The sequence below is a fragment of the Ceratotherium simum genome, chromosome 4 (genome assembly GCF_057802395.1).
Source record: "Ceratotherium simum simum isolate JZ-2026a chromosome 4, ASM5780239v1, whole genome shotgun sequence".
Lineage (NCBI taxonomy): Eukaryota > Metazoa > Chordata > Mammalia > Perissodactyla > Rhinocerotidae > Ceratotherium > Ceratotherium simum.
Window position 1 is genome coordinate 59,067,156 of NC_141903.1, and position 235,530 is coordinate 59,302,685.

At 38.6% G+C, this 235,530-nt stretch overlaps 1 protein-coding gene across 11 annotated transcripts; it reads right to left on the bottom strand.

Moving 5' to 3' along the window:
* Positions 1 to 2,234: 2,234 nt before the first annotated feature.
* On the bottom strand, positions 2,235 to 133,912 carry APC (APC regulator of Wnt signaling pathway). 11 transcript variants are annotated; one of them, XM_014796764.2, is made up of 17 exons: positions 133,540 to 133,662; positions 78,108 to 78,260; positions 72,995 to 73,079; positions 71,663 to 71,864; positions 67,615 to 67,723; positions 64,880 to 64,993; positions 55,553 to 55,636; positions 39,803 to 39,907; positions 27,835 to 27,933; positions 24,664 to 24,739; positions 22,776 to 22,871; positions 21,440 to 21,493; positions 17,445 to 17,584; positions 16,787 to 16,864; positions 16,376 to 16,492; positions 11,226 to 11,440; positions 2,235 to 9,659 (listed from the first exon to the last, which is right to left on the bottom strand). In XM_014796764.2, the coding sequence occupies exons 2-17, from the start codon at positions 78,240 to 78,242 to the stop codon at positions 3,080 to 3,082; spliced, it is 8,289 nt and encodes a 2,762-aa protein (XP_014652250.2). In that variant the 5' UTR covers positions 78,243 to 78,260; positions 133,540 to 133,662; the 3' UTR covers positions 2,235 to 3,079. The 11 variants fall into 11 exon arrangements, with proteins under 11 accessions (XP_014652250.2, XP_014652229.2, XP_087286047.1 ...); XM_014796743.2 differs by having other exon boundaries at positions 24,664 to 25,042; XM_087429921.1 differs by lacking the exon at positions 133,540 to 133,662 and adding an exon at positions 133,298 to 133,378 and having other exon boundaries at positions 24,664 to 25,042.
* Between the last annotated feature and the right edge of the window lie 101,618 nt (positions 133,913 to 235,530).

Sequence of the window (235,530 nt, forward strand, 5' to 3'; positions counted from 1 at the left end):
GTCTTTAGAATTACTTGTTCATTCATGTCTGGTAAATCTGTCCACTACTGGGAGTTGAGATGGGCTATATCAGATTGTATAGCTCAGTATTCAAATCTTTCACGCCCAAAGGAGAAAGAAGTTTGTTAGCATATATTATCAGATTAAAGGTCCAGTTGTTGAGAGGAAAAGAGGAATAGACACAAATGAAGGCAATCAATCACTCAAGGAGCTTCCTTGTTATAACTCAGGGCAGTAGTTCTCAAAGTATGGTTCCCAGACCAGCAGCATCAGCATCACCCGAGAACTTGTCAGAATTGCGAATTCTTGGGCCCCACTCAGAGTCAGAAACTACGGGGGTGTGGCCCAGCTTAATACTGTCTTAATAAGCACTTCTGGTGATTCAAATGCAGTCTAGTCTGAAAATCACTGCCTTAGGAGTTCTGTTCACTGCAGTCCAAAGCTAGATACAGCACTGCCCCCAAACATGACAGGCATCACAACTCTCAACTAATCCCAACACTGGGCTCAGTGTGCCATTTGTAACAAGCATACACTGGAGACATATCTGGCCAGCTGTCAATTATGGCGGCACCCTGTGCAGTTCTAAAAGCAGAATTGAGATTTGCCCCTTCAGAACCATTGTCTCTAACTAGAGGGTCTCACGCAGCAACTTTTTCCCTGATGGGCAATGTAGACTGACCCTTTTCCTAGTAGGTGTTGCCTACAGGAATTCCTGAGTTTTCTTGCCCATGGAAGGCCCCCTTTTTTCATTTCCAGGATTGATATTTTTTCCTTACTTGAAAAAGGCAATTTTATTCTAATTGACTTACATCCCATGTTTTTCCATAAAAGTACTTGAAGTGGTTTATAAAAACTGGCATGCAATAATTCAGAAAAACAGAAAATCAGGACTAAAGGAGGAAAGAAGTATGACTTATATGCATGTATCCCTATTGAATAAGGCAGTCTTTGAGAAAAATATAAATAGAATAACTTAGTATTATTATTCACAAACTATTTCATTCAGATAAAATTTGACAAAAATTTAAATGTAGATATATTCCAAAGATCTGTAAATTGAGGTGTTCGCAAAGCAGTGCAGTGGCAAGAGTATGGGCTTTGGGGTAAAATGCCTTACTTCAAATCATAGTACTTTATTTACTGGCATTTTAGTTTGAAAATCAGCCTTATTACCTGTAAGTGATAAACACAGGTAAGGGGTAATTAACTACATGATGTGATTTCAAGGACACCAGACAGACGTGCTGACTCCTCCTCATCCCCTTTTCCCAGGGCCCCACCATACCTAAATATCTTTTCCCTTCCCCAAATGCAGAGTGCATACATTTTATCATTAAAAATAAATTTTCATTTATTCAACAAATATGTGAGCAGTTATCATCATCCTCACCCTCTGATCTTTTAGAACAAATTCTGGAAAGATAGATAGATATATTAAATTACCTTTGTTAATAAGTATATCCGTTTATCTTCCTTCATGAAGGAGGATTCTCCCTGCCATGTGAGGAAGGGGGCATCCAAACAAATAACCCACAGTCTACCCATCAAAAACAAAGTTTTCCTTAACAGGCAGGGGGTTTTAAACAGTCTTTTGCATATCTTAGTGGTATTAAGTCTACCTTTGATGTTCCATGTGATCTGCATTTTCTGAGCATGGCAAAGTGCTGATTATACTTGGCTGCTGGAATTTTGCCATGACATATAGGGTGATAAATGGTTTTCATTCCAGACTCAGTAGCAACAGGGAGAAGATGAAGGGACAAGACAGTACATTCCAAGACAGGCTTGGAAGAGACTACTTTACCTAAGAATAATCAATTAATTTTTCAAGTATAGAATTCTCTTAAGAAAAAGAAATATTCTATGTGGGCCTATTATGTTCAATGCCTGGTTCTGTGCTAGGCAGTTTACATTGCTATTAAATGATTTTGTTTTAAATCAACTCCAGTGGAGTAAGAAAAAAATGTATAAGTGGAAAAATATTAAACATTAGTAATTGCTAATCACATATAAGAAAAATAAATTTCAGGAATTTAACCGGTTAAGTGCCAATGCTTAGAATGGTTAAATGCCAACAGTCAGCTTCAATTGTTTTTATTACAGTAGGAGGAATTTTACTCTTAATGCATAGAATTTGAAGAAAAAATTTATATAAGCTTTTAAAAGAGGCCCTTTGGACAATTATTAATACAAATGTGAAATAAGACCCTTCAAACAAATACCAATTTCAGTTAACAGTTTACATACAGCAATAATTTATTCTGAAATGTTCATTTAGTTTCTGTTGAGACACGATTCACGTCTCATTAATAAAAGAGCAGCCATCTCACCTCAAATACCAGAATATACAAGTTACAGCATAGCAAAAATTCTACCTACTTTCAGATAAAATCTAGTTCAGGTAAAATAGCTTCATTCAATGTTTTACAGTTACACAGATTTTTTTGTTTTGAGCACAAAATAGTGTAAATTGTTACACTGTAGCTAGCTATATGCACATCATGTGACCACAGAACTGTTAATTGAACCATCAGTTTCATTCATGCAGTAAAGCAAAGCAGGCCGGGTAAACTTGTTCATCGGGAACCATATTACTGTGAATCTCACAGCCACATGATTAATTATGATGTTAGATGGACTCACAAGGACTAAAACAAAATGGTTTTTTGCATAAATACCAATTTCTCCCTGATGTAAGTTTAGTCAGTTTATAATCTAGAAATGATTGATAACAGCAATATATCATATCTTCTATCTGTAGTGTTCATTATTTTAAGACAAGCAATAATTAAAGGATGTTGGGATGGGATGCTACTTAAATACATGTAAAACATACTGTACAAATATACTTGGCTTTACCATTTTCTTCCTAATTATCAAGAGTGCCTCCCAAAATATGACCAGTGAAGACAAAGTATACTATCAAATATGGCTTCCAGAACAAAAACTCTCTAACAAGAATCAAACCTATTTACAAAACACTTTCAGTTTCTTTTAAAGTTTCATTTGAAACAAAATTTCTACATAGCAGTTGTAATTCACACATCATTTTCTTAGTTTCATCATTCTAGCTCTTTTAAACAGACGTCACAAGGTAAGACCCAGAATGGCGCTTAGGACTTTGAGTTCCACTGGATTCTGTGTTGTCAGTTTTTGAATCTCGTTTCTTCGTGTTGTTGTTCACTGGCGTCGGGATCTGAGATGGGCGGGCCGAAGTGCTATCTGCGCTGCTTTTCCTAGGGCTTGGGTTGTAATTAAAAGGAGTCACTCTGGCAGCAACAGTCCCACTAGGTGAACTGTGTTTGCTTGAGCTGCTAGAACTGAATGGGGTACGCTCAGCTACAGAACTTTCACTAGTCTCTGATGCAGGGACAGGATTACTTTGTCCTGGTTTTCCCTCAGTTCCTTTTTGGTCTGGGGCATCCACCTGAATAAAGGAGTTCAGGCGGTTTTCCAAACCCATGATACGTACAGGAGCACTGCCATTACCTACATTTTGTTTTCCCTGATTATCTTTTGAATCTTTAGCGTTTGAATTTCCCTTTTCTGAAAGACTATCAATCACCGGGGGGGTATTTCCTGTGGGGGATCTTCCAGACCTAGGGTTGTTAATGGGACAGTCCTCAATTCTTACCCAAACATCCTCTGTTTTAGAAACAGCAGGTGCCATTTGATAAATGAGAGTCTTTGATTCAGCACCATTTGCAGCACCTGAGGAAGTGGTCTGAGAAGTACTATTTGTGGGAGAAATTTCACTTTCTTTTATTTTTCTCCATGTTCCTTTTGTGGATACTTGGTTTTCTTTAGTTTGTTTGGTTCCTGAAATAGAGTTCACATGTTTTTCATCCTCACTTTTTGCTTTTTCACTGGATTCAGATGAAGCAGAAAGAATTGAGGATGAACTTCCAGTTCTTCTCCAAGTGCTTACTCGAGGAAGGGATGATGAATGTTTGCTGTGCTCACGTTTCCAGGTTCCTGACCTATTGATTGGAAGTCTGGAAGGACTTTCGGAATGGGAGCGTGCTATATCGTGGCGTTTTGCTGGTCTGCCATCATTATACTCGACAGTGGGACTGAGATTAGGTGGAAGTTTCCGCCATCCACCAGCCTGGACAGAAGAATGTGTGGATAGAGACATATCAGGAAGGGAAGGACTTAAAATTGGAGTCTGTGCCTGGGACCTCGTGGGAGAATCTGGTCTAGAAGATGGAGAAAGAGATTCAAATGAAGCAGATTCCTCCAATTTTCTCCTTAGGGTTGGGCTTGGAGCTTCTTTGATGAAAGTTGACTGGCGTACTAATACGGGTCTCTCTGACCTATCAGATTCACTTCCGCTTGATTTAGTTGAAGACATTCTAGAAAGTTCTACCTTTTTATTGGATCCATTGCTATTATTCATCTGATTTAGTCCTTTGGAGGCAGACTCACTTCTTGGGATACTGCTGCCATTCTTGGATAAACCTGTTTGTTTTGTAAGGTTCTGTTGGCTCATCTGTCTGCCTGGAGATGTGTATGACATTTTCCCAGATCCTGAGGACTTAGTTGAAGCAGTACTAGGGGATGATGTCCTTGGCAGTTGGGATAATTTGTTCGGAGGACTTATTCCATTTCTACCAGGAGAAATTGAGTTTCGCCCTGGAGACTGCATGGGTCTACTTAATGGTTGCTGGGCAGGTCTTGAAGGAGTGGAATCTCTAGATCCTGATCTAGAAGGCCCTTTATTTGACCCAGCTGGTTGGGATGTCTGCTTGGTAACAGGGCTTAATTCTGACTTCACTGATGGCTTGGCTCCTCTAGGAGAAGTGGTGGCTGTCTGACCTTCACTAGGGCTTTTGGAGGCTGGAGTCTTAAGGGGTGGGCCTTTTTTAGAAACTGGACTTGTACTTGAAGAACTATTTCGAACTCCTGGAATGTGAATCATTGTCCTACCTCGAGAGATTGAAGGCATGTTTGTTGGAAGGGGCTGTTTCATTTGGCCGGAAATTTCCGAATTAGATCGAACTTTTCCAGTAATCAAACTTTTATAAACTTTTTTTCCTCCTTTGATTCCTTTATTTTCAGATTCTATCTTTTTAGTTTCCAATGTACTTTTCTCCCCGGGTTTTAGAATTCGTGGGCCTTTATTACTTGTAAAGGGTTTTTCCTCTTGATCAGGTGTAAGATGGAATGGTGATCCCAGAGAGATTCCCGATTTCAGTGAAAGGATGGAATCTGAATCAGATGAAGCTTGTCTAGATAAACACGCAGCAGCAGCAGCTTGATGTAAACTACTTACTATGGAATTTGCACCTTCCTGAATAGCTTTCCAATCAAAATTTTCTGAATCAGGGGATAAACCATGTTCTGAATCTGGTCTCTGTACATCTTTAAAATCAAGTGTCAAATCTTCTGCTAATATGCCACCCATATTTCTGGGACTATGCTTTTCATTATCACCTTTGAGTCTTGAAGGCTTTTTCTTTTTTGGCATTGCAGAACTTATACATTCCTGTAACAGGTCATCTTCAGAATCAATACTAAGAGAACTGAGAGAACTGTTTCTTGAGAAACAAACAGGGGTGTCTTCAACGTGAAATGATTTAGGAGCATAACCTGATGCCTGAGGTTTACTTGGTTCTCCCTGTGAGTCAGGAGGCTCTGTCTCTTTGCTAGGTTCATTTTCTTTGTTGTTGTTATTTTCTTGATCAATGTCACTAAGAGAGCTCAGAGAGGAATTTTGAGAAAAGCAAACTGGAGTATTTTCAATAGCAAAATTCTGTAACTTTTCATCAGTTGCTGCCCCTCTGTCAGGTATGTCTTTGGATGACTGGGGAAAAGTGGATTGCTTCTGCAGCATGGGTTTATATTGACCTCGATTTATTGGATGTTTTGGAACAGCTTGTGTCTTATCAGCTGACTGTTGGTTCGAGGTTAGTTCTGTGTGGCTGGTAACTTTAGCTTCTGATTCCTTATTTTCTTTCCCTTTTCTTAATTCAGCCTTTTCCCTGGAAAGGTCAACATCATCATCATCAAAATCTAGAGAACTCAAAGAATCATTTCGTGAAAAACAGTATGGAGTTCCTTCAATAGGTGTGTAATGATGAGGTGAATCAAAAGTAAAACTTCCTCTGACTCGATCTTCATTATTTGGTAGCTTATCATTGAAGTCCTTGGAATTATTTTTCAAGTTCTGTTTCCTTGAATCTTTGTTGTCTGAGAAAGTCCTTTCAGCATTTAAATTATTTTTTGAGTCTGCATTTTTTCTTACACGTGTCCTATATTCGGTATTTTGTGGCATAGGTTTTACTGGTGAAGTAGGTTTCGTTTTTTTACCATCTAATTGATTTTTGTTAGTTCCAGATGAAGACACAGATGCTTGCTGGACCTGATCCATTATCTTTTTCACACGGAAAGGCTTGTGACTTTTTCCTTTGGGCATAGCAGAATTAATGCATTCTGCAAGAATATCACCTTCTTCTGTTTTATTGTCATCCAGTTCAGGTATATTTATAGACGAGGGTTTTCCTCTTTGAGCCTCATCTGTGCTTCTGCCTTCTGTAGGAATGGTATCTCGTTTTTCAAATTCACCTGACTGAGCCCTGGCTCTAACCCCTTCTCCAGCAGCTAACTCATTCGGAGGGGATTCTATTGTTAGATCACTTAGAGAGGTAGCTGTGGAAAAGTTTATAGGTGTCCCTTCTACACAATACACCCGTGGCATATCATCTCCTGGTGTAAAACTAACATGCTTTGGCGTCTGTATCCTGTTTTGTGATGGCAGAAGTTTGTACACAGGCAATTGACTTGGTTTCCTTGCTACAGGTGGAGGTAATTTTGAAGCAGTCTGGGCTGGCTTTTTGGCTTTGCGTGAAGATTTTGTTGGCATGGCAGAAATAATACATTCTTCTAGTATTTCAATATCATCATCATCTGAATCATCTAGTAAATCTTTTTCAGAATCGGTAGGTTTTTCTGCCTCTTTTTCCTGGTTCTCATTTGACTCTTCAGGCTGCTCAGATTCTGTTTCATTCCCGTTGTCATTTTCCTGAACTGCAGGCATTATTCTTAATTCCACATCTTTCTGTATAAATGGCTCATCAAGGCTGAGAGCACTCAGGCTAGATGAACAAGAAAATCCATCTGGAGTACTTTCTGTGGCAAAATGTAATAAAGTATCAGCATCTGGAAGAACCTGGACCCTTTGAACTGCAGCATTTACAGCAGCTTGCTTAGGTCCACTTTCTCTTTTTTCAGCATTGGGTACTTTATTTTTAGGCACCTCTCGCTTAGTCTGAACTGTCTGAGGAGGAGGAGGAGGAGGGGTTTTACTTCTGCTTGGTGGCATGGTTTGTCCAGGGCTATCTGGAAGGTCACTGGGGCTTATAATGCCACTTACCATTCCACTGCAGGGTTCACTCTGAACGGAGCTGGCAATTGAACGACTCTCAAAACTATCAAGTGAACTGACAGAAGTACATCTGCTAAACATGAGTGGAGTCTCCTGAACGTAGTGCTCTGGTGGACTTTTAGGTGTCTGAGCACCACTTTTTGATGGAGATTTGGCCCCTGAAGAAAATTCAACAGCTTTGTGCCTGGTTGATTCTGAAGATAAACCAGAAGCCTGGAGTCTGCTGGATTTGGTTCTAACGTGCTGTGACACTGTTGGAACTTCACTCACAGAATCTTCAGTTGATCTAGTTCCATTGTTTTCTTTTATTTCCGCTATTTGTAGAGTATTGGCAGAATCTGTTTCCTGTGTTGTCTGATCACATCCTATTTCATCTTCAGCTGATGACAAAGATGATAATGAACTACACCTTGAAAAACATATTGGGGTATCTTCTACACAGTAAGTCTGTATTGTTTCTTGGTTGATAGAGGGAACTTTGCAAGAGGTGGCTTTTTGAGTCTGACCACTTCTGCTTTGTGCTGAACTTGGATGGAGCTGATTCTGCCTCTTGGCATTAGATGAAGGTGTGGATGTATTCTCACTGCTTGAAGAGATGTGTTCAGTTTTAGTGCTTTGTCCAGATGAACTCTTTGAGAACGAAAATGATGGTTTCTGTGAGGAAGGAATGTCTGTGGTATATTTTAAACTATAATCAATAGGCTGATCCACATGATGTTTTTCTTCATTATATTTTATGCTGTAATTTGTTGGTCTCTCTTCTTCCTCATGCTGCTCCTCCTCAGAGTAGCGTTCACTATAGTTGGTTGGCTTATCATCTTCATAGTCATCTTCCTGACACAAAGACTGGTTTACATTTTGATTAATTCCATGATTAGAACCTACTCGATTTGTTTCTGAACCATTGGCTCCTCTTGACCTATATGGGGAAACGCATTCTTGCTGTCCAAAATGTGGCTGGAACTTGAGGTGTTTATCATCAGTGCTCTCAGTATATACGGGATAAGTTGTGCTTTGACTCCTTGATTGTCTTTGCTCACTTTGTTTTATTTCATCTTCTATTATATGTTTGGGTCTTGCCCATCTTTCATTTTGTGATGGACTCTGCCTTCCAGAGTTCAATTGCTCATCTGAATATTTAAGACTATAATTTATTGGTGTATCTACTTCTCCATCATTATCATCCATATGATTTGCACTATGTATTTTATGTGCTAGGTCAGCTGGATATTGACCATAGCTGCAAAATTTACTTTCATCATCTTCAGAATAGGATTCAATTGAAGGTTTCATTTGACCTCTTTTACCATAACCATCACTACTACTGACACTATTTAAACTATCATTTGAAGATCTCTTATATTCCAACTTGGCATAAGGCATAGGACAGGTCCTATTTGAATTTTCTGACTTAGTGAAGTTGTAAGTGTTTGCATGCGTGTGGGCAGTAGAGCTTCTTCTCAGTGCATTCCTCTCATCTGTCCCACAATGTAATTCGGTGGTAGAACCAGAACTTCTGTCTTCCTGGGAGGTATGAATGGCTGATACTTCTTCAATGACTTTGGCAATCTGGGCTGCAGTGGTGGAAATCTGCAAACCTCGCTTTGAAGAGGTTCCTGAATTTTCTGTTGCTGGGTGGTAGTTGCCTAGGCTAATTCCTCGTTCTCTCTCCAAACTTCTATCTTTTTCAGAACGAGAACTATCTAAGCTTCCCCTTGATGAAGAGGAGCTGGGCAACACTGTAGTATTTAAATATGGTGAAAGGACAGTCATGTTTCCAGTATTAAAATTGTCTGGCCTATTGTCATCATGTCGATTGGTGTCAAAAACATAGTCACCATAGAGACTTTGCTTGTGCCTTTGCTTACTACGATGAGATGCCTTGGGACTCAAATTGTCAATATTGTCAAAAGTTTCTGATAAATGCTGAGCATCTAATTCTGCTTCTAGGGCTTTTTGTTTCCTGACATGAAGAGATGGCAAGCTTGAACCAGGAGACATAATGTTGGCATCCTTATACTTGGCAGGTCTATTTGCCATGAGATTCCTTAAGGCTGCGGCGCTTCCCATAGCAATCATTTTGTGCTTGGAATGAATGAGGTTCTTGAGCATGCTGACTGCCCCCATGTCCCATAATGCTTCCTGGTCTTTAGGATTTCTTGCTGAGAGATTCCACAAGGTTCCACATGCATTACTGACTATTGTCAAACTGTGAGATTTCAAGTGTTGTAATAAAGTTTGCAGGCAGTTGTTGTCTCTCAGGATTTGCCTGAAATAAAAATAAGAGATCACAAAATTAAGGTCAAAATCTGTTTGTAGTGACAACAAATAAAAGGATATAAAACATACTTAAATCTTAGATAACTATTAAAACTTATTAACAGGCGTAATAAAATTGTACCAAGTTATACTATAAATTCCAGGCATCCCACATCTACTTTTGTTCTACCTTAGTTCACTTAATGTTTATTGTTTTAAAGTATTCATTTATCAGACCAAAAGAAGTAAAAGTGTTAATTTAAATCAATTCTGCGTTTCCTATTCCGACCCAATAGCTTTTAAAATGTTTTCTTGAGCAGATACATTTAATTTATTTACATGGTGACAGAGTTTGCCAATTTAAGGGCTATAAATGTATCATGAAATCTTATGCTGAACAGGGACTTTGTGGTAATTTAATCTATGGATGGGTGCCACAGTGTTGACTACTGAGACATCTTGGAAGAGTTAGGTAAAAGAATCAATGGATAGGTCTTCCTGTAGTCAGGGAGCACTCTGTAAGCTCTTAGATCAGCAAACTGACTTTTTAGGGTAATCTCGATGTCTCTGGCTTGATTTTGTGATACTGCCATCCCCCTTACAAGTGTTCTCTGGCACATTGTGTACGTAGTTGTTATTTCCAGAAATAAAGTGAATGAAGGGTTTTCAAAACATTTAAAGGTAACTATAAAAACAAGGGTTGAGAGTCAGTAAAATGAACTTTGGGACTTGAAAGAGCTAGAGTTTGTTTAATGCATAGTGACAGCATGACATCATATTCAACTTTAGTGGGCTTTAAAATTGATCGGCAAGGGTGTAAATAAGCTTTAACATGGTGGTCTTCTTTCAGCAGTCCAGTAGACATCTGAGTGCTTACTGAGTTTAAGAAAGTCTTCTTTGCACAGCAGAATGGGCTATAAGGCTTGTAGTTGGCACATCAAAAACTTAATGTTTACATTCTTTACAAGTTCTTTTACTAAAAGTACCTCATGGTCTTTTTGAAAATGAGAGAGGAACAATACTGGATAAATTAAAAAAAAAATGAATATGCTGTGAAAGATATCCATATTTTTTGTTGACATAATACAGAGCCCAAGTTCTGAAAATGTGTGCTCTCTTAGGTTTCACAGCTCTAGCAGACTGGATGAATGGCTGTTGGCTATTAATGTTAAGACACCATTAGAAAAATGTGAACCACTGTACATTCTGGATCATACTCACAGGTTTTTGTTTTTGTTTCTTATAAACTTCATATTCCTCTATGCCATACTAACATATAGGAAGGGATTTTGTTCTCTGTAATGTTTGTGACTTTTAATTTTTTTCTCTACATATGCGTTATGCCTCTCATCTATCATTTGCTTATTTCTAGACATCTTTATGATACTATGAACTTTTATTAGAATAAATATACTAAGGAGTAAATTAGGAATTAATAGTTATCTTTTCACCATAATAAATACAGTTTGGTTTAGAACTCTCACAATTACGAAAAATACTGCTTACAAGTGGGTCTTTTAGAGGGTATGAATTCTATACCAATTCACCTAAAAGTAATATAAAACTCTGTATTTACCTGTGGTCCTCATTTGTAGCTATCAAGCTGGACACATTTCGTAATATCCCACCTCCACTTTCAATAATGGCTAAAGTATTTGTCTGGCTCCGGTAAGTGAGAGTGCCAACCAAAAATGCAAGTGCACCATCTACAGCACATATATCAGCTTTATTCTCAGTGCAGTGTGCTGACAAATTCCATAAGGCACTCAATACGCTTTTGAGGGTTGATTCCTATTAAGAAACAGAGTATGTGTCATCTAATCAGAGTTGGAATTTGCCTCTTATAACTTCTATGTTTACTTCTAAGTTATTTTTTTTATCTCCCCTGCTGCTTACCCTTCACTGGTAAAGTATTAGGAATTCCCCATTTAGAAAAACTTTCATAAAATACCAAATGGAACTTAAGTCAGTGATATCCCCATAAAACAAGCAGAACACAGTATTAAACTAATGACCTTTATGAACTTTATTCTAAGTGTTTAGATTGTACACACATATCTTACAAGAGCTTATATTAGAAAATAAAACAGAACTAATGTGTATTCTGAAAAAAGACAACACTTCCAGGATAACAGAAACTAGACAAAACTCTTTATATACTGATATGGAAAGATCTAAGATGTATTACTACATGCAAAGAGCAAGTTGCAGAGCAGTATGTACAATATTGTTTGTATAAAAAAACACACACATATACTTATGTGGTTCATTCAAAAGTTAACAATATAACATTAAGAAGAAAGCATACTGGGAAAACTCCAATTTCTTAAAACTCCCAAAGAAACCAAGTAATTACAAGAACCAGAACTCCCTGCTATATAATATTAGAGTAAATTGTCAAACTGTAATTGCCCTAGAAGCACTCCTGAGTACACAATTAAGGATATTTGGTCAAAACTTGCCATGATCCTGATGTCAGTCTTTCTTCTTACTACAAATCAATCAAGGAACAAACATTCATTGGAAATCTACTCTATGCTTATCACAATTACGGGCACTCCAGAGGATACAAACATAGCAAACTGATACCTGCTTTGAAGGTGCTGACAATTTACTTTGGGGAAAAAAGATGCAAAACCATATATGAAACAAAGTACTCTAAAGGAAAGATTATTGCCACTTGAATTTAACCAAATAAATAAAATATTTCATGGAGGAGAGCAGCTCTGTAGAAGGTAAGACTTGTACATTCAGAGAGAAGACAGCTGCTCCTAGCAGGGGACCTAGAATGAGGAAAGGTATGGAAGTGGGAATCAGCAAGAGAGGACTCAAGAGCAGAAAGACACAGAGGAGATCCAAATCCGTGCTGGGGAACAGTGGGAAGTAAGGTCAGAGCGGTCAAAGAAGGTCTTGAATGTCACAGCAAACATTTCGGGCCTAATCCAATAAATAGCTAGCCACTGTACTGTATTTTCTTTATCAGAAAATTAAATGAATGAAAAAAATCTAAGAATAGGTTTAGTTACTATTTATCAGGAGGCAGGGAAGAAGTGCTTTCACCAATCAAGATGTGAGAAGGATAGAGTTCAATTTTAATTACACTGTTATTGAGGTAAAGGTGCGGCATTCAGAGTATCCTGAGTATTGAAAAAACAGCAAGAGTTTAGAGGAGTGAGCTAAACTGCAACTGGCCCACAGGTGAGAGCTGAAGGTAGGAAAACAGAAGTTGCTCTCTACGAGACCACATGCATAGGGCCAAGGGTTTTGTTTCAAAGAAGCTTTATAGCTTCTTTGAGGAAGCTGGGCACAAAATTAGAGGAGATGAGAAGAAATGATTAGAGGTTGCGGGCCGGCCCCGTGGCTTAGCAGTTAAGTGCGCGCGCTCCGCTACTGGCGGCCCGGGGTTCGCATCCCGGGCGCGCACCGACGCACTGCTTCTCTGGCCATGCTGGGGCTGCATCCCACATGCAGCAACTAGAAGGATGTGCAACTATGACATATAACTATCTACTGGGGCTTTGGGGGGAAAAAAAATAATTAGAGGTTGGAAGTATATAGGTGGTAAAAACAAATGGAGGAGTTTCAATAAAGTGTGTGAACAAAAAGTATCAAATATAGGGGCCAGCCTGGTGGCGTAGTGGTTCAAGTTTGCACGCTCTGCTTCGGCGGCCCAGGGTTCACAGGTTTGGATCCTGGGTGCAGACCTATGCACTGCTTATCAAGCCATGCTGTGGCAGCATCCCACATATAAAGCAGAGGAAGATGGGCACAGATGTTAGCCCAGGGCCAATCTTCCTCAGCAAAAACAGGAGGATTGGCAACAGATGTTAGCTCAGGGCTAATCTTTCAAAAAAAAAAAAGGATCAAATATAGGTGTAGGTAGAAAAGAAAAACCCAAGTTAATCGCTAAATCTAGATTTTGTTAGAAGCAAAATTAGGAGAGACTAAAGAAGGAATGGTCAGCTAAGAAACGGAGCAAGTGACTTGTTCAAGATTTTGATTGTTACAGGAAAAAGAGAAACACTGCAGGAGTTAGAAGCCGCAACAGAGAACCCCTCCCCCCTTCAGCTTCTCATAGATAGCTGAAACAAAAAAGCCTTCTTTTCTACATCCATCCAGGAGAAAAGATATAGAAGATAAGGCTAAGAGACTAACGGCTTTGAGTGAACAGCAACCCTTGGGCACAGAGTGCAGGTGAAAGAAAGGTTCTATTGTGTAGAAGAGTAAGAGCCAGCTGCATGAAGTTAAAATGATGCAATACATGGGGAATATGGAAGGTAGTTCTGATTCTATTGGTCATTAGCAGTAAATGAAGTTGAGAAGGAAAAGATGATGAATTAAAACGAGAAAGAACGTGCATAATGACTGTTGCATTGAATGTAGAAAAAGAGGAAACAAATAATTTCTAATACTGCTGACCAGAAGCAGGCCCAAACCAGAATTGGATATTATAAATTTCTGATGGGCAAGTTTTTCCAAGACTGGACCTACATTAAAAATTTATATATAAATTTAGGGAGAAATGATCTTTAAAATACTACTCTTCCTTTACAAGAACAGAGATTTTCCATTTATTATAGTCTTATTTTATGTTTCTCAGTAGGATGTGTATTTTAATCTCGGTTTGTAGCAATTAGTTTGTATGTAGATCTTTGAGGTCTTTGAGAGATAAGAAAGTCATGAACTATTATTCAGCAGCAGTACAAGTCCCCATAATACACACAAGTACATTAAATCTTTCTGAAGATACACAAGGTTGATTAGATTAGGAGTCTTAAATTGTGCGTGGTACTAATTTTTTTGTATAACTTTATTGAAGTATATTCAGAAAACAATCAAGTGCACATATTTCAAGTGTGCATTTTGATCATTTTTGATGTATGTACATACTCACGAAACCATCACTCCAAGATAACAAACATTTATTTTATCTCCTGAAATTTCCTAGTAATCCACTCCCAAACCTAGGCAACTACTGATCTGTTTTCTGTCACTATAGATTATTGCATGTATCAATAGTTCATACTTTTGATAGCCAAATAGTATTCCATTGTGAATATTACAATTTGTTTACCCATTCACCTGTCGATGGACATTAGTTACTCTAGTTTTTGGCTATCACAAATAATACTACTGTGAACATCTGTGTGTAAGTCTTTGTGTGAACATAAATTTTTATTCCTCTTGAGTAAATACTTAGGAGTGGAATGGCTGGGTCATAAGGTAGGTGTATGTTTAACTTTAAAACACTGCCAAACATTCTCCACAGTGGTTATACCATTTTACATTCCCACCAGCAGTGCATGATAATTCTAGCTGCTCAACATCCTTGACAACACTTGGTCAATCTTTAAAATTTTAGCCAATATAATATGTGTAATGGTACCTCATCATAGTTTTAATTTGTATTTCTCTGATGACTAATGATGTTGAGTGTCTTTTCAAGTGCTTATTGGCCATTCATATATCTTCTTTTCTGCAGTGTCAGTAAAAGCATTCTGTCAATTCAATAGTGTTTTAAAGGTATGTTTATACAGACCCTAAGTATATTTGAATATTATCTTTACAACCAGTTATTTAGTTGAATACTTTTCTTTTCTCTTTTTTTTTTTTTTTTTAAGGAAGATCAGCCCTGAGCTAACATCCATGCTAATCCTCCTCTTTTTGCTGAGGAAGACCAGCTCTCAGGTAACATCTATTGCCAATCCTCCTCCTTTTTTTTTTCCCCCAAAGCCCCAGTAGATAGTTGTATGTCATAGTTGCACATCCTTCTAGTTGCTGTATGTGGGACGCCGCCTCAGCATGGCTGGACAAGCGGCGCATCAGTGCGCGCCCGGGGTCCGAACCCGGGCCGCCAGTAGCGGAGCGTGCACACTTAACCGCTAAGCCATGGGGCCGGCCCTGAATACTTGTCCTATTTCTAATAATTTTCAGTTTTTTCCAGATATAAAATAATATAATTCAGCAAAAATGCTTAAATAGACAAACAATAAAAAAATAAAACTTTTTGCCTTCTCTTAAAAAGGAAATTTTGAAGAAAAAAATGTGGGCTGTGGGTCTAGGAGGACTGGTTGGGTGAAAGAAAGCCCAGATTAGTTAGCTAAGAAGACTTGCTTAGTCCCTCCTAAATTTCAAGTTTAAATTTTTTTTTTTTAATTAGCTTAGTTTCTGAAGTAGATAGCCCACCTGGAGATGTTTCCTTTTGTAAACAAATTATTATTTGGGGGATTCCTCACCCTTGAGTCTGATCACCTCTTGATAAGCTGACCATCAAAATCTGAGGACTTTGGGGGACTGAGATTTGGAGAGCACAGAGGTAACACTTAGACCAGCGATTCTCAACTAGGGGTGATTCTGTCCCTCCTCCCTTCCAGGGGACAACTGGTAATATCTGGAGATATTTTTGATTGTTACAACTAAGGGGAGGGTGTATTGACATCTAGTGGGCAAAGGCCAGGGATGCTGCTAAACAAAGCACAGGTCAGTCCCCCAAAACAAAGAATTATCTGCTCCAAGATGTCAATAGTGCGAGTCTGAGAAACGCTGACTTACACTAGGCCCCCTCAGACAATCTTTTCCATCTTAATACTTTTAGGAGTTTAGTCTAAGAATAAGGACTGGGGAGATAAACAGGTCAAAATTAGGGAATCTCAGGGGTGGGAAAGGGAAGCAAAAAACATCCAAAGATAAAATCCATATTACAATACTAAATGTTTTCAAAGGTACCTTTTTAACTTCCAAAGCACATTCCATCAGTGCTTTCACACTTCCAACTTCACGCAATGTCTTTTTACTATTTACATCTGCTCGCCAAGACAAATTCCTCAAGACACTTGCAATAACCTGAAATGAATCAATTTTAGAATAATTTGGATATAAAATGATTTATACTAGTTGCTTTTTTGTTTTTATTGCTAGAGTTAAGAGTAGAAATCTATTAATAAAGAAATTCCTCCTAAATGCTAATATAGTGCCAAAAGGAATTTCTACAATATCATTATTTTCCTTTGTTCTGGTTTTAACGTAATCATAATTTAAATACGAGATATTAAATACTGAGCCACAGATTAAATTAATCTAAATCAGAACACTACCCTGCTAATATCCAAGAAAAACATCTGAAACTCTAAGTAGTACCTGCTGCAAGTCCTCACTTTCAGATTTTAGTTGGGCCACAAGCGCTCTCATGCAGCCTTTCATAGAGCACAGTGTAGCCTGTAAAATTAGATATGGAACGGGGGTCAGTATTAAGGCAACCTGAAGCTGTGCTTTATTTTTGACCACTAAATTTCAAATCCAGTTTTAATTGTTTCATTTTAATCATAACTAATATTTTACCCATAAAAGATTTAGAATCAGATTACATAAATGAAAGACAAATACCCGCCTAACCCTTTGCTATCTGTTCTTCTCTTGGCAAACTGGACAAATAAAGTGAATAAATGATAAGAAATGATAAGCAAAGGGGTTTAAAGTAAGGTGTCTTATTTGGATGGAACCAATATGTGTGTAACACTTGCACTGGCCATCAGAATTTTCAGATTTTTGCTCTCATTCCTAGGAACAGTGTTGTAAATGTGATTACATAAATCTACTACTGTGTTCCATCTTTTGCCTTTGTTTAGGCATACGACAACCGAATGAGTAGGGATATGCAGTTGGATGTGAAGTATAAGTTTTTATTAGTCAGTGTTTAATGAGGAGAGTAACAAAAAGAAAATCAGTGAAGTAGTTTATATGGAAGTAAACTAACTCATACCTGAGGTATCTTAAGAAATGGATCTTATAAACATACCTTGTTGGCTACATCTCCAAAAGTCAAGTTTGTCAAAGCCATTCCAGCATATCGTCTTAATGTAATACTGTAGTGGTCATTAGTAAGCCCATACATTTCACAGTCCACTTGCAATAATTCTGCAATGGCCTGTAGTCCCCCTAATTTAAAAAGGGCAAGAGGAAAAAGATAATAATCTAAAATAAAACAAATTGGTACCACGTTTATAACTTAAATATTAGGGAAAAAATCTCAAAGAATGAGAATATATGACTTAAATTTGTCTTCAGAATTACAAGCTACAAAAACTGTTATAAAGGACTTTTGTGTAATATATTTATAAAGTACAATCGACAACTATTCCATTTTCTGCCAGTTTCTCCACCCTCCAGCCCCTTGTCTTACTGAGTAAAATGAGCATTATACTCTCTTTATTGCACATACACTGTATCTTGTCAATGATGAAGAACGCTATTTTCTAACATCAGGTCTTCCTGAATGTAAGCAGAAAAAGGTAACATTTTTATTATTAGGACTTGACAAACACTCTTCATTGTCGCATACTCTGGCCTAATTACTTTAATATTTTTTTATCTGCTGAATAATTATCCTTAGGAATACTGAAACTTCTAAATGAAACTGTACATGAAGCAAAGTTTATTTTTTTATGAAAAAGAATTACCTGTTCAACTTTTACAAGTTCTATAAAACTATTTATTTATGTTTTTTAAAAAATTTCCTACTTTTCTTTGATACTTGCAAGTGTCAAATACCAACTATACTAGGATTTAGTATTTTCTTTCTCTTTGATTCCCACCACTTGGGTATGCTCAAGAATGCCCACAGTGGTCAACAGTAGGAAGGCAAGGAGGAAAATGAAGGGAAAGGAAGGGGAAAGACGTAAAGAAACGGGTAGTAAAAAAAAAAAAAAAAAAAAAAAAAGGCAAAGCAAAATGGTGAGGAAGTGAACAAAAAGAAAAATAAAAGTGCATATGGGGCTATTCAAAATATTATTCATTATCAATATTAATCATCATGAGACTGGGGATATTGTTTTGTCACAGAGAAGTGGCTTAGAAAGAAAAAAAGAGGATGAATGTAAACAGGCAATTCTTAGATACTGTTAAGTCTAAAGAGTCAAGTCATTGATCTGAAAGAGAACCTGTACATTTAATATTTTTGCAAATGATCTAGAAGGGTCAGTATGTAGAGGAATCTGCAAGTTTGCAAAACAGACCAAGTTCTATCTTGGGTCAAGAATTCTAGGCTAGGGGATTTTAACTATAGAAGATTTGTGCAAATCTTTATGACTAGCAGAAATGACAGATGAGTTTGAATGTAGATAAGTGAAAATTAATTTGGTTAAGGAAAATCCAAACCATATTTAGGAAGATTTTCCTCCATCCACCCACGATGATGGAAAAATATATAGCTGTGAACAAAATACTGTCACTGTCTTTATGGAGCTTATAGATTAGAGCAAAGACAGACACTGAACAACTAATTTAAGTGTGATGGGTTGTGTAGAAGCCCAGAGCAAGATAACAGGTGAACTTAACCTAGACTGGAGGTGGGGAGTCAAGAAAAAGGCCGAGGAAATAATGTTTGAGACTTAAAGGATGAATAAAATCTAAAAAGAGTGGGGCAGGAACAATGAAGCATTTTAGGCAGATGAAACAGCATGTGCAAGGGCCCTGGGCCTGAAATGTATACAGCAACAAGGAGACAGTTACAGATGGGGCTACAAAAATGAGCAGAGGCCAGATCGTGCAAGACTTTATGTGCCACACTAAGGATTTTAGGCAGAGGAAGGAATAATTAGGTGTGTTCTAAATAGATTCCGAGGGTTGCAGGGTGTAGAATGGATTATGATTGGAAATGGGGAGACAAGTAAGACAAAGTACGGCAGGAGAGACTACGGTGGCTTGGACTGGGGATGAAAAGAAGAGCACTCATTTGAGATATATTAAAGAACTCAGTTACTAGATGTAGAGGATAAGGATAGAGTCATGGACGTCTTCCAAGATTCTGGCTTGAGTAATGCCATTTTCTGAGAAAAGGAACTCGGGAATAGACAGAGATCTGGGGACGGAGGAGATAACAAATGCAGTTTGTGACAGTGGAGTTAGAGATGTCTGAAAAATCACTGAAGTGAAGACGACGTAAATTTGAAAAACACTGTAACTGAAGCCATGGAGTGAAGGATACTGCCTAGGGAGAGACGAAGAGAGCCTAGGACAGAGCCTAGAAGAATTCTACCATTTAATACTTGGGTAAAGTAGAAGGAGCCAATAAAAGAACTGAAAGTTTTGACCCAGGAGATTGACCTGTGGGTCACTGTTGACCTGAAGACAGAGGCCCTGTGTACTGATGAGATCACCAAAATGTTGAGCATTATAAGCAGACTATCAATACCAAAACAAAACGTACTATGCTTTGAGCCCACATAAAATCCTGCCTGGTATAGCAATATCTGTGATAAAGGTCCCAAGAGAGCAATAAGTGAGCAAAGAGTTGAGTACTCTTGTGTGGAAAAACTAAAAATCTTAGGATTTGATTCTGAAAACAAAGATTAAAGAAGGATATGGTCGATATAAACAAAACCATGAAGAACATGGCTAATGAAAAAAGAACATTCAATAAAATTTAGGATATCAGATAAAAGAGAAAGCCCTTTATAATTTCAGGCAAATAAAGAGATTTCAGTGAATTTTAAGACAAAGAATAGAATTCATACATTAAAACTATAAATGGATTCACAAAAATATAATGCAAATTCATGATTGATAGAACAAAAAATAGGTTGTCCTAAGAAAAATTAGTATGTTTCAAGGCAATACAAAGATGATGAGCATATCCTTCCACATTTTTCTTGGTGTCTATGTTAGAAAACAGTGGTCCAGATGGACTAAATATTATCCAATATGATATCTCATAACCTTACAGACAATAGAGGACCAATGGCTTCAGGTGACATTCAACAAAATCTTTAATTTTTTTTTTTTTTTTTTTTGTGAGGAGATCAGCCCTGTGCTAACATCTGCCAATCCTCCTCTTTTTTTGCTGAGGAAGACTGGCCCTGGGCTAACATCCATGCCAATCTTCCTCCACTTTATATGGGACGCTGCCACAGCATGGCTTACCAAGCAGTGCGTCGGTGTGTGCCCAGGATCCAAACCGGGGAACCCTGGGCTGCCACAGCGGAGCGCGTGTGCTTAACTGCTTGCGCCACCGGGCCGGCCCCAACAAAATCTTTAATTAGACTTATCAAAAAAAGGTAATAGAAACATGACACAATTTTTAAAGTGTATTATTTTTTATTTGGTTTAGATAGTCACCATTAGCATGAAATGCTACATTCTAAAATAAATATTAGGGGCCCAACATCAATATTCTATAAATTGGTGTTTCACAAAATTCCCTGATCATAAGAATCACCTGGGTCACTTATTAAATATGATTCCTAGGTCTCCCATCTGGAGATTCTGTTTCACTAAGCTTGCTTGCTACAGGGCCAGAGAATCTACATGGTTTGACAAGTGCCTCTAGTGATCATTATGATCTAGTTTGGGAAACACGAATGCAAATAAACTATGAGTTCCTTGAAAGTCAGGACCATGTCTTAATCAGTTTTATATCTAGTGCCTAGCACAGTTTCTGGGACAGAGCTGGGAATTAATACATGTATAGATCACTGATATTATAGTCTAAAACTTGCCATACTAATAGGTGCAAACTTAAATGACCCTGATAGTTGTAGAATCTTCTTGTATGTCCAAATGACAGTCCCAGCTGACTGGGCTTAGGAATTTCCCTTTACCTAGTTGGGACTTTTTCCTCCTTATCCCTCAATGTCAGATACCTTGTGCTGTCTTACTCTATTTCTCCACAATCCACAAACCTCGACCCTTCTTTTGCTCCAGTGCAAATTCGGAGGCTAGGAGTGAGAAGAAAGTAATCCCTTGTGGCTATGTCCCCAGCAGTCACACCCCCAGAGGCCCCATCCTGCTCCTCACCTGAAAGCCCCTGCCCTAGCTCCTGTGATGAAATGCCCCGGGGAGCCTTCCTACCTGAAGAAGGAAGAGGAACAAATACTGAGTCTAGGTTTTACTTGGAAATTCAGATGATTAATCTGTCAGTCCTAGTCTACAGTCCATTGAAACACAGGGACATTTATAGAAAAACCTTTGTGGTAGCTTAAAAATTGGATTAATTTTCCTGTTTATTCATTATTTTACCTTCTTCCCATTACTACAACCATTAAAAAAACATCCAAACTTAACATTTTCACAAATGCTGAGATTGTATTGAGAAGAGGAGAACTCATAAGATTACACTCAGTTCCACAGGAGGCTGGGGATGGATGGGGGAAGGAAAGAGAATCAAGTGGGCCAATTGCGAGGGCCTGAGGGAAGAAAAGCCTGGCTGGAGGGCAGGCTTGAAACCACAAGTGCATAGCCTCCCAAAGTGATGACTCTGAGGAGACAATACTCATTTTTGGCTGTTCAGGTTCTCTCATGACTTTGTCACTTTTAAGATAAATGATGAATGACAATGACGAGGGAGGTAGGAAAACAAAGTGGGGGCTAGAATGTAACGTAACATAAATAGCACAAAAAGCAAGGGCACAGCTACACTAAAATGGGAACTCAGTATGCGGTTCTTGCTTGTGGCGCGACTAGAGAGATCCAGTTCACATGAGATGGCTCAGCATGATGCAATTTATAAATACCACATGTGCAAAATGAACCTAGAAATCAAAGAAAAACCGTGAAAAATGGGGTGTGCAAATGCAGGTTACACAGGTTTAGAGTGTGTGATAACATATACCTAAGAGAGTAATCCTTCCAAAATTAATGGAATGTTTCTACCTTAAATTAGAGCATAACGCTTTTCTATATTAACCAGTTTCAAAGACACCATGCTGCTTATCATGAAAATCCAGTAAAGTATTGATAACCACAAAGATAAATGAGAATCTTAGTAATTCCTTCTGGTGTCCATCAGAAGTGACTGAGTTCCAGAACAATGAAGTAGCTCCACATTTCTAAATAATACAATTACCCTCTCCATCAACTGTCACACAGGGTCTACCTTGGCAACAGAGGCAAAGAGTGGCCTCTTTAGTAATTTTCCCAATCTTTGACTAAGATTTTGAAAATCCAAGTTAGTTTATAACAGGGTAGCAGTTTTTGTCATTTAGAACCTTTTCTCCTCTGAAAACCAGAGAATAATCATTTGCTACAAGGAGGAAGCAGCTGGTAATAAAAGTTAGTGGTCTTATATTCCAATTCAACAATGATGAAAATCTTCAGTATTCTTCTATGGCATTCAGAAACGTCTTTGTCTTACCAAGTTCATTCATTGCATGTCTATGCTCTTCATCAAATGAAAGTTTCATTAGAACACATACAGCAGGACAGATCTGATGTTCAACAGGAGCTGGCACTGAAAAATAAAATTGACATAACCATAATGCTTTGTTTTCTCAAAAGCAATGATGTTTATTATACTTAAAAAATGTACAGGGATCACTAATATATCCCTAAGGCATAGTAGTTCAGTGGATCAACAAATGTCTGCTGAATAAATGAATAAATATTACGAACATGGAAGAGAAAATATGGGTAAAGGGCTTTTCTTGGTTCCAAAAAAATGTTTACCACTCATCTGTCCTTGAACCAAGTTTGTTAGAATAAGTCCCTTGCAGGTTTATGCTATAACTCAAATAATAATTTAAAATTATATGAACTATATTAAAGAATAAAAACATTTTGGTATAAAGCTGTTGAATTCTGTTTATAATTTTTATGGAAACTATTGTCATGAGTGTGGGTTAAAAGCACATGGCTGTGTACAATGTAGTAGAGAAACCCAGTACAAACCTAGTAGAGAAAGTTTACCTCTAGACAGATACTAGATAGTAAACAAAAATTTAAAGAAAAGGTGTCCAAGAAAAAGTACCTCTACATTTAATACTATGTACAAGGATTCTAAACTCGTTATTTGAAATAAAATTTAAAAAGCAAGTCTATTTTTCAGAAGTAATAATATTATTCTATTTAACTTTTTAGAGAACAGGTACCAAGAGCGCAACATGCAAGTCATTATATAATTGTAGATAGCCAAAAAAAACAATCCAGAAAGACAATGTTCTCCCAGTAAAGTATCTCATTAGTTCTCCTCATCTCTAAGACAAACAGATATAAAGGACTATTTCTGCTGTTTTCTTATTCTTGATAATTTTTAGTTTTTAAATAAATTCAGCTCTATACTTAAGCTAAAAAAAATCTGCTAAAGCTTTATAGATTGTGTTCTCTCCATCACTCCTCGCCTGCTCCTCAAATCAACAGGTTGATACAACAGTCATTTGTCGTGTCTGTGTTATGTCTTTGTCTGTGTGCGTGTGTGTGTGTGTGTGTGTTCTCAGGTGAAAGGAAGGTCTTACCTTATATACTTACTGCTTTTGGTTCTTGCTACAGGAATGAAGTAAGTTATATCCCCAAGGGTCCCAACTCCCATGTTCCCTGCTCCTGAAGGAGAGGGGCTGGTGGCCAAGGGTCTCTCCCTGAGCAAAGAGGTGGGTGGCTGATCTCCCCCAGCAATTGGGGCCCATCGCCTGGAGCAGGATGGTGTAGTAGGCTGAGAGTCAGAAGATCTGGCCTCTGTTCCTGGCTCCACCACTTACTAGCTGTGAGGCCACAGGCAAGTGTTTTAGCCTCTCTGAGCCTCAGTTTCTTTGTCTGTAAAATGGAGATGATAATACCTTCCCTTCCTACTTCACAAGGTTGTTGTGAGGATCAAACAACAACAGATATAACACAACTCTGTATCCTCTGAGAAGGTGACAGGCAAATGTCAAAGATTAGGGCTTGGTCCTTAATAGCTGAGGGAAATTTTATATTAAGTCACTTGCCTGAACTTAATCTATAAAACAAAAGAGATGGGTAACATAACTGCTCAAGTTCTTTCTAGGTCTACTATGTTATGACTCTATAAGTCTCTCTTGATTTCCTGTTCTTTTTTGGTTGCATAGTACTGTATATAACATGTTCCTTTGCTAATTGTTTCTAGGGAAATATAGACTTAAGCTTTAAACTATGTTAGCAGTATAGATGGCTAATATGAATTTCCCTTTCCTACTCATAAAGACAACGTACTAACTAAAAAAGTTTTATTTTTAAAAATGTTTACATTTGCTTTGTAACATGCACTATGACGTACACTACAGGGAACATACTTGGATTTTTGTCCTGGTCCATGCCTTGTTCGTGGGCTTCCTGCCACTCCCAACAGGTTTCACAGTAAGCTCGTATCTGTTCCAAAAGATGAAGGACTCGGATTTCACGCCTGCCTCTCTTGTCATCAGGCTGTGAGTGAATGATGTTGTGGAGTGCTGCACTGGCCCTGGCCCGAGCCTCTTTACTGCCCCGGGAATTTCCCAACAACACAGAGTCTTTGTCATTGCCATGTAAAAGCTGGATGAGGAGAGGAAGACATCCAGACTGTCGCATGGATATACAGCTGTCTTGGGAGCTAGACATAGCTAGCAAAGTTCGCGACATATCATCCTTATCATGAGTACCAAGCATTGACAACAATGAATACACCATTTCCACCTGTGGGCCAAATGAGTTTAGAAACAAAATTATGACTTTAATATCCAAAAGCCAACACCAATGAAGTGATGAATGGGATATTTATTGTAACTTATTTAAAAAAACAAAAACAAAAAACCCTTTCCAGGATGAAATAATGAGCCTTATTTCAAAATTCATATAATCATCACCAATTTGTTTATATGAGTAAATAGTAGTAGTAATAGTATACAGTGTTGAAAGAAAAAGTAGGTTCTTACATACTTAAATTGCTGTTTGTCTGGATCAGCTGGGGACAATCCATTGATTATAACGAATGAAAAGCAACTAATTTCTTTCTCTCCCTCTCTCTCATACATACACCCAGAGTGAGGAATGTAGTTTATCTAAATTCTTTACACAATTCAAAATTTTATTTTACTTCTTTTAATCTACAACTATAATTAATAAACAGAAAACACTTTTCAACAATTATTATTTACTAAGTACTAGTTCTTGGCAATCACTCTCATCAGATTATAATGATAATATTAAAATTATATGATTTCTCGCTTATACATGTAAAAATATTTTGTCATTAAAAAAAGAATGCCATGATCACATAGGGAGTACAAAGCCAGGATTCTTATTCAATTTTTGTGTGTGTGTGTGTGTGTGAGGAAGATTAGCCCTGAGCTAACATCTGTTGCCAGTCCTCCTCTTTTTGCTGAGGAAGATTGACCCTAGGCTAACATCCATGTCTATCTTCCTCTACTTTACATGTGGGATGCCTGCCAGTGCATGGCTTGGTAAGCTGTGTGTAGGTCCACGCCCGGGATCCAAACCCGCGAACCCTGGGGCCACCGAAGAAGTGGAGCGCATGTACGTAACCACTATGCCACTGGGCCGGCCCCTCAATTTTTTTTTAAAGCAACTGTTAAGCATTAATTACTCTCTGAAAATGAATTTTAAGGATTTACTTAGAAGCAGATTAGAAACAGCAAACAGTACCCTGTTATCCTGGACTGTGACCAGCCTCATTTCAAAGCTCCAGACTATTACATAAAAGTAGAGGCTATTATATAAAAAATGTATCATCTCTATAAATCAGTGGTTCTTAACTGGGGGCAATATTGGCCCCTCTAGACACTTATGTCAATGTCTTGGAGACAGTTTTGGTTGTCACAACTGTGGGAGGAAGTGCCATGGGCATCTAGTGGGTAAAGACCAGGGATGCTGCTAAACATTGTACAATCCAACAAAGAATTAATCAGCCAATAGTGCTGAGGTTGAGAAATTCTACTCTAAATGTGTAAACACACACTATTCTTATATATGAAAGTTTTAGGAAGGCAGTATAGAACTGTGGATAAATGGGCTTTCAAATTCTGGTTCCACCACTTACGAGCGAGCTATATGACACTACCAAGTTATTTGATTTCTATAAGCCCATTTCCTCAGTTGCAAAATGGAGGAATTTACCTAGAAGGGTTTTCTCTGTGAAGATTAAATGAAATAATACATGTGTAGGGCAGTAGCCAGCATTCAAGAACATACTAAAGTCTTAATATTAGCATGCATAAATCACTTCAAAAGAAAACAGTGTTCTAGCTGTCAGTTTTCACAACAATATTGTTGAATACTAGAGATTTTCTTTATAGTAAAAACTATGTGTTGATGTTGGACAGATCTGGGGTCGAATTCCAATTTAATTACACAACAGCTTCCTGAACCTTTTTGTTTCAGTTTTCTCATTGAAAAGAGGCATAAGACTACTTTACAGGATTTTTGAGAAGATCAGAGACAATGTACATACAACTCCTAGCACAGTTACTGGCATAACTGTGGTCCCAAGTAGTAGCTATTGTGAGTTATTAAAAAGATTAAGCCTCATATTAACAATATCATTGATTACTCTAAAATTCATTTCTTAAATCAACATTCCTTATTTCAGTAATGCTTTTCCTAGAAGCTATTATATTATTAAAGAAAGAGTATGTATAGTATGCTGTGAAAAGAATTAATGGAATTATTTAGATTTAACTGAAAATGCAGGTTAGTAATATTAGAATTTCACCTTTGTCAATATAATATTAAAGCCTCTGGCTTCAAACAATAATAAAATAATTATTTTCTTTTCAAACATACTATTCCCAACTCCTAAAATATTTGTTAACATCTGGGAGAGCTGTATAAAGCTCACTTATCAGCACTGGATAATGTTCAATTTCAATAATTTTTCCATCCACTTAAATAAATATTTATTAAACAGTCATTATGTGCAAGGTCTGTGCTAGATGCTGCAAAAGATACATAAAAAACAGTCCCTGTTTTCCAAGAGTTTCCTGCAAACTGTAGTGATTCAAAGGAGGAAGACAGATGGCATGGGGAGGTGAGAGGATCTTGGGAATCAGAAAATGTTTTGTAAAGCAGTAAAGGCTGAGAAGAGTTCTGAAGGCTGGCTAGGTTTCTGACAGCCATTTTGCCGTAGGGTAGCAGGTGGAGGTGTGTGCCACTGCAGGCAAGGCATGGAGGGAGAAAGTCACAGGAAGTGCTCGGGAAGCAGCAAGTAAGCCAGTATTGGCTGGAGTTTAGGATATTTGCAGAGAAGTGGATGATAAAGCTGAAAAAGAATAAAAACTATCTAACTTGGGACTTTTTATAATCCTCATATTCCTTTTGTCTATGCTTCTTTGTGTAAAAAGATGTCATTTCTTTATGAGACTGTGATGATGGAATCAGAATTCTCCGCTAGCTGAATTTAAAAGACGAATGAAGAATTTTCTGGCAGAGTATTCATGGTGTTAGTGAGCAGGTTTATAATCTTCTGTTACCTTGGTTCCCAGATGACTTGTCAGCCTTCGAGGAGCAGAGTGTGTACTACTAGAACTCAAAACACTCGCTGTTTCATGATCCATTCGTGCAGCTGAACCCTAGAAATTAAGCAAATTATAGATAGTATAATTTAGACTATAGATACATATAGCTAACTTCATGTTAAGGTACTCCTGTCTTTACGGTAAACAGCTAAATATACCATTAAAAAGTGTGAACATAACTGCTCAAAATGAGTATTTTTACCTATAAACTTACTAAGTAGATTTTAGAGAAAAACTGAAGAAAAGGAGATTTGTTGCAAAAGACGGTTAAACTACAGTGTGTAAGTAACGAAAAACTGAAGAAATTCTAAGAATAATATTTTTTTCACAGATCAAAAGACATGCAACCACATTCAGTTAAATATAAATTGACTGACAGAAAGCTCTATTGATTGATGAAATGCTCCAAATTACCACAAAACTAACTGTGAATTCGGTACAGTCCAAGTTCTCCAGGGGCTCACAGTATAGAGAGGACTGCTTGAAACTTCTATTGGAGAAAAACATGAAAAAATAAATAACTGCAGTGTGATATGATAAGCACCATAGCAGAAGAATGTATAAAATACTGAGGGAAAACAGGAAGAAACAACTACCTGCTTACGAACTATTGAAGGCTGCATAAAATAAGTAACACTGAAGGTAGGCCTTGGATTTTGGGGTAGGAGACTGATGGAAGAGCCTGTGTAAAGGTGTAAATATGGAAAGCATGGAGCTCCGGTATAATGTGGATAGAACACAAAGTGTATGGTGGAGGATAAAGGTTGGGTTAAATTATTAAGTGTCTCGTGTCATTTTAAAGATGTTGCTTTCAAGCTGTGGACGTTGCAGAGCTACTAGACTTTAGGCAGGAGAACGGCACAACCAGAAATATGTCTTAAAAAGAGTCTAGAGGACAGGATGGAGAGATCACAGGTGGGAAATCAGGAAGAGGATATTTTTAGTAGTTGAGCAGCTTGGAGGGCACAAAGTAAGGCAGTGAGAATAGGGAAATGGGGATGCCCTATATACAGGGGATAAAATCAATTGGCTTGCTAACTAATTGAATGTGAGTACAGAGATGCTGGGAGTCAAGGACAACTTGGAGGTGCCGAGCATGGATAAATGGGTAGATACTGGTGCCATTAACAGATACAGGAAACCAGGAAGAGATGATGGCTTTCCGTGTGGGAACTGAGCTCACCTTTGAATATACTGACATCCACTAAGAATGCTCAATGAGCATCTGAAAACAAAGGATGCAACTCTAGACAGGAGTAGGGGCTACAGATAAATATCTGGTACCTATCAAAATATAGGCCATAGCTAAAGCCACTCATTAATGATTAATAATAATGACTATAAGAATTTCATTCAATTAGAAAGCAATATTGGCAGGTACTCTGTTGTAGTTCTCAACTTTTCAACAGGAAAAGCTAGAATATAAGCTCTTTGAGGGCAGAAACTTTATTCTGTTCACTTCTGTATTCTTAGTACCAAGGGTAGTCTTAGGCTCATAGTAGGCATACACAACATATTTGTTAAATTATGAATGAATGAGGAGCTAGTAGTAAAATTCATAAGAATATCAGGACTGGGGACACCATTGCTGGTTCTCATTGTCTTTCAGATATACATGCTCTGGCTAATTGGAGAAGGAGGTGTGGCAAAAAGAAAACCACGATGGGAATAATAGGTTTTGAGGATTTTGAGTTGGTATCTCCTACTCTGGAGGGTACAAAGGGTTGGAATGAGTCAATATCTTGGAATATACCCCATTTCCCTAAATTTTGGAACCAACAGACCTTGTAACTTCCTTTTATGCATAGAGTTCACTTTTGGTGACATGTTAAAAACTTCCCGTTAGCCAGCAACCTTAACTATTCATCTGCTAAGTTCCACTGGTAGACAACACAGAAAATTGTTAACCAGCATTCCTAACTGATTAGTCAGGATTCTAATAGGTTATAATTAAATGCTCATACAGAGATGTCCGAATTTGTTATAAAAAGCCCTTAAATAGGCAATACTCTGAAGCTCATTTTTAAAAGGGCTGCTTAGAACTTCCATAGAGGTCACATTAAAGGCCAAGGTTAGGTTTTTCTGACTAGTCCACAAAAACATATTTTATACCATCATTTGCAATAATGTTTTTAAGAAAAAATTACATTTGTAAATGTAATTGTAAAAATTTTTTTTTCAATTGTAAAACTCATTCAACCATACACTTAAAATGGGTACATTTTATTGTATGTTAATCGTTCCTTAATAAAGTTGATATTAAGAAGTCCTAACATGAAAGGTCTTTTTTATGTCCCCCATATAAAAGCATGAAGACTCACTTCTTCACACCCACATAGGGAAATCTAGGGTTGAATTAAGAACACTAGTCAAGTCTCAGAATGGCTACCCTTTCCAGGCTCAACTCCCTTTGTGGGTCTGGATGCTTTATGCTGATTAGCCCCCTAGAGATACTTCTCAATTTGGAGTAGCTAGTTAGCACTCCTCCCGGAAGGGAGAAGGGGCAGCAGAGGAAGACTCATCTTGCATCTCTTTCCACTGCCACCAGCTACCAGGTGCTTTTACAACGGTCTTTCAATTCACATGCAACCAAACAACAAATATTTATTGAGCTTCTGCTACTTTCTAGATACAGTGCTAGTCACCAGGGACATAACTGAAGAAGACATTCCCATCCTCACTGTACACAGAGTCTAGACAGGGTGCTCAACATGTAATTACATAGTAGCGAGTGCTTTAACAGAGGCTGTATGAACACACAGAAAATACTCAGTCTTGGGAGAACAGGTGGGCTTCCTAGAAAAACTGATATCTGATTTTGGACTTAACTATGAAGAGGAGTTCAGCCAATAAAAAAAGGGGGGATTAGCCACAAGGCAGGCCAGACAAGGCAGAAGCATAGGAATACGGGTGTGTGTGTGTGTGTGTGTGTGTGTGAGAGAGAGGGAGGGAGGGAGGGAGAGGGAGAGAAGGAAAGAGAGAGACAGCAAACTACAAACAAATTTGGAGATAAAGAGCTTACTCTGGTTGCAATAAAGAGGACAGATTTGAGGCAACAAGACTCAGTAAAGAGAACAGTCAGGGGGCTTTCTTCAGTAAATTCAGGCAAGTGGCCTTTCTCGCTCTACACTAGAAGGGGAACGACTCCTTATCCTGAAGCAAACATACTATCTTTGAGGATATCTAAATATGGTAGGTAGGCTCTAAGACAACTCCTAGTGATCCTTGTCTCCTGGTATTCATGCCTTTATGAAATCCCTTCAAGTATGGGCTAGATTTAATGACTGGCTTCTATAAAATAGAATGCTGCAGCAGTGACAAGTCACTTCCAAGATAAGTTTACAAAGACTGTGGCTTCCATCTTGGGCATTTTTTCTTGTTCTCTCTGAGGGAAGAAAGCTACTATGTTGCAAACTGCCAGAGGCCCAGGTGGCAAGGAAATGATATCTCTGGCCAACAGCCAGTGAGGACATGAGGCCTTCCAATAGCCATATGAGTGAGCTTAGAAGCAGATCTTCCCCTAGTCCAGCCTTGAGATGACTGTAGCCCCAGCCAACACCTTGATTGCAGCCATGTGAGAGACTCTGAAATAGAGGCACTCAGCTTCTATTTCAACAATAAATGTTTGTTGTTTTAAGTTGCTAAAGTTTGTTGTTGTAAGCTGCTAAATTTGTTAAGCAGCAATAGAAAACACACTGTTTGAAACAAGAGAAACCAGAGGTTAAATTATGAAACAAGGGGAAAATTACTTCCACAACAAAACATGTTCCTGACATTCATTTCAATGTAGATAGCAAATCTTCTTTAAGCTTCAGTCTTAGTATCTCCCTATAACAGCTCCTTGATTTTGGGACACTCCCTCCTTTCCCAATCTAGCTAGAAATCCAGATGCATTTATTATAAGGAGACATTGAGAGAACTTTCCCATACCTACACTCCTTGTAAGCCTAGAACTTGGGCCTTGAGGATCTTTCCTGGGCCCTTTAATGATGGCTAGACCTGAGCTGACATCTTTCAGAAGGACTTGCAAGAAATGGTAACTTCCTAAGAAGTGTTTCCCAACCAACTCACGACTAAATTCTGAAAAAAACTGAGTGTGATTAACTCTCTCACAGCCTCAAGACCTTTTAAATCAGTCACGTTGTACATCCTTTGAATCAGCCTTGCTCACTGTCCAAAGATATAAGTACTCTCTATATCATTCTCGACTCTCAGCTCTAAAATGTGTGAGACTCTATTTCACACTGTTCTCTTTCTTATCCAACTTTCCTTATGGAATCCAGGTTCCACGCTTCATAAGTACTTCTACATCCTCAACATTTCACTGAATGCTCCTTCTACTCCTGGCCTTAACTGAAACCTAGCTCTCACAGGACACCACTTCCCCCTGCAGCCCTCTTTCCCACATCTCACAAACTTCAGAGTGAGCAGGTAGCACAAGTCAATGTTTTCTTCACTCTTCAATACTACTTTGAAACCATTATCCTCCATCTTCCCATAACAGCCCCAAATCTCTGTGTTATAATTACCTTTCTCCTTACCCAGTGCTATGACCTACTAAACTCAAAATCACTATCCTCAATCATTAAATATTTGGCACAAAGGTCACTGACTTCCTTCCACTTCAATCACTGCCATCATTTTGCCTAACTTCAACATCCATGCACATGACCCATTCAAAACCCTGGCCCCTCAGTTCTCTGATACTGTCTTCAATGACATTTTTCTCCTCTACTCAATTTCAGCCATTGACACCCATAGCAATATCCTGGGCCATTTCCCATTACCCCAAAATGCACCATCTCTGAATAATGCATTTAGTTATCCTGTTGTAACTCTGATAGCCTATTGTTCTAGCAATCTCCTTTAACCTTCCCCGAGAAAGCTTCTTTGAAATGACTAGAATATTCAGTGCATGGATCTCTCTACATACTCCAATTTGGATTTCTTGTGATCTATCACTTCCATAATTCTCTTGCTAGTGTTCAATTGCTTTGCCTCACGGTTATTCCATCCCACCTATCTGGAAACACTGCAATTGTAGATGAATCCAACTGTCTATTTTCTCTACACCGTATCTCTATATCTCTACTCTGATATGAACTGCTGAGCAGTAGTTGATAAACTGGAGCACATGAGAAAACCACACAACTCTCCAGGATGCTGCCCATATAAGGTTTATCATCACCAATACACCTGGGACCTTAGTACTGCACCCGCAATCCTTGCGTTTCCCTAGTCAGCTCTCCTTTCTTGCCTCACAGTGACTATTTTAGGCATGCCTCATTTTGTACAAAACTGTGGCTCTTCTCCTTCCTTTACCACAAATGATTTTACCTTCTAATTTACAGAGAAATAGAAACCATCAGAAAAAACTCCCTCAACTTCTTGCTACCCAACCGACAAAATTACCTGCCTCCATCTCCATCTCCATCTCCTCCTGCTGTTGCATCAGAGGCTCCTTTTCTCCCATCCGAGGCCCATCCCTTCACGTGTGCTCTGCATCCTCTCCCTCCCCATTTCTCTTTGTTCTTTTGGATCTTCAACCTTTTTCTCTCCTGGCTCTTTCCCATTATCATTCAAACATTCTCATCTTGTCTATTTTAAAAAACAGACACAATCTCCAAATTTTCTCTTGAATCTGTACTCTGCATCAGTTAATGGCCTTTTCTCTCTTGGGCAGTTCACACTCAGACTTTTTGAGTTAGGTACAATTGCTCTCTTCTACTTTTTAACACCTTCCATTTAAACCTCAACTCACTTCAATATGATATGGTAGGGAAGAAAGCCAATGAAACTGCTTTTGCCAAGATCAGCACTGAACTTCTCTTTTTTTTGTGAAACACAATGGAGATTTTTCAGTCCTTATGGTCAATGGTGGATACTGTTATCTGTTTTCTCGTTTTAGGAATAATATTATTACCTTGCTTTGGGATTTTAGCCCAGGTCTTCATCTTCTAACTCTATAATCATAGAGGATGTAAAAATCTTCCACACATTTAATTATCACATTCTTCATCATTCGTCTCAATTCCAAACCCAAATATCTAATAGCCTAGCTGACATTTCTACTTCAACTTCTCAGACTTAATTAATATCTTTAAACTTAACATGTCAAAACTAGATTACTTTCCCCCACAAACTTGCTCCTCATCTAATGTTATCACTGAATTGCATCACCATCCTTCTAGCTGCCTAAGACAGAAACCTGGGAATCATTCTTGACTTCTCCTTCCCCCTCAAATCTCACACCCAACACTAAAACCTATGGATTCTTTTTTTTTTTTTTTATAATTTTATTTATTTATTTTTCCCCCCAAAGCCCCAGTAGATAGTTGTATGTAATAGCTGCACATCCTTCTAGTTGCTGTATGTGGGACGCGGCCTCAGTGTGGCTGGAGAAGCGGTGCGTCGGTGCGTGCCCGGGATCCGAACCTGGGCCACCAGCAGCGGAGCGCGCGCGTACTTAACCGCTAAGCCACGGGGCCGGCCCAAACCTATGGATTCTATTTCCTAAATATTCTCAGATACTTAGATACCTGTTGACTAAATCACTCTCTCAAATCTATCAGTTCTTCCCTAACCCCCAGGCCACCATCACCTTTCACCTAGATTACTGTACCTAATTTACCCAATCATTTTTGAGGAGTCAGAATAAATTAATCTGTAACTTTCTCTAGGACCAACTTTACCCTAAAACTAGGTTAAGTGCTTCAAATATGTGTTCCTGTAGCACTGTGTACTTGCTCTCTCATAGTACTTACTACACTTTGTGGAAATTTTTCCTCTGTCTTACTTGTAGATTATAATTTTCTTGAGGACAAGGTAGCATCTACCTAGCCACCACCATATCCTAGAGTTGAGAACAGACTTGGCATAATGCAGATGCTTAGTAAACAGATGATGAACATTGATAAATGAGTTTTATATTATCTTTCAGGGGAAAAGGGTCAAGAAAAAGGTTAACAGTAGAGTGAAAAATGGGCTGGGGAGTAGAGAGGTGGGGATAAGATGAATGGCTGGAGGGGACCCCTCCAACTAAGTACAATTCCTTTTCACTGCGTACAGAATCAAGCATCTCTATTTTCTGCTTTCCCCTTATTCATCCTTAAATATCCATTGCCATTATAGGCACTCAAATGTTTGAGGAGGGGGCCTAGAAGGACTATGCCTGACAGTTACACTTAGCAGAGTTGGGATAGTGAATTTCAATTACACCTGCTGGGTCAGAACCCCTTTTCTATCATCCTGTTGGCTCACTTTAGAAAGGATTCTACTACAAAAGTAGTAGCAGTCTCCAACTCACTGTGAGAAACCCGGCATAAGAGGGAAAGAAGCAAGCATTTGCCATTTTTTGTTTTTTCCATACAAACTGTATCTGGGAGTAATCAAACAGTAGATAAAGAGAAGTTTCTCTTCATAGACATATTCCAGCTAATTTTGTAACCCCTAATGAATTAATGGAGCTAGGCACTAAGTATCAATGGTTGTTAATATCACAAAAAGAGAGACAACCAGATATTATGTGCATCCTCCTGATGGAAGACCACAATGCCACCTATGAAAAAGTCTTGCCAAAAAAAAAAAGAGAGAGAGAGAGAATTGAACCCAAATCTGACCACATCTCTAGATCCAACTAGCAATTTATAGGAAATACAGAAGATAGAGGAACATGTCACATAACACCATGGAGATGTTATCAGGAAAATGTAGACTATAAAAAACTCTATAAAGCAAACAACTTGGTTCTTCGACAGATAAATAGCAAGAAAACAAAAGAGACAAAGAGGGAGCCTATAGATTAAAAGAGACTTCAGAGACATATTAACCAATCTTAATGCATGAAACTTATCTGGACCCTGAGTCAAATAAATTGTGAAAAATTATGACATTTATGAAATAACTAAAAATTTGAATACTGACTGGATATCTGATGCTATTAAGGAATTACTTTTAGTTTCTTTGGAAGTGTAATAATGGCACTACAGTTATGTATTTAAAAAAATGTTCTTATCTTTTGGAAATACAGTGAAATATTTATGGAAGAAATGATGATGATGCCTAGGATCTTCTTCAAAAAGAAAATGGGAGGGCAAAGTGTATGGGGTACATGCGGATTACTATATTATCCTGTCTGCCTCTGTATATGTCTGAAATTTTCCATAATAAAAAGTTTTAAAACACTTATTAGCAGCAGCAAAGGTTCTCTTACCATTTCATCTTTTCCCACTTTTAGTTGAACTTCATCACTACTTACTGGCTATCACTAGAGATCTGGTTCTAAACTTTAAATAGAAAAGCTGAGAACCAATTCATAAAACGAATCACACACATAGTTATGGACTAAGCAAGCAGGGATCTGACCTGTATAGTTTCCTTTTTGCTGTCTCTTTCCATTTAACTTCCAGGGGAGATTAACCACAGATCAAGAAACTCTATTTCTAGAAGGGATGTCAGTCCTTCCTTCCAATCAACACAGACTTATTTTTATCTACTATTTATCAGAGACTGTGGGGCATGAAAATGAACAAAACTAGACAGAATCCTTGCCCTTCTGGAGCTTGCAGTCTAGTGGGGGAAACAGATATTAATCAAATAATCCCACAAATAAACATAAAACTGCAAATGCGGTAGTCTTCAAAGGAGAGGAACACAATAGGACAGCCTTTAACAGTGGGATGTGAACTATTCAAGCCTCCTGAGAAGCCATGCTTAAGTTCAGACATGAACTGATCTTAACCGAGTGAAGTGGGATGAAAAGAGCACTATATGGAACAGGCACAGATTGTGTGCAGGCTGCAGAAGGAGGAAGCCCAGTAAACAGGAGGTACTGAAAAGCCAGTGTGGCTGAAGTGGTCAGAGCAAAGTGTGACATAAAGCTGACAAGTTAGGTAGGAGCCAGCTTACATAGGTCATAATAAAGGGTTATCTTATTCTAAGAACCAAGGGAAGCCAATAAAGGGTTTTACAAAGAAGGTGATTTACTCTTTGTAAAGATCATTCTGGCAGAGTGGATGTAGGCAGGAAACCAGGTGAAAGAGGGGGTGCAGTGAACTTCCCTGTGGTGGTAAAGATAAGTGCCCCAAGGTAGGAGCTTTGGTGGATCACGCTATTGTGATCCTAAGAAAGTCCAAGAGATTGATTTTCATTTTCAATTAGTGTCAATTGGAAGATGTGCCATTTAAACAGAGGGAAGAAGTAAAACACATACAAGTGAACTGAAGCAGAGGAGAGTTCCAGGCAAAGGGAACAACATGTGGAAGGCCTAGACATATTCAAGAACCAGAAGAAGCTAAAGTTGAGGGAGTGGTGAGAAATGGGGGCAAATAGTTAGAGATACTGCTGGAAGAGCAGGCAACATAAAGAACCTAGAATCTATTCTATGGGCAGTGGGTAGCCACTTAAAGGTTTACACAAATAAGTAATATGATTAGATTTGTGTTTTGGAAGGATCACTCTAAGTAAAGTATGAAGAATACACTAGAAAAGGCAAGGCTAAAGGCTAAAACAAAAGTTAGATCTCTATATAAACAGAAACGTAATTTATCATTTTTAACATTTGCATGGATATACCACATGGGTTCCATGATGCCAGGATCCATTGTCCTCTTCAATTCTCTATCTCCAGAGTCCAATACAGTAAATAGCACATAATATTTATTCATTTAAAAATAATTATTAACAGTTACTAATAACAACAACAATAGCTGTTACCTTTAATGACTATCTACTATAAGCCAGGGACTATGTTAAGTGCATATTGCATTTAATTCTCACAACTATATCATCTTATTTTACTAAAGAGGAAACATTAAAGCTCAGATTCTGTTACTTGTCCAAGGTTAGTCTCTTAACTAGTTAGTGGGGGAGTGGGATTTAATCCCAGGTCTGCTGACTCTCGACACACACAACCATTTATCCAGTTGACTGCCGGGTAATTTAACCAGTTACTTATTGATTAATGTACATTCAAATTATTTCTAATTTTTACTATAATAAATAATATAATGATGTATCTCTTCAAATATGTCCGAGCACTCATCAAATCTTAGATGTTATAATGATGAGCCACAGAGCAAGCACATTATAAATTCAGATACAATATTACAAAATTGCTCTTCAGAAAAGTTGTTCCATTTCACACAACTAAAAGCAGTATATGAGAATGCCTGTTAACTTACTATTACTAATACTGAGTTTTACTGATCTTTGCCAACCCAATGGGCTCCAAAAAAATCTCATTTTGGTTGTAGTTTATATTTTATACATCCTTACTAATAAAATTGATCATCTTTGTATACGTTTACAAGTCATTTTTATTTCTCTTTTCAATTCCTGTTCATGTCTTTTGCTCATGTTTTAACAGTCTTTAAATAGCTGATTTGTAAATACTCTTAATGTATTTTGAATTTTAACTTTTTCCTTGTCATAAATATTCACAAATAATGTGACCTTGCTTTTTGTTTGCCCTGTAACCTTGCTATGATTTTACAGCATACTGAAATTTTACATTTTTATATGAAACCTATTGATCCTTTCTTTTATGGTTTCCTACCCATCTAGAGATTATAAAAATTCTACCCACATTTTCTTCTAATCTTTTCATATTTTTAATAGTTTTCATTTTTGACATTAAATCTAATCTACTTAGAATTAATTCTGATGTAAGAAGTGTGATAAGTATTCAACTATTATTTTTTAAATGGACAGCCAGCTTACTGGATAAGTAAGGTTTTAAAGTACGTAATAATTGGCATATGACCCAAAGCACTAAGAGTAGGTTTAATTTTAAGCAAACAATTTTTTTTCTGTCAAAAGACGAAACTTTGTTCATTCTACATATACGTAGGAACACACAAACTTTCCAAATAATTCCCTAAACAACAAAGAAATAATTTAAATGTACTATTTAAATATAATTTCTTTTGCCCTAATTTACCATCTATAACTTAAAGAGTTTTCCTCAGCATAATACTAACTAGTAATACCAAAACGAAATATCTCTTTGTTTTAACTCTGTATGATAAATTTAAATACTCAAGAATGCGACATTTTAAGCTTTAAATTTTAATGAACTAATAGAAGCATGCTCTTTTTTTTATAAATAATATCATCAGAAGTAACCTACAGACACTAAAATATTTTATATCAACAGCAGGAAAATTACCTTAAAACCAAATTAGTGAAATTCTATTTTAAAAAATCATTCATTCACAACATAAAAACATTCATTGAAAAAGTGTGGAGAATACAGAACATCTCAAAGAAAAATTCTGTCATATTAGGATGCATTCCAATAAACTCTCACAGAAAATTGATGGCAGCATAATAAGATAATTCTACATTTAAAAAAAAAGTTGACTTCCATAATTTTGCTAAAAATGATGTGATAATAGTTAAACATAACTAGGCTGTGTCTCTTTACTTTTTATGAGCATTAGAATCATCTTTTTCAATGATAAGATTTGGATTTCTAGATTTATGTAATCTTGAAGTACAACAGAAAACTATAACGAAATTCTTATGATAATTTTTAAAAATATAAAAATGTCTTTGCAAAGAACACCTTAGAGAAAGAGCAAACCTATTCAACACAAGCAATAATAACTAGGTCAAATGACATATATAATAAAAATGCAGCTTAGCATTTATTTTTCAAAAAAACTCAACTCACACTAATCATTTTAAACTAAAATGGAAACACACAAGTGACAGCTATAAAATATACTCAGAAATTTTGAAAGCATTATTGTTAGATGTAATAAATAAAAATGATAGCATTATGGTACCAAATTCTTCTGAAGATGTCCATTCAGGACCAAGAAAATAGATAAAATTTACAGATCATTCTGAGGACCATCTCATTCCATATTCGTTTTAAATATTTAATTAAAAACAAAGAACAATAAAATAATTTATTTACCTGCCCACTGCCAGAAGTTGCCATGTTGATTTCTGCCACTCCTTGACCTTCATTCTGCCGCTCAGCTTCATGTGAGCCGGCTTCATGCTTGCTCTGAGATGACCTCTGTTAATATGGAGTTAACATCATTACATACAAAAATGCTGTATGCTTTCTTAGCCCCAGCTTTTTTTCTTTCTTGTTTTAAAGGTTTGAATGCATCAACTATACAGGTTTACAAAGGCACAGAACTGTACTTCATACTTCATAACCTCCAGCATGGCTGGCAGTGGACTATTTCGGTAAGAGGAAAGTGAAGTATCCCTTGAGCATTAGAGCTGCACAAGACAAAGGATTTTCTGAGACTCACAGAAACACCATCCTCCACCAGCTGTGCTCACATCACTATCAGGAATATAACCCAACTAGAACAAATAACTGTCTTTTCTGCAAGGTCACATAGTTCCGTCATTTAATGGAGCTCGGAATATAACAGTTAAACTACTATCTAAGCTTACAAATACCTTCTGTGTAAGTATATTTATACATAGAATGTATATACATCTTCTTGCTAATAAGTCATATGAAACCAATAGATAAGCTCTTAGATTCTGACATGAATAAAACCAAAAACCTTTTCTAATGTAACCACCATCTGTTATATGAAATGAAAACGACAGATTGTATCCAGTAAAAGCAGTCATTTCAAGAAAGATTATATCCAGGACAAAGCAGTCACTTTGTAAAAATACCACTGTAGAATCAAAGAAATAAAATAATTTTTCCATCATCTTTTACAGAAACAATTACAAACATACTTGCTCTAGAATAATGATATTCTAAAATAAAAATTATACTTTTAAAAATCTGACACATTAGTGGATAATTATCTTACAAAATGGCTTCCACTGGAACCTTTTTAAATATCAAGCTTTCCTAGATCATTTAAAATGTGACTTAAAAATTAATTTACATGCAGCAATTCCATCAATAGTATAAGTTATATGAAGGCAAAAGTGAGGTAGCCTCAATAATTCAGAAATGCAAGAAAAAATAGTGCTATCTGAAAATTACACTATAAAATTCAACAAAATCAACAAAAGTAGAGACATACAAAGTCAATTTAGAGAAAAAATGAATTAAAGATCATTAAAACCACAAAGATTTGACACTAACATTACTGAAGATGTCAATATAAAAGTAATTACTGAGCATCGGCCATGTTAGTTCCTTGTACTAGGTGCTGGGGAATACAGTGCTAGCAAAATCAGACATTGTTCTGTGTGCTCTTGGAGCTTACTATCCAGTCAAGGATACTATCAAATAATGAGAAATAACAAAGTTAAAACTTGGATAAGTGCTCTGAAAGAAGGGTACAAGGTGCTATAAAAATATATAACACAGGGATGTTATATGGTCTGGGAGTTTGGGGAAGAGCTCTCTTAGAAGTGCTGTTTGAATTGAGATCTGAAGAATAAATAGGAATTCTGGGAAAAGGGTAGAGGATGAAGGTTTTAGGTAAAGAGAAGATCATATGTCAAGGACCTGGGGTGGGAGGGAGCAGGACTTGTTCTAGTGTATCAAAGAATCATAGTATGGGGAAGAAGTCAAGATGGCAGCGTAAGCAGACTCTGAACTCACCTCCTCCCGTGGACATAGCCAACTTACAACTACTCGTGGAAAAATTACCCCTGAGAGAGAACTGAAAACTGGATAAGAGGAACTCCTGCAACAAAGGACAATCCTAATTGAGGTGGAAGAGGCAGAAACTCCCTTCTGGAGAGAAAAAACGCCGCCTTCACAAGCCGGCAGCTTCACAGCCTCCCAGAAGCAGCCCAAAGGTGCGCAGCCCTCCCTGGAGGAGCGGGGCCCTGAGCTGGGGAGCGCCCCCGCTGCAGGCATTTTGTGGACCCAGCACAATCGAGACAAGTGGCATATCTGACTTTGCCTGCTACTAAAGCATTGGGGAGTACCCCCAGAAAAGCTGGTTCACAAAGAAATTAAAACCGGCTCTCAAAGGGCCCACACGCAAACTCACCCATTTCAGAAAGCAACCTAAAAATCACCAGAAAGAAAGGTGCACAGTGCTTTGGTGAAAAGAGACTCACCTGATAGGCTCTGAGTGCATCTCAGTGAGAGGTGAGACCTCTCCAGGGACTGGTACATTGGTGGTGGCCATTGTTGTGGCCTGGTGTGAGCGTGCGGACAGATACCACTGGAGTTCTCCCTGGGGCCTACTAGCCCAGGGTCTGCCCCACCCACTAGAGCACCGATTTCATCCAGCTCAGCCAGGGCAGGCAGCCCACCCTAGGGACTGACCCCACCCAACAACAAGCCCTCAGGCAACTTGTGGGCCTGCACAGATTGGTGACTGGATTCTCTGCAGCCTGGCGACTGAGCCCACTTCAGTGGGGCAGGACGTGCACAAAGAGTGGGTGGAGAGTGTGGGGCGGTGGTGGAGTGTGTGGGGCTCCCGCCGTGGAGAGACTGGATCCCCTTCAGGAGGTCAGGGCGCGCACATGGGGCAGGATTGTGTTGACTGTTTGTGTGTGGACCTATGGGTGGCGGGGCTTGTCGGCTGCAGAAGACTTGTGCTTCTCAAAGACCCACATAGGGGGTTTGCCCTGAAACAACTGGGTGCTCCCATGCCTGAGGCCAGTCCCATGCAGCTGCAATCCTCAGAGAACTGACAAGAGACCTAAAGGCTGGAGGCTTATAGCAACCGTAAGCCCCTGAGCCTAACAACCTGCCACGCTGGGGGCCTACTCACTTAAAAGAAATATTGCAACACAAATGTGGTATTAGAACTTGCAGCCAACTGTGCTGGGGCTTCCCACACCTGATAAAGAGACTGAAGGGCCCACAACAACTACAAGCAGCTGAGCATTACAACAGCTGGCCAGGAGCATAACTCAGCCTCCCTGGGCGCCTACAGGGAGAGCAAACATGCCACAACATAAAGACACACATAGCCCACATAGGGGTCACTCCTGGAACATTGAGAACTGAGGGAAGCACACTGCAGGCCTCCTAAGGCATCACTGATATAAGGTCACCTATCCAAGAGCAGGAGACACAGCTGACCTACCTAACACACAGACACAAGCACAGGGAAAGAGGCAAAATGAGAAGGCAAAGGAATACATTTCAAGTAAGGGAAAAGGACAAAACCCCAGAAAAGCAACTAAGTGAAACAGAAATGAGCAACCTACCGGACAGAGAGTTCAAACAGAGTGTTAAGGATGCTCACTGATCTGGGGAGTAGAATAGACGAACTCAGTGAGAATGTCAACAAAGAACTGGAAGATATAAAAAAGAACCAATCAGAAATGAATAATACAATACTGGAAATGAAAAATTCACTAGAGGGACTCAAAAGCAGAGTAGAGGATACAGAAGAACGGATCTGCAAGCTGGAAGCAAGACTAGAAGAAATTACCCAAGGTGAACAGGTAAAAGAGAAAAGAATTAAAAAGAGTGAGGACAGTCTAAGGGACCTCTGGGACAACATCAAGCACACTAACATCCGTGTTATAGATGTCCCGGAAGGAGAAGAGCAAGACAAAGGGGCAGAGAATCTATTTCAAGAAATAATAGATGAAAACTTCCCTAACCTAAGGAAGTAAACAGACATCCAGCTACAGGAAGCACAGAGAGCACCAAACAAGATAAACCCAAAGAGGCCCACACCAAGACACATCACAATCAAAATGTCCAGAATTAAAGATAAAGAGAGAATCCTAAAAGCCGCAAGAGAAAGACAAGTTACATACAAAGGAAACCCCATAAGGCTATCAGCTGACTTCTCAGCAGAAACCTTACAGGCTAGAAGAGAGTGGCACGATATATTTAAAGTGCTGAAAGGAAAAACCTTACAGCCAAGAATACTCTACCCGGCAAGGTTACCATCCAAAATGGAAGGAGAGATAAAAAGTTTCCCAGACAAGCAAAAATTAAAGGAGTTTGTTGCTAAGAAACCAGTGCTACAAGAAATGTTAAAGGGACTGATTTAAGCGGAAAAAGAGAAGACTACAAATAGGAAAAATTACCTATGTCCATGATAAGATGGTAATGGATACAAATACACAAAAAAGAGGTTAGATATGATATCAAAAACATAAAATGAGGGACGAGGGTAGTTAAAGAGTACAGCTTTCAGACAGAGGTCAAACTAAAGAGACCATCAATTCTGTATCGAGGACTACTAAAACACTGAGGAAAAACAAAGTTAAAAAATGGCAGTAAGTACATACTTATCAATAGCTACTTTAAACGTCAATGGACTAAATGCTCCAATTAAAAGGCAGAGGGTGGGTGACTGGATAAAAAAACAAGACCCATATATATGCTGCATACAAGAGACACACTTCAGACCTAAAGACACTCACAAACTGAAAGTGAAGGGATGGAAAAAGATACTCCACACAAATGGCAATGAAAAGAAAGCTGGGGTAGCAATACTCGTATCAGACAAAACAGACTTTAAAACAAAAACTAAAAAGAGACAAAGAAGGGCATGACATAATGATCAAGGGAACAATCCAACAAGAGGATATAACACTTGTAAATATCTACGCACCCAACGTAGGAGCACCTAAATATATAAAGCAATTATTAACAGGCATAAAAAGAGAAACAGACAGTAACACAATAATAGTAGGGGACTTTAACACTCCACTTACACCAATGGATAGATCATCCAAACAGAAGATCAATAAGGAAACACTGGCCTTAAATGACACACTTGAACAGATGGACCTAGTAGATATGTACAGAGCATTCCATCCAAAAACCAAAGAATACACATTCTTTTCAAATGCACATGGAACGTTCTCCAGGATTGATCACATATTAGGCCACGAAACAAGTCTACATAAATTTAAGAAGATTGAAATAATACCAAGCCTCGTTTCTGACCACAATGGTATGAAACTAGAAATCAACTATAGGAAGAAAATCAGAAAAGCCACAAATACGTGGAGATTAAACAAAATGCTACCGAACAACGATTGGGTCAACGAAGAAATCAAAGGAGAAATCAAAAAATACCTGGAGACAAATGAAAATGAAAATACGACATGCCAGAATTTACGGGATACAGCAAAAGCGGTTCTAAGAGGGACGTTTATAGCGATACAGGCCTATCTCAACACACAAGAAAAATCTCAAATAAACAACGTAACAATGCACCTAAAGGAACTGGAAAAAGAAGAACAAACAAAACCCAAAATCAGCAGAAGAAGGGAAATAATAAAAATCAGAGCAGAAATAAATGAAATAGAGACTAAAAAAACAATAGAAAAAATTAATAAAACCAAGAGCTGGTTCCTTGAAAAGATAAACATAATAGACAAACCTTTAGCTAGACTGACCAAGAAAAAAGAGAGAAGGCTCAAGATAAGTAAAATCAGAAATGAAAAAGGAGAAATTACAACAGACACCTCAGAAATACAAAAGATTATAAAAGAATACTATGAAAAGCATATAGCCAACAAATTTGACAATCTGGAAGAAATGCATAAATTCTTAGAATCATACGACCTTCCAAAACTGGATCAAGAAGAAATAGAGAATTAGAATAGACCAATCACCAGTAAGGAGATCGAAACAGTAATCAAAAACCTCCCCAAAAATAAAAGTCCAGGACCAGACAGCTTCCCTGGTGAATTCTACCAAACATTCAAAGAAGACTTAATACCTATTCTTCTCAAACTCTTCCAAAAAATTGAGGAGGGGGGGAAGCTCCCTAACTCATTCTACAAAGCCGACATTACCCTGATACTAAACCAGACAAGGACAACACAAAAAAAGAAAATTACAGGCCAATATCACTGATGAACATCGATGCAAAAATCCTCAACAAAATACTAGCAAATGGCATACAACAATACATTAAAAAGATTATACACCATGATCAAGTGGGATTTATTCCAGGTATGCAGGGATGCTTCAACATTCGCAAATCAATCAACGTGATACACCACATTAATGAAATGAAGAATAAAAATCACATGATCATCTCAATAGATGCAGAGAAAGCATCTGACAAGATACAGCATCCATTTATGATAAAAACTCTGAATAAAATGGGTATAGAAGGAAGGTAACTAAACATAATAAAGGCCATATATGACAAACCCACAGCTAATATCATCCTCAATGGTGAAAAACTGAAAGCTATCCCTCTAAGAACAGGAACCAGACAAGGATGCCCACTCTCACCACTCCTATTTAACATAGTACTGGAAGTCCCAGCCAGAGTAGTCAGGCAAGAAAAAGAAATAAAAGGGATCCAAACTGGAAAGGAAGAAGTGCAACTCTCACTATTTGCAGATGACATGATTTTATATATAGAAAACCCTAAAGAATCCACCAAAAAACTTTTAGAAGTAATACACGAATATGGTAAAGTTGCAGGATACAAAATCAACATACAAAAATCAGTTGCATTTCTATACACTAACAACGAAGTAGCAGAAAGAGAAATTAAGAATACAATCCCATTTACGATTGCAACAAAAAGAATAAAATACCTAGGAATAAACTTAACCAAAGAGGTGAAAGATCTGTACACCGAAAACTATAAAACATTGCTGAAAGAAATTGAAGAAGACACAAAGAAATGGAAAGATATTCCGTGCTCTTGGATTGGAAGAATTAACATAGTTAAGATGTCCATACTTCCAAAAGCAATCTATAGATTCAAGGCAATCCCTAAGTTCCAACAACATTTTTCACAGAAATAGAACAAAGAATCCTAAAATTTATATGGAACAACAAAAGACCCCGAATAGCTAAAGGAATCCTGAGAAAAAAGAACAAAGCTGGAGGTATCACACTCCCTGATTTCAAAATATACTACAAAGCTATAGTAACCAAAATAGCATGGTACTGACACAAAAACAGACATACAGATCAATGGAATAGAATCGAAAGCCCAGAAATAAACCCACACATCTATGGACAGCTAATCTTCAACAAAGGAGCCAAGAACATACAATGGAGAAAAGAAAGTCTCTTCAACAAATGGTGTTGGGAAAACTGGACAGCCACATGCAAAAAAATGAAAGTAAACCCTTACCTGACACCATACACAAAAATTAACTCAAAATGGATTAAAGACTTGAATGTAAGACCTGAAACTATGAAAATTCTAGAAGAAAACATAGGCAGTACGCTCTTTGACATCGGTCTTAGCAACATATTTTCAAGCACATGTCTGACCGGGCAAAGGAAACAATAGAAAAAATAAACAAATGGGACTACATCAAACTAAAAAGCTTCTGCACAGCAAAGGAAACCATCAACAAAACGAAAAGACAACCTAACAATTGGGAGAAGATATTTGCAAACCATACATCTGATAAGGGCTTAATCTCCAAAATATATAAAGAACTCATGCATCTCACCAACAAAAAAACTAACAACCCAATTAAAATATGGTCAAAAGACCTGAACAGACATTTCTCCAAAGAAGAGATATAGATGGCCAACAGGCACATGAAAAGATGTTCAACATCATTAACTATCAGGGAAATGCAAATCAAAACTACAATGAGATATCACCTCACGCCCATCAGAATGGCTATAATTAACAAGACAGGAAACAACATGTGTTGGAGAGGATGTGGAGAGAAGGGAACTCTCATACACTGCTGGTGGGAGCGCAAACTGGTGCAGCCACTATGGAAAATACTACGGAGATTCCTCAAAAAATTAAGGATAGAACTACCATATGATCCAGGTGTTCCACTGCTGGGTATTTATCCAAAGAACTTGAAAATACCACTGCATAAAGATACATGCACCCCTGTGTTCATTGCAGCGTTATTCACAATAGCCAAGACTTGGAAGCAACCTAAGTGCGCATCAAGGGACGAATGGATAAAGAAGATGTGGTATATATACACAATGGAATACTACTCCGCCATAAGAAACGATGAAATCCAGCCATTTGTGACAACATGGATGGACATTGAGGGTATTACGCAAAGTAAAATAAGTCAGAGGGAGAAGGTCAAATACCGTATGATCTCACTCATTAAGTAGTAGATAATAACAACAACAAACAAACACATAGAGACAGAGATTGGATTGGTGGTTACCAGAGGAGAAGGGAGGAGGGAGGAGAGCGAAAGGGATAATTCGGCACCTGTGTGGTGATGGGTTGTAATTAGTATTTGGGTGGTGAACATGATGTAATCTATGCAGAAATAGAAGTATAATGATGTACACCTGAAATTTATACAATGTTATAAACCAATGTTACTGCAATAAACAAAAAATTAAAAAAAAAAAGAATCATAGTATGGAGAGAACAAAAAGATGGTAAAAAAAAAATGTTACTGATTTTGTTAAATTTTAGAATAATTCTCAGATGGCATTCTTGCCCCCACATAACTAATACTTAGCATATTAATGGGAAAAGCTGCATGTAAATTGATTTTCTAAAGTCAAATTTTAAATGGTCTAAGTAGGTAGGAAATATAGAGGAAAACAATCTGGAGGCTAATGTATTAATTTAAGTATGAGATGATGGTACTTTGCACTAAAGAAGCAGTAATGGAGATAAAACAAGTGCAGACAGGTAAATCTGAAAGACTTGCTGATAGATTGGTATGGTGAATGGAGAAAGATCTGGTGTCAAGAATTACTCCCATGTTCCTTAGCTCACGCAATTGAGTAATGGTGGTATCATTCACAGAGACAGTAATACTAAAGGAGGATAAGGGTTTTTTTGGAGGAGAAGGGGTAGTAAGGAGGGCTTAGGAGGAGATCATTATGTTTTGGATATGTTGGATTTCAAGTGCCTTTCAGTCTAAGTGGAGATGCAGAGTAGGCACGTAGATTTAGGAGTCTGGAGCTCAGGGCCAGAAAAAGGAATTTGAGAGCCAATAGTAAAGAGATGGTAAGTGAAGCCCTAAGCACAAATGAGATGGTCTTAGGGAGAGACAATACAGAGAAAAGAGAAATGAGCCTTAAGGAATGCCTAAAATTAACGTCCAGATAAAGGAACATGAGCCTGTAAAGTACAAAGAGGTGGGAAGAAACCAAAAAAGTATTGTCATACATGCCAAGAGAAGAATATTTCAAGCAACAGAAAGTGTCAATAATGTGGAATATTTCCAGATGAAGACTGAAAATGTCAATTTAATTAATAACATGGAAGTCACTGAGGATCCATTTCCGTGAAACTATGGGTGTCCAGATTAGACTGGCATGTGTTAAGAGTGAATGATGGGGAGGAAACGTAGACTTGGAGTTTAGAAACACTCTGGAGTGGGGACTGGGAAAAGACAATGAGGGAGGGAAGGGGACAGATGAAGAAAACTTGCAGAGAGAGGCAGGATTGAGGAAGTTCGTTTTATATTTTTAAAGATAAGACCTGAGCATATTTAAATGCTAATGGAGAAGTGCCACAGAAGAGGAAGAAGATAAACAAGTGAGAAAAAAGAGACAAGAGTAAAAAGTTCCTGAGAAGGCAGGAGCTGAAAATCCAAAGCACAGGAAGAAAGGCAGAATGCTTCCTGGTAGGGAAGAGAGGTAGTTCCTATGATAGCTACCGTTTTCTCTGTGAAGCAAAATAAAATTCAGGGTAAAGAGCATTAAATGGAATCAAGAGGGCTATTTCATACAAATAAAAGATTCAATCAACTAGAAAAAGATGTGAATATTGATGTAGAAATACAAAAACTTGTTAAATGCCGCCAGATAGTAATAGTTAGAATATAAGAAAGATGGGGAGAAAAATACTAACTAAAACTAAAGAAGCTGAAAAAACAACAGCAGCAAACTTCAAAGCAAAAAATACCAAAAGATAAACTATAAAATGTAGTGTTGCTCAATAAAAACAAAAAGCTGTCTCTTTAAAAATTATTTTTAACGGCCGGCCCCGTGGCTTAGCGGTTAAGTGCGCGCGCTCCACTACTGGCGGCCCGGGTTCGGATCCCGGGCGCGCACCGACGCACCGCTTCTCCGACCACGCTGAGGCCGCGTCCTACATACAGCAACTAGAAGGATGTGCAGCTATGACATACAACTATCTACTGGGGCTTTGGGGGGAAAAAATAAATAAATAAAATAAAATTATAAAAAAAAAAAATTATTTTTATTTTTTTTAATTTAGTTTTATTTTTTTTTACTTATTTTTTTTCCCCGCAAAGCCCCAGTAGATAGTTGTATGTCATAGCTGCACATCCTTCTAGTTGCTGTATGTGGGACGCAGCTTCAACATGGCCGGAGAAGTGGTGCGTCGGTGCACGCCCGGGATCCGAACCTGGGCCGCGAGCAGCGGTGTGCGAGCACTTAACCGCTAAGCCACGGGCTGGCCCTAAAAATTATTTTTGAAAAAGAATGTATTAATAGGCCGGCCTGGTGGCACAGTGGTTAACTTCGCGTGCTCCGCTTTGGTGCCCTGGGGTTGCAGGTTCAGATCCCAGGCGCGGACCTACACACTACTCATCAAGCCACACTGTGGTGGTCTCCCCCATACAAAATAAAGGAAGACTGGCACGGATGTTAGCTCAGTGACAATCTTTCTCAAGCAAAAGAGGAAGATTGGCAATAGATGTTAGCCCAGGGCCCATCTTCCTCACCAAAAAAAAAAAGAGTGGTATTAAGTTTGATCAAGGAAAAAAAGACACAGTTAAATCACACTGGAAGCCAAATGGGTCATAACAACCAGAATACTGCATCCAACAATGCCAATGAAATTGAAAAAGGCACAGAGAGATACTGTTTTTTTCCCCCCCAGTTCTTAAGAGTCAAGATTGCAAAACAGACACTTATTCTTTATATTACAAATATTTGGTTTACATTGGCTAAGACAGCCAGGTTAAACTTCTTTTAGGAATTTGACTATCACATTGTACTTAAACTGCTTACTTAGCAAATACATGTTTCTACATATTTCAAATTCAGATATATTGAAGCCAAAGTTCCAAAGATATTAAAAGTCAGGCATGATGAAAACATTCTGAAGAAGAATACATGAGCTAATGAACCTTTGGACTCTACTCTTTCAAAAGTTAGACTTTTAACATTAGAAACAGTTGTCTTCCCTGTAAAGAAGTGTCTGAACTAAGTTTTTGGTTTAAAACAGAACTGTTCATTATTTGAGCAAATACTCCCAGAAAGAATACATGGGTGGAAAATATGTGCTGGCAAAGACAGAACATGCCCAATTTGTTTTGTATACAAGATTTTTCTTTCCTCATTATAACAGCTGTTCACAGTTACTATAAAAAAATTACAAAACAAAAGGCCAAACTAGAAAAACAAGGAGGTATTAACAATGGTTATCTGTCTTTTCAAATTATTTCTCATGCACATGTTCATGTGTGTGTGTGTGTATCTTTTTAAAAAGGGGATCAAAGTGTGCATATTCTTTTGTATATCATAAACATTTTTAAATATAAATAAATGCTTTTAGTTTTTATGTGAGTCTGAATCTGGCTGTGCATTAGAAACTTCCCATTGATGCTTCTGAAGTTTGTCCCCAACTACTAAACCAATTTCTCCTACCAACAATTCTGTTCTTTATTGTTCAATGTGGATTTTTATTCAGCTTTTTTTCTTTTAATCTTTGCAGTCCTTCTTTACCGCATTTTCCTTTAATTTCATCTCGATGTCATTTCATTCCACTGTTTCCTTATGACTCTTTGCTCCTGTTGCAGGGAGACAGGTCTTTCTGTAGTTGACTTAAGAAGCAAATATTTTCCTGAACATATATTTTCCCCAAGTCTCCCAGATGCTACTCCCTTTTCCTTATTCAACAATTGTTTACTTAAGTCCCACGTCGGTTTTCTTTTCTTTTTTCTTTTTTGCCGACGAAGAATCACCCTGAGCTAGCATCTGTGCCAATCTTCCTCTATTTTGTGGGCTGCTGCAACAGCATGGACGCTGATGAGTGGTGTAGGTCTATGCCCAGGAACCGAACCCAGGCCACTGAAGCGGAGCCCGCCCAACTTAACCACTAGGCCACGGGGCCAGCCCCTAGGTTTTCTTTTTATTCACCTATAAACAAGGTGAGAAGTGCCCAAATATAGTGGTTGTCAACAGGTAGGTGAGGGGATGGTCTTTTAACTTACACTCCATCCTTCTGGATAGTGATCAAAACCAAACTTCAGATATTTAGCTGCAGGGCTGACAGATATGCACAAGCCTCAGTAACATTCAGTTTCTAGCAGGTATGAAGACACTGTATTTGTGTTCCACTGAGACAGTATCTTCCTCTTACTCCCACTGCTTGGTCTTTTATACTCAATGACAGTATATATATATATATTTTTTTTCCCCCAAAGCCCCAGTAGATAGTTGTATGTCATAGTTGCACATCCTTCTAGTTGCTGTATGTGGGACGCGGCCTCAGCATGGCCGGAGAAGTGGTGCGTCGGTGCGCGCCCGGGATCCGAACCCGGGCCGCCAGCAGGGGAGCACGCGCACTTAACCGCTAAGCCACAGGGCCGGCCCTATGACAGTATATTAAACATGACTTTTCCTAGCATGTACTGCTTCCACTGTTTTTGCTCTATCAAGTTCTTTACTAATCATCATTCTGAAGGTATAATTATTAAGCCAATCTGGACTGTAGAGCAAGATAAGTATACACATCTTCTAAATTATGGCTTTGGCTCTTTTAAATGTTTTATTTTTATCAGTTATACATTTACATAGTTTAAATAAATCATTAGTTCTAAAGGCTTGTGACAATAAACAGCAGTCTCGCACACTTGCCTGCCCTGTCCCATTTCCTGTTCTCTTAAGGCAAACATTTTCATCTTTTTCAGTGGATTTTTTTTTGGGGGGGCTACTTATCTCATCTCTAAATAACCTGCTTGTGTTGCTAGTTCTGCATTTTCCAGTTTAATGCACCATTTACTGATTTCCTATTATGTAAGAAGGAGACTGGGTTCTCTTTTACTTCTATCCCACCCTCAACACGACACTCATTCTGTTCCTCTATCCTTCCAATATCACTTTATAGTTAGATAAATTTTTCACTATTTACATTATTTTGACTACTAAATTCTAATCATGGCTGGCAGGTGGTATACCACGACTGTTGCCCTTTACAACTTCTTGCTGCCCATGGTGTTAAAGGTTATCATTTTTGTTTTGTATATTTCATGTTCTGTGTTATTATGACATCCTCAGTTTCTCTCCTACTGTGTAAATTTCCTATCTTTTCAATAAATTCAGAAACATTAAGTATTTTACTGATTTCATATTCTCAGACACATGTCTCCTGAAATCTTTTCAACTGTTCCAATACGGACTGTTTACCTTCTCTTATCATTTGTCTCAGAATCTCCCTTCATCTTCATTCTGGGGAGTCTTTCATCTCTTTCTCTTTTATTATATTCCCTATGTCTTAGATCCCAAATCTTCATTTTGCTTAAGTATATCCTCTAATAGCTTCCAGAAAATGGTACATGAGAAATACCTCTTTTTGAGACTTCGCCTATCTGAAAATGTATTCTACTCCCAAATTTAACAGGCAGTTTGACTAGAGGTAAGTTTATAGGCTGGTGTGGTATAATAAAAAATATATCTGGTTTTTGTCCCTTCTTTCCTGACACAGAAGTTCAAAGCCTCTTGAAATTTCCTGAGTTTGTTATGGAAATGAAGGGACTCAAGGAGGTCCCCTAGATAGTTTCAGGATGGATACTAGTTACTAGAATGAACAACCACATGACTAGAGGGTTGGAACTTTGGGCCAGCCAGACCTCCAGGGAGGGGGCTGGAAGTTGAGTTCAATCACATAGCCACTTATTTAATCAAGCATGCCTACATAATGAAACCCCAATAAAAACTTTGGACACTGAAGCTCAGTGGAGCTTCCTGGTTGGTAAACACAGTGATGTGCTGAGAGAGTGATGTGTCCAGATCCCATGAGGAGAAAGCTCTGCATCCTCTAGTCCTCACTTTCCCCAGATCCTGCCCTATATGTCTGTTCATTTGGCCATTTCTGGTCTGTATCCTTTATAATAAAACTGTAATTGTAAGTGTAGTACTTTCAGTGAGTTCTTTGTCATCCTAGTGAATTATCAAACATAAGGGGGTCGTGGGAAGCCCCAAATTTGTAGCCAGCTGGGCAGAAGTATGGGTAGCTTGGCATCTGAAGTGGGGGCAGTCTTGTGAAAGACTTGGCGCTTAACCTGTAGGGTCTATGCTAACTCTAGGTAGTTAGGGTCAGAATTGAATTGTACTGGCACTTACTCACTTGGGGTGGAATTTATAACAAGCTGGGCAGAGAGCAGGTGGCTTGGGGACACCTGAAACTTGCAGCTGGCATCTTGAATGAGGGTACTTTTGTGAATGACTTTACCCTTAAATGTGGAGTCCACACTAACTCTGGGTAGTTTGTGTCAGGATTCAATTGAACTGTAGGACACCCAGTGGTGCCAGAGAATTGGTGTTGGAACACAGCTGGAAACAATTTTCTTTGAGAAATTTTAAGAAATTGCTCCTCTACTTCTGAGCTTCCAGTGTTGGTGTTTATATATCTGAAGACATTTGTATTCCTGTTTCTTTGCGTGAAATTTGTTTTCCTCTGCTACTCTATAAAGTGTTAGTATTTTCTCTTTATCCCCAGTCCAAAGGCCCTTTGTTTTACCCTTTCCAGAATAGATCTCTCCTCTGCTGGGACTGGAAAGGAGCAGTCACTCAACTATGCAGAGTTGAGGACAGGTTCTGGGGGCTCCACCTGCTTCTTTACCAATTTTCAATCATCCTTTTGCTTTTGGCTCCCCTTTTTTTATCCTCACATCCAGAGGTACCTAGTGAAACCAATTCTGGAGCCTTTTAGGACTCCACAGTATAAAACGGGTTGCTTCATGACTTCCTACTGTTGCCTTAGAGGTCAACTCTCCACCATATGCTAGACTAGCCCCTTTGTTCACCTGCTTTCCAGCTCCCCCAATTTTATTGATGTTACCTCCCCTGGTCTTTGTGCCTTTTTCATTTTATGCCTTTTCTGTCATTTTAACAGAGTTTGTAGAATAAGCATAGATAAATGTGTATGATTAATTTTTACTACGAATTACATATAACGAAATAGCTTATTTTTGTTGTTGTTAGTGCCATCGAATTGATTCTGACTCCTAGCAACCCTGTGTACAGCAGAGCAGAACCCTGCCTGGTCTCTTTGTGCCATCCTCTCATCTTCCAGTGCTGTATCAGTCAATGTTCTACAGCTGTTCATGGTGTTTTCATGGCCACTTTTTTCAGAAGTGGGTAGTCAGGTCCTTCTTCCTAGTCTGTCTTAGTCTGGAAGCTCCGCTGAAACCTGTCCACCATGGGTGACCCTGCTGGTCTTTGAAATGCGGGTGTGGCCTAGCTTTCAGCATCACAGCAACACACAGCCACCACAGTATGACAACCGACAGACGAATGGTGTGGTTTCCTGACTGGGAAATGAACCTGGCCTGTGGTGGTGAGAGTCCAAATCTTAACCACCAAGCCTGGCTTATAGCATATTTACTAGTTGATAATAGCCAAATTCAGTTAGTTATCTCATTATATGTAAATTGATAACTGAAGTAAGATATCTGTATTTATGGCTCTATAAAGTTTAATTGCCTAAAAGTTATGAAATCAAAGTAGTCAAGGTTTTTGATAATTTAATTTCATGAAAAAAACTTATAAAGTGTCTCAATTCTCTAGAAGAACATCTATATTTCAATGATGCCACATTAATTATACGTCTTTTCTTTTCTTAGAATAACTACCTATATTTATACCTGCAAACAATAAAGACAATTTACTAACCTCTGCTTCTGTTGCTTGGGACTGTAAAAGCTGTCTTATACGAAGAATGTCCTTCTCTATTTGTTGAATTCTGGTTATTCTTCGCTGAAATAAAATCAGTGACCAAATTAGATCTATTTTTATTAAAAACATTCCTGTAAGTAATCATACTATGGCTATCATTTAACAGCTCAGGGTACGCCAAACCACTGTTATATAAGAAGTTATAGGTATGCATATATATATATTCACACACTGATGGCATATTGGGGTCACTTCAATTTTTTAACACATCTAACCTTATACAATAGATCTCTAGATCTATTTAGGAAAATTGTACAAATATAAGTCATATATCAAATTGTATGATGCACGTAGTGTAAAAATTGGTATTTAAAAGTTACTCTCAAAAAATATTTCAATAAAGAGAAAACTGCACCTCAATTTAATCTTTTATATTAATCCAGATGTCAATATAATGTAATGAATTTATATAAAGCATGGTATACCTGTAAAGGGAAAGAGCATCTGATTTGTTCTAATAAACATCAAGGTTTAAACAGCAGGATTAACCTTCCCCAAACTTATTCCTATTACAAGATTTAGCTTTCCCAAATACCTACTGAAGCTGAACGTTATTTTTATTCCCAACACTAGGATCACAGTGATAGTGGAGCTTTTGCTTTCCCACTATCCCGAGACCATTAAGTGAACACAAAGCAGTAACTACAGATCAAACAACACGGGAAAAGTGTTTCCAGAAAAAGCTAGATTTTGCTTTAATTTTTATGAATACTAGTGGAAGTGTGAAAAACAAATCACATACAGAGAAACCTTGCAATTTGAAATTATTTTTAATTAGCTTTATGACAGATCAAATACATAGGTTTTAAAAACAAGTACTGCCAATCTTGTATCATTTTCTGCAATAATTCTATAGTTGACATCCTAATATTGAGGTATCAAAAACTGTATAGGAGTAACTGTTTTGACAGGGGGGAAAAGGGTTAGAGGCTAGATGGAGTCATTTCCAAACTTTTTTTTTTTAATTATTTTATTGAGGCCACATTGGTTTATAACATTGTGTAAATTTAAGGTGTACCTCATTATATTTTGGCTTCTGTATAGACTGCATCATGTTCACCACCAAAGTCTAGTTTCCATCTGTCACAGCCAAATTTTTTTTGATTATGTGCCCCATCAATACAAGATTTCTGGGCATGTATACCCCAATAGATAAATATTAAAAGTACTGTAACAAATAGCTTTAAGTATATATAGTTATAAAACTTACATACAAAATTTACCCTTTGATCATATTTGGTTTTCTTAAATACAATGTCCTCATGATTTTCTTATTACCATAGTAAATATTTTTATTGCTGCTATTATCCAATGTTATAATAAACAGAAATGCTCAAAGAAATTGTGTTTGCCAAAAAAAAAAAAAAAAATCCTTCCTTCTTTCACCCTCCTCTTCCTTCCCTCCCTCCTTTGTAACACTACAAGTATACTGATTCTCTATCATGATTCTGAAAATAGTGAACTTAAGGTAAATAATATTTTCTAATTAACAAATCTTACCATGCCCGATTTACGTGATGAAAACATGCTGAAGAAGAAACACCTGTACTTTGGCAGCTTTCTAAAAACACTGCAAAGATGAGTGATCACTTCTACAACCAGATGGTAAATACTTCCTGGCTTTAGAGAAACAACCAAACCACACACAATTACTGGCTTTGTAATATCTGATTGTTTCCCCCTTCCTCTACATAACTAGCTCTCCATCACCAATAAAATCCTAAATAAAATTTTAATATTTAGAGGACAAAAATAGGAAATTATACCAAAAATTCTTCTCCACGACACTACATTTCTGTACTGCCAATATGTCACTAAATCCTGAAGTCAAGTCTATGTCTTGATGTCCGCTGAGGTGGATGATTTCTGACATGACAACCCTTGTGCTTCTGTTTCTCAACATGAAAATGGAGGAAGCCAGTAGTATTTCTTTTCTTTTTCTATATGACAATCTTGACTATTTATGAAATTATGTTTAATAACAAATGCTTAATTGTTCAGGAGTATGAAGTTGTTTATCACTTTTGAAAAATTAAAAAATTATAATAGGAATACAGTTCAATACAGATTCAGGATAACTGTTAGGAATAGAAGGTAAATTCCTTAACTTGATAAAGGGTGTCTATCAAAAACCTTGAGTAAACAACATACTTAATGGTAAAATTTTAGGATTCCCTTTAAAGGTAAGACAAGACAAAGAAGACTAGTATTACTGCTTCTTATTCAAAGATGTATTAGAGTTCTTACACAAAGAGGAAAAAAGGTCTGGAAAAGATAAACAAAATTGTCATTCTTTGCAAACAATATGACAGTTTATATATGGAAAATCTAAGAAAATCTTAAACTACTGAGACAATCTAAAAAAGGGTTCAGGAAGATTACTGGATACTTATTACTTAAATGTAATTTAGTAATATAATTAAAGAAAATCTCATTCATAACAGCAACAAAAACTATAAGATATCTAGGAATAAATCTAAAAAAAAAAAGATGTGGGGCCGGCCCCGTGGCACAAGCAGTTAAGTGCGCACGCTCTGCTGCGGTGGCCCAGGGTTCGAAGGTTCGGATCCCGGGTGCGCGCTGATGCACTGCTTGTCAAGCCATGCTGTGGTGGCATCCCATATAAAGTAGAGGAAGATGGGCATGGATGTTAGCTCAGGGCCAATGTTCCTCAGCAAAAAAAAAACAAAAAACAAAAAAAAAGAGGATTGGCATCAGATGTTAGCTCAGGGCTTATCTCCCTCACACACATACACACACACAAAAAGATGTGTAAGAGCTTTATGGAGAATATTACAAAACTTTATTGAAGGATATAAAATAAGACCTAAATGAATGGAGAGATATAAAATTAATAACAATACCTAATATTTACTGAGTGTTTACTATGTGCCAGATTCTAAGTGCTTTTACATGTATTAACTCATTTAATCCTCACATTTTACAGTTTATCATTATCTGTATCTTACCAATGAGAAAACTGAGGCAGAGAGTTTACCCAAGATCACAGTGCTGCAGGTCTGGGATTAGAACCCAGGACATCTGGCTCCAGAGTCCATCCCTTCAATCAAGAAGGTTCAGTACTATAAAGAGAAATTCTCCTCAAATTAATTTATAAATTCAATATAATTCTAATCAAAAGCTCATAAGGCTTTTCTTTGAATTAGACAAGCTGATCCTAAATTTCAAATGGAAGACTAACAAGACAGAATATAACCACATTTTTACAAACAAAAATAAGGAGAAGGACTCACCCTACCAGGTGCCAAAATTTATAAAACTAGAGCAAATAAAACAAATATGGTATCAGTGCAGGCATAGAGAAACTAAAACAGACTAATGGAATAGAGTCCACAAATATCCAGCAAATATAAACTTCACACATGCTGGAGATGGCATTACTAATCAATGGGGGAATAGTGGAGTACCCAATAAATGATAATGGGATATTTGGTTAACAATATAAATATGCATGTGTATATATCATATAATATATTAATATTAATATATAGTTTATTTTCATATCATTTATATATTATATAATTATATATTTAATTACTATTAAATAGAAATAATTAAATTACATATCAATAATATTAATTAAATATATATACATACATATAAAAATCATATATATGTGTGTATATATGTAAAATTAGACCCCTACCTCCAAAACATACATAATAGCAAATTCGAGAGGAATTAAAGACCCAGTTGTAAAACTAAAACACTAAAACTATTAGAAATAATAGGAGGGTATCTTTATGACTTCAGGATAGGAAAAGCTGTTATAAACAGGTCACAGAAAGCACAAATATAGCAATATAATTAATTTAGTTTTATAACAAAAAACTAATTTTTGTTATCATGAAGCTAAAATAGGTAATGAATTTGGCGGGGAGGGGTTATGATGTATATCATCCATAACAGATTGGTATCAAGAGGATATTAAAACATCTCTCAAATATTAAAGAATAAGACACTTAACATATTAGAGAATGGGCAAAGATATGAACAAATAACAAAGAAAATCCAAAAGTCTAATAAACATATGAAAGGATATTCAACTTCAGTAGTAGTCAAGGAAGTATAAACTAAATGACAAGGCGATGTTTCATTGCCCACTGATCGTTAATTATAAAGTCTGACTCAAAGTGCTAGAGAAGACATGTAGAAGAAACAGCAATTCTCACGTACTGATAGTAGAAATGTAAATGGATGAAGTCATTTTGAGTGCAATTTGGCAAACACTAGTATAAAACACTCATACCTTATAGCCAGCAATTATGCTTTTAGGTATATACCCTCAAGCAGAGATTGGCAAATTAGGACCTGCTAGCCATCTGTTTTTGTGAATTTTTATTGAAACACAGCCATGCCCATCTGCTTACATATCGTCATCTATAGTTGCTTTCTTGCTACAAAGGCAGAGCTGAGTAGTTGTGACAGAGACCACATGGTCCACAAAGTCTAAAATATTTACTATCTGGCCCTTTAAGAAAAAGATCGCTGACTCTTGACCTAGAGAAACTCGTTTACAAGATACGAATAACTATGTTTACCAGAGTTGTTTTAACAGTGAAAAATTATAAACAAAAAGTCTATCAACCAGGAAACAAACTATATTAAACTATATCATCCATATAATTATAAAAAATTATGGCAATATAGAAGTGGGTAAATAACCTTCACCCTACCAATCCCCACTCCCCAGAGGTAAGCTCTATAACAACTTGTACATTTTTCCAACCTTTGCTTACATGACTAGAGGAGAGTAGGGACCATCAAACTAGCCCAAATATGTGTTGAACAAAGGAGTAAATAAATGAATAAATAATCAAACTGTGAAAGGAGGTAGCTGGAGACTAACAATCTCACACAGGCATAAGCAAGAACGGATTTTGTTTTGAGCTTCCCTAAATTGTTTACCTGTCATTTGTATGTGTTTTACTGGTATTTGCATTTTCTTTTCAATAAATTGACTGACTACATCATCTGCGTGTTAAAAAAAAATAGTTGTCTTTTTCTTATTAATTCGTAGGAATTCTTATATTTTAGGGATATTAACCTTTTTCCCTTCATGTGTTACCAATATTTTCCCTTAGTTTATCTTCGGCAGGGTGAATTTTTAAAAAATTTTATGAAATAAATCATTTTTTCCCCTTTATTGCTTTTGCGTTTCCATTCTTAGTTAAAGGCCTCTATTGTCCTATATTTTCTTCTATTAATTTTAGGTTTATTTTTCACATTGAGATATTTAATCTATTTGTAATTTCCCTTGTACAAGATATAAAGTAGGGATCTAATTTAATTTCTCTCCTTCCAAATAGGTGCTAGTTGTATTACTGAGTTATTTACCATTTCCTCTCAAATTTATAATGTAACTTTTATCATATAAAGATTCCATATATTCTTGCATCTTCTTCTAGTCTCTATTCTGTTCCATTTGCCCATGTCTATTCCTGTGCTATCATACTATGATTGTTGCAACATCTTTACAGTAAATTTTAACAAACGGTAAATCCCCAATCATTATGATTTCTTTCCTATATTTTTGGAAATTCTTACATTATAAACTTTAGAAATCATTTTTCCACGTTCCAAAAAATTTATTAAGATTATGATTGGAATTGTACTATATTTATATATTAATTTTTAAAAGATAGACATTTTTAGGATATTAAAGTCTTCTCATTCAGGTTTCTCTATTTTTAAGGTTGTTTTTTGTATCCTTTAGCACACAATAAAAAACTTTTTACTTTTCTTCGTATGGGTCTTTCCTAGGTATTTTAAAATTTCCCGTTATAGTGAACCAGTCCTCCTACCCCATTTCCATTTTTTTTTGTGTGTGTGTGTGTGCGAGGAAGATCAGCCCTGAGCTAACATCCATGCCAATCCTCCTCTTTTTGCTGAGGAAGACCGGTCCTGAGCTAACATCTACTGCCAATCCTCCTCCTTTTTTCCCCCCTTTTTCTCCCCAAAGCTCCAGTAGATAGTTGTATGTCATAGTTGTACATCCTTCTAGTTGCTGCATGTGGGCTGGGGCCTCAGCATGGCTGGAGAAGCAGTGCGTCGGCACGCGCCCGGGATCCGAACCCGGGCTGCCAGTAGCAGAGCGTGTGCACTTAACCGTTAAGCCAGAGGGCCAGCCCCCCTATTTCCATTTTTAACTGGCAGTTATTGCTACTAGAGAAAAGCTACTAATTTTTGTAATACATCTTAACTCCAGCCACATTACTCAATCTCTATTAGTTTAAATATTTTTTTGGTTCATTCTCTAGGGCTTTTCTAGGCAAACAACCATATCATTTACAAATGACAATTATCTGGTCTCTTCCTTTCTAGCTGGAATATAGTACAGTAATTATACCACTTATTTTTCTAATTGCATTAGTAGAGCCTCCAAACAAAGTCAAATAATAGTGGTGACAGCAGGCACCCTAACCATATTAATGATTGCAATGTTAATAATCTCATTATTTCTCTATTTTCTCAAATTAATATAAAATTTGCCTCTGGTTTCTGAAAAATATTTATTTTTTAATTTAATTTAATTTTTATTTTGAAAAAATACTTATTTTTTAAAAAACTTTCACTCTATTTTTTATTTGGAATTCTTATCTATCCTTTCTCCTTGCAAATGAGATCCCACAGTTTTTCTTGTGGCCTCAAGTCCTCAGGGATCCACTTCCAAGTCCAATAGTTGGCCATTCTTGCTTTATATGTTAAGTCACTCAAGCAGAGAGTTATGAGGGAAAGGAGTGCTCTGGCCAATGTATTTCCATTATTCCCATTACCTTATTGTTTTTAACAGCTGCATACTAGTCATTTAATAATTTATTAAATAATTCCCCCAAAAGGTGGGACACTGAAGTTGTCTCTTTTTGTTAATGTCTTACAAATAGTGCTGCAATGAATATTATAAAGTCTATACCTATATTCTTGCTGCCTTAAGTAAGTACTTCTGTAGGACATATTCCTAAAAGTCCTATAGAATTACCAGGTCAGAAGGCATAGGCATTTTAATTTTGACAGGTAGTGCCACCCTGTCCTCCACAAATGTATCAATTTGTTCTTACAACAGGGTAGACAATGCTTCTTACTCTCACATTCTCACCAATACTGCATGTCATGAAATTGTAAAGTTTTTGCCAGTCTAATAGGCCAAAAAACAAACAAAACCACCACCAACAACAAAAAACCAAACTATGTTTCATTTCCCTGATGACTAGTGATGTTTAAGCACCACACCTGTTTATTAACCAATTATTTTGTGATGAGACTATTCTTATCTTCCAATATTTTACTATTTGGCTGTCTTGTTTTCAACTGATTTGTAGGTGCTCTTTGCATATTAGGGACATTAACTCCTTACATACACCACAAACATTTCCATTATTTGCCTTTTCACTGTGTCTACAATATTTAACTCCAACCTTCACATGGCTATTTCCATAATAAATGCTTGTTGTATTTCTAAAAATACGGAATAAACTTCCTTAGAATATTAACCATCAAAATGAAGAACACTGTATTCTAGAATAAAATAAAAATGACTGTATCAGCACATATCTGAACAAAATGGCCAAGAAAGAACTCAAGTTAATCTCTCTTCTAGGATATAGATTAAACTGTCTGGAATACTTCTACTTATATTTGTGTCACACAAGAATTTTCACATCTACCATCTCATTTTGTTCCTTAAGATCTCTAAAAACAAACACTAACAGATACAGAAAAACTAACTTCTGTATACAGTATTCCATATATTCACATTCTAAAAAGGCAAATTCATTTAAACCAAAGCAATATTTCTCATGGCTTTTCTGTGAACAAACCTGCCTCATATTTTAAAGTAATTCCAGGAAAATCTCAAACGTTACCAATACTAAATATAAAATAGAATGTATTTTTGGAAATTCCTTATATATTCTTGATTTTAATTCTTTGTTAGTTATATGGTGTTAAATATCTTCTACCAATTTGTAACCTATTATTTCACTTTCTTTAAGCTACTCGATGAAGATAAATTCTTAATTTTAATATAGTAAAATTTATCAATCTTTTCTTTTATAATTAGTATTTTTGTCATTTAAGAAATCCTTTCTTACCCCAATATTAGAAAGATACGTATATTTTCTACTGAAAGATTTAAAGTTTTACTTTTGGCATTTAAGAAAGACTTTAATCTGAATGAGACAGGAGTAAGAGGAGATTAAGAAAAAAGAATACATTATATATACATATTATAATATAACTAATATATGCATATATTGAGTCTCTAGCCTCATTGTGAAACTAACAGGTTATGGACTATGAAATGCATCATGGTACTGGTGTTTAAGTATCATCCTAGTCTACCACAATACTCCAGCATAAATAGAATATATATTATGTTTAGGAAGCTATCACATAAAAGACAAAGACACACTTTGGGGAAAATAAAATGTCTTGTATTAGTGATTTTAAAACTATGAAATAAACTTTTTAGAATATAAAAATGTATTTACACCAGACATACAAATGTAGGTCCTCCTTTGTATTTGCTATTTACTTAAAGAAAACCTTTCAAATAATGTTTTCCTCCCAATTTGTTCCAATAGTTTTTTTTTTTTTTAACTCCCCACGCTTGCTTTGAAACAGACAAGCCTCTTCAGGGCTTAAAAACATTAGTCAGTCACATACTTATATGAATATAAAAGGACTAACTTCAATAATATATGAAAATGCTTAACAATAGCAAAGCTAGTTAATATTCTTTCTGGACATTAGTTGAGTGTAGAAATATGAGAATTCTCCATCCAACTCATTTCACCTCTCCAATGTTATCTTTAAATGTTTCCTTCCTACTTTCCTTGAATGAGGGCTTCCTTTTTTTTTTTAGTGTATAATTTCAAGAGCAGTGAAATATTCTGAATGTCATCAAACACACTTAGATTACAAGAAGTAAAAATCTGAAAGGAGAATTGAAGCTATCAGCTACCAGATGACAGGCATCTAACTCTTTTTCCTTCTGACAATTCCAAGGCAGAACAGAACCGTATCAGGGAAATAAAATACGGTGGAGGCAGAATTATGTGAATACTGGTTATGTTGTCCAGCAGCCATGGTAAATTTTCTTATTTTGAAATACTGCCAAAGTGAAGATAGATAAATATCTTTAATAATAAAATTTAATCAACGTTAACAGAGCTATAATTCATTACATTCTTAATAGCTCTTCCCTAGCTAGTGCTGTTTTTAGTTTAATAATAAATCAGTTACCTGTGCTCGTTTTTCCATATCCTGGCAAGTACCTAGCTGTTCTTCCATTGCAACTCTGATTTGCCTTGCTTCATATTCTAATTGCCTTCTGGTCATATCTGTTTGTAAAGAAAACTAAAACCACAAATAAAATAAAATATTAATATCTTATATTTGCGTGTTTATCAGTAAAAGCAAAAAAGCAGATAAATACCACCATAGAAAATGAATAATATGTAAGTTATGGTGCATGAGAAAATTATTTTTTACTCCAAGGAGTCCGAAAACTTGATTATAGGTGCTAGGCTCAGTCTGAGTCCCTGATGTGAAACACAGAGTTGAAACATTTTTATTGCTCCATAGCCACAAATGTCCTTAATTAAATGGTACTATTTCATTTAAAATATACAATTGGTCCAATTAGGGTCAGCCTATCTTCAGTTCTCTTATGATTCTTCTAGACCAAAGAAGTCTTACTTTTAATTATTAAAAACTAGCATATTAATGTGGACAACACAGAAAAATCAAGAAACAGGTCCATCATCCTTAAGTTTATAACTCAATTTAAGGCATTACCATACACATGCAGACTAAACAGAGAGAACGTCTCCATTTGTAAAATGAAGAAAATGGGGTAAGAAAAAGCTTTTATGTAACACGGATACTCATAAATCGCGAGGACAAAGTCAACACAAACTTTTTGGTAAAAATCCGAAAGAGAAGAAAAGTTGAAACAAATGAAAAGAAGTACTTCTTCACAGAGCAAATGTTAAGTCATTCAAAAATTTATTAACTCTTTAATTAAAATTCCAGGCGCTGAGATAACTGCTAGGCATACAAAAGGATGAAAAGGACAAGGTAATGAAACTTATAAACACATGCCCCAAGAGGTAATAAAGGCTAAAAATAGATTAGACAAAATGATAGGTGAGAGAGTTACAATGGGTCATGAAGGGAATGAAGAAGTGCTATAGATTTTTCACGCTCTAAATGACCAACAGAAAGCTGGGTGTGGCACGAGCCTGACTCAGAACAGCATTCTGTAGGTCCAAGGATTCCAAATTGTGTTGTCAGTTAATTTAGAGGACCTCTCACCCTTTTCCCTTGCAATTTATAGATGACATTCGTATGCAGAATGTATTCCTATAGGCATACCCAAATTATGGGTTGCAATATAGATGAAAGAGTCTGCATGTTATTTCTATATCTCAATGAACCAGTTGTAACTCCACTCATTTGTCCTCCACTTCTCAAATCACCCTGCAAAAAAAAGTTGAACATGACACAGTATGTTCCAATATTGTGGTTCAGATCTGATATTTTAAGCAATGTCTAATATCTTGATAAGTATTTCCATATGAAAGTGTTCTTAACTTGGCATCCCAATATAAAAGCAAAATTTGTGAAATTAAAAAATATTTATGAAATGTGAGCAATTTAAATTTGCTAATGTTGCCAAATGGTCCATTAATAACGTGTTATATATTCTATTAAATAAATGTGATTATTTAATAAATTAATAGGGGGATAATTACTTTGACAACTGATCTTGGTTTCAGATATTAACCAAGTGCTCTTGAGTTGTCACATATATCTGAAGACTTTCCTGAACCTGACTGCATGCAGACAGTTGGTCTCTAAATTTTGTATATCCTAATTACCAAAGTGAATGGTAAGCAAAACCATGCTTTGGTATTTTTATGAGAATAAAAATCCTGCCAAATGCTCTTGAGTTCCTAATCCTTGTCTGCTAACAACTCTCCAATAACTTGTTCTTTCACTACTTGTGGAATTATTATTTAATTCCCAGGAAGATGTTAAGGACATTGTCAGGAAGAAGGAGCTTTCCTCTCCCTCTCAAAACCCTGGATGAGTGTTCTAGGGAGTGAGCATTTACGCTTCTAGTTCTAGCTTCTGTCAGACAATCCCACTCAGGAAATCTACCTAATGTTTCGAAAAAGGTTTTACTTCTTTCTACTTTTGCTTTTTGTTTACTATGTTCTTTGAAAAGTGCTTTTACAAAATGAAAAATCTAACCTAAGAGAGGAAGATATATTTTAAGTTGCCTATTTTTATGTTCTCTTTTTAAAAATTACAAAAAATATTTATGGACTCTTACAGCCCTGTTTGAAATTATTAACGTAATGCAGAAATGTTCTTCCATGTGCCATCCCATGAATAGGATAGTTGACATGGAGAGGTTGGGTGGGGAGGGAGAGGCTGACAGGATTAAATTCTTTTTTACATAGTTGTATGTGCAAAACAAACACATTTTAGTACTTGCAAAAAGTTGTAAGATTCATGCCAAGAGCTATTGTCATTTATAATAACTAGAATAGGACTCAAATTATCTTCAAAGATATTTTTATTGCAAAAACTATCTGGCATGATTCCTGCAATATGGCTCAAAAAATAGACAGATGGGGATAAATACTTCCACAGAGTATGTTTGGCAATTCAATACACAGAATAAAAAATCAGTTGCCCAGCTGAATCCTGAGTCCTTTACGATTCAAACTTAATAGATTTTCTTAACTAGGGGCGTAAAATAAATATTTGCTTGAGCATAATGAAATTTTATCATCTTTATAAAGAAAAATTCATTAACTATTATATAATCAAGTTTAAAGTTAGATAAAACATACTTCAGTTTACAAATAACTATAAATTCAGTTAACCTGAATTTTTAATGGGTAATCTAGGTTCTTTTAAAAGATCAAGTTATTAAAGTCTAAAATAATTGCCAAGTTACTTACATTTTCAGTTAAAGGAAGACTATCTATTCTTTTAGTGAGATTCTGAAGTTGAGCATAATACCAGTCTTTTTCCTTTTCTTCTTTGTCAAGATCAGCAAGAAGTAATGACCTGTTTTTTAAAAAAGGTAAGTTTACACAATGCTAATATAGAGTGTGTAACAGCAATTCTTATTAGCTGTTATTGTCAAGTTCTCTCTTTAAGTTAAAGTAGTAATAATCAATAAATGAAAAACACTGACTTTGGATTTTTGAAGATAGGACTTAGAATATTATAATCATTAAAATTTGAATATTAAAAGATTTTTAGTTTTTCATCTAAGTAAAATGGTAATCATCCTTACTAGAATATTTACATTTCCTCAAAGGCATTCTTCACATTTATTTACAGTCTAAGAATATGATGATGGTTTACAGTAAAAAGTACAGATATAACGAAACCCAAAATTAAGATGAGAATAAAAAGTATAACAAAAGAGTAAATAAAATCAGTAATCATGCAGAAAACAAATCTAGAGTATAGGAAGCTACTGTATTGGACACAAGACGTAGTTTTCAGCTTCTCAGCAGCCAAAATAATAAGAAATGTGTTATCACTGTGTAATAAGAGGGAGTCATTCTGAGGGAGAAAAACTTATTTCTTAGTTTGGAATTTGAAGATGAATTTGTTAGGTAATTTCTGAACAACTCAATAGATGGTGTCCTCAATAACAATCTCTAGCAAGATACCCTATATCTGATCATTATAAACATAAATGCGAAATAAAATAGTGGTTCTAGGATAAAACTCGGTACAAACAGCATATGATCTATCTCCTTTCACGTGGCTCTTTCCCAAAGCGACCACTATTACCATTTTCCTATGTATATTTCCATAAATATTCCATAAAAATGCAAGGATATATGTGCATACTTAAACATAAATAGTAGCATATTATTATATGTTGTCCTATAAATTTTTTTTTCACTAAAAACTCTATCTTGGAGATGAATCTATGTCAGAACATAAATGTCATGTATCTTTTGCCAGCTGCACAGTATTCCATAGTATTAATGAATCCACGAAAGTATATACAAATAATCAGTTCTGTGTTAGAGGGCATTTAGGGCCTTTCTAATCTTTTGCTATTATAAACAATGCTGCACTGAAATCCTTATACATAACCTCATTTCACACATGTGCAAGCGTGTAGATAAGATAAATTCCTAGGGTGTATAAATTTTAACATTGCCCTTATCAGATGTTATACCAATTTATGCACCTATTACCTTCACCAATGTAAATGTTTTCTCAAACTTTTTTATTTTTGCAAATCTAGGGTATTTTTTCCTTCCAAAAAAATAGTATATCAGTAAGGTTTTAATTTGATTTCTTTTAGAATAAGTGAAGTTAAGCATTTTTTTCAAGTTTAAAAACCATTTGTATTTCCTTTTCTGTGATTTTTTTTACTCATTTCTAGGACCTCTTCTATATTAAGAATGATAGAATTTTGTAAGTCATATGAGTTGCGGATATATTTTATCAGTTTATCACTTGTCTTTTAACTTCGTTTACAATGTTTTTGCCATGTAAAAATTTTTGATATTCTTGCAGTCAGATTTGTGGATATTTTCTATTATGGCTTCTGGAGTTTGGTTATACACAGAGAGATGTTCCCCACTCTGACAGTGTTACTTTAAAATGCTGTTGGTTTTATTTTCTTGGGAAAATATTTACGCACGTATGTGGAAGGTTCTATTCTTTCTAAAATTCCCTTCCCTTTACTGAAAAGCAATCTTAAAAATAAGAAACAAGCCTTCACTTTCGATATGGCAACCTCAGTAGTGAGGGAATCCATGGTAAGAAAGGAAGACTCTGCTTATGATACCCTGCTTATGCACATATGTATTAGGCATTTAATAAATATTTGTTAAATGAATTAATGGCTAACATGACAACAGCTAACATTTATTGAATGCTCTATACACCAGACATAGTGCTAAGTACTTTTAAAAAATCTAATTTAATCCTCACACCATCCCTTGACGTAGTTATTCTTTTGCTCATTCAACAGACTGGAAAACTAAGGTTCAAAAAGGTTATAGAGCTATGGACCTGGGTTTGAACTCTACTTGACTACTTTCTAATACTTATCTTGCACAATACAGAAAATAAGAAAAAAAGAGAGAGTTAATCTATGACCTGAGAGAGGTCTAGAAAGAAAGAACAGAAAAAACAGAGGGTGGAAAACCATCAAAGAAATAACAGAATTTTCACAAGCTGAAGAAAATAAATTTCCAGGCGCCAGCCCGTGGCTTAGCGGTTAAGTGCGCATGCTCCACTACTGGTGGCCCAGGTTTGGATCCCAGGCGTACACCGACACACCGCTTCTCCGGCCATGCTGAGGCCGCGTCCCACATACAGCAACTAGAAGGATGTGCAACTATGACATGCAACTATCTACTGGGGCTTTGGGGAAAAAAAAGGAGGAGGATTGGCAATAGATGTTAGCTCAGAGCCGGTCTTCCTCAGCAAAAAGAGGAGGATTAGCATGGAGGTTAGCTCAGGGCTGATATTCCTCACACACACAAAAAAAGAAAATAAATTTCCAGATGAAAAGGGTATCTAGCACGACGAATGAAAAAAACATATATACCAAGGCATTCTAAAAGCTTCAAACGAGGAAAAATGGTTGCATACAAAGGAATGAAAATCAGACTGGTATCAAATTTCTCATCAGCTACATAGATAATGAGAGGAAAATGAGTTTGACTCTAGACCTATTCAAACTATCAATCAAATGTGAGAGCAAAACAAGGATATTGTCACATAAGCAAGGACTCAATTTTCCTCTCTCCAATATAGCGAAAACCAAGAGGACACAAGATATATCAGAACTACATACACACATAACTTCTCTCTCTCTGTTAATAAAATCAGGACTTTATCTACATGAAGCAAAATAAGTTCCTGGGAAAGTAGGTATGCTCGCTTGTCCTCTGCCTCTTAATAGAGCTCAAAGGGGACAAAGAGATAGAAGATCGTGGACACTAGTTAGCTTCTTATTTTTCAGAAGAGTATTTCCTACACTGTCAGAGAGAAATAGTCCAGGTTCAAGGTACGAAACAGAGACTCATGTAAACTTAAGAGATGAAAGAAAGTTTAACACTACTTCCCATCCAGATGATTATCCCTACTTTTTATAGACGGACACACCTAAAATCAGAGAAAAAAGTAGTAAAAGGTCTTTCACCTCTCAGTGAGATATGCCAGGCATTTTCCATACATTAATATTCAATTTTCACAACTCCACAAGGTAGAACCATATCCCTACTTTACAGAAGAAAATGATACAAAAATTTAACGACTTAACCAAGGTCCCAGAGCTAATATGTAACATTTATATCTGTTCATATTCATAACTTGTATTACAAAATTTCTTGAATGTCTAATAGAACTTTTGGGAATATAAAGATTATAAGGTATCATTCACGCATTAAAGCATTTATAATCTTTTAGGAGACATAAAACACTTGACAAAGTTTTTGATAATGATATATATTCTGATATTTGTAGGAGATGATTTTAACTTCAGGAAGAAAAGAATAAATACACTAGCTGTGAGAAACCAGAACTCATTCTGTATGTCAAGCAATATTTTTTCTATACTGAAACTGATAAATTAAGAAACGTTTCCTTGTGGCCACTTGTAATAGGCCTTCCATAATGGAAACAATCACCTAATACTGGATTTAGCAGTTAAAGATTTTAATCAAACATAAAGATTATGATTATGTATATTACCCCATGCACAGAGCATTCGAAGTATTTAAGTGACAAAGTAGAAGTCTTATAATCCCAAGAAATTGCCTCTTTTACATTTTTAGATTTAATATAAGGACAATGAGTAACATACTACCTTGAGTTAATAAATGTAAAATGCTTCCGAAGTGTTAGCCGTCACTTAGGATACATGCTTCATAATTCATAACTTGTATTAGAAAATGACAAAATAACAGCAAAAATTGGAACATACAAGTCAATGCTTACTATTTAATGAAGAAAAGTTACCTCTCTTTCTCAAGTTCTTCTAAATAACCAGTATTTTCTCTGCTTCCATTTACAAACCCTCTTCTTGGAAATGAACCCATAGGAACAGGACTGCACTCTCCTGAACGACTAGAGACAGATCCTTCCCGGCTTCCGAAAGAACGCAGGGACATTTTTGACCGTAGTTTCACTCCAGGAAAATTACTGCTATCTAAGTTAAGTTCTAAACAAAATAGAGACAAGCTTTTATATAATAATTGCTAATGCAATTATATTGTTTTAAAAGTGAAATCTTAGGTTCATATTTTAGCCCTCAAATTTTAAGCCATTTATAATATAATTGAAAATATTTTATACATATTACATAAAGCCCCTAGGCGTGCTAAATTACGGCAGCTATTGAGCAGCAATTTATGCAGGGAACACAGGAAATCTTATCTCAAATGCTGGTGCTCAGAGAAACTCACTGACTCCTGGTTCTAGGTAAACGTAAAGGAGATACATTCTAGGTAAATGTCTAGGAGAGAGAATAAGAAGAATACTCCTGGGAAAACATCAGAAAATGGTCAAGCCTCAGCGAGGCTGGCTCTCTGAGGGCTTGCAAAAGGACAGTATACCGTGTACTGGAGCATCGACTCCATAAAAGGGTACATACACTTCTGGGTTCAGAAGCCCATAACTCTAAATTTCTAACAGAGGAAGCCCAAATATACATGACTGAATAAACAATTATTTAGAACAAAACGGCTAGACTTTCCCTCCAAAGGCAGCTTGAGTCAGGGGGAAAAGGAGTATGTTAAAGGAAAATTAGACAAAATGTCCTTCCTTAGAGTCCCACTAGATAATAACATATTTAGGGACCAAAGGTAATTCTCTGCCTAGCTTCTATTATAAAATTAAGCACTTTCCTTGTTTTGACACTGGAATTTTTAAGCAACAAAATGAGAAAGATATTCTTTCAAAAGTCTGCTATAAAGGGCTTAAAATCAGCTTATATATGTGAGAAGATAAAGCATTTCTATCCTGGATGAAACAGAGGACACTACTTCAAATGAGGCAATGGGCTGTCTGTGGCACACAGCTTACTAAAAGTCTATCTGGTGACCGACAGAACAGCAATGAGCTAAAGAGAGCTAAAAATTATCAAGGAAGGGATCCAAAATAGTTTATTCAAACCAGTTAAATGTTTAACTGAAGAAATAACAAGCAAATAAACTTCTTAATAATTACATCCTAATGGGTAAGGCTGCTATACCAACACCCAAATCAAGAGAAGCTATACTTGGATATACACACATAAAGTTGATAATTGGAGACTAAAAAATTATTTTAAAATAATTGTTAAAAATCTACCTTTGAGGCGCTCTAATAAGTCAATCTGTCCAGAAGAAGCCATAGCTTCATCTTCAATACTTCCTTGTAGTTGTTTAAGTACTTCCTGTAAAAAAGAACACAATATATGAATGTCACAAAATTCTAAAAAACTTCTTAAAGACATGATTCTAAGTTTCTTGGCACTTAGGTATGCTAGAGAAAAAAGTCATTTCAGATCAATCTGAAAACACATCATAAGCTGTAAAGCACTCTACATATATTACCTATTATTAATTATAAATAATAAATTATACCCTAACAATAGTAATAGTGATATTTTGTGATAATGATCATTATGGGGAATCTCAGTGTAAGAAACTATATGGAACACTTAAGATACATTATCTCTAACTTTTAAAACAAGACAATAAAGTGAATTATTCTCATTTTTCAGATAGATCAACTGAGACTCAAAAGACTTGCCCTAGCCACAAAAGCTAGTTATGTGTTTAGAATCCATGTCTCTTAAGCTTGTACCAACATGACCATGAAAAACATCAAATGAATACATTACAATACGTTGTTTTAACACCCTAACAAACATTCAACCCTTTCTACACCACGTTTAAGTCTATTCTACTAGAATATTGATTTACATGCAGCAGATATTCAAATGACTGTATGCTCACTGCCTCCTGACTTCTGATGCCATTATTCCTTTCCCATCTAAATCCTTCTCTTGATTTGGTTTGACAAGATCCTTAAGTGTGTCTCTCTCAATGTAGACTGAAAATATTACAGGTTTCTGTCACCTCAGCCCTTAGCCTCCTACCCTACACAGCTCCAAAACTGGACATTTATCTTGAAAGGAAAACCAGCCATGTTTGATACAGCCCCCTCCCTCTATAGTAGTTCTGTGTCTCTCAAGCATTGCAAGATTATGGAATATTTTACTTTGTCTTCCAGCTCAGCCTTATTCTCAGGTGGCACCTGACTCCTTAGCCCTAAAATTTCTGTCCTTTGGAGGTTGTGAGCTTAAGTAGGTAACCTCTTGCACCACAAATTTCAAAATCTGGCAAATGTCTTGAGGAGGAGAACTGTTGTGTGAAAGTAATGTGTCTTTCCTCTAGCAGGACTCTGCCTCCTAACATTCTGCTTTCCTAGTCCATCCTCAGCATCCTTCACCACGCGACTCAGCCAGCGTTCCATGGGGAAAACCAGCCATGCATTTGGAGCTTATCTAAATGTCAATACTTCACATCTGCCCACGTTTGTCAAGACATTCAGTACTTTCTTTCCTCCAGTGGAGTCCTTCTGCCTGTGTCAATGATGAATATCAGCCTGAACCCAGAATCCACAAATACCCCTAGGGAAGAAAATCACCAAAGATCTCAGCTCATCTAGAAAGAGCTCTTTCCTCTTTGGAATTTTAGTTAATCACAGTCCTTGATGCTTCCACAGTTCTCTAATGTCTTTAAAAGTATGATTTTTGTGTTTTATCTAGTGTTTTCTAGTTGCTGAGTAGGACTGATTGCCTGAGACTACATACAACCTAAAAGAAGTCGTCCTCATTTTCAGAGTTTTTAAAAGAAAATGCAACACAACTGCGAAGCAATTCCAAATAAAATATTTCAAAAAATGCTTCGAGAAATGGCAGCTTTTAAAATTAATATGTAATTGTGAGGAGATAATATTCATTTGTATGTATAAATTCTGGAAGCTTAGTTTTTAAAAAAGTAGTTAATTACATTACATAATCCCAGATTACTTTAAAAATATTTTAAGATTTTAGAAACATGAGAGAATAATTTTTCAAAGAGAAATGTACTGTGGTAATATCAGTGAATAGAAAATATTTATCAGTGAGCAACTGTGAGATTTCAAGGGGGTTGCTACCTTCCCCACTTCTGTTTTTCTCAATATATCATAGTTACAGATTCTTTTTATTATCAGATACAAGTACACTTGATAATTAAATCTTTGAAATAAATTATAAAATATGTCAATCTGAATTTTTACTTCTCATTTTTCCTTACACTCTGAAAATAAAAGATACTTTACATGTATATGGTTTTACAGTTTATAGAGCAATTTATAAATATTTCATTTTGTCAAAATACAGCAAAGATACAAATGGTTCATTAATAATTTGCCTAGATAATTTTTTCTATACCATGCCATCTCTCAGTTTAAATGCTTCACATATCTACATGACCATATTTATCTTGTTGCTATGCTCAGCATTTTAAAGTCAATCAAAGTTGTGTCTTCGCCCTGGAGTAAAAAATATAGTACATAATTTTTTTTAAGCTTAGTATAATTTTTGCATTAATCTGATTCTAGGTCATCCACATCTCATGAGATCTCTATTTTATTTTATTATGTTCTTGTTACAGAAAATGTCAAACGTACATAAGTATAGAGAACTTTATAAGAAACTCTCATGGGGCCGGCCCCATGGCTTAGCGGTTAAGTGCGCGCGCTCCACTACTGGCGACCCCGGTTCGGATCCCGGGCGCACACCGACGCACCACTTCTCCGGCAATGCTGAGGCGGTGTCAAACATACAGCAACTAGAAGGATGTGCAGCTATGATATACAACTATCTGCTGGGGCTTTGGGGGAAAAATAAATAAATAAAATTATAAATAAAAAAAAAGAGAAACTCTCATGTACCCTCACAACCCGTTTTGATAATTATCAACACATGGTCTTGTTTCATCTATACCCATACCAACTTCCTCCATTTACCCCCTCCACCCAGATTTGTTTTGAAAACAAATCTCAGACATCGCTTCATTTCTTCTGTAAATATTTCAATATGTATATTTAAACATGGATTCTTTCTTAACACAACCACAACGCCATAATTATATTTAAAAAACATTTCTTTAATATTCTCAAATATACAGTAAGTGTTCACATTTCCCTAACTGTTGTACAACACACATTTCCCTGTCACAGACACAAAAATATTTTTATAGTTTGTTTTACCAATGCCATGTAATCAAAAGGAAAGCAGTATTCTCTTTTGCCACTAGATGGTACTATTGCATAAATTTCAAGTATCCTAAAATTATCTAGTTGGAGGAGACACACCTTGCCTTTCTTTGGGGTAAATAGGTTAATGATCAGGCAACATGATTCAATATTATATAATGTATTCCAAAGTCTAATAAATGATTTTTTGGAAAAATAACCATTGTTTTGGATTAATTTTAATCCAACACAGGAAGCACCAATGTTTTCAAGTCTTTTCACAAATCAATCTTCTAAGACAAAATAAATAGGTCATATGCTCTTTAATAGCTTAAAGCCTCTTAAGGAAGAGATACATGAATAATTTCATTATAAGGTTGTAATTGCTATGATACCATATGCCCAATCGTAAAGAAACAGGTGGATGGATTTGCAAGGATGTCTATAGAAGCACATGCTGACTAATAATAAATTCATGGCTGAGTTCAGATATATTTTAAGTGCCAATATTCATGATGTATATTCTATGACATGGGTAGGTGGTCAACCTGATATTCCGTTGCAGAAAATTTAAGACTCTGACTTTATTGTTTCTCTGAGATACATTCAGCATGGAGATGGATCTAAGTGTAGGTTACAACGCCGCCCCAAAATGAAATTTGAATTTGCTCAAGTAGCTTAACAAAAACTTAAAAAGCCATCTCAGAGCTCTGCACTACAAAACAGACATCCAGATAGGCCTGCCAGGAGGAGTTCTCTGCAAAACATACCTTCAAAGTAGATGAAAGAGTAGTTCTCCTGGGAATTTTTAATTTTGTATCTTTAAAACTTTTAAAAACACATGCCATGTACAACAATTTTAGATATATTGTGTTGATCAGTGTTAAAATACCAAACCATTCTTTTTTAACCTATTAGGTAACTGATTCAGCTATTTTTAAGGTTACCCATAGTTTGTGGTAAGAAAAAATTTGTTTATAGTCTATCTTACTTCCAAAAGGATTTGAGGTAAATATCTTGGAGATCTGTCATGCTGGGGACAGTTTTTACAACAGAAATAGGCAATTAGAGTAGAAAAGATTTACAGACAGACAGAATAGTACATATGAGTAAAAAGTTGAATTGTTATGATATGAATATAAAGAGTAAAAGAGGAGCAAAAAACAGTTCAGTGACATACAGAAGCTTGAAGAATAAGGGAGACCTCAAAATGCATAGTAAAAGAACTTGCGAGAACAGGAAATGAGTAAGAAATAGGAGTAGTGAACAGACAGGAAGAACAGGGTCAGGAACCCAGATGTTAAAATAGCCTGGGGCAGAAAGAACATAAAGCAAGAAGAATTTTTTAAAAGGGAAGGAGGTTAACAGTTTTGTTGATGATCTCCAATCCTATAAAAGTTATTAAAATCAGTGAGAAGAGAATCTGCCTAAGTAACTGGAAATTAAACCAGTTTTAACCTGAATTATTTTGAAATTAGAACATATTTTCCCCACTGCAGACTGAATATTTTATAACTTTTCTTGGAGGTTATCACAGCTTTTCAGTGCTATTTGACAAACTAACTTTAGGGCTTGAAGGTGCCATGAAAATCATCCAGGCTAGTGCAATGCCTGCATTTTCCAAATAAGGCAACTTAAACTTAAGTCCAGAAGGGCACCCAAAGGTGATGTAGCTCAGCTTGTGGCAAAACCAGGAATAGGCTCAGGTACTGACTTACACTTCAGGACTATTCCCATAGAGCATCCTGATTTTCTTGATCATCTATCAATGCAGCACTTAAGTGGTGACAAGATCTGAGAGAGTTGGGAAGGAAGGCTATATTTAATAATTGAGATATATTCTAAAGATCAGAGGCTAGTTTCTATGAATTACACAGAATACCCAGCCTCAGTGTAGTTATGCTGAAGTTGGTCTCTTATTTTTAAGCTTAAAAATAACTAAGAACTAACTAGTCATTGGGGTTTTACACTTATTTTCTTTATATGATTCACTGGATGAATTCACTACATTTTATTTAAAAGTATAAATGTTAACTTTTGCAAGAACATGTTTACATATTAATGTTCAACTTAAAATACACTTTTACGTAAGTGAAGTATCTAACCCCAGTTTACAAGAGGGAATACTGAATAAAAATGGATAAACTGTAATTAAAAATCACAGTGTTGATACCTTCATATTAGATGCCTCAGTTTCCAGTTTTGTAAGATGATTGGAATTATCTTCTAGCTCTTGTCGAAGATTTGAGTTCTCCATCTTCAGTGCCTCAACTTGCTTTAACAACTGATCATATGAAGCTGCAGCCATCCTTGGCTACCCTTGGACCTATAAGGTTAAAAAGGATTTTGAAATTCACTACTAAAAAATATAGTGGCTGCCTATTTACAAAGAAAGGGATAAAGAAACAAAACTCTTGAGACATTTATTAAGAAGAATTGTGTTAATACGCTAGTTTCAGCCTCAAAACAATATTGTTCAAGTAGCAGCATCTTTCTAAGAGGATGAAACACTGGGGTCTCAGTTGAAGACAAATAGGACTAAAATAGAAGAGAACTTCAGTAGTGTTTGAAAACACTTGCCTTTTCACTATAGATGAGATTTCAATCAGGTTAGAATTTTTTCAAGGTTTTAAAGATATTTTACTTGGTCTTATAGGCAAAACTTATGAAATGTAATTATTGATAAGAAATTTATTTATATTAGTAATATTAATTTCTGGATTTTGTCCAATAATCACAGAATTTTAGAGCCAGAATGGATCAATAATATTAGGTATTGTATTCCACACTTTTCATTTGATAAAAGGCTAGTCTTACACACCATCCATGGGGAAGTAGTTTTGAAGTTCCAAGAAGGCCTCATTAAAAGGCAGCCATTTAACAAAACAGACACAAAAGCAAGCATTAGATTGAGACTTCAAATCTTTTTGCTAGGAACATGACAAATAAGAATTACTAATATAAAGTTCTACTACACTTATTCAAAAAGATGAATATCATAGGCCATGCTTTAGCGTATGAGGTCTTGGGACCCACTGTGCTCAGACTGAGGCCAAAAGACACTTAAAGAAAACCGATCATTTTAGGAGTAGAGATTGTCAGAAGTGAAGCAAAGTCTGGCAGTTAATTATACGACAGTGAAAGAAGAGGGGAAAAAAGAAAGATATAGAAGATAGCCAGGTAATAAGAGGTCCTTGGCATGAAGAATTATAGAATGCTAGGAGTTAGATTAAGACTAAGACCCAGATTCTCTTTTTAGTTTAAACCCAAACTCACTTTGGAATAAATAAAATTCTGCCTATCTTAATTCTTTAAGAGCTAAAAAGTATTACAAAGTTTGTACTTAAGCAATATTTAAAGATCTTGACATAAATAAATGATTCTGCAATAAAATCCACTATCCAATATAAGGCAGACAGGTTATAACAATGGCTAGTCATGACAATGTTGGAGTTCAGCAACTGCAAGGCCCCTAACAAGGGAAACCAAGGGACTCAGGTCTAGTCAGTTCTCCAATGGCTCTAGAGTCAATGACAAACCTGGTGCAACCAATTGTCATCTGAGGAGGAAAGGGGGTCCTGGGAGGTGGGGATCACTTACAGAAGTCGTTATGGTTGGAAAGAATGAGCACTAGACTTGTATTTGGAGACCTGGATCTTAATTTCAGGCTTGGTCATGGTTTAACCTTTGCCCCTTCATTTTAATTCATTTTACCACTTGTAAAATGGACATTTACCACCTACTCTTATATAATTTACAGGGATACTGTTAGAATTAAGCAACAAAAGGCAGGCTGAAAAATAAAAGTGCTATGAAAATGTTACATTATGAAAACACACATGTAACATAACTTCCTTATTAAGAACTTAATGTTGATCTACTGTTATAAGCCCCTGTCCCTCCACCAAGGGACAAGAGGTGAAGTAATTCACCCTTCTGAAAAGGACAGAGGAGACATCTAAAAAATGAAGGAGAAATTCATAGGTGTGATCGTTTTTCTGTTTTACACCATACTAATAACAATAAGTAGGTCTGGAAATACATGGCACATAAAAAAACCATGTGACAGAGGTGGAGATCTGTCAGAATTTAATAATGTAAGCCCTAAAATTCTTTATTTCAAATAAAATTTTAAGAGGTAATTTTACACTAAAATAATAAAACAAAAAAAGAGGAAGGGTAATAACAGGAAGAGATAAACACACATAGAAAATAGGTATGCTAAGACATAAAGGGTATAACATTGCACAATCACAAAAGAGCCAGATAGGCAAGAGGAGCAGAGACTAAAGGTGCTTTCTATGGGAGGGAAAAAAATTCAACCCTTCAGATGGAGAATTAAAACATTCTATCATCTTTTTTTCCCCTTCAGAATCACAATAATTAAAGTCATTTCTGCTCTAGAAAGCAGAGTATTTCATATAATTTTATGGGAAAAATAAAATGCTTCATGGAGTAATACTCTATCTTATATCCTTTTAGGATGTTGCAGCTATCCCTCCCCAACTTAAAATTGCTTTATGCAAAATTTGAGAAATCTTTACTTTGGAATGCCTTTCATACAATCAAAAGAATTTCATACCAAATCTCTCTTAACTGCAAGTCACTCAACAGCATTAAAAAAAGACAATCAAAACTTATCTCATGAAATGAGGAAAACCTCTGAGAGGTTTACGGAGAGTTTGCAAACATCCCCATTTGTGTTTCTGTAGTAAAGATGACCACTAAAGAGATCCCCACCCCATAAGCGCAGGGTAGAGGAGAAGAAAGCAAAAGGACTGTAATCTAAACTCTTACCCAAATGCTCACCGGAAAACAAATTTACAAGTATCCTAAGAAATTAATGAAAGGAGGCAGAAAAATTTCAGGCAAGCAAGGGATACTCAACTAGAATTAAATGTGGAGGATTCACTATTACTTATTTAAGAAGTTTGGGATCACTTTTTTTTTTTAAATTAGTGGAGCTTCTTTTACCGTTTTAATGAATTAAAAAAAAATGTTTTTGCCAGCACTTTTAGATGGTAATGAAATAAGAGGAAAAATACCAATAAAAAGAGAAGAAACCAAAAGAATCATAAAAGACTACTTTGCTCAATTCTATGCAAATAAATTTGAAAACTTAAAGGAAATAATTTACTATAAAATGCAATTTATCAAAACTGACCCCAAAAAGAGATGAAAAAATCTATAACTTACAATAAAAATCACTATTAGACAATCAATATCATTCAATATCTTAATAGATCTACACAGAAAAAAAAATATGATCATGCCAAAGATGATGAAAAGATGTTTTACAAATTCAAGTCATTCTTGTTGAAAATACTGAATATAAAGGACACTTCTTTTTTTTTTTTTTTTGTTGAGGAAGACCGGTTCTGAGCTAACATCTATTGCCAATCCTCCTCCTTTCCCCCCCCCCCAAAGCCCCAGTAGATAGTTGTACATCATAGTTGCACATCCTTCTAGTTGCTGTATGTGGGACACGGCCTCAGTATGGCTGAAGAAGCAGTGTGTCGGTGCGCACCCGGGATCCAAAGCCGGGCCGCCAGTAGCAGAGCGCGCGCACTTAACCGCTAAGCCATGGGGCTGGCCCTAAAGGACACTTTAACATTATATATACATCAGCCCAAAGCCAGCACCGAACTTAATGTGTAAACACTAGATATATTCCCGAAGTCAGGGAAAGCCCATTTTTACCACTCTATTATTCATAATACCAGTCAACACAATTAAATTAAAGAATGAAATTAGACAGGAATACTCTTGGCACATAATATAATTATATACCTGGAATAGCCAAAAGAATCAACTAAATTTTACTATAATGAGGTAATTTTGTAATGTAGTGTAGTACAAAATATACAGAAATCTTTCCTTTATATATGCAAAGAGAAACCAGATAGAAGATGAAATGGAAGGAAAAATCCCATTTATAATTAAAAAAAATAATACAATACTTAGGCACAAACTGAAAAAGTATCCAAAACATATACGAGGAAAACTATAAAACACAAAGGTAGACTTCAACAAATGGAAAGACATACCTTGTTCATGTACATGAAGATTCAGTATTATGAAGATGTCATTTCTTCCTAATTTATGAAATTTACATATTCCCAATAAAAATACTATGTAAAATTTGTTTTTGTTTTCTGCAGTTAGACATTTTAATAAAACAAACAAGCAAAAATAGGAAAATATGAAACAAGCAGGAGGAAGAGATCTACCACATATTAAAATACTGTAGAAAGCCTTTATAAGTAAAATGATATGTAGTTAACTGTGTTGTACCAATTAGTTAATTTCTTAGTTCTGATCACTGTACTAGGGATATGCAAGATGTTAACATTATGGGAAGCTGTGTCAAGGGTAAAGGGGAACTCTCCATACAACTTTTCCAACTCTTCTGTTAAGTCTGAAGTTTTTTAAAAATAAAAAGGTTTTACCACATGTCTACGGACAGCTAATCTTCAACAAAGGAGCCAAGAACATACAGTGGAGAAAGGAAAGTCTCTTCAATAAATGGTATTGGGAAAACGGGATAGCCACATGCAAAAGAATGAAAGTAGACCATTATCTTTCACCATGCACAAAAATTAACTCAAGTCAAATCAAAGACTTGAAGCTAAGACCTGAAACCATAAAACTCCTAGAAGAAGATATAGGCAGTACACTCTTTCATATCCATCTTAGAAGGATCACTTCAAACACCATGTCTACTCCGACAAGGGAAACAAAAGAAAAAATAAACAAGTGGGACTTCATCAGACTAAAGAGCTTCTGCAAGGCAAAGGAAACCAGGATCAAAACGAAAAGACAATCCAGCAACTGGGGGAAAATATTTGCAAATCATATATCCGACAAGGGGTTAATCTCCATAATATATAAAGAACTCACACAACTCAACAACGAAAAACCAAGCAACTGGATCAAAAAATGGGCAGAGGATATGAACAGACATTTTTCCAAAGAAGATACATACATGGCCACTAGGCACATGAAAAGATGTTCAACATCACTAATCATCAGGGAAATGCAAATCAAAACTACACTAAGATATCACCTTATACCCGTTAGAATTGCTATAATTACCAAGACAAAGAAATAATAAATGTTGGAGAGGTTGTGGAGAAAAGGGAACCCTCATTCACTGCTGGTGGGAATGCAAACTGGTGTGCAGCCAATATGGAAAACAGTATGGAGATTTCTCAAAAAATTAAAAATAGAAATACTATATGACCCAGCTATCTCACTACTAGGTATTTATCTGAAGAACTTGAAATCAATAATTCAAAGAGACTTATGCACTCCTATGGTCACTGCAGCATTGTCCACTATAGCCAAGAAGTGGAAGCAACCCAACTGCCCATCAACTGATGATTAGATAAAGAAGATGTAGTATATAAACATACAATGGAATACTACTCAGCCATAAAAAAGACAAAATCATCCCATTTGCAACAACATGGATAGACCTTGAGGGTATTATATTAAACGAAATAAGCACAGACAGAGAAAGACAAACACTGCATGATTTCACTCATATGTGAAAGATAAACTAACACACAGACAGAGAAAACAGTTTAGTGGTTACCAGGGGAAGGGGATTGGGGGTGTGCACAAGGGACGAAGGGGCGCATTTATATGGTAACTGACAAATAATAATATACAACTGAAATTTCACAATGTTATAAACTATTATGACCTCAATAAAACAAAACGAAACAAAACAACTATTAGCAATCCAAATTCATCAATATGAAAGCAGAGAATAAGACAACCAAGCTGGGTTTATCCCAGGAAGGCAAGGTTAGTTTAATATTAGACATGAAAATAAATAAATAAAAAGTTTTTAAAAAGCTATGTGTTGACATATGAATAGATCATGGGAACATAATTTAAAAAAAAAACCCAGAAGTAAAGATATGTAAATTTAGTAATGACAAAGGTAGCATCTCAAATACACATGAAAAGATGGACTTGAAGTAAGTGGCACTGGGAAATAGGACAGTCATGAGGAAAAAGATAAAATTTCATCTATTTCTGATACTACACACTAGGATGAATTGCAAAAGGAACGGAGGTTTAAGTGTTTATACCCTCTTCCAAGGAGGGTGTTATGGAGCAGTGTACATTTTAATTTTAATTAATTTGTTGATGGCTGCAAGGCACATGGAGGACCAACTGGAATTCTCTGAAATGATGATGTCTGTTACTAGAACAGAAGTAACAGATTGGGTTCTTAGGTTACTGCAAACAAATGGGAAAGTTTTTATCTGGTATAAAAGCATAACTACTTTTATTATTTATTTATTTATTTATTTATCTGTGAGGAAGATTAGCCCTGAGCTAACATCTGTCACCAATCCTCTTTTTGCTGAGGAAGACTAGCCCTGGGCTAACAACCACGCCCATCTTCCTCCACTTTATATGGGATGCCACCATAGCATGGCTTGACAAGCGGTGCCTTAGTGTGCGCCCAGGATCTGAACCCCGGGCCGCCACAGCGGAGCACGCACACTTAACCGCTACACCACCAGGCCGGCCCTGATAATTACTTTTAAATAAACAGGAATTCCATGCAGTGGAATACGACCTTGGCATTAACAAGAATGGGCTTGATGTAAAAAAAAAAAAAAAACGCAAAAACAAAACAAGGAGAGTGCAAATCACTACATCTCATATGGTCCATCCTATTCCAGCAAAAGTAAAAGGATTGTATAAGGATAAAAATGTCTTTGAAAGGATATACAAAAATACAGTCACTGCTTCTGAAACAAAAGTCTGAGGTCTGCTAAGAAGCAGCCTTCCTTTTCATTGTATACCCTTTTGCAGAGTTTGAAGATCAAAGCAAAAACTTGGTTCTTTGAAAAGACTAAATATGATTAGAGAAAGAGAAGAGCCCAAACACATAAAATGAACAAAATTCTAAGAAGGGGGGGGAAACTGATTCAAGAAGAAATAGAAAACCTCAATAGTTCTCTAACTATTGAAAAACTGGAACAGAAGGTAAATATTTTCCCTCCACTCCTCCCAACACCAAAAAACAGCACATCCAAATGGTTTTACAGACACCTTCTACCAAACTTTCAAGGAAAAAATCATTCCAACCTTATACAAACTTTTCCAAGGATAGAAATAAAGGAAATATTCTCCAGTGCATTCTATGAGGGCAATAAAATCATGATATAAAAGTCAAAGGTAGTGTGAAAAAGAATAACTATAGGCTGATATCATTCATGAATATTGATACAAAAATCCTAAACAAAGTATCAGGAAACAGAATACAATAGTGTACAGTAAAGAAACTACAGCAGAATCAAGCTAAGTTTATTCCAGGAATGCAAGGAGGAAAGTTTAACATTAGATTATTTTATATGTGTCATTTACTACATCAAAATATTAAAGAAGAAAAACCATATGATCATCCCAATAGACAAAGAAAAAACACTTGATAAAAGTCATTATCTGTTCAAAAAAAAGTCTTAATAAACTGGAAATAGAAGGGAAGCTGCCAAAAACCTACAATAAAAAACATTCTTAATGGCGAAATTTTAGAGGCATTCTTTTTAAAATCAAGAACAAGATAAGGATGTCTACTATTACTACTTTTATTAAATACAATCCTAGAAGTCCTAATTAGCACAGTAAATTTTTAAAAAGGAAAGAATAATGATTGGAAAAGAAACACAACAGAAAAGTCTTAAATACAAAATTTTAACAAGTTTATAGGATAAAAAAAAATCAATATACAAAAAAAAAAAAAAAAAAAGGTTTTTAATTCCAAGCAGAATGCACCTCACTTGTTTTTAATTCTTTTCTCTTTATTCAACATCAATGCAAGGCCTTATCCTCCATTCTACTTCTCCTCCTCTTCTCTACCAAGGCCCATAGGTAGTGATATTCAGTCTCCTATCTGCTATACTCTTTCCCCACCCCGTCCTGTCCCTACATTCTGTAAATGGCTACATACATTGGCTGGACTCCATCCAAGCCCATCCTAAGTGAGGGCAAGCTCCCAAGACGGCCACCAAAATTACCTGAAGTGGAGGTTGGCAAACATTTTCTGCAAGGGTCAGATAATAAGGCTTTGTGGGCCACATGATTTCTGTCACAACTACCTGACTTTGTTGCTGTAGCACAAAAGCAGCCACAGCTAACACATAAATACATGGGCATGACAGTGTTCCAATGAAACTTAGTTTACAAAATCAGTGACAGTTTGCTAACCCCTGGCCCAGAGCATGAATTTCCAATTCTGGTTTTCAAACACCCTAAGGTAGCCCACCTAATTTCAGAGGCTATTGAGAAACTCTCAAAATTAGTATTTTACTTTTAAATAATAGGATGTAACCTGCTATGTTGGAAGTGAACTAGGAAGCCTTAAGATCCTTGACTGTTTTTCAGCATTTTTAATTTCCACAATTTCTTCACCTTCCAGAAATTTGTTGCAATCTCAGTTTGGCTCCCTCTCACTCTTTGGCATTGTAAACACATATATTTTTAAATTTTTTTACTATCACTTCAGTGGGGTCTTAGGAGAAAGGGGTGATAAATACAAGTGATTAATGCACTAGCTTACATCAGAAATTCTATTTTTACATTAAGATTTTTAATTCATATAAAATTTTTATTTTTGTATATGCTATGAGCATAGTGGCTTAACTTTACTGTCTTCCATATGGATAACCAATTACATCAGCACTATTTATTAAATAAACCGTTTCTTTCCCACTTAACGGAAATGTGTCTCATCATATAGTAAATTCTCATATATACTTAGAAGTGTAACTGCATTACATTTATATTAATTTGAGACATTACATTTCTATGACACTAAATCTTACCTCTCTGTGGCATGAATAATTCAGGTCCTTCAATCACATTTTCCAGTTTTTTCAAGAAAAGGTCTTATGCCTTTTGCATCAAATTTACTTTTTTTGTTGTTGTTTGATTTACCGTGAATGAAACACCACCATTCCATACTAGATATTACTAGTACAGATAAAAGATACTGATTTTATTTAATATATATCCCTTACGCAGCCACCTTATCAAATTATCCTATGAGTTCTAAAAGTTTTTCTGGGTATGCAATCATATGATCTATAAGTAAAGATATAAGTAAAGATAATTTTGTCTCTCCTTTCCCAATATTTAGACTTCATTTCTTTTTCTTGTCTTATTGTTAGCTTGAAACTTCAAAATTACATTGAACAACAGTGATCTTATTCCTGATTTTAATAGGAATGGTTTAGTATTTCACAATTTTAGTCTTACTCTTAGATTTCAGTAAATATTTTTAATATGTTTAGGTATTTTCCTTTTATTTTAAATTTTTTATTAGGAGTGGCTTCTAAATGCTTTCACAGCACCTTCTGTGAAAAGGTACTATGCATTATAGTTTTTTCTTTTAATTTGTTGATGCTGTTAATTTATTTGGTTTTCTCATTTTGACCCATCCTCCATTCCTGCAATAAACCCTACTTGTTCATGTTTTATTATTGTATTAGTTTGTTCAGTTTTCAGTTTTTCACGTGGAATTTTTATAAGAGAAACCAGTATATAGTTTTAAATTCTTACAGTATTTTATTTTATTTATTATTATTATTTTTTTGGTGAGGGAGATCAGCTCTGAGCTAACATCTGTGCTAATCCTCCTCTCTTTGCTGAGGAAGACCGGCTCTGAGCTAACATCTATTGCCAATCCTCCTCCTTTTTTTCTTCCCCAAAGCCCCCGTAGATAGTTGTATGTCATAGTTGCACATCTTTCTAGTTGCTGTATGTGGGACGTGGCCTCAGCATGGCCGGAGAAGCAGTGTGTCAGTGCGCGCCCGGGGTTCTGAATCCGGGCCGCCAGCAGCGGAGCGCGCGCACTTAACCGCTAAGCCACAGGGCCGGCCCATCTCTTTATTTCTTGATAATTCATAACTTCAATTCTGATTTCCTTTTTGATCTAGGGGATACTCTGAAGGTCCTTCTCAATAGTTAAGTGTATAAAATGACTTTTGAGTCATCTTTTTATTGCCATTGACATTGTCTTTAGATTGACTGGAAACTGTCACCTACAAAATTACTACTATTTAGAATCTTTTAAGGTTTGCCTTGTAGTCAAGAACATGACTAACTTTCATAAATATCCCATTGAAATTTAAAAAAAGGAAAAAGTATACAAAGTTCTCAAAGTTCTATACCTGTTTGACTATAGCATATTATTTAAACCCTCCATAGATGTGCTTTCTTGTGTATTTGAAATGTGAAATTTAGAAAGCCTACTATTTATTGCATACTTATAGTATGCCATGTACTATAAAAAGTACCTTACATATATAATCTCATTTAATTTTGACAACTGTGAGGTAGGTATCACTTCTACTTTAACGAAGATGAGACTTCAAAATGGCAAATAACTTTCCTAAGAACACAGATCAAGTAGCTAAGCCAGGATTCAAATTTGTTTCTAATGCTCGTGCTCTTAAATACCATGTAATAATACCTCTATGTGACTTTTGTGACCTTTTATATCTGATAACAGTCTAACTTTCAAACTTATTTTCTATTAGGTCCCAATATAATCCTCCTCCTTAAGAAAGTCCCTCCTCACTATGCTGTACAAACTGTTTGTACTTTTGCTCATAATTCGTCTCCTTTTTGAATGTCCCATCCTTTTTTCCTTTGCTTTGCTATAACATATCCCCATCCTTTAAGGCCCAGTTCTGTGGCCTTACATAAAACCTTCCTGTCTTCTCCAGTCAGCAATGAGTCTTCCTACTGATTGTACAGTACATACTACACAACTTGTCTTAGTTGTTCTCTAATTATTCCGTTTTACTTTGGTGAGTTTTGTTTTCTCACCTTTAAGACAAGGTTTATATCTAATACTTAGCTCTTGTAATTTCCAAAATACTTACTCAGTGACAGCCACAAAAAGGCAAATACATGCAAGAATAAACAGAAACAGTGCTTTATCAGCCATGGAAGGCAAAGAACAGAAAAAGAGGGCACAAATTCAGAGAATATCCAAAATGACTTTTGCATTAAAAGAGCACGACGATGGATTTCTCTCTATGGCTATACAATTCAAATCAACATACATTTATGAATGTTGAACTTATTATTCACAAGACACCATGCAATATTATAAGGAGGTTTTGTTGGGTTGAATTGTGTTCCCCAAAAAGATATGGTGAGTCACAAGTAGCTAACCCCTGGTACCTGTGAATGTGACCTTATTTGGAAACAGGGTCTTTGCAGACGTTATCAAGTTAAGATGAGGTCTTAAGTGATTAGGATGGATCCTAAATCCAATGACTGGTATCCTTAAAAGAATGCCATGTGAAAAAATGGACAGAGACACAGGGAATACACCATGCAACAACAGAGGCAGAGATTGGAGTGAGGCAGCTGCAAGCCAAGGAATGCCCAAGATCGCCAACAAGCACCAGAAGCTAGGGAGAGAGACATGGACCAGATTCTCCTTCAGAGCCTCCAGAAAGAACCAATCTTGCTGACACCTTGATTTTGGACTTCTAGCCTCCAGAACAGTGAGGGAATAGATTTCTATGGTTTTAAGGCACTAGTCTGTGGTACTCTGTGCAGGCCTACAAGACTAGTACGGGAGGAAAAGATAAATTGACATGTTCCTTGTTCTCAAGTGCCTTATTATCTAGCAAAGGGATAATATTCCAGCAGAGAGAATAAATAGGATCAGTATACAAATATATCAATGACGTTTGTGTCCCACTTTACATTCTCTTGGCTCACTTAATTCTAGACACTGCTGCATCAATCAGCTCACTGCAGATGTACACTGACAGCACAGCAGCTGCACCAGGTATCTTTTGTTTTCTGTCCTAGGGCATCTGTGACACCTAAGTGTGGGTGCCCAATACTCATGCTTGTACAACCTATAAAAGAGTGAACACTTGATGGCGCAATCCTTGACTAAAAGAGAATGGGAGCTAGTATGTAGAATTCTTTCCCTTGGGTGGACAATTCTACATGGTTCCTCAACAAGTCCTGGCAGATCAAGCCTCAGTTGTCCAAAGTGGTGGCCAACTTGGGAACACATGCTTATACTGGCTGTCCCTCTTCACTATTTATCTCTTTCTAGGTCTCTACTCCTGTTGCTGGATCACTTCTCAAAGAAAGTATTTTTCACACAAGGCCTTGGCTCAAGAGTCTGACTTACAGGGAACACAGGCTAAGATACAAATTACCTACAATTCAAAGGCTAATTTAGGTTCAAAAGCATTGACAGAGTGCTATAGGAGTCACACCTTGCTGAGAAAATTGAGACAAGTGCTCAGAATGTAAAAGCCATTCAAGAAGAGACTTGAGAGACGGCACCAACGTAACAGACATAAATGTGAGGATGGTGTTTCAGAATAGGGAGCAGCACAATCAAAGCTCAGAGGCTGGAAAATGATGTATATTTAGGAGAACAAATGGCAGTCTAATTTAGCTGAAATACAGTGTGGAGGAATCTGGGAAAAGAGGAAGGTAAGAGCATAAATATGGACTGGAACCACATTGTAGCTAGGTGACTTCACAGTGTAAAGAAGATGAGATTTGGATAGATTACCCACAGAAATGGTGTGATAACAAACCTAAAAGGTATAAGGCTATGTTGCTTTAACGTTTCTCAGTTTCTATTATAGACTGTCGGAAGGAGCTAACATACTGACATAAACTAAATGATAATAAAACCAAGAATTTAAAAATAGCTAGTGGAAAATAAATTTCAATATTTTTCAATGAATATCTGCTTACCATGTTGTGACCATTATAGTATCTATACTATATTTTAAACAAATCTGGTAAACGAATATCTAAATTTACTCAAAAAAAGTAACATTCATTCACAAAAGTATAACACTTAAAAGAACAACACTTCAGCTTAAAAAAAAATAAAGAACTGTATGTGTATGCCTGTAGTAGACAGAATAAAGACCCAACAAAGATGTCTGCTTCCCAATCCCTGGAACCAGTGAATGTGTTACTTTTCATGGTTAAAGGGACTGTGCAGATGTGATTAAATTAAAGAGCTTGATATGGGGAGATTTTCCTGGATTATATGGATGGACGTGCTGTAATCACAAGGGTTCTTATAAGAAGTAGGCAGAAGGGTCAGAGGCAGAGGATTTGTAACAACAGAAGCAGAGGGTTCGAATCAGAGAGAGATGTAGTACGCTGCTGGCACTGAAGATGGAAGAAGGGGCCATGAGCCAAGGAATGCAGGTAGCCTCTAGAAACTGGAAAAAGCAAGGAAATGGATTCTGCCCTAAAGCCTCTGGAGGAAGTGCAGCACATCTGTGATCTTGATTTTGGTCTAGTGAAAACCATTTCAGACTTCTGACCTCCAGGACAGTAAGATAATAAATTTGCGTTGTTTTAAACCACTAAGTTCGTGGTAACTTGTTACAAGAGCAATAGGAAAAAATGCCCTCTGATCCCTCTCCTACGGATAAATTCCAGTGAAATCTTCTCAGTGGTCTGTATAGTGACCTTAAAATATATCCACAACTTCTTTGACCCTACTTCTTCAAAAGGTAGAGCTTAATTTATCTCCTCTTCTGTGGGCTGGACTTACTGACTCACTTCTAATGAGGAGACTATGGTAGAAGTGATGGTGTGTGCTTCTGAGACTATGTCATAAATGGCTTCCTTCCTGCTCTTTCTCTCTGGGATCACTGGAGGAAGCCAGCTGCCATGTCATGAGACACTCAAGAAGCCACATGGAGAGACCAATGGCAAGGGACTAAGGCCTCCTGACCACAGCCAGGAGAAACTGACTATGTGAGTGAGCCATCTTGGAAGTGGATCCTCCAGTCTAGTCAAGCCCTCAGATGACCGTAGCCCTGGCTATCTTGACTGCAACTTCATGAGAGATCCTGAGCTAGAGCACTAACTAAGACTTTCCAGAATTTCTGTCTCGTAGAAACTCTAAAATAATAAATATTCATTGTTTAAGCCACTAAGATTTGGAGTATTTTGTTATATAATGATATGTAACTAATATAGTCTATAAGGAGTCATGTACAAGGATGTACACCATAGCAGTGTTTGTGGTAAAAGAGATTTAGAAAAAACCTAGGGCCTTCGCTAGAGAAATAGTGACAGATACTATAGAAGACTATGCAGCAGAGTTAGCACCACAAACCAGATGAATATAAAGTAAAATAGATAAATCTTAAAAACAGTATTGAGTTAAAAATGTTCAAAAACTTTGTAAATTAAAAACATAAATTTGGGTACATACCCCAAAGAAGTGAAAGCAGCGATTCAAACAGATATTTGTACACCTATGTTCACAGCAGCATTATTCACAAAAGCCAAAAGGCAGAAGCAACCCAAGTGTCCATCAACAGATAAATGGATAAACAAAATGTGATATACATACAAAGGAATATTATTCAGCCTTAAAAAGGAAGGAAATTCTGACACATGCTACAACATGGATGAAGCTTGAAGACATTATGCTAAGTGAAATAACCCAGCCACAAAAGGACAAATATTGTATGATTCCTCTTATATGAGGTCCAAGGGAAGTCAAATTCATAGAGAGAAAGCAGAATAGTGGTTTCCAGGGATTAGAGGAAGGGGAAAACGAGGAGTTAGTGTTTAACAGGTACAGAGTTTCAGTTAGGGAACACAAAAAAAGATCTGGACACGGATGGTGGTACATTCACAACAATATGAATGTATTTAATGCTACAGAACTAAATATATACTCAAAAAATGATTAAGATGGTAAGTTTTATGTAAGTTTTACCACAATAAAAAAAAACCATCAACTGTAAAAAAAACAGGCACACAAAATGATCCTAAATATTTCACAAGAATTAATGCATACTGAAGAACACATTTGTGTGTCCATTTATTTACATATAACTATATATAAGGGGAGTGGGAGTGGGGCATGGGAATAAAGGGAAGAAGGCTTGCCTTATATGGACTGATGATGTCAAGACCTGATTTACAAAAATAATTTTTGAGAACATATCTATTACATAACAGGTGAGATGCCACCTATACCAAAACAAGAGCTGGTGTACCTTTCCTTCTAATAGTTGCCCAATAGAAATCAAGGACCACACACTACTGACTATTAGAACTAGAAGACCCAGAAATCACTTCATCTAACCTTCTTATTTTACATTCCAACTACTCATTTACATTACATTTACATACATACATAATACTTCAAAAGTAATTTACCTTTCATAACTCTGTGATTCCAAGCAGATTTTACAAGGCACAATGCTTCAAAGAGCAAACCACCACATTCCTCTAAATTAGAAGATATTTTAGATGATATAAACCTTTCAAGATCCTAGAGTAGCCAAAACAATCAGTGTTTAACCAGCAATAATATTTCACATAGTATTATAAGTTTCTTACAGGTTAGTTTCCATGTCTCATTTAACTCTCTAGCACCTTTCATAGGTCTAGCATTTAGTAGGTACTCAAATATGTAGTGAAAGTATTTCCCCAATTTCATTCATCTTTTCTACATCATAATGCCCTATCCCATCTATCCCATCTTGTGTGCTATTTAAAGTTTCACTCAGATTGTAATACAAGAAAAAAAAAAGGAGAGAGGGAAGGAAAAAATTAAAGAGAACACATTGAACATAAAAAGATTGGTTAAATTATAGGAAATCAGTAGCAGTAAAAAACAGAGAAAAATAGAAAAATATAAATCCAGAGCAATTAATGCATGAAAAACATCAATAAATAACTTTAATTCAGTTCATAGGCATGCTTACAAATATTTAACTTTTTTTTTTTTTTTTGGTGAGGAAGATTGGCCCTGAGCTAACATCTGTTACCAATCTTCCTTTTTTTGCTTGAGGAAAGTTGTCCCTGAGCTAACATCTGTGTCAATCTTCCTCTATTTTGTATATAGGATGCCACCACAGCATGGCTTGTAGATCCACACCTGGGATCTGACCCTGTGAACCCTGGGACACAAAGCGGAGTGCACAAACTTAAGCACTGCGCCACCAGGCCGGCCCCTGAATATTTAACTTTTGAACTCCTTAATAGCTTAATTCTGGCCATGTCAATTAACAATGAATAATTTCAAAGACCACTAAAGCCAAAAGTTCAGTCTTATATTAGGTATTTCATACTATAAGGAAAGAAATCAACTTTCCTTAATTTAGTTCTTTATTTTGTATTTAATTCTGAAAAATATCTCAATCTAATGCTGTTTTACTTAGAAGTGTTCATATATTAATAAGATGATCTTAGAAAAAGTATGTTATGAATGTCATTATGAAAATTGCTGCCTCTCCATTTGCTTAGCTACCAGGTATTTTACAAAGCATTCTTACATCGTAGTTAAAACCCATAACCAAGTTAGATTTCTTTTTCATTTGCTGAATGATTTGTCAATAATTTATATGGCTTTTCAAATAATTTCTGTTATATACTATTTTGTATGTTACGTAATGAGACATTTTAAAGTAGTAGTTTTATAGAGTTAGAATAAAACAGAGTTAGAAGACTTAAGTTCTTTACATCCTTATACAATACATGACCTTGGATAAAGTCACAACATACCTAATTAGGAGTACTCTAACATTTAAAATGAAAATAATGCTACGCTGATCTGTTTAAATGGTAAAATAAGATAATTTGTATAAAAATAAGAATCATAACCTCTCAAATCATAAACTCTCAAAAACTGAATGGTATTAGCTATTAAATTTCATTTGGAATTTTAATGTGACATCTTTACTTCTAGCTACAGTTTCCATCAGATTTTAAAAAGAGATCTTAAGGACTATTAACCCTGATATCCATGATCAAATAATTCTTGAAGCAGAAATAATTTTTTAAATAAACATTAAATTGCTTTAATTTATCAATGAAAACTTTATACAGGCTTATTTATTCAAGTCCAATTCCTTATTATCTTGAAAAAAATTACTAAAACAAAATTACAGGTTCTCTCAAGACTTTCTATTACATAAGCACTATTTAAGAGACACTGTCACTGATCCTGGAGGGCTTTACAAAGCCACTGTCATCCTATTCAGGGAATCGGGAGGTGTGGCAGGCTGGCTACCATTAATATGTATAAAGATAAAGCATTTAAAATGGTACTCAATCCGAGAACATATGTTTTTAGACATTTAAGGAAAGGAAGAAAATAAGTACAATGAAAACACATTATATCAAGAGTATATCTTACCAGTACTCACTAAACAGAAATACATCTAAAAAAAGCCATCATGCTTTAAATTATGTTTGCCTGTAGACTTTATTCAATGATATCTAAAAGTGACCAAAGAGTAATATAAAATTACTTAATATAGATCTTAAATATTAAGCCTACGAAAAATTTATCACTGTAATTTTTCACAAAGTACTTTACATTATAAACTGATTTACTCTTGAATAACCTAATTAATGGCATAAAGCTACACTAACAAAGGAGAAGATCCACTGCTTCATACATAATTTATTAAGACTTCCTATAGGACTTATGTTAAAGCAAAGAATTTGAGCATCTCTTTTGTGATAAAGAATCAAAGTGTCTGATACATTCCACTTTCAAAACATTCATAGCCTGATATTTTTCCCACTTTAAAAAACTAAATAATTTTTCTCCTATTCAGGTTGCAATTACAAACTATGGCTTCTTGTAAATGGACTTCTCCCACCAGCATTGCTGCAAGAGTTCTTATTCCTCTGCAGTTGTCTTTTCAGCCTAACAGAGGGAGAAAAGCACTGCTGCAGTCATCTGCAAAAAGCCACTACCGCTGCGTCTGGCAACTAACAAAGACACTGCTATCTTTTTGCCACCCTATTCACAGGGAGTTCACTTAAATGTTTTGTAAAAGCAAGCACTTCTGGAGACCAAAATTTCACCCTTCAACCAAAACCACCACTCCAGCTCTGCAGTACCTGCCTCCGCCTCCTCCTCCTCTCTCAAGTAGCCCTTTCCACCAGGTTCACATCAGCCATCAGCAGCGGCTCTGCGTCCCCTCTCTTGGCTACCACTGCATGCGTCCTTGTAGCCAGGGAGGAAAAGAAGCCTTTCAATGGGCTAGAGCTTTTGCTCCTCGCCATGAATATGCTCCATTCTTTGTTGTCCTCTACCCGTTTCCTTAGATACTGTTATTCCACTCTACTCTGTCAACAGGCATTATAAAAACAAAACCTCCTTCTAGCTTCAAAACCAGCTCTTTCTCACCAGACTCCCCCTAAAACTCCTACCCCTCCCCCCTTCTTCCTCTTCTGTCAAAAACCCTGGATCAGAAGCACAGGAAATCCATCTCCCGTGCTGCAGTAAGGGGGGAGGGGGGAGACGCCCCTGCCTCCTTGCTTGGCATTTGGCAGTAGACCCTGTGCCAAGGAAAGGTCACTAGTTTCTGACAATGCGAGGGAAAATCGCCTCCTCCTTCCCCCCCGCAGCAAGCCGGGCTATAGTGGCTCCAGCACCTACCCCATTTCCGAGCCCAGCAGCACCTCCATTCCGTCTCCAGTGACACCCAGGCTGTCTGCGCCAATACAGCCACATGTCGGTCACGTGTGCCCGTGCCCAGCCAATCGGCGGGTCCCCGACGGGAATGGGGAGCGCCCTGGTCCGCATCCAGCGGATTACACAGCCCCTTCACGTCCGCTTCCCGACCCGCACTCCGCAGCAGGGCACAGGGCCCCGCCCCACCCCACAGCCGGGGAGTCCTAACCCCACCTAGCGCTCGTGGGTACGCCCTCACCACCCCTATCCCATGCAACCCACGGAAGCTGGTGGAGGCTGGTATGCATAATATGGTGAGGTGGAGGAGGTCCACAGGGCAGAAAGATTAGCATGAGATGCTGGAGGTGGGTGGGTAATAAATTACATTTCATTTGCTAAGATTTGAAGGTTTGCAGCAAAGAGAAAAAGAATTCTATTAATTGTATTATAACGAATAATTTTACATTACAAATCACTGACTTGTTAGGTAAATCACTCAAACTATGTTTGAATTAAAAATACAGTTACCAGAAAAGCTATGATGGCAGCACAGTAGAGTGGTTGAGATCAGAATCATGGAGTCACAGGGTCTGAGCTGTCTGCTCCTGCCACTTACTAGCTGTGTGACTTTATTCATTTAAAGGCTCAGTGCTTCAATTCCCTCTATAAAATGGGAGTAGAAGTTATAGAATAGAGGAGTTAATATACATAAAGCAATATTTAGAGCAGTCCCTGACACAGTAAGTGCTGTTAGCTACTATTAATCTAAGACTTAATTTAATATTTTAATGCAAATTCTATATTTCATTTAAATCTAACCAACTAAAGCTAAAATTACTAATTTTTATAAGTTAGAAAAACAAAATCCAAATTGCCAAGAATTTAAAGTGGGTTTAAATTGTGGTTTAAATGGGGGGGAACTAGTTCCCCTGATCTATTTCAAATTTAACTTCAGGTTTTTAAATGAAATATATTTACTATAATTGTTTCTTAATTTTTCAAATTAATAGCATGAGAAGAAGCAAGCTATTAAACACCACATTTTGCAGCAATCCATGTTATTAAAAATTGTATAAATTGGAAAAGTAATAGACATACAGCAAGATGTTCATAGATGCACACACAACAGATGTTCCTAGGGTTTATCCTTGGAAGGGGGGATTATGGAGTGATTTCTGCTTTTCCTCTGTGCTTTTGGATACTTTTCTTTTTCTCTATGTTACAATGCCAGACATACAGCAAATACCCCCTAAATATTAGTTGAATGAACAAATGAACATATACTAACCACATATTACTAGTAATTAGAAAAACTATATATTAAAAGTTGAAATATATTTAGAAACAATTTCCCTTCATATTTGAAATAAAGGAAACGTGAATCAATTTGGTTCTATCTTAAATATCCCTTTTGTCAAGATGACTTAGTTTTACAGAAGGCTTCCAAGACCCTCTTACTGAAAGTACATGATTCATCAAACAGGACTTATATAGTCATTGACTATTTGTGATAAATTCAGCATAGATAATTTCTCATAAGGCTTAAAACTTCTGGAAAGAAAAAGTACACTTCAAAACAAAGAATACATTTTAGAAGTTCCTAAAAATAACTTCTTAGTACCCTAAGAAACAACTCGATTACTTTTGACTCAGACTACGATTCAAGCTATTATTTAGTAAACCAGTTTGTAGCCAAAATATTTGTCTAAATTTTTATTACATGTATTGTAGAAGTTAGTGATTCAAATGACAAGAATTTAAAGAAAGCTATGACCATTACATGCTCATTATTCACTATGATTCAAATCTAAAAGCAAGCCAATCTAAAAACTTTACATTTTACAATGTTGCTAACTGAATTATTAAGATTTTCAAACCAGCTTCCTCAAGGATTCCAAAAAGTTTGATCTGTATTTTACTTTAAAAATATATTTAGCTATTTTAAAAACTATAATTAAAAACACATACAATCAAAATGTGTTGGGCCAAATTTGAACACAATGCAGATCACTGAAGCATTAATTTGTGCTACTAGGTTTGTACATATCTCACAATAAAGCTCCTGCCACCCCTGTTTAATTAAAGATGTTATCATTTATACTACATATATTCATATGCATTAAAATATTTTCTGATAAAAATTAAATACAGAAATAAATTGTATGTTAAGGCTATTATAAGACTGCAGTGACAAACATGCCCCTGATTTCAAATATCTGTTGTTCATTATGATCAGCTTGATTGTTTTTAGTAAATGTTCATAAGTAAATGTTATAAATATGAACATATAGTTCACCTTAAAAAAAAAAACTCTGAACCCTCTGTAGTTTAAAAAAAATTTAATGACTAAATAGGATTAATAGCAGTCTTAATGTCTTAAATCTTGCATTCCATTTTAACATAGACATGTTTGGCCTAATTTAAGACTTGTGATTTTAAAAACTGCCAAGAAGAATATGGGCAACAATATTAACTAGTATAAAATGAGTTAAAATTAGTGCTCCTTTCAGTTATCTTAATTGACTCTTGAGCTTTGTCAATACTTAAAGAGAAAGATTCTCTTACTGGAGACCTCAGATACAGTAGAACAGAATAGATTTATGCCTACCAAGAGAAGAACAAAAGGTTTTTTTCTTTAAAAATAATAATTATGGATTGAAAAAGCACATGCTAGTGTAAATCTAAGTTCTTCAGGTGCTAAGGCATCAAATAAAGCTCAGACTCACTCAGAAACTTTCCAGTCTTTAGATTTATACTGGGTTATGGTATAAGGAAAAAGCATAAGAAGAAAATAAAATGGGTCAGATTTCCAAGGCCAAACTGGTCGTGAAGATCAATTCTCCCATCTTTTCTATATTTTTGATGGGACATGGGAAGGAGCTGAAATGTTGCAATGGCAACGGGATTTTTAGTGATGTATAAACTATGTGGGAGATATATTCACAGTCTTGTACAAGCCAGACTTATTGTGGTGTTCTGTGTTACCTCAAGGGGCCAAAGTGTCTCAAAGAAATGTTCCTAGCACCAATAATAGAATCTTAATTAGTTTTTCTTCCTCCATTCTTTCTCCTCTCTAATCAACAAAAATCAAAATAGTTTTTTACACCCCTGCTCAAGAATATTTCATGGCTTTCCCTGCTGACAGTGGAATTGAGATATTTTGGAGTTTAATCATGGAGTGCCCTGAATGGCATGTTAATCAGTCTTCCTACACTAAAAGGCTTCCTACATGTATTAAGTTTCCTATGGCTGCCATAACAAATTACCACAAATTTCGTGGCTTAAAACAAAATTTATTCTCTTACAGTTTTATAGTTCAGAAGCCCAAAATAGGTCTCACTGAGCTAAAATCAAAGTGTTCTGCAGGGCTGCACTCCTTTCTGGAGGCTCTAAGGGAGAACCTGTTTACTTCCCCTTCCCAGCTTCTGGAGACCAACCACATGCCTTGGTTCAAGGCCTCCTTCCTCCATCTTCAAAGCTAGCAATGGTGGATTGAGTCCTTCTCAATTTGCAGCACTCTGACCTTGCTTCTCTTATCATTATCTCTTTCTTTGACTCTAGTTCTTCTGCTTCCCTCTTCCACTTCTAAGGACTCACTTTAAAGACCCTTACATTGGTCCACCTCAACAATCCAGGATAATCTCCCTATTTTCAGGTTACCTGATTAGCAACCGTAATTCCTCCTGCAACCTTAATTCCCCTTTGTTACATAATCTAACATATTCTCAGGGTCTGGGGATTAGGACGTGGACATCTTTGGGGAGCCACTATTCTACCTACCACACTACAGCTTTATTCCAGAACCTGCATCCTAATAATAGTCCAATCAAACTAAACAATAAGCCATTTTTAAAACTCACCTTAAACATAGAGTTTTTTTGCCTTTACTCTAATGTGATATGGTAGAGAGCTCCAGCATATGGAGAATGAAGACTTAGGTTCAAAGTTTTGTCTCTTTCATTTTGTAGCTCTATGACTCTGGATAAGTCACTTAACTATTCTAAGACTTGGTTACTCTTTCATCTGTAAAATGAGAATATCTGTTTGGCTTACTTTATAGAGCTATCCTAAGGATCAAATGTGTTAACTATGAACAAACTTTTTTTTTTTTTTTTTTTTTTAAAGATTTTATTTATTCAGTTTTTTCCCCCCAAAGCCCCAGTAGATAGTTGTATGTCATAGGTTCACATCCTTCTAGTTGCTGTACGTGGGACTCGGCCTCACGTTGGACGGAGAAGTGGTGCCTCGGGGCGCTCCCGGGATCCGAACCCGGGCCGCCAGCATCAGAGCGCGCGCACTTAACCGCTAAGCCACGGAGCCGGCCCTGAACAAACTTTTTAAACTATGAAATACTTTTAAACAGTAAAGGACTATAAATTGCTCTATTGGTCCAAATCAAGGTTCAGCTTAAACATACATTTCCATGAAGTAATCTATCATCCCACCTAGAATCTATTCACCCTCTTCTTCCCTTCATTGTTCCTACCTCTCTTATGGCACAAACACGTTTTGTACCTCTAGGTGTGTATCTCCTTTCCCATTCCTGACTATAAGCAACTTGAGGGAAGAGCCAAACCTGATTTTATCTTGTATGTCTCATGGTGTGTACCACAACATTTTGTACATAGTAAGAGTTCATGGAATATTAGTTTAGGAATGACTTAAAATTAATCTCCAAAGGGCATCCAATGTAGATGTCCTCATGGAATAACAGCAGAGCAAATGCTGAATAATATTATTGCAAAATATACTTTCTACAGGGGCCAGCCCGGTGGCGCAAGCGGTTAAGTGTACGCGCTCCACTGAGGCGGCCCGGGGTTCTCCGGTTCGGATCCCGGGCACGCACCAATGTACCACTTGTCAAGCCATGCTGTGGCGGCGTCCCATATAAAGTGGAGGAAGATGGGCACGGATGTTAGCCCACGGCCAGTCTTCCTCAGCAAAAAAAAAGAGGAGGATGGGCAGATGTTAGCTCAGGGCTGACCTCCTCACAAAAATAAATAAATAAATAAATAAATAAAATATACTTTCTACAGAGGAAATGGAACACTTTAAATAAAAACCCTGGGGCCCTTTAGGTGAAAAAACTGCAATGCAGTCTTGGGACTAAGTTTCTGAGGTTAGGTGGCTGCACAGTAGAATCACTTTAGGAGCTTGAGGAGTTTTTAAAACACCATTAAGTTAGAATCTCTAAGGATGAGGCCCAGGTATTGGTATGTGCTGCCAGGACTGAGAAACACCAAGTACTACTAAAACTTCTGCTGTCAAAGCTCTCACTGCAATATGGTAGGGATACCATTTTGAAATGCCTTTTAATAAGAGTGCTGAACAGCCTAAGGCCCTGCTTACAGGAGAAAAAACTTACTTTTTCCTGTCAAAAAGCTTCCTAGTTATGTATCAGCAATTAACATGAGAAAAAATTAGTAGGACTAATAAATATACAGAAAATGTTTTAGTACCTTAAGGAATAAAAGAAATAGAAATAAAAACAAGAATATCATTTTCGTCTATTAAATAGGCAATGATATTTCAAAATAATACTGTTGATTAGTGAGGATGCATGAAAATAGGCAGTAGGTTTCAAAAGTCCTTAAAATGCTCACACTGAAGTAAGTTCGGCTAAAAGAAATTATCCTATGTACAATCAGATATATGCATAAAGATTTATATTCAGTAATATTCAGTATTGTTTACACTAGTGAAATGTCAGAAACAACTTCAATGACTGATAACAATAGCTTGGTTAATTACATTTTTGGAACACTTAAAGATGATTAAAGTTATGTCGGAGATACAAGTGCATAAAAAAGGATAAAATATTTAGGAATAAATTTAACCAAGGAGGTGAAAGATCTGTATACTGAAAACTATAAGACTCTGATGAAAGAAATTGAAGACGACACATATAAATGGAAAGATATTCCATGCTCATGGTTTGGAAGAATTATTATTATTAAAATGTCCATATCACCCAAAGCAATCTACAGATTCAATGCAATTCCTATCAAAATTCCAATGGCATTTTTCACGGAAATAGAACAAACAATCCTAAAATTTGTGTAGAACCACAAAAGACCCTGGATAGCCAAAGCAATCTTGAGAAAGAACAAAGCTGGAGGCATCATATTTCTTGATTTCAAACTATATTACAAAGCTATAGTAATAAAAACAGTATGGTATTGGCATAAAAACAGACATATAGATCAATGGAACAGAATAGAGTGCCCAGAAATAAACCCACACATATATGGTCAATTAATTTATGGCAAAGTAGCCAAGAATAATGGAGAAAGGACAGTCTCTTCAATAAATTGTGCTGGGAAAACAAAACAATGAAATTGGACTCCTATCTTATTTTTTTTTATTTTTATTTATTTTTTTTTATTTATTTATTTTTTATTTTTTTTTTTAAAGATTTTATTTATTCAGTTTTTTCCCCCCAAAGCCCCAGTAGATAGTTGTATGTCATAGGTTCACATCCTTCTAGTTGCTGTACGTGGGACTCGGCCTCGCATTGGACGGAGAAGTGGTGCCTCGGGGCGCTCCCGGGATCCGAACCCGGGCCGCCAGCATCAGAGCGCTCGCACTTAACCGCTAAGCCACGGAGCCGGCCCTGGACTCCTATCTTATATCATGCACAAAAATCAACTTAAAATGGATTAAAGCCCTAAATTTAAGACCTGAAACCACAAAACTCCTAGAAGAAAATATTGGAGGTAAGTTCTTTGACAATGGTCTTGGCAATGATTTTTTGGATTTGACACCAAAAAAAGGGCAAGAAAAGCAAAAGTAAACAACTGGGACTACATCAAACTAAAAAGCTTCCGCACAGCAAAAGAAGCCATCAACAAAATGAAAAAACAACATATGGAATGGGACAAAAAATTGTAAATCATATATCTGATAAGGGGTTAATATCCAAAATATATAAAGAACTCACACAACACAACAGTAAAAACACAATCTGATTAAAAAATGGGCAAAGGAACTGAACTGACAGTTTTCCAAAGAAGACATCCAAATGGGCAACAGGTACACGAAAAGATGCTCAACATCACTAATCATCAGGGAAATGCAAATCAAAAGCACAACGACATCACCTCACACCTGTTAGGATGGTTGTCATCAAAAAGACAAGAGATAACAAGTGTTGGGGAGGATGTGGTGAAAAGGGAACCCTTGGGGACTGCTGGTGGGGATGTAAATTGGTGCAGCCATATGAAAAACAGTATGAAGGTACCTCAAGAAATTAAAACTAGAACTACGATATGATCCAGCAACCCCACTTTCGGTTATATATCCAAAGGAAATGAAAACAGGATATGGAAGAGATATCTGCACTTCCATGTTCACTGCAGCATTATTCATAGTAGCCAAGATATAGAAACAACCTAAATGTCCATCAACAGATGAATGGATACAGACAATGCAATATATACATACAATGGAATATTATTCAGCCATGAGAAAGAAGGAAATCTTACCATTTGGACAACATGGGCGGACCTTGAGGGCATTATGCTAAGTGAGATAAGCCAGACAGAGAAAAGACAAACACTGTATGGTATCACTTATATATGGAACTTAAATAAGAAGTCAAACTCATAGAAATAAAAATAAAATCAAACTATATCATAGAAGATAATTATATGATTATAATAATATAATTCATGTAATATTAAGCAAAATGCAGAATACTGTATGTTTAACATGATACCAATTAGCTTTCTTTTTTTTAATGAATTATATATGTGCACAGAGAAGACTAGAAAGAGATAACCAAAATATCAAGTGCCCTCCCTGGGTGTAGGATTACAGAAGTTCTAATTTTTCTGAATTTTATAAAATTTCCACAACCTAAAACATAATATTTCTGTAATTTTTTTTCAAAATTCAAGTACTTCTAAATTGGACACAGTTTGAAATCAAAACATTTGAAGGAGAGAGAAATTAACATTTATTTTTCATCTAATCTGTGGCCAAAGGTAGATTCAGATTTTGGTTGGGCCAGAAGCATATCTAAATTGTGGGGGTGTCTTCCTTAAGGAAAATATAAATTAATTAAAAATTGGTAGGGTGGCCGCAAAAGGGCCTAGGAAGGGCCCATGCAGTTAAGTGCATTAAACTTCATTAGTTTCATGATAAATCTGCTTCTAAACCAGTAGGAGACATTGTTAGGCAAATATATATAATCTCCTCTAACCCTAATAAAATTTGTGTAGAGATAAAAAAAAGATCACTATTCACACACATAGAGAATTGCAGCTCAAAGAAATTTAAAAACTCATCCAAGTACACACAACAGTGAAGTGACAGTCTGACTCCTAAACTAGTGTTGATCAAACTGCTTCATCCTCCAGGTCTCAAAAGCACACCCCTAAACTAAGTTAGATCTAAGTATGTTATCTCCCAGGGCAGCTTGTACTTCTGCAGAGCTTCATGCCTCATAAAACGTTACTTGTTCAATTATTATCATCCTGATGATTACTGCAGCCCCCGGCTCTACAGCAGTAGGTGCTCAATAAATATTAATTGAACGAATGCATTTTTTATATTCAGAGTAAGTGAAAACAAGAAAACTCAAACGGCTTCGAAAATTATTTGGAATCCACAATAAATCCTCTTTACCCATAAATTATTATCAGTAACAACAGATTTCTCTGGAAGATATCTAGAACAAAATTTCTTTAAATGCAGGAGACATTTTTATGTAATTTAGTTAAATAACTAAAGAGAAACAGAGTTTGGGGTTGTTTTATGGGGATGTGGCAAATACAAGGCAATGTCTGGTAGTGGGCACATCAGTAACAGCAAAAGAGATCAGAAAAACTGTCAATGACTCCATAATGGCTACTCCGTCTGAGTTAATTCTGCTTCACTGCCCTTGTATGATGTTAAATACATTAAATATGTATTAGGTTAAATATGCCCTGGTGTTACTCTAGTGAATATGCTACATTACATGGTAAAAAGGTCTTGGCAGATGTAATTAAGGTTATTAATTAGCAGACTTTAAAATAAAGAGATTACCTTGGGTGGGCCCAGTGTAATCACACGAGCCCTTAAAAGCTTCAAACCATTCACTGCCTTCCCAATGAAATGAGAATAAATTTCAAATTCCCTATTTTGGTTTACAAAACCACGTAATCTAGCTCCTGTTCCCACTCCCCCTCTCCTTTCCTGTCTCCCCTTCTCTTCACTCTCCTTTGCCTTTGCGCTGCCTTTCCTTCAGCCTCAAGAACTCTCTTCCCAAATCTTCAAATGACTGTTCCATCTCATCATTCAGGTCTAGGCATAAATGTCACATCTTCAAAGAGTTCTTCCATGATCACCTTATCAACGTTGGGACCGTCCTTAAACTTTCTATCACATCATGCTGTTTTGTCCTCAAATCATTTAAGAAGTAAAAGGTTCTATCTATGTATCTATTTATGTAATTTTCTGTCTCCTTCATCACTGTTTCCCAAACTGGAACATAAACTCCATGAGGACAGGAACCTAGGTTCTTATGTAGTGCTGTTTCCTTCACACCTAGAACAGTGCTTGGTAAGCATTCAATACATATTGTTGAATGTATGAATGTAGATGACATAAAGATGAATTAAACATCAAGCTACAATCTAGTAGGGGACCTAAAACATTTACAACAAAAGCTTTAATACAAAGCAACATGTGTGTCAAAGGATGAGATATTAGATCATTTATAGCTAGGTACTCAAGAAAGATTTCAGAGAGAAAGCAGCAACAGAACTAGCCTTGAAAGATGTTTAGGAATTTTTCAGGGCAGAGATTTTGATCATGTCTGTTAGATTAAAAAATTTAGACTTTACCTTATTTAAAGGCAATGAAAAACACAGATGTTTCAAATAAGGAAGGATACATGATTAGAGCAAGAACAACAAAAACTAAGAGGACTAGTTTCTAGTTCCTACTCAAGAGGAGCAATAATCAGAAATCATATGCATACTAATACTAATTTATAGTTAAATTTAATGGCCAAAGACTTTTTCAGTTGGAAAATATGATTGCAGGAAAAAACACTAAATTTATACTCTATAAGGAATGTAATTTTATTTGGTGTTATTTTGACAACATAGTTAGTTATTAATTTTATGTTGTTAATTAAACAAAAAAGCAAAATCATCTTTGGCAATCACTTTACCCAATTAATAAAATATTCACATGTTTGCGTATAAGTAAAGGAAAATTTTTTCTAAGTTCTTAACATGCCCTAATCTGGTAAAGTTCCAGTTTCAGGGCATCCAATGTTTTATTTTTTATTTATTTATTTTTTTAAAGATTTTATTTATTTATTTTTTTCCCACCCAAAGCCCCAGTAGATAGTTGTATGTCATAGCTGCACATCCTGCTAGTTGCCGTATGTGGGACACGGCCTCAGCACGGCTGGAGAAGTGGTGCGTCGGTGTGCGCCCGGGATCCGAACCTGGGCCGCCAGCAGCGGAGTGCGCGCACTTAACCGCTAAGCCACAGGGCCGGCCCCTACGGTGCATCCTATGTTTTAAACTATCCTTCCCCAGGAAAAAAAAAATTCTTATTAATTTTTTCAAACTAAATGTTTAAAACAAGATTTTATGCTTGCCTTTTTAAAATATGTCTTGTTTAATGATTTTAACTTTGATCTTTACTGAAAACCTAAAACAGCTATAAGATTGCTCCCCAAGGTACAATTTACAATATAAACTCATAAACCCTATTCATAAGGATAACATTTTAACACTAAAGAGCTCCATGACTTAAGCTCACCAAACAGTACCATATGTTTATGGTATACACTGTGAATTCAAGAAAGAGGAGCAGAGAAAGCATTTGACAAGATCCAGCATCCATTTATGATAAAAACTCTGAATAAAATGGGTATAGAAGGAAAGTACCTCAACATAATAAAGACCATATATGAGAAACCCACAGCTAATATCATCCTCAATGGTGAAAAACTGAAAGCTATCCCTCTAAGAACAGGAACCAGACAAGGATGCCCACTGTCACCACTCCTATTTAACATAGTATTGGAAGTCCTAGCCAGAGCAATCAGGCAAGAGAAAGAAATAAAAGGGATCCAAATTGGAAAGGAAGAAGTGAAACTGTCACTATTTGCAGATGACATGATTTTATATATAGAAAACCCTAAAGAATCCACCAGAAAACTTTTAGAAGTAATAAGCGAGATATGGTAAAGTTGCAGGATACAAAATCAACATACAAAAATCAGTTGCATTTCTGTACACTAACAGCAGTAGCAGAAAGAGAAATTAAGAATACCATCCCATTTACAATTGCAACAAAAAGAATAAAATACCTAGGAATAAACTTAACCAAAGAGGTGAAAGATCTGTACACCAAAAACTATAAAACATTTCTGAAAGAAATTGAAGAAGACACAAAGAAATGGAAAGATATTCCGTGCTCTTGGATTGGAAGAATTAACATAGTTAAGATGTCCATACTTCCTAAAGCCATCTATAGATTCAATGAAATCCCTATCAAAGTTCCAACAACATTTTTGACAGAAATAGTGCAAAGAATCCTAAAATTTATATGGAACAACAAAAGACCCCGAATAGCTAAAGGAATCCTGATAAAAAAGAACAAAGCTGGAGGTATCACACTCCCTGATTTCAAAATATACTACAAAGCTATAGTAACCAAAACAGCATGGTACTGGCACAAAAACAGACACACCAGATCAATGGAATAGAATCGAAAGCCCAGAAATAAACCCACACATCTATGGACAGCTAATCTTTGACAAAGGAGCCAAGAACATACAATGGGGAAAAGAAAGTCTCTTCAACAAATGGTGTTGGGAAAACTGGATAGCCATATGCAAAAAAATGAAAGTAGACTCTTACCTGACACCATACACAAAAATTAACTCAAAATGGATTAAAGACTTGAATGTAAGACCTGAAACTGTGAAAGTTCTAGAAGAAAACATAGGCAGTATGCTCTTCGACATCAGTCTTAGCAACATCTTTTCAAACACCACATCTGACCGGGCAAGAGAAACAATAGAAAAAATAAACAAATGGGACTACATCAAACTAAAAAGCTTCTGCACAGCAAAGGAAACCATCAACAAAAGCGAAAAAGACAACCTAACAATTGGGAGAAGATATTTGCAAACCATACATCTGATAAGGGCTTAATCTCCAAAATATATAAAGAACTCATGCATCTCAACAACAAAAAAACTACCAACCCAATTAAAAATGGATAAAAAGACCTGAACAGACATTTCTCCAAAGAAGATATACAGATGGCCAACAGACACATGAAAAGATGTTCAAAATCACTAACTATCAGGGAAATGCAAATCAAAACTACAATGAGATATCACCTCACGCCCGTCAGAATGGCTATAATTAACAAGACAGGAAACAACATGTGTTGGAGAGGTTGTGGAGAGAAGGGAACTCTCATACACTGCTGGTGGGAGTGCAAACTGGTGCAGCCACTATGGAAAACAGTATGGAGATTCCTCAAAAAATCAACGATAGAACTACCATATGATCCAGCTATTCCACTGTTGGGTATTTATCCAAAGAACTTGAAAACACCAATTTGCAAAGGTACATGCACCCCTGTGTTCATTGCAGCCTTATTCCACGATAGCCAAGACTTGGGAAGCAACCTAAGTGCCCATCAAGGGACGAATGGATAAAAAGCTGTGGTATATATACACAATGGAATACTACTCAGCCATAAGAAACGATGAAATCCAACCATATGTGACAACATGGATGGACATTGAGAGCATGATGCAAAGTGAAATAAGTCAGAGGGAGAAGGTCAAATACCGTATGATTTCCTTCATTAAGTAGTAGATAATAACAACAATAAACAAACACATAGGGACAGAGATTGGATTGGTGGTTACCAGAGGGGAGGGGCGGAGGGAGGAGGGTGAAAGGGATAATTGGGTACATGTGTGTGGTGATGGGTTGTAATTAGTATTTTGGTGGTGAACATGACGTAATCTATGCAAAACTAGAAGTCCAATGATGTCCCCCTGAAATTTTTACAATGTTATAAACCAATGTTACTGCAATAAACAAAAAATTAAAAAAAAAAAAAAAAAAAAGAAAGAGGAGCACATAGAATGAGTTTTCTTAAAAAGTCTTTCTCCCAAGAAAATATGATTAAAAACTGATAAAAATCATAGTGATATGATTATCACTTTAACATTTAAAATATCATAAAACCTGGATTACTTGATGATTCATTTATCAATTTATAACACACAAATTAGCCTATGAAATACATCAGATTGATAAGAAAAAAACCAATTTTAATTGACGTTAAAAATAAAATTTGGTATACAGGAAAGAATAAATATATGGCCTAATAAGGTGTCTACCTTATTTATTAGAATCTTAAACCAAATCCTTGGGTCAAGACTTTTATTCTCATACCAATATCCCCAAATTCTTACCTTGGATGAGAAAATAATCATTTTTTCAACATCCTGTATACCAACTGCAGATGCTATTGCCTAATTCTTTACCATTTTCTTCCTTTTTGAATGTCTTCCCTCCCTCTTCCTTTATGCCGAATTTTAAACATATAAGGCAAAGTACAGATTATAAAATTATTTCACTTCTGGATATGTGAAGATAAATGTTTGCTATTATAGGCTAAATAATCCAAAATTATTATGTAAAATAAAAAAAAAAACCTACCTAGCATTACTGGACTGTGTCAATCAAATCAGAAACCTCTGGGTCACTTGGACTACCCCCAGTAGGATAGGACCTAATATAGAGCTTCATTTTAAGGATTAGGAGCTGCCTAATAAAAGAGTTCAAAATGAATACTTACTATTATATTCTAAGAGTTGAAAGAGAGAAAGGAAGACGAAGGCAAACTAATAAATGTAATTCCCTCTTTCAATATAGATTAATCTTTTTAAAACTAAAACTTCATGTTTACTTTGTAAATCTTTTTAAATGTTCTTTGCCAAGTCCTCCAAGATTGGGTAGAATTATTTGAAGTATCACAGAGCTTTTTTTTTTTTTTTTGAGGAAGATTGGCCCTGCGCTAACATCCGTTGCCAATCTTCCTCTTTTTTTCTTTTTCTCCTCAAAGCCCCAGTACATTGCTGTGTATCACAGCTGTAGAGTTGTTGCTCTTCTACGTGGGACGCCGCCTCAGCATGGCTTGATGAGCGGTGAGTAGGTCCGCATCCAGGATGGGAACCAGCAAACTCCGGGCTGCTGAAGCACAACACATGAACTTAACCACTATGCCACCGGGCCGGCCTCCTCACAGAGCTTTTATAGAAGCAAAAAGTAAGATTTCTTAAGAATGGGACTAAATTTCATTTCACATTCAAATACCTTCCTCAACAGACACCAGCAATCAATAAGCACCCTGATATCAAACCAGTCTGCACCTACACAATACGATAAAGTCATTTTCTTAATCTTTTCCCAAAGAAGGTCTGCTATTTAATTCAAACAAATAGTTAGATCTGCTCAATGAAACACTTGGGACTTCCATGGAAAAGAGATCTTTTTGATACTTGTTCTTTTATAACAGAGAATAAAGAAAGTTCTTTAAAAAAAAGAAAAAAAGTCTCCTATGCAGTGATAAGACAACCTATGCTCAATAAAACACTTGGGACTTTAATGGAAAAGAGATCTTTTTGATACTTGTTCTTTTATAATAGAGAATAAAGTTCTTTAAAAAAAAGAAAAAAAGTCTCCTATGCAGCAAAAAGACAACTGGACAAACGGGCTGGATTTATCAACCATTGTTTTACACAGTCTATATAAAATCTTATTTGCCTGGAAGCTAGGAGGGTTGATCCCCCATCCCCTGCCCCAGCACTTCTTTTGAAATAGTTTTTTGTCTAACACTACTTTGGTTAAGAACACTATGCTTCTTGAATGTTTTAAAAAATACTCAAGAAACTTAACAGTGGCTTCCTCTAGGAAACCACTTTACTGTTTAAATTTTTAACGGTGATCTGTACTACTTTTACATTAATAACAACAACAACAACAACCACCCAGCACTAAGCTATACTTAAAAAATAATTCATAATGGCCAGCTTCTGGAAAGACCCTTCAAGATTAGTATTTTCTACCTTTCAGAGTGTTCAGTCAGTAATAAAATAAAATGAACTCCAAGCTCATTAGCACTACATGTAAGGTCCTTCATGATCTGAGCCCTTGATACTTCACCCTTACCCAGGGCCATCCAACTGCTCTCTACCTATACTCCAACTCCAACCACGTGGACTCTTGTGCACTCACCACCAACTCACTATTTTGTCTCCTGGAAGGTTCTCACACCCACTTTTTCACCTAGCTAATGCTGACCCATTTTTTAGGACTCAGTTTAGAAGACAACTCCCAAAAGCTTTCTCTAACTCCTCTTGCCAGAGTCAGATCCCCACTCCCCCAATATGCTTCCAGAGGTCCCTGAGCTTACCAGCTATCTCATTTACCACACACTTGGGATTACTTATTTGGTGATCTTTCTCACTAAGCTTCTTGAGGACAATACAATGTCATCATTGTATTCTCAAAAGCTAGTATTCTGCCTGGTCCAAAGTAGTTACTCAAATATTTGTGGAATATGAATGAACTCCTCTCACACGTCAAGATCCAATTCTGTGAAGATGTCTCTAACTACCCCAAGTAGTCAGAAGCTTTTCCCTCTATGCTCCCATAGTACTTAAATCAATTAACAACTCAACTTAGACCTATTTTCCCCCATAAGACTGTGAGCTGAACAAGGAGCTCTGTCTTCATCTTCCCAAATACACAAGCACTGTCTCAGATATCTATTTATTTATCTAAATATTTCTTGAGCATGAAGTGAATATTCCTTAAAAAGTACACATGAAAAAAGAACAAGCATAGGATAGCCTGCTCATTTCTTATTTATTTCTCCATCTTTACTAATAATAAGAGATGATAAAGCTCTAAAAACATTTTGTGCTTACTTTAGGATTAGGGATAGGAAGCCATTAAAAGACTAAACTATTCCCCAGATAGCTCCTTATCCCCTGACTTCCTGAAACTACTTTCTTTTTCATCCAAATTCTATTCTCATTTCTAACAATTACTCCTGTGACCCCACAAAACTAGAGCCCTGCCAGTAGCATAGAAGTAGGGAAGTCCCACCTTAATAGAGGCAGTAATGGTATGGTAAGGAGGGGAAACTTACTTCAGGGCAACCAGGAGAGATGAAATGTTCCTAACAACCTGAATTGAAAAGCTGAATGCATTTTCCTCTAGAAATAGTGTTATTCAATATTATACATGGTAGTTATGGGAGTTAATACTGCATATGGATTAAATGGTCCGTGGGCAGGGCTGGGGACATAACCATTATAATCAACACTATTCCTATGAGACCATACCAGATGTTTAGATTTTGTACTAGATATTCCTCTCTTCATATTTCTCCCTCTGACAAAAGAAAATCTGAATTTCACAACAGGTTTGGCATAATGTTTAACATACTTAATATAACAGCACAGAAATTTACGTAACTCCCATAAACAGTATACTTTAGTACTACTGTTCTAAAAATACAAGAGACTAATGTACCAATAAATTAATCAATTAACTCCCCTATAACTTCAAGCTCTTTAATGAATATCCTCTTCACCTATTTATCTTAGTTGAAATCTGATGACACCACTTTCTCTGCAATTTTCTCAATGGGAGACTTTTTCCCTCTCATATACCATGTACTTCAGGCCAGGAGATAGGAATGGCAGGATGTTGAAGGGGTCCAGGGAAGGGAAGGATGTACTCCTTGCATCCAATTACCACTTCCAAACCATTTTCCCTACTTCTTTAAATACCTAAGCTCTTTTGACACACTATTCAGCCATGCACCTACTATTGCCCCCAGCACTCTTCTCCATTCTTACCCCACATCCTTTTCAGTAACTTCAAAGTCTGTGGATTACTCACTTTCTTAACTTCTTTACCTCCAAATACCCACTCTCATGACCAGGTTCAGGGCCTTGTCATCATCAATAACTGTACCAACTCCAAAACCTTACTCAAAAATCTCAATTACGAAAGTTCCAGTTTCTGAAGCATATCTCCTACCCCTCTAGTTCACTCTATCTCCAAATGCAACATTCTTTTACCTCATTGAGTTTATCAATCTAATGTTCTCATCATTTTTCACTATCCATTACTTTCATCTTTACTTTCCTCCTTAGACCCAACAGTAACCAAATAACCACTCCCTTTCAGTCACTCAAACCCCTCATTTCTCTCTCCCCCTATTATATCTACCTGGTAAAACCCCAACTCTGGTTGAAACTATTCTGGTTTTGCACGCTTGCATCAGAGTAGCTTATTATGCAGAAAAGGGGGGGAAATCAGATACTACGGCTGGCTGGTTTCACTTTAAATTGACAACTATAAACATGAAAGGATATTCAACACTGACTGGCAGGACTACTGAGTTTCCTAGAAATTCTGCTTTCCCACTTTCTGAGTTAATTTCTTCATACCTTTTTTCTCTCCTCAAACCTGTAACACACCTATTTTCCTCCCTATGCCACTCTCAGTTGAAGATCTACTTCATTCCATTAGAGAGAAATTCCCTCAAAATCCCTACCAAGCCTGCACTGCTTCACTCTCATTAAAATGTGCACCCCTGCTCCTACCAAAGACCAATACCGTCACTTGGGCAATGGATTCCAACTACTCTTGTCTTTTCATGAGTCACCTTTGATTAGCCTGTCTCTCCTGTGTAATCAATTCCTTCTTTTCTACTGGATCATTCTCATGAACACACAAACATGCTCTAATATCACTCATCTTTACAAATCCCTTTCTTGACCTTACCCCCAATACACACTAGATATGACCCCATTACTCTGTTCTACTCACAGCAAAACTTCTTGATCTAGTAGCCTTCATTTCCTGGCTCTATTTTCTCACCTCTAATTCACTCTTTAACCTACCTTAATCCTAAACAATTTCCTGAAGCTCAACTGTCAAGGTTACCAATGACCACCATGTGGCCAAATTCCATCCTCTCATCTTAGTACAAACTCTTAGTAACATTAGAGAAAGCTGATCACTCTCTTCTACCTGAAATAGACGTCTTCTCTTGGCCTCCAGGACATATTCTCCAGGTTTTCCTCCTCCCTCTAATTTCCTTTAATGGCTCTGCCTCTTCACTAGTCTTCTAAAAGATGGAGTGCCTCAAGGCTTGCTCTAGGACTGCTTTCTCTCTTCACTATTTCCTCCTCATTCCAAGGCTTTAACCATCATCTATATGATGCTAAATCTCAAATTTCTATCTCCATCCTAACCCTCTCCTCTGAATATCTATCTCATATTTCAGTTGGATGTCTGAGACATCAAAACTAAACAAACACTTGATCCACAAATCTCCCTGCCACCGCCTCACCAGAAGTAAGTCTTCAAATTCTTACTCCTCTAAAGATTACCCTCAAACATAACACATGGACAAATTTGTTCTCAGTTTTATCTTATAGTGGCAGCCTTATTCTTTCTTCCACACTATTCCAGCAGCATAAATATGCCAGCACCTTAAATTTCTGCAGATTACAATCAGAATTCATTATTTTGTGAATGCAAGATGCCCTATATCCACTCAGATTTCCAGATGACACCTGGATCCAATGGCTAGATTAAAGTAGTAACATCTATAGACAAGGTAGCCAAGATTTAGCACCGTGTTAAAGCTAAAGGATGTATCCTACAATTTCTAAGAGGAAGCTAGTGTTAGTGTCTTTAGATATTCCCAGTTTATGTGAGTTTTTGTCTCATCAGACATCAAACATAATAAAAAATAAATCACTGCAAAAAGCCTGGCAATCAAACAAGCATTTTCTTGAGCAATGCATAAATAATAGAAAGGTATGTAGCATTCTGAAAGCCTTAGGCTTTTTTGCATAAATTCACCTTGACATTACCACAAACACCAAATATAAGAATGCTGATCCAATCCTTATTTAAATGGGGAGGGGAGGGCCTATGGCTGGGAGGCCTTGCAACTACCTTCCAAAACTATCCCCAATGATCTTTTTTTTTTTTTGAGGAAGATCAGCCCTGAGCTAACATCCATGCTAATCCTCCTCTTTTTGCTGAGGAAGACCAGCTCTGAGCTAACATCTATTGCCAATCCTCCTCCTTTTTTTTTCCCCAAAGCCCCAGTAGATAGTTGTATGTCACAGTTGCACATCCTGCTAGTTGCTGTATGTGGGACACAGCCCTGGCATGGCCGGAGAAGCGGTGTGTCGGTGCACGCCCGGGATCCGAACGCGGGCCGCCAGTAGCGGAGCGCGCGCACTTAACCGCTAAGCCACGGGACCGGCCCCATCCCCAATGATCTTTAAATTCTGGTATTCAAGCCTTTGTGTAGTGCTCTCTCATGCTACACAGAGCTGACCTGTGTGACCAATAAGATATTACAGAAGTGTGTGACTTTCGAGGTTAGGTCATAAAAGACATTGTAGCTTCCACCTTGGTCTCTTGGATTGCTCACTCTGGAGCCAGCCACCGTGTTGTGAAGATACTCAAGTAACCCTAGGGAAAGGCCAACATGGGGCCCAAACCAGCATCAGCTTGTCAGCCAAATGAGTGAGTGAGTGATCTTGGAAGCAGATCCTCTAGCCCCAGTCAGGTCAACAAATGTTGCTCATGTAGACAGAGAATAAGCAAAATATACAGATTCTCTCACTTTACTGTAATCTACAATGGAAATTTCTCATAACCACCTTCTTGTGTGGCTAGCAAATGAGCTACGAGCCAGATTTCTCCAAATTACCTTTAATCATGGGACCACTTTTGTTAAACTCCTAACCAACAGGATTTCCACACAGAAGTACTGGATAATCAGATTTAAATAGAAAGCTGTTTATCCTCTTCCTGTATCTGCTTTATAATTTTTGAAGTAAAAAACTATTCTACAGCTTGAATAAGAGTTATCATTATGATTTAAAATTCTTAAGTATGTCATGCTGCAGAATGCTAATTTTTTTTTCAGAATGTTAATTTTTTGATGAAAACACAAATTAGACTCTACCATAATAGTATATATATTTGCCCTCCTAAAGAACATCCACAGCTACGTTTGTGAAATTTGGGGTTTCTGTGGACTATAGTTTGAAAGGCTAAACAAGAAACTGGTAACAGTAATTGCCTCTGTGGAGGGGATGTGGGTGGTTGAGGAGCAGGGGTAGGAGATTTATTTTCGTTTCATACATACTCTTTTGTACTTTTTGAAATGTGTACTACATGCATGTAATATCTGCTCAAAGATATAATATTTTAAAACTTCTTCTCCTGACAAAGCTGCATTTTTCATGTTTAAAACGAGAGAGAACTAACACAATTGTAGCACTTATTCAAAACCATACCAAGTATGACATTATCTCAGTATCTTATTAGTGCCTACATTTAAGTTTGAGGCCAAGAAGCCAGTTATGTGTTACAACTCGGGAAGCAACCAAGATGATATGACAAGAAACAACCTGGCTCTGATAACATAAAAGTGGAATATGATTTTTAAAATTTCGTATGTAGATCAACTTTAGAAAAGTTACCTGGGATAGTTGCTCACTATATCACTTCAGAAAAATATTTCAAAAAAAGCATAGTTAAAACATAGTATGTCCTAATTTTGTAGACCTAAAAGCTAAATCACAAGAAGGTTAAGTGATTTGTCCTGATCTAGTTAAAGGCAGAGCCAAAGACTTGAATCCAGGTTTCATTTTCCACTGAACCAAAGTCAACTATTTCTGATTTAGAAATCTAAATAAATTTAACTTTAATAGAGACATCTCTTCCTATACCAGTGGTTGGTCCTTAATTACAATAAAAAATGGACAAATATAATGAGGATATGCATGACAGGTATGAAGAAAATCATATAAAATACCCTACTTAAATTAAATGATGAGTATAGGTAATGTAAGTAATAAAACCAGAAGCCTCCACTATTAGGTTTACAGAAAGCCTTCAGCAACTTCATTAAGAAGCAATTAAAAGCCAAATAAAAGATTTTAACTTGCAACTCAGTAATGCTAAGGTAGATTAGGAATAGAATAAAAAGAGATATCACATACGATAATCTACTTTTTCAGGCATATAAAGCAGTATACCAAACACTGGTTACAGATATGAAAAGAACTCTTTTTCCCATTCAGCTATTCTTTTCGATTCCTTCATTTAATATTTTGGCAAGAAAATTGTCATGGTTCAAGGCCAGTCCTCAAGGTCCTAATAATAAAATTTAATTAGCAGGCTGTTATCTGAAATAAGAGGCAAACCTTTTGTCAAAGACCTAATTCTACACTGAATCAAGAATCTTATTAGTCCAATATAAATTAACACGAAATCATAGTATGCAGCAAATCATCATAAAATATCAAGTTGTGGAAAAAAAATCCTACCAATAGGTACTTCCAAAAGATATGCTGTAAATTCTTCTATGAAAGTGAAGTGATAATTGGATTTTAAAGTTGGCATAATACATTATATTGGTATGATGTAACTGATTTTTCTCCCATATGACTTTCGGTTTTCAAGTAAGCAATAAAATTCTGTGAAAATTCATAACTTAGTTTCAACTGAGACCCAACTCAATAATTCATTAGAATATATGTGATATGAGTGAGTGTTCAACCAAATGAGCACAATAATTAAAATACATTTGTAGATTTTGTCCAGGGTGACATTTTTTCCAACCTGTAAGTTTATTTTCTTAACTGATGGCTAATATCATCTTTCAGTGATGCTAATACGTAAATTGACATTTGTTAAACAAGGCAGAGGAAAAACTTTTGTGTTAGAACTAAGAAGCCATGGGAGAGAGGCCAGCACGGTGGTGCAGTGGTTGAGTGCACGCGTGCTCCACTTCAGCAGCCCAAGGGTTCTCAGGTTCGGATCCCGGACGCGCACCCACGCACCACTTGTCAAGCCATGCTGTGGCGGCATCCCATATAAAAGCAGAGGAAGATGGGCACGGATGTTAGCCCAGGGCCAATCTTCCTCGGCAAAAAGAGGCAGATTGGCACTGGATGTTAGCTCAGGGTGGATCTTCCTCACAAAAAAAAAAAAAAAAGAAGAAGCCATAGGAGAAATGCTATTGAAATATTAGAAAAGATGTCAGAGTCTCTGAAATGAAACTATGGCAAAGACAAAGAAAATAGAAGAAATGAAAGAATGACTAGAATGAGAAGCTTACAATGCCATAGGCCTAATTAAGCAGAGGTACTAAAATCAAGCTCTAATGAACATGAAGAATATGATAGGGAAAATGTGTGTTATAATTGTGTGGCAAGCATTGCAAGGTTTTGGAAACAAGAGCTTATAATAAGCACATTAACTATGTATATATGTGTATGTATAAGCACATTAACTAAATATGCTAAATGTTATCACAGTAGAATAGTATCCTTCATCCATTGTCTGAAGTACTTACTCAAACATAAGAGCTGTTTTACAGGAGATATTATTAAAGTAAAAATCTTCAGAAAACATATGAAAGTCCAACTCAGGAACAGCACAAACATCAGCAAATGCTGAGGCTGAATGTCAAGGCTGATTCACATCTAAATTTAGTCAGAGAAAGTAAACTTTAAGAAATTAAACACTAGACTCACAAATTGAATTTAGGAAGTATAAAATTAATTGCATTTGTAATAAATATATAGATAATAAAGATGTATTAATATTTTCTGATAAATCATCATCTCACCTATGCCTGGTACAGCTAGTGGTACCATATGGCTGAAAAGAACCTCAGAAACTATGAAGAGGGCGAGATATGGATTTTAGTTCAGTATCACTTTAGGCAAGTCAAGTTATCCATCTTCCTTGGGCCTCTGTTTTCACATGTTTAAAATGGGAGATGGACAGGAAGGGAGGGCACGTGAGAGACTTAATGATATCTAGGATCTCTTCCAGTTCTAAAATTCTCTGTCACCTCATTTCATCTTTCAGTTTTCCAAAGGAAAGTGAGCAAACCTAAAACAAAGAGCTCTTTAAATCTAACATAGCAGAAAGGGAAGGAACTATAATTAACAAGAATCTTCAACTTAGTATTTTCTTTTAGCAGAGAGGAAAAAAAAGAATCAAGTAAACAAATACAAGAATTCTAGGTTTCCTTAAAAAAAACTTCTTTTATATTTTGTTGACACATCAATATAATCACAAAGTGATGGATGGCATTTTATGCTAACAGCTGTGATTAACATCAAGTCAAATGTCTTTAAAATAAAAATATATTGGTATATTATACTAAATTTTCAACATCCCCCCACCCACAGAAGAATGTCAATTTATGTAAAGACTACTATAGTTTGGTTTGCCTAGTAGGATTTCTAACCTGTTTGACCTATTTAATAGATTTAATCTCAGAAATCAAATGCAAATTATGCATATAATATTTTAAATAGATGTGGGTAAAATGATTCAAAAATCACATTCTGTCCCTGAGATATACCAAAAAAATATTAAAAATAAAATAATTAAAAATCACAACACCCACATGGCATATAGAGAGGTGTCACATTAATTACTGGAAATGAACCTCACTTCAAACAAAAATACTAAAAGACAAATTTGCTTGCAATCTCTCCTCAGCTCAGTGCATTCTCCCTTCCTTTTATACATTTCCACTTCAAAAACGTTCACATTATATTCTCTTTGCGCACATGAAAGACAATTCCTACCCCAATGCATTATCCACATACTACAAGTATTTCTGACTTCTCCAGTCAATTAAAATATACTCTGCCCTCCTCCCTTGGGGCTTTGCAAAGTAATAACAACTGATATGATAACATGCTGAAGTATTAAAAGGCAACCATAGCTTAATGTTTACCTTTCCCAGGTACCTCATTTGTACAATAAAAAGGTCCTTAACACATAGGAATGACTTAACATAGAAATGTTAAGTCTTCCTTGAATAAGTTGGTCAAAGAAATATTTGGACTTCTGCTTGTAGAAAAAGCAGACCGGGCAATTCAGACCAACTATCCTTTGAAGTCAATTTTAAAGCTACATAATATAGGAAAATAATCTTTTCAAAAGCATCAAATAACTACCAACACAGTGAGGAATGATTAACCAGCTCAAATCCACCAGAAGTCAAAACCCATAGAGGTGAGCTGAGCTTTTGCCTTTTGTGGGTTTGCCAACAAAGAAGCAGCATTTAAGGGGATGAGTTTTGTGATTTGTTGCCAGCTTTGCAGGACTAGGAGACACAAGTCAGAGTTAGGACACCAAGGGTAAGGACTGCAGTAAAAACACCCTTGGCTTTGGGCTGGGACTCCAAAGGGATGTACCCTAAGAAGAGTAAGAAGGAACCAGAAGGTGGCCCAGAAAAGTTGAAGATTTGAAATCGGATTAAGACGGTCTGATACTCCCAGGCACTTAGCAATTGCAAGTGAAAATCTTCTCTAGAGAAAAATTAACTTCATTTATACATCAAATTATTTCTACAACAGACAAGAGAATCAGACCCCCAGAAACTTGCCCATATTGGAATTATCAGACACAGACTGCAAAGTAACTATGCTTATACATTCAAGGATAAAAGTCAGCTCAATTATTTTTGCTTGGCACTGAAAACTATAAAAAGTGACAAGGTAGATCTGAAAAAGAATGAAAAATTCTAGTACTGAAAAATAAAATAACCTAAATTAAGAACTTACTGGATAAGTTAACAACAGATTAATACACAGGTGAAAAAACTTTGAACTTTGAAGACAGCTCAGACCAAACTATCCAGAATGATACCTAGAGAGACAAAAAGAAGGAAGAGAATAGAAAAGAAAGGAAGAGAGAGAATAAGAAGGTCTAACATACTAAACTGGAGTCCCAAAAGGACAGGAGAAAGAATACAGAGCAAAGGAAATACTTGAAAAAATAATGGCTAAAGAAATTGCCAGGACTGATAAAAGACACTAATTCACACATTCATGAAGCTCAAAGAATCCAATGCCTAATCACAGCACAGTAAAACAACAGAAAATCAAAGACCAAGATAAAAATCTTAAAAGCAGCCAAAGGAAAATGATAGATTATTTTAGAAGGAAAAAGAGACACAAAATGCTGAGGTCTCAACAGCAGTGGAATATGTTGAAATAAAGTAACCACAAATCTAGAACGTGCTGAAATAAAGTAACTGCCAACCTAGAATTCTGTACCTAGCAAAAATATCCTTCAAGAGTGAGGTAGTCATCTTCAGGCAAACAGACTAAAAGAAATCCTAAAGGGCGTGTTTCTTCAATATCCAGGAAGTGATCCTAAGTGTAAGAACATGGTAAATTTATGCATTAACCTAAACTGAGTATTGATAACATAAAACAATAACAACAATAATGAAGAGAAAGAGAAAAATAAGAATGAATTAAAATGCACAACAAGAATACTATATAAGTAGGCCCGTGAGTAAATAGAATTAAAGTGCATCATCTGGGAAGAGGATAAAAAGGTATGGATTAACATTAGACATTATAAGACGCATATTGTAATTTCTAGAGTAACTAGTAAAAAAAGAGAAAAAGAGCTCATAACTTCCAAATAAGAAAGGGAAAAATCTGAATGATAAAATAGCCAACTCACCTAAATGATAAGAAAAGAGAGAAAAGGGAACAATTAACAAATAGGGCAAACATAAAGTACATAATAAGGTGAGAGATTTAAATTCCACATGTCACGCAGAGACATATCTAAAACAGAAGAATACAGAAAAGTTGGAGGTAAAAGAATGGAAAAAGATATATCTTACAAACAATAACAAAAAGAAAGCTGATGTTGTTATAACAATCCCAGACAAACTAGACCTTAGTGCAAAAAGCACTATCAGAATAAAAGGGGAACACTTTATACTGGTAAGTCACTGAGAAGATGTAACTATTATACATTTCTATGTATCTACTAGTGTAGCCTCAAATATATAAAGCAAAAGTTGAGAAAACTACAAGGGAAAATAATCAAATCCATAATAAAATCCACAACCATGTTGGGATATTTTAACACACCCCTCTCTGTAACTGAGATAAGCAAACAAAAGATCACTAATGATACTAGAGATTTGAAATACAAGATTAACAAACATGACCTAATGAAAATACATAGAACACTGCACTCAATAACTACAGAGAAAAAAAAGACAATCTACTGGGCGATAATGCAGAGCTCAAATTTTAAAAGTCTGCAATCATAGACCTTTGACACACAGAGTGTGTTCTCTGATTACACTGTAATATTAAAAATCAAAAATACATTAAAAATAACTAGAAAATCTCCATGTGTTCAGAAATTGAGAAATATAATACTTCCAACTAATCCAAAAGTCAGAGTAGAAACCAATGAAAATTAGAAAACATTTTAAAGTGAATTATAAAAATACCACATATCAAAATTTGAGTAATGTAGCTAGCTAAAATAGTGCTTAGAGGGAAATGTTCAGCCTTAAATGCATATATTTAAAAAGAAGAAATGCTGAAAAGCAGTGAACTACAAGAAGTTAGCAAAAGAACAAAAAAGTAAACCCCCAAAAAAGTAGAAGGAAGGAAATAAAGAGCAGAAATCAATGCAATAGAAAACATACAATAAAAAGGATCATCAACATTCCAAATTTGGTTCTTCTGAAAGCCTACTAAATCTCCGGTGAGGCTGATAAAGGAGAAAGAGAAGGTACATACCCATATCAGACATGAGAAGGGAATTTTTTCCTATAACCATGAAAAGGATAACAGAATATTTATTATAAACAACTTTATGCCAGTAAATTTAAAAGTTTAGATGAAAAAGACAGGCTCTTAGGGAAAAATTACCAAAATAATCATGAGACAGAAAATCTGATTAGGTTTAAAATGAGAAGTCAAATTAGTAATTAAAAACAAAGAAAACTCCCAGCCTAGATGGCTTTTCCACCAGATTCCAGCACACATTTAAGGAAGAAATAATTCCAATCATACACAAACTCTTCCAGGAATAGAAAATGAGGGTCAGCGCATTTTATAAGGCTAGCATAACGCTGATTTCAAATTCTGACAAGGACAATATCGGCCATCTCACTCATGAACACTAATGCAAAATCATAAACAAAATATTAACAAACTGAACACAGCAATATATAAAAAGGATAATACAGTAAAACCAAATGAGGTTTATCCCAGGAATTAGGTTAGGTTTAACATTTAAAACGAAATATAATTCATTACATTAACACACTAAAGGAGAAAATTCATATGATAATAAAAAGTTACCCCCCAAAAAGCATTAAATTCAAACAAACAACAAAAAACCAAATTTTTAGTAAACTAGACATAGAAGGGAACTTCTTTAATACAATAAAGGTTTTAACAAAAACACCTTCAGCAAACATACTTGGAGCAAAATGTCAAAAGCTTTCTCTTTGAGGTCAGAAACAAGACAGGGAGAGCAGCTCTGGGATGACAGCAGTGTTCTATTTCTTGACCTGGGTAATGACTTCATGTGTGTTTACAATAACACAACAAGTTCTTCATTTTATGTTTCACGTGCAATTTGAAATATAGTTAAAGATAAAAAAGAAGAAATACTTGGAGATGAACAAAAGGCTGGCCTAGACTATCACTTAAACTCAGAAACTCTGTAGGTCCTACTTTTTTCCCCATTATGATTAATTTCAAACCAATTAACATTTATTGGGCCTATAAGATATTGTACAATCTGGCAACATGCATTATGAACCTTAAAAATGTTTGTATCCTATAATCCAGTAACTCCACTGTCAATGAACCTATCCTAAAGAAAAAGGCTAAAATAAAGAGGAAAAGGGCCGGCCCCGTGGCTTAGCCGTTAAGTGCGTGCGCTCCGCTGCTGGAGGCCCAGGTTCGGATCCCGGGCGTGCACAGACACACCGCTTCTCTGGCCGTGCTGAGGCCGCGTCCCACATACAGCAACTAGAAGGATGTGCAACTATGACATACAACTATCTACTGGGGTTTTGGGGGGAAAATAAATAAATAAATAAATAAAATCTTTAAAAAAAAAAAAAAGAGGAAAAAAATCCATAATGTGCTAAGATGTTCACTGCACACATGATAATGGAAAATGGAAAACAACTAAATAACCAACTACAGGTAATAGTTAAAAATAATTCCTTCAATGAGATTATTATACAGTCAATAAAAATAAGATTTACAAAATATTCTAAGAAATATATATAACCTAATGTTAAAAAAAATTAGAGATATAGATACACACACACATTTATACTGTGACTAAAGGGGGAAAAAAGTCCTAGGCACAGAAACGAAAGAAGAGGGACGGGTGGGGGGAGACAAAAACTATACTGGTTTTCTTTATATGATGAGTTTATGGATGTTATCTATACTTTTTACTGCATTTCCTAAATTTTCTTTACGGACTATTTAAAACTTTAATAATGGGGTATATTACAAGAACAGAATAACCACAAACTTAAAGTATCCTAAATATAAAAAAATAATAACTTCAAAATGTAACTTTAAAATTTCAATTAATTTTTATCTCAGTATGATTTTATTCAGGTAAATTATTTTCTAACATTTAAATTGTGTAAGTCTATGACACGCTAATTATTTTAAACAGAAATAATTTCTAATTATATTTAGTATTTTAAATGATATAACTTTTTGTTAATGCCTTAATTTTATTTATTTATTTATTCCCCCCCCAAAGCCCCAGTAGTTGTATGTCATAGCTGCACATCCTTCTAGTTGCTGTATGTGGGACGCGGCCTCAGCATGGCCGGAGAAGCGGTGCATCGGTGCACACCCAGGATCCGAACCCGGGCCGCCAGCAGCAGAGTGCACGCACTTAACCGCTAAGCCACAGAGCCGGCCCTTAAATGATATAACTTTAAAAAAATAATTAGATCTCCAAAGACATGTCATCTCTAGTTTTGCTCCCTGATAGCTAAAGGAGAAAATGATCTATCAACAGGCCCCCAGTAGTCATTCCTATAAAAATGAAGTAACTGTTAGTCTCTGCAGTAAAAGAGTGTTAGGGCTCCTCACTTTCTTGAGCAGCCATTTTTCAACCCAGTGTTGCCAATACTCTGGTATCTTCTGACCAGTTGTAAGGTATGTCTCCAGTAATTTGATATCAATAACAAAGAATAAATGTTTTTAATGCTTATTATTAGAAATAATAAATTGAAGCAAACATAAGGTTATCCCTATGTCATGTAACATAGTTTGTATTCTAGTATACTTTAATGAGCAGGAGAGAATACGGTAGAGATAAATCTTACATGTTGGGAATTCCATATTTGCTTACTCAATATTTACTAAGCATCTATTAGACGACAGAAACTAGAGGCACTGTGCTAACAACAGAAATAGAGTTGAAAATCATTAATCATAGGACTAAATATAACTGTCGTTTTAGCATTTAAAGGCTTGAATAGACTAACCCAATCCTACTTTTCACTACTTGCCAGCACAAACTATCTTCTCTAGTGGTCTGTCTTTTTTTTCTTTTGGTGAGGAAGATTATCTTCCTTTTTGCTGAAGAAGATTGGCCCTGGGCTAACATCCGTGCTCAACTTCCTCTACTTTATATGTGGGACGCCTGCCACAGCATGGCTTGATAAGTGGTGTGTAGGTCCATGCCCAGGATCCAGGCCTACAAACCCTGGGCCGCCAAAGTGGAGCATGTGAATGCTCCGCTATGCCACCGGGCTGGCCCCTCTCTGACTTTCTTTTAAAACACACCCAGCTTTGCCTGCTGCCATACCTCTGCTCAAGCTGTTCCCTAGCTTGAGTGCTTCTTGTTCATTCATCAGCACCTGCAGAATGCTTACTACATGTCAGGAACTGTGCATGGCATGGGAGAAGGAAAAAGCCTTTTCTATCCTTTGAAGTCCAGGTCAAGTCCCATCTCTTTCCCATAGAATTACTAACTAATCTTTCTATAATCTGAATGCTATAACTATTATTGTCCAAAATAGTGGCTTCCAACCTTTGATATAAGAAACCACTTTTAATATCAAAATGTTTCATAAATCCCTTTCTCACTTCCCACGTGATCTCATCTGGTCCCATAGTCCTAAATAGCAGCTGTATACTGATAATTTCCAAATGTATACCTCTAGCTTAAATTCCTAATATATATGCCTATTCAATGTCTCCACTTGAATATCTGATAGGTACCTCAAACGTAGCCACACCCAAAACAAAACTGATCTAACTCTCCAAAACTACTTCCCACCAACCCCCTACTCTTGCCCCATAGGCCCAATCTCAGTAAAATGTACCACCTTTCACCTAGTTGCTCATGTCAAAAAACTTGGAGTCATCCTTTACTTCTCTTTCCCTCACACTCCACATCTAATCCATCAGTAAATTCTAAATACTTTCTAAATTAATCACTTTCTAAATTTATCACAAATCTGACCACTTCTTTGCTCCTCCACCACTATCACCTTGTCCAAGCACCACATTTCCAACCTAGATTATTATAAGATTTTCCTAACTGGTTTCCTGCCTCATACAATCAATTTTCTACACAAAGCCAGAGTAATCCTCTCAAAAAACAAGTCAAATCTGGATATTTCCACGCTTAAAACCTTTCAATGATTTCCATCTCACTCAGAATAAAAGAAAGTCTTTAAATGATCTTCAATGCCCTACTTGATCTAGCCTCTGCCCACCTGTCCTACCACGTCTCATACCACTCTCCCCTTCACTCGCTCTACTTCAGTCCACTGGCCTCCCTGTTGTTCTTCCAAGATGACAAACACACTTCATCTTAGACGGTGCTGCTCCTCCTATCTGAACACTTTCCACCAGATGGTTCTATGGCTTACTCCATCACTTCATTCAGGTCTCTCAGTTTAAAGGGCTTCTCAAAAAGCCCTTCCCTTACCAACCTATCTCAAGTAGCATCCCACTACTCTTTATCTCCGGAACCTATTTTATTTTACTTCAAAGCCAATTAACTACTTGATATGTGTGTACATGTGTACACATGTATAATGTTTATTGACTGTGCCCTTCACTAACGAGAGCACAGGCTCTATTTTGTTCACCACTGTTGCCATATTATGTGCGCACAGCAGGCCCTCAAAAATATCTGCTGAATGAATGAATGATGGTAAGTGCTTTTAGTTTTGTCGAGAAAATAATGACAAAAACACTACAAGAATTCAGTAAGGCTTCAAATGAATTTATACTCTATTAATCACAAGAGTATCATATACATGTTTTGGTGGTAGAAGGAGTACAATGTACAACAATTCAGGGTTCAATAACAACCACTGAAGGAATAGGGCCTTCTTATATTTCTGTGTCTCTTCCCACATCCTTGCTTCCTGCATCATTCATTAATTCTTTCCATCAACGGTTATTGTGTACCACTAAGCCAGAGAGTATCCTACACGTTAAGAATACAAAGATAATTAAGACAAGGTAATGCATGAGACATAGAAAAGTAATACCCACAGAGTATGACATATAATAGAGTTATATAGATTATAAAAGTTGTAGCACGACAGAGGAAGTAATCAACTTTTAGGGGTAGGTGTTTAGGGAAGGTTTCAGCAGTGATGATACTCAACAAGTACTTGCAAAATCAAACACAAAAGGTAGTCTTCATTTTACTTTATATGTAAAATGAGGGTATTGAGTCTGAAAGTGCTACAGTAATTTACTACCATGAGATAAGCTAGCCTGAGAATGAAATCAAAACAAGGGGAATGACAGAGCAGAATGAATCACAGAGAAACTGAGCCAAGTCCTTGATGATTTCATGTGAGCCGCTGGATAAAGGCTTAGCTGAAGTTTTAACTACAAAATCTAATCATTCCCTTTATTGTTTAAGCAATATGAATTTGGTTTTCTGTCACTTGCAATATAAGAATACAGATGAATGTTGGTGAATTCTTTCAACAAGCAAAGCATTTGCCTATTTTGTGTGTAGGGGCACTATTGGCATTTTTGAAGGGATGACTCCTGCTTTGCGGGCAGACTTCACAGGACACTTAGTGTATCTGGCCTCTACTCACTAATTGTCAGCTGGAACTCACAATCACTGTGACAACCAAAAATATCCCCATATATTTCCAAATGCCTCTCACCCCTAAGGGGAACCACGAATCCATTTCCTAATAGTTGCCATATGTACCCATTTCTCACAGTGGCTCCACCAGGTATACTTAAATTTACTTTAACATCAACCTTAGAAGAACTGGCATATACCACTCAAATATCCCAATTTTACATAATAATCCAATTTTAATCAGTCACCTATGACTATTTAACGTTTGACCAAAATCCTATGTATAGCTTATATCAACTCTCGGGGTAAGCAGTGCTTAAAGTTTGCTACTACTATCTGAAAATTCTTATTTATTTAAACTTACTTCTCCATATAATACTACGGACGTATGTCACTGACATTGTTGATTATCTTCCCTTCAGCCATTTGGCTAACTTCTTCCTAGACTGATATGTCAGATATTAGTTTTCTCTGCCCCGCTACAAGTAGGACATGAGCATGCCAGGATGGACATGTGAAATAGGGCTGCTGTCAAAGGTTTACTTGCCTAATCAAGAGATGAGAGGGCAAACTTCCTCCTGTCTTTGGTGGCTGTGTGAGAATGTGATGCTTGGAGCAGAAAGAGCAATATGCAACCATGAGAGGACAAGCCTGAGCACAAAAGTCAACATACTAAGAATAAAGAGGGAAAGCACCTGGATCCTTGATAACATCACTGTGCAACTAAACTGACTAACCATGGAACCCTCCAATTCTGGACTTCTTTTTATGTGAGACACAGTTTAAATCCCTTTTAGTTGAGTATTATGTAACCTGGGGCCAAACTAATATAAGACATATTCTAGATCTGACAACTGATTGGAAGTAGGAGAAGAACCAAGATGACCACAAGGTTTCAAGACCAGGAGGCTGAGAGAAAGGTGGTTAGAAAAGAGAAATCAGGAAGAAGAGGAATACATATATGCACATGCAAATGTAAACACACTAGGTGAGGGTAGGTGGGTGGAAACCCAATTGATTCAGTTGGTATGAGTTAAGCTGACAGTAGGACATCTAATCTAGCGATATATAGCAGGCAGTGGAAGCAGGAAGTAGAGTTACAGAACTGAGAAACATCCACACAAAAATGATGATTTCTATCATTAAAAAAAGGACATGATAACCAAGAGAACACAGTGAAAAACAGAGACCCTTGAGGGCACTGGTAACCTCCCCAGGAGCCATTCTACCTCCCTCTCCTTTTAGATGGGATTCATCCAATGCCTAGGCCGATAGAATACTCTCTCTCTTCACAAAGATATTGTGCAGACTTGGAAGCATGATCTCCTTTTATTCAGAGTAGAGCTTAGGCCTTTTGGGAAAGGCTAGACGAGAAGCCTTCTCTCTCTCTTTGGAAATAAATGAAAAAGCCTATAGCATGAACATTGCTGATAGCCATCTTTTTACTAGGAGGGAAGCCAGTCTGAGCATGAAGCCCAAAAAGGAGAACAAAGTTGAGAGAATAGCAGAAAAATGGAACCTCAGCCCTGATGACATAAGCCTATAAAAAAACTACTCTTTAAGCCAATTCTATCTTTCCACTTGGCAATTACATGAGCCAATATATTCCTTTTGTTTTTAAATCCAGTTTGCATCCTAACTGATGTAGGGAACAGCTATGTTTAGGCGGAAGAACAAAATCAAGATAATGCAAGAAACGTGAAGAAACTTTCAGAGAAGTAGGAGAATTAGGAAGTACAAGGCAGAAGAACCAAGAAATCAGATCATTTCATTCCTATAGAGTATATTTCACAAATGGGCTAAGGAAATGAAGGATGACTGAGGAAAGGCCATCAGATTTGGTGATTAGGAGGCCATAGGTGACTTTTACAAACTCGCAATTTCAGTGCTGAAATGGTAAAGGAAGTCAAAGTACAAAGGAAAAAATAATTTATATTTATAAGAACTCCATAATGTACCAAACACTTGGACAGATATTTAACATGTGTTAAATTTCTTCAATTTTGACTCTGTGAGATAAGTGCAACATTCTACTTTATAGATAAAGAATAGAATCTGAGTAGTAACTTGCCCACAGCCACACAGCCACTAAGTGGTTTTGATAGACTTCAAATCCAGATGTGGCTCAAAAGTCAATGTTCTTCCTACAATATCAGACTCCGGGGATGACAGAATGAGTCTTTAAAGAATAAAAATACAGTGGCACAGCAGGCTCGAGATTCAGACTGGCTTCCTTGAGTTGCGCAGCACACAGCACTGTATTTGGCAGCCCTGTGCAAGATATAAGCATGTATGTAGCCTAGAGAGGGAAAGGCTGAAGAAGGAGTGATAATGCACAGTTCTAGAGAAGGAAAGATGGGGAGGGATGATCATGAACACATCTGGAGGGGGTTGCTCTTGAAAAAAAAGGAAGGGGGCCGGCCCGGTTGGAACAAGCGGTTAAGTGCGCACGCTCCGCTGTGGCGGCCTGGGGTTCGCCGGTTCGGATCCCGGGCGTCCACCGACACACCACTTGTCAGGCCATGCTGTGGCGGCATCCCATATAAAGCAGAGGAAGATGGGCAGGGATGTTAGCCCAGGGCCAGTCTTCCTCAGCAAAAAGAGGAGGACTGGCAGATGTTAGCTCAGGGCGGATCTTCCTTACAAAAAAAAAAGGAAGGACGTCTCTTCCTTTGAGACATGAGTAAATAAGGAAATGATACCGAGATGGAAAAGAGGGAAGTAGGAGTATACCTCAGATGGTTGAGATTTTTCTCAGTAAAGAAAGAGATCAAGTTATTTGCTATAGAAACCTTTAGGAAATGAGACAAAAAAGATCATAATCAACACCAAAGACCCAGCAGAAACCAGAGCACCAAGTGCTATGAATATTAACCAATATCCTTATATAACTGTATCTTGCATCCTTTAGGATTTCAGGGGTCAAACGGACAAAGTTAGTGATGAGGCTTATTCAGGACTGGGGACTAGAAAGGTAAACCTAGAGAAAGTAAAGCACTCTAGCTCACGTATGAGAGCTTGGTAAAAAGTGATGACCATGGGATCCTGGTTACACAGGGAGGCAAATGAAATCAGCAGTAGACTAATGGGTTGGATGAACAGAGAGACAAAAACAGGTTCATAAAGAGAGAGTGAGAGAGAGATAAAATAGATTCTCTAAGAGTAGAAGAGTGAGAGATTTTAAGGAGAATTTGTGGTCAGAGATGACTTCTGACACAATGCTTCAAATTATTTTGCCAGGGGCAGTGAGCCATTGATTGGGGATCAGCAGTCCTATTATCCCTTCAGCCAAAAGCACAGAATTGAGACAACTAGCTCTATAAACATGCAGTTCTTGGTTGTTAGAAAAGTGAAGGCTAGCAACAAACAAATGAATGAACTAGCTCATAGGGAATCAAACATAAAAATATCTTCCCTTCTTTTAAACTGAACAATTCTATCTCTAAATTTAAGAGATTCATTAAGAGGCCATAAAGTCTACAGCAAAGGAGAAAACATATTATGTATCATGAGGGAGAATGAAAAGTAAACACATCTGCGAGGCCAGTTATAAGCCATATGCTAAAGTTATTTATTTATGTATGTATGTATGTATGTGAGGAAGATCAGCCCTGAGCTAACAAACATCTATTGCCAATCCTCCTCTTTTTTTTTTTCCCCAAAGCCCCAGTAGATAGCTCTGTACGTCATAGTTGCACATCCTTCTAGTTGCTGTATGTGGGACGCGGCCTCAGCATGGCTGAGAAGCGGTGCATCGGTGGGCGCCCAGGTGTCCCGGACCCGAACCCCGGGCCGCCAGTAGCGGAGTGCGCGCACTTAACCACTAAGCCACAGGGCCGGCCCCTACAGATTTTTAATATACATTTCCAATAGGGTAAGGATAGTTTGTGCTTTAATAACTTTGGAGAGCACCCAGCATAGTTTAAACAAAATGATATTGCTCAACTTAATAAAAAAAGATCCACCCATTTGCAATCTCAAAGAACAAACTACCATTTATATTTATAATCCCACTTCTACAATTTTGGGGCTCTTGACACATTATCCAACTATAGGAAAAGATGGGAGAATCAGCCATGGCAACTTCTTCCACTACCACTTCCAGCCTGCAGTTTGCATTTATAAACTTTGATGAGGTACCACGCTATTTAGGACAGTTTCTTACACCATTAATTCTGACTCCCCTCGCCCCAGTGAGAAAGGAGGGAGAACTGAGACTGGCACAGCCTAAATTTTACAGAAAATATCAAGCACTATACGGATTAAGTACTAGCAACAATCGAGAATCCAAGAAATTTGAGAAGTTTTGAGTTTAAAAGGCTTTTTCTCCATTTTAGTCCTTTCTAAATAAAACAAAGGGCTTGTACAATACGGGATTCTAAAGCCTCAATGGGCAATTTAAGCTAACATCGAATAAAAGAATAAACCACTTATCCTTTCTTGCGCCATTACATAGTATCTTACATTCATAAGGCCTTCTTTTTTAAAACGAACACACTTCTCAATTCTTTCACTAGATCTAGAAAACTTACGCCCCCGCCTCAAAAGTTCAGAAACTAAAGATTTACTATAGTCAGAAAGAGATTAATTTAGATGAACAATCATTTGCCATCACTTGCACACACAGGAGTTCGATGGGCCAAGGAGTCAGACTCTCCCCAACCATCCCGGTCTCCTGGGGACTTGATTCCCTTATCAAGATGAATAAAATTCACTGGCCTCCGGATAACAAGCCTTTTCTTTGTAACTCTATGTACCAGGCTATCGGGTAATCTTGCCAGTTAAAAACTTCTAAAGGAAACAAGAGGGTCGAAACGAGGAAGATAAGGTGGCGACTAAAACAGGAGGGGCGGACGACCCACCCACCTAACGCCGAGAGACCGCTTGTAGTAGGGAAGCTGCATCAGGAGCCAGGCAAGGTGCGGAGGGCGGCAGGCCCCACGACCCCCACCCACTGTGTGAGAATGGAGAACTTGCGAAGCCAGGGGCCAACTGGAGGCCTGCAAGGGGGCGCGGGGCGGGGAGGGGGTGGGACTGGAGACAAGAGAGCCGCAGTCGGTCCCGAGCAGCGGAGAGGAGGAGACGCCGATGCCTGCAGCCTCACTCACCTGCCAGACGCTCGCCCCGTGGCCAGAAGCACGGACGTAGCCTGGGCGCTTCCTCTCCTGCCGGACACAGCCCCTGCGGCCGCTGGAGCTGCAGGACCCGAGAAGAGAGGGTGGGACAGAAGCGGGCAAAGCGGCGACCGGCCCCGAGCCCAGGGAGGCGTACATAGGGGGCGCCGAGGGCCCGGGAAGGCAACTGTTTGCTTCACCTTCCTCACCAGTACCCAACAAGGCTTCCCGGGAACAGCATCGCGCCAGCCTCGGCCCGCTGCTCCCGGGCCTTCGCCTGTAGCTCCCCCACAGCAGCAGCCGGGTTTCCGGCGGCCACACTCCGCCCCCTCGCTACTTGGCCTCCGCCATCTTGTTGGAGGCGGGAAGAGTACAGTGCGCATGCGTGCGCAGAGATTGCCGGCGTCCCCCTACCCTGCGAACAGGGAACCGTAATGCGCAGCCGTGTTGGTCGCTGCGCGCGGACTGTGGGGGGTCCTGCTTCAGGGTCAGGTCCTGCGCACGGTTGCTGCTTGGGCCGCCGGATCTCGGAGTCGCCAGGCCTACTCGCCTTTCCTGAACTGTGCTTCAGCCAAATGAAGAGACCTTTCTATGCACCTAACAGTCAGTTATTCTGCGCACATCTATGTAATGCCTCCTCTGTGCCAGGCCCTGGGCTAGGCGCTGATGATAAAAAGATTAATAAAACTCGATTCCAGCCCTAAAGGAACACATAATCTAGTGAAGAAGATGGAGATGAACGAGTAACTCCCTAAATTCTTGTTTTGTAGTTGCGCACCACCTGCCCCCCCGCTCCCCCGCCCCTACAATTTTAATTTGAAAACAACTCTTCTGGGAAGACCTCCCTGTTTGTCTCACAGAATTTGATCAGTTCTTTACCTTGCATTACCCCTCTAGCTTAATTTCATTCAACATTAATTCAACAAATAATAATATTTGAGTTTCTATTATATACTAGGTGCTGTTCTAGACTCAGAGCAGTAAGGAAATATAAACTCAAGGAAGTTACATTAGTGGGAAAGAACAGACGAAAAAAGACTAAAATAAATCAACAAAATCATGTTTGATAGTGATAAGGGATAGGAAGAGAGCAAACCAAGGAAAGATGGTGGAGAGTGAGGGGTGGTACTTCGCGAGCTCTCTCCAGAGATGACATTTGTTCTGTGTTCTGACAGACCACAGGGCCAAGAGCCATGAGAAGACGTGGGACAGAGCCTTCCAGACAGGAACAGCAAAAACAGAGGCCTGAGGGGGGAATAAGACCAGCGTGTAAGAGAGACAGGAAGACTAGGTGGCATGGACGGTAGGAGGAGATGAGGTCACGGGAGACAGAGGCCAAGTCAGGTAGGGCATTGAGGCCATGATAAGAGTTGGATTTTATTGCAAGTGCCCCCTCTAACTTGTTGACTGCCCCAACTACTCTTCAGAGGCTTCTAGCTCCTGACTGCCTCACTGCTTTGCACATGCTGATTCCACTGTCTTGAAGACCATTACTCTTGTTCTTTACATGTCTAGCTTGCTATCTTTCAGGTTTCAGTTTAAATGTCACCTCAGAAAGGCCATCCTTCCTAAACTAACTTTCCCTCCTGCCCTCCCATTAGTCTCCATCACTGCACCTGATCATGTTTTCCAAGGCACTCAACATATTTTTAAATTATACATTAATTTTTTCCATTATCTCCTTGCTAAACTGTGAATTCCATGAAGGAGAGACAATGTTTTGTTTACCCATGAATACCCCATCCCTAGCACCATGCCTAGCATGGGTGGTCACTCAATAAATGTTTGTTAAATTAATGAATGTGGAAGTTTGGTAGGGCCTAAGTAGTCAGTGGTACACTGCATTGTTTTTCACATATTGGTTTTTAAAATTAAATGCAAGTCATTTCCTATTTATATGTCTCCTCAGCTAGATTATAAATAGGAACTTTGGAAAGAGAAAGAGACCCCAGAGAATGAGATGGAGAAGAGTAGGTAATGGTGGGGCGGTAGGCAGAGATTGTATTGTATATGTTTGCAGGACTGGGAAAAGAGAGGCTTCAATTTACTGGAGCACCTGTTATATGTGCTATGCACTTTGCTAGATACTTAGTCTTCACCACAGCCCTGCTAGGTAGTTATCCTCATTTTATACATAGAGATTCAGAGAGATTAAGTCACTTGCCCAAGGTCACACATTAAGAGATAGTGCTGACCCTAAAGCCCATGCCCTTCCCATTTGAAGAAATTGGATTTGGAGATGGGCTTATTTGGTGATTTGATTTTGTGTCATTAGCAAGCTTTCATTAGAGAGTTCAGCTACTGCAAGAATCCCAATCATATTGCTATTCTTTTTTTTTTTTTTAAAGATTTTATTTATTTATTTTTCCCCCAAAGCCCCAGTACATAGTTGTCTGTCATAGCTGCACATCCTTCTAGTTGCTGTATGTGGGACGCGGCCTCAGCATGGCTGGAGGAGTGGTGCCTTGGTGCGCACCCGGGATCCGAACCCGGGCCGCCGGCAGCGGAGCGCACGCACTTAACCGCTAAGCCACGGGGCCGGCCCCATATTGCTATTCTTGTACAAGATCTTAACAAAGGGCCTGATTGGAAATTGTTATTCTTTTATTTTGGGCTAGACCAGAGCTCGTTTTACCATTTCCTTCTCATGTTTTTCAAAAATTTTGTATTTTTTTTATTAATAATTTCCATATGTTGTATCAAAAGAAAAGAGGAGATACCAAAAAAATGGGTGCATATCCTAAATGCTAGCTGAATCCCCTTGGTTACGCTTGTTACTGTGTGACTAGCTCTCTCATCTAGGTCCCAAGTAATACTTTAGACATCAAAGGCAGTTCTCTGGCAAGAAATGACAAGCTCACCACAACAATCACTTATCCCATTTACTCATCAGAATTACACACCATTTTCTTCTAAACGGGATAGCTGCTTACAGGTAGCTGGGGGAGAACTACTAGAAAGGATAGGGCTGCTATCTTATATCTGGGGCCATTCAGTCCTCCTGTGAGGGAACACTATAACTCATGATAACATCCGCTTGTCAACCAAAACCAGTTAGTCCATATGCAAACCAAGTAGTAAGTGGGAATACATAGCTGAGAAGACTTCCCCACCTTCTACCCCACTGTAGTGTAACTCTTCCTTGGAATAAATTTTGGAAACAAGACAATGTCTTTGGTTCCTATGGTATTCTCTCCTCTTATGGTTACCATCTGTTATAGGTTGAATATGTCCCCCTCAAAAAGATATGTGGAAGTCCTAAGCTCCAGTACTAAAGAATATGAACTTATTTGGGAATAGGGTCATTGCAGATGTAATTAGTTAAGTTAAAATGATGTCATACTGAAGTAGGGTGGACCCCTAATCCAATAACTCATGTCCTTATAAGCAGACAGCCATATGAAGAAAGAGACACCCAGGGAGAAAGCCATGTGAGGATAAAGGCAGAGATTGGAGTTACGCAGCTACAAGCTAAGGAACACCAAAGATTGCTGACAAACCACCAGAATTTAGGAAGAGGCAAGCAAAGATTTCCCTACAGGTTTCAGAGTGAGCATGGCCTTGCCAACACCTTGATTTGGACTTACAACCTCCAAAACTGTAAGACAATAAGTTTCTGTTGTTGTAAGCCACCTGGTTTGTGGCACTTTGTTACAGCAGCCCTAGAAACTAATGCACCACCTTATGTATATGGCAGGGCCTGAAGTAGAGGAAAGAGATGGGGATGGGCAGTAAGCAGGTCTGGGCTATTGTCCCAATTTGGCAGCAAACCAGCTGCAAGAACTTAGGCCAGTCACTCGACCCCACTGAGCAAGTTTTGTCCTCTGTATAAACAAGGATAATGATAGCTGCTCTGCCTACCTCAGAGATCTGCAGTGATAACTAACAGATATTCCTCCAGAGATGCTGTGACCAAGATGGCCTGACAGCTACTGAGAAACAATTATGCAAAAGACAGGGTTCCTGCCATGGGGAATTTTACAATCTGGCTAAGAAGAAAGGCACTTTCCTATGGTAAGATGACTAGCACAGGCCAAATGCCAAGTGTGTGTTTTGGATCTGACTCACTATTGATGTTGAAAGGGGGAAGGATCATTGTGGACTGGGGTGGACAGGAGAGACTTCATGAAGGACCTTAGCAGAAAAAGGATTTATTCAAAGGATATTGGATACCTGCAGGATCGTCAGGAGCAACACTCAACATTATGCCCAGAACTGGTCCCAGGAAGCCACCCCTGCAGCCACTGCTGGATACAGATACCAAAACTGGGACCACCAATATCACTTGACCTAGACACTGGATGATGCCACTGCTGCCCCTGGAAACCAGACACAATTACTATCACTGCCAGTACTCTCAAAAGAATGGGGGGTCCCTGTGACTTCACCACCCTAGCTTTCAGTCCCAAGCCTGGGAGCAAATGATTGACACAACCTGGTCATATGTTAACACTCTAGCTCAATGCTGTCCAATAGAAATATAACGCAAGCCGCATATATAATCCTAAATTTTCTAGTAGTCACATTAAGAAAATTAAAGAAAAAAGTGAAATTAATTTTAATAATGTATTTTATTTAACCCAGTATATACAAAATACTATCATTTCAACATGTGGTACTAGCTGCATTTCAAATGCTCAATAGCTACCTGTGGCCAGTGGCTGTTATATTTGACAGCATAGCTCTAACTGATAGGGAGGCTGAGAAAATGAGTACATGGACTTTTTATTTCCATAGTGAGAGGTGGGTTCTGCTTCACGAGGAAGGCGGTTTCCCAAACACAGGAAGAAGGTTCGGATGCAGTCTTGCAGATGGAAGATAAAGTTGAAGGAAAACCAAGGCTGAACTGTAGAGAAAGGGAAATAGTAGACTAAGGATTTTATTATTAATTTTATCATGTAGTGACTGGGAGCCACTGAAGGTTTCTGAACTGGGGAAGTACCTTGAAAAGTTTAAGAAAAGTACCATGCAGATGTAGACATAACTTTAAGAACCCTAGAATTGGAATTAGAAGTCCTGGATTTTAGTTATGTTTGCCCTAGGCAAGTTGCCTCTCTGGATCTCTCTTCTCATTTTCAGAAATGGGGATGATGAGATCTATCTCTCAGGCTTGTTGTGAGGATTAAATGAAATACTGTATGGGAAAATGTGTAGCACCTAGCAAGTACTCAATAAATATTACTTAAATCTGAATGAATCTGAGTATCTGGTTAGAGATCTAGATAAACAGCAAGGAGGTTGAACTATTTCCCAAAGGCCACGAGGAACATTCTAGAGTAAAAAACCAGAAATTCATTTCAATTCTTCCTCAGCTTAGACAAGTTAAAATATGTACTTGTTTCCTAAGTAGCCCATTTCTTCCTTGAAGACTTTACTGGTCATTCCTGGATGGAGGTGATCTCTCCTTTCATGGTCCAGAGTTCTACTTTGGATAGTATGACATTCTTTGTTGGACTTATCTTCTTCACTAGGTACACCCATGAGGGCAGAGACCATGTCTCATTCATCTTTGTATCTACCTCCCACAATGTCCTGAAATGGAAGCATCCTAACAAAGAAGATCAGAAATATTTGATAATTTTAGATGCTGAAGGATGAGTACCATGAATATTCATTATATTATTCTTGCTACTTTTCGACACGCTTGGAAATTTTCATAGTAAGTTATTTTTTAAAAAGGCATCTAAAAAACTTCTGCTTCATGATGGTGGATTAAATATAACTATCTCCCTTCTCTCTGTATCCCATTAAAATGTGGGCAGCAGGGCTTAATTTTCAGTGAAACTGATGAAGGTTAAGCTTCAAGGTCCCTCACTTGAATGGGCCCTTTCCAATGTACTAGAAGGTGCCATAGCAATATGTTCACATGTTCATAAGTTTTTGTAAAATCTACAAAAAGAGTGTACTTCAACCACAGCAGGCAAAGGCACTGTCTCTTTCTACTTGGACTTCCCCACTGTCGTGGTTCTCCTTGTGTTAGGTAGTAATAGAGTGGCTGTAGTCGTTTTTGGGATCCATCTAATGGGAAGTTGAGTTTGGGATACCATTTGTTTGAATTGAGTGGGGGGATATTTATGTGATTCACAGTCACTTCTGGTGTAGTATCTTATTGCTACCCATCTTGGTGGAGGAATCGCTTCCAGTAATACTCCTACAGTATTGCCTGACTGTAACACACAGGCACAGGGCCAGAGGTTGTGTTGCAATATGAGCGTCTCCTAATGCAGTTGGACCAGAAGTATGTACAGAGACAGAAGCTAGTCCATAGAAAATTCTTCCAAATTTTATAGCTCATATATAAATAAAACTTAATAGAGGTTTTCCCAAATATGACTATAATATTAAAAAATTACAAGTATCAAGCTGAAGAAAAAAATTACCAATAATAAAGTTTTTTTTGATCACTGATGCTTGAAGAAAGACTTAATTATCTCTCTATTCAATCTATGCAAATACGATAAAACAAAATCATTGTCATGTGAAGAGCCAATTAAAGAGCATCCAGATAAAAAAAATATATGGGAAAAGTTTTATAGAAGTATATCAGGCAGTAAAATAAACATATTATATTGTTTTTGGGTTTTGTGATATTTGTGGATTTTACATCAGTATTCTAAAATTTGTAATTTGTTATGATTTATCTTCTCACTCTAAATAAATATTCACTTTCTTACCTAAATTTGTATTCAAATTTTATATTTTTTTCTCTTAAACAGGGACTCCAAAATTGATGTCTCATAAAACATGGATCTCTGAAATCATTGAGGATTTTGACATCCCCTTCCCAGCAACTGATAGAACTAACAGTCAGAAAATGAGTAAAGATATAGAAGACCTGAAGAACACAATCAACCAACAGGATCTCATTGACATTCACAGAACAGCATAATGCACATTTTTTTTTCAAGCACCCATAATAGACCACATGTTGGGCCAGAAAACAAATGTCAACAAATTTAAATGAATTGAAATCATACAGAGTGTGTTCTCTGACCATTATGGAATTGAATTATAAATCGACAAGAGAATGATAACAGGAAAATCTCTAAATTAAACAACAAATTTTAAAATAATACCTGGTCAAAGAGGAAGTCTCAAAGGAAATTTTAAGAAATACACAGAACTGAATGAAAATAAAAATACACCATATCCAAATTTGTGAGTTGCAGCTAAAGTAGTGATGAAAGGGAAATTTTACATCGGAAGAGAGGGAAAGATTACTTTAGAAAAGTCTCAAACTGATAGTCTAAGTTCCTATCTCAAGAAACTAGAAAAAAGCAAAGCAAAATAAACCCAAAGCAAGCAGAAAGAAAGAAATAATAAAGAGCAGAAATCAATGAAATTGTAAAAGAAACAATTTTTTAAAAAACCAATGAGACAAAAAGCTAGTTAATAGACTTTAGCAAGAGTGACAAAAAAAGAGAAGACACAAATCACCAATATCAGTAATGACACAGTGTATCTACAGTTCCTGCAGCCTTTCAAAGAATAATAAGGGAATACCATAGACACCTTTACACTTATAAATTCAACAACTTAGAAGAAATGGACCAATTCTTCAAAAACTACAAACTACCAAAGCTCAAACAAGGTGAAGTAGAATAGTCGTATAATCATTGAAGAAATTGAACTTGTCATTAAATTCTTTGGAAAATGAAATCTCTATGGTGTCACAGGAAAATTTTATCAAATATTTTGAGAATAATTAGCACTAATTTTATTTTTTATTTTATTTTATTTTTTTTGTGAGGAAGATCAGCCCTGAGCTAACATCTGCCAATCCTCCTCTTTTTTGCTGAGGAAGACTGGCCGTGGGCTAACATCTATGCCCATCTTCCTCCACTTTATATGGGATGCCACCACAGCATGGCTTGCCAAGCAGTGCATCAGTGTGCGCCTGGGATCTGAACCGGCGGGCCGCTGCAGCGGAGCGCAGACACTTAACCGCTTGCGCCAGCGGGCTGGCCCCAATTAGCACTAATTTTATACAATCTCTTCCAGAGAATAGAAGAGGAAGGAATACTTCTCTATTCACTTTATAAGGCTGGTATTACTCTGACAGCAAAACTAGACAAAGAACATACAATAAAGAAAACTACAGACCAATATCTCTCATAAACTTAGATGCAAATATCAACAAAATATTAGCAAATCAAACCCAACAATGTATTAAAAAAATACACATGACCAAGCAGGATTTATTCCAGGTATCCATGGCTAGTTCAACAATCAAATAAAAATCCATACTGTAATCTACATATCAATAGGCTAAAGAAGAAAAATCATATGATTATATTAATTGATGCAGAAAAAGCATTTGACAAAATCCAAATCCAAGACCCATTCATGATAAAATCTGGATCTGCTTCCTGGCAAATAAGTGTACATAAAAGGGAATACATCCATGAATACTGAGAATGGAAGAACGTTCCACCAGTTGATGAGAGATTTTGACAAATGTCTGGAAGACAGGACGTGATAGAAGAACTAAGGTGGATGAAACATTCTAGTCCAGAACACAAACAGACAAAGACTGCAGTAGAGGACCACAGCAGAGGTGGTTGCTAGTTCTTCTTGGAGAAGTCTAGCAAAGATACAGGTTAGCAAGTCATAGGTACAGAAACAGGAATGGGATATGGAGCATTGTCAACACTAGTGCTTCCCAACCATTTTTATGTCATGGAACATGTGGAAAATAATAATATGTGTAAGGGATCATTATAGGGACATGATTTTCAGATCCCAAAATTTCATATGACCTGTCTCTAAAATTCACTTGCCTGAAAAGCCATCCTGAATCATACAGGTTCTCCTTTCTCATCCATTTCACAATAGCTCTCTCACCGCTTTACCAAAGAGAAGCATTCCTCTCACCCATCCCTCTCTTATTACGATTCATTGCCCTGGGTGCTTAGCAAAGGAATAATTTAATGTTAATCATGCCATGTTGTTAGCTGCTTTATGGAGAGGCCCATATGGCATGGAACAGAGGAGGCCTTTGGCCAAAAGCCAGTGAGGTAATGAGGTTCTTAGTCCAACAGTTTACAAGGGATGGAATCCTGCCAACAATCATGTGAATGAGCCTGGAAGCAGATCCTCCTCCGGTCAAGCCTTCAAATGATACCACAGCCTCAGCTAACAGCTTCATGGGAGACCTTGAGCCGCAGGCAGCCAGCTAACCATGCTCAACTCCCTGACATATAGAAACTGTGAAATAAGAAGCTGTTATTATCAAATAATAATAAGAAGAAATAAGCTATTTCTTGTTTTAAGCTGTTAAGTCTTAGAGTAATTTGTTATACAGCAATAGATTAATACAGGAAGGCAGATATGAGAAGGTATGAATTCTATTTCTAACACTACTGGTATTGCTCAAAGAGCAGGCTTGAAAATCTTTCATTCATGATAGGAGAAACCCCCCTTCTTCTAAGCTCCACCTATTCCTTAAAGCTTTCCAACTAAAGTGACTGAATGTAATAAAGCAAGCAGCCAGAGATGCTGTGCTTTTCCATCTATTGATAGAAAAAAAGAAAACACTCCATCTGGGTAGAAATTGGTAATTAGCCATATCCAGTTCCTGGACATCTGGCTTTTAGACGAAACTGAACATAGTAATGTCTGTTTCCCTGGGCATTGTTTTACCGAAATGCTATTTATTCTTCTAATCTTTAAAAGGACAGCATCAGGGCAGTTTTAAATATCAGGTTACCAAAGATTTGTTTCATTTTTTTTATATTACTAAAGTGTTATATATTTATTGTAGAATATTTGGAAACTACAGAAAAATCACAAGAAGAAGAAAAAAATCTCACCATCCAAGGTAATTGTTAACATTGTGGTGACTGTCTCTCCAGATTTGACTTTAAAAATACAAGGAATTTCAGAATAACAATTTTTCTTCCTCAACAATAGATCCTCATTTAAAAAAAACAACAGAATAGTTTAATGAATGAAATTTAACGAAGAAAACCAAGCCATTTATTCTGCTGAAATCCACATCCATTTCCTCATCCAGTTTATGGTGTGGCTGATAACATTGATAATTTAGCCCTGACAAGCAGTCTGAATAGCTCAGAGAAAAGTCCCATAAGGCTAAGGCAGCCCTGGCAGCATGTGGAGAGTGGTGGGCTCAGGGAAACAACATATGTTTGCACCCACTCTCTCTTCATGCTGCCACTGCTGTCCCAGAACTTGTAGGGGAGGAGGGGTTCATGGACTTGTACCGGGATCCTTCACGGGCTGCAGCCAGCTCAAAGAAGTGCTAGAGAGCCAGCTGTTAAATTTTAGGAATTTTGTGTGAGCTGGTTATTAAACACAGTCATTATTTAAAATCAAATGATAGAAACTTACAATTAAATAAATTATATCCAAAACAAAGGTAATAAATACTCAAAAGTTATCACTTTTTAGTCATTTAACTACTCTTTGCTGTTACCTATGATCCTGCTGTTGTTTCTATCTGTTGTGTCTGTATGGTGGAAATATTGTATAATGGCGTGCTGGGGCACATCTCTTCATAACTCTGTGTTCAGCGATTTCACATTGGAGTTTGAAATTGGCCAGGGTGAGTATCTACACCACAGAAATCAACAAATACTTCAGATCTGGGCTTGATTTCTTGTTTTGTTGATTGTCTAGTGATGGAGAAAATGTTAATACTGTAGATTAAACTAAAAAATGTGTCATGTTTATAGCTGTTACATTGTGAATAACACAAAGATCAAGGAAATAGTCCTCCAGTATTCAAAAACTATTGTAAAATATTTCCAAGTCACTCATGTTATTGATGAATGAGTAAAGTTCCAACACATATCTCTGTTGTTTCACTTTCATCTTAATCATTAATGTCAGTGAAAATACCAGCCAAGATTCTTGTCAAAACTACACTTGTTTGTTATTTACAATGATAGGTTGGCTACAGATACTAAAGTTCAGCAAAAATCAATGAAACATTCAGTGAGAATCAGTTGGTTATATGAAATTCACATAAAATAATATTGTATATTTTATTATTATTTATAAACTATGTGCTCTGTACTCTTTATATCAATAAAATTTGAAATAAGCTCGTGCATGCATGTGTGTGTGTGTATATGTGTGTGTTTCAGAGAGCTGGTCGTTAATCATTTACCAGAACACTACTGATAAATCAAATGCTTCCTTTTGCCCCACTGGCCATAGCCTCCAGCAGATCCCTTTCAGCTAGACACAGACTGACTAATAAATAGGGAAAAGAAGTGACAGAAAAATAAGAGCTGGGAGAAAAAGCTGCAAAGGGAGGAAGAATAGAAGAGAAAGAGAAAGAAAAGAAAAGGAAGAGAGAGTTCCCCTGTCTTGCCTTGTACAGTATCCTGCCTCCTCTTGTCTTTCACCATCAGTTAGCAGCCGTCTAGGAGAAAGGAGTCAAACCACTGCACACCCCTTCAGGACTCCTGGAGTCACAAATATGCCGTGGATCAGCTGGCAACCCCACTTATGGAGCTAAGGAGCCAGCAGTCTCCATCAACAATGACCATGCAGACTCTTCATCAAAGAGTTTTATTAGGTTTTTGTTTTTAACATTGTAAAAATTGAGGTATAATTTACATACAGTAAAATTCGTCATTGTAGAGTACAGTTCTATGAGTTTTGAGAAACGCACATAGTCACGTAACTACCACCGCAATCACGATGTAGAACATTTCCATCATGCTCCAAAATTCACTCAAACCTGTTTGTGATCAACCCCTCTCCCCTCCTCCAGCTGCTGGCAACCACTGATTACTTTCCTATCCCTCTTATTATTTTTTTTCCCCATAATGTCACATAAAATGACTTATATACAATATGTAGCCTTTTGAGTCTAGTTTCTGTCACTTAGCATATTGTATTGGAGATTTTCCACATTGTTGCATGTATCAGAAATCCATTTCTTTTTATTCACTCTACAGATCACAGGGTACAGTACTACAGTTTGTTACCCATTCACCAGTTGAAAAACACTTGGGTTGTTTTCAGTTTGGAATGATAATGAATAATTCCACTTGGTTGGTTGGTTTATGTATTTATTGAAAGACTTTATTTGTTTAGAGCGTATTTAGGTTCACAAAAAAATTGAGAGGAAGGTACAGAGATTTCCCATATACTTCCTGTACCCCCTTTACATGAATAGCCCTCCCCATTATCAACATCACTCATCAGAGTGGTACATACATTACCAACTATGAACATCAAATCACCCAAAGTCCGTAGTTGACCTTAGTGTTCACTCTTGGTGTTGTATATTCTATGGGTTTGGACAAATGTATAATGACGTATATCCATCATTATAATGTCATGCAGAGTATTTTCACTGCCCTAAAAATCCTCTATGCTCTGCCTATTCATTTCCCCAACCCTGCAACCACTGATGTTTTCACTGTACCCATAGTTTTTGCCTTTTCCAGAATGTTGTATAGTTGGAATCATACCATATGTAGCCTTTTTAGACTGGCTTCTTTCACTTAGTAATATGCATTTAAGTATCCTCCATGTCTTTTCATGGCTTGATAGCTCATTTCTTTTTAGTGCTGAATAATATTCCATTGTCTGGATGTACCACAGTGTATTTATCCATTCATCTACTGAAGTACATCTTAGTTGTTTTCAAGTTTTGGCAATTATGAATAAAGCTGCCATAAACATCTGTGTGCAGGTTTTTGTGTGAACATAAGTTTTCAGCTCCTTGGAGTAAATACTAAAGAGTGTAATTGTTGGATTGTATGGTAAGAGTATGTTTAGTTTTGTAGGAAACTGCCAAATTGTCTTCCGAAGTGGCTGTACCATTTTGCATTCCCACCAGCAATGAATGAGAGTTCCTGTTAGTCCACATCCTTGCCAGCATTTGGTGTTGTCAGTGTTCCAGATTTTGGCCTTTCTAACAGGTGTGTAGTGGCACTTGTTTTTTATTATTGAGTTTAGAGAGCTCTTTATATATTCTGAATACACATATTTTAATGGATATGCATTTTACAAATATCTTCTCCCAGTCTGTAGCTTGTATTTTTATTTTAACAGTGTCTTTTGAAGAGGAGAAGTTTTAAATTTTAATGAGGTCTCAATTATCAATTTTTTTTAATGGGTCATGTTTTTGGCATTGTATCTAAGAAATCTTGCCTAACCCAAAGTCACACAATTTTTCTCCTATGCTTTCTTCTAGAGGTTTTAATGTTGTGGGTTATAAATTTATGCCTATGATCTATTTTTGCATTAATTTTTGTATATGGTACAAGATAAGGGTCGAGGTTCCTTTTTTTTTTTTTTTTTGGCATATGGATGTCCAGTTGTTCCAACACCATTTATTGAAGAGACTGCTCTTTCTTCATCGAATTATCTTTGCACCTCTGTTGAAAATCAACTGACCACATGTAAATATATATATGGGTTGTGTTAGAATTTTTAAATAAGACCTTCTATGTCAGAGGCTATGAACTATTCTTTCCTGGAGAGGAAAAGGGTAACTCAGGGGGCCACAGACACCATCCTCACCAGTTCCCAGGGTTTAGTAAATTCCTGAAGCAGGAAGCTTGGAGGAAGGCACAGGCCTATGCTCAATCTACCTTGAACTGAAGGAGAGTTTTTTGGCTGATTACTAGCTACCCTGCTCATTGTATACCTCATGTGCCTGAATACAAGGCAATCTTGAATATAAGGAGATCCTTCACTTTTTTTTTCAATAAAATAATTTTTTAAATTTTAAATTATTTTAGGTCAACTGAATACAACATACACTTCTAGGGATATAGACAAAACAGTCAAATGTCTCTTTTTTTAAACTTTGTTATAATTAGCAATTATTTATAAAAATCCTATATTATATAAAATGATATATACACTTAGGAATGTTGCTTTTTTTCTCTCACATATCACGACATAGTTTTACTTAAGTTCTTCACATGTGTCTTTGTCAGAATCTTTGCCAATGCTAGAACCACTTCTCCTGTCATCTAACTGAGCTTTTTTTCTGAGCACATCAGCACCTCTGTTATTTGAAATACAGTACTTTTTGAATCTCTGTATGAAGCTGTCTTCAGCAATTTTATCACAAGCCACAAGTACCTATTTGCATCACATTAGTTGACATTTTTATTCATTCTGAACCCATGCATTTGTGATTTCTACCTCATAATTATTTACAGTGGTTTTTTTTTTTTTTAAAGAAAATATATCTAGGAATTTTATTGTGCCTCTTCCAGTCTCCTTATCAAGAAGGACGGGGTAGACAAGGGAGAAAAGTAAGACACTAAAACCCTAAGACTCAAAGTCCAGGGGATTGTGCAAAAGGGGAATCGAGGAATGGGGACCGATAAATGGGGTTGCGTCATCTCCCAGGAACGCCTTCATAGGGCAGGAGAGTGAGCCCTGGGAGGAGAGGGAAGCATTACTGGCTGCAGGGCAACAAGGACAGTCAGGGGTCCTGGACACCAGGGTCCCTGGGGTCTTTCCTCCTTGCCTGATGAGGCAGAGCTGGATTCAGAGTTAAGGGTCTCACCAGTAGAACTGGTCAAGGGGCCTATATTTGGAGCGCTCATTTTTAAGTTCTGGACTTTATTCCTGCCCTCTGACTTGGAGACCTTCAGATATCCTTGTGAAATGCAAGGCAGTGGGTGTGTACCTCTCTGTGTATGTCTCCATGGAAGGCAACTTAGTACCTCTCCTCATGTTCCTGAAGGGGGCCAGAAAATCTCTTTTGTGGCCTAAATTCACTGTGCCTTCTGAAGTCCTTCTCATTTCCCTTTGGAAAATCTCTTTTTGCACTAAAGCTGAGCTGATGTGGGTCCCCTCAATCTCTTCTGTCTGGATTCTTGTCCTGTTCCATCTTCCTTGTGTCTTATAGGAAGGGTGTGTGTGTGTGTGTTCCCCACTAGAGTGTGAGCTCCTAGATGACAAGGCCCTTCTATTGACAAACTTAACATCATGCTAGCTGGCAGAGGAGAAATATTTAGAGTCCAGTTCCATTATCACAGAGCAGATAATAAAGGGTGAATTCAGAGCTGAGAGCAGATAAATTGATAACTGGCAGAGCATCTCATGCCTGAAAAGTTCAGGCTTCCTTCTCTTTGATCTCATCTGAAGTCAATCTTCCTGGAGAAAGGGACTCTTTTCAGTGCTCCAGGCCCTCATTATGGGCTACACACTGGGGGAGAGCCCTGCCCCAGGCCAAAGGGGAATTGAGCTGTTTGTTGGGACAATAAAGAAAGTCCCTCCACTAAAAAAGGAGAGCAGCAGTAGCATCACTAAATGCTGTCCATGTTTTTGGTGAAGGTTGGATGCTGCTGTGGATTCTGTTGCCATCTGCAGACAAAGGCTCTTATATCTGAGCAGAAGTATGGGCCACCCTCTAGTTCTTCTTTGTATGTGATGAACCCAGTCAGCCAGGTGGATGTTGAAGAGTTCATCCTTGAGCTACTCAGGTGAAGGTCATTGAGGGCACACGTAGCAGCCCCTGCCTATCCTTGCAGTAATAATCTTTCTCAGGCATGTCCAGTGATGCCCAACATCACAAATGTGACAGTGAAGTCCTGGGATACTGCACAGATAAACAGACCAGTGGTAAGACAGGTGTCAGTGCTCTCACTGGTCATTGGCATAACACCACCCAGTACTGGGGGAAGGAGTGGGCAGTGAAGGAGGTGGGAGGAAGCCCCAGGTGTTCTGTGCCTCTAGCTATGGAGACCAAAGATGCTTTATGAGGTCCCCACAGAACTCCAGATGACTAAAGCTGGCTAGCACAGGACATTATTCCCAGGAAACACAGTTCCTGGTGACGTTTTAAGGCCTTCCAGACCACAGCCTATATTCCTCCAGATCAGATAGCTTATTCACTATTGAGGAAAGGGTGTCTTCCAGGCCTCAATGTCCCCTGCTAGACTCCACCCTCACATACCAAAAGCACCCTGGCCCCAAGCCAAGATCATGGCTTTCTATTCCAGGAGCACCTCCCACTTGCTTGGGAACTGATGGGTTAGATGATGAAATTATCAGTGATCAAAGGGCTGTCTGTTACTGCCCTTTGCCCATGAAAAGAAGCTGAGACCAGCAAGATCGAATTGCTGCATGAGATCAGATGCTGGTGAAAAATGATAGCATTTGAAGCTTCAAAGTAGTCCATAAGCTTAACCAAGAAAACACTAGATTTTGCTAGGAATAATGTTAGAATTTAGATTGTAGCTATCATTGCTAAGAATAAGAATAGTATCTTAAAATATGGTGTATCATTGCACTTAGATTTTTCCTTTTATTTGTAAGGTTGCTCTAAAACCTATCTGCTGCTCGTATTTGAAGCAGTAGTTACAAAGTTACTTATTTTGAAATACAGAGTAGATTGTGCTAAGACAATACATCTTTTAAATGTCTCCAAATCATAGAAAAGAGATGAGCCAGTGAAAGGGACCTGGAAAGAGAGAAGAAGAAAGCAAGAGTTTAGCTGAGAATATTTATGCTGCTCCCCGGTTCAGTTCCACCTACTTTACTCCCACCGCAGCCTCAGACAACTCTCCTTCTGCTCTGTAGATAAGCTCAGAAACCCTGGAGCAGAGGGACCTTTGATCTTCTTGTCTGGAACCCAGAGTAGCAATGGTGGTGTGGTAAGATAAGCAGAGAGAAGGCTGGAGACAATGCTCAGCATCTGAACACGGAGCTTTCCAAAAGGCCACAGTAGTGGGCATGACAGGGCTGGTCTTGCCTTGGGGCAAGGTGACCCTATAGCCCAGGCTCTCAGGCGGGCAGCCCAAAGGATTAGGATGAAGCTGAGTCTCCAAGCTTTACTCAAGCCAGGAGGAACTGAATGGGGTGAGGGTGGTGGACCTTTAGTATATTAAGACAACACACTACAAATTATTCGGCTGCAAAATTTTATTTGCAGCAAGGACAGAGGCATCTGGGGCACAACCAGACTCTCCCTTGCTGTTCTTCTCCTGAATCCAGATATATCCTGAGGAGGAAGAGAAGAGAAGAATCCTTGAGAGTGGAGAACAGCTCTGATATTGAATTTGAGCTCTAAATGGACTGAGGTTAAATGTTTAATTTGACTGAATATTTACTCCGAGACTAACTTGAAACTCCAATGACACAGTTACCTTGAGAGTGACAAGACTGAGTTTCCCCCATCATTGAAAATGGGGACTTTAGAGTTAAGTGGAATTCCATTACACAGAAATAAACTAAAATACATTTCTTCCCGCTTGAGTTGTAGATGGTGAATTTTAAATGCATTACCCTATCATATTCTCCCTTTGAAGTCTTAAATCGCGTACCTGGTGTGGACAGCACTATGACCCAGATGTGAGCTCAGTAAAACAATATGGGCAGTGTCTGTGGGTTCTGTAGCCCACACTTGGAGCCCTTGGGCACATTTCACTCATCTGAGCATCTGGCTCAGAGGTCCCAGAACTTTTCAACTTGTCCCAGCTGACAATAGCCCAGTGATGACACAGCTTCTTCAGAGGCTAGGGCACATTATACATCCCCATTAATTATCTTTATATGACCAAGAAATAACATTTATTAAGTGCTTATGTTATGCTAAGTGCCAGCCTGTAAATAATATGTTGGAGGATAGGAGCTTACTTCAAGGAGCTCACTGAGGGAAACAAGGAGATAAGAAATTCGACTTGCAAATACATCCTAATAAAAGCATTTGCTAAATAACCTAGGCCAAATCTCTCAAATAATAAACTGCTTTTCCCTCTCCTCTGATGACTGAGAAGACAAAGTGACAAAGGGCAGCAAAGAGGCAGAGTGCAAAATCAGGGGCAGGAATGAGGCAGTGAGTAAAGTTGGTGGCGTCAAAGCAGGAATGAGATAACCATAATGATGGGAAAAAGCTGCATAAGCATTAGCCCTAGCAAGCTTGCAGTCTGAGACTTTCCTTCTCAATCTGCTTTCCTCCTTGCTATTAGTCAAAGCTCACATTACTGCCAACAGCAAGTCTTCTCTGATCAAGTCCTTTCTCATTTGACCTGTGGGAAAGTCCAATGTGGTGAAAGCATGGACGTTGCGGGGGAGAGTGGTCTGCTGTGGAGGGCAGTGTCAATGTAGTCTACTAGAGCAGAAGTGGGAGCTGGGAGGAGGGGGTAACTGAGGGAATGGGAAGGCAGGGAGGTACTGAGAAAGAACAGCATTATTTCCTTTCACTCTGTGGCAGGAATAAAAGGCTTTAAGAAAAATTATTATTTAAGATAGAAGCGTCTTCTATTACAGGGCTCTGTCTTTCCTCCCATATTAGTTCCCCACCCCCAAAACACACACACACACACACACACACACACAACCTATTGTTACTAATCTAGTATTCTGAGGAGGGAGAGGGGCCAATATCTTTGTAAAAATACTTTATGCTAGGACATGCAATGGAGGTCACTTTAAAATATAGTAGCCTCATCTGTCAGTTTGTATGCAATTTCATTTCCCAAGTAATAGGTCTTTTCCAATAGGATTTGTTTTGGCCAAATCCTTTAAAATGCACCTGCAACTAAGCAATGTGGGAATACAAAGGTGAGTACACATTAATTCTAAAATTGATTCTATTTATTAAATGTGTTATTTTTTTCAAATACTTACTCTAGTTTAATACTTGTGTTTCAAACCCCTTTACTGACCCATGCTGTCTCAGTAAACACTGATAGCATAGCATTAAATTAATTTCCACAGCAACTAATATCATAAACACCAGATTATGGCTCTGCTACAGAATGTAGCAGATGGGAGAAAGGGCTGAGAAAAACAAATCTCCCTTCGAAACATGGTATTTTAAAGACAGTTCTTAAAACTGATAGTGAAGGTAATACAGAGCAGTAGCTTCAAAGGAACTTGCATAATATTTACCTCAATTTCTTGTTTACTTCTAAGAAATGTGCTTAGGGCCAAAATCTTGTTTCACAAAAGAGCTCACAGGAGTTACATAAAAATGAAGTAGAGCGTTTTGGCAAAATCTCACCATAAGGAACTACTCGGATGTATTGTTTCTAGGTGTCTTACCCATGAATCCCTATTACAAACTGGCTTTTCAGGTGTTAAACCAAGAAGATGCTGGACTTGCCTTTAGTAAGGGAACAAAATGGCCCCTTTGGTACCAGAATTTAATTTGTTTCTGGCTGAAGTTGGAGAAATGTGACGCCCACCATTTGATCCTGCTGGCAGGAGGCAGAAAGGAGCAGGGGAGGGGAGGAAGGGGTGAGGGCTACATTACTAACAACCATCAAAGCCCAATGCTAGGAATTTGGGAAAAGCAGCCCTAGAGAACATGGAGCTTCTCTTTCTCTGTGCTTTCTGAAACAAAGGAGGCTGAGCCAGGTCTCTGATGGACTCTTGTCCTGGACTGAAAGGCTTGCAGAGGGGAGGGCAGCAGCGAGGACAACGGCACATGGTGGTTTGGTCTCCCTGTTCTGCCTTTAGCTCCTTGGCTGAAAGGTTTTCCTTGGGACTTAGGGGACCAAAGACCTCTGAGTCCTTAAGGTCTCCAGAGAACCACTTGGGTGTGGTCATCCAGAGCAGCATTTGGCTAAAACTACCAGAGCATCAGCTGGATCAAAGTGATTCTGAAAATTGAGGGAAATGGTCTAAATAATTCTGTCAAAATTGTACTTTTGTTCAAACACACAGCTGGCTCATACAAATGCAGTCTTTTTGGCTTATTTTACATGACAATAAAAATTGTTTACATCATTTGGTAGGTATAGATGAGAATTAAAATAACTTTTTTGGTAAAAGTATACGAATGTGGACGAAGCTATTAGAATACATTTACCCACAGCATTTACTAAGAGCAGATGACAATGTCTAAAAGACAGATTCTGATGGCAAAATTTTAGAGTGAAGTGTGAAATCTGCACATTCCTTAATCTCAGGGGTAATAGTCATAACAGCGACTTACTCCATTGGGTTGTCAAGAGGCATGCAATATTCTGGGTAAAAGGGGGCTCTTTGAGCCAATCAGTGCCTCTAACCTATCCAGAATCCCATAATATCTTTCTTTAATTTTCTATCTTGGTTTATTTGGCTGAAGTTAATGTCAAAACAAGGTATATTCTAATTTACATCAAAAGAGTTTAGGATTCATGGGCCCACGGAGACCCTGCTAATGCAAATTACCCATGTTCTCATCTTGTCATTCCTTTAGGCACTAGAGTGAGATGAGCTTTGCATTGGGCAGACAAAGCTTCAAATAGTTGGCAAGAAATGTAGGGGCTGCCTCAAAGAATGCCCTGCTTTAGGCTCCACCGGGGACAAACTCTTCAGCGGAACATACTAGCTGCCCCAGGAAAGCAGAAGCAAAGAGTCCATAACAGTGAGTCTAGAACCCACATGGTCCAACTTGAAAGTACAAAGCTCACTGTAGAACTGGCTATTGTCAAGCTCTCGTGGTAAAAGAAAAACAGAATCTCTTTTTCATCAGAAAAAGATATTCATAATAAGTATGATACATTTAAAATTCGGTTTTATTATGGAAGATAGACTAGTTTTTTTTTTTAAAGGTTAGCATTATCTTAATTTAAATATCTATAAAACGAGCTTCTTCATTTGTACATTCAATGACTCTAGCTGATTTTCCCAAAATATGTCAGATAGTCAAACATTCCCACCAAGCTAAGAATAGGAACAAGCTGTTAGTAAGAGGGAGTGATGGGTGAGAACTAGACCTGCCAAGACTGAATGATTAAAAATGATCCTGAGTAGAAAAAAGCAGAGATCTTCCCCCACTCCATTATGTTATAACATCTTATAACAGTAGCACAAATGCTTCTATGATTTGCAATAAAAATGTCAGAGTTCCTTAGTGGAGACTTAAAAATAAATTCTCCCCCCACTGCCTCCCATACTGGGGCCATAGTGGAGTGGATGCAACTCTCTTGTTCTATGGCTTTTTTAAAAGCAGATAATTGATTTTTTAAAATATTATGCTTTTCTTATTTCTAATAAAGTAAAATGAAAGCTTACTTTAAAGAGAATGTTGATTAGCTATTCCTCATCTCTTGTGAAGATGGAGAGATAGGAACAGGGTTCAACTTCATTAGAAGGAGTTTAGCGTGGACATATCAAGAATTTCCCGAATCCAGGTGTTATAAGGCACAGAGCACATCCTGATGAATGTGCTTTTTCTGTCTCTGGAGAATTTGCAGGAACAATATGGCATACGTTTGGAGGAAGAACTTGCAGGGACAATACAGCATACATTTTGCGGGGAGGGTGATAAGTGTAGTACGAAATCAGGAATGCAAAATATTAGTTATGGAATAACAGGCTGTTCAGTTGCTAAGGAATCCTAAAAATAGGGACGACTGGCTGAAAGGGGCGGGGAGGAGCTGATGTTTCCGTGGGTTTCGTTGGGCAGCCCAGGCCTGACAAAGGCAGTGCAGAGCTGCTTTCTGCAGCTGCAGAAACGGAGCAACAGCACGGGCAGCCAAGTCTGAACCCCAGCCATCTTGCAGAGAGCTATTCTTGACAGTGGCCATACTTTCTTCCACCTCAGGCCAGACCCAACATACACAGCCCTCAGACTCACAGGGAGGGCTAAGGCTCAGTTCCTGAGAGGTAGACCAGGGGTCCACATTTCCTCCAGGAACTGTGCCCATGTGTACATCCCCACTCCCACTCCCATCTACTTTTCAGACTAATTCTCCAGCTTGGAAAAAGTTTGGATAACAGACTCCTGCCTGTCTTTCCACAGTATGCAAAGCTGACTACTGGAGGATTGAGAGGAATCTAAGTGGTGAGAAGCAGGGTGGGTGATTTTATTTTGGAGCAAAGTAGTTTTTGTTTTCATCCTGGACGGGTTGGCCTTTCCAGTCTAATGATTTCTAGTCCGATGATTCCTTAAAAATACTTTAAACAAATTTCATTGCATATAAAATAAATGGAGAAACTCCCTAGGGAATAATGTGTCGGAAACTTTGCCTGCACATTTGCTACATCCTCTAACGGATAGCCTATCAGTGCTGTGCTACTTGTTTTCTCTAAGAGAAGTTCCATTAGAGATTGTGGCTTTCATCTGTTATTTCCTGCTTGGTAGGGTTTAAAAATTTTTCAGATGTTAGTATAACAAAGGACTTATTTTTCTTTTATTGATGGTAAAACATGATAGAAATGATATTTGGTTGCTGTGTGGACATTGGGCAGATGGCAGGAAGACGGTGAGAGGGGACATGGTGGAGGACATCGATTTTATTTGTACCAGCTATATTAAGTTAATTAGCTCTTTGTTCACAACATGAGTTGCAAATTCTTCAGAGTCTATTTCCTGACTTTTTTAATGATGATTTTAGCACGTACTTAAAAATTATGCTTGGGGCCAGCCCCGTGGCTTGGCGGTTGGGTGCGCACACTCCGCTGCTGGCGGCCTGGGTTCGGGTCCTGGGCGCGCACCGACGCACCGCTTCTCCGGCCATGCTGAGGCCATGTCCCACATGCAGCAACTAGCAGGATGTGCACCTATGACATACAACTATCTACTGGGGCTTTGGGGAAAAAAAGGGAGGAGGATTGGCAATGGATGTTGGCTCAGGGCTGATCTTCCTCACACACACACACAAAAAAATTATGTTTAATGTTTCTGTGTCGTTGTTTAGAAAGGCCTTTGCCAGTCTGAGGATTCTTTCTCTCTTTTTATGGTTCTTTTATTGCTTACTTTTTTGTAAACATTTAATTCTCTGATCCATTTGGAACTTATCCTGGTATATGGGAAAGGTATGGATCTGTTGGGAGTCAATTCTCCACGGACCTCTCATGTTGCTGTGTATCTTATGGCAGCCTTTGTTCTGAACTATTTTTCAAGGATGTTTATATAGTGATCAGCCTCGGGAAATACAGATAGCGTTTCCCTCCAGGTCAAAAGGCAGATTTGTTTGCTGTCCAGGATAATAAAGATAATGTGTCCCTCCGGGTCAAGTTTGCTAACAGTTCTCTCATAAGATGGAGGGTTTCCTAAGCTCAGAGTTCCTCAGCTGTGACACAAACCCACTGTGTGTGCAGCATCCACCTGGACCAACCTCTGCATCACCCCACAGGTACTTAGGGAGCAAGGGGAGTAATGCAATTATGGAGCTCATGCTTCCTGCTGTGCCACGAGAAATAAAATCTTTTGTCTCTGACCCAGGAGTCTCACATCTTCTGACAGCATCTATATTAGCTTCAAGAAGAGTAAAATCTCAGCTTCAAGCAGGGTAAAATCTCATACTCATCACAATTCTTGACAGGATCTACCTCTATTTTTTCCAGATGGCTACACTGTTACGCCATCACTATTTTTTTTTTTTTTTGAATAGTTCCTCCTTTCCCAACCAATTCTAGATGACAACTCTGTCATATGTAAATTCTTGTATGTGTTTAGGTTCATTTCTGAGCTTACATTCTATTCAGCTAATATGTGTGCTTTTTTAAATTATTGAGGCTTTATAATGTTTAATGTCTAGTAGAATAAATTACCACTTTTCTCTTTTTATCCAGAATTCCCTGGAACTTCCTGCATGGTTGTTTTTGCATATGAAATTTAGAATCAAGTTATCCAGTTTTTAAAAATTCCTTGCATTTTATTAATGACAGTGCCAAATTTATAAATTAACTTAGAGAGGATTAACATCTTTATGATATTGAATCTTCCTATCCAGGAACATTCTATGCCTTTCTTTTTATTAAGGTCTTCTTCATATACATGAGGTCTATTGATTTCTGAACATGAATTTTATACCTTGCTATTTATAGAATTTTCTTATTATTTGTAGTAGTCTTTCAGTAGATTCTCTTGGATTTTCCAGTTTTACAACTATAGTAACTGAAAATGTAGATAATTTTCTCCTTGCTTTTAATACCTCTAATTCCCTTCTCTTATCTATGTGGTTTGTCTAGTACCTCAAAAATAATGTTAAATAATAGCAATGATAGTTAAAGTTTACTGAATATTTATATGCCTTATAGTGTATAAGTGCTTTACACCTATCAAGCTATTTTCACCTCATAGCAAGCAGCCTTAAAGAGTAAGTATTATCATCATCCCCATTTACAGACAGGGAAACAGCACAGAAAGATTAAGTAAATTGCCCACAGTCACATAGGTTCTAGGTGGCTATGTTGGGATTTGAACCCTGGTAATTGAACAGCAAAGCCCACAGACTTGACCATTTTACTACAGTGACTCTTAAGAGAATTGAGAGTGAATAAATATCCTTTGTTTCTGACTTTGGTGGAAATGTTTCTGGTGGTTTTCAGTTAAGTATGATGATAGCTTTTGGGCTAACACAGACCTACTCAGTCATGTTAATGACTGAGAATTTTTAATGAAGAATAGGTGTACATTTTTTAAGAGCTTTTTCAGCATCAATGGAGATGATCTTAGATAACTTTTCCCCTAAGATCTATTAAAATGAATTGTTACTAGAGTTCCTAAAATCGACTTACCTTTGCATCTCTAGAATGAAGCCAGCTTGGGCTTGCTGTGTTATTCCTTTGATGTGCTGCTGGATTCTGTTTAATAATACTTTATTTAAGGGCTGGCCCCGTGGCCTAGCGGTTGGGTGCGCGCGCTCCACTGCTGGCGGCCTGGGTTCGGGTCCCAGTGCGCACCGACGCACCACTTCTCTGGCCATGCTGAGGCCGCATCCCACATACAGCAACTAGAAGGATGTGCAGCTATGACATACAACTATCTACTGGGGTTTTGGGGGAAGAAAAAATAAATAAATAAAATTTAAAAATAATATTTTATTTATGATTTCTGCCTTGATATTAATAAGTGAATAGGCAAAGCTTGAGAGGAGAACACATTCCAGCGTGTAGGAAGGAGGAGAAAGTTTTAGCTGGAGGCCCCTGAGTAGAGATGAGGGGCACCTGGGTGATGGCAAACAGAGAAGTGGGACAGCTATGTGTTCTCATCAAAGGAACTGATGAGAAGGTGGGGAGTTCAAAGCAATGAGAAAAGCATGAAAAAGGAACTCACCTACTTGATACAAGTTTCCTAAGAAAAGGTTTCAAACAGAGAATGGTCCTATACCTCATATATTCTCCTATACCTCCTATTGTGTGCTTTCTCTTCAAAGTGTTCTAGTGGTCAGAGGAAAATCTAGCCAGAATTCTGGTCCCTCCCTACTAGTTACTAACAAAGGAATAATCATTTGACAATTGAATCATTCCCTAAACATAGTGGCCATAGTGGCTAGCTATTTGCTCTTTAGTGAGCTGCATAAAAATAAATGAGAGTTGCTGAGGGCCCACAGCTGGAGCACAGGGCTCATTTCATCCTGGAGAAAAATTGAAGAAACACCAGAATGAGAAAAGAAGATGACTAAGTTGACAGACATCAAAATAACTGCTCTTAATTCTTTTTTATGAGTAGTTCTGCCTAAAATAATTCAGTAGCATAAATGCTCAATTTCTTCCTTCCATCAAAGAGGAGGAAGAGAACTCAGTTCCTCTGAGGGAGACTTTGAGTGGGTGCTCTACTGGCTCCCCAGGGCAGTATCTCTTAGACAAGATATGACGGGGTCATCTGCATCAGAATCCCCTGGGATATTTGCTTTAAAAAAGCAGATTTCCAGGCTCTTCCTGGGGTGAAACTCTGAAATCTGAATTTTCTAAAAAGCCAGATAATTCTGATGCAGATAATCCAGGACCTCATTTTCAAAAATAGTTCCTTGGAGATGGTTGACTTCCACTCTACTTTTTGTAGAATCTGAGCAAAATGCACTTTAATTATATCAAGACTTAAATCCACGTTCTGCCTCCCAGAGAGATGCATACATACAGACTGTGATACATGTATACATACAATACACATGCATACTATGATCATTTATTTCAGTACTTTTATACAGAGAAAACCAAGCAAGTTGATATTACTGAAACAAATTCATCTAAAGGTAGACAATTGATCTTCTAGGATCCATGGGTTTCTCTGCATAAAATCCTTCAGTTAAATCCTAGATGTCAGGGCTGCTAAATGATACACATCTTTTAGCGGGTTAAGAACTGAAGCGAAAGAGCCGGCCCTGTGGCTTAGCGGTTAAGTGAGCGCGCTCTACTGGCGGCCCGGGTTCGGATCCTGGGTGCGCACCGACGCACTGCTTCTCCAGCCATGCTGAGGCCGCGTCCCACATACAGCAACTAGAAGGATGTACAACTATGACATACAACTATCCACTGGGGTTTTGGGGAAAAAAAGGAGGAAGATTGGCAATAGATGTTAGCTCAGAGCTAGTCTTCCTCAGCAAAAAGAGGAGGATTAGCATGGATGTTAGCTCAGGGCTGATCTTCCTCACAAAAAATAAATAAATGAATAAATAAAGAAAGAACTGAAGGGAAAAAGTTTCAGTGGGCGTCACCATAGGGCATCATGGGAAGACAGCTGTCCCTGGCTTCTGTCAACAACCTCTAATGAAAAATGGATGTTTCAGTACTTCCGAATAGCTGCTTAATAGTTTGGAAAGCAGAACTCATCTCTCTGATGCTTACCAAGCATTTTTGGCAAGTAATTCGGACACATTTATCTTCTCTGACATTGCCTAAGGGAGCTGTCTACTTCTCTGGGGCATGTTAAAAGTGACTGGCTAAAATGTGTGCATTCTGCCCTCTACAATAAGGTGTGTGTGACTCACAGATGGAAGCAGCCCACCTTGGGCACCTGGCCTAAAAAGTTAAACTAACCAGTTTCCTAGTAGCTATTCAGTGGGATATCTGTTATTTTAACCTCCTAAGGAAAGTCTCAGATCTTTCAGAGCTGGTCTCTGGGAGTTAAAAAAAAGTTTTAATCCAAGACTGTCAAAATATATTCCAGTTTAAAAAAATATTCCATTTTAAACTAAGTAGGAAAGCAAACTTTAGAAGTTAGTTAAAAGGAACGTTGTGAGTGCTTTACCCATGTTTCAATTCCTGAACCCGGAGAAAGTGGTGACAGTAGAAAAATGTGACTTATTAAGACATTTATATAAAAAGCTTTAAAATTGGAATAAGAATCTCTGATGATGATGATGGTGAAGGAGAAAAGTACTTAGAAGTATTTTCCGTACATAAATAAGTCTTATCAGAAGTATATGGTCCCTAAATTGAGAAAATAAAAAGGGTGGGGTCAGTGGAGAAAGGAAGAATTCAAGACCTGTGATTACGTTTCATCAGCCCCTAAAGTCATCCAGGAAATGGCATGAGTTTTGTAAAAGGAAAGGTGAAGCTGTGGGTTTTCATTGGTGCAGTCAAGTATGTACAGGCTCCTTCAAACTACTCGAGGAGAGATAATTCTAGGAGACAGACTGCTTTTGCTGTCCAGGCATGTTCACTACTCTGATTATAAACATGGACATGGCAAGGCTTCCCAACCTGTCTTTACCAATTCAGACCTCCCAGTTCAACACTCAACACTGTCAGCTTAGTTTGTCATTCCAAGAAAGGTGATAAAATCAAATATTACTAAAATGGCTCTTCCTATAGAAAACCTATTTGCATTTTATCCAGTTTCATAGAATTTCTGAACGGCTATTGAAAACTGGGTAACTCAAAGTTACAGACGGATATAAATATTTCAATCATCCATTGTGATAAGTGCAGCAAACAAATGTTCTTGATGCTTTGGGACTCTTGTCTTTCAAGATGGCTTCTGAATGTTAAAGGCTGCGTTTTAGAGTTAGGATTAGAGAATATTCAGAGGAGGCACCAGCAGAGTCAGTCAATATATTTTCCTGAATTGTGACCATTCTCATTCAAGCACCAAACAGGTTCCACAGAGGAATGTCTAAATCTCGTTTTCTTTCTGCTTAGGAAGTATTTATTTCCACTACTTGGTGAAATTGAAAAAAAAAAAAGACGATTTCCATCCCTACTCCAACACCAAAGCTCAGCCACTAGCCCTTCTTCCCTGTCAAAGATAGGGTCCACTATTGTTACAGCACCCTGAGAATCTGTTAAAGTGACTATGTGACAACATGGAAAATGAGTAGGGTATGATAATAAGTATAGAAACCAAGTATAGAAACCAAGGACTTATGAAATTATTGCAATTATGTTGAAATTTTATACACATGCAGGTAAGACTAGAAGAAGACATGGGGAAAATGAGGCCAAATGGTTTGTTGGGAAGTGAGATTTGGGATGAATAATTTCTATTTTAAAATTTCAAATACTGTTGTTATTATACTGTTTGCAAAAATATTTCTTTAAAATAAGAATTGATTGACTTTTGACAAGTGATTGACTTGTACACTGAAAACTATAAAACGTTGAAAGAAATTCAAGAAGACACAAATAAATGGAAAGACATCTAGCATTCATAGACTGGAAGATGTAGTCTTCTTCCTAAGATGTCAATACCACCCAAAGTGATCTATAGAGTCAATGCAATCTCTATCAAAATTCAAACAACATTATTTGCACAAATAGAAAAACCTGTGCCAAAATTCATGTGGATCTCAAGGGACTCCAAATAGCCAAACAGTCTTGAAAAAGAAGAACAAAGTTGGAGACTTCACATTTCATGATTTCAAAACTTACTACGAAACCATGGTAATCAAAACAGTGTGGTACTTGCATAAAGAGAGACATATAAACCAATGGAATAGAATAGAAATAAACCCTCTCATATGTGGTCAAATGATTTTCAACAAGGATGCCAAGACCATTGAATGGGAAAGGACAGTCTTTTCAATCAATGGTGTTGGGAAAACTGAATATTCACATGCAAAAGAATGAAGTTGGGCCTTACCTTACACTATATACAAAAATTCACTCAAAACAGATCAAAAACCTAAATGTAAGAGCTAAAACAATAAAACTCTTAAAAGAAAACATAGAGGAAAATCTTCATGATGTTGGATTTGGCAATAATTTCTTGGATATGAAACTAAAAACACAAGCAACAAAAGAAAAAATAGATAAATTGGACTTCATGAAAATTAAAAACATTTGTGCATCAGAGGACATTACCAACAGAGTGAAAAGGTAACCTGAGGAATGGGAGAAAATATTTGCAAATCATATATCTGATAAGGGATTAATATCTAGAATATATAAAGAAGTCCTACAACTCAACAACAAAACAACCTGATTAAAAAATGAGCAAAGGACTTGAATAGACACTTCTCCAAAGAATATATACAAATGGCCAATAAGCATATGCAAAGATGCTTAACATCACTAGTCCTTAGGGAAGTGCAAATCAAAATCACCATAAGGTACACTTCACACTCATTAGGATGGTTATTATTTTTAAAAAATCAGAAAATAACACGTGTTGTTAAGATGTGGAGAAATTGGAACACTTGTGCATTGTTGGTGGGAATGTCAAATGGTGCAGCTGCTGTTGAAAACAGTATGGTGCTCCCTCAAAAAATTAAAAATAGAATTACCAAATGACCCAGTAATTCCACTTCTGGGTATGTACCTAGAAGAAGGGAAAGCAAGGACTTGAACAGACATTTATACGCTCATGTTCATAGCAGCATTATTCACAATAGCCAAAAGTGGAAGCGACCCAAGTGTCCATCAACAGATGAATGGTTAAACAAAATGTGTATGTACATACAATGGAATATTATTTAGTTAAAAAGGAAAGAAATTCTGACACATGCTATAATGTGGATGAACCTTGAAGACACTATGTTAAGTGAAATAAGCCAGTCACAAAAGGACAAATGTTGTATGATCCCTCCTATATGAGGTTCCTAGAGTAATTGAATTTATAGAGACAGAAAATAAAACGATTGTTCCAGGGGTTGGGAGAAGGGGGAATGGGGAGTCACTGTTTAATGAGTATAGAGTTTCAGATTTGCAAGATGAAAAGAGTTCTGGAGATGGTTGGTGGTGGTGGTTGCACAGCAATATAAATGTATTTAATATCACTGAACGGTACACTCAAAAATAGTTAAAATAACAAATTTTGTTACGTATATTTTAACACAATTGAAAAAATCTGACTAAGTGCACATTCTTTTTTTTTTTAAATTAATTAATTATTTATTTTTTTTCCCCAAGGCCCCAGAGATAGTTGTATGTCATAGTTGCACATCCTTCTAGTTGCTGTATGTGGGGGGCGGCCTAAGCATGGCTGGAGAAGCAGTGTGTCGGTGTGCGCCCAGGATCCGAACCCGGGTCGCCAGCAGCGGAGTGTGCGCACTTAACCGCTAAGCCACGGGGCCTGCCCTAAGTGCACATTCTATCTTACCCTAGGAAGTACATCCTGAGGTCCGTCTCCCTCTCTTTCTCTACATTCTCATTCCCCTTAGCTTTGCTCTTAATGAGATCATTGCAGATTAATTGCTCTAATCTCAACTCTGCAGCAGATTTTCCTCTGACCACTTCAACTGTCAATTTCTGTGCTAATGGATTCATCTGTTGAGTTACAAGTATTTACTAATTGTGTAATATATGCAGGGCCCTGTGTTTGGTGCTACAGACAATAAGGTAGAATATGGGCCCAGTGACTTGCAGCAATACCTGAACAAGATAGCGTACCAGAAGACAAGGCACATGGGACACAGAGCACTATCTCCAAAGAAAAATGATGCTTGATACACCCACTGTGAGTGGTACAGACCAAAAGTGCTTTAAGAATTCAGAGAGAGAACTAGGAGAGATGGAGTTGAAGTAAGTTTTGGAGGATGGGTAGGATTTGATTACATAGAGATGAGAGACATGGAGTGCATGAATTAACTATTAACACATGCAGAGTTTCTCAACTTTGGCATCACTGACAGTTTGTACTGTACTGTTTTGGTTGAGGGGAGCTGTCCTGTACATTGTAGCATGCTTGGCAGCATCCCTGGCCTCTACACACTGGATGACAGTAACTCCCTGCTCTACCTCAGTCTCCAGACATTTCAAAGGTCCTTCATTTGAGAACCACTGATATATGGAACCTGTCCCTGAGCCAGGAAAGACATCAGTTTGACCAGAGCAGAAAGTCTGCTCATCAGAGTATCTTTCATCTATGTATTTGAAGTGTCAGTTTTGGCAACTGACACATAATGGATGGGTTATAAGTCTTTTTTGTTCATTCCTTTTTCAATGGTGCTATAAGAAAGTTGATCTGAAACCTTCAAAAGAATTTAAATAGAAAGAGCCTAGAAGCAGATGGACCGTTAAGGAAGCTTTTGTAACAATTCTGAAAAGAGATATAAAGACCCGAACTAAGGTTGTGATAATTGAATAGAAAGGAAATGGGTGCAAGAATTTGTGTGAAGGAAGAATGAACAGAACTTGGGGGCAGGGGGCAATACATATTGGTGACCTGGGTAGAAGAGAGGAGGGGGCCCTGGCCTTATTGAGAAGCAGGGAAATCAGTGTAGCTGTAAGCAGAAGTCTCTAAGTAGAAAACTGAGGGTTGAGTGTGAATAGTTATTGATTATCTCAAATCATGAAAAGAATTTCTGTAGCAAGTAGTCAAGCTGAATGTGGAATCACCCTGCAAGTAACGGAGGTAGGCAAATTTAGACTTTCTTTGGTCTTCTCACAAAAAGAAAAAAGAAAGATAAGAAGAAGGACAAGGAGAAGAGAAAAGCACTGCAAAATTTGTTTTTTTCTGTTTTTTTATTGTTTTTTGCTCAGTAGTATCAGTTTGAGATGTAAAGATGAGTCATCTCTGATTTGGGATTCCGAAATCTGCATTTGAAGCTCAGCAGGTCCTTTTAAAAGCCCTAAGAGAATAAAAAAACTGTGCTTTTAAAAATTCTAAACCATTTCCCCCTGTTCACAGAGGAAATACAGACAAAGCAAGGGCAAAATTTCAGCATGAGGGCCTCCCCCTGGATCACAGCCTTGGACGTTGCTAAGCTGGTGAGCATCCTATTGTCATTTGAGAAAACCAGCTGCATAGCTAGATAGAGTGAGCCTGTCTCTGCAACTCCAAGACTGTAATTATGCTAAAATGGGATCTTGCAGCAGTGAATATAAAGAGAAGCCTTGGAATATCTCTCCTACACTAAACAACTTTATGGCTGAAAGGAAGCAATTACTGAGAACAAGATGAGACTCAGTAAAAACAGCATAACTTTCCAACTTTTTCAACTTTGTTATTGACAGAATTGTGCTGACCTCAAATAGTCTTTGCTTTTTTTCCCCCGAAGCCATAATAATTCTAGTCTTCTAGCCTAATTTTTAGATCAAGTGGAAATAATTTTTTTTTAATTAACCATCTGTCTACTCAACATAAAGCAACTTTCTAGATCAGATTAATAATATCAGTAAGTAATTTTACCAAAGTCTTGAGGTTTAGTTATCCCTCCCACTAAGATCTGGAGAGACACTAGGCATCCAAGTAAGTCCTTTGCCACTTAGCAGATGCAGCAGCTCTACCTTCCTAAGTTGCCACTGTGCAGCTGGGAGTACAGTTGTCTGGGGATAAGACAGGTGTGAAAACAGCAGGACCTGAGGGTTCCTAATTTTTTTTCTTCTTTTCCTGTGATAGAAGGTGGCAGAAACACGAAATTGAGGATAGAATAGGATTATGTCTGAGGCTAGAAACTGCAAATTAGTGCCACCTGCAAAAGTCCATCCATTACTTCCTCATTCTGCCTCTGCTGTCTGCAGTTAAAAATGTCCACTTTGAACTCTATCTCCGAGGTGCATCATCAAATTAAAGAAAGCAAGATGGTGCTTGAGAACAAGCACACTCAGGCCAGGTCTGTACAGGTTAATTAGATAACTTAGTTCTCTCAATAATTCTAGAACTCAAAAGATCAACTTTTACCTAAGTTACACAGACGGCCATGCTCAGTGATATTTATCATTCTTCTGGAGGTCTTAGCCAAAGCACAAGACAAGAGGAAGAAATATGATGAGAAGTATCGAGAAAAAAGAAACAAAAATGTCGTGATCACTAAATAATATGATTGTCTTCCTAGGAGACTGAAGACAATCAAAGGAAAAACAATGAGGTCTAATGAGAGATATAAGTAGGAAAGCCAGGTGTAACTATAAGTATGCCAAATCAGAAGGTTTTATACATATGAGCAACAAGCAGTTACAAAATATAATGTAAAAAAGATTAAATGAGAGGAATTCTCTAAATAAATCAACATATGTCCATCCAATGTAATAGATACAGCCATTACAAAGATGAAGTGGCTCTCTATAAGTTAGAGTCTCTTAACCTAGAAACTAAATAAAGCAGATATTCCACTTGAAGCAACTCTTGCAACTCAGTTTTTATAATAAATCACTTTAAAATAAAAATCTTTTATTTTGAAATGTAAGAATTAGAGAATAGGGTCCCAGGCCACATTTGATGACTTGGAAAAAAAATCTCCAGTAGAAACACAGTTAAAAATGTAGAACACAAAATCGTACCTATTCAATGATTAGAATCATGTAAAAAGTAAGTGTATATGTAGATAAAGATTAGGAGAACTAGAGGAATGTGAATAGTTATTTCATTTAGGCCTAGATATTATAGGCATACTTTCTGAAACCGTAAAATCAAAATCTTTCTGTAAGAAAGAAATATAACTAGGTATTCCTGGGTGGATTCCTATAAACCTACCAAGCTGCAGAATTTTTAAAAGTAAGTTGGGCTGGGGTTATGAAGGAGAGAGAAAGAGATCATTCTTTCATTTTGGCTAAAGTGAGGCTTCTGAGCTAAGACTTCACTTGTTTTGGTGAAAATACTTTCCCTTTCCTGCTCGGCCCCATTGCCCTGTAGTCTGCTTTTCTTCTTCTCTCTTGATAGAAAAGTCTCCAAATTAGTTTATGATTGATTATTTTGTCTGAAGAAAAATAATGATAATAAAACTTCTAAAAAATGAAGTCTGCTAAGTCCCAATTTTAAAATCAGAACAACCAGATGACATCTTAGGAGCTGAACCGCCGGCTCCTAAGAAACAATGACCTGCCCCTGCCTCCTACGTTTGTGGCTCTCTGAGTGTAGAAATGACCTAAGGGAGGGCAGCAGAGAAGGCTGTGGAGCAGTCTTAAGACTGGAAAAAATAAGTAGGCCTGCTTATTAGGTCCCTCTATAAAACTCTGATCTGTTATGCCTCATTCATTAAATACCATAATAAGCACCACAGGTTACATTACAGATGTATGTGTGGTTACCTTTAAAAACATGACTATCTCCAGAAAGAATTATGTTTGGAGAAGGGCCAGTTGTAGGGCAATGTCAAACTGTTTCCATCTGCCCTGGGAACTGCTTAACTCTGATTATTTATGTCAGGTCTTAGTATAGGGGTCACCAAGGTCGTCTTCTTCCCTTGGCGTGCAGGAAGAGGGGTGGAGGTGTACATCAGGCCAGAGGTAGACGATCTCTACACAGAGGACCCAGGCCTGACTTGGTGCCTGGCTAGAGGTGACCTTGTAAAGGCTAAGATTTGCCTTGTTTGTTTTTTTCATTTTTTACCTAATTTTTTTTTAATCAATCTATCTACCTCCTCCAAAATGTAAGCTCCATGAGGGAAGGGAATGTTGTCTGTTTTGTACATTGCTGTATCCCCAGCATGTGTGTCCTAGAAAATGGTTTGGTCAGTGGGTCCAGGTTGGGTCGGGATGACGGTGGGGAAAGGGGAGCCCTGGGGTCTAGATCAAAGAAATTTGATGATGTTTTCCAAAGATTGCCAGGGCCACGAGTCAGGAATCATCACTGAGAGAAGCCAAGGACATAGCTGAAGATCTTGTTAAAATGCAGGTTCTGATTTAGTAGGTTTGGAGCGGACCCTGAGATTCTGCATTCCTAATAAGTCTCCAGATGATGCTAATGCTGCTGGTCCAGGGACTACACTTAGATTTACAAGATTCTAAATTCAAATCTGCTATCAGCTGCAGTGCAAACCTCCCTAGAGGAGCCCAGGTATGCTATAATGAATGGGAGATGAGAGTGAAGACCTGGGCAGGGTGACAGCCAGGTTGGGTCTTCAAAAGCAAGCGCAGGGAGTGGTTGATGTACAGCCTCGGCTGTGGCATTGTGAACCCCTGGCTTGGCATCTTTGGAAAATGTGAGGTCTTTCATCTTTTTAGAAATTTTCTGCAGCTCAGTTTCTTACACCCCATGTCATCCTGTGACTTAATCTCTGACTACAAGGGTCAAAATCTCTGTCTTTAAAATGCACGAGATTTTAGTGTCAAAACTTCCGGAACTCACCTAAAATATAAACCCACACCACATCCCTTCTCATCTTCCACTTTTCACTTTTTTCATTTTAAGTATCAATAAGTATCAATAATTGATACTTATATGTATCAATATCTCTTTATTATTTGTGTCTTTGTCAGATTTTAATTCCAGGTTTTATGACTCTTATACCCCATTAGCACTAGACATTTTATTTCTTATCTCAAATGTCTCCCCCCTCTAGTGTCTGTGCGCATACACTCTACCCATTCTGAAAAATTCTCTAGGAATCAGATCTTTGCTACCTGCAGGCCAAACTTTCTCTCTGCAGTCACATACTGTGGGACTGGCTGCTTTTGCCATGTTGACCTTGTGGGAGATCAAGCTCTGGCCACCCTGAAATATATCTCTTTACCTTGATTGTTTTCTCTGACAGACATTTGACCTCCCCCACTAACTGCCTAAAGAATTTGACATAGTAACTCCTTCCTGGAACAGATATTCTATCTGATGGCTGTAATATAACGTAAAATAGATGTTACAATAGAAAAGGCACCAACAAGCCCATCTTATCGCAAGTTCTGTCTCTCTGGCCACATTCTCTGGATGGCCCCGCGAGGAGCTACCAGACAAACATTTACATTTATAAGGGAAATCTCCATTTGTAAAGGTATCTCCTGCTCTGTATTGGGAAGAGGAGGGGCAACCTCATTTCTAGAAACTTATCAATGTGGAAGGTGAGGCCTTAAATCTGCATAATAACCTTACTCTTGTTTACTGTGCTTTAGTGGTAATCTCCTGTAACTGACTCCCCCCACCCCAACATCCTCCTTTGTCTTTGGCTGAACATGGTATTTAAGACGAGAATTTCTGCTATTGTGTTGAGAAACGCAGTGTCCCTGCTTTCTCCCATGTATACATGTTATTAAACTTGTTATTATTTTCTCCTGCTAACCTGTCTTGTTAATTATTTGGCCAGCCATAAGAACCTTAAGGGAAAGGGCAGGGGGGATTAATCCTCTTCCCCCACAACCTCAACAGGTGAGAGAATCGAGGGTAAGACCACAGCAGGTGGCTTTTATTTTCTCTGTACTTTAAAATTTTTTCCAAATGTTCAATAAAATAAACATTACTTTCATTTACACTTTTTAAAGATGGGATATTTATCATAAATATCCTTGTTCTTTTCATAAGCCACTATAGATCTAGTATTTTAGCTAAATGTTTTTTGAACTTATATATTTTACCTTTTTAACTTATGAGTTAAAGAACTTTGTAAAAAAAATTTTTGTAAATTGATGACCCATGATAAAATCATGATGTTTTTGATTTATTAAAGACAACTTTTCTAAGTTTGTCATTTTAGAGAATAATGTGTGCTATGCTTCTTTAGTCAAACACTGAATATTAATTATGATTCTCATAAAACTTGTGAATGAACATAAAACATCTAAGCCTATTCTACTTTAATATTTGCAACTCAGTCTAAGGGGTAAAATGAATTATAGCAGAGAGATTGGCATCCATTTGGCAGATGCTCACGGGGCAAGGCCATGTGAGAGGCTGTCTGATCTGGTGGCTAGGAGCATGGGCCTTGGAGTCAGTGAGACCCGGGTTTGTGTCCTCACTTAACCACTTCCTATGTCATCATAAGCGAAATTTTCATCATTTTGAGCCATGTTTTTCTCACCTGCAAAATGGGAATAATAATAGTATCTACTTCATAATATTAATCATATGGTTGTTATGAGGATTATATAATAGAATCTACAAAATCCAGAGTGGAGGAAACTCTACAAGAGGAGTGACCCAGTTTCTTCAATAAATAAATTGAAAGGAAAATAAAGAAAGATGTTTTGCTTTAGGGGAGAGAGAGAGAGAGAAAGAGAAAGAGAGAGAGACAGACAGAATGAGAGAGAGAGACAGAGATTGAGTGCATACATAGTACATTTGGCACAGGTCCTAGCAATAAAAATGTTAGCTATTATTATTATGTGCCTTCCAAATTAAACTATACAGCAGTTTACTTAAATCAAGTAAATATTTATGACATCCTATTAAATACACTTCTAGGTCCTACTCTAACATAACAAACATTATATTGTCCTCTTAGGTTATTCAGGGGTTCCAGAGAAGGACAATGACAGACTTCACTCTTGGTCCTGGCTTTGATGACTATTAGATATGACACCTAGGACAAATAATTTCTCCACTTCTCTATCTCCTTAGCTATAAAATTTGGATGAAAATAATGATACCTGCCTCATCTGGCCGCTGCAAAGATTCCTTACACCTGATAAGTAAAGTGCTTAGCACCGTACCTACCACCCAGGAAGTATTCAATAAACAGTGTTTCCCATTATTGTTACCACAAGAGTAAACATTTTCCCTGCTTTCCATAAGCTTATGATCCAGTAGGGGAGATAAGACGCAGCCACAGAGAACTATAACCCAAGGCCCAAGGTGAGGAATGTTGCAAGAGCCGCGAAGGTGCTGTGGGAGCACACAGGACGGAGAGAACCAACCATGGGAACTGTTTGCATTTCCCTCTTTAAGATGGAAGGGACTGGACGGAGGCACTACTCCAGACTCAGAGGCTGAACTCCTTCCTCTCTTGTTCACTCACTTCTGCTCTCAGAGAAGGGGTTTGAACAGACGGGATGCAAAATTAGGAGGTTCATGTCTGGGCCATGGACATTTTTTAAGGGTGTCCCCTCAGACTGTAGGAGACGCAATCTCTGGGTGCCACTCCTCTTTTCAGAGAACCACAGGGGCAGCTGCTGTGGGTGCAAACTTGAGATGCCCCCCGCTGTTACCCTTTGTGTGCTGGGCATGTCGTTCCGACACCATTCACACTCTCCCTGTTCAGTACTTTTAAGTTATTGCCACGCAGCAGCCAGTTGATGGAAGCCTGGGAGGAGAGGGAAGCCCTGACTGAGATGAAGTGGGCAGAAAAATAAAGCTCACCTACACACGGAGAGAGCACCAGAATCTGGAAGAAGATGGATCTCTATGCAGAGCGCCTAAGTGACCTGGTTTGGAAGAGGGACTTGACGCCGCATCGGAAGTTCTCTCAAGTCCCTGACCTCCTCGCCCTCCCATCTTATCTTCAAGCAGCCTTGATGTCCTGTGCAGAGTGCGCAGAGCACTAGGGCTGAGGTGTAGTGAGGTCAGTGGGAGGAGCCCTGGACTTGAGACAAAAGATTGGGTTGAGTCCTGGCTCCACTATTTCCGGAGTGGCCTTGGACAAGTTGTATAACCACACTGGCTTGCAATTTCCTCAGTCATAAAAGAGCTTTAGTGAGGCCCACCCTGAGTATCTCACGGGAGTATGGTGAGGATTGAGTGAGTTAATGTATAAGAAACATGAGTTATTATATCAGTGACTTTGCTCCCTTTGCCCTTGACTTTGATTATGTCTTGAGTGTCTTGAAATGAACAGATCACTCAAGTAAGTGTTTCTACCACTAGCCTTGACCAAGAGACTTGTTTCTGTAAAGGTCCTTTACATTTGGTATGTTTTAAACATTTTTCTCATTTATTTCTTCCCTCAGGGACATCTCCGTTCTCTGTATGATAGAATCCTTACTCATCTTTTTATAATTCAACAAAAATACTGTAATCACTTTAAAGTCACTGGCAGAAAAAGTAGGTTTCTTGAAGACTCCATCATTTACTATAAGGGTAAAAGACGACCTTGTCTGAAAAACAGGATGTAATTATATCAGGTTCTGAAAAAACTGTTCTTTGAATAGTTCATGCCTCTCCTTTGTGAGTTTCTTTTAAAAGAATTGCAAGCTCTAGTGGGAAAGATGACACAAAAATAGAAATGCCAGTCTCGAAAGATCTTGAGGCACTTTCAAAATGATGAATAATTAATTTTCACAGCATTCCTGATATGATTAATCTTCCTTTAGAGATGAGGCAAGTAGAAGTTAGGGGACCTGCCCAAGGTTATAAGCAGCCAAGCCTGGAATAGAAGTTGGCCTGGAACTCAGAGCTGCTTCCAACAAAAATGTTCTCAGCTTAGTACATTTACTGAGCAAGAACTATGTCCTGGGCGCTGTGGGGGCCTGATCATCTAGGAGCTCACGATGTAGTGGGGAACACATGTGCGAGCGCGTGCGTGCAGACACACACACTCTTAATATAAAGCAAACAGCAATGAATACTATAATTAGATATCAAAATATTATAAAAGTAGTGAAACATTAATTGTGACTCAGGCATAGGGGAAATCTGGGAATGTTTTTATAGAAGAGATGGGGTTTGACCTGAGGCTTGGAGAATGGGTTGGACACTGAGAGGAGAACATGGGAGGGGGAAACAAAAGGACATCACTGCAGGCAGACTGTTCTGGGTTAAATCAATAACCAGGGTTTGGAAAGCAGAGGAGACGCTCTTACAAAACAGCAAGTAGAACGCGGTGTGTGCAGAGCAGGGATCAGATTGCCAAGGATCTTGAATTCTAAATTGAAGAGCCTGGATTTTGTTAGCTGTGATGAGCCATTGGTGGCTTTTGGGTAGGGAAGATATATGGTATCTGTTCTAATAGGAAAGTTACTATGGCACCAATATGTAGGATAAATTAGGAAAAAGGGAGACAGTAGGCAGGAAACCAATAATTCATTAATTCTTTCAATCATTTAACAAATATTTATGGGATATTTTATGATGATGATGTGCCAGTTGCAATCCTGGGCACTGAGGATACCAATACAAAAAAGACATAACCCCTGCTCCCGAAGAGGACCAGCGCTTACTGAACAGGCCAAGAAGTGCTGGGAGTGGTAGGAATAGGGTGCTTTGGAGGCACAGAGCAGGGGCATCTAAGTAAGGGAAGACTTCCTGGAGGAGATTTCATTCTAGCTAAGTATACAAAATGAATGGAGATTTGTTGGGTGAATGAGGCATGGAAGTGCATTCCAGGTAATGGCATGTGAGAGGTATGAATCAGCAATATGTGATGGTGTCAAAGCTGTGTGTGTGGTGGGGTGGGGAGGAGAAAGGATGGGAGATGAAGCCAGAAAGGGCAGCGAGGCTGGAGCATGAGAGGTTGTGTGTGCTAGGTAAGAGAATAAACTTCACCCTGAGAACTTCTGAAGAATTTCTAAGTAGAGGAGGGACTATATTATACCAGTTAAGTGCTATTAAAATCGTTCTGGTGAGAGGTAGTAAGGGCTTGACCTAGGTCAGTGGCAGGCAGTGAGATTAGAGAGGAATTTATAATTTGGATAGAGAGTTCAGACTAATGCAAAGAATGGGAATGAAGCCTGGAGTACAGTAGCAGGCAGGGTTCCATCAAAGGGTGGGGTTTGCACCAAGACGGGCATTCTGAGTAAGGACTACAGGCAAGTGGAAAGAGGCAATGTTGACTTCCATAGCCATAAGGAGAAAGGGCTGGGTCGGTGGAAAGCTTGTTTTATCATATAGATAGTGGTATGGTAGGGCTGGCTTACAGAAGATTTTACAAGGAGCAAGATTAGATGAAATAAACAAGAAAGAGACACTGAAAACTTTTGAACAGAGGAGTGACCTAATAAAAATGGCATAACTCAAGGGAGTTTAGTTTAGTTGCAGGTACTTGGGGTGGCTTAGGAGATGGAGAGCATCTCTGATTATCTTGAAAATCTGGCTGCAAGATATACAGCCTTTCAACTTCTCTAATTATATGATCCTATCTTCTCAGGAGATGACCATAAAATAAACAGATTTTTTCCCACCCCCGATACAATCTTAGAGCATTAGCCATCACTGGCTGATTTAAACTGAAGAGTTGCTGGAAGAGATGGACTGCTTCTAGAAAGCTGACTTCCTATGGCATGGAACACCTAACTTCAGTGAAGAAACGTCCTGTATATCTCAGTGAATTTTCCTGGGACCAGTCTGTGTAGCCCTGATGAATTATTGTGTACAGAGGCCAACAATGCGGCAACTTTAAACCTGAGTGATTGTAGCAAGGCTCAACAGTGAAACAAAGAAAGCTCAAAGGTTACATGAAAGAGGAAAGCAATGAGCAAACGAAGACAAAAGTCAAGAGGAAAAGTTTAGAAATTGAGTAATTGTATAGATCTGTGACCTGGGAACCCAGGCAGGGTAGGCCTATGGTGGTGGGATTCTTAACTGATGACTAAGAACTGAGGGAAGAATAATATACCCATTAAGGGCTGAATTGTGTCTTCCCAGAATACATACATTGAAGTCCCAACACCCAGCAACTTGGAATTTGACTGCATTTGGAGATAGGGTCTTTATGAAGGTAACTAAGGTTAAATGAGGTCATTAGGGTGGGCTCTAATCCGATGTGACTGGTGTCCTTATAAGAAGAGATTAGAACACAGCCGCTCACAGAGGAAGACCATGTGAAGACAAAGGGGAAGATGGCCATCTACAAGCCATGGAGAGGCCTCAGAATGAAACCAACCCTGCTGACACCTTGAGCTTGGACTTCTAACCTCCAGAGTGGTGATTTAAATTTCTAAGTCACACAGTATGTGGCATTTGTTGTGGCAGCCCTAGAAAATTAATCTATTACTCTAGAAAACTAATTTGATAGCTTCCCTGGGGCTAGAAGAATTCAAGGACTTGGATCAGTGGACTAGCAAAAGAATATTGACTTAGTAGACAGGTAGAAAGTGAGAGGCTCAGGTAGATGGAGGCACACAAATCTAAGGATCTCTAAGTAAGATGTCTCCTAAACCAGACAAAGTATTTAGTTACTGCCTTGAGTCATCGGCTTGTTTTTAGGAGTAGCTTTGTTGCACTTGGGACGCCTGGCCTGAGGGTATGTGCCTTTTGTGATTTAATGCTGATGAAAGACGCAAAAGATGGTGATAGTTCTCTGTTTTCAGGTTATCCCACTTCTGAGCAGCATTCAAAACAGCTGACCACCGCTTCCTTTTTGAAACACTCTTCTCTCTTGGATTGTTTGGTACCACAAGCCTCCTATATTTCTGGTGGCTCCTTTTTAATTTCATTTGCTGCCTCTTCTTTCTCTACCTAAATTCCAAATGTTGGGGTTCCTTAGGTGTCCATTACAGGCCCGCTTCTCTTCTCTGAGTATCCCATCTCTCAATGTGAACTCATCCTACCCCTTAGTTTAAACACCATATACAAACAGAGACCCCTAAATCTACAGTTCTGGCTACTCCCTTGAGCTCCTGACTCATATATCCAAATGTATCCAATGTCAAGTGTGTACTTGACGTTTTCTATTTGGATGTCACATAGACATCTCAGATTTTATGGGTACAAAATTACACTTGATTTTCCTGTCTAATCTTATTCCTTCCTCCATCCTCCTATTCTCAGTTAAATGTTACCACCATCCACCCAGCTGCTCAAGCCAAATCATCCTTGATCCCTTCCTTTCTCTAACCCAATCCATTAGCAAGTGCAGACCATTCTACTTTTAAAATATATCCCAACCTGTCCATCTGTTTTCATCACCTCTGCTAACGTCACAGTACAAGCCACCATCTTCTGTTGCCTGGACTACTGTTAGAGCCCCCTGCTTTGTACATCTACTATAACCCATCGCCCCTAAGGATGTAGTATAACATTCTCATTTTGGCCCTCAGCTCTGCATAGTCTGCCCCCATCCTACAATTCCAACCTCATCTTGCTTTACTCTCTTCCTTGCTCACTCGCTTTCAGGCCTTTTTTCAGTTCCTCTAATATGTTTCTGTATCCTAGGTTGAGTTCCCTTGAAATGACTTAGTTGCAAATTGAAGGGTGATCCAGAAGGAGTGATGGCATGAGAAGAGTGAGAAAGAAAAGAAGGGGAAAAAACAATGTGAGTGCATTTTTTGAGATTGCTGTTCTGGGCAACAGGGCTCTATTTTGCTGAGACCTCCTGAAGAGTACACAGAATGCCTCCCAGAGATGTTAACCTAAAGGAGGGGAGGCTGGGGCATTTGTCTACCGGCTCCTGTCCCCCACAGTTGAAGGCTGCCTGGGGGGAGGCATTAATATCTCTGCACTTGCAGGCTGCACTTGTGGTATTATCAGAGAAAGCAGAAAGACGCACAGCTACTTGAGGGGGTGGCTGTCAGCTGGAGGTGAGTTTGAGCTTGCAGGGACTGTCCACCACAGCTGTGGCGGAAACAGGATGGCTGAGGAGATGTAATGTAGGGCACCAGAGGCATCTCCAACTCCAAGCTTTTTCTTGCATTGGTGACTTTGTATATGCTGTTCTCTCTGCTGGCCTTCTCTTCCTCCCCACTCTGCAAGTAGCTGGATCCCTTCCATCCTTTAAATCTCAGCTTAAACATCATTTCTTCAGAGACGGCTTCCCCGATCTCCCCATCTAAATTACATCTCCTTTGGTAGTCTCTCTCATAGTAGAGTCATGCACCACCTAACAACATTTTGGTCAACGATGGACTTCATATAAGATGGTGGTCCTATAAGATTTGGACCGTATAGCCTAGGTATGTGTAAGTATACCTATAGGCTTATGTATACCATCTAGGTTTGTGTAAGTACACTCTATGATGTTTACACAGTGTTGAAATTGCCTAAGGATGTATTTCTCAGAACGTATCCCTGTCATTAAGCAGTGCATGACTGTACAGTAATATATACGTAGCATATACATAGTACAGCAGTCTCTCCTAGGGCTTGTGATTATATATGTATTTGTGTGTTCCATGTTGTGTCTGCCATTCACATGAGACTGTAACTCTCTGTCTCTCTTGTTCATCTCTGTACACCCAGTGCCTGGCAGTCTATTGGGCACATAGTGGGTGCATGATGAATGAATGAAGAAAAAGTTATAAACCTAAATATGAAGCCCAGAAACCAGTCTCAAGTCTTTCTTTTGGCAGCAAAGGCAGGGAGCCTGGTTCTCCATCGAGACTGCCAAGCTGCTGGAAAAGCTCCCTGGGCAACGGCTGGGACAATAGTGGGGGGAACTTCTAGGACAGCATACAAACAGGGAAGGATCTAACAAACATTTACGGAGCTTCCACTGTGGCTCAAGCCATGTCTAGGTGAAAGGGATACAAAAAGTGTGAAGACACAGTACCTGCTCTCGTGGGGTGGCTATGGGGGTCACAGGAACTTACAAGTGGTGAAGTGATTGAAGACAATGAAGCACTAGGCAACGTGAGGCCTTATGATGTGAAAGGCTGGACTAGATGGTTCTGAGAAGCCTTCTGTCCTTTTAATCTAAGGCATTCACACTCAAGTGGGGCCAGGACCAGGGGGTGTGAGGATCTGAGGGAGATTCTTGAACTATTTAAATTCAAGAGGTGCTTGAAAATAGTTTTGCTCACCTCTCTCACGTGCTGCCCAGCACTCTGGAAGGTGGTTTCAGATACAGAGTGCAGCCGTGAAATCCCCAAGCCTGGGGGAGGATGTTGGTTCCATGCTACTTTCTCTGTGGGAAATGAGTAGTCATGTAGGATTCAATTGGGCATACTTTCTTTAGTCTAAAATTCCATGATTTATTACATTTTTCTTTGTGGTAATAGCCAAAAATGAGTGGTAACATTGAATAAAATATGGCATAAATTATCTCTCAACTCGCAACCCAAAAAGTACATTTTTACATTAAAGATATTCTGTGGTAATATTTGCTCTGACTATAGTATGTGCTAGCATAGGATCTGAGTGTTAGACAGACCCTGAGAAATAAACTCATTCATTAGGGTCCCATGTCTCTGAAAGACTGTCCTAAAACACCGCTCAACGTAGACTCTCCATTTATATCGAAGTGTTCAGAGCTTCTCAGGAATCCAGAGACCACGTTCTGAAGGCATCGGCATGTCACCAAGCGTAGAGGAATGAGCAAGGGTCTGGGAATTGGGAGACCTGGTTTCTAGTCCCACTCTGCCACTACCCAGCTGGGCAACGCAAACCCCTCTGGTCTCAGTTTCCCCAGCTGTAAAGTGTGTCCTGGCTTTTCAGATCTAATTGCAGATGGAAAACACAGAGGCAGTACAGTGATTTGGTTAAGAGCTTGGGTTGTGGAGCCAGACTCTCTGGATTCAAATCCTTGCTCTGCCACTTACTAGCTGTGTGACTTCAGGCCATTTACTGAACATTTCTCTGCCTATTTTCTCATATTTAAAACAGAGTAATGATAGTTTCTATGCCTTAGGATAGTTGTGAGGATTAACTGAGTTCATATACATGAAAAACACCAAACAAGCACTATATGAGTTTTTGCTAATATTGCTCATTGTAGCATTGTTTGTATCAGAAAAGCCAGGACATAATGTAAATATCCATCACTAGGAGATCAGTGACATAGACTATCAAACATAGAATGAGGGGGAGCTCTCTATATGTTCGTATTGAAGATCTCCAAGATACATGGTTAATTGAAAAAAACAAGGCACAAACCAGACAAGAGCCTGCTCACATATACGTGAGTTCATTTTTGTTTTTCTTTTTGAATTTTACTTATTTATTTTTCCTCCAAAGCCCCAGTGGATAGTTGTATGTCATAGCTGCACATCCTTCTAGTTGCTGTATGTGGGATGCGGCCCCAGCATGGCCGGAGAAGCGGTGCATCGGTGTGCGCCCGGGATCCGAACCCGGGCCGCCAGTAGCGGAGCGTGCGCACTCAACCGCTAAGCCACGGTTCATTTTTAAAGTGTACACTTAGATAGAATTGTGTACTGTGTACCTAATGATTTCTGAAAGCACACATGGAAACCCCTAACAGTAGTTATGTCTCAGGGGGAGACTGCAGGGCAGGACAGGTTAAGAGAGACTTAACTTTTAATTTATGCCCTTGAATTTGTTACCATGTGCATGAGTGTATTTTTCAAGAAATAAGGTGGTTAAAACAAAAACAAAAATGATAATGCTTGCTTTGTCTCACAAGATCATTTTGAGGAATAAATGTGAGATAATATATCAAAAAGCATTTTGAAAAACTTGAAAATGCTATGTCAATGTAGTGCATTATTAAAATGAGAGTGTCTTGCCTGGAAGATCTAGAAGCCCTAAATGTACACCGTTGCTGAAAAAATAAGTCTGTCTTTAGAGTATTGCATAATGATTACTAGTGACTTTAATAATAGTATTAACAGTAGTATTGACTATTGGCAATAAGTAGTATTGGAATATTAACAGCAGTATTAGAGTAGTATTAGTGGTACCCAGCGGTATTATGAAAACCAAAGCTTCACTTTTCTGGAAATCAACTTATTTTTCCATTTAAATAAAGGGTAAAGGGTCCCTCCCCAAGATTTTTTGCTTTGGCTCCTAATTATTTTGTAGCTTTGGAAAATTAAATCAAATATTAAAATTTCCAGTGTTTTAAGTATTTTCTCCTTCCTCTGATGAGGTATAACTATTAAGAAAATGTTTCCAAATTAGATTGACTGCATCCTTCATTAGATTGCCTGCATCCTTCATTAGATACTCTATTGGCAAAAAAAGATTTATCTAAATGGAAACTTAAAGAAAAATTAAATTCAGTAAGAAATTAAAAATCAGGCTAATTTCAAAGGTGAGGATTATATAAGTGTTTTGAAATCAGGCCCAGAGAACAGAAACCTGGTGGGAAGGAAAGTGATGACAAACCTCTTCTCTTCCTCATTTCCCATAAACTGGGAAATTTTGAGTTGACCTTAAGGATACGTAGAGTTCCTGCCTTGTGGCTCAATTGTGAAAAAGGAGGTCCTGTCATTGATGCAAATAATCCATAATCAATCTACAAATCAAAATTGGGTGAGTTTATTATGAGCCAAGTGTGAAGACTATGGCCTGAGACCTTCCTTCCCCAAGGAAGGAAGGGCATCAAAGAAGTGGGGTGTACAGAGTGGTTATATACCATCTTGGAACAAAAAGCATACATTACATATGACAGGAATATCTCTTTTACTACTATCTTGAGATGCTTAGTTGGCACAGCAGGTCAGTGGTCAGCAGGTCAGGGGTCACAAAGTGAACACAGCAGGTCAGTAATTAATCCTTGGTTTCCAGGAAGAGATGCTTTATCCTTAAAGAAATGTCAACATGGGGGGAAGCTACATCCTTGTCTTTAAGGGCATCATTCTTGTCTTTGGGATATTGTAAATGTTTAAAGCAGATGCACAATGCATGCTCAACAGGCCGCATCAGGCCCTTTTGGAAAAACAAGGTCGGGTCGAATTAGTTTTAAACCAAATGGCTTCCTCATATACTCCAATATATCCTATTGCTTTTCATTTATTTATCACTGTAATTGTGTAAGTTTGATTCCACGCAGCATACATAAGAATGATCCTCTAGTCTTCCCTGCTCTGGCGTTCGTGAGCCTGGACACACAGCTTCGGGTTGCCCCTGCCGCTTTCGTGGCTCCGCTTTCCAGACACAGAACCCTCGGCAGCAGCCCCCAAACGTGGCCTAGAATGCAAAACCCTGACGGGCTTTCTCTTCCCTGTACAATTCTGCATGCACACAGCCTAACCTCAGCTTCAGTCACCCTGTCACAGCAGTTCTGCTTTCTGATTTCTGAGCACTCCCTGGGGTCCCTGACATACCAGTTTCCGTCTCTGCAGTCACAGCCCCTGGCCCAGAAAGCTGCAGTGGGCTTTAAGCACGCTGCTGGTCCGTGCATCCGTCCAGTTTCAAGCCTCAGGGGTGATCCATTTGGAGACATGCTGGAGTCCTGCCTCTTTCCTACTTCTTCCCACATCCCAGACAAATAGAAGTGTGTCTAGGTTGACTCCTCCATTTTCCTCCCCATTCCCAACCCTCTAATCTGGGTTGCAAAGAGTTGCTTTCCCCCACAGGGGACTCTGCCTGTCATCCTGATTTCTTTGGTTGTCTGGAGAGCAAAATGCAGAAATGTTGACAGTGCATCCAATCTTCCCTGTTTCTCTCAGAAAAGCCCTCTTTCAAGCAGTGGCTGGTGGGTGCAGTGACCCCGGCCTCAGAGCTGCTCTGGGCAGCTTCTCACTTTTTGTCCCTGCCGAGGCCCCAACCACTTCAGCCTGCTGAGCTGCATGTCGCAGAAACCTCATCCCTCCTCAGATGTGAAGAGAAAGATTCGGATGCTTGAAGTAAAGTTATAAAGCATTCCTTTTTCCTAGTGACACAGGAAATCAACCACATGACTCCTACTAGTGTTTTGGAAAGGCGGCTGTAAGAACAAGAGCTCTTGGAAGGATGCTATGTTTCTAGGCACAGACTGCCTCCCTGGAGATTCATGGGAATGCTTTAGGCCACAGTTGCCTGAAGGCCAAGAACGGAGACAAAGAAATCTCTGCCCTGGAATAACAATTGGCCATTGAACTCCGATTTTGACTGGTTTCTTTCTCCCTTCTACCGCATCCCCAGACCACTGCCCTGTCCCCCTAGTCCAGAGCAGACATTCCTGCAGCCTGGATAGCTGAGGAAGGAGACTGCCAATGAGCAGTGACAGGAAGCAGGGGATAAGAGCCTAATGTTGTGTCCCTTTGTCCACTTTTGGGGTGCAAATTGTGGACAAGTTGCAAAAATCTATAACAAAGTCCACGTTTAGCTTTGTGGTAACTGAGATAATAATAGCTGACACTTGATAGTGCTCTCCACGGACCAGACACTGTCTTAAGTGCTTAGCTTATAGTAAATCATTTAATCACTATAATAACCCTTGGAGGTGGCTGGTTTTATTATTATCCTCCTTTTACAGTCGTGGAAACTAAAACTTGGAAGGGTTAAGCAACTCACGTAGGATCACACATATAGTAAGTTACCCAAGTACAATTCAGACCCAAGCATTCTACTTGTGTCTGTACTCTGAACCACTGCACTTTTCCACCTTTCCCAGGAATTGTTGGTTTAGGGATCTCAAAGGTTCCCAATCTTTGTTTTATGGGATAGACACATGAGTAGTTTGGAGGCAAAAGCAGATACCCCTAGCTTTATGCACAGCTGTTGACCAAAAGAACCCAACCTGTGGAAGAGTTGAGATGAATTTTGGTTTTGATCTGAAAATGAAATGAAATAAAATAAAATAGAGAAAAAAGAGAAAATACTGAGTAGAAAAGAAAGATGAAGATAAAAAGTAATTAAGCTACATTCATTCACTATTCATTTAGTTAGTAAATGAGTGTCTCCCAAGTGTCAAGCAATGTGCTAGACACTAGGAACCAATGGTTAGAAAAAAAGAAGACAAATCTTTGTCATTTGGGAATTTGTAGTTTTATGGTGGACAGTGACCTTTATCAAATAACCACATATGTAAATTTCAGATAATAACTCCTATTTAGTGCTATGAAGAAAAATGTGTCGGGGCTAAAAATGGTATAATGGGGAACTGGCCTAGTCTCCTGGTTAAAATGTGTAGGGCAGAAGTTTAATGCATTACCTCTTTCAGGGTAAAGGAGGAGTTGATTCTTAGATTCCTGAGTGAACAAATCGTGAAGACATGATGGTCAGCTTAGTTTTCCATTAGAGGTTTGAAAAGGAACCATGATGGGCATGATTTTTGCCTTTAAACCTCTCCCCCTAACTGTTCTAATTTTAGCTGTATTTCTCCTGGTTCAGTGCCCCTTTCCCTACCCTGTGTCTCCTAAATCACTATCACTTCCTCTTCAGCACCAGGGTCTCACCAGTGTCTCAGCATTTGTCTACTAATGGACTCATTTGTCAGTGATTCTGCTGTCACTCCTCCCAGCTTGGCAAAAACATCTGGGAACCAGTTGGCTAACCTAGATTTCCCTTCAGCCTTCTGGTTACCCCTAGAAGGTTTATCTGAACCAAAAGGCTCCAATATTCTTCATGGTTTATTAAACTCTCTCTCTCTTTCGATTATCTATAGACTTTTTTGGTGTGATCTTTTTCGCCATATACAGAACATATAGTTTCTTACAGAGAGAAAAGTATACAGTGAATCCTATTTCTTCTATTCTCCTTTCACTCCACATAGGAAAGACTGGAACACTCAAAATTCTAAGATAATGATGTAAAACAACTACTTGTATAGCAATCTAGAGTATCTTATGGTATAGGTAACACTGATTTTGTATATCCTATTGATTTTCAAATTGCTTTGTTAGAGGTAAAAAAAATTCTGATTAGCTTATAGTGCTCTAGCCATTAGTAGTTTTATTTAGTTCAAAATTGAGAGAATGATTGTTATTTTTACCACTACTACTCTCTAACTGCTCTTTGCCAAGCATATTCTTCATGTGAACATTGAGTGCAGTCCAAAGTGGTGGGTCATTGCCTCCTGACAGAGGCGTCTTGTATTTGGATTTTGGGATTTACAGCCTCTGTGGGAGTCAGCAGGCACCAGGGAAAAAACACACATATTCAAAACATATTCCCATTTTCCTCCTTCCCATTAAAACTACCGCATACATCCAGGGCATAAAAACAGACACCAGAAGCTGAGGGTCAGTGTTTATTATTTCCTTGCAGGACACACTGGAGACTTGGGCAAGACCCCCTGATGAAGGAACCTCCTCACCTTAGGGGGCTGAGCCCAGCTGCCTCTCCCGACACTAAAGGGCATAAATTGCCTTGTTTTCAAAAGGATGTGTTTCCCTCATTTCTGAAAATGTTTCCCAGCTGGAGGTGCACTGTGAAACTCTTTCTAGAATGTTCTGCTCTCGGCACTTGAAAGAGTCCCTGGGTGATTGTCCTGACCCTTTTCAACCTGAGCTTTCATTTTGGGTAACTGCCCCAGCCTGCTGTACTATCTCCCAGGAATAGTCTTGTAGAGATATCATTATTGAGAAATGTCAAGTGGAAACTACTGTTCAGCTAGAAAGTGATACTTCCAAGGGATATAAGTCAAAGTAAGTAACACACATTCTGTCATTCATTCAGGCAATATCAATTGAGCAGCTCTATTCTCCCATCCTGGGCTGAGACTGGAGCATACAGTAGTGAGAAAAACAGCCCTGGGCTCTGTCCTGGTGGAGCACACTATCTACCAGCAGGAGATTGATCAGAACGATCACACAAATATATGATTACAGTTGTGAGAAGTGCTGAGTGAAAGACAGGAAGCCAAGAGAATGAAAATGGGTCAGGTGGGTTCCTGGTGAGCTGAGACCTGAAGTACATTGCCCTTCTTGTGCCTTGCATTTGACTGGCTCCTGCCTGTGTCCATGCAGTCTCCTCCTGCTCTGGAACGTAGACACCTAGTGGGGCAGGACTTTCATGGGAGTAACTCATTCATTCACGGAGGCCAGTATAGACTCTTTGTTTAGCACTTGGTGGATGATGCCTGGCCGGCCTCTTATATCCTCTGGAACCAGAGCCTGGGCTCTCAAAGTAAGAGGGGGTTCTCGCAAATCTTTCTTGGCAGCATTTAAATTATTTCAATAGGAGATTTGACAAGAAAACACAACTAAAAGGCATTAAACTTAACAAAGCATCTTGACCATATCATCTCATCTGGTCCTCATGCCAGACCCAGGGGTAGACATTCTTTTTACCATCCCTATTTTATAGGTGAGCAAGTAGACAAGATTGGTGTTTCAGCTATCCATCCCTTTACTTCCCTTATCGTAACACTTAATACACTTTATTATCATGACTTATTTAATTACATGGTTCTCCCACAAGATCCTAAGCTTTATGAAGTCAGCTATAATCACCACCATATCTCAAACACCTAGCAAGTGCCAGTACAGAGAAACAATTATTTGTTGAAGAATAAATAAAGCGAATGAATGAATTGTTACAAAGAAAAGCTATGTTCTAGAGGAAGAAAAAGACGTTGAACTAATTTTCCAGTGGGATGTAATCAAACAACACTACTTTGTCCCAGATGGGCTGGAATTCAAGGCAACAATAAACATAAGGGCCAACTCAATTTTTCACATGCCTGAACTGAAAATCTGTAAAAGACATGTGAAAACACACAACACTTATCTTAAGCCTCTCCCACAAAATTACTACCTCCACCTCTGACTGTTGTCAGCCCTGCTGCCAAGAGACACAATAAGAACCCCCTCCTCCACTTCAATTTCCTGCTCTGCTTTATGTCAAGATAATCTCGGAGGATGACTGTTTTACATGTCGGAGCTGAAACTGGAAGTCCTGTATGGCTCCTTTAGAAACCTGACTTCATCAGGACAGAGGTAAAGTCGGATCAGTATTAGCCACACTGTGCCCTGTGCCCCTCCCCATGTCCCCTCTTCTCTCTCTACCAGCTTCCTCCACCCTTTTGATCCCCAGTTGCTGTGTGTAGTCTAACGGCCTGCTTGTCAGCAGTGCTCTCTCCTTGGTTCTCCACTGGCAGGGAAAAGACATGCAGGCCAGAAGAATTTAGCAAATAGGAACACTTCAGGAGTCATTTGGTCGTGCTAATTAGACTGGGGATGGGTGTCTCCGAGATTCACTCTGAATCTAGGCACTCACTGTTCAAGGCCTTTCCTCCTGGATCCAAATGAGAGCAATGGTAACTTGACAGTTGGATCCACACCGCGTCTGCTTTTGCCGGCAGCACATTCCCCCAGCTGTTATACCACCACCTCTGTTGTCACTGTTCTGGGGTGTTGAGTTTCCTGCCTTGACAACTGTTCAAAGAACTTCACTTGAGTATACTGTATGAAACTATTTTATAGTGGTTAAGGCAGAGAGGATATGGGGTTAGGGCTGGATTTGATGTGTTCAACGATGCATTGCAACACAGTGAGACGAGTGTTCCAGGCCTTACTGATTCTCTCAAACATTGTTTTTATTTGAGTGGGACAGTTATCAAGATAAGGCTAAAAAAGTAGCGATCCACAAAAATTTTTCTAAGTCTTAGTGGTCCTATTTTGAATAATGAATAACGAGTGGAAAAAAGCTAGAGTCAACATGGAAAAGGCCTTGAATTTATTTCTTCAAAAGGAAAAACAGCAAAACAAAAATATGAGAATTTTAAGTTTATCTTCTCCAGATTATCCACTATAAAAAATTAACTTGCAATGAAAGTGCCATGAGAGTATTTATAAATAAAATTATAGTGATACTGAGCTTCTGGAAAGACCAGGAGTCAGAAAAGTAGTTGCTAGTCTCACTTCTGGCCCATAACTACATGTATAACAGTAGGCAGGTCACTTCTGTCTTTCAAACCTCATTTTTCTCATTTGCAAAATGTTGGGGCCGAGTTGGATAATTTCTAGGGTGCTCTTTGCAGCAGTAAAATTCTCTGGTTCAATGAAATATTGTAAATATCTAAAGGAAGCCATATAATCTGTTGTTTTCAGTGAAGGGAAATTGGCTTCTGAGCTGTCACTTAGAAAAAATTTCTTAAACCACAAACCAGTAAGTGGAAATTTCAATGAAACAATCTGTAACTGAATTTAAATTACATTAAAAAAATCCAATCCTACTGGAGTAGGTTTGGGAATGTTGAACTGCATTGACTATTTCAACATGACTTGAAAAAAGCAATGGGATCAGTAATAATGCTAAATTTTATTATTATAATAACATTAAAAAAGAGATAACTCTAGTAGCATTACTGTGCCACAAAGAAAATACAAAACAATACAACCCCTATTATTAGTCATTGTGGGATTCAGTTATTTTCTAATGCCATCGCAAAACATGTGTAGTCAGGAAAAGAATGTCTGCTTCTAAGCCTGCTACAAGAACTAAGGCAATTGGAATGTTGGAAGAGCTGTCTCTGAGGACTCAGAAAGCAAGGCTCTTCTATAATTTTATATAAAAGAGTATTTCTCAAGTGAGGTGCCTGGTGTGCCCATCTCAGAATCACCCGGGGTGTGACAGTGCACACCCTCAGGCCCCACTCAGACGTATGGAATTGGAACTCTAGAAGCTGGAGCTTTTAACAACCACTCCATATGCAGGAAAAGACTCAAGAACCAAAGTTCTAGAAATGTACTGGGGGGGGGCGGGGGCTTCTTTGCAGAAAATACCACAATGGGCTTCAGAAGGAAGAGAATCTTCTAGGTCTCTACAAATGAGAAAAGATGCTTTGGGTTAATTTATCATTATCCAGTTAGGAATAAATCTTCTTAGATCCCTTTATTAGAATAAAAAAGAGCACAGGCCTGGGCATCTGCCTTGAGCTTGGCATGGTTGGGTAGTGGAGTATAGTGTTAAGAGCACTGGCTCAGAGGACAGACAGGCCTGGGCTCAGGTCCTGCTTCCGTTTAACTGCAGGCAAGAGTGCAAGCTGGAATATTAGCACCAGCACGTAGTTTTGTTACAACTGTATATCCCAGCACCACATGGTTGAGTCTCAATAAATATTTATTAAATGTTTATATTAGTTTCCTATTGCTGCTGTCACAAATTACAACGAACTTAACGGCTTAAAACAACACAATTTACTATTCTCTTACAGTTCTAGAGGTCAGAAGTCAAAAATGGGTCAGCCAGGCTGCATCCCTTTTGGAGGGTCTAGGGGAGAATCTGTTTCCTTGTTTTTCCAGCCTCTAGAGCCCACCTACATTCCTTGGCTCATGGCTCCATCCTCCATCTTTAAAGCCAGCAGCATGGCATCTTCAAATCTCTCTCTCTCTGACCTCTGATTTGGTTGTCATGACTCCTTTGCCTCCTTTGGCCTCCTCTCCTGCCTCTCTCTTATCAAGACTCTTGTGATTACATTGGACCTACCTGGATAATTCAGGATAATCTCCCCATCTCCATACCCTTAACTTAATTATACCTGCAAAGCCCGTTTTGCCACGTAAGGTAACATATTCACCATTCGTATTCTAAAACCACTGGAAGTGGGGGCCAGCCTGGTGGCCTAGTGGTTAAGTTCATGTGCTCTGCTTTGGTGGCCTGGGGTTTGTGGGTTTGGATCCTGGGCACGGACCTATGCACTGCTCATTAAGCCGTGCTGTGGTGGCGTCCCACATACAAAATAGAGGAAGATGAGCACAGATCTTAGCTCAGGCCCAGTCATCCTCAGCAAAAAGAGGAGGCTTGGCAGCAGATGTTAGCTCAGGGCCAATCTTCCTCACCAAAAAACCCAAAAAAACGAAAAACCAAAAAAGTAAAAAAATAAACAAAACCGTTGAAAGGACTGGAAGAGCTGGGATCAGCTGTGCCCACTGGCAATATTGAGTTGAAGAACACACAGCTGTAGCAAGGATCTAGGGACCAGAAAGCCACTGCCACAGTGGCTTTCCACCCCCTTAAAGGTGGAGACTAGAAATTGGAAGTCTGACTCCAGCCACCACCTGCTCTGAGACCTTGTTTGCCAGTAGAAACAGTCACAGGAAGATGTTCTCGGCTTCACTCCCATACTCCAAATCAAATGTAAGTGCATCCAATGATCAGAGCCCAGTGACATCCAGAACCTTGGAATCAAGAGAGCCTGGAAAATGTAGATTTCACTTTTCTGGCCTCTGCTGTAGGAAAGCACAGAGAATGAAATTTAATGGATGCTGATCAACAGTCAACCAATCCGAGCCAGCCTCTCTCCAGCACCTTATTATTTACTATTCAAAATATGTACTTTGGAAGGAAGGTCCCTTCCTAGGATGTGCTGCACTGTAGGACTTGAGAACGTTCCAAAATCCTTTCAATTGGGGTATCTGGATCTCAGAAGAAATTCTTCTCTGTATTGAAAACTTCTCCTTTGGAGAAATTCCTGACTTCCCTTTCTCTAAGTGTTATAGAGTATGCAATACAATTTTTAACTGAATATTTTAAAAAATTTATTAAGTAAATTAATACGGATTTGGAATACTGAAAGATAACATGGTGGGCTAGAAATTGTCAACAGCAGTCTTAACACAGGTCGAAACATAGTAGGTGTTCAGTAAATGTGTTTCCTTTCCTAAAATGTGAGTTGGCCAGCCCACAGACTTCCCATATTGGAACTGTTAAGAGTTTGATGAATGAGTTAAAATGCATATAGCTAATTTAAATAGTGAGACAGCTCTCAAAGCAGGGTATGGTGGGGATTAACTATGATCAAATATACCACCTGTATCAAGTGGGTTCTCAATAAAGACTCTCTTTCCTTCTAGTCTCCATATAGCTTCCGCCTACCAGAGGTAAAAATGCATGAGCCTTTGGTTTGGGGTTGCCCCAAGCCATTTAGCCATATTTCAGTTTTTTTTTTTTTTTTTTTTGGTGAGGAAGATCGGCCCTGAGCTAACTTCTGCCAATCCTCCTCCTTTTTGCTGGGGAAGACTGGCCCTGGGCTATCATCCATGCCCATCTTCCTCTACTTTATATGGGACGTGGCCACAGCATGGCTTGACAAGCGGTGCGTGGGTGCGCGCCCGGGATCCGAGCCAGCGAACCTCAGGCCACCGCAGCAGAGCACGCGCACTTAACCGCTTGTGCCACTGGGCTGGCCGCAGCCATATTTCAGTTTTGACAAACCTCCCAATCCTTACTATGCCACATGGCCTTGGCCACACTAGCCTTTCTCTTGGTATAACCTTGAACATGGTGCACAATTTCTAAACTCTCTAACATAGCCTGGGGAAGTATCAAAACAAAACAACAACAAAAGAGCAAACCACACAGAGTCCCTTGTATCTATTTGTTTTTCAAGGAGAGAAGGATAATTTTGAATTATAACACTGGAATTGTGTGATATGAAATGGGAAATGACTACTCTTTGCAGAACCTGAAATTGTTTTTTTGGTAGCCTACTGTCCAGCAAAAGAAGGTTTATATTTTTGGATTAAGAACATTACATTCTCTTTCATTACACTAATTTATACAGATTGATGTCACCTTTAATACTATGTAAACTATAATTTCTATTTAATCATTTCCACTGCCTCATTTATTTAAATAGGTAAAGATGAACTTCCTAACCTCATTTGTTAGAAAGATCTTACACTGAACACAAAGCACTGGTTTTTCACTATGAAATGAAGTGCATGTTCAGAGCACAGCAAACTGACAGAGCCCCTAGCAGAACACTGTGGGCTGGTTGACCTATGATGTGAAGAGTCTTCATGGCTTCTCCCCACAGTGGTTTGTTCTGCAAGTCCTAGCAAACCTGGCTCTGTTCCAAGAAATTCAGGGGCACATTTTTTCTTGTGAATCGAATGAAACACCCCTCAGCAGACCCACCCATGGAAGGCCCCAGGAACAGCTGAGTGGAATTAAATGGCATTTATTCCTGTATTGGTTATGGCCATGAGCCAGGAATTCTATACCCAAGACACAGGCAGCCTCCAGCACACATGAGCAGGGGCATTGATTGTGGCTGGAGCTCCACTCTCACTGTGGACAGGATGTGAATGATTAATTTTTCTATTAAAAAATTCCTGAAGGAGGGGCCGGCCCCGTGGCTCAAGCGGTTGGGTGTGCGCGCTCTGTTGCGGCGGCCCGGGGTTCGCCGGTTCGGATCCCCGGCACGCACCGACGCACTTCTTGGCAAGCCGTGCTGTGGCGGCGTCCCATATGCAGTGGAGGAAGATGGGCACGGATGTTAGCCCAGGGCCAGTCTTCCTCAGCTAAAAAAGAGGAGGATTGGCAGATGTTAGCACAGGGCTGATCTCCTCACAAAAAAAAAAAAAAAAAAAAAAAAACAATTCCTGAAGGATATGCAAGGACTGTTTACTTTTTGCTCTGGGCCTGGTTTTCCAGATACCCATTTAATTCTCACGTGTCTACACAAGAAAGGGGAGAATTGCGAAGATTCAGATTGACTCACATAACTAATCCAGTCAGAAATGTCCACAAGGCTCTGGTCTCAGATTCACTAAGTAATTAGCTAGTGATTTCATGTGACATTTTGTGCTCTGGACGTAGAGGCAAAAAAACTCAATATTATAAAAATACTATTTCCCTCAAATTAACCTGTAAATTCATCTGGAAGATTAAATGTGCTGATTAGCTGAGACTGTTTTGAAAGGAAAAAAAAAGATTTATGAGGTGGAAACCAGCCTTATCAGATGAAAAACATGCTATAAAACTATAGTAACTTAAATGTTGTGGTATTAGGTGAGAAGAGCTATTCAGATGAATAGAACAGAATAGACAAGACCTGTTGCCTATGAGAATTTCGTATATAATAAATTTATATCAATGAAGTAATTCAAATCAGTGAAGAACGTATAGATTGTTCAGAAAGTTGTATTGGGACATCTGGAAAAAAATTAACTCACAATGTTACCTCTCAGGATATACCACCCTCCTTCCTCCACCCTTCAAATCTGGATGGATTAAAGATTTAAAGATTTAAAGATATATGAGATACTAGAAGAAAACATAGGACAATTTGTGTGTGCCTGTGTCATGTGGAAATGGAGAAGCCTTTCTAAACACAACTCTAAATCCTGGAGTCATAATAGAAAAGATGGCTTCATTTGATTTTACAAAACTAAAATAGTTCATAGAAAAAGAAATACAAATTCCTATATACGTATAAAAATATGCTCATTCTCATAATTAAGAGAATGCAGATTAAGCATTAAAAGAATACTTTTTGCCTATCAGGCAACTTTCAAAAGTTTCAAAATCAGTAGTGGTAAGAGAGTGAGGAAAAAAGAAGTATTTTCATATACTTGTTGAAATCATAACATGATATAACCTTTATGAAGGCAATTTGACACTATCAATCAAATTTTTAAATGCACATAATATTTGCCTAACAATTACACTTTACTGTCATGGCAAAAGTATGCCAAGATATTTCTTACAGCATTGCTTGTACCAACAACAACTGTAACAGAAACAATCTAAATGTCCAGCAAGTGAAATAACTAGTTAAATTATGATGTATCCATGTGATGGAATATTATCTAACCATTAAAAAAGCCGTATGTATTGATATATAAAAATTACAAGACATAAATGGAAAAAATTCATAGTACAGAAAATTCTTAAAAATATGTGATAAATAAAAACAAGATCATGTGCAATTTTTTTTTTTTTTTTGAGGAAGATTAGCCCTGAGCTAACATCTGATGCCAATCCTCCTCTTTTTGCTGAGGAAGAGAGGCCCTGGGCTAACATCCATGTCCATCTTCCTCTACTTTATATGGGATGCCGCCACAGCATGGCTTGACAAGCAGTGCGTCAGTGCGTGCCCAGGATCCAAACCCATGAACCCTGGGCCACGGCAGTGGAGCGCCCACACTTAACCACTGTGCCACCGGGCCCGCCCCCATGTGCAAAATTTTTAAAATGATATTCATATAATATAAATATAGGCATATGTATATTATATTTTTTTCTGAAGTGAAATCTGTTAACAGTGATTATCTTTAGGGAGAGGTCCCGGGGATGACAGTGTGTGTATGTGTGTCTCAGGGGTCTGGGGAGGGGTGGGGAGAAATTAGAAGGAATCAACCACGGAAAGGTTGATTTGAGCTCAACTGTGATTTGTGCTAAATGTCAAGTTAAAGATTTGGAACCTAAATGTACACAACAGTAAATAATTGAAGATTTTTAATAAATTTTATTTAAATTTTTGAAGAAATACATTAACATAGTTCAAAATCAAAAGAAAAATTAATAATAAATAGTGAAAAATTTTCCTCTTAACCTTGTCTTTCATCCTCCTAGTTGCCATTCCCCTAATGCAGGTAATCATTGTTATTATTTTCTTGTGTTTCCTTATGCTTTTATAAGCAAGTGTAATTATGCTTATTTTTGATAAATTAATTATACTTATTTTTCCTCTGTTTTTATACAAAAGTTGGAGTATTATATGTACTGATCAGCACCTTGCCTTTTTTTTTTTAACTTAATCTTAGGTTTTGGAGATCTTTCTGTATCACTATGTACAGATATGTACTCATTCTTTTGTGAAGCTGCACATTATTTCCCTATATAGATCACCATAATTTATCTAATTAGTCCACTTTTGTTGATTGTTTGGATTGTCTCCAATAATTTTCTACAAAAAATAGACTTCTACATGCCTAAAGGGATAATATTTAAAAATTTCAAATTCCAGTACATCATGGACATCAACCTTTTAGGATAGATACTGGCTATGAACTTATCAGTTAGGTCTTATGTGTATGTTCCAGTTAAATATTAGCCATGAAAAATATTTTTGCAAGTAATCAAGTACATCTGTAGAATGTACACTCCGTAGATGTCCTCTCAGAAACAGAATTGTTAGATTGAAGGGTATGGCATTTAACATATACTGCCTAGTTGCCCTTCATAGGACTTACACCAATTTATACTCTCTCTGGCTCTTTATGAGAGTGACTTTCCCTACAGCCTTGCAAAGAGAGTGTGTTATCAAATTTTTGCTAATCAGACAGCTGAAAAATGGCATCTCAGGATAATTTTAATTTTCATTTTTCTTAATATTAATAGGTGCAATTCAACAACTTTTCATATGTTTAAGAGACATTTGTGGACTTTTTTTTTCTTGTGAAATGGATGTTTATATCCTTTGCCTATCATTCTATGTTATTCGATACGTTGATGGCTTTTTTTCCTATTGATTTCTAGGAGCTCTTATACAATAGGGAGATTAGCTTATTGTCTATGATATGAGTTACAGACCTCCCCCCACCGCCTCCCCCGCCCCCACCCCCAGTTAATCAATTACCTTTTGGCTTTGCTTCTGGTATTTTCATTCCATGCTGAAATTTTTTTCCCTTTATGGTTTCTTGATTTTGAGTCATAATTAGACAGTCTTCTCTGACTCCAAGATTATAATCGAGTTCTTCAATGTGTTCATTTAGTAGTAGTGAAGTTTTCACACTTAATTCTACGATCTACTTGGACTTTCTTCTGCTGCCAGCTGGGAGGTACGGACCTAGCTATATTGTTTCATTGAAGATTTTGCAGTTTTACATGATGTCATGGCCATTTCCTGTACTGACGAATGATAAGCCTGATCCAAAGATTAGTGATCAATTTTCTTCCCAGTGCCTGACCATCCGCAACTGGAATTTGTGGCACACACTGCTGGCTGACAGCTATTCTCTCCATCTTCCTTGCTACAAAGCCCTAAGTTTGCTTGGGTAACTATCCTTCCATGATGTGACTTAGGGTAAATCTTAGTTAATCTAAGCCTATCATTGTCATCCCATTCCCCTTCTTAGGAACTGGTTTCAATGGTGACATGTGATCTCGTTCTGGCAAAGGAGACATAGGAAAGGTCTGCAGGAAGGCTTCTAAGAAAGTTTTCCTCACTCTTAAAATGAGACCAAAAGGGAAAAAATTCCCTCTTGTTCCTTTTTGCGAGGCACTGTCAGGTTTGCATGGGAATCCAGGAACCCAGGCAGCCACTTTCTACTGTTGGAGGAGCCAGCAGAAGATGAGCCAACTGCTGAGTTTGGCGGAGTTAGGACGATGAAAAGAACCTGCATCCTGGTTGGTATCACTGAGATGTTGAATTAACCACTTTGTAGACACTCTTCCTCTGGACTTCTTGTGATATGAAAGTAAATTTTCTTCATTGTTAAGTAATAAACAATGGGTTGTCTGTTAACTGTAGCATCCTTATACCATGGTCCACAAATGTTGCACATAAAATGAAATGCAGTCACAGAATAACAGAACACCCTTGATGAGAGGTCTTAACATTGCCTTCAGCTTGGTTTCTCAGCCTTGCACATTGATGTCTTTAACGCCTCTAACACGTCTTCTGGGCTAGCTCTGCGCAATGCTACCACTGCAGAGATCTGACCAGAATGTTTACGTAGTTGACAAAAATACTGAAACATGGAAAAGTAGGTGTGTGTGAAAATTCACAACCTTATTTTAAGTTTAAACATTTGACTTATATCCCAAACAGAATTTTTTATAATTTTACTTTCCTTGATTTAATGGAAGCAAACTTATCAGTAATACATTCAAAATCTATTTCTAGGGGAAAAAAACATTAAAAAACATAAAAACATGTATACAGGGGTGCACATTTTTCCTTTTGCCTCAGGCTCCAATATGGTTTGGCATGGCATTGTTGGATCCTGTTTTTATTTAAAATTGTGCCATTTTATTCATTATAGGTTTTTTGCATTAATTTTGATTTTAAAAAATATTGCCTAAAGATAGAATTTATCTTGATTACTGAGGTTTTTGGTGCCGACTTATATTTTGCACCCGAAGTGAGTGTCTCACTCGCCTATGTCTAGTCCCAGGCCTGCTAGCCCTCAATCCCGGGGGCAACACAATGTGCAAGGTTTCTAGATGATGTGACCAGACTCTCTGCTGTCTACCTCTTGGGATATACAGCTCCCCAGTTCTAAAGATGGCTAGTTTTCCAGAGAATCTCTGGCTGCTCCTCCTATTTTTCTCCCTGCCTTACTTAGCATCTTCATGTTAGGAAAAATGCCAAACAAAACAAAACAAAACAAAACAAATTCCTGCTGAATAAGCCCTAACAGCAACTCTGTGTGTGGAACTTTGACATATGATTTAGAAATGCAAAAGCCAGTTGTTTATTTTGGATCAAGTCAGCGGATTGTCAGGCCCAAGGCAATCTATGTAAAAAGCTCTTTGGAAGTTAAATTTGTTTTATTGGAATAGCAAGTGTTTTTATCTTTTCTAACCCATAGGCAACTGAAGTATTTTCTGCAGTCAGGCTGGGACAGGAGACATGTTCGGATATATTACCTCTTGCTATACTCTAGAGACGCCATTCATGCCGCTGCATAGGAACTTGCGAGGAGAAGCTGTTTGCTGGATTCTTAAAGGAGACAGAAAAGAAATTGAAAGAGTCTTTCCTAATACAGTAGTCATTTAGATAAAAGGTTCGGGTGAAGTGGTTTTTACAGTCAGGCCCTAGGTACCTTTTTCAACATGAGATTCAAATGGATTGGTAAGTACTATGGTAGAAATAAAATTGAAATCAGTGGGAAAATGGCAATTTCTCAGTTAGCACTATGAAATGTCTGTTTAGCAGGAGGCTTGAAATGTGGCTGCTCCACTGTATAGCTTGTGTAGATATAAGACAACACACAGTCCAGCTGAGACTTTGTGCTCCTGTATTTTGGTCTTCTTGCTGCTGTCAGACTACCAGCTCATTAGTATTTAAATCAGCTCATAAATATTTCCTGGAAATTCACACTTGCTTAAGCTTCACCACTATTCATCTTCTGTTCTTCTTTCGTCTTACTTAGCGCCTTTGTTTCTTAGGCTGATAACATTGCAAGAGGGGGGATTTCATTGCATATTAATCTTACTGATGTATGGTGATGAAAAAGGAACAGAGGAAGTCCTGTTAGAGGATAAAGATGAGAAATAGAGAAGGGATGTAGAAGGAAATTTTACTCCATTTCCTTTGTACAAATAAAATCATCTAATGATGGACCAAGGAAGTCTGTATAAAATAAGAACAGCCCAAAAGCACATGCCAAGGCAATTCAACCTGAATGAATGTTTCTTTCATATACTCTTTAAAAGCTTTGAAACACAGACGAAACATTTCACTGGGGGCAGGCCCTGGATGTTCCCGGCGGGGAGATGGTTGCATGGTTACAAAACCTCTTCTGTTCAACATAAGAGCTGTATTTCTAATTATAAAATAATGATGACAGAGAGGGGCCAGTTCCATCATGATATTCTCTATGGTTCTTAACATGCTGCCAGAGTTCAACACTAACACCCACAAACAATGCCAACAGCCAGTTCTTTTAAATGAGTGTGAATAAAATTCCACCAATGACAAACGAGAGGAAAATAAAGGTATCTTATTTCATTGAACTTAAAGTGCCATTGATTGTAAATGCCGTTATTTTATATATTCGTAAGAAAGAAAAAAGTGCTACCAATTAAACTAAGACATACTATTGATTGCAAGTACATCTTGATTTCAGAGGTGTGGAAAAAATGTGAATCAGTTAAATACGTTAATTTTAAAAATATGTTACTCTGAAAAGAATAAAGATCATTCAGTAGCTATATTACTTGAAAGAATGTTGATGATAGTGTTAATCTCTTTAGCATGAGCATCCACTCTAAGAAGCAATGACTTTTCCAATATCATGTACCTGAGAGATGGGAGAAGCATAGAGAAGCAAAACTCTTGGGAAGACCCTGAGAGTTTGCCCAGGAGGGGGGACACTGATGGGACCCTGTCACTGACAGTCTAATGTCATTTGATCACGTGCTCCAAAGGTCTTCTAGAGATAAACTTCGGAGTAAGTAGGAAGATCTGCCAGGCCCAGGCAATTAAGTTATAATTTGGGGCTAAGAAGCACCCAATCTTATTAAATACAGTCTATACAACTTAGCCTGCCATTCAAGATATACAAAATCTAGTCTGAAACTATTTTTTTAAAGTTTTCTTCCCCTTCTACTTTTCTATATGTAATCCATACTTCCACCAAATTGAATTATTGAATTTTCTTAAACCTGCAGTGTATTATCTCAACTCCTTGTCTTTGCTTGTACCAGAATTTCTCAAACTTGGCACCATTGACATGTGGGGCTGGAAAATTCTTTTTGTGGAGGGCTGTCCTGTGTACCACAGGATTTTCAGCAGCATCTCTGGCCACTGGCCACTAGATGCCAATAGCACCTCTTCCCAGTTGTAACCAAAAATGTCTTCAGACATTGCCAAATGTCTCTTGGGGTAGGAAGACAGAATTACCACTGGTTGAGAACCACTGCTTATACCATGCTGGCCTAGTGAAAGAAAGAGTACAAACTTTGGTGTCAAATGTTCTTGAGCTTGAACCCTGTTCTCTGGGGTGGACATTTGAATTTTGTAGCCACTCAGCACCCATTTCCTCTTTCTAACAGTGCCTTATTTTCCTTAGGAGGAATAACCTTTCCCCACTGTGTGTAAACTTGATGAGACTCTTTCGGAGATGGTGTCTTGCCCACCCCTCTCCAGGCAGTGGGTATGTGGAATTGAGCTTGGCCAATCCAATACTTTCTCCTAGGACTCTCACCATCTTGAGCAGAGTGATGGCAAGGATAGGAAAAAAATGTTGGGGTGAATTGACTCCTAGTTGAGATGGTGAGGAATCCCTGCTATCTTTGTGTCTGTCCTGACTCCTGTCCTTTTTCTGATTTCGGTTTCTAGATTCCCACCTTCTCTATATCCAATATCCCTCCAATAACTAATCTTTTTGGTTAAATATGTCAGACTTGTATTCTGTTGCCTATCTGCAAAGGTGCCCAAATGAGACACTGCTATTGACCAGCTTTGTGTTTTGAATCAGTTTAACATCTCCAAACCCATGTTTCTCTTCTGCAAATTGAAAATAAAAGCTATTACCTTTCAAATTTGCAAAAGATGCCCTCCCCCATTATCTCTGCCTCTCTAAATCTAGAGAGGCAGAGATAATTTTTGTGCTAAGTCCTAGAGACCAATGAGACACTGTCTCTGTCCTTATGGGATCACTTTCTTCCCCTGACAAAATTAATGGCAGGACCCTGACAATACAACAAAGCAAAAAAACCATTCTGAGTAGAAACGGTACCAGCAGGTCAAACAGCATTGGCTGAAACTGGCCTTTGTCCTCAGCGTGCCTACCTCTCATTTGTCTTCATGCTTGCTCCTTGCTAATGGCCTCCCTCCCTTCAGAGGGAAGAGAAGGCTCCTGTCAAGGAGCTTTATGCATTCATTATTCGATACCCCCAGCCTGATTACAGCTGCTGAAGTGTCTGAGATTCTGCGGTACTGCTAGGTTAGCAGCAGGAGCAAATAAAAGAATTCAGGGTCAGCATTTTCTGTTTTGCATCTGACAACAAGGTCAGGTTCTTCTTTGAACAGTCCAGTTCCAATAGCTGTGAAATACAAAGAGACAAAGAGGGGAAGGTTTTCCAGAAAGGCTGGTGGTTAGGCACAAGGTGGGTTTAAGTTTTCAGCTTTTGTTGTGGGAGAGGCAAGTTCCCCTCATCCCAGGCTTCATCTTTTTAGAGTGGGGAAAAAGAATCCGGGGCGAAAGCCTCTTTTGTGCTCCTCTGCTCCCTGCGCTGAAGTGCCAGGTGCAGAACTTGGTTCCCAGGGGAATCAGAACGCCATTGCCATCAAGGTTTATGGCCATTAGTCCCGATTCTTACTGTTTGTCACTACTGCAAACTCTGAACCTTGAAACAGATGAAAGAGATTGTTGTACAAGCAAGTGAAAGAAATGGGTGCTCTGGGGTTCAGAGCTGAGAGCTGAGGTTCCAGCCCAATGGGACCACAGCTGAGGGGGTTGTGAGTTTCTTTGTCTCTCTCCCACAATCCTTTGCCAGAGAATCCCTTTAAATTGAAGGCAACCTGTGTCACTAAATACCTCTCTGTGTCTTTTCAGTTTTTAACTCTCTAGGGGTACATTTTTCAGTCTCTTTCCTTATAATTAATTACGTGAATAATGTTCTTCTGGCTACTGAAGCAAGAGGGTAACATTTATTAGAGAGAGCTGGGTGAGTTGAAATCCTGGGCCCCAGGACAAAACGGTCTCTGCTGGGCTGCCCTCCTTCGTTAAGTTAGTAAGCACTAAGCACTCTGTTGTCTGAGGATTGGTCTTTTTAAAAAATGTTTAATGAAATATCAAAATCTCTCCCTAGGCAGAAGAAAACTGAGACCTCAGTACAGACTTAAGGTTTTCTGTTGAACGTCTTTACCTGGATGCTACACAGTACCCTCGAAATCAACATGTCTGAAGATGAGCTCATAACCTTCGCCCAGAAGCTTCTTTTCCCATTTCCCCTCTCTTGGTGAATGGCACCATCATTCTCACAGTTGCCTATCAAACACCCGGGAGTCATCTTTGACCCCTCCCTCTCCCACACTCCACCCCTCCTAACGTTCCATAGGTCAAGGAGGCCTGCATATCTCTCAAAACCATCCTCTGCTCCTTATCCCTACTGCTCCTCCCTTATTTCAGGATTCATCATTTCTCACGTGGGCTCTGACAACAGGTTTTTGACTGGTATGTAGTTCTCCATCTTGCTTTCCTCCATTCCTTCCTTCAAATGGCTGCACAAGTAACCTTTCTAAAATGCAAACTTGATCATGTCTCTTACCTGTCTGACGTCTCTGTTACCCAGTGAATAACGCAATTCCCTGTCATTGTGTATGAATGGACTCCTGCCTACTTTTCAGATTCATCTTCTGCCACTGCTTCTTTTATACCAAGCCCTCTGGTCATGCTAAACTATTTGAAGTTTCCTAATTGGTCCATGGCCTTCCCACCTCCATCCCTATGTGTGTGCTCTTCATTCATTCATACGATAAACATTTACTAAGCACTTATTAAAAATGTGCCAGCCATTCTTCAAAGCTCTAGAAATACAGTAGTGAGCAAGACAGGCAAAGTCCCTATTCTCTTGGGATTTCTAGCGAGGGGAGAAAGGAAAACGGCCTCAAATAATATAGAAAAACTGTAAGTCTCTTTCTATTACACCTCACTCCCAAATCCCAGTCCCCTCCCCAAGTTAACCACTGACTATTTTTCAGACTTTAGTGTGTATCCTATAACATTTCTATGCATTTTTAGATATACAAATGTACATACAGAAATATGCAATTTATTCAAAATATTTATACAAAACAAGCTGCAACTTTCTTTTTTTTACCCAACAACACGTCTTAAAGCTATTTCCATGTCAGCATAAATAAATCGCTTTATTTCTGCCATATAGCATTCAAGCATGGAGGACAAATTTCTTTTGCCAGTACCCTGATTTTTCTTTGGGAAACCACACTGTTTGTTCATGTGGCTGATCACCTTACTCCCTCCAGGAGCAGGACTATGATCCACATTGGGCCAATTAGTGTCACAGGAATGATTCAGGGGTGGATGTGTGCCCTGATCTGGGCCACACAGAAATGAAAGTCATTCCTGAAGCTCTTGCTGTCTGCTATGCTGCTGGTATTCCAGGTCTCCTTTTGCCCTCATGTCTACACCCTGTGAGCCTGGAACATTCCGGAAGCCATGTCCATTGTTTGCAGCAGTCTTATCCAGCAAGTACTCTGGGATTTGATCTCATCTTACAATCTGATTCCATGTGTCTCTCCTATATTAAGGATTTTTTATAATTGCTGGCTCATAGAGAGCTTTACATTTTGCTTTTCAGGTCTGTTTTAGATTTTTTAAAATAACTCTTCTGTTACCTCTGCTATATAGTAGCTGGCACATTGCCTTGTAATTATCTATGTACTTATCTGCCTCTGGACTGGACTCTTCACAGACAAACAATAACTAATTACCTGTCTGTCTGGCCTTTGGTAGTCACTAATAAATGTTTGTTGAATAACGAAACAAAAAATTGGCCTTGCATTCACCTTCCCTGGATGGTTCAAGAGACTTTAGTGCTTTTCAAAGTACAAAGTTTTTGTACTACCTTGTGGTGGATTAAATTATTGTTCAGCAAATATTTACTCCCCTCACCAGGGTTCTACAAAAACAGTATATTTTCCCTCCTTGACTTTTGCCTTGGTCATGCTACTTCCTTTGGCCAGTGGGAGGTTAGTAGACAAGATGTGAGTGGAGGCTTGGCATGTGCTTGAGTGACAGGGCTTGCCATCTCACACTCCTGCTTTTCTCCATGAGAAGAACCTGCCTCAGGTAGATGCTGGTTCAAGGAGGATGAGAGACACGTGGAGCAGACCTGGATCCAACCAACAGCTTGGAACCTAGTCCAGCCTAGGTAGGCTGTACTTCAGTTTACCTGCAGATGTGTGAGTGAGTGAGAAGTAGATGCTTATTGCTGTCTGTCAGGTGGTTTGTGACACAATATTATTGTGGCAATAGCTTACTGAGACACATCTGCATCTGAACTATTTGGGCCTTGTTATGAATGAGATTTTTGAGCTCTATCCTAGACTTAATAACTGATAATACCTAGGGTGTTTTTAGAAATCTGTATTTTTACAAGATCCACAGGAGAGTCTTATGCTTACTACTGGACTACAGCATTTATCACCATGCTATTTTCAGTGATATGGAAAGATCAGTAGGTTAGCACCCAGAGAGCTGCTACATTTACCTACAAAAAACTGTTCTGAGAAATTTGGGCCTGTAAAGAAACCAGGAAACAAGATTTTTCTCACTGAATCATTTAACTAAAGGCATGGGAATTGAGAAATTTAAAGGCTTCTCGAGGTGATTTATAAACACAGCATTTCTCAAAAAGCTATCCTTTCACACAGGTGTCCAGTTAATACTGACTGTTTAAATTCGAATGAGTTAAAACTAATTGGCCTGTAGGACATCAATGACAACACAGTACTAATTAATTAAACATGTACTTAGTAAGCTCTTACTAAATATCAGGCGCTCTGGAAGACAATGGAAAAATCAAATATGCCAAAGAGCTTCCAGCTTAGTCAGCCACATTCCCTCCATATGCAGAGGTGGGTGTCGGGGAGTTTCAAGGGAAATAAGTGACACAGTTATTGCCTTCCAAATGCTCTCATAGCATGACTTCCCACCATTTCTTTAGGCACCCAACCACATTTCTCCTTGTTTGTTCTCTTTGGGACCACCTTGATTCCTGTCTCATGGAGAGAATCTTTTTGGTAGTTGCAAGACAAAACAGTCTCTCTCCTCAACCCTGAATTCGCGTCAGCACTCTTGCCCCAGGTTCCTGCTTCAGTATACTGCCTCCTGCCAGGAAATTCCACCACTCGCAACCATGCAGGAGGCCAAGGCTCCTGAACTCGTGTTCTGCAGTTCCATTCTGCTAGTGCTATCTGGCCATGAGCACTGATCGTGGACCAGAAACATTACAATGGAGCACTATTATAATCACCCTTTCAGGTCATGAAATCTGTGCCTTGAGAAAGCATTTTCAGTAGCAGACAGAATAACAGCATTGAAATCTGCAAAAAGTCTCACTGTGATTAATATGCTACAGAAGCAGGTATTGATTTGTGTTATTTGCTCATCTGAAGCTCATCTGCTAACCTCATGGGTTACTGAAGTAACCTTCGGTCACTGACAACATAGAGCACACAGTGTACCTATTTTTCTCCTAACAATATAACATCATGTACCTTGCAAATTGCCCTGTGCCTTTTTTCATGTTACTCACCCAAACCACGGCTTTGCCCTGTGAGATTTAACTTCCAAAAGAGACGGCAAGATTCATATCACAATGATGTCATTTTCATCATCGTATATGGACAATTCTTAATAGCATCAAATGTTGTAAAATGTAAGCATTTCTAGAAGAAGAATTGTGCCTTTGCTGTGTACCTGGAGGGCTCTAAAAAATATTTAACAACCCTTAAATAGGGGAACAGGAACAATAAGCTTGTGGGCTGAACATATCTGTAATTCTAGTTCTCTGAGAAGTTGGTACTACTTGGCAGTTCTATTTTCAGCCTTGAGAAATCCAATGACTGAGCATTCAAGAACTGGGCACAGTGATCCAAACGGCATAGCTTAAGGAAGCTTGCATCCCCTGCTGGATCTGCTCCTGGATGATGGTCTAGGATTGGAATCACCATTGCCATTTGTCCTCTCAGGCAGATGCTATTGGCATCCCATCCAGATCCTTTTTTTCCAGGCTGGAGCTCCCCCCCAACTCCACCCCGCCCCATTCACTGTGGGTTTTGGCTGCTAGCAGCAGCTCACAGCTGCCCCTTTCTTTGGGCACCTGTCCTTAGCCATGGGAGCCCCCTTGTTCAGAGAAGCCAGGGAGGTTATGCTCCCCTCCCTGGGAGGGTGGCCTGTGACCACGACTGACTGACAGGGGGTGGTATAAAAGCCCCGCCCCCTCACCTCGAGGGCAGGACAAACTGTGGTACAATTCACACTCCAGAGTTCCTGGTGAGATCAGGCTGAGGCTAGGCTTCTCCAGAAACCACATCATTTCCTAACGATTTCCCTGCCCCTATTCTGCTTCCCTCACTCCCTTACAGGTATTTCCTGAGAATACTCTCTCACTCTGTCAACAAATTGCTTACACAAGAATCTCCATCTCAGATTTTGCTCCCAAATAGCTTGTCCTAAGACACACTCCCAAATAGAGTGAGAGAAATCTTCCCTAATAATATATTGCTACTGAGAACAAGGTGGCTGGGTCCCATATACTCACTTGAAACTCTTAAGATGCACTTAAACACCAACTGAAATATAAGAAGCTGCTAATTAATCAGATACAGTTACAATGGACATTGATCTGGATATAATGTTCATAGACAGAGGTCTTCATTTGAAGAGAGATATCTTAAAATCCAGCAGAGTTATAAATAGGAATTCATCCTTCATGTAATAGTCACAGTTACTAACCACTGGACAATTCACCTGTGATAGCAGACTGGGAAAGAATGGGAGCCACATGTCATGCTCACACATTTAGGTAATAACAGCACAACAATAGAACTTTCAGAAATGAATAACTAAATAATAATAATAAAAATAAAATAATTGATATTGTTCATCACAGGTAGGGTGCTAGGCATTTTATCCAAAGGCCTTGTTCTTTTCATAACTCTATGAACACCCGGTTAGCATAGCAAGGACCCCACTCAAGTGTGATTCATCAAAGGCACTGGTCTCTATAGCTGCAAAATGGTCGGAAGACAGTGGAAAACTGCTACCATGGCTGGAGCGCCTCCCTCTGAATGAAAGATCTGTCCTTTCCCTTTTGAAACAATTAAGGTAATCATCACTTCCATCTTCTAAAGGCCTTTCTCCCTCTCATCCCAAGCACTTTTAGTCTCTTTCTTTTATGTTTCAATTTAATGTACCACCTGTTCCCTAGAAGCTATGCTTTTAGCTGAGCTACTAAAAGCAAGAAAGCATTAATCAAACATTAGCACATTTTTGAAGTCACATATAATCTAGAAGTGGCAAGCAGTGAAATGCTGATGTGTAATTACCTCTAACCTTTTTCTGGAAACTCATCTGCATAGAATATTTACACACTTCAGTAGGTTCCCTTCTTTCTCTGGCTGGAGTTCCAGGTTTTTAGGTATGCACTCCAGCTTCCCTTGAGATATTGAGGATGCCTAGAAATTTATTTACTGCTTGGTTACACATCGCAGAGAAAGGCATATGTGTGCACTCTGTCTTAAGAACAATGTCAAGGTGTTGGTAATGAACTTTCACAGGCAGTGAGGTGGCAGAGTCTTGGCACGGCCTCATCACAGATGCTGCTTGGAGATTGATAACTCCTTCCTCTAATGGAAGAAATGTCCTTCCTATCAAATGAGAGTCTCTCTATGTGTGCTCTGGATGCTGTCTCAAGGACAATGCTCTAGCCTTTTTCCTCTCTCTTCAACGTTCTCTCTTGCCTGGATAACCTTATCAGTGTGTGTCGGTTTTAATATTACTCGTTTAAAACACATGCATTCTCCTCCCTTCATCCCATATCAGCAACTTACTGATTTCATTCCTTCCCTTCACACAAAACGTATTGGAAGAGTTGCCTATACTTAGTGTCTTTACTTCTTCACCTCACACTCTTCTCTCCAGGTCAGTCTTCCACACCCATCTCTCCACTAAAACTGCTCTTGTTGAGTCATCAATAACCTCCCTGTTGATAACCCTACAAATGATAGAGATTTTTCTGTCTTTGTCTCATTTGGCCTTTTGGTAGCATTTCATGCTGTTGAATACTCTCCCCCCTTCTCATAACTTTCCTTCTCCTGACCTGCATGCAGTGGTATGCGGGTAAACTGGCTCCGAAGAGGGGAAAAAGCCCTGACTGTAGCATTTTCCTTTTTTCATAGTGTAAATAAATACTCCCATCATGGCCAGTATCAAGCTCCCAATGGTTTAACAATGGCTCATTCATACCACTGTTTCCATGAATGGAATCCTACCACCACTTATTCCTGGTTTTCTGCTTTAACCTCTTACCTCACTTGCTTCTTGCATTTTGTTGGTCCTTCCTCCACTACCGAAATTCTAAATGTTGATCTTCTTTAGGCCTTGGATCTGGGCCCTCTTTTCTTTTTCTTTCTTTCTCCATAGAAGATCTCAACTATCCACATGGCTTTCTTTCCTTTTAAAAAAAATTAAATTGTTATTTATTTTTACAATAGGCAATAACTTAAAAAATTTGAATTGATATAAAAATACTTTAAGAAGTCTCATGTCTACGTCTGTCCTCCTCCACTCCTACCCCTTTACCCTTCAGGTAAACCCTTTTACTAGTTCCTGTGTGTTCTTCCAGTGTTTCCCTTTGTACCTGTAAATGTATGTCTGCGTATGAGTGTATGTGTGAGGGTGTGTGTGTGTATTCTTATTTTTCCCCTTTCTTACACAAAAGGCAGTATCAAACATTCTTCTGCATCTTGCTTTTTTCACTTTACTGTATATGCTACAGCTTTTTTTATATCAGCACAGAGGTATCCACATGATTTAAAAAAGACCATCTAAATGCTCACTACTACCGAATTTATATGTCTAGTACAGACCTCTTCTCTGAGTTATAGACTTTCTGACTACTTACTTGACCCTTGAAATCTCAAATATGTCTCAAACTTACCGTGTCTGAAATGAAACACTTGTTTTTACTTCCTATAGTGGACGTTATTTTATTGGCCCACCCAATCCCCATGACCAAGTCAGAGCATCCTTTCCCAGCTCTGTGAATGTTGGCTGCCAGTGGCTCACAGCTGCCCCCTTCTCGGAGAATTGCCGCGAGCTGAAGCAACCCACCTTGTCCTGGAAGTTATCCTCACAACTGACTGCTGGCTGATACTGGGGCCCCTGGTCTCACTAAAGGACAGACAACTCTGCAGGGAGGTTTATGTGGAGCCTAAGCCCTCCTTTGTTCCATTCTCTCCCCTTCCCTATCCTGCTTCCCACGGCTCTTTCATGCTTTTCCTGAAGAGCAATTTTCTTAATATATAAAGACCTCCTACAAATCAATAAATCCAAAAACCCAGTGGTAAAATGGACAAGGTATACAACAGAATGACTACAGAAAATGTAACACAAATGGCTCTTAAAATTGGAAAATATGCTTAATATCATTTATAATAAAAGCAACATAAAATTATACGAAGAACAATGTTTTGCTTATCAGATTGACAATGATTAACACATTTGATACATATCATAATGGCAACAGAATGGGGTTAAGTAGGCATTCTCAGATATTCTTGGAGGGAGTGTAAGTTGGTGCAACACTGTGGAACGCATTAGGCATTGCCATCAACATTGACGTGTACCTAAATTGTGATCCAGCAACGCAACTTCCGGTTGTTCATGGTAGCAAAAGATTGGAAACAACCTCAATGTCTATACGTTGGGGCTTGTTATATAAATTGTAATACTTCCATGTAATTGGAATGTAGTCAATAAAAAAGAATGACAATGTGCTCTGTGTTCTGAAATGGGTTGATTTCTAGGATAAACTGCTAGGTGAAAAAAGCAAGATGAAGTATAATGTATATATTATTATATGGATTTTTTAAAGTGGCATAAAAATATATTTGTTTGTATATGTGTTAAATATCTCTGGAAGGATACACAAGTGTTGTATAATAAAAAAATATACTTGGTCTTTGCCCCAGTTCCTGGCACAAAGCTCCTAAAACCCTTAGAACTTCCTGAGTAACAGGAGTGTCTTTTGTTACTCAGAACAAGCCTCTTTCAACCATATCTGAATTTACACTAATGAGGTGATTCAGGCTGGGGTCCCTAGATAGCTTCAAGGTAGGGGCTTGTCACCAGAAAGACCAAGCAAATGATTAGAGGGTTGGAATTTTCAGCCTTCCCTTCGTGGAGGGGATGGAGGCTGGAGATTAAGTTTAATCACCAATGGCCAGTGATTTAATCAATCGTGCCTATGTAACAAAACTTCCATAAAAACTCTTAAACAATGAGGTTTGGAGAGCTTCCAGGTTGATGAATGCATCGATGTGCTGGGAGGTGGGCCCGGAGATGGCATGGAAGCTCTTCAAACACCCTTCATCCCATACCCTGCCCTATGCATTTCTTCCATTTGGCTCTTCTTGAGTTGTATCCTTTCTAATAAACCAGTAATCATAAGCAAAGTACTTTCCTGAGTTCTGTGAGTCATTCTAAGTGAATGACTGAATTGTTGAACCTGAAGCGGGAGGGGGATCCTCTGAATTTGTAGCGAAGTCAGACAGAAGTGGGGAGCCCTGTGATAGATATCCCTCTGTGGTTTTCCATTCTTTCAGTAACCCATTATATTATCCAGGGGGAAGGTGATTGTGGTAATGATGACAATGACAAAAATTTGAAAATTATAATGACCAGATTGGTAACCACTATCAAAAATTCTGGTATGGCTGGTATAGCATTTCCACAGCTATCCTGCTCCAATAGTAAACATCTGTATTCTGCTCTGCTACAACCTGGCCAGTTCATTTAAAAAACTAATTAATTCATTTATACCCTATAGCTTTAGTTTGGTTTTCTGGAAAACAGAGCTTGAGGCAAGGTTAAGAAATAATGCTTTATCTGCCATTTGCAAGCTGGAGAACCAGGAAAGCTGGTGGTGTAATTCAGTCTGAGTCCAAAGGCCTGAGAACCAAAGGAGCTGACGGTATAAGTCCCAGTTTGAGTCCAAAGGCCCGAGAATCAGAGGGCCAATGGTGTTAGTCCTGGTCTAAATCCTAAGGACCATGAACTGGGAGCTCTTATGTCTAAAGGCAGAAAAAAGGAAAAGATATATATCTCAGCTCAAGCAGAGAGAGTGAATTTGCCACTCCTCCACTAAAAAAAAAAAAAAAAATAGAGAGAGAGAGATAATGCTTTATTGGGAGGTGTAATCCTAGGGCAGTGAGAGGGAGGAAATGGGAATTAAACGGGGAAGGATATCAAGCAAATACCAAGCTGGCTACTTCTTCGCAAGATTTGAAAAGAGACTGTGGATTGCTTGACCACATGGCACATTTCTGAAGAGTCCGTTCAGATAATATGTGCCTTGGATTTGTCCATTGGACACAGGTACAGAGAAAATATTTATCTGTTATCTTCCTCCCATCTCCTGTTGCCCATGGGTTAAAGGTCACCTTACAGAAAGTTAACTCCCCTGTTATTCCTGGTTGTATTAATTGGTCCCTTTGGCACTTCATTTGATTTCAGAAATGATGGGAAGAGGTAGAGACATGGGGTATGGGCTCAGGTTGAAGTCTGCACAGGCCTGCACAAAGCCAGTGTCACAGTGGTGATGGAGGCAGAGCAAGCGTCTGGGAGCCACATGAGGCCATGAGAATCTGAGAAGATACATACAATGCCTTCTTCTGAAATGCTGTGTGGCAACTTACCTGGATATATAAAATATGGGAAAAGGATTTAATTAGGAGATAAAAAAAGAATAAACTAAACAAATGTAGGGATATACAATACAGGAGGAATGAGGACTCTGCAAGACTGCATTACACACTTCTTATGCTCCAAGCTTCCTAGCAGCCATTCCCAAAAGGAAAACCTGGTTGGGCTACAATTCACGGGGTCCATAAAAGATAGCATAGAGATTTAGAACTTGGGCTTTTGGGTCAGAGCCACTATTTATGGGCTTAGTCACTGTGAGCAACAACTCTCAATTTCCTTATTTGTAAAATGGGGATAATCGCGATACCTATCTCACCAAGTTGTTGTGAGGATTAAGTAAAGTAATACTAAAGATGTAAAGAACTTGAAACTGTGCTTGGCATATAGAAAGGCTCAATAAATATTGGCTATTATAGTAACAAATTAATTAGTCAGTGGAAGCACAACTCTGGTATCATCTTCCTTCTAAAGTTCTTCTATAAAGATTCTGTGATGAAAGTCACCAAAATATCCATTCATCGGTTAAAACAACAAGCTCCAAAGGAATGTTGATAACAGTGACCCCAAACCAAGACTGACAGCATCACCCTAAAGTGCAGCTCAGGAAACACATTTTCATGGTGACCCAGTCTGGACCAGTCCAAATACCCAGCTCTCTGCTGGTTTTGCCTAATCTGTAGCTGGAGCAGGGTGTCTAATCTGAGGTCTTGGCGGACTCAGGGACTGTGAATATCCTGAAACTGCAGACAACATCTTGAGCATATGGAAAGAGAATCTATAATAGTGCTGTCCCATAGAAATATTATGAATATAATGCTAATGACATTTGTAATTTAAAAATTTTCAAAATTTTGTAATTTTTCAGTAAATACATTTTAAAAAATAAAAAAATAAATAGATGAAATTAATTTCATTTATCCAATATATCCAAATATTATTTTAACATATAATAAATATAAAAAACTACTAAGAGATCATTTACATTCTTTTCTTTGTAATAAGTCTTCAAAATCTGATGTGTATAATACACGTACAGCACATCATGATTGGGACTAGACACATTTCAAGTGCTCAATAGCCGCGTGTGGCTGGTGGCTGCTCCACTGGACAGCTCAGGGCTATAACTTTTATCACATTCTTTAAGAACCAACAATCAGGGGAATGGATAGACTTCATGAAATTCTACATGTTGTTGCTTTTTTATTAACCTAATGCTCATTTTTTTAACAGAATTTTGTATGAAAACAGAATTATCTGTAAGCTCATAGGTAGATAATCATGGTTAACATTAAACATGGACTTAGTCAGAATATTTAAACTGGAGAGAAATTAATGGTTCTGTTTACTCCCCAAAAATATTTTCTGTGAATACAAAAGCACTGATATTTACATAATATAGTTTTTATTTACATGAAAAAGATCATTATACTATTCGCCCTGTCCTGCACATTGCTTTTTCACTTAATAATGTATCTTGGAGAATTTTTCCATATTAGAATATGACACATCACTTCATGTTTGTTTTAAACAGTTATATGGTATTTGATTATATTGCTATACTATAATTTATTTCACCAATCTTCTTTTGATGGTCCTTTAGGTTGTTTCCACCTTTTTTCAGCTGTCACAGACATTCTTGTGATGATTATCCTTGTTCACGTCCTTATTCAGTTGGTGTACTTTTGCAAGGGCTCCTAGAAATATATTTAAAATTTTGATCAATTTGCCAAATTTCTCCAAAAATAGTTACTCAAATTTATATTCTCAAGAACAATGTAATATCTGTTCCTACACCAATTACTAAGTTTTATACATTTTTTTCACTTTGCAAATCAGATAATTAAAAACGATATCTCAGGTTTGTTTTGATTTGCATATCTGTAATTGAGTGAGTTTCTTCGTATGTTTTTGGCCATTTGCTTTTATTTTTCGGTTAATAAGCTGTTTATATAGTTCGCCTAGTGTATTAATTTTTTTCATGAATCCTTTTTCTGTCACATGTCAGTTTTTTTCTTTTATAGTCTATCATTTGTCTTTTTATTTTGTTTATGGAGTTTTTTTCCACTTTATTTAAATTTTACCTTGTTATGTGATCAGATTCATCAATCTTGAATGCCTTTTCTTTCCAGCAGAGGTTTAGTTGGATATTTTCCAGATGTTTTTGCTATAGAAATAAATAGCAAAAAAGTTCACAGTAGAAATTTGACAAATGTAGAAAAGGTGATATAAGAGAAAAAATGAGCTTTGATGTTCTCACTATTAGAAAAAGATTCCTGTTTTATTGTGTCTAGTTTTTAATGCAATTTTTCATGATGATCATGAGTGAAATGGAGGCAGACTTCCCGGGTTGACAAGGAGGTGTGGCAGAATAATGTTTTTTCAAATATTAATGTATTTAAATAGGTTTTGGTTATGAATAAACTTAATTAAAATTAATTAATACACGTTCAAAGATTAATGTTTTTTGCCCCTACCCCGTCCCCACACACTGAGCCAGCATTTTTCCTGTTTACTTTGATAGATGAAGGTCCCGTGGGCTGGGAATGAGGGAGAAGGGGGACAAGCTGCTGTGTGGCTCTAAGGGGCAGCCCTGGGCTGGCCCCTCTCTGGGCTGATGGGAATGAGAGGCTCAAGGGCCGGGAGAGTCTGCCTTGTCTTCTTGTGGGGCTCCCAGGAAAGACGAAGGTCTGAGATTGTCTTGCCCTTTGCCCTAATGTGCGAATTGGAGAGGAGAAATCTCAGCACAGCAGGTCAGTCCTGAGTCTCCCAGAGCCTGGCGTGGCCAGAAGTGCATCCACGCTTGTCAGACACAGGTACAGGAGTATCTCAAGGAGGACTGGCAGATTAGGAGATGCTTCGTATTGGGAAGAGGGGGCCCAAGAGCAGATGTCAGCACCGTTCTTATACCAAAGGCCAGATGGGAACTCAGTTGCCTCTGCGCATGCCAGCAGGGAGAGATGCTGACAATTGGCGATTCCTAGGAAAGGACATGGCAGAGGATGCCAGCATGGACAGATGACATCCAAGGACCAGATGAGCCCCCTCCATGTCCAGATGTTCTATCAATCTCCCCACAACTCCCCAGGGCAAAGGCGGGTGGAGAAAAACCCTGAATGGACTGAGTTTATGTGGAATTGACTTGTTTCCAGTTCTGCCACCAAGTAGAATGGGGCCTCAAGATACAAATTGAGTCAGTTTTGGAAAATATAGGTTGTTACATTTTTGCATACCTGAGTATTGTGGCCAGAAATATTATGACCACTACAAAGGTAAGGCTGAATTGAGACATCAGAAAAGGCTCTTGATAAAAGCACGATTAGAAACGTTTTCCACTCTGGAAAAAAAAAAAAGGCTAGCCTGGAAAGGGATTCTAGACTGTAGGAAAATTGTGGACAGGAGGAGAGCAGTGGGATTATTTCTCTTTGCTACGTGGATAGGAGTTTTGGTGACACGTAGCGGTAGACAGAAAAATGCAGCAGAATGGCAATATGCCACTCTCCAGACTTTCTCTCAACACTCCAAAAAGCATGGGTTTGCATTCAAGATTCACAGTATTACAATGATTCAACAGCAGGAACCAGGTATCTGTAATTCCTAATGTTCTGGTAGTTCCTACCTCTGCTCAAAGATCCAGATAACTAAGCTCAACAGTATGTAAAGTTTAGGAGGAGGAAGGGATGACACATTCTTACTCCAAAACAGATGTCTTCACTAAAACCAGAGGTTCTCAACCCTGCTTGTTAGAATCATTCAAGGAGCCTTGAAAAATGTTGATCTCGGGCCCCGCCATCTCCCAATTCTAGTTTGATCAGTCTGAATTGGTTTGTGATTGTGAGATGCTAGAGAACCAGGGAGGATGGGAAACTTGACTTTGCTTTGCTGAGTACTAGCAGCTTGGATCCTCCTACAGGAAATACTGCTAGTTGTCCCCTTGTATTAGTAAGATATCTTTCTATTTTTAGTTGGGCGCATGATCACCTCAAATAAAGGCTGTATTTCACAGCGTCTTGTGCATCAAGGTCTGGCCGTTTGATTAAATCATCCTGTCTCCTCTCACCTTTTCACTGAGAATTTAGGATGTGTTTAGCTATAAGTAGCAGGAAATCCAGCTCATGGTGGTTTAACAATAGGGTCCATTTTTCTCCCATGACAATAGGTCTGGAGGTTGGCAGTCCAAGGCTGAAGAAGCAGTTCAAAGACGTCATCAAGTTCCAGGCTCTTCCTAAATTTCCATTCTGCTATTCTTAGCATAGTGGCCTCTCACATCATGGTAGATAACACAATGGTTGTCACAGTTCCAAGCACAGGTTTCTTGTTTAAGGCAGGAAGAAGATGGGAGAGATGGCTCTAGCTTTATCTGTCCCTTTTATTAAGAGAAGCAACTGCTTTCATAGAATTCTCCCTAACAGACTTCCATATATGTCATTGACTAGAACTGTGACCTTTGGCCACCCCCAGGAATAAGAGAACCTGCTGATGAGTATTTAGGTTTTCTAGCCTCTACGCTGTGAGGGAGAAGGGGGTTGGAATGGATGTTGGGCCAGCCAGCCACCAGTGTCCATCATATTCACCCACTACATCTAATCAATCATTAATTATTTCTGCTCACTTCACCTAATGGAATCGCCCTTGAATCTCCACAGCCACTTTCCTAATTCAAAACCACATCATCTATAGCCTCTACTTTTGCAAAAACCCCGCAAAATGGTCTCTAGTTTTACGTGCATTTACTGTAGTATTTGAGAATATTCAATTCTGCTAGAAAAGATAAAACAAACAGGATGGATGTAATTCCTAAGAAGTATGAAGGATTGATAGTAAGTAAATGAAGAGCTTATGAGATACAGGCAAAACTCATAGGATGTTTAAGTATAGAGAAGGATTAAACAAGTGGCATGTGATACTTAGGTAGAATTCATAAGATGTGTTAAAAATAGTTAGTTATTAACTATGAGACATGCAGAGAATATATAGAATAAATAGAAAATGGATATAACAAACAAGAGAGTTGCTTACAGATAGAAAGGGATGATTGTGCTTTCATTGGGGTGACAGTGATATGTCACCCCTAGTGACATCCAGTATGATTATGATACCCTTCTGGCCCCATGTGTGCTTTGCACGAGAACTGCCGAAAAAACTTGTAGCTGTACAGCAGGCTATTTAGAAAGCTACAGCTGTGGCCAGGGTACTTGCCCTATGCCCCTTCTATACAGCAAGTGTGTCTTGGGCCTCGGGTGCCTTCCTTTTGTGGGCCCCTTGCTCAAACCTCAACTGTGGTCCTTGTAACCACACCATTAGCGGGAAAGGCTGATGTGATGTGGACATGACTCAGCAGCATGATCCTTTCACCTGCTTGCACTTATCCTAACTGTGTCGACATACTCCATTTCTTCCCCTTGCTTCTCACTGTGTGTTTTGGATTGATTTAATGAACTGTGTGGTTTGCGTGTTTTAATTTGCACTGTGAGCTTTCCTGTTCTGGGGGGAGTTCTGTTTCTGTGATAGTTCTTCTGGGTGTGTATTTGGAGGCTACGTTGCCTCCCATGTTCCTCCATGTTTGCCCACTTCCATACACCGTCCACATACTACCACAGAGTCATCTTTTAAAATTGCAAATCTGATCAGGGTTAACCCCTGTTTACATCCTTTCAGCATCTCACCATTGCTGACAGGGTACCATCCATATCTCCAGCACAGTGCTGCAGGCTGGGCTCCCTGAGAAGCAGAATCCGAGTTGCTGATCAGCATGAAGGAAATGTATTAGGCAGCACTCTTGGGAACCTTTATATCTGCCCTACCCTCCAACATCAGCAAGTTATGGGGAAAAGGGGGTGTGACCTTGGGTGAGTATCAGCTACAGAATGAGTCCTCCAGGGGCTGGCCCCGTGGTGTAGTGGTTAAGTTTGGCGCCCTCTGCTTCAGTGGCTCAGGTTTACAGGCTCAGATCCCGGGCATGGACCTACACCACTCATCAGCCATGCTGTAGTGGCGACACACACACAAAAATAGAGGAAGATTGGCACAGATGTTAGCTCAGGGCTAATCTTCCTCACCAAAAAAAAAAAAAAAAAAAGAGTGAGTGCTTCAGTCCTGGAAGGGGTGGTTGGGCAGCATGACACAGTCCTACAAGACTTTACTTAACTGGTCACTGCTTATCTTGCCATCTTATCTCTTGGTTTTTCTTCCATTAAACGCAAAGCCACTGAGAACTAGTTGCATTGTTAAAACTTACCATGCTCTTCCTTCCTCCATGCCCTGTTAGTCTGCTCCTCCTGCTCCGGATGTCCTCTCTGTCCACTGCTTCCCCTCCTCCTGCTAGTCCAGAGCCACAGCTTCTCAGATCACAACTCTCACCCAAACCACCCATTCCATCTGCAGGTTAGGCTGGCCCCACTCCCATCCCCTCTCAGCCTGCAGTTCACCTGCAGCTCTGAACTGGCTGGGCTGTGGGAAGAATGGGGCTGAAGCCCTGCACGAGGCCCAGGGGGTGAGTGCATGGACCAGACGGATGCAAGGCAAATCATACTCCACATTCTAAAGTCTCTTCTCTCTCTGAACATTCCCCCTTCCCTCCTACCCTCCCCTGCTACCCCAAATCCAGTAATGAGAACCTTGGATGCATTTTGTAACAGAAGACTGCACGCTGTAGCTCTAAATTGTGCTTTAAAATGTTAATAGTAGGCTAAAGCGAAAAACACATAGGGAGCATTTTGAGGATGCCCTGCAGCTGGATTTGTTTCATGCTAGAGCAATTTTGCTGCCTGGCTGCTTCCTGCTGAAAGCACAGAGGATGTGCTGAACTGCTGCCACTGTAAACAAAACTAGATCAGGCAGAAGCCTCTCTCTCACACCCGCAGACCTACCTTATAAGTTGCTGGCAGCGATGATGTTTGACAGGCACAGTGCTAGGAAGCAAGGGGCTCCCAAAATAAGAATTGAAAGGGAGAAATTCCGCCACACAAGCTTGAAAAATATTAGCACTGGAAGGGACTTAAGAAATCATGTAGTCCAGCTTCCATAATTTACAATTGAGGAAACAGAGGACTAGGAAGTTTAAGGTACTTTATCCTAAGTCACACAGCTTATAAGTGGCAGCCTGAACTAAAACCAGGTTTCTTGGCTCCTCATCTAATCGTTATTCTGCTACGTTGTATCCAAGTTCATTACTTTACCTTAGTGTTTTTATTTTTGCCACTGCGCATTTCAGAGGAACGTGTGTAATTCCCATGATCAAAGCAACTGTCGTATCTAACTTCATATAGAATGGCTATTGGTTGTGTCACTGGGAGGAACAGTTAGCAACTTTACTAATTGGACTTTTGTGTTCATTTCTCTCCTCAAGGCTAGTTACTTGTTTAATTAAGGCATTTTGCCTTGATCATAAATTCAATCACATAAAATATTTGATGAATTTTGACTTTTTGCTGTGAGGATACAACATATGCATGAAGTGTTTTCATTAGAACTTACGAAAACTAAGCAACTAATTAGCTTTGAGATGTTTAAACAGGAGCAAATTCATAAATTTTAGAATTATTCTCTATTTTGTGTAGCATTTCACACATGGTGGAAAACCAAAAGGGAGTTGAATTATTTGTGGAAATCATGATTTACTATTTCCTTATGATTTTCTTTGTAAAGACTCCAACATGCCATTGAGTTAAAGCAATTTGTTTGGCATTTAATACTTCTTTGTGTTCCTATGACACATTTTCCTCCCTGCAGCTCAAAGTACTTAATACATATCAACTCAGTAATCCTCACCACAGTACAGCCAGAGAGAGTAGATGGCAAATATAGTCCTCTTGATACAGAAAGTAAGGAGTCTGCTTGGAAAATTCAATGTGCAATTGACTTGCATGCTAAATGCATTATCAGAGTATTTGTGCACTGGTTGGAAATTGCTGTCCAATCTATGTGTGACTACTTATTTGCTTCGGGGCATCTTTTCAACTGAAGAAAGAGAAAATAAGAACAGTACAGTATATTGCTGAGTTTAAAAACACCAAATTGCAAACTACTTGGATTAACACAGGCTTAATTTTCTTAGGATGTCCTTGGCTATAGTTAAAAGAACAGCAGAATGATTGAATGTATGGAATAAGTGAACCAATAATAACAATAACGATTATAGTTTCCTGAGCTCCTTCTCTGCATCAGACGCAGAGCTCAGCATTGTACATGTGTTTCTCTAATCCTCACAACAACCCTGCGAGGTGGCCATGATGATCTCTGTTTTACAGGTGAGAAAAGTGCAGCTGTTAGAATTTAAGGTGCATCATCCAAAGGAGCAGCACTTGTTAAGGGGACTTGAGGGCAGATTCACTGTTCAGAAACATTTCTTCCCCTCTTTTCCAGTTTTCTGCCCTGCAACCCCTCCCCCTCTTTATTCATTCAATAATTTATTGAGCACACACGATGCCAGGCAGGCACCCAGCACTGAGTATACGGTTGTGAGCAAAGCAGAGTTTCTGACCTCATGGAGCTGCCTCCTAGGCCGAAGTCTGGATTTCTACAAGCCAGTGGCAAGAAACAAACAGAATAGACTTAGATGTGAGGTGACACACCTGGCAAAGAGAACAAAAGACCCAGATAAAAGATGGAGATTGTCTAACCAAATACTGATTTCAGAGTTGGAAAGTCTTATAGCTTTCACTTCTTCTCTTTAGTGATTTTATTGTGGTCATTTTTGCATAAGCCCAGCACCAAGCACCTTACTGCGGAAAGGGTGGATAGTACAGTTTGTAAGAAAATGGCATGGTGTTAGCCAGTCTAGCACAACACGGAATCTTGGAAAATGCTCAAGGTGTAGGTGAAATATTCCAACCCACAGAATGGGTTGTAGCCACAATGGTGGAGCTTAGGTAGTAACCTAACAAGCCTGTTCAACATGTCCCTTGTTTCGCCCACCCAGTCCACAAACAACTTTCTTTGTCAGCTGACAGCGTCTCCCTCATCCTCCACCTCATGCCCTAGTGGACTGAATAGTCTCCTCTAAAAGTTCATGTCTACCCATCACAACTCTACACAACCTTCTGTCATTTCTCTCTTGGATGACATTTCACAACCCTTTAGCACCTGCTCTATTGCCCCACCCCCAGACCCACGTCACCTGCAAATAACTGTAGCTTTTGGTATCTAGTAACATCCAGAGCGGACTATATCCCTCTCTATCTCCACTCCAGGCCATTCACCTGAGGGCCTCAAATAGCCGCCTCTAAAACCAGCTTCTAATTGTGTCTTCTCACGAGCTCAGAAATACTGCCCATAGAGCTTCCTTCCCAACATGTGAAAAAGTAGCCCAACATGTGAAAAATCATTATGGGTGGGAGTTTGTTGATTTACCCAACCCCTCTACTAGCGCAATGGCCCTGGCATCTCTTGCAGGAGGGCTCAGAGCACCAGCAGAGAAACTCACACTACACCTTGTCTGGTATTACTAGAGCAAGCAAGGCCACGTGGCATAGACTGTATTCAACAGAGGAAAAGAATCACTCACCTTTATTCCTTAATTAATTCTGGCACCGATTCCTAACCTTCTCCAGGGAAAAAATTTCCTCACCAACAGAGCCTCTTAGAATGCTAGCAGGAAATTTACCATCACTCCACGTGCACACTACTCCATTTTTTTTTTTTTTTTAAGATTTTATTTATTTATTTTTTCCCCCCAAAGCCCCAGTAGATAGTTGTATGTCATAGCTGCACATCCTTCTAGTTGCTGTATGTGGGACTCGGCCTCAGGATGGACGGAGAAGTGGTGCCTCGGTGCGCACCCGGGATCCGAACCGGGGCCACCAGCATCGGAGCGCGCGCACTTAACCACCAAGCCACGGGGCCGGCCCACACTACTCCATTTTGTATCTCAAGCTTGCATAAGCTTTCAGCTGCAGCTCCTTCTTCTTACGAAAGAACAAAATCTTTGTTCTCTGGACTGTATTGTTTTATTGTTTCTATTATACATGTATTCGAACCTGGAGATTATAAATAAGATGGTGGTCTAGATAAGAGAGGCAGGAAATAAAATTAAGAATGTCTCATGATGCCAGGAACAAAATTGTTGTAGCTATAAGTTGATTGAGCAGTAATTAATCGATGAAATGATTACGTTCTCAAGGAGAAGGACAGAGGGCCATTTTGAGGTATAGGAGGGCAGAGAGGAACTTGTTTACAGGAAAAAATACAAGGCCTGATTCCTGATTTAGGAATTCTTGGCAATTTTGAGGTGTAGGTGAGTAGAGAAGAACTTCTTTGCAGAAAAAAAGAAAAAAACAAGACCTGATTCCTGGTTTAGCAGTTCTCAAAGTGTGGGCTATGATAGCGCTCAAGCATTAGCATCATCTGGGACCTTGTTGGAAATACAAATCCAGGCTCCATCTCAAACCTATTGAATCAGAAACGGGGTGGGAGAGGCAGCAATCTGTGCTTTAGCAAACCCTGCAGGTGATTCTGATGTATACTAAAGTTTAAGAACCACTAGGTTAAAACATCCTCTTCTGTAGGAAGAATATTTAATTCAGGACACCTTGTGTAGGAAAACTTTGGAGCAAAGAAATCAAAGATCAATTTTATTCCACGTGGGGAAACCCATCCCACCCAGGTGTCTGGGTCAAGGCTGGGGAAAGCCCAGGAGCAGAGGCCCAGGGGCCCCTGCAGTTTCCTTTAGAATTCAAACGAGGGCTTCAGAGCTGAGCTGCCAAAAACTTTGTAGCCAGACTAATTAGTCTCTAGGAATTTCCTGTAAGAATTTGAAGGGCTGGGTTGGAAACTTGCAACCAATCGCCCTGGTGAAGTGGGAAAAAAGGACCAACACCGCTGCCGAAGTCCCACAAAAGCCCGCTCTCCCCAAGAGGGACTGAAGGCGGCTTGTTTCTGTGTAGCAGGCTGTGAAAAGCCGTTCCTTTGCTCTGATGAGAACTGGGCTCAAGGGAGTTTCCCTTCCAGCAAGATGCTGAGAAATAAACCAAATGCCGGCCAAATCTCAAGCCGGGGTCCACAGGCCAGCCAGCCGGCCTGCCTACCTGCTTTTCTTCCTGTGTACCTCTATACCCCTTCCTTCTTTCTTCCGTTTCTTCCTTCCTTCAGAGGGTCAGAGGCTTTGGCTGTGATGGGTCATTCAGCGTTGACTGTGGGAGAGACCACTGGACACAGAATCTGGAGCTCGAGTCCATTGTTGTAACCTCTCAGGACTGAATTAGATGCTCCCTCGGGTCCCTTCCAGTTCTGATCTTTCTCTGCTGAAAATTTTCTCATGGACAAAAGCTTTACCCCCGTGAGAAAGGCAGTAGGAGTTCTAAGACCTATCATACGCCTTTCACAAAGTCACTAGCCCAGCCATTGCCTTCTGTCAGATGTCGCACTTGAGCTAGATCAGCTTCTCGGGACTGTCCCAATTTTGAGATGAATGGCTTATGTTCCTTCCCTGGCCTCGCTCATTCACCCATGCGTCTGTGCATTCAGCAAAGTCTTACTGAGCTTTGACTTCACACTGGGCTCGAATCCTTGGGCTCCAGGAGTACTGGGGGCAGTGCCACGCATCTTCTTACTTCTCCAACTTTGTTTTTGTGGTACCTCTGCCCTCTGCCTAGAACTACCTTCCCCTTGTCTAGCTGGTAACTGCTTACTTAACCTTCGTAGTTAAGTTAAAATGCCATCTCCTCTCTCTAGCTTTCTCTGATCACCCCATGATCCCAAGCGTGTGAATTGTTTTCTCCTTTGTGTCACCATAGTATCTATCTATCTATCTATCTATCTATCTATCTATCTATCTATCTATCTATCTATCGTCTATGACACACTTCTATTTTAAATACTATTATACCTTATTGCACGTAGACATTTTCTTTCACCCAGGTAGGCTGTGAAATCTTTAAAGGCAGGAATCACGTTTTATTCATCATGGTATCTTTATGCCTCGCACATGCTTTGTATGTAGCACAGCCTCCATAACGCTGTGTGTGGACTGAGGTACACTAATTTTTTTAATGTTTTTTATGCTGTCTTTCAGCATAAAGAAAAGTTGAAAGTCTATTTTTTCTAACTTGTCCATAGGTATTTATTTTTCTTAGAATAACTTTCCTAGAAGTGGACAATAAGTATGTGACTGTAGTTGTTTAACTGTTAAAGAAAAGCCAGAGCTGGGCAGAAGGTAAAGCAGTAAAAACAGATCACAATCAGGACTATTGCAATAGGGGAAAAGAGACCAAGTATAGAACTGGGCTCAATTCTGAATACAGCATGGGCAACTGGGGATTTATAGCCAAGGAGCAGTGTGGTGACCAGTGGATGGAAAATTACTGAGGGGAAACACCAGGGGTGAGGAGGGTTCTGGCTGAACCAACCTAACAGGATCTTTGCTGAAGACAGGCCAGGGGGATCAGACTGGAGGATGATGGATGATGAGGAACCTGATTAGATATCAAGGAGGATAAGATATGGAGGAAAGGGGACTCTTGCTAAACAGACTTAGCAGGGTTCTTGCTAAAACTGGATTTTACAAGGTAGTGCATGGATGGGCCTAGGAAAAGGTTCAGGAGACTGACTGAAGTTCAGTCAAGCAAAGAATCTTTGTCACAACCTAGAGAAAGAAGATTGTAATAAACTGTGAAAAATAATACAAGAGAGTTTGGAGTCTCATCCTCAAAGGAAATACATTTCTTGACCCAATAAAAATGTACAATGAATCATTTATGGGATAGATTGCTTTTGCATATTTGGTCAGTAGTATGGATGGTAAATTCTGTGGGGACAGGGACACAGATAAAAATGTTTTTTGTCCCATGAAGTTTTTGTTATTATTGACAAAGTAGGTATATATGCATTTCTAAAATCTGATTAAAGACTTTATATTCTCTGGGGCTTCATTAATGGGGTATGTTGTCACATGAAAGTGAAAACCAGGAAGAGATATTGATATTATTTATTCTCTCTAACTAGAGATTAGAGTCTCAAGCTAAGGACCACTAATCTCTAGGCTGCTAACTAGTCCAAAATTTGACTTCCTACATGGTTACAGCACATTTAAAAACTGTCACTTGAGGATATAAACCAAGCTAGCTACTTCATTCAGGTATGCGTGTAGAAAAGAGCTATTTACATGCTTCTAAAGTACTGTCAAGCTAGAGAAAGCTCATGGAAAGCCTTACAATGAATTGCTGCCTGTCAGAGCCTTTGAAAATGTTAAGTACCAGTCAAGTGCCCAGCAGGGCTTCTGCTAACATTGTTTTACTGTCCTACCAAATAACTCTGGCAGTATCATGCCATTCCCCACAGAGTTTAACATATCATTTGCATTTACAGTGTAAAGTTGTTATTAAAGGCAGGATATTTTTGCAAGTGCAGATGTTGTATCTTCTCTTTTCCCTCTCTTGCAGTGGCACAGTATTTAAGAACCTACTTCTCAACCACCTGTTCATGTTTATTACTATGAGAACCATGTTTCTGTCATCAGCAAATTTCTTTCTTTGGTTGTAATGTTGCCCCAAACTCATCTAGGATGATGGGCTTCAGAAAGAGCATAGAATTGGGCACCAAGAGCCCAGGAAATGTGTGGCACATTTCCACAAAGGAAATGAGGCACAAAGGATCAGTCCCAAGAAGGCCATGCACATTCTTCCTCTTGATAATAAGATCTTCAGGGAAGGGCAACTTCTGGTTCTCATCTTTAGGGCATGGGATTTTCAATTTGCCCCAATTTTAACGTGCATGTGGTTAAGCCTTGGAGCTTTCCTTCTCTGGACCACATCATCTAAATATCCATTGGGTCAAGAAAACTCTTGGGCTCACAGTTTAGTTTGAGAGCATCCTGATGAGGAAATGGAATATTTGGTGCAAAAGCTCTCTTCCACCCATCTGTAGTCAATTCCATTAGTGGTTTCATCTACGTGAAGGATGATGGTAAAAATGAAATTAAGTTTCATTGCCAATATGACTCATTTGGAGTGACTAGGAAACACTGTGCAATGATCTTGGTTTTATTACAACAAAAATGTTGGTGAAAATCTAGAATCCGGGATATGAGCTACACAAAGATAGGCCCGAGTGTCTCCTGGTCTTACAATCTAATTTATGCATACCTCTGCCATTAGCAGGAGGAAAAGACTAGAAAAGAAAGAGAGAGGAAGGAAGGAAAAAATGAAGAGGATAAGATTGGACAAAGTGAAAAAGGAAGAAGAGACATCCCCATACTGGCCTGGTAAAGCCACACTTAATACACAGGGCTCTAACAAATGCTGAAGACCAGTGATTAAGGGCAACAGGAACCTCGGGTCTGGTACTCCTTCTAAGCAGGAGGAAAGGGTAGCCTAAATGATTCTACTCTACATTTACACCTCAGCCCCCCTGAGTTGTCACAGAAGGGTTCTAGTTCCTTTGAAGACTCCTAGGCCTAGAGAGGCCCTCTGAAGGAAACATGGGGTTTTCAGCCACGAGGATTAAGAAACTGGATTAAAGGAAGGGAGATAAAAGCTGTTCCTGGACAAGGAGGCAGAGCACCTACTCTGGGGTGGGGGATGTGAAAGATAAGGATTCTCCATCAGGAGACGGAATTGCTCATTGGAGAAGAGTTGGGGCCGGACTTAGTCAGGGCCATGGGACTTAGAAATTGTAATAGTTTAAGTCAATCAAATCTTGAAAGATCAGACAACTCCCATGCTATTTATACCATTCAAGAGTATAGAGGAGAGAAGAAAGCCTTCAAATTATTTTATAAATATAGAATAACATAGATGACAAAAGCTGTCAAAGATATCACAACAAAAGAGAATGATTGACCATATATGAATACAAGCATCTTAGAGGAAACATTCGCAACCAGAATCCAGCAGAGCTTTAAAACAACAGACTTCACTACGGGAAGGCAGAGGTGGTTCTACATGAGGAAATCTAGGAATGTAATTCCCCATATTTCTCAAAGGAGTAGAACTATTTAGTCATCTCTATTGGTGCTAAAAAAGAATTTGATGAAATGTAATATATATTCATTATTTTTTAAACTGTTCTTAATAAAATAAGAATAGATACTTTCTTTTATTTTATTTTTTTGTGTGTGTGAGGAAGATCAGCCCTAGGCTAACATCTGCCAATCCTCCTCTTTTTTTGCTGAGGACGACTGGCCCTGGGCTAACATCCATGCCCATCTTCTTCCACTTTATATGGGACGCCATCACAGTGCGGCCTGCCAAGCGGTGCGTTGGTGCGCGCCCGGGATATGAACTGGCAAGCCCCAGGCCACCACAGCGGAGTGCACACACTTAACCGCTTGCGCCACCGGGCCAGCCCCCAATAGATACTTTCTTAATATGTTTAAGATGTATAGAAAAAGCCAGCATCACGCTTAATGGTGAGACAAAAGAAGAATTTCTGTTAAATTCGGGAACATGACCAAGATGCCTACTAACTACTTTTAGTTAACACTGTCCTACATAAGTATTAATTAGTGCAAAGAAAAGAAAAAGACATAAAGGAGTAAAATAACAATTAGTTGCAGAAGATTTGATTCTATATTTAGAAATTCCATGACAATGAGTTGATGTGTCATTAGAGAAAAGTAAGCAAATTCAGTAAAGTGGGTATTACAAATGTAATGAGAAAATTAATGGCTTTCTATATACAAACAGCTACCAGTTAAAAATATAATTTTAAAAATCCTATGAACAATAACAATAAACACAAACTATTCAAGAAATGATCTAATAAGGAATGGATAGATCCACACACCTTATACTCTCTGAGAACTGTTTTTATGGTTTTTAAATTTTTAGCCTATAGGAAGGCCTGACTGCCAGCAGAGTTTATGAACCAAATAAAGTGGGAATGAGGCCCCTGGAGCTAAGCTGCCTTGTCACCACAACATTTTAGAAGGAAAGGAGCACTGTACTGGGAGTCCAGACCCCAGAGGCCTGACTTACTTGCTGACTGTGTGACCTGCATGAATAACAACTTTTCTGGACCTCAGTATCCTCAGAGTTTAAGAAAAAGAGTGGGTGCATGTATTGAATCAAATGTTGTAAACTGGAGTTCACAGATGTGTTTTATTTGACCTGCTTGAAATTAGTTTTAACTAGTAGTCAAAATTAGGATACTTCATATGAAAATTTGCATTCTCAGCTTTCTCTGACATAACAAGGCTGGCTTCTCCCCTTGCTGCAACTAGCCGCAGCTGCAGAAGCTGTTGCCCCTTCTCTCAGAGCCCAGCCCCAGTCTAGCAGACCCTCTCCTCCCACCACCACGGTGTCACCGGGCTGATTATTTACCTGATCATCTGAGCCTGAGGCAGTTGGTTGCAGCCCTTGGTCACTCCATAAGGCTTCTTTCCCTTTAACAATTTAATGATTCTAAAATTTAGTCCAGCTGTCAGTCTAGAAAATATATTCCTTTTCCGTATTACTTAAAACCCTGGGCATTTTGAGCTAATGTGGGTGTAGCAAGCTCTGGCCTGATGCTCTCTGTCTTTTTCCCTTTGCTTGTGGCAGACTATCTTTGGTTACCATGGTGATTACCATCCCTTAATGATACGCTGCTACTGCACTGGGAATGTAATTTTCCTTCAGCTCAGTGGAAAGCAGTGGGGGGCAGGGGCAGGTACAAAAGCTTTCTCTCCCGCCGTCCCTAGGTGCTCCTCAGTCACCACAAAGGGCAAGAGCGGGCTGCTGATCAATGTCTCCAGACCAGCCAACACCAGAGCTGCTGTCAGGATTTAAATCCCTTCCCTGAGTCCCAGTGCACACGTGGGAACCCTGAGAAAGGCTGTTTTCAACCTCCAAAAAGTGTTCTGCATCAAGTCTCATGAGACTCAATTAAAATAATCAGTTTTCACAGCCAAGGCTTTCGACTCTAACCTCCCACACAAAATGAGCATCCCATGTTCGAGGAGGCCCGGTTCACACATCCTCAGAGCGAGTGACATCTCCAGCTGCTGGCTCTCCTCCTGGTAGGGGTCCCATAGTCCGCATCTGGCCCTTTCTGACTAAATTGAGGGCTGTGACAGGTGATCCATGGCCCGTGGCCCTGCCTGGACATTCCCGGCCTCACTTCTGAAGTGTCAGAGGTTCTGACTCTGTCCAGGGAGATGGGAGAAGAATATGCGCTCTCTTTAGTCCACAAAATCCTCCGGCATTCAAGGGGGTCAATCCTTGCGATGTCACTTCGAGAGGCAGGTGGGATCTGCCCGGAGCTGACCTGGCTCGCCAGGCCTTTGAAGTCTCTCATTCCTATTTGAAGTCTCGCATTCCTAGGGCCCATTTTTAAATCATGGCCAAACAGAAAACTGGGTGAATGAAAGAGGTTGAATTTTTTAAAAACATTATTGTTATTCATTTTATTGTAGTAAGAACACTTGATATGAGATCTCCCCTCTTAACAGATCTTTAACTGTACAATACAGTATTGTTCTCTATAGGTACAATGTTGTACAGCAGATTTCTAGGACTTATTCATTTTGCATAGCTCAAACTTTATACCCGTTGATTAGCAATTCCCCATTTCCCTCTCCTCATGAGGTTGAATTTTAAGAAATGAGTTAATAGACTAAAGTCACCTCTGTAGGTCATACTCTCTCCTTCCCTCTTTCCCACCCCTTCAAATTTCCATACAGCTAAAATGCAGTTAAAATAAGTAACTGAAAAGATACGTGATAAAGCAAGAAGAATCTCGGTGATAGGTATACAGAGGTATCCATCGTAAAATTATTTCAACTTTTCTACGCATTTGAAATTTTCATACTAAATATTGGAAAATAAATGACTGAGGCAGGGTTTACAAACAGGTGGCCCACAGGCCACCTAAGGCCCATAGATATGATTTATTTGGCCATCAGGGATTTTTTTTTAATTGAATCAGTTGCAAACATTTTAAAAAGGAGGAGACCACAAAAATCTGGATTTTATGTGGATTTATATTTTTATAAATACATCTGGATTTATATTTTTCTAGAGAAACTGGTTTCTCTAGAAAAAATCGGGAGATCCTATAACATCAGGCACCACATTCTTGCATGGAAACGGTTGGCTGGAGCTGGGGAGTGACTGCCCCCTCTCAATGGGGCATGTTCTCTCCTCTTGGACACAGACCCCACGAGATACACACTCCTCATGTATCACTCCTCATTTATGTTCCGTGAATGGGCCAGCTTCTCAGTTGATGACACTGATCCAGAGCAACCTCAAAAGGGGGAAAACAGTAATAAAAGGTCAGCTAAGCTCCACGTGAGTGTCTGTGCACATACACAGTTGGCAGGAAAATGCAGTCCTGCACCTTCATCATCACGTCTTTGTTTTCTGTGGTCGGGGGCAAAGCCTCCTCCACCGCCTTCTTCTCACGGCTTCCCTAGATGCTGCTCAGTGCCACTCCACAAAGCTGAGTGAGCAGACGAGTCTATAAACAGGTCTGGGTGTGGCTGTATCGAAAGGAAAGTCTTGGGACTAACTGAGTCTGCCTTTATTTTAGAATGTTTGTCTTCTGACTAAAATGCCTCAGTTTGTGCACTAAATAGATTATCTCCTATCAATTTGTTGCCATCACCCTTTATTATAAAGCTTCATTGTTAGGTGCCAGGTAAAGAGAGCCATGCAGAGCTCAGGTGTCCTAGAGCCGAAATTTGATCTGTGTATATCATGATGGGAAAATTCTACCTCTTTTGTTTTTCTTTCTGGCGTAAAGGAGGTTCGTGGGTTAAAATACTTTCTCACTGGGAAATAGATGCTTGTTGCAGTGTTGAGTATTTCAAAAATTGACTTTTCCTCTGCTATGCCTTTTCCTTGTAGAGATCCACACTTAAAAAGATGCCTTCACTGGGCTGTGCTGTGCCCCTGAGCTCTGTTCCTGGTTGGGAGGTCCTAGGGTGGGAGCCGTGTCTACTAAATCTGTTGCCTTAATGGTCAGACCACTGTGAGCACTGTGAGGAGCTTAATACATCCTTGTTGGCGACAACGGTGAGGGTGAGAGCTTGCCATGAGCCTGGAATACAATTCTATCTCCTTCCTTGGCCAACTGTTCTTACGTGGTCTGACCCCTGCTTCTCTTCAGCCTCATGGTGTCCTGCTCTTCCCTCCCCTCCCCGTGCTCCAGCCACACTAGCTTCTTTCCATTCCTTTAACACCCAAAGCTTGTCCCCACTCGGGGCTGCTGCACCGCTCTTCCCTCTGCCTGGACCACTTTTCCCCCAGCTCTCGGCCTGGCTGGCTCCTTCTCCTCAGTCGGGCTTCTTGTCACGTATCGGGTCCTCGGAGGCCTTTCCTGACCACCATCCCTTTCCCCTCTGTTGCTATTACATTATGCCGTCATTTTTTCATTGCAGTTATTATCTAAAATTATTTTCATTTACTGTGTACTGTCTACCTCCTCCACCTCAATGCATGCTCTACAGAAGCAAGGACCTTGTTTCTTGTTCCCCAGAGAATCCTCCATACCTGGAAGAAGTGTTTAATCCTTGAATGTCCACACGCAGGAAGGTGAGAGAATTCTAACAATTGTGAGGTGAATGCTGCCGAAAAAGTCATGTCTATACACATTGAATGCTCCCCTAATTTGAGCCTGCTTTTAAGGATGGCCTTTGGCTGTTTGTTGTATCTGGATGCCAATATTAAAATAAAACTGTGACAGAGGAAGGCTATTTGATCGTTTAATTTATTTCCTTAATATGACTTTATACAATGGCTTTGACCAGTGACACAAAAGGCAAGGTTGCCACCTAGTGTTTAGATGTGTAGATGTGTGACACCAGCAATATCTTAAAAAAAAATTGTATGAGTCTATAGAAAGCCAAATTTCCTCAACCTGCTATAACACAGACCAGAATTTACCAAGGGAGCATAATTCCCCACAGTGTCTCTTAAGAGGCCCCAAATGGATTCGTTCCATTCTCATGGGCTTCTGCCAAAAGTTGGGGGACTGTCTTTGTTAGCCACTAAAGAAATCCAAAGCAACCTAGAGAGCTATCTAGCTCAGTTTCACAAGGTAACATATTCTCCAGACTGTGTTTTCTTAAATTCCACCTGCCTCCCATGTCAAGGTGTGCTGCTTATACAATAAGTGAAATCAGTGTTAAAGAAAACAGCAACCCACCATCTCAATTGCTTTTCACCCTGGTGACGTAGGGAAGGATGTACCCTCAAGGTTCAGGAACACGTGAACCATTCAGAACCTGAACTGGTTGTGACTAAGCACAAGACTTACCTGCACTGGAAAATCTTGGAAGCCTTAGGCTGGGTGTTTTCCATTCCCAAGCCATGCTGAAGACTGGCAAGACAAAGGAAGCTGTGAAAAGTGGCTGGATGAGGGTGGCACCAGCAGAACCCATTTAATAAAGACCCTGGGTTATAGGCTCCTAAAATATTGCTCCAGGAAACTGAGTTATTAGAAATGATGGAAAATGGGTGGTGAGATGAACTGGTGGATGGGAATAACCATGGCAACCAAACTATCCATTTTCTTATTATTTCACTTTCCTTGAGACTAAAAATAGATCAAGTGTAGGTCATTGCAAACAAGTCCAGCGATGGTTTACATCTGCTGCTACAGCTTTTGCTGTCTTTCTTGTGGGCATGTGAAGAAATGCTCTTCTAATGTTGAATAACTATATACCTTTTGTTCTGATCATCTAGTCTGTGCTGTCTGTATTAATGCATATAGTGTTCTATTTTTACTTTAAAATATATTCTCCAAAAGCAAATAAGAAATAATTATAGAATTAAAAAGCCAGTAGAATGCATTTTGGAAACCACCTTTTTAATGCAGGATATTTTTTTTTTTTTTGTCATCTGAAGAGATCTAGGCTCTTTTCCAATCTCTGCAGTGACAAAGAGCTCACTACTACTCCTTGATGTAGCAATTCCACTATTAAACTAATCATTGGAAAGCTCTTTCTCTATTTCCATTTACTCATACAACTGATACTTAATTAGCACCTACTCTGTGCTGGGAACTTCGGATCTGGGGGGAATAAAATGAACTCAGTCCTTGAATGTAGAGAAGTTACAGTTTGCTGCCCTGTAACTTGCCTGTGGAAATGTGCAACCGGAAACAAGATAGAACAAGGCCACTGTCTTTTTCCTGTAAGAGAGTCCTCTAAAGTTAGTAGAGAGCCTTTAGATTTTCCCTCGCCAACACAGCTTGTGGGGTCAGTGAGAATTCCTTGGTTAAGGCAAGCAAACTATAGCCACAATGAACAAAAGCTTTGGCAAAAACTGAATTTATTTGAGGGAAATGGGGTAGCTCAGAAAATTGAAGGGAGAGTGGAAGATTCGGGCCTGGAAAGAGGAGAACAGGGATAGCTTTGGGGGTCTAACGAGAAGAACTAAGGGACAGTCTTTTCAAGGTGTGGCTACTGTTTCAGCAACAGTTGTTTTCAGTCTTTTGTCTCTCTGATCAAGATTCAAATTTTAAGGAGAGAACATCTGATTGGCCCAGCTCGGGTCCCATGCCCGCTGTATGCTGGGGATGGCAGTGGAACTTCTTGACGTCCACGCAGTATGTAGCCAATGAAGAAGAAGGTGTTCCTATAAAGAAAGATCAAGGATCTGAGGAGGAATGGATGCTGGTAGCAAAACCAACAAATGACAATAGTCGCCATCTTAATCACCATCCTTTGGGCAGCCAGACCGCTTGGAAACAGAGTTGCAAAGGGAAACCTGGAGCTCCTCCCTAGGAAGTAACACTTGACTGCACAGCCTGATAGATTTATCTCACTTCTAGTAATGAACCCCAGGTCCACCTCACCTTCCTCATCTGATCCTCAGGATGAACTTGACGACCTCATCCCTGTTGGTCTTGCTCCACCCTGGAATCATTTTCCCTGGGAGGCTCAGGAGGAGCTCTGGCTGCCTGCCGGCACCTGCTGGCAGTGATGATGAAGACTCGGCCTTGCTCTAGGCTCTTCCTTTTGAAACCTGCCTGCTGGGTCCAGACCAGACACAAACACTGCCTCAAACCTCACCCCTGCTTCCAAACAAGCATATTTACATGTCAAAATTGTGATCCTCACCCATTCCTCATTTCACCCCTTTGCCCACAAGCGTATCGTGGAGGACTTTGTGAATGGAACGAGTTTACTTGGTTTCACACGCTTGTTCTTGGGAATCAGGCAGTTTTGCTAAAAGTACACCCTGGATTTTTGCTGGAGATTAATGTCAAGACTAAATATCTGTACATCTATTTTAGAAAATGGAAAAATCTCTAATTCTCTCCAGTATTCTGGCAGCACCCCATATTTTTTGGAGATTACAGCAGTATCTCAGATCCTGTCTGCAGGCTCCTTGAGTCCTTTGGAATAGAATTCCCTTGGGCCCAGTGTCATAAATTCTCTTAAAGCTGCCAGGTGTGCTTGCTCTTGTAGTCACATGACCTACCTTGCTCCTACCCAGTCTAATTTGAATACCAGTTGCCTTGTTAGAAGAGCCCAGAGAGGGGCTGGCCCTGTGGCATAGCGGTTAAGTGCGCTCCCTCTGCTGCTGGCTCCCCGGGTTTGGATCCCGGGGGCGCACCAATGTACCACTTGTCAGGCTATGCTGCAGCGCCGTCCCACATAAAGTGGAGGAAGATCGGCACGGATGTTAGCTCTGGGCCAGTCTTCCTCAGCAAAAAGAGGAGGATTGGCATGGATGTTAGCACAGGGCTGATCTTCCTCACAAAAAAGAAGAGGCCAGAGAGCAATTGACTAGATCTGCCTTCACCTTGCAAAACAGTGTAGTGTTTTAAAAAAAGCCCTATTCTTGTCTTATACTAGTTGTACAGCCTTGGTGCAGTTATTTGCTATTCTCTGTTTCTGTTTTCTCATCTGAAAAATGGGTATAACCTCATAGGGTTGTTGGATTGATTGTATCAGTCAGGAGACAGAAATCACACCAGTTAACAGAGAACTTCATATAAAGAATTGTCAACCAAGTATTAAAGAGATGAAAAGGCAGAAAGGAAATGCTAAGATGGTAGCAGTCTTAGGAAGCAGCGAGCACCCTAGAACTGGGGGAATAAATGGAAGAGTTGGGGGTTGTTATGGTTTAGAAGCTTGAGGAGGGGCCCTGCAAAGCTAAAACTCAGACCTCTGAGAAAGGTCACTGCTCAGCTGGACTGTTGCCTCAGGAGCTTGAAGGTGGCACCTGTGGGGTGGGCCCCAGACCTCTGATGAGGGGGCACTGACTGGCTGGTGCTGGGGTCTCTAGGTGGTGGTTTTGCAGGTGTTGGAAAAAAATGCAACCAGACTCAACTGCGCTACTGAGGCAACCGGCTGCTGCCACTGGGCTGGAAATCCACTGCTAGGATGGTGTGAGAGGAACAGTAAGACAAAAAGTAACAAGAAGTACACAGGACGGGGCGCGTCCCTTCTTCCTCCAGCCTTGCCGTCCCCCTCGAGTGCTGCCTATTGGCAAAGCCTAACAGGGATCCTGCTGATAAAGGAGAACTGAGGTTTCCGAGTCCCAGCCCCAGAGTCACAGAGCAGAGTACGAAAGGGTGGGAAACAATCACTTAATGACTGACCTCTCCTTTGGCTACTCAGCATCCACAGGCATCTTGCTTGCACACAAGAGCTTCCCTGCGGCTTCCATGCACGGAAAACAACTTCAGGTTGCCACCTGACAAAATGCAACTTCCTCACATGAATGAAGGTGTTCTCAACCTCATTGTATCTCAATGTTCCAACGGTCCCTCAGAGTCCCAGCGGTCATTGTATCTACTCTGGGAGGCAGTCACATTATCCACCTTTGAGCTGAGTTTCTCTCAAAGTCTCATCAGAACATTCTATTACTGAAAGACTAAATTGTCTCGTGTAAAATAGTAAGGAAAGGGAGAGAAAGAAATACAAAATTATTTATATCGGGGTCAACACACTCCAACCCATGGGTCAAATCCAAATTTAAAAACAAAGTTTTATAGGAACACAGTCACACCCATTAATTTACATATTGTCTCTGGCTACTTTGCGGCTACAATGGTAGAGCTGAGAACTTGCAACAGAGACCATATGGTCTGCAAAGGCTAGAATATTTATTATCTGGCCCTTTACAGAAAAAGTTTTACCCTGCTTTAGCTAAACACACACGCGCACACATTTTAAAACTGGCCTATTCCAAGTTTTCTATGCACTCAGCGCCTCAGCTAGTTCTTTATTTGGTGAGGTAACCCAAATATTTGTTCCTCAATGAATGTCAGAATGAATTCAGAATTGTATGAATCCTCAGCGGTTCTGATTTTTTTTTGGTTGCTGGATTTTTCTATTAATTTTTATTATTGGTCATGGAAGTACTCAGGTACAGCCCAGAGAATCCCCTGAGTTCTAGACATGGTCCTCCCTACCTTATTTTTGTAGTAGAAACACAATTGGCTCTTGGTAATCAAGATTAATCATCCTAGCCAGTAGAGTAATCTTCTTCTTTACCTGTTGATTCAGGGACTTGAGGACCCCAAAATGACCACATGGCAGTCTCAATTTCCAATTCCACGGAACCATTATTATGTTTTCTCCAAGCCAGTACAGATCACTATTGCACAGACAGGAGGCAAAAATTCTGCAAGAAGCTAATTAGATGTAATAGTGACAGGAGCCACTCCCACAACCACCTCTTGATTCCTGGACCCATGTATGTTGGCTATAGATGAAAGAGCACCAAATACTGGTTACTGATCTAAGCATATACTGTATCCTGTAAGGCTTTCAGGATATTGTCTTTATCAGGACACTGTAAACTAGTTTTTGATGGGCTATCCCACCATTCTATTGGGCCAGCTGCTTTTGGGTGGTGGGAAACATGGTAAGATAGAGAGACGTTTGGCATGTAGTATCTGCTGTACAAACTGGTTCAAAAGGCTTCAGTGCCAGTGACAGATCAGGCATGGCTCCAAGTCAGGGGGCATTCACCACGTCCTCAGGCAAATGAAGAAGGCCAGCTTAGCCAAGCATCCAAGGGATACTCTCCGTCTCCAGCCCTATCCGGGTGTTCTTTGAGCTTCTTGCCTTTCTTTTTTTCTGGAAACAGTCCTCTCATGGATACTCTCCTCCTTGGCGTCTCATCACCGTTGTCAAAGACTTCTCAGACCAGGAAGAACTTCCTTTGCTGGAACCTGGGAGGCTTCCAAGCCACAGAGGGATTTCTTGCTGCTGAACAGCATGGGGAATGGCTTTCTAGACCCCTCCAGATTTCATGACAGCTACATCCTAATTGGCATAATTCCGCATGGTCATTCAGCCAGAGTAGGTATTGTGGGGCTAGAAAAAGAGTCACTTCTTTCTCTTGAGCACCAACTGGGTCAGGATGAGGCCAGCCTAGTGTGCCTGGACCTCAGGCCATATTTCAGGTCAGCTATGCCCAGCTCTGTGGCCATTGCCCAACTCCTTCATTAGCATTTAATGCAATATATTTGACGTGAATTAAATTAAATGTATTTTAATCATTTCTGCTAAAGTCATACTTAGTGAAAGTAATTCTAGTATATGGTTATCAAAAGTAACACCAGGGTTTCATTGGCCCCAAACAATCACTACATGGGATCCTGGAAAGGAACAAAAAAGAAAGATTCTAGATAAGTTTAAATACTAATGATTATTGATTTGTAAGTACATAAGTATGTAAGTGCTTTTTAATGGAATAAGAACAATATGGTTTGTGTTGCAAATTTTGTATGTTTCCCAGTTTGCAGTTGGCCTTTCAATTTTTACACAAAAGAGTTTTTTTTTTAATAATTTTTATTTATTTATTTTTATTTCCCCCAAAGCCCCAGTAGATAGTTGTATGTCATAGCTGTACATCCTTCTAGTTGCTGTATGTGGGACACGGCCTCAGCATGGCTGGAGAAGTGGTGAGTCGGTACGCGACCGGGATCCGAACCCCGGGCCACCAGCAGCAGTGCGCGCGCACTTAACCGCTAAGCCATGGAGCCGGCCCACAAAAGAGTTTTAAACTGTTCATTTGAGGCTAATGTGTTTGGCATTTATTCAGAAAAAAACTTTATGAATATCCAAATAACATTTCTGTATTTCTTCTGATTCTTTGAGTCCTTGTGCCCTAGAATCAGGGCAGGGCTGGC

Bases quoted from the DNA above. Each gene is read 5' to 3' on its own strand.
- APC (XM_087429920.1), bottom strand. From the start codon at position 133,704: ATGTACGCCTCCCTGGGCTCGGGGCCGGTCGCCGCTTTGCCCGCTTCT. The intron at 64,994-67,614 runs GTAAGTAACTTG...TTGTGGTTTTAG, and splicing joins GTCTTCCTTTAACTGAAAAT to TTTTCTTTACAAACAGATAT. The intron at 9,660-11,225 runs GTAAATACAGAG...TTTTTATTTCAG, and splicing joins GCTACAAATGAGGACCACAG to GCAAATCCTGAGAGACAACA.